This window comes from Serinus canaria, chromosome 12 (assembly GCF_022539315.1).
Source record: "Serinus canaria isolate serCan28SL12 chromosome 12, serCan2020, whole genome shotgun sequence".
In the NCBI taxonomy this organism is placed as follows: Eukaryota; Metazoa; Chordata; class Aves; order Passeriformes; family Fringillidae; genus Serinus; species Serinus canaria.
This window is the reverse complement of record NC_066326.1, coordinates 13740449-14012564: the sequence shown is the minus strand read 5'-3', so window position 1 is coordinate 14012564 and position 272116 is coordinate 13740449. Positions and strand designations below refer to the sequence as shown.

The window sequence follows — 272116 nt, the reverse complement described above, 5'->3', positions numbered from 1 at the left end:
CGCAGGGAAGAGCAGTGCCGGCACTGCGCTGTGGGAATCAGCCTGCCAGGACAGCGATGGGATCGGCCATCCACGCAACCTCCTGGTTCTGGCATGGTGACAGGGGGAAACTGAGGCATGGCTGGGTCAGTCACAGTTGAGCACCAGTCAGGACGGGCTGGCATGCTGCTGCAACACCCCATGATCAAGGAGGGACAGGAGCAGGGCAGTGCCACCCACCAATCAAGCCGAAGATGCCGAGAATGGAGGGGGCAAAGATGACGAGGAGGTTGATGAAGGTCAGCAGGATCACAGCAATGGCGATGTGGCGGATCCAGCTGAAGTCTTTCCCTTGGAACAGCATCTGCTGGATGGCCCGACGCACCTGGGGACAGGGACAGGGTATCACGCTCAATCCTTGGAGCCAGGACCCATACCCTGTCCCTGCAATCCTGCTGGTCCCCATCGCCCCTACTCTAGCCCTGTTCCTATGGCCCTGCAGGTCACCATAACCCCTTTCCCTTCCCAAGCTCTGACTCTGATGCCCCACTGGTTCCTGTCACCCCTTCACAGCCTTGTCTCTGTGGCCCTGCCTCTGCCCCATCACCCCTGCCTCTGCCCCATCACCCCTGCTCCAGGCACCCAGAATGTCCTGTTCCCCAATCCCTGTCTTCAGTTTCCCTCAGTTTCCCTTCTCAAAGCCTGGTGCTGAAGCCACCTGGCATTCCTGTGGGGCCACTCACCGGGAAGAGGACGATGGGGACGGTGAGGGTGACAGCCGTCAGCACAGCCACACGCACACACAGGATGAGCACATCAAAGGGATCCACCTTGTTGTACGTGTGCAGCAGCTCTGACTCCACACGGTCTGTGAACACCATCAAGGAGCATCTGGGTGAGTCCCAGCACCATCACCCCCCTGGCACAGGTGTGCCAGCCCCAGTCCCCTCCCCGAGGGCTCACCGTAAAATGTGAGGTAGCCAAAGAGGGCAGCCAAGAAGTACATGAGGTACATGACCATGATGGAGATGTTGGAGATGCACTGCATCTTCTTCTTGGAGGGGCTGCAGGACATGTTGGGCTCAGCACAGCCCCATGGCACCCGCTGACACCAAGCACCCACCCAGTGAGGAGGGGTGATGCCAAAACACTCTGGGGTGTGTGGGAGATGTGCAGAGAGGGGCTGTGTCCCCCTTCCTGGGCAGGGTGGCACCAACCAGCCACCTACTCTCTCTGGGTCACAGCACCCAAATCCCAGAGGTCACAGCACCACCCCTGGATCATGGCACCCACCTTCCAGGGGTGGCACCCACCTCCCTGCACCCATTCTGAGTCATATCACACACCACCCAGGGGATATAGGCCCACTCAGGGTTATATCACCAATCTCCCAGGGATGATATTGCCTACCACACCTAGGCAGATGCAGGTGCCTACCTGCCCACCTACCCCAGGTTGTATCACCCACCTCCTGAGACTGACATCACCCATCCCAGGCAATCAGCCACCATCCACCCACCCACTCCCCCACCCAGGGTCATATCACCCACCTCCCCACAATGGCCCGGGGCAGGTCCCACACATGGATGGCACTGCCTTTGGGTGGGTGCTGGATGAAGCCCACCCCTCCCAGTGGGTGCCCCCACCCAGGACTCACTCCTTCAGCTCGGTGTAGATGGGCAGGACCTCGGGATGGCAGACGAAGGCAAAGGCCATGATGGGGATGGTGTACGCTGTCTGTGCAAGAGGAGGATGACTGACTGATGGGGGCCCAGTGGCAGGTGCTGCCAGCACCCGGACCACCCATCTTCATTGGGTGCACGGGGTGGGGGCCCACCCAGACCCTCAGGGCTGCATCCCAGGTCCTTACCTGTGAGTTCAGGGTAAAAAAGCTGGGTGTGCAAGTGTCCTGCTCGGGGGCCTGGAGGACTGTGTAGCCATTCTGGTAGTCACTAGTGCTGACAGTGGTGACGTTGAGGATGCCCGTGATGTTCCCCTCCTGCTCCGGAAGTGGGCAGGGGATCTGGAACTTCTTGTAGATGACCTGGGGTCAGGAGGACATGGGGCCAGTCAGTTCTTGGTGCCCCCAACTCCCAGCACACATTTCCCACATGCCCAGCAGGGGAGTGACCTTGCTGGGACCCCTCCTAGGGACACCCTTTGCTAGGGCTGCCCTGTGGAGATGCTGCTCCCCCAGCCTGTCCCTGTGGGGGTGGGCAGCGGGACAGAGCAAGGCAGCAGCACGTGGAGGGGCCACATGTGCAGATGCCCCTCCAGCACCTTCCTCCTCTCCCTTTCCACAACATTTGGTTCCTTCAGCCGAAAATAACCCAGCAGCTTGACAGCCCTGCCACAGCGTCTCTGCAGCCCCGAGCATCCGCTGTCCCTGCTGCCTCTGCTGTCCCCACAGCAAGCAGCCCAGCCTCACACCCCAGCAGGAGGGATGCTTGGCACCCCAAGGCACTGGCACGTGCCAGCAGGTGCTCACCGAGATCAGGAAGAAGACCATACAGCTGAGGGAGAAGCCGCTGGCGTAGCCAAGGTAGCCTAGGGAGGGAGGAGAGTGGCTGGTGGGTGCGGGCAGGACCCTTGCACTGGCTAAGTGTCCCCTCCTTGCCCAGCACATCCAGGCTGGCACCATAGCCCCATGGGAGACCCAGGGTGCCAGATCCCAGTGCCATGGGTAGCATCTCCCTGACTTACCCAGCTGCTTCATGAGTGCCAGGGGCAGGATAATGGTGACAGAAACCAGAATCACCAGGTAGTTCCCATTCATGTACCAGTCCCTGGAAGCAGAGGACCTGCTCACCACCTCTGTCTGCTGGGCCACAGCGGGCAGAGGCAGCCACTGTGGGTGCTGTCTGCCATTCCTAGGGACCCTTAAGCTGGCAAGTCCCAGGGGCACTGGTGTCCCCTGAGGCTGGCATTGCTGCTCTGCTAACATCCCTGGGGACCCCTGAGACAGCATGGTTGGGGACCCCAGAGGCCACTGTCCCTAGGGCCCCTTGAGCTAGGGTTCTGCCTACCACCCACAAGGGCTAGCGTTGCTAGTGGGGATGTGGGCATGGGGTGGGGGTGGACCTATATCCAGCCAGACCCCCACCCTGCAGCCCCAGGTTCTGCTCAAGGAGGAAAGCCTGATCCCAAGGGGATGTGAGGAGCAGGGATTGGAAGTTCAGCTCGGTTTAATCTCACCCAGGGGCTTATTCAGCACTGACGGTTATCAAAAATAGTAGTGGCTTAATGATAGTAAATCCCTGCCACGGGCTGCACAGCTGGAGCCAGAGCCCCGGCGTCTGCCCAGGGAAGGCACGCAGGCAGCGTGGGCAGGAGGCACTCACGTGGTCTTCTCCTCCAGGTTCAGGAAGGTCTGGATGACCAGAGGCACTTCAGATTTGACAATGTACAGGTAGCTGGACATGGCTGCAGGGCAGAAGGAGGTCTTGCTGCACTGGTGTTCTCTGGTCCCACCCTGTGTCCCCAGCCCTGGCGGGTGTCCCCAGCGCCACGCTCACCTCCGATGTTCTGCAGCGTGATGGCGATGGCCGCGGCCAGCTTCCCCGGTGTGCCGAAGGCTCGGTAGCCCAGCTGCTCATAGGCGCGAATGCCTGTAGGACAGGGAGCAGTGGTGGGTGAGAGTCAGGGTGGGACCCCCAGCATGGTCCTGCTGAGGACTTGGCACTCACCCACAATGCCTGAGGACTTGAGCAGCAGGTGGATGGAGTAGCTGGAGAGCAGGGCCACTGCTGTGAGGAGGAAGCTGCAGGAGGACAGCACAGTTACCAGTGGGTCACAGCACAGGGCTGTGGGGCAAACCCAGATGTACTCTGCCTATGGGCAGCTGGCCTGGCAGGATACCATGCCTTTGCCTTGGCATCAGCTGGGTGTTCATGGGGCAGATTCAATGTCTCCACACACAAAAGGTGCCATCATTCCTGTCCTTCAAGCTACTTTTAAAAATCTGACTTTGTAGTAAGGAGGGCAAACCTTCACCCTCCTCATCCTCCCCCCAAGTGGGGCACAGCACTCAGCAGAGCAGGCAGGCTTTTGCCAGCAGTGGGCATTACTCAGCCAGCAGGACACTGGTCCCTGCATCACCTCAAGCCAGAGACTCTTTTCTTGCCTGCACCCACCAATCCCTTTGGAGGAGCCCCCCACACCTGGACATCCTCCCCCATACCCCCATGGCACTCACAGGAAGAGGATGATGCCGGTGTTGGCCATGGCATAGGCCAGCCCCAGGATGCCGCTGCCCATGATGGCATTACTCAGATTGAAGACGGACATCCCGAAAGACGTCTTCCCTTCAAACTGTTCACAGGACACAACAGGGAGGGGATGCACCAGTCACACTGGGAACTTGCCCCATCCCACTCCCACCACTTTGCCCATGCTGCTACTCACATCAGTGAAGTGTGTCTGCTTCTTCTCGGCACCGTGGGGCAGGAACTCCTCCATCTCTGCCACGCCAGTCTGGTTCTCTTCAAATCTGTCCATGGAGGGAGAGGAGTGAAGCCAAAGCAGAGACAGGGACCATCAGCACTGGCTGGTATCTCAAGGGCAGGGAGCAGTTCAGAGGACCCCCCGAGTCCCTGGCACCACCACTTGCCCGGAGGCCCCTACCTGTCACCTGCCAGTGAGGGGACAGTGGAGGCGGTGAGTGCGGCCGTGTGCTTCCCATTGGGCACCAGCTCCACCATCTCGGCCTGGAGGGGCACGTCCGTTGTATCCATGGCTGGGAGACAGCTGGGCTTGCTATGGGCTCTACTCAGGCTCTGCAAGAGGGAGGAAACAGAGGTCCAGCTCTGGGCAGGAGCACCAGAGGGGCTGGCCTGGAGTCTCACAAGTCCTGCCTCCAGCAGGGACACTGGAGCTGGGCTCAGCACCAGCGCTGGTGGCACAGCAGGGACAGGCGCCCGGGGATGAGAGAGTCACCGAGCCAGGCATCACGGTGGTGTGCTTCTCCCCTTCTGCCCGCTCAGCACACAATGTCCCATGGAACTCAGCCCCAGCTCCAGTATCCCACCAGAGTCCCAACATGGGGTTGCCCTCTCTCCCAGCCAGACATCCCACAGCCCACCCCGTTCCCTTGCTCATAGCACAGCACAGCACTGCGCAGCCCCAGAGTCCCCATCCACACCGCCTGCCCACCTCCACTCCCCTGCCCGCAGCTCTCGGCTCCATGACTCAGTTTCCCCTCCTGGAGACGAGTGCCAGCAGGAGAGTGGGGGTGTTTGGGAGGGCGGCTGAGGACGGGGTAGGGAGCTCAGGGACCCCCCAGCCGCCGTTATGTAAAGCCCATGGTGCTGCCCGGCGCGAAGGGCTCACCCACGTCCCGCCGCTGCCGGGGTGCCAAGGCGGGGGGCTCGGGGCACGTCAGGGCTGGACAAACGGAGCAGGAAAGAGCGCGGGGCCGGGAGACAGCTCCTTGGCAGGGGAAGGCGGCCGGGCTGCCGAGCGCGGGACGCCTTGGCACGCCGCACAAAGCCGCCTCTGTGCGAGCCCCGGCCCTCCCCGCCCCGCTGGGAAACGGCACAGGGTGGCTTTCTGGGGCAGGCTGGCAGCCGGGGCAGGGTCCCGCCACCCCCCACTGCCCCGAGGGGCTGGGGTCTTGTCCGGCTGGCCAGGGGGCTCCACACTGGGGCTATGTCCAGCCAGGAGCCGCTGCCACCCAGCTGGAGGTTAGGCCTGGCTAGGATGCAGTGTGGTCCCCAGTGCCGCGAGGATGCTGCTGCCCCACCACCCTGCTGCCTGGGGTCGCCACGGGGTGAGCAGGGGACATGCCCATCTTTATGCTCCCAGGGGGTTGGTGTCCCCAGAAATCTGAGGAGCCTTCCCACAGCACAGTTGGGTCCAGCAGTCCTGCTGGCACGCAAGGGAAGGATGACACGTCAGGGTGTGGGTGCCAGTACCTCCGGTCTCCTGAGCTGCTGCCCTGCTTGTCCCTGCCCATCCAGGCCACAAAGACCTGGCAGGGTCATCCCAGGCCACACACTGGCTGCTGGCACTTCTGGGGGGGCCGAGCCCCTGTGGTTGGCCCAGGGTGGTGGGCACGTATTTGGGCCACCCTACCTGCAGCACCCAGCCAGGTAGGGAAGCTGAGGCAGGACACAGGCCAGCAGGGACCAAAATGAGAATGTTCAGCCATGCGGGGGACGAGAGGGAAGCGCAGGGCGGGTTCTGAGTGATGATTTATCCCCTCCACTAGGCCTCCGCTTGGGATGGATCCAGGCATGAACAAGGCTGCCAGCACGTCCAAAAGCCACCGTTAACTCTGCGCCTTCCCACCACCACAGGCAGGCATCACTGAACCCACCACTCACCCAGTATGGGATTGAGGGGGGACACCAGATCTGTGATGTTCCAACACCTCTCTAAGCCCCCCAGTGCCACTGGGCTGCCTGCGGGCAGGGCTTCACCGCATCCCGCTGGTGGCAGGCAACATCTGCCCACTCCCCTGCCTGCTCCCCCACGGGCGCCAGGAAGGCTGGGCACTCTCATCTGCAGCCCCTTTCTTCTCCCAGGTTATAATTACACCTCTCTGGGCAGCTCAGGAAATACCAACTTCTTCCCCCAAGCGTCTCTCGGAATAGCAAGCGGCACGGCCGGACTCATTCAGCATGCACCGGGCTTCATGCTGCCACCCAGACGCTTCCTCCTGCCGGGCAGCCCTGGCACAGCCCTGGCACAGGCCCAGCACCACTCACTGCCACTTCCCCAGCTGTCCCTGGCCTTTGCCCCTCAGCCAGGCTCTCCTGGTGGCAGCAGCCAGGGCAAGGGGGGAGATGAAAGAGGAGAGAGCATGAGACAATTCGATCGGGCAGTGTGAGCCCTGCCTTCTGCTGTTTGCCTTGCGATAAGGCAGAACAGCAAATACAGAGTGACGGGTGGCCCTGAAGGGGTGGTTTGGGTCCCCTCCAGGTGGGGTTGGTGGGTTCACCGCCTCACTGTGTGCCCACCTTAGTTGGGAACCCTCTGCTCTGGGCAAAGAGCATCTCCTCAGGGATCTCTTCCCTCAGGGCACCACCACACAGATGGGATGCTGCCATCTTCGCTGCCATGTTGGGTAGCCCGCATGCTGCCTGACATCATCCCGCTCCTGACCAGCAGCTCCAGCACCCACTCGCCCAGCTAATGGTGTGGCCCTGGCCACATGCGTGGGCACAGAACCCCCCCCCCCCCTCCGCTGTGGCACCCAGGGCCACGTTCTTGGGGGTGCTCGGCAAGCTGCATCGATTTCCCAGCAGGCGCCTCTCCGCTGCCTGCCGGGCTCTGGGACACAAGGACAGCCACAGCCCCGCCGCAGTCAGACCTCCCACCTCTCCCAGGCTGCTCCCAGAGCTTGGTGACACTCCACCAAAACTACGGTGTGGCCAGGCAGCCTGAGCTGGGCCCTGGTGCTGTCCCGCAGCCCCGGCAGAAGGAACACGGAGCCGGATGCGTGGGACGGCACGTACCGTCCCGCCGGCCACGTCTGTGCTCCAGGGGAGGCTGCGTTTGGTCTCGCACGCTCGTCTCGGCCAGCACAGAGCCCGCCCGCCCTCGCTGCGATGGGGACACGTGTGTGGGGCGGCAGGGCTCCTAAATCCCTGCCTTGCTCGGCAGACGGGCAGTCCTGGGCTCACCTCGGCCCCCGGCCAGCCTTCCTCGGGGACCAGGGCACCACGGTGAGGGTTTCAGTCCTGGAAGGGACTGCATCACTCTCTCTGCCTCACATCTCGCTTCCACGCACCTCATTTAAAAGGTGGAAAATCCCAGCGGGAGGAAGGCACGGGCAGGAGCGGGGGGCTGGGCAGGAAGGCTCTATCGGGAATGCCAGCAGATATGTCGGATGGGAGGTCCATTGCATCTGCCAACGTGGCCAGCAGGATGTGTATTACCCTGGCTCCTGCGCTGTGCCAGTTCCCTCGGTCAAGCCCCGGCCCGGCACAGTCTCCAGCAGCACACGCGGTGCCGGTGGGAGAGCAGCACACGTGGGAACAGGCAGCCAGTGCCTGCCAGCCCTGCCTGTGCCACGCAGCGCCAGCCTGGGGGGCCGTGTCCCCACAGCACCCATCTGTGAGCACCCACAGCTCCCACCTGTGCGAAGCGAAGGCACAGGGGGGCAGGCGAGTGCTCGCCCAGGCCGGGGACGCCCTCAGGGCAAAGAGTCCCTCCCCATCTCCTCTCCTTGTAGATGAATCCTTGTTAATCCGGCCCAGCTGGAGCCGTGGGACTATTCCGGGTGGTAATCCGGCTTTAGCGCCAAGCCTGCCGCAGCTGCTGGCCTGCGTGCTGGCAGCCAGGTATCCCTCCCGCTGCTGCCGCTGTGTGCCAGGGGCACGGCAGCCCCCCCGGCCCTGCCCGCCGGCCCGGGTGGCTCTTCGGGTTTCAGCAGAGCTGGGCACACAGGTCTCATATTCCCTGAGGCTGTGCTGATGAGCGAGTCCTGCCAGAGAGATGGGCAGCAAGGGCAATTGCCAGGGATGCCAGTGATGTCCCCCCACTGCCATCAGCCCCAGCCCTGGGGTTCGTCCCAGCACTGAGCCCAGGGTGGCCCCAGCCTGGGGTCCCTGGTCAACCACTGGCACTGCTGTGGGCACAGGGTGTGCGGGCACACAGGCACAGTTGGGCAACAGCCCAAACCTGGGTGGTCCCTGAGCAACCCCCACCCAAGGAAATTGACCCCAGCAGGGCACACAGCAGAGAAACCCCTCTCTCCTTGCCTTCCACTGAGAACCACTCTCCACGGCTGCCCTGGGAGTAGTTCTGCCCTTCCCCTGAAGCACACACAGGCAAAGCTTTCCTCCAGCCTGTCTTCCTAAAATTAGCAACCCAAACCTGGTTTTAACCTGTGGTGTTCCACCCCCCACCTCCCAGCTAACAAAGGCAGTGTCAGTGTGCCACCTCCCCCAGAAGAAAGGGGCACTCAAAGGGGAAAACCAGCCATTCAGGGGATGGCTCAGACACCTCACCTTTGGGGCAAAGGTTCTGGGGGGTGCCCACATGGGCATGGGAACCCCAGTAGCTGTGGGAAAGGACAGCTGGAGGCAACCTGCCTCGTGCATGGCTGGAGAACCTCTCTGGGTAGCCCTGCTGTAGACCTTCCCCAAACAGGTCTGTGGGAGATTCTCCTGAGATGGGTCCACCTGAGATCCTCTGGAGATAACAGCCCACCAGCTGGTCATGCCAGCCAGTCCCACTCATGTCCCCAGCACAAGGTGGGTAGAGTAGTCACTGCTCCTGGGCTCACCTCACCACTTTCAGCCCCAAATACCACACCATGGCTCAGCCTCGGGGCAGGCAATTCTCCCAGTGCTCCAGCCAGGGCAGGACTCGCAGTAGCAAGTAGGAACAAGTGTCTCTGAAAGCTGCTGTCCTGGCTAGCAGGGCCCTGGCAGCACCTACACCTGCCTAGGCACTTCTGGCCATCTCTGTTGCACCATGTGGACAGTGGTGTCCATCCAGGGTCTTACCTCTAAGAGCAGAAGTGGCACCCCTGGCCTGGGGGACAGCTGTACCTGAGCCTGGGAATGGGGTCTGGGACACAGCAGGGAGAGGAAAGGCAGTTCAGGGAAGGGAGTGGTAGAGCCAAACATCATTGTGGGGCCATGGAGAGGGTTTTCCAGTGCCAGAGCCATGGTGCAGCTCAGCCATGGCATCACCTGCCAGACACACTGCACCCAGGATGGCTGCAGGTATCAGCCATCACCATCCTGCCACATCCTCCAACATCCAAGCACCAGTACCAAGGCAAGCTGGGAAAAGCAGTGAGGAAGCTGAGGCCAGGCAAGGGGAGTCAAGTCCAGCATTGGGACAGCCCAGGCTGTTGCTGTCACCTGCCAGCTTGAGTCCATGTGGTACAAGGTCAGGTGGCAGGTACAGCTGGCAGCATGGGGATGGGGACAGGGTAGGCTCAGCATGAGGCTGATGGCACTCATCGTGCTTCTTGGGGAGTCTGGGTGAGACACCAGCTTGAGCCCAAAGCATCTCAGGCAGTGCTAGGCTGTATGATGAGTTTTGCTATAAACTTCAAACACTGCCCTCCGGGAACACGGGACGACCCAGGGAAGGTGGTGGCGCAGGTAGTGGCACTGCAGAGACTGATGGACAGACAGTGCCTGGAAAAGGACATGTCGGGTTTACTACCACACCTCTGGAGTTTTGTTTTGCCTTGGAAGCAAGATGCTTTCCAGGAGTTCACACTCCTCAAAACAGAACTGGTCTTAGTGGGATGACACAGAGGGGTCAACAGCAAAACCTCCAAGGTGCCAAGGAGGGACTGGCCTCTGCCACAGCCCCACGTGCCTCCAGCACTCCCAGCACAGCCTCCTGTGGCAATCAGGAGCCACGATTCACCCAAGCCCCATGGCACCACCACTGTGCCTGGCCATGGCACTCTCACCATTGGACCAGCCTGACATTTGCTCCACGGGGACAGCAGGACTGGGCTGGCTGTGCCCTGCTGGCACGGGGGACCCAGCCAGTCCCAGAGCTGCGTCAGCAGCTGGGGAGGCACGCGGCGGCTGAGACCCATGTGGCGAGGAGAGCCAGGGGCACGGGGGTCCGTTCTGTCCCCGACCTGCCTCTGTTTTCTCAAGGGTTGCACTTCCAAAGGAGCCCGTGGGATTCCGCTCCTTCCCCCATCCCCATGCGCCAAGGAAAATAGGCTCTGCCGGTGCTTGTTTGTTTGCCATGGCCGCGGCCCCGGCGTGTGATTACAGCTGCAGCACGGCCGGGTGCTGTGGGGCCCTTTGCGCCCCAGCCAGGGTCCCCACAGTGCCAGCACCCCCATGCCACCCCCGAGTGGAATGGAGTGTCTCGCTGCTCCTTAGCATCCTTGGCCACCTGAGCCAAGGCACACCAGCACTCTGTTCTGGGAGACAGGGCAGCGCTGCGAGGTACAGACGCCTTTCTCTGGGGTTACCCCCTTGAAGCCACAGGGACCAGACAGCTCTAACACCTCATCTTGGGCCTGGTCCAACACCAGTGGAAAATTCCCCATCTCCTCCGCCTCAGCTCAGCACAGCCATGCCCTCCGCAGCCAGTCAGGGTTCTGCTTCCCTGCCATCCCACCTGTTGGGGACTTGCCAGGTCCCCTGTCTCACCCGTGCCACCGTACGGCTTGGGGGCCCCAGGTCCAGCAACCACCTGCTGTGGTTCAGTTTCCCTTGGGGAAGGTTTCTCTCCAACGGGACTTTCAGAGCTGACACGGCAGAGAGGGCCACCCCGCCGGCTGGCACAGGACACGCGTGGCCAACAGCAACGCGTGTCCTTTCTACACTGCTGTCCTGGGTAGCCAGGCTCTATTTATACCCCAGCCCATGGAATAGCCGCATGCAAGTCCCAGCCAGCCCCGGTGCCAGTGACGGTCGGCATCGCTCTCCCTGCCCGTGCCCCCCGCCCCGGCACCCCGGCACCCTGACACCCGATACTGGCCACAGCCGCTTCCAGCCTTCAGAAACATATGTCATTCCCACGGGCGATTAAAAATTAAAGCAGAAAAAAGGGAAAGTAAAGGGAATTTGGGGGTGGTGTCACTGTATTAGCGGAACGATGCACGCCAAAGCCCCCAGACCGCACTCCGGGCAGGGGCAGTGTCGGGGCGCTGGGGTACCCAGCGCTATGGCAGGGCTCTGCCTCCCCCTGCACTCGCGGGATCTGTCCCCCACCCGTGGGAAGGTGCCATCCGCTGGGAAGTGGCAGGAGTACAGCAAAGCAAACAGCCCCGAGGCGCTAGCACCTGCCAGAGCTGCCGGGCCGCGGAGCCTTCCCGCTGCTGCCCGGCGCCCGGAGAAGGAGGAGGAAACGGAGGAGGAGAAACAGGCGCGCTGTGAGTAAAGCGGGGCCGGCGAGAGATGGGTCGGAAAGGACTGGATGGAGTGCGGAGGAGAATTAGGGGAGCTGAGGGGTCCGAGCGACCGGCAGCCTCCAACCACGGAGCTTCACGGCGGAGCGAGCCTGGGAGTGCGAGCAGCAGGGGAGACCGGAGAGACCTACCTGCCCCCTCTCCGCGGTGCCTCTGCTGCGGGCTGGGGCAAGCAGCCCCCGGTGGCCGGTGCCGCGGATTAGAGACTATCCTGCGACCGTAATCCGGTGGAGCCCGAGATTAAACCGGACCCGATCCCGCCCCCAGTGCCAAGGCTCCCAATCTCTCTCCGGCGGGGCACGGGAGGAGCGCCGAGGAGCGGGTGGAGCGACCGCCCTGCATCGACCGACCCCTGCCCCGCCCCGCCCCGCCCCGCCCCGCTCCGACGGGATCCCCGCTCCTGGGGCATCAGTGGCTGCCCACGGGGCATCACCGCCCCTCCGGGCATCAGTGTCCACTGGGCATCACGTCCCGCAAGTGAATCACCCCCCGCATCAGGCATCATCCCCCTCGGGGCATCAGTGTCCAGGCAGCGCTGCCCTGCCTGGAATACGGCAGTCACCAAGCATCCCCAAAGCACCGCACACGGCGCCAGGTGTCTGTGCCCCTCACGGCATGATCACTGTATGGGGCATCCCTATCTTGCCAGGTATTGACACCCCACCGGGCACCCCTGCCTACAGCAGCTGAGGCTCCTGCAGGAGGCCAGGGGCTGCTTCTAAAGAAGCAGGGCTGGGGCAGTCGCTCTAATCTACCTGAAGGGCTAAATCCAGTACATGCTGAGTGTGGGCACAGCGTTTCCCCCCTCTTGGACAGGGACAGGTCACCCAGCAGCACTCCTTCAGGCAGATTCTCTCCCTGGCCTGGGAAGCTCAGGCTGCTCCTACGTTAAGCCTGCCCAGCTGGCTGCCCTGCTCATGGTGCCCGCTGCCCCCACAGTTCTCACCCCAGCATCTCAGCACACTGGGAGGAAACAACCCATGTGGAATCATACCAAAAAGATTCAGAGTAACTGGGCCAGCCCTCTCTTCCAGTCTCCAGCAAATCTCCCCACTTGAGCTGAAAGATGTCTATTTTCATGAAGAAACAAATCCCCAGTTCCCCAAAGCGGAAATTTCTCCCAAGCGCATCCCACATGATTTAGGGAGAGCCATGAGCTCTGAGGAGTCACCAGCTGTGTCCCCAAAGATTCACTGTACCTTTACAAGGTCTGCCACCCCTAAACTATCTCCTGCTCCTCTGTCCTGCCCAGCTTTAACTTCAGAGGAAAATTTTGGGGGTCCATGCTTGGGAGTCCACCCAGCTCCCATGCTGAGTTGCAAACCCTGCCCAGCTGCTGTGCATTGGCAGAATGGCTCCGCACGCTGCTGGAAGGTTTTATTTGTGTTATGCATATCTTTCATAAATCCTTGCGGAGCCTCCGGCAGCCTGGGATGGAAACGGCTTTGCCAGCCAGCAGTGAGTGTCGCCATCGGGAGAAGAGGCACCCTCTCTCTCGCCTGGACATCGAGGGATGTTAAATATTCAGTGGCAGCTCTGCCCTCCCGCTCCCGGCAATCCCGCGGCTCCTGTTACTGCCACTCTCCTTTGGCTGCAGACATACATCCATTAACTAATTTCTAATAACAGCAGCATGCGTAAGTGCTGAACCAGCGCTGGCTGGCACGCCGGGGGAGTGGAGGCAGCCAGGTTTGGCAGTGTGACGGGGGAGCCAGAGGCACCCAGAGGATGGGCATGGCTGGCCTCGAGCCATCAGTTTAACTGTTTCCCTGCTCTGGTGAAGGCGGGTGCAGCCACGTGGCACCTGTGGAGAAACGTCCCGGGATGGGCGGCCACGCGTCTCATGGGGCTGGAAAAGGCAGCCAGGAGCTTCCGCCCTGTAAGCAAACACAGCACAGGTGCTGGGCCTGGGGACAGCAGTGTGGGCCCATGGCACAGGGTGCAGCCACTGCCCTGGGGTAGCGTGCTGAAGGACCTGTGGGAAGTGATTTGGAGGCTGTTTGCTCCCTCCCAGCCTCCAAATGCCCTTCCCCTGCTATTGGCACAACTGCAGCTATGTCTGCTTTGTACTGTCCCCTCTCTTGTCCAGCATGTGACAGCCTCACCTGTATTTTCACTTTCTGGGTGGACAGTGTCAAGCTGAAGCTTTTCAGAAACTCAAAGCAGTGAGGAGAGGAGGAAAAGAGAGTGAAGATGTCCCCAGAATCTCCCAAAGCCTGTCCCAGCACTTGGCACACGGTAGCTGCAGGCTCCTGCAGATGGGCTGGCAACACACAGGGGAGCCATGAGAGGGGTGGGCTAGGACCCTGCTCTCGACCCCTGAGCCCTCTGGTCAACAGTGCTTCCCCAGTGCAGTTCTGGCCAGTCTCACCAATGGCTCTGGTGGTGTCAGGGCTCCAGTAGATTGCAAAATTGCAGTTGTGCGGTTTTCTCCAGCTGGCTGGAAAGTTTGACGCCGGATTCCCGTATGTGAGGAGCCTTCAGGGGAGCACGGCACAGCACGGCTCATCTCTCCAGCAGCCTCACCAATGGCAGAGAGCTGAGCGCTGTGCCAGAGCCCTCGCCCACAACACACCCTCGTGGGGTTTGCCTTCTCACCATTTCCCCCAGCCAAAAGCTGCCCTATTTCTTATCCTTCAGCCGTGCTTCAAGATCAAAGATTAAAGTGAACCCATAAAACCCTCAGCCTCAAATGTCACAGCAGGGACGAGGCCAGCCCAGGAGCCAGGCACAAAGCAGTGGGTGCTGTGTATGGCCAGGACACGCTCTCCTTGTCACGCTCGGCTTCCTCCCCGGCCCCTGAGCCCGCTGCCTGCTGCTGCCTGCCACTGCCCGCTGCTCCCAGAGCCCAGATGGCAGGAAGATAGGGCAGAGATAATGGTGAGATTTGCAGCCCAAGCACTGCTTCCCTCACTGCCACTGTGACCTCTCGAGCAAGAAGTGTCCCAGAGATTGCCCTTTCCAGGAACATTCCAGTGGGTGCCTCTGGTCCCCATCCCTGGGCATCCCATGGACAAAGTGCCAGCACACACAGGGGCTCCCAGACCCCCACTGCCCTCTTGATGTAGAGGGTTATGCATCCTGAACCATGAAGCTGGTGGGGCACAAAAGGAATGCTGGTTGTAAGAGGAGAGGGATGCCTGTGGCCAGCAGCATGGGCTGGGTGGACTCCAGAGTGACACCTGCCCGAGGCCATGTCCAGGGCTGGAGCCTTCCTCCCCCCAGCCCTCCCTCCCCAGAAGCAGCCTGGTGCTGCACACAGGTACTGGGGAGCAGCTGGTGCCCCCTCCCTCGCCCTTGACCGCCTCCCTCGCGGCACATGCTGTCATGTGGCAGGGCACAACAACAACACGGGCTAATTGGTTAATGTGATTTCAAAACATGATTTGCAATTATAACTCACCAGAGAGCATTCAATGATCCCGCACATCGCAGAGTGGGTTTTTCTCCTTCGTTTGTTCCTGGAACCTCGAAACCAATTAACTTTACAGAAGCCAGAAGCAAAGCACTGCTCAGCAGACCTGAAGGGTGGGTTATCTCTGTGCTCAATCATCTCCCTGCCAAGCCACAATCTCGGAACCAAGGGCTGCAGAACGAGCCCCGGGGTAACCCCGATGCTTCTCCCTGCACCACTGAGGGGTTTGGAGGGACCTACCCAGGCTCCCCCAGCTCCAACCCATCAAGAACCATGGCTGCTTGGGAGCACTTGTGGACAGGAGGATGCCCTGAACCATAAGGTGTGGGAATAAACTATTCCTGTTGGCACTGGGAGACTGTCCCTTCAGTTCCCTCCAGAGGTGCTGGCACCTGCTGGCAGCCTGCTCGTCTCTGCCACCCACACTGGACAGCCATGTCCCCACCATTCCCAGAGCCCCACCAGGGCCAGGGGCTTTGTTTCTGTGGCTTGACAATCCTGCAGCAAAGGCTTAAGTGCTGTTAAGGTAATTAAGCAAGGATTTAGCAAGGACTTGAATGCCTTCAAATGCCTTTCAAGTCAAACAAACCCAAGTAGCCAGGATGCTCCTGAAACATCCAGCACCCAGTGCCCAGCTCCCCTGAGTCTTGGCTTGTTTCCCCAGTGGCCCCAATTGCTGGGCTCTGATGCTCCCCACACCCCTCTGGAAAGGCAGACATGGGGCCAGCAGTGTTTTCTCTTGGGTGGACAAAGATGTTGGGTGCCATCAGCTGCTGGAGGGATGATCTGGCAATTATCTCTCAGGACAGTGATGAAGCTCCACTCTGCAGGGGGACCCCATGTGCACAGGGCCTGAGTCTCTCCGGGCTGGGAGCTGCCTTCCATCAGCTCCCCAAGCCTCAGGGAACTCAGCATTCCACTCTGCAGCCACCCTGGCTTCCTGAGGACAGGGAGGGAGCTCAGGCAGCTGCCAGAACCTCTGAGGAGGTACAAGGTGATGGCAGCAGTGCAGCAAGGGGCAGTGGAAGGAAATGTGGGGCAGTGTTCGGGGGTCTCCAGTCCCTGGGGAGGGGCTCTCCTGTTCATCTCCAGGCTCCCTGCAAAATGTCAGGGAGTGTGGAGCCAGCTGGGAGGCCCCTGGGGGATGCCAGGCATAGTGCCCAGGGCCTAGGCAGCAGGGTGGCAGATGGCTGGGGAGCTGGGGACCAGGGAGCAGGGGAGGACCAGGGACACCTTCCAGCCCAGACAACTGTAGCATCCTTGTTTAGAGTTATTTATAACTGGGCCAAAAATGGAGACGTGGCCACAGCCATGTCCCTCCTCTCCCCAGGGTGCTGTGGTCAGTCCAGAGCTGACCAAGGAGCAGATATGGTCCCTGCAGCCCCAGCGAAAGGGCAGCCTGCTCTGGCTCCTTACAGAGGCACCCATAGGGCTGTCCTGAACCCCCTCACCAGCTGGGGTGACTGTCAGTCCCAGGGCTAGACAGTCCACCACAGGCTCCTGCCGGGTGTGATCCAGGAAGAGAGGGGATAAAGGCCCTTTCATGGCCCATCAGGGGAAAGGATTCAGCGAGAGCAGCACAAAAGGAAGTGCTGGCACTTGGGACTGAGGCTGCCATGTCCCTCAGCACCAGGGCTCCTGAGCTGCCCCAGGGGTGGGATGTGGGGTGCCTGCCCCATCCAGGGGGCACCTGGGGAGCGCCGGCTGCTGGGTCTTGGCAGGCACCCCTGGGTCCCTGCTGGCACCACCCAGCCTTGAGTTTGGGTGGACTAAACCCAAACCCTGTGCTGTTTCAGGCTGGGCAGTGCTGGCATGGTGGCCCTCTCCAGGGTTAGGAAAGCCCGGGGCAGCTGCCCCTCTCCCTCCCCTCTGAGCTGTACAACAATTGGCTGCCCGAAGGACGCCGGCCTTGATCCGCATTGCTGGCCGTCCCCAGGGCCGAGCAAACAGAGAGGAAAACAGCCCTGGCCGGCTCCTGCCGCCGCCGGCATGCAGCCAGCCCCGGCACCCCCAGGCAGGGCTCCTGTCCCCGGGACCTCTGCCACCCAGCAGGGCTGGCAGCACCGCTCTGCCTGGTGCTGCCAGGGGGCTAATGGTACTGACCCACCTGCCCCACAGCCGGGAGCGAGCCCGGGGCTGCAGGGGTTGAGCCAGGAAGAGGAAACAGAAACCAGGATCAGCACCCACCGTGCTGGCAAAGGGGCTGTCCCCAACGGGTGAAGTGAGGGACAGCCAGGGTGGCGCTGTGACCACTGGCCCTGCGTGCGGGGTCGTCCCTCCTCGCCCAGTCCAAGGGTCAGCTCGCCCAATTCAGCCCTGTTTGCCATGGGGCTGGGCCAGTCCCTGGGGCTGCAGGCTGGCTGGGGCCAGCTGGTTGGTGGCAGGAGGCCAGCACAAGCCCAGGGCACGTGCCATGGCCTTGCCTAGCCACCTCACATGTTTCTCCCACAGCCCAACTCCCTGAAACCTTTTCCCACCCGCACGGTGCTTCACAGAAGTCCCCCGGCACCCTTCCCAGAGCTCCCCTGCTGGAGAACCACTCCAGTCCCCCCAGATGCCGGGGGGATACCTAAGGCCAGCTCCAGTCCCATTCCCCCTAGGCACATCCCACGCTACCCAAAGTCCCACCACCCGCTCTGTGGCACTCCTGGGACCCCCATCCTGCCTGTGGGGAGCAGCACTTATGCTCCACCAGCCCTTGGCCCAGTGAGTGGCAGGAACCACAGATGGGCCCTGGGATGGGATGGGTATGGGGAATGCCATCACCAGCAGGAGTAGCCACCGTGGCACAACGGTGACACAACGGTAACACCATACCAGGGTGGGATGGGGATACAGGCCCCCAGCTGCCCTCTCGGCACTACAGCTGTCCCTGGGAAGGTCAGGCCATGGGTGCCAGGCCACGGGCGGCTGCTCCAGCTCTGCCGGTTTTGCCCTGAGCGCTGCCCGCTCCCGCTCTGCCGCCGGCAAGGTCAGCGCGGTGCTAAGGCAGCACCGGCCCCGCCATCCCCCCGCCGCCGGCCAGCCGCTCCCGGTTCCCACCGGCTGGAGGGACGGGCATGGCGTTGGTGACCCCACACCACCCACGCTGGACATGGCGACCCCGTGACTCTGTGGGCTGGCGATGCCCTGCCCGGGAGCGTCGGGGGCAGCGAGGGAGTACCGGGAGCGCCGGGGGCAGCGGCAGCGAGAGCGGGCAGAACGGCACGGCCGGCACCGCTGCGCCACCGCCCTCTGGCGGCCGCCGGCGGCACAGCCGGGCCCCGCCCGCTGCCCGCCCCCGGCCCGGCCCTGCCAGTGGCACACTGCCCCCTGCACGCCACCCACACGCTACCCACACACTGCCCACACCCTGCCCACACACTGCCTACTTCCCGCTGCTCACTGCCCCCTGCACACTACCCACACACTGCCCACTGCCCACACCCTGCCCCCTGCCTACTGTCCTCTGCCTTCGGCCCACTGTCCACACCCTGCTCGCCCCCCACCCCCTGCCCGCCCACCGCCCGCCCACTGCCGACACCCTGCCCACTGCCCGCCCCCTGCTCACTGCCCGCCCCCTGCCCGCTGCCTGCACCCTGCCCACTGGCCGTACCCTGCCCGCTCCCCACGCCCTGCCCACACCCTGCTGCTGACTGCCTGCTCACTGCCCTCTCCCTACCTGCAGCCTGCCCGCCCCGCTGCCCACGCCCTGCACGCATCCTGCCCAGTGCCCATGCCCTGCCTGTCCACCCACTGCCTGCCCCCTCCCACCCTCTGCTTGCCCACTGCCCGCACCCTGCCCACATCTGCCTGCTCCATGCCTGCATCCAGACCCCACTGGGGCTTCCCCAGCACCCCCTGCCTTGTCACACCCTTGTGACTCCAGCCCACATTCCCCCAGATGTGTGTCCCAGGAAGCCCTCTCCCCCCACTTGCACCCCGGAACTCTGCCTGCCCCTCTGCGGGACAGCCCCAGTCCCTCAGTCTATCCCATGGGCAGTGCTGGCTGTGCTACCTCACACATCTCCAGTGGGTGCCATCTGTTTCCTGAGGTCTCTGGCCACCCTAGTGCTTTCCACCACACCATGTGTGGTGCTCTGGTTTCACCTGGTACCACACGGCACAGCACAGTGATCCACTGTCACTTCTGGGACAACATGCTAAGAGCCCAGCCCTGTGGTGGTACTGACATCCCAGGATCATGTGCTCCAGACCCTCTCCACCTGCATGGTCACAGCTGCCAGGAGGGAGGCTGGGGCTGGCACAGTATTGGCAGAGTCCCTGGCTGTCCTGTGTCCCTGGCAGTGTGCCACGGGCAGGGCCCACCCCACGGCAGGCGTGGCTCAGCTGGTGCCAACTGCTTGGGCACAGATCCTCGCGGCTGGATGCTCTGCAGCCTCTGGCACAGCCATGTCAGCACCTGGCCACTGTCACAGAAGAAAAACACATTCCCTTGCCTCCAGATGGAATTTCCTGGTTTGTTTTTTGATTAAAATGGTGCCCATTGCCTCCCATGCTGGCAGGCACTGCTGAACAAAGCCTTGCTCCCTTGCTCTCTCACCTCATGCCCTCTTGGAGGGCACACAGGCTGAGATCATCCTCTCCCTCCAGCAATGGGCTTGTGCCCAGCCCAGCCCAGCGCTGCCCACTCTGCTCCGCCCAGCCAGCACTGGGCACCCCAGCGTGTCCAGCCAGGACACGGACTTTCCTCCTCCCTCCTGCCCTGGCTGAGTGGCTCTTACTGCGATAGAGCAGTAAAGAGCAGTAAAGAGCAGTAAAAGCAGTAAGAGCCACTCAATCCCCTGCTCCCAGGATGCCGGGAAGGGAGGAGAAGTCATGCGGCTCAAATGGCCCCAGCCCAGCCGAGAACTTGTTACACATTTACCCCACATTAATGAGGCGTCACCGGCGCTCGGCCTTCGGACCGCAGGGGCGCTTCCCAGGCCCCACGGCAGCTATGGGGGTACCGTGGTGTGGGTCTCCCCAGAACCGGCACTATGGCAGCAGCCATGTCCCCTTCCTCCCCCTCCAGCCCGGCTGGGCTGGACTTTGCAGGAGCAGATGAGGCACTGGGACGGTGATGAGTGCCTTCACCCTGGCAGTCCTCCAAGGCAGGAACAGGACCGAGCAGGCAGGAGCGGGTGCTCGGGGACATCGGGATGTACCGCGGCTGTGACCGGGATTCCTAGGCTTGCCCGCACCTCTCTTCCCTTTCCAGCGCAGGCAGAGGGGGTGGCAGCACCCCGAAAGCCCTGGGCTCCCGAGGGGCTGTTCCCTAGCGGCCGAGCAGGTCGTTGGGTGCAGAGGGAGGACACGGGACACAGTTGCCTTTTGTTGGTGCCGGCCCCGGGAGCAGGGACCGGGGCTTTGCATCCCCTCCCTCCACCCCCGCCGCTGGCGGGATCGGCGCCCAGCACCGGGGATTTGGGGTTTAAAGAGCCGGCAGCAGCCAGAGCCCAGCTGACCCGCCGGGCGAGGAGGCAGGCGAGCTCCGGCAGAGGCCACGCACCACAGCAGGTGAGATGGTGGGTTTGGGGCGCCGGGCTGGCCCAGTGAGGGGGGCTGTGGCATTGGGGACCTGGGACAATGGAGCTCCCTGGGAAGCAGTGAGGTCCCTGCGTCCCCACTGTGGGTACCGGGTGCCAGCGGACTCGGACGTGGTCCTGAGAGGGAAGTGAAGGCATCATTGGGCATGTGCCACTTCCTTGTTCTTGTCACCCCACAGCTGAGCAGGAACCCCTAAGTCCTGTCCCAGCGGGAGTGGCAGGGGTGAGCGCCACCATGCTGGGAAGTTTCTCAAGCAGTGCTCCTTCCCTGGCACTGGTTTATGGGAAGGGGAGCTCACCTGGTGGCCTCCCACCTGCTGCTCCTTTGCAGTACTCACTGGCTCGGTCAAGGCAGGGTTTGCCCTGGCTGGCACCTGGGTGAGCCCCGGGGCGCTGGGGAAAGGGGGTGTCCTGCGGCTGGGCACGGGGCTGGGCAGGAGCGGGAGCGGGGCCAGCAGACAAGGCCCCATTGTGCCGTGCCGGGGCCGCTGGCTCGGCCATCAATAGCCCCATTATGCTCGGTGGCGGCCCCCGCAGCCTTCCCAGCCGGCACAGCCCCCCGGGAGCACCGTGGGAGGCAAGCTGAAGTGCCTGTTGAGTTGGGGGGCCGGGGTGAGAGGAGAAGGGTGAGAGGAGAGGGCAGGGTGCCGGGACTGCTCCACCACTGCCTGTCTGGGTGCCTGTGTGCCACGGAATGCTGTGCTCCCTCCTGCCACCAGCTTTAGGGGCAAGATGCCCAAGATAGGAAGCAGAAAGGCTCGGGGAGCAGCTGAACACCCCCCTCCTCTCTTCCCCACCCTGACTGTCCCACCAGGTATCGCCTGTGCCCAAGGTGGCCATGGCTGAACTGCTTTGCCCCAAGGCAGGGAGGAGCAAGTGGGCAGTGAGGGGCTGACATCAGCCCTGCCTGAGGATGCAGCCGGGCCAGCAGGAGAAGATGAATGGATCAGCATGCTTCCCAAGGAGACACACCCTGGCTAAAATTACTGACCCCATGGCAGGGACACCAGCCTATTTTTAAAGCCTAAGGAGCTGGATGCCGCTGGTTGGTGTGGCTCAGGGCAGGGCCAAAGGGACGTCGGCAGGACAGCATGCAGGGGGACTCAGCCAGCATCTCCCACTGCCCTCCTGCTGGGGTGGGGAGAGTGCTTGCATGGTGGCAGAAAGCCTGGGTGTCCTGCTCTTGCCCCACACGGCTTTGAGGAGCTTTGGTGGTTTTCAGTGCAGGGCACATGGCCCCTCTGCCTGTTCCAGAGCCTGGCTGCTGGCAGACACAAACCAAGGACAAATGGTCACCTTGGTCAGGAGGATAGGATCCTATAAGACCAGAATCCCTCCCTTTCCCTTTTCAAAAAGCCACTGCCCTACACCTGGAGGATGGACATCCCCTTCTTCATCACCACCCCAAAGGTTCACCATGTACCCTACAGCTTGGTCCCACAGAAGGGACACACGATGGCAGCACCCCACAGGTGCTCAGGCACTGGGGTGCACACAACACCCCCATTCCCTGGGCAGCCCAAATCAGTCCAGCACAGGGTTGGGACAATTAAAAAGGGATTAGCTGGGCTACACCAGCATGGCACTGCTGGGAGCCGGTGCCTAATCCTGGCAGGAATGCACTGGGGCCACTGGGGTCCCTGATGCTGGGGTCTCACTAGCCTGCTGGGATGGGGGGTGGGCATAAGGTCAGGGTGTATCCACAGACAGGGTGTGAACCCAGAGCTGGTGCTGCCTCCATGCTGTGCTACAAGGATGCAGCTGTCTCAGGCACGTTTACTTGCTGCCAGCCAAGCCCTCACACTGGCCCATTTGATGAGATGGGATGCCATGAGCTCTGTCCCCTGCCTAGCACATCCTTCCCCTGTACCAGGAATGTGGCAGCCACACAAGACCCAATGCCATCCCATGGCCCAAACTTATGGATGTGGACCACCACAGATGGACTCCCAAAGAAGTCCTAAAGCCACATCTTTAGTGCCATCACAAACCACCAGCAGGTTTTTTGGGGACTCCAGGCCCAGGGGAGACTAGTTTGAGCAGCATATCCCTGTGCTCAGGTCATGGGTGTAGGCTGAGGTGAGGTGCCACTCTCCTCCCCTGTGACGAGTTGGCAGTGTCACTGGCAGTGCTGGCAAAGGCCACCCTGCTGCACAAACGCATCTCCGGGCTGGGGAGCAGTGTCGTGCCAAGCCCATGTGTCACAGGGATACTTATGGCACCAGCTGTCATGACACAGCTCACCCTGACCCTTGGACCCATGGATTTCCATGTCCTCAGCCATAATGGCTCCACCAGGGTAGAGGGAAGCTCTCTAGGCCCCAGGGACATGGGGGAGCTACACCCTGTAGCACCCCTGGGGGAGTCACCTCACAGAATCATGAGGGTTCCTCTTGTGAGGTACCATTCCCGTTTGGGATGCAGGATTGGTACCCATCCTGAGGGCTAGTGGATGCCAGTCCCAGCCCTCCTCCCTGCATGCAGGGTATCCAGCAGCCAGTGGTCCTGGTCACCCGTTTGATGGCATGGATACCTCCCGTGCCCTGCTGGCTCAGCCTCGGCACAGAGGATGCAGGAGCCTTGGCCGTTGCCTGCTGCGGTGCCGCCCCCGGAGCCTGCGGAGGTGGAGAGGAGCCGTTTCCTACCGCTAACACCGCTGGGGGCCCGGGCGCTGCCGGCGGAGCTACAGATGCTTGCCGGAGCCGGAACGGCCGGGGGAGATTTGGCCGAGGCAGCGATCCCTGGGTGCGGATCTGCCAGCGGCAGGGACGGGATCAAAGAGCGAGAGCGCCAGCACCTGCTGGTGCCGTCGGCAGCGACACCCCCGCGCTGGCGGGGAGCCAGGCCACCGGGACCTGGCTGTGAAACCTTCCGCGGGCTGGCGGAGGGCAGGGATGAGGGCGGGATGCCAGCGGCGATGACCATCCAGATGGGGACCGTCACTGTGCCAGCGGCCAGCGGCTCCGGTGCTGGCCAGGAACACCCCGTGGGGCGGGAAGGGGTGGCCGGCGGGCGACGTGGCGCATCCTTCCCGCGCCGTTTTTTCCGGGATGGAAGCCCGGCCCTTCTGACGCTTGATGGTTTCTCCAGGCGGAGCCGCTGCCAGCAAGGTCCCCTCAGGGCTCCAGCGCTAGGGTGATGGTGACGTCACCTGGTCACCTCGCCCCGCTTGCCGGGAGAGGCGGTAGTTGGAAAAGTCCCAAATGGGTGAAGGGAAACTGAGGCACGGTGCAGGAATAGCACAGGAAGATGCCCATTGTGCAGGGCTGGGCACGACATCCCTGTCCCCACCACCTCAGCGCCGTCCTGTAACAGTAGGCACAGGGACACAATGCCCGTGTGGGGGCCACCCAGCCCAAAGTCCTGCTGGTGCCTCGTCAAAGTCTTACAGCAGAGTAACCCCTGCCGTACCGGTGCCAGCTCCTCTGCTGCCCCACCCGTCCCCTCGCTGTCCTTCTTGCTGCCCATAAAGCCGGGCTGGGCTGGGCTAAATGCCACTCAGCACTGTGGCACAGCCAGGAGATCAAGAAGCTGTGGTTCTGGAACCTAGCCTGCCAGCATGCCAGAGTACCAGGGCTGGCAGCACGAGGGTTACTGGCAGTGGGACAGAAGGGCATTTCCCGGGCACCCTGTCTGGCACAGCTTCTGCCCACTGCTGGCCTGCCTGCACGGCTCTGGCTTCCTGCTGAACTCACTGCCTGCCTGTGCCAGCTGCCTGCCTGCACCTGCACCTGACCTGCCTGCACCAGCTGCTGGCCCGCCTGCATTCCCTGCCAGCCCACCTGTGCTCGCTGCCTACTGGCACCCGCCGCCTGCACCTGCCCGCACCCGCTTCTGCCCGCACTGCTGGCTCCCAGCTCACCCTGCACCTGCCTGCACAGCCTGCTGCCTGCACCCCTGCCTGCCTGCAGCTCTGCCTCCCCACGCATTCTGGACCTGCCTTCCTGCACTCCTGCACCCGCAAGTAGGGACACTCAGGGGCACGGGGAGAACAAGGCAGGTGCGGCCCCCAAGGCAGCTCGTGTTCCCCCGCCCCGAGCCCTGCCCGCCGAGGCACGCGTGGCCCCGCTGCCGGCACCACACGGCACTTGCTATTCTTGGCAGCGGCAGCTGGAAAATGGGAGGCAGCGGAGGAATTTTGTTTGCTTCGGGCTGGGCCCTGGCCAGACATCTGGGCTGCAGCTGAGCGGGGCTCGGGACCGGCCCCCCGTACCCCCGGTACGGCCCCGGCACCCCCCGGCACAGCCCCCATGCTCGGGCAAGCAAGTGCCTGTCCCGGCGAGGAGGGAACCCCGCCACCACTCGTGGGCTGAGCCACACGTGTGCTGAGCTTGGCATCCTCAGCTCTGCCTCGGGGCAGCGGGTGTTACCGTGGGTACCTCCGTGAGTGTCACCCCGGGCCACTGGGGTGGCAGCAGGGGGGCGCGTGTGTGTGAGGGGCCGTGGGTGTTCGCCTGTGAGTGTGCGTGCGTGTGTACATGCGTGAGGTGCCTGCGTGTCCCCTCGTGAGCTTGTGTTCGCCCACTCGTGTGCGTGTCCCTGTGCGCGCCTCCGGCCCCGCCCCGCCCCGCCCCGCGGGGCCGCCCCGCTCCCTCCCGGCGGACGCGGCGGGCGGGGCCGGGCCGGACCGAGCCGAGCCGAGCCGGGACACAGGTGGGTGCCGGGGGCCGGCAGGGTACGGGGGTGGCCAGGGAATGTCCCGAGAACGGGTCTCTGCGCTGCCGCTGGGGGTCTGGCCGTGTTGGTACTGGGGGGCTTGCGGCAGGGTTCGTGTTCCCTCCGGCACCGGAGGGCACCAGCGGGCTGGCGTCGGGGTTGGCACGGGGAGTTTGTGGGCTGGATCTGCCAGGGTTGGCACCGAGGGTCTGTGGTGCTGCCGCTGCTGCCCGCCCCCCGCCCGACCCCCGTGCCTGCCGAGTCGGAGCCACGCGGGTCCGCACCCGGGGGTCTGTTCCGGCCGCTCGGCAAGTGAGGGCAGGCGGGAGCCCCCCGTGCCCCGGCACGGCCCTGGCTGGCGGCAGCTATCGGGGCTGCCAGAGCCCCGCGGGTCCCGCGCCTCATCCCGGCGCCTCTGTAAATGCCATTAGCGCCGACCGCCTTCGTGCCGGGATACCGGGCAGCCATACCCGGCACTGCGCCCAGCCTGGCCCTGCCCCGCTGCCCGCTGCCTGCCCCGGGCTCACCTCCGCCGGCCAGCCTGGAGGGGGCTGCCCTGCCCGCAGGAGACCCTTCCGTGCCTTGCGTATGTGACCCTCCCGGACAGCATCCAACAGTTCCCAGCTCAGGCAGGGTGCCTCAGGACAGCATCCAACAGTTCCCAGCAGAGCCTGGGGTGATTGCACTGAGCCCCGAGGCTGTGGTGGGGCATTGGTTGTCACTGGTGTCCTGGTGAGGCCCCACTGGCTGTGCTAAGGGTGAAACCCACAGACGATGATGATCAGCCTTGATCAGCATGGCTCAGTTTGTGCCTTGCACAAGGCACTGCAGCATGGCCAGGGGGCAAGGTGGGATCTGTGTTCTGGCACAGTGCCTCAATAACCATCACCTCCCACTCTTCAGGGGAGAGCTGCTGCTGCCAGAGTCAGAGGAGGACTTTCCTACCTCATGGTGGGCACCCATCAGAGTGGCAGACACACCAGCATGGGCCCCTCTCGGAATTGTGGGCACCTGCTTAGCAAGAGCCCCCAAATCCTGCTCCCATTTGCATGGTGGTACAAGAAAGGCCAAGGGCTAATGGTGGGGTTGTAGCAGTGGGGGAAACTGATGCATGGATCTCCCTGACTATCATAATGGACAGCTTGCCCAGTGCTCAGGAGCCTTCTGACTGCCCAGGGTGCCCTATCTAGTTGTCACCACTTCAGTGCTTGCTCTGTCCTTGTCCCCATTCCTATAGCACAGCTCTGTGCTTGCAGGCAGGAATGGGCAGAGCCCGGCACACTCCTGCTGATGGGCTCAGACAGGCATGGGCAGGGCTGGATGCTGCTTGGCTGGGCTGCCTCTGTTTCCCCACGGGCAGGAGCAGGAGGGGTGTTGCTGAAGCCCATTATGTTTGGGATTAGATTAATGGGGACTTAAAAATAGGGAGGGATGTGGCTGGCTCACATCCCCTCCAACTACCAGGTCGAGCCCAATGGGGGATCCCCTTATGCCGTGCCTGGAGTTGCCCTGTGCTGATGCTCAGGGCTCTCCAGACACTCGGCAGAATCGGGGAGGGATCGTGGTCTGGGGGCTGTGGGGAGGGGGCTGTAACCCGAGCTGAGGTCTTGTTTCTCTGCCCCAGCCGCGGCGCCACCACCCAGACCCTGGCCATGAGCCGCACGCTGCTCCTGCTCCTGCTTCTGCTGCGCGGGCTCGCCGCGGGCCGGCCCCCAGCCACTGCCACCCCCCGCCTCAAGCTGTCCTTCCGCGGTGAGCACGGGACACGGGCAGGGTGGGGGGGTGCGGCCACGTCTGGGCGCACTGGTTACGTGTCAGCAGTAGCCAGCATCATCCCGAGGGACGGGAGTATCTTGTGGGCAGCATGGTGGGGTGGGCGCAAACCCCAGCACTGGCAGTCCCTAGCGCTGCTGCCGCCCTCCCCGCGGGCTGTCAGGTGTTGGCACTGGCTGCCTCCTTCCTTACCTGATGACGGCCCCTCCAGGGCCACCTGCTTGGCCTTGGGGCCATGCCTGTGCTTGGGACCTCGGTCCCAGCCCCCAGCACGTGGAGGCACAGGTGCCCCATCCCTATGTGCACCATGGTGGCACTCCCTGGCCTCAGCTGTGCCATACCTGTTGGGAATGTTGTGCCAGCTGGAGAGCTGCTGCCATGTCCCGACTGGCTACTCCACGGGCTCCAGCACGGCGCAGGGGGCTTTGTCCAGCGGCGGGTCTCAGCAAGAGCTTTCCTCCCAGCCTGACAAAGGGCTGTTTGTTCCCGCCACGGTGGGATTAGCTCCGCGGGGCAGGGAATGGCCTCTTCTCCCCTGCTGCCAGGCGAGCGGTGCAGACATGGGTGCCGAGGGCATGGGAATCACTGCTTAGTGGTTTGGGGATGAGTCTCAGGGGACACATGGATGAGTGTGGGGCTGGCACGGGGATGAATGCTGGGCAGGCAAGGGCTCGGAGAACCTAGTCAAGCCAGTGGGACAGGTTTGGGGGAGGGGATGGCATGGCAGGGGGCCGTGGCCTGACCCGAGCTGCCTCTGCCTCGGAGCGTGTCGGGGCAGTGGAGATGGACAGGGAGTGGCGGGCCCGGGCTGAGCAGTGCCGGTGGGTCCCGGCAGAGCTGCGGGCTCGCCATGGGCTGCACCTCTTCTCGCTGGAGCACTCCTGCTGCTACGAGGCCCTGCTGTTGGACGAGGAGCGCGGCCGTCTCTTCGTGGGTGCCCAGAACCACCTCCTCTCTTTGGCCCTGGATGACATCAGCCAGCGGGGCAGGAAGGTAACGGGGCGGGGGGAACATGCTGGTGGGGCAGTGCTGGGTGCTCCAGGTGCGGTGAGCATCCCCTTTTCCACCCGCAGATCTACTGGCCGGCTCCCGTGGAGTGGAGGGAAGAATGCAACTGGGCCGGCAAGGACATCACTGTGAGTGATGGGGAGTGTTGTGGGATGCCAGGGATCTGCCCCAGCACTACCTCACCCTTCATTCCCTCCATCTTCAGGCTGAGTGCATGAACTTTGTGAAGATCCTGCACCCCTACAACCGGACCCACCTGTACGCCTGTGGCACTGGTGCCTTCCACCCAGTCTGTGCCTTCATCGAGGCTGGCCAGCATGCAGAAGTGAGCCTCCCCTGGCACCACCACAGCCTCCAGCTGCTGCCACCTGCCCACCTCCCATCCTTACCCCTCTCCAGGAGCCTGTTTTCAAGCTGGACCCCCACCACACTGAGGATGGCAAGGGGAAGAGCCCGTATGACCCCCGGCATACAGCCGCCTCTGTCCTTGTGGGTAAGGGCATCTGAGCCTGGTGCTGGGTGCAGTGTGGCACAGGGGTGCCACAGGGGGTCCCCTATAACACTTCCCTCGGTGCCTGCCAGGCGAGGAGCTCTACTCTGGGGTGGCCACCGATCTGATGGGCCGTGACTTTACCATCTTCCGCAGCCTGGGCCGGCGTCCCTCCATCCGCACGGAGCAGCATGACTCTCGCTGGCTCAACGGTCAGTGCTGGGGACTGGGAGGGTGGGAGACAGGGGGGGCCACTGGCGCCCTGGCACAGCAGGGCTGCTGCCTGGAGGCATCAGGGCAATGGCTCCTTCAGACTCAGATATGCACTGTCCTTCACTGCCTCCAGAGGGTGATTTCAGGGGTTCGTGTGTCGCCTCTAGACCCTCAGTGTCTGGTGGAGTCCCGTCCTCACTCTGCCTCTGCTCTGCAGCTGGGCAGGGTTGCTTCTGCAACCTCCCCTGGGACCCCAGCAGTTACTCCAGGGTCCCTGGGGAGCACAGCTAGTGGAATCATTGGAAGCACCACCCCTCTGTTCCCAGAGCCCAAGTTCGTGGCTGTTTTTTTGGTGCCGGAGAGTGAGGACCCCGACGACGACAAGATCTACTTCTTCTTCCGTGAGACGGCAGTGGAACGGCAGCAGGGGCTGGGCAAGACCAGCTTCGCCCGCATCGGCCAAATCTGCCGGGTGAGAGCATCCACAGGCAGGTGGGCTGGGGGCTAGGGAGCCCAGGGGTGCCACCTGCTGCTGCTGACACCAGTGTCTTCCTTTCCCTGGCAGAACGACATGGGTGGGCAGCGTAGTCTGGTGAACAAGTGGACAACATTCCTGAAGGCTCGGCTGGTCTGCGCTGTGCCAGGGCCTGACGGGGCAGACACCCACTTTGATGAGCTCCGTGAGTAAACAGGGATGCAACCCCAGCAGTGTAGCTGTGGGCAGCACTGGCAGTACTGATGCCTGCCCTGCTTGCAGGGGATGTTTTCCTGTTGCAGACAAGAGACAAGCGCAACCCCCTGATCTACGCCATCTTCTCCACCTCCAGGTCAAGCCCCTTCCCCAGGACTCTGCACATACCCAGTGGTGCCCCCCTTGCCCCCTCACATCTTTCTCCTCTCTCCCACCAGCTCTGTTTTCCAAGGCTCAGCTGTCTGTGTCTACACCATGGCTGACATCCGCCGGGCTTTCCTGGGCCCCTTTGCACACAAGGAAGGTCCCAACTACCAGTGGGTGTCATACCAGGGCCGTGTGCCATACCCCCGCCCAGGCATGGTATGTGGTGTACGGGTGTCCTGGCTGGTGCCACCAGTGGGATGCCACTATGTGGGGTGGGGACAGTGGGCTGTGAGACGCTGCTTAGCCAGTGCTGTCTCCCTGCAGTGCCCCAGCAAAACCTTTGGCACCTTCGGCTCCACCAAGGACTTTCCAGATGAGGTGATCCAGTTTGCCCGTCACCACCCACTGATGTATAACCCTGTCTTGCCCCATGGCCAGCGCCCCCTCTTCCTGCAAGCCACTGTGCCTTACACTTTCACCCGCATAGCTGTGGACCGTGTCACCGCTGCTGATGGCCACTACGATGTCCTCTTCATTGGCACAGGCACGTAGTGACCCTAGGGATGGGGCAGTGAGGGAGAGCGGGGAGATGCTGGGGCTGGGACCTGTGGCCTCACCCCTCCCTGCCTGCAGATGTGGGCACAGTGCTGAAGGTGGTCTCAGTGCCCAAGGAGAGCTGGCACCGCATGGAGCCACTGCTGCTGGAGGAGCTGCAGATCTTCCAGGTGAGGATCAGGGTTCCACATCCCACCAGTCAGACTTTCCCACAGCATCCCCATGTGCTGTCCATGCTCTGGGTTGTGCCAGGGCACTCCAGCTGCCAGCATGTGGGAGCCAGGATGCTGCATCCCTAGGCTGCCCCATGCACCCTTAACTCCTGCCCATGCTCTGCCCACAGGATGCCTCCCCCATCATCAGCCTGCAGCTCTCCTCCAAGAGGGTAAGGGGGGGGACCCTTGGGCATTCCATGGCTCTGCCTAGCCCTGTGCCACAGCATGGGCATGCTCAGCTCTGCTCTTCCCCCAGCATCAGCTCTACGCTGGCTCAACCACAGCACTGGCTCAGCTGCCCCTGCACCGCTGTGGTGCCTATGGCAAAGCCTGTGCAGAGTGCTGCCTGGCCCGGGACCCATACTGCGCCTGGGATGGCAACAACTGCACCCGTTACGTGCCCAACACCAAGAGGTAGGTGCCATGCCGGGATGCAGTGCTGGGGCAGCCAGCCTGCCCCGAGGCCATGGTGAAGAGCACGGGGCAAGCTGCTGCAGCCCCTGCTCCTCCATCGCCCTCCCACAGGCGTTTCCGCCGGCAGGACGTCCGCAATGGTGACCCCAACGTGCTCTGCTCTGAAGGTGAGCTGGAACCCAGCCGGAGTCTGGGGCTACCCTGCCGTGGTGGGGGGCTGACAGCCAGGCTGTGTTCCCACAGATCCCAGGCGGGACACCGTGCCCCAGAAGCAACTCTACGGGGTGGAGGGAAGCACCGTCTTTTTGGAGTGCATCCCCAAATCCTTGCAAGCCCACATCCTCTGGACATACCAACGCACCCTGAATGATCCCCAGCGAGAGGTAGGCTCTCCCTGGCCAGGTACCGCCGGTGGGGCTGTGCCGTGCCGTGCCGTGCCGAGGTGACCGCCCATCCCCGCGGGTACTGCAGGTGCAGATGGACGAGCGGGTTGTGCGGACGGAGCGGGGTGTCCTGCTGCGCAGCGTGCAGCGCTCCGACGCCGGCCTCTACCTCTGCCACGCCACGGAGCACGGCTTCACCCAGCCCCTGCTGCGGCTCTCCCTGGAGGTGATCGGCGCCTGGCAGGCCACGGGCGTGGCGTCTGCCGGAGACCCCCAGCTCTCTGGCGGGATCCCCGGCCGCAAGGTCTGGTACCGGGACTTCCTCCAGCTGGTGGAGCGCCCACCGCTGGGAGCCACGGACAAGGTCTGCCAGAGGCTCTGGAGCCGGGGCAGACCCCCGCCACCGCCCCGCACTCCCGCCGGGCCCCCCGGCCGCGGGCAGGGTGAGGAGCCGCGCAGAGCCCGCCGCCGGCGCACCCACGAGGGGCCGCGGGCCGAGCGGGGTCCCCGCAGCGCATCCCCCTGGTGACCCGGGGGTCGGCCCCGGGCGCCGGGCTCTGCCTAGGAGCGGGGCCGCAGGTGGGGTACGGCCTCGGCCGCCCTGCCGGCAGCCCTGCGTGGGCAGTGGCGGGGGCTGCAGCTCCGGGGCCGCAGGAGGGCAGCCGGGCTGAGCAGCCCCCCGAAGGTTGCCGACTGCCCTTGCCACCGGCTCCAACACCGGTGGGGACCCAGCCGGCTGCCGGCATCGCAGAGTCACCGACATATTTATTAACGACTGTTACTATGAATGTAAACTGCGGGGCCAGGCAGTGTCCCCCCAGCATGGCACTGCGGGAGGACGGTACAGCAGGGTCACGCTCGCGTCCCAGAAGGGCTACGGGCAGCAGTGGGAGCACGGAGGGGCAGCACAGGCACTGGTGGGATGCAGGAGGAGGGGGGCATAAAGGGGAGATGTTGAGGGGGCATAAAGGTGGTACCCACTGCTCTGGGTGTAGAACAGTGGCACAGGGGACCTTGTACTAATTGAGCACAATAAAGCAGATTCAGCCGCCCAGGGTCCCGCCTCTGACCCAGAGCCCCAGGAAGTGCTCGGGGCAGCCTGGTGCCCCAGGGCATGGACCCACTCTGGCACCCAAACCTGGAAGGGTGGGATGTTCGGCAACACTGGAGAACTGAGAGGAGACAGGACCTGCAGGGACATTGCCAAGGTTGATGAGTTTCCCCCAGACTTCCAGCTCCCCGTGCTTCTAGCTCCACTTTGCTTTCTGGAAGATGAAAACCAAATTTCCCCCGTGCTAATAGGCAGCAATTAAGGCAGTGACCGAAGGTGACCTCGGAGTCTGCTGCCTCCTGCTGCCTGCGCTGGCATCAGGACCCCTGGTGGCACTGGCCACATCCCACAGCCTGTGGTGACACCATGCTAACCAGCACAAACCATGTCCCAGCACTGGTAGCCCCCCAGCCTGGACACTTGAGCCCCCAGCATGAGCACAGGCAGGCAGCGGTACAGGCAGGAGCAGGCCCATAAAGGAGCTGTTTTTTTCTCCTGAGGTCCAGCTGGCAACAGGCTGGCATCCTTGACCCCACCAAGCACCCTGGGGTCAGGGAGCACTGCTTTACTGCACCTCTGTGTCCCTGTGCCAGCCCTGAAGCTTGTGGCATTGAGGTCCTCCCTCATCTGAAAAGGTTGGCAACCCCAACTCCTTTGACTACCCCATGTGACATCTGTCACTGTCCCCAACAGAACAAGCAGCACAAGGATCTACTAAGTATTTATTTCCAGCATGACAGGAGGGTACACAGGGGCATGGGCTGGTGCTGAGGGCAGTATTCAGGAGGTCCAGCAGGCAGGGAGCTAGGGGAGCTGGGGGTCTGCACCCCCCCGGAGCCGCAGGAGCATGTAGATTGTGCTCATGGGCCTGACGTCGTAGTGCTCCAGTGTGTGCTGGTCCTGCAGCTCCCTGGAGCCATAGGTCAGGCGCTGCTCGTTGGCAGGGGGCCCCTGCCGGGCCTGGATTTGCTCCTTCAGCTGTCGGACAGTGTCGGTGGGCAGCACCGTGTAGGTCATGGTCCGATTCTTATCATCCTTGACAAAGACCTGCATCCTCTGGGCCTCAGTCTGCAGCAGCACCAGAGTGGTGTTGTAGAAGATGCCGTGTGTGGCCAGGGTATCGCAGTCCTGTAGGGTGATGTTGCTTCTGCCTGGCTCCTGCTGTGCCAGGCGCTGTGTGTATGGTGAGATGCCCCAGTTCTGGTGGATCACCTCCTTCAGCTGCCAGATGGTGGTGTAGGGGCTGACACGCTGTGTCAGTCTGGTGCCTGATAGCTGCATCACCTCAATGGTCACGGGCCGGGCTGGCTGCAGGGACAGGAAAGTGGGTGGGCAAAGACAGCAGGGGCAGGGATGGGGGACATGTTGCTCACAAGCTCAAGCAGCCTTACCTGCACATTCCAGGGCTGGATGTTTGCAAGGCAGGGCAGTGAGTTGCAGTAGCTGGCAGCTGCCTGTGCCATCAAGTTCCAGTCCTTGTCTTGGCCCAGGATCCCCGTGGGGTCAGCAGGGTCCAGGATGACAGGGCTGCAAACACAGAGTGGGCATTGCTGTCAGCCCTGGGCAGTACCATGGGGCCAGCGGGCACAATCCCACTGGGCACGGTCCTCACCGGGGTTTGCTCAGCAAGCCTTTGACATGGGCACCAATCTCTCTGTGCTGGAGTGAGTAGTACTTCTCCCAGTAGATGCAGATGTCCCGGTGCCGGCCCAGTAGTTCCAGTACAGTGCGGAAGCCCTGAGCCATGTCAAAGCTGCTGGAGGAGCCTATGCCCTCCTCCCAGGCATAGATGGTCAGCAGCTCCAGGGCATACTTAGGGGGCAGGTCCGCATTGGGGTGCTGTGGTTTCAGCAGCTGGGGAGAAGACACAGATGGAGGTGAGAGCTGGCTGGGATGGGTGTCTATTGGGAACTGGGACAGCTGGGCAGCCCTCACCTCCTTGTACCAGTACTTGACCAGGCGCAGGAGGTCCTTCAGCTTGGCAGGGCGATGCTTCACAAACATCTTCTGCAGCTCAGTGAAGCAAGGGGAAAACTCCCCGGGGTGGCTGCAGGCATGCAGGAGCCTCACATACACTTCTGGGTTTGGCGAGGCATCCTGGGTCACCTGCCCTGTGGGGTGAGAAGAAGGGTGAGAGGGAGGATGAGAGCCATCCCAGCACTGACACCACTGCCTGTCCCCGTGCCAGCCTGCAGCCCTTACCCAAAGCATCATAGGCAGGCAGGATGTCCACATCAATGGACTCCCCAGTCTCCATGGAGGACAGAGTAAGGCTGAGGGAGCGTGGCGTGCTGTCAGGACCTTTGTACCTGGGCTCACCAATGAACACATCGAACTGCAAGCTCTCCCTGCAGTCCTTCAGCCTTTCCATGATCAAATCCAGGATAACCTTTCTGTTTCTCTTCTGGTCCTCGTAGCTGGGTAAGCAGGTGAGGAAGAGCACCACATCAGCATCAGATTTGTTCTTTAGAGCTGTGCCCTTTCCTGCTGATCCACCCTGCAGAGAGAGACCCTGCCCTCTCAGCACCACTGCCAGCACCAGGATCGGCTGCCACCACTCCTGGAGCTGCCAAGGGAAACTGAGGCAGGGCAGGAGCTGGAGCATGGGACAGTGGGAAGGGTGGCAGCAGGGGTGTCAGCTGGCCCCTAAGCCGGGCAGCACTCACCTTCACAGTCTTTTGGACGTGGATATTATCCTCAAAGCACTTCCTCTTCAGGAATTCACAGATTTGCCACACTGTCTCCTTCACCTGCGCAGAGAACTGTGGGCTGGGCTGCAGGGTTTTGGCGATCCAGCCATCCAGCTCCCTGGCGGTTACTGTTCTCAGTCCGTTCATGGATGCCACCGGGTCCACATCCATGCTGACAGGTGTATCGCTCCCTTTGCCCTCTTCTGACTTGTTGCCTCCTTGACGTCTACTCCCCCGTGCAGCACTCCACCCCCGACAGACTGCTTCTGTCTGCAGCAGCTTTTAAACCTTCCCGGGCCGCCGCCCCGATGCGTCACCGCTGGGAACTTAAGGTGGCCCCAGGTCGTTTCCACGGGATGCTCCGGGTGTCCCCGGGGCCACCACTGCGGGGGCTGGAAGGGGGCAGGAGTGGCTGCGTTTCACCCTGGCATCCAGCTCCGGGATGCTGTGGGGCCTCATAGCCCCGGTGCCTTCGGTGACACAGGGTCTCCCCCGAAAGGCAGAGCCCCACCGCAGGCACCAGGCCCCCGCTGGGGGCTCAAGTGTCCGGGCTGGGGCACAGCCAGTGCTGGGACACGGCTCACGCAGTGTCATGGTGTGGGCAGGGGCAATGGGATGTGGCAGTGCCACCAGTTACCTTGGTGTCACCACGGGCAATGGAGTGAGGCTGTTACCAGTGTCAGCATCGTTATAGGCAACGAGATGCAGACATAGCCAGTTTCACCGAGGGTCGTGGTGCCAACACCGTCGGTGGGACACGGCTGATGCCGGCATCACCAGGGAGGCTGTGCCCTCCCCTGCAGTGGGATGCGGCCGGTGCAGCATCACCAGAGCCCCCGGTGCCCCTCGGCGCCAGGAGCAGGAGGCAGCAGGTAGTACGTGTAGGATGTTGCCTCCCGTGCTGCCTTAAGCTGGGAGATTGGGAGTTTCGGTTTCTGTTCCCGACGCAAGTTCAGTTTCTGGCTGTGCCAAGCTGGAAACGAAAGTGCGAAGGAGCCCGCGACTGCCCCCCTGGCCCGAATAAACAGGGATGAGCCAAATGACAGAAACGCACACCTGGGAACTCGGCTCGGGGCCAGGCGGATGGGCGGGTGCTGTAGGCAGAGCGGGGTGTGCTCCGGGGAGCAGGGGCTGGAAGAGGAACAGGATGGGGAATAGGGGCAGGAGCAAAAAGGGGCAGGGAGTCGGGACATGGGCAGGAGACAGGCAGAGGCTGGGGAGAGGGAGAGATGGAGGGAGGAGAAGGGATAGGGACAAGGATGGGGTAGGAAAAGGTCAGCAGGAGAGGCAGGGATATGAATAAGAGGGAGATAGGGTCCATTTGGGGTCAGGGACAGGGAGGGGGGGAACAGAACAGAGGAGAGATGGGCAGGGTTACAGGAATACAGTGAGGAGCAGGGACAAGGACAGAAGTAGAGATATTGGATATTAGGAAAAAATTTTTTACAGAAAGAGTGATAAAGTATGGTTTGCCCAGGGTGGTGGTGTAGTCACCACCCTGGATGTGTTTAAAAGAAGACTGGATGTGGCACTCAGTGCCGTGGTTTAGTTGAGGTGTTAGGGCTGGGTTGGACTTGATGATCTTAAAGGTCTCTTCCAACCCTGTGATTCTGTGATTTTGTGATTGGCAGCAGCAGCAAATGGCCAGGTTAGGGATGCAGGCAGGAGCAGGTATAGGTGTGCCCTTAGTACTGGGTGACAAGGCAGGAATATAGGCAGGGGCAGGGATATTAGGAGGAGAGGCAGGGACGGGACCAGCACTGGGGACAGGGTTACAGGCAGGGGCAGAGCTGTGGGCAGGGACAGGTGTCATGAACATGTCACACCTGAGGAGCAAGATCAGGACACCAAGAAGAGCATGACAAGAGCCATTCTTTATTCACACCCAGGGGTTGTCCCAGCCAAACCGAGGCACCCCGAATGTGGTTCACATGTGGGTCTCACACCCTTCAAGTGTTGGGGTACAACAAGGCTCCACAGATTCCCTGCTGTCCCCATGGCTTTGTAAAGCCAGTGCAATTGTGTGGCTTTGGCATTCTTCTTTCCTCGTTCTGGAGTCAGTCTCACTATGTCAAGGGGTACTTATCTGTGAGGCCAGATGGTGGGAGGGTTTCAGGGAGGTCTTGAAGGGCAATGGGCCTCATCTGCCTGCCTACCCAACCACAGCTATGCAGTGTACAGCATAACAGGGGGTATATAGATCTTAGTAAGGGCCAAACCATTTCATACTAGAAAGACTAATTGGTACTTTACTTAGGGAATGAGATTTTCCTAATGAGATGCAGGCAGGGGCAGGGACAAAAGAAGGAATACGGGCAGGGATAGTGAGTAGCTAGGGATGAAGATAGAGCCAGGACAGAAGGCAGGGATGTGCAGAAAATCACGTTAGGAGAAGCCAGTGTCCATGAAAGAGACAGAGGAGTCCTTCAACTTTATTTGAATAAAGGGAGAGATTCCACTGGGCCATATCCCCACGGAATTTCGCTCCTGACATTCAAGATGCAGCCGCCTTTCATCCTAACTCCCGGCTGCATGTTGCCCTCTTCCTTTCCCCATTGGCTGAGGTACTAGGAAGGTACAGCCTTCCCGAACCGCCTACCACATGTTCCGCCCCTAAACCTGTCATTTGCCCGTGAAGTTCAGAAGTTCAGACTGAGTTCTGCAATAGACTTTGTGCTGACCCATTTGTCTATTGCCCTAAAGTCAGGAATTCGAGCTGTAGTCAAACTGTCTGGGTTCTGTACCAAACCTGTGTGGCTTGAGGTTAGTAGAGACATTAAGACCCATTTCTCCTAAAGACCCTCACCCATCGAATTGTTTGTAAAGACATCAGTAGTCATCTTTCCTATCAGGGACCAGGGATGAAGACAGCGCCAGGACGGGGAGAGGGGCAGCGATACGGGTAGGGATGCTGAGGGAGCAGGGATGAACATGGCGCCTGAACAGGAAGAGGGTCAGAGAAAGGGGCCGGGAGGCGAGCAGGGACAGGGACAGGGACAGGGACAGGGACAGGGACGCGGGGCTCGGGAAGGTCTGGCGGCGCATGCGCAGATGGCGGGGGCGCTCCCAGGGGGCGGGGCGGGGGCGGGGACTTCTGGTCGGGGGCGGGGCGCGGGGTCCGCGCGCGCCGGCCATGCCGCGCTCCCGCCGCGCCGCGCGCCGTGAGTGAAGGGGGCCGGGAGAGGGGAGCGGGGTCGGGGCCGCGTGTGACATGGCCGGGCTGGCAGCGCCGGGCTTACAGCGCCGGCCTCACAGCGCCGGGCTCACACGAGTCTGCTCCGAACCCCCGCAGGCGGCACCGGCAGCGCCCGGGCGAGCTCTCCGGGCAGCGAGGAGGAGGCCGGCAGCGAGGTGCTGAGCCACTGCAGCAGTGCCAGCGAGAGCGCCGGCCCCGCTGACGAGGGACCAGGTGAGCCACGCGGACCCCATGGTGACCCCCACGTGGGTCGCGGTGTGCCCCGCCCTCGGGCTTCCCGGCTTCACGTGGTGCCGCCCGGGCAGGGAGCGAGGCGGCGAGTGAGCAAGGCCAGGAGGAGGAGGTAGAGGACAGGCTGAAAGAGCACATGGACAACCTCCTGGACAAGAGGTGAGGAGCGGCTGTCACCCCGCGGGCGCTCCGGGCGCGCTGCCCGGCCCTGCCAGCGCTGCCAGCCGCGGGCAGGGACGTGCCCCGTGCTGGGATAGCCCAGCCCGTGACGTCCCGCGGTGTCTCGCAGCGCCAAGGCGCGGCAGGCGGCACTGCAGAGCCTGCGCCTGGCCCTGTCCTCCAGAACCCTGTCCGAGTTCCTGCTGGAGCGCCGCCTCACGCTCACCGACTCCCTGGAGAAGTGCCTCAAGAAAGGTCAGGGTGCGGGCGGGCGGGGGGCGGCGGGGTCGGTGAGCCGTGTCTGAGGCAGGTCTCTCGTGCTGCCCACAGGTAAAGGGGAAGAACAGGCGTTGGCGGGCACCGTCCTCACCCTCCTCTGCCTCCAGATGGGCTCTGGCCCGGAAGGAGAAGAGGTGTTCCGCAGCCTGAAGCCCCTGCTCATCAGTATCCTGACAGACAGCACAGCCAGCCCCAGCGCCCGGCAGAGCGTAAGCCTGGCCCCTTTCCTCCTGGGGACACCTCCGTGGTGGGGAGAGCCCAGGGGATGCCTTTGGGAGCCCCTGCAGTCCCGGGAGGGTGACAGGATTGGGTGCTATGGAGTGCACTGGAGCAAAACACTGGCTGCCCCTTGGCTGGCTGCTGGATCAGGCCTGGCATGATCCAGTTGGGCCTGATCTAACTGTGTTTCCTTCACTTCTCTTGCCAGTGTGCCACAGCCCTGGGCATGTGCTGCTACATTGCTGCTGCTGACCTCGAGGTAACTGCGCCTGGGTGTCATCTGTACCCCTGCAAGAGGGCACCCAGGGGCTGCCAAGCCATCTGCCCTCAGCCCACAGTGCCAGAGCAGCCTGGAGCTGAGCTGGAGTAGGGGTACGGGGACATCAGTGACAGCCCAGACCCCTTCCCTGGGCAGCCTGGAGCTGAGCTGGGGGGAGCCAGCAGATGGGGTATTGTGGGTGGAGTAGCCTCCCCTGTCCCAAGAGGCTCCTGGCACCCCTTAGTATAGTGGGTCCCCTTTGGTCTCCAGTGCACAGCTCAGTGTGTGTGCACAGCTCCATGGCAGCTGTGGTCTGACTGGCACGGTTCCTCTCCTCCAGGACCTGGTTTCATGCCTGTCCTGCTTGGAGGGCATCTTCAGCCCACCCAGCACAGGCGAAGGGGGCTCAGCACCTGCCCAGCATGGGCCTCTGCACTGCGGCGCGCTCCAGTCATGGTCCCTGCTCCTCACCATCTGCCCCCCCTCCCACCTCAGGAGCATTTTGGACAAGTGAGTGGGGTGTAGAGTTGAGTGGAGGCTGGTGTGGGGCACCCAGCTGTGGAGCATGGAGCCCTTGGGGCAGTGCTTGGCCTCTCTGATGCCCTCTTGCTTCCCTGTCCCAGTCGCTGGCTGCAGCTGCCCCCACTGCTGACCAGCAGCAGCGTTGCCCTGCGCATCCTGGCTGGGGAAACCATTGCGCTACTCTTTGAGCTGGCCCAGGACCTGGAGGTAAGGCATGGGCTGTGGCAATGGGAGCAGGCAGCAGAGGGGGAGCTGGCATTGACCACCAGGTACCCAGGCAGAGGAGTTGGCCCCAGTGATCCCCCAGCCCTGTCCTGGCCATGGCAGTGGTCAGTGTTTGGAGCTCATCCCTCTAAATCCCCTGCTTTTTGGCAGGAGGACTTGTGCCACCAAGATACAGAGTTCCTGTGTACCCAACTCAAGGTCCTGGCTACTGAGAGCAACAAGTACCGAGCCAAGACAGACCGACGGAGGCAGCGATCCATCTTCCGGGACATCCTGCGTTTCATCGAGGTATCAGGGCCTGGTGCTACCCTGCTCTGCCCCTGTGTGGCTGCTTCTCAGCTGCCTGATGATTCCTCTCTGGAGAGCCAGGGGACACATAGGGCTGGTGCCCAGGTTATTGCTGATGCCCCTCTCTCTGCTCAGAGTGGGGAGTACCAGGAGGAGACCGTCCGATTTGGCCTGGAGTGCATGTACCTGGACAGCTGGGCACGCCAGCGCACCTACCAAGCCTTTAAGGAGGTGCTGGGCTCTGGCATCCACCACCACCTCCAGGTATGAGCTGGGCAGATGCACCAGGGAGTGCTGGGATGGTGCTGGTGGATGTTGACAGACCTCTGCTTTCACAGAACAATGAGCTGCTACGGGAGATCTTCGGCCTCGGGCCTCCCTTGGTGCTGGATGCGGCTGCTCTGAAAGCCAGCAAGGTCTCCCGCTTCGAGAAGGTGGGTGCTACCTCCCACATTTGTGCCCACAGTCCCTTCATCTGCCACCGGGGGCTCCAGCTGAGTGCCTGAGTGTGGTAGGCACTGCTGGGGATGTGGGCAGAGGGGCATCCCAACCCTAATCTCTCCTTCCCTCTCCTTCCAGCACCTCTACAACTCAGCTGCCTTCAAAGCGCGCACAAAAGCCCGGAGCCGCGTGCGGGACAAGCGGGCGGATGTGCTGTGATGGGCACAGGGGGGCAGAGCCCCCAGCCCACTTGGACTGCAGACCCAGCACTGTGAGGGGCAGGTGCCCCCAGCCCTCGGGCTTTTATTCATGTACAGCAGAGTATTTAATGCCTGGAGCTGCCCCAAGGGGGGGCTGCCCCCTCTTTTATTTTTTTAACCAAAAAAATAGGAAGGATAAAAGAAGAGCAGGGGGAGGTGGCGGCGTGCTGCCGTGTGCCTGCTCTGTGACTGGGAATCCATGTGGCACAGTGGGAGGGGGTCTCACCCAGGCTTCTGCAGCCACTTTCAGTGGCAGGGCTTGTGTATACCCTCCCTAGTCCTGCAGGGGCAAACAGGGTGGCCTGGCACAACCTGAAGGTTAGGTGGGAGGGAGGGCAGAGCTGTGCAGGGCTGCAGAGCAGCTGGTCCTGGTGTCTGTGCCTGTGGCAGGAGTGTTCTCCCCACCCTGCTATGCTGGGTACAGCCCCTGCCTCCCCAGCCAGGCTCACATCAGCAATGGTGGCAGAGCAGTGTGGAGTGGGAAGCTCTGCCCAGTCCTGCCAGCTGCCCACTCTCAATCCTTTTCCAGCCAAATGCTTTATATGAAATACTTATCTTGTGGGAAATTAATTAATGGGGGGGCCACTGCCCAGGCGGGCATGGGGCCATGCCAGTTGGCAGTGCCTGCCACCCTGGGAATGTATCTATCATGGTGATTTTCTAAGACTTTGATGGTAAGAGGTAATTAAAAGGCTAAATAAAGTATGCCTTCTGCCTTGTTAAGAGGAAGGGCTGTCACTGGAGTGGATGCAGGTCCTTATAGCCCAGTTTCTTTCTCTCACAGCCTGGGACAGGGTCCGGGATTGCCCCTGTGCCCCAAGGGGCAATGCTGCCAGGTCTCAGCAGGTAAGGCTGCCTGCTCCCCCCTCCTGCCCTTCAGTGCCCCTTCCCGTGGCGGCCCAGAGCCCATGGTGGGGCCAGGGGCAGCTCAGCGGTGCCCGCCAGGCTGGGCACTGGCATTGAGGCGAGCCCAGAGCTGCCTGCTGGCTGCCCGCAGCTGGTGCACGGCGTCCTCCTGGCTCTCCAGCCACTGGGCCAGCGCCCGCACCGACTGGCTCTGCAGGACTGTGGGGAGAGGATGGGAACGTGCTGAGCGTGGGCAGTTTGGTCCCCCACAGTTCCCTGTCTCCCCACCCTGCCAGTGCCACATACCACTCAGGTAGATGGCCAGTGTGGCCAGGACCAGGCTCGACAGTGCCAGGAGCGCCAGCAGGGCCAGCAGCAGGGGGTGGCCAGGGCCGAGGCAGGGGCAGGGGCTGGCGGGGGGCACAGGGCGCAGGCTGGGCAGGAGCGGCGGGGGCACAGGGGACACGGGCCGAGCTGGGGGCCGGTGCAGGCTGCTGGAGGGAGCCGGGCCATTGCCTGCAGGCAGGGGAGAGAAGGAGTCAGAGCCTGGCCACGGGCACACCCGGGTCTTGCACAGCCCCCCTGCCCCCCTCTCACCCTCTGTGCTCTTGTGCCCGCCCGAGGCCCAGTACAGGTCGCTGATGGACTCCACAGGGCGCAGGCTGATGGCTCCAGACTCATTGCTGTCGGGGTCCCCAGGCTCTGCTGGCGCAGCACCCTCAGCCCTTCCCATGCTATCTGCTGGAACAGAGGCAAAGGGTCAGCCTGTGCCCTGCCCACAGCCCCTGCCTGCCCTGGGCACCCCTGTGGGACCACAGCCCTGCTGGGGGGATCTCAGCCACAGCAGCCCAGTGCTGCACCAGGGCAGGCAGCCAAGGCTGGTGCTCCTTTGGCCCAGCCCTGCAGCCACAGTGGGCAAGCACTGGCTGTGCCCCCCCCGGCCCTACTGCTGTCATCGCAGCAGTTAGCGGGTGCCTGGTGGCCACGATCCCGGAGCCTTGTTAGTGGGGCTGGAATCTGGCCCTGGCTTGGGGGCAGGAATGTGCCACCCCCCAGCCAGGATAGCCAGGCACTGTGGGACTGGCTAGGGCTCCAAGGGCCAGCTGGAAGCTGGTGGGCAGGTGCAGGGCAGTGCCAGTCTGCGATGTGGCCTGGCTTGCCCGGCAGGTACTGTGCTGCTTGGAGGGGGCACAGATGGAGATGTGGGGTGTTTGCTGTGCCAGGGGGCCCTGGTGCCCATTTGCCCTAGTGAGCCCATCACATGGGACTGAGAGGGCTTTTTGGAAGTAGGCATTTCTCCAGCACTGTTGTGGGAAGCAACCATGCCTGCATTGGGGTAGAGGGAAAAGATTATTTTCTAGGTGTTTGTGTATTTTTGAGCAGGGGGCAGGGCCCACGCACTATGCCCTTGCCAGAGCATGGCAGGCTGGCAGTGTGCCCACTCCCAATCCCTCCTGGGGTCAGTGGCGTGTCGTAGGGCAGCGTGGCGCCATGCTGCTGCTGTCCAGACTGTGTGTCACCCACAGGGCTGGCAGGCATCAGGGTTGGGGGGCCTCAGCCGGTACCCAGGGCCCCCTCAGACCCTCCCCACAGCCCTACCCTTGGCCAGGGACTGCTTCACAAATACCTACATCACCCCTGCACCCACTTGCCCCGGTGGGGGGGAGCAAGCTGATCACATAGGTTTGTTGCAGGGGGCTGCGCACGCCAGCTGCCTGTACCCTCCCCAAACCCTGATGCCCTACACCTGCAGCCCTCCAGGACCCCCTTCTTCCCTGGGCAGGCATCTCTGCCCACAGCCCCCATGGCAGAGGGCACCAAAAGTCCACTGCTTTCATCCCAGCCCCACAGCTTTGCATCGCCCGGTATCCCCTGGGGTGCTAGAGCCCCCGCCAGCCCCAAGCCCACTCCCCAGTGTACCTTCTGCAGCCTCCCTGGGCATGGCTGCCTGAGCCTGGGCAGCGTGAGCAGGCAGTGAGGTGGTGCAGGGCCCCCAGGAGCTGGGCACTGGGTTCCCAGTGCGCCAACTGCGCCGCTTAAAATAGGACAGTGAGAAACACGGTTGGGGGGCGATAAAAATAGCTGTGGGGAGGGGGGCCTGGTGGCGTGGTCAGGGCTGCTGGCAGCACAGTGCCAGTGGCAAAGGGACAGCAGGTTGTGGCAGTATTCCATGCCCCCTTTCCCAGGGTAAAGGGGCTGCCAGCTCATGGGATCAGGGCAGAGCCCATGCAGGAAAACTGACGCACTGTTGGACCCATCCAGAGCCAAACTGGGGTCTGTGCTGCCTCTCAGCAGCAATGGCAATTGTGCCCAGCCTTGGGACACCACAGAGTCCCCCAGCTTCGCCCACAAAAACTATGCCAGCTGAGCCAGGAGAATTTATTTAGGTTAATGAGACCATAGAAAGGGACAGCAGCAGCACTGCTGGGGTAGAGGACCATGACGCTCCCTGGCCTTTGTCACCAGTCCCACGTGCCCCGTGGCAGGCAGGTGTCAGAGGATGTGAGATCCTTGTGCCCATAGAGGCTGTGAGCATGGGCAGGGACCTGGCAGGAGGTGGCAGGGCTGAGCCATACCCGCTGGGCACAGCCTTTCCCTGCCCAGCCACGGTAGCAGTGGCAGCGAAAAGCAGCCCACGGGCTGGCACCGGGGCCAAGGTGCAGGAGGCTGCCCAGCTCGTGGGGCTGCCGGCGCACACAGCGCCCGTGCCCGTGGCACTGCCCATAGCTGCATTCTCGGGCTGCTGCCGTCACGTTGGCCACGTAGGGACCCAGGGTGGACACGAGATAGTGGCGCAGGTCGGCACAGCTTTCCTGGGGAGGAAGCACCAGTGAGAACCCGCCCCAGCAACAGAGACCTGGCCAGCCCTCCCTGGTGGGCACGGGGGACGTGGCCACCCCATACATCCCACACCCTCTCCTGCTGCCCACTGCCTCCAGTGCTGCAGGGGCCATACTCACAGCCGAGTGGGAGTACGACAGGTCCCCCCAGAGCACGAGTCCAGCCGCTCCCAGTGCCGCGCTCTCCCCGATGGTGTGCACCAGGTCAGCCTGCCAGGAACACAGACGTGACCCGTCTGCGGGATACAGCCTCTGTCCCTGCGCCAGCCAGAACCCCGCATGGCACCCAGGGCCAGCTCCGGCCCCACAGTGCTTACCAGCTGCAGGAAGCGGGAGGAGCGGCGGAAGGAGAGGCGGGAGTAGGCGATCACGGGCAGGAGGCCGTGGGCCCCGAGGGCGGCCACGCGCAGGGCCTCGCGCAGCCGGTGGTGCACGAAGCGGCGGCGCAGGGCGGGCGGCAGCGCCAGCGGCAGGTAGATGCTGGGGTACAGGGCAGAAGAGGCGGCCCAGAGCCAGCCCAGACGGTTGTTACGCTGCACCTCCGCCGGCTGGCACTGCCCGGTGTAGTTTGTCTCCTTGGCCCAGTTGCTGTTGAGGCAGTCGGGAAAGCGGTAGAAACCCCAGAGCCCCCCAGGGCGCAGGGCTCGGCCCACCAGAAGAGTCTCCTCCATCAGAGCCTGTGCTGCCCTCTCGAACTCCAGCTGGGCCAGCCGGAGCTGCTGCTGTGCCGGCAGGAAGCCGTGCTGCTCCCGCACCCACTCCTCTGAGGCTGCCCTGTACATCCTTTTGGCTCCCCAGTTTTGGGCCCACAGGGGCCTCCACTCCTCCCAGTCCACCACGGCCAAGCCATGGAAAGCAGGTCGCAGGAGGAGGTGGATGTCCTCGGCCACCCTGTTGATGTGGGCGTCGAGGGAGACACGCTGGGGGAGGCCCCCGTTATGGGGGACACCGTGCTGTGACAGGTAGGGGTACAGCCCAAACTTGTTCTTGTAGAAGATGGTAATGTTCTGGCCAGCAAAGTGGCCACCCTGGTTCTCCACGATGCCGTAGTCGCTGAGGGGCAGCCCTATGCCAAAGCGGTGCTGGCAGCGCTCGGTGGGGACATTCCACACCACAGCAAAGGGCTGCCCGCCTGCCAGGGGCTCGGGTGCTGGGCTCTCCTCACTTGCTGTGCCCAGTGCCAGGCAGGCCCACAGTGCCAGCACCAGCACCATTCCGCCTCACCAGCTGCTTGCGGGGCCGGCACCCTGCGAGGAAAGGAGAGCCATGGGGGTGAGGCTGTGGGATGCAGTGAGCATTCCAGCAATGCAGGCACTGCCCCCCTGGCATGTGGTAGACTAGGACTGGCCACAGAGGCTGGGCTGTCCTGCAAGCACATGCTGCCCACCCCAAAACCAAACAGGACCTGGTAGACTTGGGGGTTTGAGACCCCTCCTGCCTCAGCACTGCCAGTGTTACCTCTGCCTGCTGCTTTTCCTCTGGTGCCGGGATCCTGCTTGCACACCACAGCCATGGCACAGCTCTGGAGTGGCCCTGCAAGCCACTGACCCTGGTGCCTCAATCTCCCTGAAGGCTCCCTACAGTTCTGCCTGTAGTGGAGGCACCAAAACTCCCTGGTCCCTGTTTCAGCACAGTGCTGAGCCAGGCTGGGTGACCTGCTGAAGGACTGAGTTGCCCCAAGAGGCATGGTGGGGCCAAAGGGGCAGCTCTGTCTCTCACAGCCCAGGCAGAGCTGGAGGGGTCTGGTGCCCCTGCCCAGCACTGGCCAGCTGCCCAGAATGAGGGGATTAGGCGGGGAATGGGCCCAGGGCCGCGTGACACAGTAAGGACAGCGCTAATCCCTCGCTGCCAGGCCGGACACCCTCTCTCTGACCTTCCCGCTCCCATGCCTCTGGCCCTCACTGACACCGGCTGCCTTAGAGGGGTTTGGCCACCTGCCCCCCTCACTGTGCAGTGAAAGGGACCCGATTCTGCAACCCCCCCAGCCATCCTGTGCCTCAGTTTCCCCAGACTGCTCAGTGAGGACAGCTGTGGCCATGCTGGAGGCCACCACTTTCCGCCAGCCCCAGTTGCCCCACAGCAAATCCTGTGAGTGGAGGACGCAACTGGTGGGACTAGGCAGTGCTCCTGGGGACCAGTGCCAACCCCACAGCCTGGAGTGGCCCTGGCTCCCCACCATGCTGGTGGTCCCAGAGCCCCAGCCAGGTGAGCTGGGGGCCAGGTGGGAGCAGAGGCAGCGTGCCCAAGTAGGGCAGGGAACAGGAACTCTGCCCATTCCCTGCCAGCACCTCCTTGCCCCAGCAATGGGGCCAGGGTGAACCATGGAGGCTGGGGGAGCTGGTGCCAGCCCTGAAGAATGGCAGGCAGTCAGGCAGGGCTGCAGCGGGCAGCTCCCACCCGCACTGCTTTAATTACTGGCTCAGGGCCCTGGCCCCTCAGATGTCCTTCTTCATCCAGAAGATGGGGAGCCCTTTGGCATCGCGGTGCGGGGATTCCAGGAGGCTCTGCTTGCTGCTCTCAGCCAGGACACCCCTCGCCCAGATCACAGTCGGTGGGGGAGGCGGTGGGGGGACAGTGAGGGGCAGCGGGGGAGGCGGAGGGGCAGCGGGTACCCATGGCCTGGTGGCGGTGGCAGTGGCAGCCCCAGAAGGGGCGGAGAAGAGCCGCAGCACCTCAGAGGATATAGCCGGGCTGAGAAAGGTCACGCTCTGCACCGGCTCACCCAGAACATAGCCCAGGTGGGCATAGAAATGCTGCTTGTCATGGGTGGTGAGGTGCAGGCAGCAAAAGCCCCGGGCCCGGGCCCACTGCTCAGTGGCCTCCATCAGCCGCCGCCCATAGCCCTGGCCCCGCAGTGCCCGGGCCACCACCACGCTCTCCACGAAGAGGTCATGGGGACGGCTGACCACGCGGGACAGTCGGACGTGACCCACGAGTTCGCAGGGCCCCTCCCGGGCAGTGGGGGTCTCGTGGGGCCCCCGGCTCCGCAGCAGCAGCAGGCAGGTGGGAAAGGCGTCCGAGGAGCGCTGCAGCGTGTGCAGCCGCGATGCCCGGCTCTTCCCCCACTCCTCGCCCAGCAGCTCAGCACAGGCTTCCAGCAGCTCCGGCCTCTGGTGCAAGGGGACCAAGCTGAGCTCCTCTGACACAGAACCCATTCTTCTCACTGATGGGAAACCAAGCAGGTCACAGCTTAGAGGCAGTAAGGCATGGACCGTGCATGTGTTCCCCCAGCCTGCCACTGGCCCCAGTCCAGGCACGGTTCCCCAATGGGACAGCCAGATGAGTTCATGGAGGTTTGGGGGGGTCCAAGGTCAAACAAGAGACTCATGGCAGGGAAGTGACTCCAGGAAATCATGCCATGAGACCTGCAGAAAGGTCTAGCACTGCCAAATCAGCTGAGGGGCAGGAGGCACAGTGCTTCCTCCCCAGACCCTGCCACTAGCTCCTGCCACCTTGGCACCCATCAGACCAGCTAGCTCATCACACACGTCCTCAGAGTCAGGGTTCTGAGGAGCCCCAGTAGCCTCTGAGGGGTCAGAAAACCCCTAACCTACAGCATGCCATGGGGCCCCCTCTCTCAGCCTGGCTGTTCCCCTAGCAAAGGAGAAGCCACTGGCAAAAGGCAGGAGCAACCACCACGCCAGTTGATTAACTAGGATTGAGCAAACGGCCCCACTTCCCCTCTGGGGGTTGGGGAGGGCCTGAGCCTGCCCTCCCACACCCTAGGTGCCCCCAGGAGGCATGGTGGGGCCACCCCCCTAGCTCCAAGACTCCTGACCCACAGCCCAGCCTGCATTGACCCCTTCAGAGGCCAGACCTCACCAGCACTCCTGAGAGGGTGATGGTTTCCTTCCACCTGCCCAGCAAAGCCCGACCAGGACTCCAACAGCATCTGCTTGCCATCCACCTGCATGCGCTCAGCCTGCTTTCACCCACCCACCCTGTCTGCACTCACTCTGCTCACACCCACCCTGCTCACACCTGTACCCTGCTCGTGCTCACCCTGCTCACACTCACCCTGCCCGCTGCTGCTGGCTCCTTTGCCCCGGGTGCCAGCACAGCAGGAAGCAGCCCAGGCTCATGACTAACCACAGCGCCTGGTTCTGCTTTCCCAGTGTGAATGACACGTCTGTGCAGGGCCCCACACAGCACCCCCACTTCCCATGCTGCGCCCCCATACAGGGCACCCAGCCTGCTTGCACCCAGATTGCTACAAACCACACAGCACTCACACACAGACACTGAAACACCCAGCTGGGCATCACCCACAGCTGGGATCACTGCTCCCACCTCATGGCTGCACCTCCTGAACACAGGACCCCACCCCACCATTGACCCTCACCGACCACCATTGAGCCAACACTCACCTCGTTATTGACCTGTCGTTTGACCTGCCATTGACCCCATCTCTAACCCCACTGCTCACCCGTCACTGACCCCACCTCTGACCCCACCACTGATCCCATCACTAACCCATTGCTGACCCCATCACCGACCCCCCCCACCAACCCGTCATTGACCCTATCAGTGACTCCACCATTGACCCATCACTGGCCCATCCCTGGGCCACCACCGAGCCCCTCTCCCTGCCCGTCTCCCCTCTCTGTCCCCTGCCCCAGCCCGGTCCCGCCCGTACCGTTCTTCGGCCCCGCCGCCGCCGTCACTTCCTCGGCCCCGCCCGCGCCGCCCGCGCCCTCTGGCGGCCGGAGGACGCACGGTCCGCGCCGCCTCAGCCCCGCGCTGCCCCCTCGGCTCCGGGCCGCTCCCGAACTCCCGCACGGACACACCGACCCTGGGCCGCGGCAGGACGGCGGTACACCCTACCGTGACCTGCTCAGCGCTCCGCAGTCCCAGGGACACCAAGCCCCACTGGGCAGACGTGCGCTGCTGCAGCTCCGTTTCCTTCTGGAGCAGGGCTGCCCGAGGCTGTTTTGGGGATGTCCATCTTCACCCCCTCCCTCCTCCCCAAGGAGTTATATACTGTGTGGGAGCTCTCCATCCGGCTCCTTCAAGTCGTGTTGGGCTTACAAGAGGGCACCACCAAGAAGATGATGAAGCAGGAGGTGCAGGACAGCTCCTTCACTTGCATGACCAGGCACAGACGAGGCCAAGCTGGGATACCCAACCTGGCTCTGCCTTTTGGGCACTGCAGTTTGGACCTTTCAGATGCGTCCCCGTGCGTTCTAGTTTGCTCAGTTTGTAGGCAGAGCTCCCCTCCATGACCACAGCTGCCTTGCTGCTCCTGCTGCCCAGATGGATGGGGGGTGGGTTCCTTGTCCACCCAGCTCCTTCCCCACTGCCCCTGGCATGGGTTCCTGCAGCCTCAGAGACTGAGCAACAGCTCCACAGCAGCCTGGGGCCACCAAGACCAAAATTTCATAGCCTGAACAGGCTTCCAGCCAAAGAGGGTGGCTCCTCTTGTCATGCCCTGGGGTGCTGAGCCTGAGGGCAGCATCACTCCCCACTGGTGCATCCACTTGCACAGGCTGGGACAGGCTCTCCCTAGGCCTGTTCCCTGCAGAAGCCAGTCCAGGGCATTCCCACTGTCCTTCCGTGACTCCCCCTGTGCCAAAGAGAAAAGAGATTGTTTGCACATAATAAAATTTCTGCACAAAAGCGGTTCTTAGCTTTTTAGAGCACCACCCATCCAGACAGACAGATACTACCCCAGCATGGCCAAGGACAGGTCCCTGGCACTCCACAAAGGACATGGGAAGGGAGCAGAGGCCATGCCCGGCAGTGGAGGCTGGTTAAAGGTCCCTGAGGGGCAGAACGTGTTGATCACGGTTTCGGAAGTACCAACCCACTGTCACTGTCACCACGGGGGCTGCCAGCTGCAGGGCTGGGCCCGAAGGGCCATTGGGGGCAGAGGAGGCAGCCTGGGGGACCTGGGGCTCTGAGAACCGCTCCGGGGCTGCGGGTCCCCGGCACGAATGGCCGGTCCCTGCCGAAGGGACCCCCGGCACCGGGGCCGGAGGGGCGGGGGCAGCGCAGGGGGCGCGGCCAAATGTTGGAGGCGTGGCTACGAACAGAGGGCGGAGCTGATCGTGACGTCACCCTCGAGTGACAGCGCGGCGGTCGGACGGGGACAGGGCAGGGAGCGCTTCCGGGACCGGGAGGCGGTGCCGAGAGGCCAATAGGAGGCGTGATCCTGCCGGCCACAGCCAATAGGCGCTATCGGGGGCGTGGCCTGAGCCCCGCCGGCGGCCGGGGGCGCCCACGTGCGGTGGAAGCATGGCGGCGGCGGCGGCGGGCGGCAGGCGGGCCAAGGCCCCGCGCGGGGCGGCGGCGCGGCGGCGGCCGCGACCGGCGGTAAGGACCGGGCCGGGCCTGAGGGGGACAGGGAGGCCGGCAAGGAAGGGCTGCCTCGCCGGGGTCCCCGCCGTGGGGTTTTGCTGCGCCCGTCCCCATTCCCTTCCCATCCCGTCGATCACCCCATTTTGTTCCACAGGCACCGGGCGCCGATGGGAGACCGCGGGCGACGGCCGGTCGGCCCGCCGACGAGGAGGTGTCCAGCGACTCCGAGACAGAGAGGTAAGGGCTGCCCCTGGGGAGTGCTGCTACCGTAGGGGGGCGCCGATACCGGGGGATTCCTGTACTGGAGAGATCCCTAATCGGGGGATTCCTGTACCGGAGAGATGCCGGACCGGGGATGCCTGTACCGGAGGGGGTGTCGGACCGGGGGATGCCTGGACCGGAGGTGTGCCGGTACCTGTGAGGTGCCGGTACCGATGCTCACGCACGCGTGTCCCTGCAGCCCGTTGTTGGGGCGACGGCGGCGAGAGGCAGCGGAGGAGGAGGTGGAGGAGACGCCGCAGGAGAAGAAGCTGCGCTTGGCCAAGCAGTACCTGGAGGAGCTCCGCCAGCTCGGTGAGTCCCGCCCGGCGCCGGTGCCCCGCGGGGCGGCCCCGGGCGCTGAGCCAGACCCTCACGCACTGTCCCGCCGCAGAGGAGGAGCGGGCGGAGGACGAGGAGGAACTCGAGCCGGCGGATCTCATCGGCGACCGCCTGAAGGAGGACGTGGTGAGCGGAGAGGCGGGCGCAGCCTCGGTCCCCTCGGCGGCAGCGGGCTCTGTCCCCTTCCCGCGGGACCGGGACTGAGGCCACCTCTGCTGAACCTCTCCCTTCTTCCCCAGCTGGAGCAGAGAGGCCGGCTGCAGCGCCTGGTCGCCAAAGATGTAAGTGCCCGGTTCTGGGGCGCAAGTGCCAGCCTAGGGGACACTAAGGCACGGCCAGCACGCTACAGCCTTTCTCCATGGAGAAGTCAGGGTGCTGTGCTGGGGTGCTCGGGTGCCTGGGGAAGGGTCCTGGGCAGCCCAGCTCACATCCTGCTCTTCCTGCAGGTACAGTCTCCAGATCCAGCCAGGATCCGTGTGCTGCGGGGACACCAGCTGCCTGTTACCTGCCTCGTCATCTCTCCTGATGACAGATTTATTTTTTCTGCTTCCAAGGACGGCTCCCTCATCAAATGCAAGTGTTCACCTGGGGCTGTGACTGGTTGTTCCCAAGCCCAACCCCTGCAGGGACCCAGGTGCCCTCTGAGGTGGCTTGGCCCTTGGCTGTTCTTGGATTGTGCATGATTCCAGGCTTTGTGGAAGGCTTATTGACACTTTTGGGAGTGGTGGGAGGCTCCCAGAGGGTGATTGTGCTGACTTTCCTGCAGGGGAGGTGGACAGTGGGAAGAGGCTGTGCGTGATGCCTGGGGGGAAGAAGGGCACGGAGGAGCGGCACATGGGGCACGCATCCCAGGTCCTTTGCATGGCCATTTCATCGGACGGCAAGTACCTGGTACGGGCACAGGGGTGGAGAGATGGCCCTGGGGAGTGTTCTTCTTGGGTCTGGGGGCACAGTCTCATGCCCAAATGTGCCTTGCTGGGTTAAAGCAGCCCCTATCCCCTGCTGGGTCAAGAATGAGTCCCTGGGACAGCCAAAGCCCATGGAGTGGGAGTGGAGGCAGGGGAGGGCTATGGGTCTCCAGGGTGCAGGTCTCAGGTGTCTCTTGCTGCCTGCCAGGCGACGGGAGACAGGAACAAGCTGATCATGATCTGGGATGCAGCCACCTGCAAGCGTCTGCACATCTTCACGGGGCACCGTGACGCTGTCTCGGTGAGCTGGGGGCACTGGGCACAATGCCTGTGGGGTCAGGCAGTTGTGTCCTGCTCGGCTTCCTCACTGCTGTGCCATGTCTGTGTGTCTGTCCCCAGGGCCTGTCCTTCCGAAAGGGCACACACCAGCTGTACAGCGCTTCCCACGACCGCTGCGTCAAGGTCTGGGACGTGGCTGAGAACGCATACGTGGAGACCCTGTAAGACCTGGGGAAATCCCACTGACCCTGCCAAGGGTGCCCAGCAGCCATGAGGAGGTGAGGGGACAGAGGGCCCTGCTTGCCACAGCTGTTTGTGATCTCCTTCTGCAGGTTTGGACACCAGGACATCATCACAGGGCTGGACAGCCTGAGCCGGGAGTGCTGTGTGACAGCGGGGGGACGGGATGGCACCGTGCGGCTCTGGAAGATCCCTGAGGAGTCACAGCTCGTGTTCTCTGGGCACCAGTAGGTCTGGGGTGGGAGAGGGAGCTGCGGGCAGGTGTGTCCAGCTGGGGCAGTGCCGCATGGGTGCCAGGAGCACCCTGGGGATGCTGATGCCCTGCAGGATCCCAAAGCGCACTTGTAACTGCTGGCACTTCACAGGGGCTCCATCGACTGTATCCAGCTCATCAATGAGGAGCACATGGTGTCTGGTGCAGATGATGGGTGAGCACGGGGCCAGGATGATGTCTGGGCTGGGCAGGGTGCTCCCTCATCCCCCTCATCCCTCACATCCCCGCAGGTCTTTAGCCCTGTGGGGGCTGACAAAGAAGAAGCCACTGGCGCTGGCTCGGCAGGCACACGGTGAGCAGGGCACCGAGGGCCTGCAGCAGCCCTGCTGGATCTCAGCCGTGGCTGCCCTGCGCAACAGTGACCTCCTGGCCACAGGTGTGTGGGGTGGCAGCCTGGGGGAGAAATATGTCCTGCTGCCGTCCCTGGGCTGGGGTGCATGACAGGCTCTTCTCTGTGCCCCAGGGTCCCACAGCGGCAGCGTGAAGCTCTGGAAGTGTGGTGAAGGATTCCGGAAGCTGGAGCACCTCTTGGACATCCCTTTGGTATGGATGGATGGGCAGGTTGGGAATTCTGGAGCTGGGCTGGAGGGTCTCTCAGCAGGGACTGCCCTTCTTGGGCAGCAGGAGAAGCCCATGGGGGCGCCTCACCCTGCTCTGTCCCTGTCCCCTCCAGGTGGGTTTTGTCAACAGCCTCAAGTTCTCAGCAGCTGGTGACTTCCTGGTGGCTGGCATCGGGCAGGAGCACCGGTACTGTCCCCCCTCCCTGGTGCTGCCTGTAGGTGCAGCTTCCCCCTCCTCTGGGTCTTGTTGGATGGTGACCCCCCCATCTCTCTTGCCCACAGGCTGGGACGGTGGTGGAGAATCAAAGAAGCCAAAAACAGTATCTGCATCATCCCCCTGAAGAAGAAGACCACAGCCTCCAGCCCTGAATCCCCTGGCAGCTCCTAGCCCTCTGTCCCTGGAGCCACTGGAGCAGGTCATTCTGTCCCTGGAGCTGTGCCCCCTATCCTTGGTGCAGCCACCACCGTGTTCAGCAGGATGTGAGTGGGGGTTGTCACATGGCCCCTGATTCTGCTGGCCCCCATGTCTTGATGTGGCTCTGCCCTCTGCGAGGGTCTGTTCCCTTTTCTCAGGTTTGGCTGTACCTGAGCTCTGGAACAATCCATTTTGTAAAAAAAAACCAACACCAAAACCACTTTATTTACATAAATTACAAAAAAAAAAAAACCACACTTTTGTTCACAGAAGAAGTCTACTCTTAAAAACGTGGTTGGGCTCAAATACCTGGGTCCTGTTGCTTGCCCTGAGCCTCCAACGCCCTCCCAAGCTCCGCAGGGGTTGGGATCAGCAGGAATTTGTCTGCCCCCACTCCTGCCCTGTCTCCCAGTAAGGGATGAGAAGTGCCACACCCAGTGAGGGAAGCGGTGGGGGGCGGCTTAGGCTCAGCCCAGCCACACTTGGTGGCTCTCCTGAGGCCAAAACCAGGAGGAAAACATGAAAATTCAAAGCACTGGGGAAAGGGTGATGTGGTCCAAGGCTTGGCACAGGGGGTGATGAGAAAGGCATCACTGGGAAGCTGGGGTGGGCTTTGGGGTGAGGGCAGTGTGTGACACCACAGCAAGGGAGTGGGAGGTGTGGCGTGGGTTGGTGCAAGCCAAAAGCAGGAGGTGGAACGTGGCTTGAGAGGGAGTGGAGTTGTGCCCGAAGGCTGGGGGCAGGGGGCAGGGGATGTGCCCCGGGGCTCGGGGCAGGCGGGTCTGCACCAGGGCTCAGTGCAAGGGACAGGGACAGGGTATTTGTGCACAGCTCAGTGCGAGGTCTGTGCCATGTGCACTACGGCTCAGTGCAGGGCTGGGGGACATTCACCATGGCTCAGTGCAGGGGTGTGGGGGCACATGGCTCATTGCAGGTGACGCAGAGGGACGTGCCGTGGCTCGGTGCGAGGGCTGGGGACGTGCGCCGTGGCTCAGCTCGGGGAGGGGGATGTTCACCATGGCTCAGTGCAGGGTGTGGAGGACAGGGTACATGTAAGGTGGCTCAGTGCAAGGGAAGGGTGACACATACCATGACCCGACATGTGGGATGTGTAGCTCGTGCTGGGGCAGGGACTGAGCCTCCCAGCTGCACCTGGCACCTCAGCAGGCCGTGCTGCGGGCGCTGCTCTCTCTGGGAAGCAGTGGGGTGCTATGTGGCAGCACCACAGCCTGATCCCTCGTCCTTCACAAGGATGATGTTGTGGAATCCACCACCTCACGGCCATTGCACACTGTGGGCACGTATGGTGAGGCTGAGCCTGGACAGGAAGGCAGCAGTCAGGGCTGGGTTGGGGTCTGGCAGTGGCACTGCCCAGCATCCCATAGCAGTAGTGCCCAGGGAGTTGGGGTGGTGGGTTCCCAGAATGGCCATATCCCCCTGGGTGCCCATAGTGGTCATATTCCCCGGGGCTAAAGGGAAGAGTGCCTCAGGTAGTGACAGGCACAGTGGGGCAGCTGAATCCCCAGTGTTGGGGTGGAGAGTGTCCCCTCAGAGCAACGAGGGCCCCCCAGGAGCAGTACCCCTCTGGCAGCTGTGCTGTGTTGGGAGATGAGGCATTGGGACAGAGGACAGGGATGAGCCACTGGGGATACATCTGCCATTGCTCCCCATTTCCCGCTTTGCCCTGCCCCACACCCCCCTTTTGTTCAGTAAGCCATGCTGAGGCACCCACACACACCCCCCACCAGGAAAGGGGTGCTGTCCCCCAGCCCTTCCCCAGCCCCAGGGTGCTCACCGTGGGACTGGCTGGAGCTGGCTGCTGCCACGCTGAACCGAGCGGTGCCCACGCGGTGGCTGGCCACGTTCTTCTGCGGCTGGAAGAGGATGATGTGGAGCTTGGGGGTGAAGAGGCAGCCGAGGACCACGGTGCCACTGAGGCTCACTGAGATGCACATGGTGGTGGTCTGGACCTGGAGACAGGGGTGGGCATCAGGTGCTCCACCCGTCAGCCCTCTGCCCCAAGCAGGGCAGGATGAAGCCCATGCTGTGGCACTGGCCAGCCCCGCTGGGCACAGGCTGCACCCTGCAGGCACATTCCACCCCACACCACTCTGTCAGGGTGGTCCTGCAGGGGACCCATGGGCAGAGTATGGACACTGCCCTGGTGGGGACAAGTTGCCCCTGCAAAGCAGGTACACCCTAATCAGCACCTCCAGCCCTGCCCACATGCTGCTTTGTGGCACTGCCCGGGGCCAGAGCCTGCACTCCCCCACCCCTGTGCCCACCCTCTCTGGAGGTGCAGGTCCTCTCTGGAAGCCCCTGACTAACTGCCCCCACCAACTCCTCAAGACTCATCAAGAATGTGTTTGGTTGTCTGTGCCAGGATGCACACCATGCTACCCAGTTCCTGGCAGTGCTTCCAGCCCAGGGACCAGGCTCGCCCTGGGGTTGGCATTCATGCCCTGGGCTGTGGTGTCTGGATAAGCCAGGGGCTGTCTCATGCTGTTGTGTCACCAGGCTGAAGCATGACTATCATTGCTCCCATGGGGGATCTCTGGAGGTCTCAGCGCCATTTCCCATCCTCATCCTAGCAAAGGAGGGAGGAGAGCAGGTCCTCTCTCCAGGACTCATTGCCCCATCACAGCCCTTCAGGACCTCACAGCCCTTCAGGACCCTTCACCTGGTCCTGAATTACCGAGTGACCAGCACCAGGTGTGTGGATGCACACCCTTCCCCAGGCCCATGCATCTCCTAATCACGGACCCTGCATGGCCCAAATCTCCAGGACCACTTAGATCGAGCCCTGTCAGAGCCCCCTCAGAGCTCCAGCTCTTACACGGTAGTCGCTGGAGGTCACGTAGAAGATGGGCAGGAAGGCCAGCCAGATGATGCAGGTCGTGTACATGGTGAACCCAATGAACTTGGCCTCGTTGAAGTTTTCGGGACATTTCCGTGTCTTGAAGGCATAGACCGTGCAGAGGACAATCAAGAGGACGTTATAGGTGAGCGAAATGAGCATGTTGGAGTCACGGTTGTTGCACTTGAGGGTGACAATGTACCTCTTGTCAGGCTCAGTCTCCTTGCCTGTGCCAGGGGTCTCCACCAGCAGCCAGATGATGACGATGATCAGCTGGCAGGAGATGAGGGCCATGCAGATGACCACCTGTGACGTTGGGCTTATGAAGCGGGGGCGCTGGACACCCTCCTTCACGCCACTGAAGATCCTGGCGATGCGATTCGTCTTGGTCAAGAGGGCCGAGTAGCAGACGGCGAAGGACGTGCCCAGCCCCAGGCGCCGGAGCGTGCACACCCCAGTGGAGGGCTTTGCGATGAAGATGAAGGTCATGCTATAGCACATGAGGACCCCAGTCAGCAGAATGTAGCACAGCTCTCGTCCAGAGGCCTTCACGATGGGAGTGTCATTGTTCTTCACGAAGACTCCGATAACAAAGAGGGTGGAGATAAAGCCCAGGCAAGAGATAGTGACGGGACCAATGGCCCAGACGTCTTTCCAGCGGATGTACTCTTGGGGCAGCTCGTAGCAGCCATTCAGGGTCTCGTTGGGCCAGTAACCAAGACCGCAGTCCATGCAGGTGAACTCATCCAGCAGGTACTCGTACGGCTGGCAGGGAATGCAGATCCAGCAGCAAATGTCTCCAGGCTGCATGCTCTTGATCTCATTTTTCTTGCAGGGGTCGCTGCACTGGGACACGGGAATGGAGGTCTCAGCCCAGGGGATGAGGCTGGTGTCCAGCATGAGCCCCTCTGCCCAGTAGCCCACTTTCTGGTACCGGTACCGCCCGTCCATGTAGTGGTAGTTGAAGATGTTGTAGCGCCCGATGCCATCGCCGTAGCGGTCAAACCGAACTACGCTCTCGGTGTCTGCTGGCCTGAAAGGAGCTGCAGGGAGGAGAAGGAGAGACAGTCACTGCCTCAGGGCAAGAGAACGCTCCCTCCAGGCCTCAAGGTAGGGCTCATCCAAAGGGTCACATCCCACCATGGCCACAGGCAAATGCCCAGCCTGTTTCCTGCCTTCACTCCCATCCTTGCTGCCTATGCACATGTTAGGAACAGGAAAGCAGAGGTGGAGAACTACCCACCTGCCTGAAAACCTGTGAACCCCAGACAGCTCTGCAGGGACAGAGAAGACATCCTCAGCCCAAGTCACAGAGGACATGCTGCTAATTCATCCCAAACCACCCTGACCAAGGGTATCCCTCCAGTTTAATCCCTGAAATGTGAATAAATCATGATGGTTGCGAGGAACCCTCTTCTCAAGGGTCCCTGGGGCTAGGTGGGGCTGGTCCCACCCAGCTGCAGCAGAATGGAGTTGGTGGCCAGCTTCTCCACACATTTCCACTGGGGACAGAAGGTCTGGATTGCCTCCCAAGGATGATGGTGGGCTGGCTGTTGGCACCTCAGGACAGCCACAGTCCTGGGCATGGACAGGCTGGAGGAACTTGAGGATTTTGGGTCAAATTTGGGCCTCCTTGTTTCCTATCCTTCACCCATCCCTTTCCAGTTTGGCAGCCAAACCCCATCTCCACTTTGGACTCACCATCAAAATTAACATTGAGTATAAAGTCCTTGTAAAACCTCTTGCCATTGACAGGCTTCATGGCATCACAGAGCTTGGTGGAGTTGGGGCACAATGTCCGGTGCATGTTGTGCAGAGAGTGAGCCATGGCATAGACTGCATTGACCACAAACGTGATCTTGGACTCTGGCTCAAACTTGCCTGTCTTGAGGGAGTACCGGCTACAGTCCTGCGTGTGGAAGCTGCACCTAAACTTCTGCTCCCAAAACTCCCGAAACCAGGGATTTCGGCTGTTATTGTAGGGGTGGAGGCTACGGAAGTAGGAAGCAAACTCCTTAATGGGGTAGGCTGCCAGTTCGATGGTGATGGCTCCCTCTGCCACTGCTTCGCTCCCGGCCACCACGCTCTCCAGGGCTCCCCACCCATCACTGGCCACCCACATGAAGGACACATTGGCTCTCTGGGCAGCTGCCAGCAGCTCCCGGGCATCTTCACTTCGGGTGAATAGCACAACCACTCTGGCATTGGGCTTCTGCAGCAGAGCCCGGACCACTCCATCATAGGTCTTCTTGTTCATGGAGCGCCCCACCTTCTCGGAGGTGGCGATGCAGATGTTGCGCATGCGGGCTTCCTGCTCGAAGGCCTCGATCCCCGTCTCCCCGTAGTCGCCCTCTGAGGCCACAGTGGAGACGTAGGTCCAGTTGAAGAAGCGGAGGATCTCTGCCATGGCTTTGGCTTGGTAGAAGTCTGGAGGGACAGTGCGGGCGAAATAGTCATAGCGGGACTTGTCACTGAGCTTGGCACTGGTGGAGGCATAGCTGATCTGTGGGATCTGGAAGAGCCGCAGCAGGTTGGCCACCTGCATGCAGGAGGAGAGGTGAGTGCCTGAAGGGGTGGCCAGCAAGGGACATTCCTATGGGGGGACCCCCACCCTGCACCCAGTGCTGCACGATGCTCCCAAACACAGCCATTGGGCTGAGGAGCAACCCATCCCAACCCAGAGCATCCTGATCTGTGGAGGGACTGGAGGAGAATGGAAGGCACATTCACAGCGTGCCTGAGCCCTCAGACATGCACATTTATCTTTAATTTTATATATTTTTTTAGTGTTTCAAGTACTACACTCTGAAATTTGGGTCTGGGGAGGGGACAAAAGTAGAAAATCTGCGATAGGTGACCTGTGGGAGATTCTCAATGGCAAGGAGAAAGCCAGGAGGCCTGGCAACCCTACAGCACAAGGGGAAAGGATTCTAGGGGCTGGGAGCCAGGGCAGAGTCCCCCCACCAGGCTGGGGGATGCTGCAGAAGTGGGTCAGGGGAGCAGCGCCTGCGCATCCCACATCAGGAGCTCAGTGGGACTGGCACCTTCCAGCCACTCAGCAGAATCCCTCGTTATCTTCAAAGGGGAAAAAAAGCCCCACTAATGAGGCTGTTAAAACCCAGGCTCTGGGGGCAGCAAGGGGACCTCGGGTGTGCCAGCGGGGCTGCCGAGCCTGCCCACATTTCACTGCTCCCCAGGCAGGAGACGTGGCTTAATTAACGTGGACAAATGATCTTGACGACAAATTCCCCTAATGGCAAGAGTGTCCCCGAGCGCAGTGATGCTGCTGCCTGTCCTCACCATGCATGGGAGCTGCCAGCCTGCCATGTCCCTCCAGTGCCCCTTGAGCTCCCCAGCCAGCCCACATTCTGCCCCTGCTGACACCTGCCTGCCCAGAGTTGGGACATGGGGACATGCTGGGTTCCCAGCAAGGGAAGGGACAAGTTCCCAGGTGGGCTGGGATGCTGCCTCCATCATGCAGTCCCAGATTCTTCTACCCCATAACTGGGGGACGCAGGGAGCCCAGGGACCAGGACACACAGTCTGGCACACACTGGGGACTCATTAAATCTCAGCAAGCATGTGGCCCACTGGCCATCCCTGTGACTCAGTTGGTCCTGCTGAGTCCTGCATCCTCAGGGGATGCTTTTCTCCCTGCTGAAACCAGCCTCCAGGTCCACAGAGCTGTGGTTTTGGGGACTGAGATGCACCCCACCCAGGGTCACAGCCAGGTCTGAAGCTTGAGGTGCCTGTTCCTGTGGGATCACTGGGGACACAGGGGCACTTGTCCTCTGAGTACACCCTGCCTTAGCCAGGGAGCCCTATGGCTGAGCCCCTCAGAGGTGCATGTACCTTGCAGCACCTCATGGGCTGACCTTTGGGGGGGAAAGGGGGGCAGTGCCCCCTCACACTGGTCTGCTCTGTCTGCCACAGTCCAGACATGAGCTGGGCTGAGGAGCTGCATTTGCCCCCTTGAGCCCAGGAGAGGAATGAACACCTGTCCCCGTGTGAGGCTTGGCTCCTACAGCTAATGGAGTGTTGGGGGATCCATGCAGCCCCCAAGGGGACCCCAGGCACAATCACAGAGAGATGGTTCGTTCAGGTGCCTGCCTAGCATTCCCTCCCAGCTGGAGAAAGGGGCAGAGCATCACTGTAAGGGATGAGTGAGCTTCCCTGTGCCACACTGGCAGTGGCATCACCGCACTGCTGCCAAGGTTTTATTACCCTCCTCCACTTCAAACCCTCAGCCCCATCGGAGTCCCTCTTGCCTGGGAGGTACCTGGATGGAAACATCGCTGTAGGAGCCCCCGATGACACCAGTGATGGCAGTGGGAACATCATCATGGACGGCGTAGGAGCCATCGGGGCAGATGTGCTCAGAACCATCCACCCTGGTAAGGGAGGCACGGACGAAGTCAAGGGACTGCTCTAGGGCATAGGTGTCCTTGGAACAGGTGTCCAGGATATGAGCACCCAGCTTCACCCCTGGCAGGATGCTCCCGTCCTTGTTGATCTCATCCAGGGCGAAGAGCATGGCCTCCAGGCGCTGGATGCCTCGGTGCTCATTGATCTTGCCGCAGTCTTCACTCCCCACTCCTTTTTCGTGGACGGGGAAGAGGCCCCCAATCACCAGGTCCCCATCCATGCTGATCTCCTTCTTGCCAGCCATGCCGTGCCCAGCAGCCAGACAGGTGGCCAGGTGCATCAGCCCCAGCCAGGCGGCCAAGGGGACCGCCATGGGGTGTGCTGCTGCTGGCTGGGGGACCCACACCACCCCGTGTCACCCGCTGCCACCCGTCAAGGTGAGGGCAGGCAGTCCCCAGGCATTGGGTGGTGCGGGGTGGCACGGCGTGGTGTTGGTGGGAGAGAGGTGGTGTCACCCCAGCAGAGCCCTCGGCACCTGGAAAGGCAAAGGGAAAAGCCACTGGGTCTGCGGGATGCAAGGTATGACAGGGACAGGAACAGGGACAGGGACAGGGACAGGGACAGGGACAGGGACAGGGACAGGGACAGGGACAGTCAGTGCTGCACAGGAGAGCCAGGCCATGAGTCTGTATGTGCCCCTCATCCAGGATGCCCTTAGGAAGAAATCCCCTGCAGAAAGGCAAGATGAGCAGGTGCAATAGCTCCCACAGTGACCCAGCAGAACCCCCAGGCCACACACAAGTGACACAGATCCCAGGGCACATGGAGGGGCACAGGGACCAGTCTCCCCACAGCACTTCCAGGGACACACTGGCATAGGGGTGGGCTCAGAGCTGGCCCCTCTGGCAGCATCGGGCAGAACAGCCTGCAGGGGGACAGCTTGACAGCCCTAAAATATCATGCAGGGAGAAAGAGCCAGGGATGTCACCTGGCACAGGGAGACCAGGCTGGGCAGATAGAGCCAAGGCCGGCTCCAAGCCGAGCCCCCGACCCACAGAGCAGCATCAGGGGTGCTGACAGATCCCACCCTCCAGCCAAGAGCACTGCCAAAAGCAGCCAGCCATCAGCCCACCGTGCACACAGCACCCAGTGCCCACAGTATTTTAATCTCCATCCCATAGCCATGGAGCTGCTGCTGCCCCCAGGGCTGTCCATGGCACCGGGCTGGAGCAGGGACTCTCCACTGTCTTCACCCTCACACAGCAACGCGCAGGTTCTGGCAGTCGCGGTGCTTCAGAGTCTGTTCTCTCACCACCGCCCCTTCCTTCCCTGTATACTAAATTCAGAGATTTCAGTAAAAGTAAGAGCCAGGTTTGCTGACTCCCTCTGCAGAAAGCACGGAGGCGCGGGGGAATCAAAGGCTTTTGCAGCAGGCAGGCCTTGTTTTGGCAGAAGATGCAGTCCCCTCCGAGATTGGTTGTCTTTTCCCAAATCACAGGAGAGATTTGTTTCCCATTTGAAGCTGACTGCTGAAATCCCACAGGGCTGGCATTTCAGGGACCATGGGAGAAGAAGACCCCCCTGGCAGTCCAGAAGCCTCAGGCTGCTCTAGAACGGGAAGCTGCTGATGCTGTGACTAGACCACGGCCTCTTCCACAGCCCAGCAGTGCTTGTGGGGGCACAGAGGGTGGGAGTGCTGGCCTCCTGCAGTTCCCTGCAGCCCGCACTGAGGCTGCTCTCCCTGAGCAGGAGGAGGGGACCCCTTGATGCCCCCATGCTGCTCCCAGACAGGTGATGGCTGTGCTGGGGGAGCCCTCCAGCAAGCAGCCAGAGCTGGCAGTGATGCCCAGGGGGCTGCAGGCAGCAGTGTGGCACAGAGCGTAATGGGGTGGGGTGACACATGCAGACCTCCTCCTCTTTCTCCATGCCCCTAAGTGCCTTTCTCAGGTGCTGTCTGCTGCTGCTGCCGAGTCCCCATCTGTCTCAGGGCATCTCCTATCTGACCCCTCAGTGTGAACTACTTTAGAGATGAGAGAAGGAAAGGTCCCTGCCTTATTTCAGGAATAAATGCTTCTAAGGGTGCCGGAGTTTCCTCAAGCAGGGAAGAGGCCACAGGCACATGGATTATTGATGGAGCTCATCAGTGGCAGGCTGAGCCTGGCACAGGGCTCCAATGGCACTGGCAACCCGGGTCGTTGTGGTCCAGGTCTTTGGGGCAGGTGACAGGACCCACCAGATGAAAGGCACCTTCAGGCCAAGCTCCTGTGAAGGGCAAACCACCACCCATCCGGCAGCGAGCCACGATGGACAGTGAGCAGGGCTCCCGCCATTCCCACAGCTGCTCAGCTCGGTTGGTTTAGTGCCGGGGGTTTGACAGCCCGCGGGAACCTCTGGAGAACGTCGGGGAATTGATGCACCGGGTAGGGCAGAGCCAAGTCCAGCCCGACAGCCACGGAACGGCGGGAAGCTCCTGCCGGCCGCGGGCAGCATCTCCTCGCACCGCGAGTGGGGTGGGTGAGAATTGGCCGTGACGAGTCTGTGCTCGGAGAGCTTCTCACTCCCTGCCAGGAGCCCTGACCCCTCCGACAGCGGTATCCCAGGGGCTGTGAGACACCTGGGGCGTGTGCGAGAGCGGCAGGGCTGCGGAGGCGCAGGGACAGTATCGCCTCCCGTGTAGGTCCCGGAGGTCCCACAGCCACCGAGCTCTGCCAGGAGCCCCTAGCTATCCCCTGCTCAAGGGCAGCCAGCCCCGAGACCCCGCGGGGCCGAGGCGCCTCCCCGGGGCCCTCCCCCGGCCCCCGCGGCCGCCCCACATCCCGTCCCGAGAGCGCTCCGAGATCCGGCTGCCCCGGCACACTCACAGTCCCCTCAAAGCCCAGGCTCTCCCCGGCCTGGACAGCCGGACGGGAGAGCCGGAGGAACAGCAGGGACCACGGTCTGTCCCCGCCGGGCCGGGCGGCGACCCCGCGTCCCTGCCCCGGTGCCGGCGGACAGCCCCGGACGGAGGGGCGGCGGCGGGTCCTGCTGAGCGCCACTGCGGGGCTTGGGGCTGCCGGATCACCGGGGGACGAGACCCCCGCCTCCCCAAGCTGTTCTCCCCGAGCTCCGCGTCTTGCGCCGGGCAAGGGTGAGCGGCGGGAGCAGCGCCGGTGCCGCCCGGACCGCCCGCATCCCCGGCCCCTCCGGTGCCGGTGCCGGTGCCCGTGCTCTGCTCTAGTCCCGCAGCTCCGGGAGCTCCGGCACCGGGCACCGGTCTCCGAGCCCCGCCGTGGCGCGACCCCGACGGCAGCGGGGTATCGCCGGTCTCCGTGCCGCTCCACCGCCGGCACCGGGGCTCTGGAGACGCCGACGCGCCGCCAGTGCACGGCGCGAACCGAGGTCACGGCGATGGGAGCGCCGGGGTGGGACCGCAGCCCTTACCTGGGCCCGGCGGACTGTGCCGGCAGCCGGTGCCAGTGCCGGTGCCGCGGCTGTCTCGGAGCTGCGGCTGCCACCGCCTCCCGCCGCCGCCTCTGACACTCCGCCAGCCCCAGCAGAGCGGAGCCGCTCCGCCCCCCGCCCGGCCCGGCCCCGGCCCCCGCCCCGGTCCGGCCCCGGTCCGGCCCGGCCCGGTGGGCAGCGGCACCCCCGGGGCCGCCCCGACTGCCCCCGGCTCGCTCCGGCACCGGCTGAGCTGGGCAGGACACTGCCGGGGCTGGGGCGAAGCCGGGGGCAGATGGCCAGGTCCAGGCAGAGCACGGGCAGAATACGGGCAGGACATGGACTGAGAAAGTAAAACACAGCAAGACGCAGCAAGGGATGGTCAGACTGAGCCAGAGCACCGTCAGGATGCAAGCAAGACATGGCCAGAGAAGGCAGGAGCTGCTCTGCACCCTGGCAGACCTGGCAGGGCACAGCTCGGCATCTGCTCCCCTGGCCCCAGAGCCCCCTGCTCATTCCCAGTTAGTGAGAGGGGACCCAGCCCCAGATCAATTCCACAGCCACAAGCTGGTGCCCCAGGGTTTGTTCCCCCCTTGCCTGGCCTGCCCTCTGCTCTCCAAGTCCTTGGGAGGAGCTCAGGCATCCTGCATTACCCCACTGCCCACCTGCATTCCAAACACCCAGTTGGGGAAGGCTTTGGACCATACCAAAAGAGGCACGGGCAGGGCTGCATCCCTGATCTCCGCCAATCTCCCAAACTCTTCCTAGAACCGTTCAGCTGCCCAGGATCCTGTGGCGCTGCATCCCCAGAGCTGCATCAGAGACAAGAATGGGACAGGGGATGACACAGGGGACAAGGCTGCTTCTGAGCACTGCCCCGAGTAACCACCTCCCCACCGTGTGCCTCAATTTCCCCTCTGCCGGCTTCTGCACTCGCAGGCTGTGGGTTAAGGGCACTGCAGTCAGTCAGACACTGCTGGACTCCCTTCCCCCTGGCAATCCTGGTTTGGGGAGGGATAACTCTGAATGTCCGTGGCAAGGTCCCCCCTGGAGTCCCACAGCAGCAGGACCCCAGACCCCACCAGCCCTGCCCTTTCAAGACTGTTGGCACAGACAGAGTGGGACACTGGGCAGAGGAGGGTGCCTGGGCTGGGGGAGCTCACCGCTGCAGGCTGGGGTGGGCAGAGGTGACAAGGAGGACTGGAGGTGTGCTGTGCCAAGGGATGTGGCACTGCTGTGGTCCCACCTCCCCTCAGCAGGTGGGTCCTGGCTCCAGCCTCACACACACCTCGGCACCGGTTGCACCGTCCCTGCTGCTGCTCCAGAAGGATGGCAAAGCCCCCTGGTGCCCAGCTTCAGTGGGGTTAGAGGACAAGCACCATCAGTATCCATCCACTACCTGGCTCCAATCCCCCGGGAGCCTCAGCCAAGCATAAATATTTCAGGGGGCTTGGCAGTTTTGTAATAACCAGCAACAAAGATAAACACCGGGAAGAGCAATATTTTTCCATGTGGGCTGGAGGAGTTTAATATTTTATCACTCAGAGCACAAAATATTTATGAACAATCTCATGTCAATCACTGGCTGAGGACTAATCATGACCTTTCCAAGCCAGGGAGGGCACATTCCCACCATGGAGAGACAGTCAGACCTCCCCTGGCCCTGACACCCCCACCCCAGTTTTGGGCTGCCACGTTTGACCACCAGGAAACAATTCCTGGGCTGCTGGAGGCACCAAGGGCACTCAGCGGGTGCTCTGGCACCTGGCATTGCCCTGTGGCACTGTGACCATGATGTCCAGGCTGTTCCCTTGTCCCAGGCTGAGAGACAGGGAACAGGGACCACCAGAGGCAGCCCTCCCTGCCTGCATTCCACAGCAGCAGGACAGACAGACGGGATGTCAGGAAGGCACAGTGCAGACACAGCCTGGTGTCCCCTGCCACAGAAGGAGGCCCAGCAGCAGTTTTATGTCGGGCTTTATACTGGTTTTAACTCTCCACAGGTTCCTAGGAGGAGTGGGGATGCCACATCCCTCCAGCTCTGCCCAGCTCAGCACAGCAGCTGGGACCCCTCCTTCCCCACTTCCCCTGCAGCTTGCACAAGCTGGGAACAGACCCCATGCCCTGCTGGGTTGCCCAGGCAGGGAGAAAGCCTGAGCAGCAGGGATGTAGAGCTACTGGGCAGCTCTTTGGCTCAGTTGAGGGCTGTGGGGGCAGCTCCCATCCACAGCCCAGCCCCCACCATGGGACAGGATGGCACAGTTGGCCAAAGGAAAAGTCAGCAATGCACCAGCCACCAGTGAGGAAAAGCATCCACTTTATTATAGACCCCAAAGCGCCCGTGGCTGTGCCAGGAAGACCACATTTACATGGGATGTTTCCATTGTTCAGCAAGGGGAAGAGAAGAGGGGAACAAACCCAACTGACCCAACTCACAGCTCTTTGGTGCTAGAAAACATGGTGGTGCAGCAGAGAGAAACTGTGGGTGAGAGGGGCACCAGCAGAGATGAGGGGGAACATCTCTGACATCCACCACCATCCCCCAGACACCTGCAAGGATCCTGCCATGTGCCTGGACACACACACACGGCAAATGCAGTTCGCTGTCCCTACAGCCTGCACCAAACCCTGTGCCACCAAGCACCACAGACTCCCCACCTCCCAGCACCCCCAAAAACGGTCAAACACCCTTTCTGCAAAGAGGGAGAGCAGGTCTTGGGGGGAATCAGCAACCAAAATCTCTTGGCTGGAGAGGAAGGAGGTGGGAAAGGCAACTGGTTCCCAGTAGCTCAGACCCCAGTGGGAGGTGAGGCAGCCGGGTCTCTCTTCACTCCTCTCCTCTCTCAGCAGCAATGGGCTCCTTGGTCCACTTGTCTATGAGCTCCTGGCTGCCCGCGTGGCCTGCATCAGGCAGCAGCCCCGGGGCTCCCTCCCCATCCCCGGCAGCCTCCAGGTCCAGCTCCTCGAAGGAGGAGCCGCTGGCTCCCGATTCGCTGTAGCTGTGCTCGCTGCGCGTGTCCGCCTCCTCCCGGCCGCGGCTGCCTGGGAAGGGCAGCAGGATGGAGGTGGCCACCGAGGTGTCCCTGCTGTCAGTTGTGGCCTCCACACTGATGGAGCTCGTCTCACTCATGGTGTCGACCCCTGGGATAGAGAGAGAATGGGGAAGAGTGAATGATGTGGGAAGGAGGCAATGGGGATGGGGGCCACAGCCTTCAAAACCACCAGAAGCCTGTGAGGTGTCAGGCCACAGTGGAGACCAGCTCCTACCTCTTGTCACCTCCTATGCCTTTGAGATGTGATCAGGTCAAGGCGCTGAGCTCAGACTGCTCCCTGAAATCAGGAACCCCCAAGGCAGCACAAACAACCACCAGCTTCCAGCCATACCCTGACCTGGCCACACCATGGCTACACAGCTGCTCCCCATGCGCATAACAAGGGCCTGCCAAGCCCTTCCTTAGGGAGAATGCATGCTTGTCTCTGGCATGGCACCAGCAATGAGACAAAGGGCAGGAAGGACACTGGGCTGCAAGGGTGATGTGGAGCTGCAGCACTGTTTAAGCACCCAAGGGGATGATGGTACAAGTGCAAATCCTCAGATGTTCTGCTGTCAGAAGCAGGTATGTATGTCCAGCCTCATGCCAGGGCTTCCTGGTGCCTTCAGCACCAAGCAGGCTGTTTCCACTCCCTCCATGGCTCTCCCACAGCTGGCAGCTCTGGCAGCAGTGTGAAGATAGGCAGGTCTCAGGGTGCCAGAGGATAGGGGGAGCCTTCCTGACTCATTCTGTGCTTCTCCACATGACTTGGCTGCCAGCCACACCCCTGGTCTCATGACCAGGCCCCCCGGGGCTGGTCCTGCCTGCCCAGGTGGATCCCTTGGCCCACCTCCTCCTCCCCAGACCCCTGCCTCATTAGCTCCATTGACAGTACAATTAAGGAGTCCACAAGGAGAGGAACGTGTCGGATTGAGACCAGCAGCTTGGTGCTGTTGCCAGAGCAACCAGCCAGGATACAAAACCCTCCTGTTAAACATTAATTATTGTTAATTATGACATCACAGATCCACATGGTTTATTATGACATCACAGATCCTCATTGTTAATTATGATATGTCTGCAAGCGCCGGGCAGGCTCATCATGGCCCTGCCTGCTCTATTTCCTCCCTGCCTGCCTTGTATCAGTGGGACGTGAGTGCCAGGCTCTGTCACTTCCCAGCACCTCCACCCATGCTGGACTGAACAGCCCTGCTGAGGATCGTGCCCCACACCAGAAGGGAAACCAGGAGGACCCCCACTCAGCAGCAGCACTTGTGGAGGGCCAGGGCTTGCCACCAACGGGGCTGGGAAGTGGCAAATGGGAGCCTCTTTGCAGTCACCACCATCTGAGATGGAAGAGGAGAGCCCTCTTCTCCCCATTGTCTCCTGATGGTGCAGCTCCATCCTCAGCTGCTGGCATGGGACTTGCCTTGGGTTTCCACAGGCATTTCCAGCCTCCTACAGCTCCCGCAGCCAGGGTGCCCAAGGCTGGGCTGCTTGTTCTCCTGCAGCTGTGTGGCAGCCACTGATCTCCTGAAGGAGATTCACCAAGGAGGGAACTTTCCTTCCAAACATCCTTAAATCCTTTTTCTGTGCTGTTTTCCTTCCCGGCCTGGGCAGCTGCCAGCAGAGCTGCTGGTAAATGGCAGTCCTGAGCAGCATCATCCCACAGCCCTGCAGCCTGAGTGACGGCTGCTCCGGCAGGACCCAGCAGTGGTAGCAGGATGAGGGGTAGCCAGAAAAGATCCACAGACACTGCACCCACTGCTTCATCCCACCTGGACAGCATATTGGCTCCATCCTGGAAAGGAACCTGAGCTCCACCCTCTCACCTTGGCAACCCTTTGGGCAGCTGGCATAAACCAAGCCCTCGGCCCCTCCCCAGGCAATGCCAGGTGACCCCTCCCATGGAAAGGAGGAAAAAACCACTGCCCACTAACACACACTGCCTTTGCTGCAGCATCAGGGAGCACTTTGACATGGAAACTACATTTACCCTAAGTTAAAAAGGATGTTCTGCACGCAGCAGCGAGGCGCTCACTGAAGGGGACAGCAGCCACTGAGTAGGCAGCAGAAAGGTGGGAGATGCTGTCCTGTCCCACCTGACAGGACCTTAGTAGGGCACTGGGTCAGCAGGGAGCCTCTGGGAAGATCAAGAGCTGCGGGGGACGAAGGGGAGTGCAGACCCTGAGCCTTGAAGACAAATTAGGGTTTGCAAGGTTTATAGTGGTGATCTGAAAAGAAGAAATAATCTGATTTGGCCAAATTGGTGGCCTGAGGTGACATGGATATGTTCCCACCATGGCTTCATGACAGCTCATGTTATGTGTGGCCATCTTGCATCCCTCTAAGATCCCAGGGGACAGGAGTGACACCAACCCCCAAGCAGTGCCCTTCCTGCTAAGCACCTCTCCCCTGGCACCCTAGGGAACATTTTGGCTCAGAAGCTGTCATGTAATCCCATGACACAAAGCAAAGAAGCTCCTGAGGAGAGGAGCAGCAGCTCAGGAAGAAGAAGACAGGGATAAAGCTGACCTACACACTGCTCCAAGCCACCACTGTGGGAAAGCACTGCTGTCCTTGCTCTCATAGCCACCTTCCTCTCCCTTGCTCCAAGGGTGACAATAAATCGAGTCCTGTTTCCCTTCAGCCAGGCACTTTGTCACTGCTCTGTCACTTCTGATCATGTTTGAGCAGCCTCAGCTAGCAAATCTGTCCAGTTCAGCAGCCTCGCTTTCCTCTGCACAGGAAAAGGCTGGCTCTGGCATGGCCACTCAGCCTGGCCAGGATAAATGTCTGGGGTGGGCAGGGCAACAGAGCTGCTGCTGCCAGGGACCGTGTGGGGTCAGCTCTGACAGGGCAATGTGGCAGGAACATCCAGCTGTCCTAACAGGGAGGCCAGGAAGGCAGTGCAAGGGGCTCTCAAGAGGGCAACCAAAGCCCTGTGGGTGGGCAAGCAGGGATTCAGCCCCCATCTCACAGGCACACACTTCCAGCAGCTATTACACCCACTTGTCCATCCTTCCCCACACACTTTGTTTGGTCCTCCTTGCATCCACCTTCCCAAGGCTGGTCCTTACACTAGGAACCAGTCCAACATCCTGATCCAGCATGGCTTTTTCCTCTGGCACATTGTGAGGCAGCAGCCATCCTCTATTGAAACTCGCCCTTGACCTTACTCCCTCAAAGATGGCCCAGCCATCCCACTGCACTCTCACTCAGCAGGAACATGGAACCCAGGAGTTTCCATTTGGAGCACTGTCTGGGGTGAAGCCATGATAAGGAAAAGCCAGTGCCACCCAGGTAGAAGGGATATCAAGCAGCCAGCTCCAAGAGGCCAGCCAGGGATGGGTGCAATGGGAACCACTCACCCCACACTGCCAATGAGCTTGGTGGGGACCTGCCTCTCCAGACAGTTCAGCCTTGTGCCATACCAGGCACTGACATTCCTAAATCCAGAATGAGGGCAGGCACCACCCCTGTGCCACCCTGATGCCTGAGCAGTGCTCCACTCCTGGTGCTCCTGGGCCCTTTCCTTCCCCTCATTTCTTCCCCTCATATTTATCACCCCTAAATACAGTGTGCTGCCAGGGGCACAGCTTGTCCATGACTGCTGAAGCTCACACACCAGGAGAGACTGAGGCCCTTCCCAGGATGTAGAGGCAGGCAGGAACAGGCAGGGCTCTTTGAAGGATGGAAGCACACAAGGATGAGGCGGAACACACCAGTAAAGTTACTCCTCTGTGGCACTGGAGCTCAGTGTGTGATGCCATCAGTTGTACCTGAATGCTGTGGGACAGACTCTGCTACATGAAAATGATCACCTGAGATTCTGGGCAGAGCCACAAGCTCGGGAACCATTTGTGTTCATGCCAGCAAGCCCGTGTGGAGAGGCTGCTTTTGTTTGCTTTCACCTTCCAGGCGCAGCAGCGGGGGTCACTGCAGAGCGCCGCTGGGAGGGAGCCGGCAGCAGGACCCGCCCCAGAAAACAATTAAATACAAAACAACTGATCCTGATTGACACTGGCCCCCTGCAGACCCATCAGTCGCCTTCCTAAAACGCTTCCTGTCTTTCCAATGACCCTGACCATGCTAAAGAAAGGACGGAATTGGTGCAGAGGCAGCCACAGCCCCCGGCCCCTTCGCTGTGTGTTGAGTGTGTCTGTCTCAGCCGAGCTGCCAGCACCCTGCTCTGTGCAGAGCAGCACAGAGAGCAGAGAGCCCAGACCATGTCCCATGAACTCGCAGCCACAGGCTCCCAGCACCTCCCAGGGTGAGCTCAGGAGCAAGGACAGCAGTTGACAGCCTAAATGGAGAGATGTTCTCCAAGGTCAGGAGGCTCGAGAAAACAAACCCAAGCTTTTCTCACACTTTCACGTCGCTTGGTACCGTCTGGCACCAGCCACAATGACAGGTGAGGAGAAATGGCAACACCTTCCACTTGGAACTTCTCAAGTCTTTAATTCAAAGAAAGCAAAATCCAGCTGCTGGTGGGGAGTTTCTTGAGCTGTGACTGACCAGTGGTGTGTTCACACAGAGTGTTACTCAACATGATGTCCATGCTGAAATCACACTCAATGCTCTTATCTCAGTATTTTGGGAGGGGGAAAGAGGAGGCTTCTTTTGCTGCCACATGAGGACACACAGGCCAAAGTTTCTGTGCACAGAAACTTTATTCTCAGCTGCCTTTGGGAGAGGAAATGGGGCTCAGAACCTTCCCAGTCTCCACTTATCCTTTGAGGCACAATGGGTATCAAAGCCCTACACCTGTGCAGCTCAGGCACAGCCAGAGGATCTGAGAGCCACAATCAGGGACTGCCACCTGCCCCCACTGTCGCAGGAGCACTTTCTGAGCCTCCAGCAGAGCAGGACCATTCGAAACATCCATTCAAACCTGAGAAGGATCAAGAAATAACCCAAATGCAACCAACTGGGGTTGGGCAGAGATCATGCTGACAGGCAGAGGGGAACATTGCTGTGCTCACCCTCCAGCTGGCAGAGGAAAGCTTGAAAACTGTCATAGACATCCTGGGACCCTCTGGGTCACCAAGATCTCATTTTCATCATGCCTGTTAAAGGGGCTGTGACTAACTGGAGCTTGCTTCTAGAGGGACTGCCCAGGGAAGAAGGCTAAAAAGGATGGGAAAAGGGGTTTCTCTTTCTCCAACTCAGAGGTGATTGCAGAGATCCCAGCACATAAAAATCTTCAGGACGGGAGGACCAATCTCATTCCATAAGGAGTAATCTTCATGGGACCACCAAAGCCCTCAGGCAGGAGCTGCACAAGCCACCCATAGGCTTGCTACATCCTCAGCCGGAGCAAGGATGTGACACCCCATATGTGGTTCTGCCACTGTGCCCAGCAGTGAAAATCACAGTGCAACATCCTCTTTAGTGTTGCAGGCAGGGCCAACCTCACAGGTATTATTATTTTGAGTTGCTTTTGTGCAGACTCAGCAGATGGCACTGCATCAGATTGCACTGACAAAAGTTCATCTATGTGCCTGGAAGGGAAGGGGTGGTGGAGGAGCTGGCCCAGAGCTGCTGCTGTAGAGCTTGGCCCAGAGTGAGAAAGTTCAATGTCATTTGCCTTCTAAAACTGGGAAGACCTCCTAGTCCTTCTTCCAGCAGGGCAGAGGACTCCCCCACTGTGGGCACACTGGCAGTGGCACCCCAGGGAAAGCACTGAGACAGGCACAGGGAGTGGCTGCTCCAGCACCCCTGGCTGTGCTGTGGGATTTGTACCCCCTGAGCAGGCACACTGGAGCACACACAGCTATGAAAGCACCACCCTCGAGCTGCTTTTGCTCCCATGGATCCTGCCCTCCCTCTCCAACACCAAGGGGTGACCACAGGAAGCTGTCAGAGCGAGTGGGCTTTGGGGTACCTCTGCCCAAGCAGGGCTGGTGCTGCCCCAACACAAGGCAGACAAAGAGGAGAAGAGCCAAGTGAGCACCGTGCTAACAGGGGCCCTGGAAGGGCTGGGAACCAGCTCCAATTAAACTCCTCATTGCAACACTAAATGGACAGAGCTCTCAGAAAGCAATTCCCAGGCTTGCTTTTATGTGATTAAGAATTAAAGCGACCCAAACCTGAAGATGCGTTGAAGCAAATGACCCAAGTGCCCGCCAGGCGAGCACAGCCCTCATGGTTTTTTCATGCCCATTACACAAGCGCGGGCAACCCGTGGGGCACGGGGGAGGCCCCTGCCAGCAGCCAGCTCAGATGTGCTGTCCAGTGCCTGGGAATGCTTGGACAGCCAGCTCCTACATCTCACAGGCACGGGAGCATGTGGGCTGCTGAAGGCAACTAGCATTTTGGGTTACTATAGCACTGCTGTTCTGCGCCTACAGCCATTGTGGTCCCTTCCTGTATGAATACATCCAGGCTCCAACAAATCTTGCTGAGCAGATGCTCTCAGGCAACTCCACCACGAGCTACAGCAACCTGGTATTTAAGCTCTTTGCAATCCCAACATGTAACAGATGAAGATGAGATCAAGGAAGATGTATATGACAAAGAGAAAAACAAGCCCAGCTGCAACTAAAAGCTGTGAGATCCAGCTCTGTGCTGACAACGGTGGGCCAGTAGCTTAACCCAAAACTGCAAGAGTTCCTGGGTGCTCCCCAAGGCATGCCATGACATCTCAGGGGATGTCATCTCAGATCCCTGGGATCAGCCCAGGGTGAGGGGAAGAGGTGTGCGAGACTTGGTGGCTGGGTACCAGGTGGGCACAGGCCAGTCCCTCTCTGCTTAGGCAGCAGGACTGGGGATACCAGGACCCCATCTCTGTGAGGGCTGCTGAAGATGGAGCCTGTGCACAAGCCACGGATACCTGTGATGTCTGTCTGGGCATCCTCAGCCACAGCTGCAGCAGCCCTGCTCTTCCTCTCCAGTTCTTTCATTTCAGGCACATAGAAGTCCCCTTGGCGGGCAAGGGGACACACGAAGTAGATGCGGTCCTGCTTGTAGATCTCGATCCGGGGGTGGGCACACAGCTTCCTCTCCTGGAAGACACAAAGTAGCCATGAGTAGGGATGTGTCCTCAGCCCCCACCCCAGCAGCTCCCCCACCACACTGACCTGCCATCCTGGCCACGTCAGCCTGGTCCTCTTTGCCCACAGGCGTGGAGGCCTAGTGAGGAGAAGAGGGTGCCATCCCACAACCATGGTGCCACTTTCCCCACCACACCAGCCCCCAGGTACCAGGGACAGGCAGGCTGGCCCAGAAGGTAAGCCAGCTGGGCTCCAGGAGGAGGTGCTGAAGACCCCCAGCCCAGGCTTGGTTTTGATGCTCTTATTTTGGGCAGGAGAAAGGGGTTTTGGAGAGCCAGGCAGCTGCTTCACAGGGACCTGCCAGATCTCCAGTTCCTGCTGGCAGCAGAGCCCCACAAACAGCACAGCCCCATGAGCAGCACAGCCCCATGAGCAGGCACGGCACTTCTCTGCTAATTAATATAATACAGAGCCGACAGTTCAAGCAGCTCCTTTAAGAACGGCGAGGGCAGGGGGAGTGGGAGATGAATCCCTGGCATTTCAGACAAGTCCCCCTCCGCCTTTTCCTCACCCCACCTCCCCCTGGCAGTGCTCCTCAAGACCTCAGACCCCAGCCTGTCAGGGACCCCTGACAGGGGCATGTTCCCCAGGCTGCTCAGCCCGTGCTGAGCTGGGGCTCTGGGGACTCCTGGGGTGCCGAGGCCGGGCGAGGAGCAGCTGGACCCTCCTGCCACCCCCTCCTCACCCGCCCGCCCGCCAGCTGCTCGCTGGCAGAGGGGGCGGCTGATTACAAGCCGGGTGAGAAAGGAGAGTGTCTCTTTAGCGGGTTTTCTTTTTCTTTCTTTCCCCTTTTCAAATCACTGACAGCTCTTATTTAACCCTGCAACCACCTTGATTATCATCCTCCTCCTCCTGCTCCTCCTCCTCCCTGCCCCAGCTATTCTCTTCCTCCCTCTTGCCCTGATTATCCTCTTCTTCTTCCTTGACCCAGTGATTTTCCTCCCTGCCTCAACTATTCTCCTCTGTCATGGCCTGCTAGTGTGGCTTGTTTGTACATCCTCCAGCAGGGTCCCCATGCTTCGGGGGCTCTCTGTTGCCAGAGCTGGTCCCACACCAAGAATGAGCTCTATGTACATATCAATCATGACCTTGCAAAAGCCTGACTCCCTTCAGCCCTGGGGATGGACCAATGTGATTTAAGAATCATTTATTTCCCAGAGTAATGCTGGCACCAGGCAGGATCCACAACAGACATGAGCCAACACTGACCCTCTCCTGGTGCTGGCAGTTGTACCACCTGAAGAGCCACCGCCATGCTGCCAGGATGCTGCACAAGAAATACATCCAGAAATCCCACAGGAGAAGATTTTGGGTCCATTTTGCTGGGAAAGCCTGCAGGATCTGGCAATGCAGAGGCCCAGTTTACCCAGAAACACCTCAGTGGCAGAAACATGACCCCAAGAGAAATTTCACCTGTCCCATGCAATGCCTTCCAGCCTGAATTTCCTCAGCTGGAGGAGGGACCACATTTCCTATCCCTGTGCTGCAGGGACACACAGGGACGCAGGAGGGCTTCCAAGGCACTTGGAGTTTGGAGTTCCCATTTGCAGGCAGGTGAAACACTGGGGCCTGCAGATCAAAACTGCATCAAATAAAAACAAGCTGGGTTGTTTTTAGCAGCAGAGCAGAGGCGGCTCATATCACTCCTGCTTTTTCAGCAACAAGGCAGACAAGAGCCCTCCCCGCCACTCTGCCCCTTGCTCTACCAACCACAAGCCCATCCACCAACCTCCAGCTCAGCTCCCTATTTAGGTTACTGCAACACACACCAGACATAGGTACCTCCAGGATTTGCAGGGTTTTTTGGAAAATCCAGCTGGCCTTCCATCGCTTCATGCAGACAGGGACAACTCAAAGGATCTTAGAGCAAAGAGACCTTCATTAACTTGATGTGAGGTCTCCAACCAGTCCAAATCCTCAGGGCCCCAGTCTGGCCTTCAAGACATCCCAAGCTGACTTTCCAAAGCCCCTCCTAAGGTTCTAAAAGAGTGGATCTGGGACATACTCTCCCTACAATCTACTCTAGGCTGCTACAACTTCCAGTTACACAGGCATAGAAGTGGCACCCCCAAAACACAAACAAGCCCTCCTCTGCTCATGTAAAATGTGGGAATCTTGGTGTTTTAAGGAATAAAAATGCACACCTGAATGAAGAGCAGGACTGGCTCTTGAGCCAAATAGTGTTTCACACTCAAGATTATCCTATAAGAGAGACAAGGATGTTCCACCATGCCAGGAGCAGCCCTGTGTCCCTGAAGCCAGAAGAGCCCAGGTGTCCAGTCCAAAGCCCATGGCTGGGGACCATGGTGGGACCATGCCAAAGTGGCTGGACACTCACTGTCAATACCCATGCCTGCCTCATTAGGGACAATACTTGATTTCTTTCCAATTCATCTGGGGCTTTTCCCAAAATGAAATGGAGGGAAACCAAAGCCTGGGGGTGCTAGTTTGTACAAATTAAGCTTAAACCAGGCTAGTGAGCTGGCCTCTGCTTCTACACTTTTTCCCAGAGAAACCCAGCCTCTGGCAGGGCTGCTGCAGAGCTCAGCACTGGCAGGTGGGCTCAGGAGAGGACAATGTCCCCAAGAAGGAGCAAGGATATTGCACCTGGGGATGCTGTCCTGTGCAGCCTGGATGGATGAGGCTGCATAAAGACTTGAGAAATGGGCAATGAGATGGGGAGCCATGACAACAGAAATGGATAAGGGGGTCATCTAAAGGGGGTAGGAGATCAGCCTTGTGATCATACCAAATGAGATTAGGAAGCAGGCAGAGGCCAGGCAAGAATAGTGCAGCAAAGTGCAAAAGAGGCTGTTGACACAGTGAGTTTGGGATTATCCCCATGGAGAGAAACACTGCAATGAAACGAAACAACCCAGAGAGACTGGAGAGCAGAGCCCAAAGGCAAAGGTGTGGGAAAAGAGAGAATTAGCAAAGGCTCAACAACATGGCAAAACAACAGAAAGGCTCAACAGGCAGTATTGCACTGCCACTGAGAAGGGAGCCCCTGGCTGGCTGTGCCACCAAGCCAACAGATGGAGCAGCAAGGGGAACATGGAGTTTGCAAAGCAGAGCCCTCCAGTCAAATCCAATGCAGCCTCACACGGGTGGAGGAGCTCAGTGAGAGCTGAACAGTGGGACACTGTCAGTGTCAGGCTGCTGACTGTGACAACAGGACCAGTAAGTGGGGCAGGAAAGAGGACTTGTCCCTTTGCAAGGTCGTGCAGTGCCACCTCCCTCCTCAGCCTCTGCCAGGAGCTCTCCCTTCCTATGGCCAGCAAAGACAGAGGCAGCAGTGCAGCATTCAGGGCTGATTTCTATCCAGGACCCTCTCCATGGCACCTGAAACAGGGGATTCATTGCATATAATCCATACAGCCCATCTACACACACAAATGCATCCAGAGTCCACAAGTTCAGATCTGACAGAACAGCAGCTCCAGCATACTCCTGCCACATCAGACCCTTGCTTCTCATGAAGCCAGCTCCTTCTCAGCCCATCTGAGGAACGTGGTGGGGTGCTTCTCACCATCTTCTCAGGAGCAAGGCGTTACGTAAGGGAAGACTCTTGCACTTCTCTTTCCCAGATGGAACAGCACCTCGCCCAATCTTTAACTTCGGGTTCCATATCACCTCCCACCACGTACTGACTGTAGGATTTCCTCCAGGTCACTCTCATCCTGCTAGGAATGGAGCAACCCCTAGCCTCATGCATCAGAAAGCACAGGATTATGCAATAACCAGCATTTTGGGAGACCTTCCCCAGCAGCAGGAGGTGCCAGCTATTTGTTAGCACAAATCTTCCTCTCCCTACCCTTCATAAGGTCACAATGCGTGCTCATGATATGGCTTGGGCACAGCCTCCCAGGAGGAAGATGCCCTCACTTTCCTGGGCGAGCACAAGAGCAGTCCAGGGCTACAGAGGACATGACAAGGTGTCCGAGCCATGACCTGCAGTCATTAAAATCCAAGCAGAATTGTGCAAAGGCAGAAGGAGGTGGCAGGGTGCTCATGTCACACCATGGCCCTCAGCACCTGCTGGGAAGCAGAAGATGAGCTGGGGCACTGCAGGGACTGTCTTTGTCACTCTGCCAGGTTCAACTGCTCAGGAATTCAAATGTCACCAACTGGATTTGCTTCATGTCCCACTGCTGTAAGAATTCATCTTGTTAGGAGACCACAAATGAGCCTTGTGGATGCTCTCTGGATCCTCGCCATGCACGGGGCATGCTGGCAATCAGGCTCCAGCTGAACCCAGCACACTTCTAGTGTTGCCAGGAAGGCAGTGGGGAGGCAGCTGCTGTCCTCACCCCCCTTCCCCCTACAAGCTCCCTGTCACCCTTGACTCCTTACTCTGTCCTCCTGGAATCACTTACAAGGTGATGGTTAAGTCACACCAGCCTGCTGAGTCCCTGTTTCAGGACTGATGCTGTAGGAGCAGTTGAGGAGAGGTTTTTCATGCCACCACTAAGCTTCCTGCTAGAGCAGAGCTGGAGGCTGAGCTGTTCATGCTGCCCAGCAGCTCCTGGCTCCACTCCAGAGATGTCCACTTCATGCTCCAGCCACCTGTGTGTGCCATAGGAACACAGCCATTGCTTGTGCTTGTCACCCATCCCTGCCAGAGCACCTTCTGCCTGCAACACGTGAAAAATGTGCCTGTTAAACCCCAGCCAGGACTGGAAAAACCATGGGGAGCAAGCTACTAGTCACCCAGCAGATAAAAACTCTCTTCTCGCTTAGGGGAACCTGGCAGCCCCAAGCTGCCCTCTTGGCTGCCTGCCCAGAGCCACTGGGAAAGCCAGCAGTGCAGGGTCCAGCCTCAGCATTGGCTGCTCTCTGCACAGTGCCATCGAGAGAACTTCCCAGAGGGGCCAATGGACACGTGCCCAGGAGGGCCAGACTCAAGGAGAAGCTGTGGATTGTTCACAGGGATTGTCTAAACTTCATTTTGGCACAGTGTGCCTGGAACTGCTGCTCACCCTTGCTCTTATTGTGAGAGAATGTGCTGCTGCCATTGCAGGGAAGCAGAAGGGCACATGGAGCTGGTTCTATCTACATCCTGCTGTGGCAGTGGAGCAGCACCAACCACATGTGAGGAGCTTTTCCATAGGCAGCTGGGCTCAGTCCCTCCTGTTTATTATGCTGCCACACCTGAAGAAGGAATAGATGGAGGGTGCAAACACACAAGACTTGTGGCTTGTGACCATCATGGGGATTGCTGCCTGTTGGGGGGACTCACCAGCATCCCCCCAGCCAGCCAGGGCACCACCACATCCCCACTGCCACAAGGCTCCCCTTGCCTGTGCTGCTGGCACTGGGGCTGCTCTGGGCAGTGCCAGCAAGTCAGCTGGCACCTGGGAGAGTGTGGGGAGACCCCTGGGCGACCCACCAGCCCTGTCCTCACATGCCAGACAACACAACTCCCCCACACCTTCCTTCTAGCTGGAGGCATCCATCCTCTCCATCTCCCAGTGATGGAGTCGGACGCTTCAGTACCAGCGATTTTAAAGGAACAACAAAACTGCGTGGAGCTGAACGGCCCTAAATCAGTTGCTAAAATTAAAAGCTGAAACTGAGCCACCAGCTAGGACTGGGGGGAGCGTGCTGTGTGCCACATCCTCCTCGCTTCCTCACACGCTCCATGCTCGGTGTGTCATCCCTGCTTATCTTAGAACACGGGTGCTAGGTAGTCCTGAGAGGCTTTGCAATTCATTTGCACAGCACTCAGCGCCCTTTGGTGTTCTCCCAGTTCAACCAGGAGACAGCCTCCTTGCTGGGCCATCCCTTTGTCCCAGGCCCAGACTGGGAATGCCCCGATTTCCATTCCTCTTTGCTCAGAAAGCAACTTGAGGTTAGGCACTGCTTCAAGTCACCCATGTGAGCTGATGAAAGCGAAGAAACAGAGGAACCCCTTCCTCCTGGGGTGAAGGGTCTCCTGGGCTGCACTACAAGTGGCGGGGAAAGCAGCCTGAGGGGGATGTTTGCCCTCAGTTCTGCTCTTGTAAGACCCCACCTGGAATACTGCCTCCAGCTCTGGGGATCCCCGCATGAGACAGCCATGGACATGCTAGGACAAGTCCACAGGAGGCCACAGAAACATGCCAAGGGCTGGACCAACTCTACTGTGGAGACAGGCTGAGAGAGTTATGATTGCTCAGCCTGGAGAGGAGAAGCCTTTGAGGAGCCCTAAAGTGTGCTTATAAGAGATGAAGATTTTTCACCAGGGCCTGTAGTGACAGGGCAAGGGGCAGTGGGCTTAGAGCAAAAGCTAGCAGGTTAGACTGGACATAAAATGCCTTGTGCTGAAGGTTTTTAGGCACTGGAACAGGCTGTCCAGAGAAGCTGTGGATGCCCATCCCTGGACGTAGGCAGGTGTTCAAGGCCAGACCAGATGGGGCTTTAAGCAAACTGCACTGGTGAAAGACATCCCTGCCCACAGCAGAGGGGGTGGACTGGATGACCTTTAAATATCCCTTCCAAACCCTGATTCTGGTCCTCTCTGCTGGGCCACAGCCTAACAATGGGAGACAAGGATGAAGCCTGGGTGCTCAGGGCTGTTCAATGAAGGGCAGCCAGAGGCTGGGGAAGAGCCATTGGCCCCAGAGACGCCTGGGCAGAAGCAAAAACAAATTGCTGGAGGAAGAGGCAGGCAGACGTGCTTTACACCAGTAATACCTCAACCATCAAGGAAACCCCAACATCTCAGCTTGCAGCTCCAGCAGGGCGCTCATGGAGCTGGGCAGGCCCTGCCTCCCAGGGCGATGGCACCCAGAGCCAGCTCCAGCACACAGCACAGCCGCCAGCACCAGGCTGCCAAGGGCTGGGGAACAGCTGCTGCCTCCCAGCCTGGAGAAACTCACACTTCAGGGGTGGTGAGACTGCTCCCACGCACGTGCACTTTACTTTCAAATCCTCTGGGCTGTGAGGTGTTTCAGAAACAGAAGGTGATATTATTGCAATCAAGAAAAGGCCATTTCCATCAGCCAGCAGGAAAAACGAGTGCCACCGCCAGCACTACGGCAACGGAAAACAAAGTCTCGCCAAAGGATAACAAATCCTCCAGGTAGCAGAATACAGAGCCTGGCAATTAGCACCTCCCACACCATCAGCATCCTTGCCTGGCCTCAGCACACTTCCCCCTTCCCACGGCAGGCCTCCCATCCTGCCTGCAACCAGGACATCCTGCCCTGCTGATGTGGCAGTGCCACGGCTCCAGGACAGGCAGGAGAAAAGCAGCCCCCGAGATCCTGTCCGCAGCAGTGAGAGGGAGTGGGAGTGCATTTGGACTGTGGGAGCCGTGAAACATTGGGTTTGATGGCTTGGGAGAGTTTTTCATTTTCACCTTAGTGAAGGCAGCCCGCCATGCAATTTACACCTTGCCCGCCCGCGCTTCCCAGGCCCAGCCACCCAGCTGCTCCCATGGCTCCTCCAGGGCAGGACCTGCAGACTGGCAGCTGCCAGGCACGGACAAACTGAGAGGTAAAGGAATGAACCCGGAGGAGTTGGTGGGTTCAGGAGATCCCAGCACCCTGGGAGGGCTGGCAGGGACTAGGCACAGGCTCCCAGGTCATGCTGGCAGCTATTGTGAGAGTCATGAACACTGTTCTCCTCCCTGGATGAAGATTCCATCCTGTTCTCCAGCAAAAGGGAATAAGCTCCAGCCCTACCTCGCTAGAGGCCCTGACACACTCTGGACATTTTCCTCTTCCAGCACCCACTTGAGCTGCAGGAGAAATCCTGCAGCACACAAAGGAGCATCCATCATCTACAGAGATAAGCCAGGTAGCAAGTCCCAGAGAGATAAAACCTCTCAGAAAGTAGCCACAGGCAGTCAGAGCCCCCAGTGTGGGGGCAGGACAAGCCTTGGACAAACTGCCAGCCCAGACACATTCAGGTACATCAGTCCGTGTGCTTCCAGGGATGGATCATACTGCCCCCAACTATGGGAATGTCACCTGCAAAATAAAGAGCAGATGGTGCAAACAAACACAATTCATGGGGCTTGGGTCCCCCCTGGTGTTTTGGTTATTTGTTAGTAATTAGTCCTGGGGCAGAGAGTTGCAGAAGTAAAGGAAACTTTTGCATTAAAAAAAGTTAGTTTTCCTAAAGACTCGGTGCTTTCCACTTTCCCAAGTTCTGCCTTGCTCCTGTACCCACAATGGATAAAATGCCAGCTGGGGAGATGGTACTCACCAGCTTCCCAGAGCTTCATAATAATGTTCTCACACTCTTCCTCCTACCTGACCCCACCACCTCCCATTTTCTTCTCCTCCTTCCCCATCACAGCCATGCACAAGCTCTCTGAAGGGGACTTTGATTTTAACCATTCTGAAGCTCAAACACGAGATTTTCATCACAAAACAAAGAATCTCTGTAAATCCACATAATCTCTCCTCTCCTGAGGAACCAGTCCTGGGTCCCTGTCGCAGTTCCTAGGAACTCCATCACTATGGGAGCACGCACGTCAACAGTTGCACACGAAAGGAGGAGGACCACAGATGGAGAGGGCTGCTTCTCCTTCAGAGAGAGGATCTCCAGGGACCAACACACTCCTCCCAGCACTCACAGGATGCTTCTTCAGCATTAATCACAATGCTGAAGGGGTTGATGCCATGATCTCTGCCATGACGGATGACTGGAGCAATGCAAAATCGCTTTGCCTGCTCTGTTGCCTTGGCAAGGCTGCCAGGAGCAGCAGCTGTGGCAATTTCTCTGTCTCCCGTCAAGGCAGAGCCTTTCAGGAAAGGGATCATCATCCAAGATCCTGTCCTGTTGCTCTGCCTCAACCAGGCTACCCTCTGCACTGCAGCCTCCCACCCTTCATGGGACATCACACAGGTAAAAGGAGCCTCTCCAGAACTTGTGGCTTTGTCATGTTGCTTATAGGGAGAGTAAGTCCTAACCTAGAGTGACCTGCTCCACCCTGCCATGAGACTCTTGTGGTGACAGATCTTCTTCCATGGATAGCCTGGAGAGCTCCTCATCCAGGTGGACACTCCCAACCCACCTTGATGGCTTTTTCTCCTGGGCCACCATTCACTTGAGCACTTGCCTTCTGCAACAAGAATGTCCAGACAAGCTGGAGGCTTGCGGTTCACAGCCTTCTCACACACGTCCTCACCTGCAATGAGTCCTGTCATGAAATCCTCTTGCAGCAAAGCCAAAGCAACAGCCATGGAGTAGGAGCAGGAATGCCTGGTGCCCACAGCACGTGGGAGCTCTCAGTCTCCTGAGACAAGGTCTGAGCTGCCCTTCCAAACCTCAACCCATTCCTCTTGCTCTTTTGATTGCAGGCATCGCTAGTTGTTCTTCCACAGCCTCAATCACCAGGACAAACTCAGGTGTCACATCAATGACCCCAGGAGGAAAATGGACAAGTGGAATAAATACCCTCCCTGTCCCTTCCTACCTCCTTGAACAACCTTGTCTTTCTGCAACGCCCCCAGCTCCCAGGCTTCATGGAATATATTTCACGATGAGCTAAGCTCAGCCTCACACCATCCCTTCACAGCTGAGAAAGCCAAAAAGGGAAGCTGAAGAACTTAACCTTGTTGAACTTGCACAGATAAAGCCACCAGCAGCCCAGGGCAAAGCCACGATGCAACTGCCTGATTCCCAGACAAAATAGTCCTCCCTCCCCACCCACGGGGACTTACTGCCAGGCTTATTGGCCTCATTTGGAAGGCAAGGAAGATCCAGAAAGAGAGATCAAGTGGGTTTCAGCCTGGTTTGCTGAGGAGGAATAGGCAAGCTGATCACGACATCCCTAAGCACATCTCAATTACAACACTGGCAGGTCTGATGTCAAAAAGCAAGTTTCCAGGACAGAAGGATCTTCAAAGCTATCAGTTAAGTGCAGCCAACTATGCAGAAAGATATTGTTTGAGCTCTGGCTCAGGGAAACCCTGCATTCACAGGCTTGTCTTGGATGACACGGATCCCAACCAGGCTCTTTGTAGGGCAGACACCCATGGACCACTGGTTACCTTTGGTTCACTGCCCCTCCTGCTCCTCCTTCCCTTGCCCCAGCGACAGATATCTCCATGATTTAAATGCAAGCCAGGGCTCGGAACAAGTTCCTTCCTGAATGCTTATAAATGAACAAGAGGCATTTCCCTGCAGGCTTCCAGCAAAGCCACCTTCAAACCCCCACATCCAAGAGCTTGCACCTCTCTTCCCCAAAAACCTCGCAAAGGGCAAAGAGACAGCGACTCTGGCGGGTCCCTGCGTGCTGACAATTCCCCGGGTGAGCTCGGCTAATGAAGCCCCCGGAGCCCGCAGCCGCTGCAGCCGCAGGCGGTAACGACTCGCCCGAGGAAATCCCCAGCGCATCACACAGTGCTGGCGGGCACAGAGCGAACGGCACAGCCGGGCAGGCTGCCTGCAATGCGGGACGAGCTGGCAGCACAGGCCAGGTGACCAGGGGATAGGAGGGAGGCCAACCAGCGGCACCAGGCTGATTCACCAGGGACAAATGCAGGTGTCCCCGGACACGCCATTTCAGCGGCCACACGTGCTGGCCGCACTTCTCCATTGGCCCTGCTGCGAGCAGGCATTGCAAGGTGAGGTGAGGCTGCCTTTCCTCTGCAGCTTTCACCTCCTCCTCCTTCTCCACCCCGGGCCACCAGGGACCCGGCACAGGTCCCAGCGGGCTCATTACCTTGGTCTGGAGAGCAGAGCACCCGCTGAGCAGCCGCCGCAGTGCTGGGCATGCGGGGAGCCAGTGGCTGGCGGTGTCAGCAGGGACACAAACTGAGCGTCTCCAAAGCCGGGCTCTTCTGCCGGCAACAGAGGCAGCAGGGGAGGGGAGCAGCTGCTTTCAGCGACCTTTGCAGTCTGGCAACTGCTCCTCTGCCAGCACAGGATCGTGAGTTTGACTGTGCAGATCAATCAGGAGGAGAAATCAAAGCAGTTAGGCAAGGACAGAGCCCAGACTGACTCTGCCCGTCCACAAGGATCCCATATGCTCCCAGATGTGCTTCATGAGCTGGTAATGCTCTGGAGACGCATCATACCACTGAGCTTTCCAGATCTTTCTCTCCTGGGAAGCAAACTCCCCATGTGTACCACTGCTCTGCCCCCCCAGGTACCCCAAACCATACACAGCCCTGTGTAACACCACTGATGGCAGCACAGCAGACAAACCTGCAGCCACCAGAGCTGCCCCAGATCCTCATTAGTGCCCTGGAGGGCATTAGATACCTGGAGGACATCCCTCCTCTTCCCAGTGCTGATGCCGCTCCTCAAACTCTGGGTACCTGGAGGATGGAGAGGACTTTGGGGAAGAATATCTACACCTCTGTCCCATTTTGCCCTTCCCCAAGCAGCTGCAGGGGAGGGAGTGTACTCTGCCTGCTGCAGCTCTGTCCCAGGACATTGGTCCTGTGCCCCAGGGCACACCAGAAAGCCAGAGCTGAGCCAACGTGATGGGTTCCAAAGTAGCTCCCACCAGAAGACACAGCTTTGAAGGGGAACTGCTGGGAGATGAAGGCAGGGGCTTCTTGGGGTGGCAGGACCTGGGCGGGACAAGTGAACTTGGCACCTAGAGATGCACGTGAGAGAGGAGGAGGAAGGTGCAAGAACAGAGAGGAGCTGATGGCTGTGTTCCTCCACTGTGAGCCCACAATATCTGGCACCTCCTGCAGCCACAGCAGCCATTCTGCTTTGCTCATTCCTGTACTGAGAAGTACCTGACAAGTCTTTCTCCACCCTGACCTCTTGATAAGCTTTTGCCAACTCACGGCTGGTTACTGAATCACTGGGAGGACCTTACCCCAAGCTGTGAATCTGCACAGTGTGAAGAGCAGAGCAGCTGGCCCCAGCAGATGATAGATATCTACCTTCCTGCATGTCAAGGACCTGCCATCAGCTCCAGGCAGAAATAAACCCCTGAGTTAATGACAGCAACCGGCTATCCAGTAGCAGGGGAAAAATGCAGGTGTCCACAATAGGAATGAGGCCATTGTTTCACTCTCTGCAGCCTTCCCAGAGTGTTGTTATGTTACAGCCTTAGAGAGTGGGAACAGAGCCTGTCAGCAAATGCTGAATGAAGCCAAGAGGCAGCTACAGACAGGGCCACTCTGTGATCAGCCATAGCACATTCTCTTCCTCCCCCAGGGCCAGGACACCCCTTCAGGTTTCATTTGAAATGAAACAGTCCCCAGTGCCATGCTGGGGGGGACTGGGGCTCCCAGACCAACCATTTTCCCAGGTGCCTTAGAGCTCCATCTCTGACCTTCAAGCAGCACCTTTGCTGAATCCATCCCTGTGAAGATAAGGGAGAGACAGAGTAGCAACTTTACATGTACTAGGAGATTTTCTGGTCGGTGGTGTGTGGAATGGAGGAACAGAAGCAGAAATTTCCAGGGGTTGTGTGATGCAAATGTGCCCATCCACAAGTTACCACTGTGATAAGCAGCCAGAGCCAGGGACACAGAGCAGCTAATAACTTGCTCTCTCCACTGTACTCAGCTCTGTGACCCCTCCTCATCCCTGCAGGGTTGTTATAATTCCTCCCATTAGCAGAAGATGCAGGTAAAACCATCTGTCTGTGGAGCAAGCACCCAGTGGTCATTGTACAAACTGCCAAAAAAAAAAATCATTCCAATTACTCCACAGTGACAGAAAGTCCCAGGCATCCTTCTGCTCTGAGCCTTTGAAATGTAAAGCCACACTGTTTGGTGTCATTTAATTTGGAGCTCAGCCTCAGATCAGCAGAGCCTTGCTGAGCTTTAGGAGGAGGCAGCCATGCAAAACATACATGTGCAAAATTCAGATGTCAGTGGCCTGGAAGACAAGCATCCTCCAAGCTTCACCAGTAACTCCATTTCATGGCTCCAGCATCTCTCTTTTGCCATTCCAGTGTCAGAGGAGGCTGATTCTGTCCCAAAAGCTGTATTGAGCCTTTGCTCCAAGTCACTACTAGTTTATCTCTGGTACCCAGGAGAGCTGACTTCCCATCATCATCTCCCCTCTCAGGAAGGTTTGCTCCTCTCCTCCATACTAGAAGCACATTTTTTTTCAGACTATGCACCCAGCCCAGCAGACCTGGCAGGGCAGAGGCATCCTACCTAAGGGAGAGCTTGTCTCTGACAAACCCAGCAGAAATGCATCTGCTCAAGCCAGGTGTGAGCCTCTGCCTCCTCACACTCACCACAGCACTGAGGAGCCCAAGAAATGTGAATGTTGGGTGGGCTGGGGACAAAGAAATGGGTTGGACTAGAGGCATGATCAGGTTCTGATCCACTCTTGAGGGTAACAGGTGCCTTTCATCTCTCACCAACACCAGGTACTGCACTAGATCCTGAGAGAAATCAGCTCAAGGGTGACAGAGGACAAGCACTGGCTCATGCTCCCCAGGCAGACTGGCCCCTCTGCCCACTGTGGTCTGACAGCAGGGGAACAAATGCCTTTCCTTGTTTCCAGGCAATCAGGGAGGCGCCAGGTGACCCACCCAGCACAATGGCTAGGAAGGTGAAGAGAATTGCCATGACTTGTTGCTCACTTGGGATGGAGCAGGGGAAGCAGCTCAGGAAGCTTGGACATCCTGCCATGCTGCAGACCTCTATCAGCTGCCTCAGGGCAGTTCTGATCTGGAGTAATCCCTTCCAGCCCCAGGCATGAGTGGTGGAGATAGAAACTGCCAACATTTCTACTACAGGCTCTGATTTTCCGTGGTGTGGCTGAAGCACAGGCTGAAATAAACTGCCACATGCTGGAAAAGAAAAGACACAAAAGGAGTCCTAGAGCTGAGGGCTCACAGGCACTCTCCAAAAGCTTGCAAGCCAATAATTAGGCATAGCTCAACCTTCCTCTTTCAAGGAGCTCACAGACCAGTCTGCAAGCTGCTCTGGAGCCCTCAACAGCTGAGGCAGCTGGATACCATGAAGATGAACCCAGTCCTGGCAAATCCAGAGGAGTTCAGAGGGCCAGGATTTGGCAGCCTGTCGGGACAATCCAAGTTGTCCTGACAGTAAACAGGCAGTGGGTGTTTGCTCCTCAAAGCAGGATGGGATATACTGGCAGTGTGTAGGTCTGCACTGAACCATTGCACCTCTCCATACCCTGCATCCAACTTGCCAAAGGCTGTGAGTCCCTGTGGGTCTGGGCAGAGTGATGGCCACCAGACAACAGCATGGAGAGAGGAAAAGCACATCCTGAGACCACGAAGGCCTCCCCAGGATGTGAGCAGCTCCACAGATCTCCACACCTCTCACTCCACACCTATCCTGCTGCCTCTGCCCAGGGCCACCAGCACACAGCAGCATCAATTCAAACAGCATCCACAGGGCAGCAGCTGCTGCAGGCAGGCAGAGCTGACGGAGTTGTGTGTTTGTATCTCCCTGTCAAACAAAGAGACCCCGAGGGACTTCCAGTGTGACCCTTTGCTTCAGAGCAAACAGCTGGGCTCAGCCACCTCACTGGTGCCCCAGCCTCTGGTGCAGCCCCAATGCTGTGCCTTGCCTATGGCACACATGTTCTAGGCAGGAGGAGGAGGAAGAACTGAATTTGTTCTTTCATCCCTGTGATCTGATCACCACCCAACCTCGCGACTCATCCATCCATATTTTGACTCGCTGCAGAAGAGAAATGTTTTAACTCTCCTGCCCTCCCCAAAGCGGGGCCTTTCCTACTGTTTTATACCTAACTAGAATAGAAAAAGTGCAAGTTAGTCATAGCACAATGGTCCCTTTTCTGGAGGTAAAAATGCCACTGCTTTCAAGTGTATTATCTGCCTGCTCCACAGGTTTCAAAGTGGGAGCTTCACAGCCAGGGAAACTGGGCCAACAGCATTTGTTGGAAAAGAGCAATATTTCTATGAAGCTGTTTCGCATTTGATTGGGTTCATTTTGCTATTTCTTAAGCCTGGCACAGCTGGCAAGGTCTGGCTCAGAAGGCTGTGGGGAAGAACCCGTCCAGACAAAACTCATTAGGACTCAGCTAAAATAATTGCAGAGAGGCAGATCAATCTCATCCTTGAATTAATTGACTAGCTGTCAAGAAGGAAAGACCCCAAGGTTCAGGAAACTGTCGCTGCTGGAAGGAGCTGGACACATCTCCAATGCCTGACAAAGAAAACCTTTAGAACCAACTGCATCCTCTGGGATTCTCTATAAATACATCTGGGGAGAGCACACGTACAGATCAAGTCGATAAAGAGATCTGACAGAAAAACACTGTAGTATTTTACTCTCCCTCCTTGCCCAAGGCAAACCATTTCAGTTCTTTCTCTTCCTTGGACAGCCGTATGAAATATCCCCGGCTTCTCCCGTGATCATTAATCCTCACTGCAAAGAAGAAGGGGAAGCAAATCTTTTGTCTGAGAAGAATAATCTCTGTGAGAATTTTGCAAGGCTGAGCAAGTCATTATAAGGCTGCTCTCCCAACTTCCCAAAGCAGCAGCTTAGGAAAGTGAGGTGGCTTCCTACTCCCTACTGGGAGCAAAATGCCTCCAAACTGACTGACAGCCAACACCAGTCCAGGCTGTTGGCTGTCAGGCCATCAGGGATGCCCACACAGTTTGGCATGCATGGGAGGGCAGGCACTTGAAGTTCACTCTTCTTCCAGGAGCTACCTTTGGAAATGTTCCTGAAAAATGAGCTGGGATAGCAATAGGGTCAAAATGCTGGATGTCACAGGAAAGTGCCCACTGTGGCAGAGATCTGGGGCTGATGTGCCAGCTGGAAAAGCCCCCACAGGAATGTGGTGGAGGCTCCAAAGCCAGAGGCTTTAAAGATGCAATTGTGTGCTACATAACCACACTCTCTTTCTCATAAAAGTCTGTATCAGACTCTCTTTGCATGGCACTTCCAACCTAGTCTGTTCGCATTTTGTGATCAATTAGAACTGTGAGGCCATGGTGGCAGGAGCCTACATCCTACATCAGCTGCTTCCTTAGAATCAGGACTCCCCTGCCTGCTGCTAGAACAGACTCTTGCACAGAGTCAACAACAAGTTGAGGAAAACCTGGGGGATTTCACACATGCCACAAGCTGAAGAGGCAGGGAAGGAGTCTTTTTAACTACCAAAAATCAAAGCAGGTCAGCAAACCTTTCCTGCTCAAAGCAACAATGCTGTCAGAGCTGCACTTTGCACCTGCTCCCGTGCAAGAGCCAAATAGCAGAGCTGAAACAGAAGCTGCACAGTTTGCTTTCAGGAAGAAAGGTGTGTGCAGGTGCAGGCAGCAGAGCAGCAGGAAGGGCACCAGCACAGGCTGGGAAACCAACAGACACTGACTGGTGCACACCAACCTGCCTGGCACAGGCAGCACTGAACATGAAGCATGGTCAGTGTCAATTCACAGCCTGCCTGCAAGGACCAGAGAAAAGGTGACAGCACATGAGTATTGTCCTGGGGCTGCCACATTCCTCTGGGGAAAGGGACAGTGGGGCTGCCTGCTGCGAGTGGCAGGAGCCGTGACGCAGAGCCCCAGGTCCCCATATGTTCCATTAGCCGCACAGGAGGAGCACGGACCCTGCAGACACAGGTTAAACAGACCTGTGCCACTGCACAACCCACCCACTCCAAAGGCCCCCAGGCACTACACAACACTGCCCACCAAACCCCCTTCCACCTGGCTCAGCCCCCAGCCTGACCTCATGGGCATCCTGCCCTCCCCTCCCGCTCCACGCTGAAGGCGAGGTCGCTCACGCTCGCAGGACTGAAACATCTTTGGATGGTTTTGTCGCTAAAAATATTTAATAACTAAAAGTCGCTAAGAACGCGCGAACTGATGTGATGTGACATCCAGCTGGGGGGTGCCAACCAGCAGTGAGCAGGCAGCCTTGCTGCAGAGAGCCCACTGAAAACCAGCTGTCAGTGCAGGTCAACAAGAGATGAACGTGCCCGCACAGGCACAGACACCCCGGGGTTCTTCTCCGCTCCCTGCCGCTGCATGTCACCTTTCGGACAGGCTCGAGCATCACAGTGCCCACCCCCTGCCTGCTACCCCTGCCCAGCCTGAGATCCAGAGCTTCACTGGCTCCTGGCAGAGAGCACACACCAGCCAAGGGTGTTCTCCAGCACTGCCAACCAAGCCACTCTGGTCCTTGTCCTCAACATCAACTAGGCTGGTGGACAACCAAGAATGGTCCACGAATAGTGCACATGTGACATGACCTACAGCCCAGCTTGGGACCAGGCAAGGGCTCCCAAAACACTTTCCCTGGAGCCTGTATCCTTACTCCAAACATCTGACAGCTCACAGCCAAGCAGCCTGTCACACTGTCAGCTCTGGTCTCATCCCTGACATCAACAGAAGATGGACACGTCAAATCCTCTGTGACTCTCTAGGATTTTTTCCCCCGTTATCATTTGATGTATGAGGATCACTTCCCAGCAGTGTCAGGTAACCTCCTGTCTTCCTGGGAACCCTGAAGACCTACACTCATGAGCACATGGGCTTAAACTGAAGGTCACCCAGCCAGGCAGCTGAGTCACCACCCCTAACCCCAGCACCCTCTTTATGCAAATCAATTCCCACAGTCACACTGGGGCATGGGAAAAAAGCAGGAGAAGGATCGAGGGCTCCATTTCCAGAAAGCCACTGACATATTCTGCAGGATAACCCATTGATGCAAAGAGGAATAACATCAACTGGATGAGTCTTGCCAGACCCACATGATGAGACACTGAGGGCAGCAAAGCCCCAGGTTAGAGGTGATAAGTTCTGGATAAAGGTATTCTAGTCCTCCTTCTCTCTAGGGAGATGGATAATGTGGCTTTGAGTGGCCCTGGTTTAGCAAGGGCTCCACCTCGGGCAGTAGTCTTAAGGCTCTGGTCCCCAGGGCTTGCAGGAAAGCCCAGGAGCTCATGAGGATAAATGAAGCTGTGGTCAAAGAACACAGGACTGAGCATCTGTTAGTAATTCCTAGACCTCTGGAGGAAAATTCAGGCAGCAGTTGACTGGCTGAAGCTGCCACTGTGATCAGCTCTCACGCACGTGCAGACAGAAGCCTGAGCTGCTCACACACGACAAGCTGGCATTTAAAAATGCTTCATGCACAGAGCCCGGAATAAATAAACTAAATCATCCAGGAGAAAGAATTTAAGTGGAAAAACATCCCAATAATTGAGCCCTTTTTGTAAATGTTTTATCAGCTCCCAACCCCCAATCCCAGCCTCCCTACACAGCCAAGCAAAAGGATGGCCTTTAAAGCACAGACCACCTGGGATGGGAACACAGCTCCACAGACCTTCATTTAAAGCTGCCGGGAGAAAAGGATTTTCAACAGATCTGAGCAAAGGCAGCAGGCTCAGCAGCGTGGTCAGGTGAGCCAGAGGGGAAAGATGAGGTGCAGCCTCACAAGGGTGCTGAGGCTCATCTGCCATAAAGGATCATTTAGGCTCCCAGTTCCCCCCAGACAGAAGTATCCATGTTATGGAGCTGTTTGGGGCACTAGGTAGGGGAGAAGTGTCTGAAGATCCTGGATAGGTCAGCCAGGGGAAACCTCAGCAGCACCAGTGAGAAGGGAGGAGTGTTCACTGAGTATTTCTGCACTGAAATTAGGACAAAGTCAGACAACATGGGCAGAGGATGCGGGTGAAATGTTTGTTCTTCCATGACAAGATAAAACACATGGCTTGCAGGCCCAGATAACACACATTTCAACATGCCGAAGTCCCTGCTGACAAGCTGTCCACATGTCAAAGGGTGATCTCTGGCCAGCCAGAGATGCTAAAAAGTCCCAGGAGAGACAGCAGCCTGTACCTGCCAACATTCAATGGGCAAATAACTAACTTGAACAAGCACAGACTGCCCAGGCAAAGTCAGCCAAGACAAAATATACGGATGGCTGCAACTGGGCCAGATCACCAGGAAGCAAAGGAGATCAGCACAATTAATGCCAACCAACACTCGTTTACAGCTGTCAGATCCTGTTGGCAAACAGGATTTGTTTTAGTGGGGAGGGCGGGCTTGACTGATAAACAAACCAGCACTCGTGCCATTCAATCCAGCTCAGAGGAGATGCAGGACTTGGCATCATTTCCTATCTTTAACTGAGAAACCACAACTCCATCAAAGGGCAGAGGCACGTGTCTGAAGTTGCTATTAGCTGACTCAGATCAAACCCAGGACTGGGGGGTCTGTGGCAGGGGACAAAGTCTCCACCAAAGATTCATGTGCTACAGCAATATGACCATTGCTGAAATAAAGTAACTGTTTGAGCTACTGATAAGTCACAGAACTTTCTAAGCTGAAAATAGGTCCAAAAGAGAAACCTGAAATTAAGGTCAGAAAATATGGAAAACATTGGAAAATGTGGGAACTTTAAAAGGTTTTTGTATTTAGCTTGCAAAGAGAGAGGCAAGAGGCGACCACATCCTAGACTGCCATAGCTGACAAGGGGAGAAAAGCTTGCTCCAAGCTGATGGTCCAAGGAATAACACATTCCCTGGCTGTAAACAGGAACAAGCCACATCCTTCCAGCACCTTGTGGAGCACCTTTTATGGGGAGCTGAGGTATGGAGGAACACAACAGCCTCTGTCAGGCAGGAGCCAACCTGAGAGTTCCCAAATATTTCCTGGCATCACAGAGTCCATGCCAGCCTTTATTGCCCGAGATCTGCATAGTAAAGGAGTGGTTCACAAGCCCATGGAAGTGGGAAACTTGTGATTACAGAGATCAGGGGAAGAAAAAAAAGCTGGCAGTTTAGCTGAAGTTGGAGGATACCTTTACAAGACCATCCAAAGAGATAAACCTCCAGTTTTCCAAGTCAGGCAGAGTCAGAGTTTGAGGTCAGTCAGCTGGTGCTCTGGAGGGTGCAAGGCAGTCAGGATGATCCTGGCATCCACTTCCACATCTGCCTTGGCTGAAGACCACAAAACTGACCCAAAAAAATCACAAAAAGAGGCCATGTTGAAGCAGGCACTTCTCTAGGGCTGTTGTGGGAGACACCTGCCCGCTCTGCCTTGGATGCAATTAGCCACCTCTCTATGCCAGAAGAGACCAACAGCCAGGAGGTCCAAACTCACCCAATCTGGCAGTGCCCACTAGGTGCCAGAATGGATGCAGAGAAATGCAGGGACACAGAGCCCACCACAGAGAGTTCATTATATGTAAAGCAGAAGAAACACTCCTTGAAATGGCAGGAGGTTACAGGGGAATAACCAGCTCCCAGAGCTGTCAGAAAGGGTCCCCACCAGAGAAGAGCTTTCTCCTTGGCTCCCACGAGTTTGGAGTGCCTGGTCTGACAGGCAGCTGTGCTGTGGGCCAGGAGTGCACATCCCAGGAAAGCAGGGCATACCTGCCTGGAGGCAGAGAGAAGCAACATCAGAGGTTATTAGGGAGGAAATGCTTTTAAGGGACACTAAATAACCTCAGCCTATGCCTTAAATAACCCATGTTCAGAATAATGAGCCAGGAGCCCCTCCTGGGCTCCTCAGAAGGCAATTCTAGCCAGTAACTCACTGCCATCCCAGGGGAAGGATATCCTCTTACCTGCCAAGGATGGCTGCAGCCATTTCCCCACAGCTCTCAAAAGCCAGTCCTACACCAAAAGTCTGACAGAAATGCCAGCTCCTGTGCTTACAAGAGCCAGGGGGGCAAAGATGCATGCTGCAAGGACAGCCTGGACATGAGACCTCGGCTCCAAGCCAGCTCATCTCCCTTCCACCCTTAATGAAAGGAGACTGTCACCCTACTGCTCTTTTTAAATTCTTGTTATAAATTTGTTTTTAGCTTTTCCTGTCCCTCCAAAGCTGCAGCAAACCGGGAAACACAAAGTTCAGACTGCCAAAAGCCAGCACCACTGCACCCCCACAGCTTGGGAAACATGAGCCACAAGCATTCCTGGTAACTTCTGCACAGCACCAGGAAGCCTAGAGGGAGCCACACATCTCATCCACCAGCCTTTGGGAATAGATGTCCCCAAGTTAACCTCAGGGGATGCCATGGGAAGGCTGCTGGACTGCCATCTGTGGTAAGGCTTCTTTCAACTCTGGCCCAGACCTCCCCCCCAGCTCTCACTACCCTGTTCCCTCAGCTGGACCCCAACCCTCAGCTCCTTTGCCCTACATGCTCCCCTCCAGTCTCCGTCTCCTCCCATTCCTCTTCTCTATTTTTCAGCATCTCCAAAGCTTTCTCCACCTTCCCTCCCCACCTTGCAACTTTCTTCCTGCCTCCTTCAGCTCCCTCTCCATCCCCAGCTCTCCCACACCTTCTTTCTAGGACTAGGCAGCCATGTCATCCTCCCTCCACTTCAGCTAATTCCCTCTCTCCATGGGAGCCAGCATTTCATCCCTGCCACTGAGTCCCCTTTCATGCCTCATGGCTTTTCTTCTGACCTCCTGAGAGGGGAGAGCTGTGGGGGATCTGCTCTTGGCAGTCCTGACCCCCAGCTCTCATTAACAGCACCTTTCCCAAAGTAGGCACACAGGAAATAAATAAATAAATAAAGCAAATCTGTCTCACTGCTCTCTCGGGTTGCTTAAGGGAGTTGGGCTCCGGGGGTGGGATGAAGGATGCTATTTGGAGAAGCTGTCTCCATGGCAACCCCCATTCCCACCACTGAGCGGGCACAGGTCACCTGTTTCCATGAAAGTTTCCCCCTTCCCTCCCCATCCCTCCATCCCAGGAAGTGCCAGCACAGCCCCAGGGGTGCAGGCCGAGGGAGAAGCGGCAACGACACAGAAGCGTCAGGGATGCTGCTGGCAGGGCTGCAAACGGCCTCCCGAGTGCCCTGTGCCACACTGGACAAAGGCAGGGCATCCCCACGGTGCAGTGTGCAGGGAGCAGCAGCACCCACTCCCCTCTGCCCCTCCCAGCATGGCAAATCCATCCTCCTCCTGCCTGTGTCCCCACGGTCAGTGCCAGATGGGCAAGGGACTGATCCTGAGTCCTGATCCCGTTCTGCTGCCGGACATTCGGACAGACACAAGCACCCTGACCGCCGTGCTGCTGGGACTGGGGCAAGATCAAAATGTGGCCCTCCCTCTGCAAGTGCCTGTGGGTGTCTGTTTCCCTATTATTTCACTCACTGTACATCGAAATGGACTGCTCCCATTACACACTAGCAGGTGCTCCCAGAGCAGCCTGTGGTTCCCTTTCCAGGTCTAACAGCTCCACCTCCCATGCGACAGATGCGCTGCCGGGCCCTCTCCCCAGCTCAGGCAGCAGCAGCCTGGTGTCTCCGAGCACTCCCGCGGCCAAGCTGACGCTCCCGCCCGCTCAGCCCCCTCCGTGCACGCCCGCGCGTCCGCCACAGGGCTGGCAGCACTGCCTGATGCCCCCACAGCGAAACGGGCACAGCTCCAGGAGGAGACACAGAGGATGGGTTCTGCTTTCCTGAACGGGAGGAAGCAGCAGTGGCAGTGTCACCTACTGCCAGCACTAATGCTTGCTCTGCCAGTAGCAGCGGGCAGCTCCTTGCGGCCAGGGTGGACAAGAGGGTCGGCAAAGAGCCCCCAGCTGAAGCTCCAGGATTGGCACCCAGGCAGCCATGCTGCAGCACAGCGCAGGCTGGAGGGATTCACACGGTTCCCCCACAAGGCTGGGAGTTTCGCCAGGAAAAGCAAGTTTATAAATAGTGTGTTTCAACACGAGCAAACGAAAGCGTCAGAACTCGACAGTCAGATAAGCCAAGGGCTGAGCACCGGCCCCTCCACAGCATCCTCCCCCACTGGGAAGGACAGTCCCTTCCCTCCATCATCCAGCTAGCCAGGACCTTCCTTGCTCTCTGGAAAGCCTGCATCTGGAGGTGTCTACGTCAGATGTGCTGATTGGGAACACCCTCACCACAGCTGCTCTGGCAGCCAGAGCAAGGCGGCAGAGCTAGCTTCAAAAGGACCACAAGCAGCAGGGATGGCCACTCAGGGCAAGGGCAAACACAGCCCACAGCAGCTGGCTGCCCAGCCACGGCCAAGACCCACAAATTTCAATGTATTGCTTGAAAGAAAGTTTTCATAAGCCCACAGGCCAGAAAGTTTCTAACTTTTCCTCCTGTTCCTGAAGAAGACAGCTGCCCCACTGGTGAGGCTGGCACTCAAAACAGAAGTTCCATAGCAAGAAGTATTACACCGAAAGGCACATACCTGCCAGATCCTAACAACAAGAAAGAGACTCAAGGGGAAAACCAGCTTTTATCTCTGTGTTAAGGAGAAAAACAGCAAGTTATTAGATGAGAACTTATTTCTCATAAACACAAAACAGCAGAAAAGACAGCCCTGAGCCTACCGAGCAAATAGAAGGACATCCCTGCTGGGGAACTACCTGCCAGATTGCAAAAGGAGGAGATCTTGATGGTAGTGCCCAAGGGAAAATTTCAAGACATGGCATGTCAGAGCAGCCCCATCAGCTGTCAGGAAGAGAAGCCTCTGACAGCCCACTGAACACATGCAACGCTCCTCACGCCACACTCGCTTACCTTGATGTAAGTGTCAAGGGCTGGGTGGACACGGTTGACTGCCAGATGGATGGACAAAGGTGTAGTGAAGGGGAAGGTCGCCATGACCACGTGGCTGGGAGCAGGGAAGCTGAAGATCTTGAAGCCATACTTCTGGAACCGTTTAATCTGCTCTTCCGATGGCTTCGCATCTCCCTCGCTCAGGATGCGGCCTATGGCAAAGCGGCACTTCTCTGGAGACACCTGATTGAAGGGGACAGACAGACAGGGTCAGAAGAAGACAGAGGCTTGAAACTAGCCAAAACCTCAGCTTGCTGAGGTTGGAGGCAGGAGATGACCATAAACCAGTAAAAGCATGATCGGGCACACCAAAGCAGGTGCCCAGTCCTAACCCAGGCTGATCCAGGCCTAAATCATCTACACTCCTCCCAGCCTAAATGCACAGCCCAGTGGGGAAGGTGCTGCTCCTCTCCCTGGAGGGTAGAGGGACTTGCAGCAGAGAAGAGCTAAACCCCACCAAGCTGCTCACTCAAACCTGTCCTAGGTGACAGTCACTGCAGGAAGTCTCTCTCCTGATCCTGCATCAGACACCTTTCTGTCAACTGGTCACAGCCATCCCCTTCTGCAGGACACCCCTGCAGCTCAGGGAGGCGGCTTAGAGATGTGATCACAGCTTGCCCAGTTTGCCTCCCCCCCACTCCTGAGGAAGCCTCCTGACAGCCATGTGCACATGCCACCAACTACCATGGGCCAAGGGCACTAAGCTGAAGAGAAATCCAGAGGCTCCCGGGTCCTTCCAAAGTAGGCACACCCAGTATGGCAGTTTTGGGGTGAGGAAACTGAGGCAGGTAAAACCTGCATGCAGTCACCCAGCTGTTTGTAGTAACACAAAGAGAAATATATTCTCTTCTATCCTGAGCCCCAACAACATACAAACCCTAGAGCATGCTCTCTTTAGAGATTTGAGGATGCCTCCCATTAAGACAGGGGTGCAGGGCTCTCAGCCCAGCAAGGGGGGGGGGTGCTCAAAGCCCTGCCACCAACACAGGGATGACCCACGGGACTCCAGCCATCTCCACACCAAAGCTGACCCAAGCCACAACTTTCATTTCTAGTTTTCAACAGAATCCCACCACTTGAATTCAAGCTTACCCAGAGCCCTGGGCAGGAATGTGGGAGGGGGCTGGACAGCCTAGCCACTTTCCCTGATATAACCTAGGGGCACAAAGGTGTCACAAAACTCTCACAGGGACAATATGAAGCAGACAGAGGATGCACCAAGGCCAGCGTTTTACAGGTTCCCCTCCTCATGCAACACCACAAGGGGACCTGTGCTCTCTGATCTCATCCCTAATTTTGCTGTACTAAAGCCCACCAAAGCTTCCTCCTGCAGTGTCATCACCCTCTCTGCACTCCTTGCCCTGCCTTTCCCTTAAACACCTTCTGCTGTCGCAGGGCAGGACCGTTCCAGAGAGGGAACACAAGCAGATATAAACGGAAGGAGGACAGCAGCCTGTGGAGCAGCATCCATCAGGCTGGGGACAATCTCATGGCTCACTCTTGCCCTCCTGTGCTGCAAGAGGGAGCTGCAGACAGGGCTGAGCCCAGCATCCATCACTGCTCCGGGCAGGAAAGGAGAAGCAGATCCACCCCAAAGACAGCAAGAGGCAGCCATAAATGGCATCCCTGGGAAAAGAGCCAGATGAAACAAGGAGATATGGAAATCTAGATTAAATTCCTTTAAACATTCAATCTCCATTTATGTCCTGAGCAAAGACAGCTCAATCCCAGCCCCAGAGCAACTGTTGGAGGGACCAGAGCTGCTGGAGTGGGCAGCAATGCTAGGCCAGGCATGTTTGCTTCCTCCCTTCTCCTTTACCTTTCCTTTTCACAGCATGTAGCTCCACAGACATCTTTCCAAGGGTAGCAACAAGGCAGATTTGCCTTCTTGGAAAAGGAAAAGGAAAAGGAAAAGGAAAAGGAAAAGGAAAAGGAAAAGGAAAAGGAAAAGGAAAAGGAAAAGGAAAAGGAAAAGGAAAAGACTACACTTAAAACCAGCCTTTCCCTAATAGATTTGTCTTTTCCAGTAGGCAGGTGCTGATCAAAGCCTCTGGTCCCCCAAGCATCCTGACAGAGGATTTCTGGAAATTATTGCTTAACCTATCCATCAGCTTTGCCAGTTGGAACAAAACCTATTTCTGCATTCACAGAGCATTTTGGTCTTATCCATCCAACACTTGGGCACGGGCTTGTGGCTGAGCACATGGACTGGAGGCAAAAGTCCCTGGCATGTGCCTACAGCTATATGTGAGCAGGAGCTTGGCTGGAGCTGCACACAAACCCATCCGCCACATCCAGTCCTTGCTGAGGAGTTATTTTTGTTCCTGACAGAGGTGGGAAAAGGAGGGAGAAGTCCTCTGGGCTGCTAAATATTAAATAAAAAGGAAAAAGAAAAAAAAAAAGATTAAATTAATATTAATCTCGTCCATTAAAACACATAAAACATTGCTGGCAGAGTTTCGGTAGCACTCGGGAGCATCCTTGTGTGAATGCTGGGAGAGCCAGGAGTCAGCAGGGAGCCCCAGGGAGGCTGGTAGCAGTGGCTGCCCCAAGGACTGGCATGACCCTGAGGCAGCCCACATGCTCCAGGCCATGGGGCTCCCCCCAGCCCCGCTCTCAGCCAAGAGCAGCATACTGCTGCTACTCTCCAGTTCAGCATTCCCATCCTTTCTCCTAGCCAGAGCTTCCTTTGATGATAAATCCATCAGCACAGTAATTGCCACATGGCACTTGCTGGCCACCAGCCCCTTCCTGTCCCAGTGTTGGGGGCACCGAACCCCCCAGGAGCCATCGCTGGGGGTGGCTGTCTGGCCAGAGCCCTCCAGTGCTCCACCCCCAACACCACAGGATGCAGGACTTAGCCAGCACCTTCTGCTGCCTGATGACAAAGGTCTATTTTTAGAGACAAGTCAACATCTGTGGCAAGTGGCCAGCTCTGGGCGGGCCAGCTCTGCCAGAGGGTGCTTCACCGAGGTCAGGAGAGCACTGAGAATGAGGAGGAAGAGGAGGAAATCATCTCTTCCTCCCAGGGGAAAGGCAGCCTGGGTGAGCAATCCCACCCTGTGGAACGTCCAGGAATGAGGAGCCAGCAGTGCACACCATCTCCCAAGCCATCATGGCTCAGTGGATACGAGCACACGGGGAGCCCAATGGGACACTGGGGTGCTCTGCACCTGAGCCAGCACATCAAGTACAAGCACTGCAGTCTCCAGCCAAGAGACCAAGCCACAGCTGGCCCTTTCTTCACCTGCCCAGAGGCAAGAGAACCATCTGCCCAAACACATTCTCACTCCCAGCACCCTGGCTGGCCTGACCTGCCTGTGGGTGAGATGTGGATCTCTGGGGGGACCACTTCAGGAGCCAAAGATCAGCATGTGGAAGGTCCCACCCAGCAGCCCAGCTGCACCAGCAGACCAGGTCTGACGCTGTGCTCGTGGATGGCAGACAAGGCTCCTGACACTATGCAGAGGTGCAGGCACTGCAGCTATATCCTGCACAGCCCCCCTGTGCCCCAGCCACCACAGTGGCTACAGAGACAGGAGGCTCAGGCCACTGTCACCTGCTCAGTGTCATGAGCAAAGGCAGCTGTTACAGAGAAGGGCAAGGTCCATGGGGCTGCCTGCCAAACCTTGGAGGGCAGGTTAGATTCTTGCACAAGGAGAAATAGTTGGCTTCCAAAACCCTGGATGGCCACCAGAGACAAGGCCTGCAGCCTCACTGCCTTCTCCAGCCACAGGGTGAAGGCAGAGATGGTGCAGGAAGAGGAGAAAAAAAGACAAGACCTGGAAGGGGAGGCAGTTTGACCATGAATTGACAGCCCAAATCTTCAGGGTCAGGTCAGAGTTACTCCTTCCTATTCTCATCTGGTGCTACCAGGGAAAGAAAGCATTCCCTGTGCCAGCCAGGGCAGGAGTTACCACAAATATCCTTATCAGTATCCATGAGCCTCAACAGTACAGGCTTTTACTAGCCCAGGCTTTAGCAAACAAAGAGCCAAGGCCCTTGATACAATGTCAGCTCAAAGGCTACAGGGCAACCACAGGCATGTGAACATCATATCCCTGGAGCAGGACAGCACTGGGAATGGACACTGAGCCTTCCCACAGCATTGACTGCCTGCTCTGTGCCGAGACCATGGTGAACAAGCAGCACCATCAGGATTCTCAGCTCCAGGTGAGACCCTCAACACAAGGATACAAATTAGGGGCAATGAAATGGTCACTCTAACCACATGGGCACCACGGCCCCAGCTCCAAGCAGGACACTTTCTCCAGACAAAAGTGTCCAAGCATGCTTAGTCAAACCCTGCCTCTGCCCAGCTCATCCTAAGGAGAGAACTCATCCTTGCCATCATCTTCCCCAGGCCAGGAAGAGGCACCACGGTGTCTTCTCTGCCTCCCGTGATCCAGGTAGGTAGAGACAAGTCAGGGCACCACAGGATACAAGGACACAAGGTGGCTGAACACAGCAGGCTCCTCTGTGCACAGCCAAGCTCAGTTCTTTCTCACCTCCAATATCTTCCTGTCACAGCTCACTCAGCACTATGTTTTCATGGACAAGTTCTTCCCTCAGAGCAGGTCCAATGCCTGGGAGAAGCATCTTGCAAGCAACAAAACAAGGATTCTAAAACAAGACCAGACACCCCAGAGCAGAAGCACTGGGTGAGAGCTATCAGCCCAAGCCCTGTGCCCTGTACCAGCCCCCAACACACGAGCCCAAGCACACATGCACAGCTGCTGGCCACTCTTTTGTCCCTCCTCCCCACAGATTCCTCCACGGTCACACAAGCTACTGCAGAATTACCAGGGAGCCAGGCTGTCTGCCCCAGACAAATGCCCACATGCCATTATTTAGAAACCCCAGAGTCATTCAGCATCAGCAGCCAGGTTCCATTCCCTCCCGCCCCAGGAAGTTCTGATGCACTTTTGTTTGTTCCTTGTCTTTAACTGTTCCCATGGACTCTGGCTGGCAGCCATCAGGCAGTGTGCTTTCTGCTCACCTCTCAGCCCAGGAACATCATGGAGCAACTGTTTCATCAGACAGGAGCCCTTAGTAGGCAGCACCTGAGGTTTCAGTAAGAACTCTCAGGGGATGGAAGAACTACAGGGAAGCTCAGAAACACATGAGAACACCAGAAACAAGAGCAGGAGTATGGATTAGAACAGACCGAGCTTTTGAGAAGCGACCATCTGCTTTCAACCACAGAGCTGCAAGTCCAGAAGGAGCTCTGCCTGCACTTCCAAGGAACATGCCAAGGAATGCCTCACCTTGGGGTCGTGAACACTGGTTTCTGTTCCATAACCAGCTCTGTTATCCTGCTGATACCCTGTTCAGCAGAGGCTATCAGAAGATACCCGATGCCTTTCAGTCAGGATTATGCAAAACCCCATCTGCTTTCAGGTGCTTTTCCCCATACAGGATCCTCTGTAGATCTGGGAGACCTTGTGAACCCCAGTGCTCACCTACAGAGGATGAGCTGCACGAGCCTGAAGCACAGTTAGGGAGCATCCCAAGCTGGGAGCCACGAGAGCGTGCTGGCCCTGCCAGGCACACCTTACCGTGTGAGGGTTGTCATAGTAGACACCGATGGAGCAGAGCTTCGAGGAGATGCTGCAGCCATCCGTGAAGAGCTGCCCGGACTCTCCATAGGGGCCCACCCTGAACTTGTAGGCCAGTGTCATGCTGCCAACAGGGGGGGAGCCAGCACTCACAACCACCTCGGTGAAGAGCCCCGAGTAGACGACGAAGCCGAAGACGGTGAGCAGCAGCAGCACGACCAGCGCCGCGATCAGCCCCAGCAGCACCCAGTCGGTCATGATGGACACCTGGTGCGCCACGGCTCCTGAGGCACTGGCACCAAGAACAGAGAAGAAAAAGAGGGGCAGTTAAGCTACCACTTGGGCAAAGAACTGCTTTCTAAAATGATTTATTTGCAGCAAAATGCACTCTCTTGCAGTTCTTATGTGTGAAGCTTAAGAGAGTGGAACCCCTCCAGAAGCCTCCTGTATATTAGTGCCACATTGCATCAGCCTGCTCCAATTGGTCACCAGGTGCAAATTATATTGCTTCAGTGCCACTTGGGAATGAGGTGGCTTGGAAGGGAGGACAGAGAGGAATCATCTTCATCTCCTCAAAACTGTTCAAATCCAGTTTTCTATCCAGGAGAGGCCAAAACACCACCCTGGGAGCCTGCATCATGCAACAGAAAACAAATATACAACACTGGCCTAAGGATCAGGGAACCATAATAAAATCATTTATCATTTATGGGTATCAGGCCCACTCTAAGCCAGGCAGCCCCTTTGTCAATATATCCAGAAGCCCAGACCTTCCTTCCATGAGCCAAATGAAGACCACACCAGTTCAGATCAAGATCCAAGCACCCAGAGAGGCTCAGAGGAAGCTGAAAACCCAGCTAGAAAAAGCATTTCCAACACACTCAGGTACAATGAATTACTGGTATTCCTTTTAGATAGCTTTTTTTTTTTTAAACTAAAAGAGTTTTTATAACTTCAACAAAGGCTTGCTGTTTTTTGTTTGGCATCTTTTCTCTTGTGCTGACTGTGGGACACAGCAGCCTGGTGAATGCGTCCTGCTTGTTTTCACCCACCAAGTGCAACCACTCTGGGGAGTTGCAATCCAAACCATTCCAGAAGAGTTGTTTGTGTTTTATACTCCCTTGAGGCACAGCTCTGGTCACACAGGGAATGGTTGCAATGCTCCCCTGGGACTTTCACAGAAGATAGGTTTGGAAGTGAGTGCTGAAGTAAACAATCCACCTTTACCTCTGTGTGTTATAAACACACTTTGTCCACAAAGAGTCATTCACCGAGGCTGCTGCTTGTTCACTCAGCTTTACAAGAGAAAGCCACATCCTGGTAGGAAGCGCAGGCGGCTCCGCTCTGCTTTGGCCCGGCAAGCAGATACACAGCAAAACCAAGCCCTGCTGAGCCCAAACTGGGGCCGCGCTCTGGGCCAGGCACCATCTCACACCATGACCCCACTCACCTGAAAAACCAGCTCAGCCCAGAAATGCTTCAAGACATCTGATCCACTGGGGTGCAGGATCTGTGGCACTGCAGCAGGAAAAAATAAGTATAATTGCTTCCTCTCAAACTCATGGGGCCAAAGGCAAAACAGCTGCGGCAGTGCAGCCGAAAGGGGCCCGGTCACCTCGGACCTGCTCCCCACAGGAGGGGTGTCCCGAGGAGAACCTGCTCCTGCAGGACCCCGCAGGCTAAGATTTCTTCCCAAAACTCTGAGGCTGAATGCACGGGCACCAAGAAACATGGAAATGGGAAAGGAACGGTGAAAAAGGACGATGTCCTGCCTCTGCTGGGTGTCCCAGCCCGGCCGTCCCCGGGGACACCTGAGCCGCAGCCGGAGCTGCCCGCGGGTGCCCTGGCAGCAGAGAGCTCCCGGAGGGATACAGCCGCTCCCGCAGCGTCTCCGCTCCTCCCTGTAACCAACACAGACCCGGCACTTCAATCACGGCTCCAGTGATTCCCCCGAGCTGCCAGCCCCACGCCCAGCCCCAGGGCCCTGATGGCAGCCGCCCCAGAGGAGAGCAGGGTATTTTTGGCTGTTCTTCCCGGTTCCTGTGGCTCGTTCCCCGCCGGCACTGGCAGGCACTGCCGGCTCCCCCCAGCCCTCCTCACGGGCCGGGGATGTCATCTCCCCTTTCCGCCCGGGATGTCGACCCTCCCTGGTGCCCGTGCCCGGCGGAGGGTGGGGGTCTACCCCGAGCGGCCCCGCAGTCCGGCCTGCCTGGCGGGAGCCGCAGCCCTGGGCCCCGCCTGCCCGCAGGCAGCGCCTTTCGCACCGGCACCGGTGCAGCCCCCGCCACGGGCGTGCCCACCACCGGAACGCTGCGGGACCCGGCCGGCGCCCTCCAGCTCCAAGCAGGCCGCAGCCTGGGGGGACCGGACCGGGCAGGACCGGCGCGGCGCTACCCGCCGGGCCCCGCGGATCCCCGCAGAGCCGCCCCCGCCGCGGTGCCGGGCGGGGTCCCCGGACACCCCCCACGCTCTCACCGGGGCTCCCGGCGCGGCCGGCCCGGAGCGATCCCGGCGCCGCCCCGCCCCGCCCCGCCGCCAGGGGGCGGCTGCGCGCGGGGCCTGGGGGCGGGGCGGTTGGATGGGCGGGGCATAGGGCCGCGTTACGAGTGCGCGGAGGGCGGGGCTTCTTACGGGGGCGGGGCTTCCGACGGGGGCGGGGCTTGGACAGGGCAGCCGGAGGGTTTGCGCGTCCCGGCGGGGCTGAGGCAGCGCCCCGCGGGGAGTGCGCCCTCTGGCGGACGGGCGGCGCCACGGCCTGGCCTCAGGCAGGGTTCGAGCGCCCCCGAGGCTCCTCGGAGCTCCCGGCTGCTCCCCGACCTTTCCAGCGCCTCCCCGGTTGCCCAGCCCTGCAGCCCGGGAGCGCCCCCCTCGCCGAGCAGGAAGGTTGTGGATGCAGAGCTCCCAGACCCCTGCAGCAAGGCGGAGGGCTCTCCCGTCCGAGCCCTGCGCCCTCCTAGGCACTGCTGATCGCCAACAACGCCGTGTCCTACAGCCTGCTACGGCATCCCGCGGCACTGCCCTGCCGGCTGATCTCCGCCTCAGGCTCCCAGCGGACGGAGCCCCCGGTGAATGGGCCCTTCCTTCCCTCGGGCGCTGGGCGAGCAGGAGCCACCCTGAACCAGCCGAGCGTCACGGCCCTGACCACAGGGCCTGGCCTGGCCGGTCGGGGCACTGGGCAGAGCTGCTCTGCTGCACCCAAGCCCTTCCCAGCAAACCCAGAGTGGGTTTTCAACAGCTGCTCGCAGGTTCCATCGCTGGGGCTGTTGCAATCTGGCAGAAACATCTTGGCTTCTGGCTGTGCTTCGGTCTTCCCACTGGAAGGAAAATCAGCCAGACATCTCAGCAGTGTCCACCAAGGGGAGCACCAGGAAGGCTAAGAAGCAGCCTTCACACCTCTCTGGACTTTCTTCAGCCTCTTCAACCCTCTTAGCAGGGAACGTTTGCTCTATGTTGGTCCACGAGCCACCTTCAGATGCAGCAAGGAGCAGTGAAGTGTGGCCTCTCCTGCTGAGGTTTCACATCATTTCCCTGCATCCCAACCCCCTTCACGGGTTGGTTTTTTCTGTTTTGTTTTCAGAGGGAACCCAGCCATCGCTTTTCACCAATGTGCTCATTTATGAACAGCAGTGTGAAATACTGCAGTACTTCAATACTTGCCTTTCTCCAGCAGCTTCCTTGTGAGAATCTCGAGGCTTTCCATAACCTGAAATTAGTTAAACCTCAGAGGCTCTCCTTGTATTTGGCATTATAACTCTTTTGCAGCTGGAAGAAAATACTCCAGCTTAGTTACGTGTCTCGCCTGGAGCCATGCAGTGAATCACTGGCAAGAAGAGGAACAGAACTCAAAAGCCCTGCAGCTGCCAGCTCTGGTCATCAGACACCTCTCCTTCCTCCAGCCTTAAAGTTCTTTAAATCTGCACCCATTTAGTATGTAATGCATATGTTTCTCCATTACAACAGCAAACACTAAAATTTGGGTCTAATTTAACAGCTCCATGCCTTCACTCTGAGCCAGTACATTGGGGAGAGGTGAGACAGGTAAAATGTGCTCTCCAGCAGGGCGCTGTGTGTCAGGGTATGGCAGGCATTGGTCTCAGCAGATTTGTTTGAGCCCTAACATCTCTAACAGGGGATGCACATCAGCCCATTCTCATTTGAATGCTAAGTGGCAGTCAGAAGTGGAGGTGGGTTGTGAGCAGAAGCAGATGTGGGCGAGCTGCCCCACCTCTCAACTTCCAGCCAACATTTCTCCATCTTCTGTGGCCTCTCTGTGGAGGGACTCCAGCTTCATCCCAGCATTAGCAGGCAGAAATGATGCTCAATAGGGCAGTGACCTCATCTCACTCCAATACTCCACATTGTCTCAGCAGGGTATCTGTGCTGGGATATTCAGCTCAGCCTTGGCCCAGTCCTTGGTTTTCCAGTTCTGTTTACACCTGCTGGACCCTCCATCCTCTGCTCCGGACAAGATACTTCATTGTCCTTCCTCTCTCAGTTGCCTTCACCTGCTGGACAAGGTGAGCTGAGCTTTGCAAAGGTCACTTCAGGTGTGCAGTAAGCAAATAGATGTGATAAGGACACTGATCACCTTGGGAACATGGCAAAACACAAAGGGCTCTGACTAATTCTGCATGGAAATATCCTCCCTAGAGGGGCAGGCAAGAGGCCAGAACAGATCACACAGCCCTGAGGAATTTCCATCAGCACAAACACAGATGGCCCTCACTCCCAAGTCCCTCCTGGAGGCCCATAACAGCAACTCTGCATTATTGTTGATGAACCAAGACTGGCACTTTGTTCCTTGCAGCCAAAGGAGACCAGCGGTTGTGGGAAAAACTGGAAGGAAGGCAGCACAGGCACATGGAAATGCTCACCTGGTAGGTCCTCTTCAGAGGAGAGACACTTGAGAGGGCAGGGACTGTGCTGGCAGAGGGCAGGACTGGGCTGTGTGGACAGAGTGAGGGCACAAAGGGCTGTTTGGGTGCTGCTTGGTCCTGTGTGCCAGGACCAGGGCGTGGCTCATTCAGTAAGGTTTTGGCCACTGGCCTCCCTAATCACAGGGTTAGTAGTGCTGGAAGCAGGAAGCTCCCTGGGAATCCTTCACAAAGGCTGCACAAGACAGGACAGGTTTACCCCTCTGCATAACGGATTCCACTTCTAAGCACCCAGTACTCACACATAAACTTTTAATATTTGCCAGTGTGGAGCCTCTTGTACGATCCATCCATTTTCTAAAAGATCATTCCTTTGTTGAAATGCAGCTGCTGTTGATGGGAAAACTTCAAGGTGAGACCAGGAAGGGCTCACATTCAGCCTGGCATCCCATAAGAGCCAGGCCTGTGAAAGACAAACAGCGTGAAGAGCTCAGCAGCCCTTGACCTTTTGGTGCCTCTGCTAACACAAAAGAGAAGATGCACTGAAAGATTAACTGTTGGTCCATTGGGATGCCCTCAGATTTACATTCACTTCCCACTGCAGGACAGGAGTGTTTTTTTCTCATGACAGCAATAAAAATTTCAGTGTTACAGAGTTTGTTTTTCAGACAAACTTAAAAGTGTTAAGAAATATGCAAATTATTCTTATGGCTAACTGTTTATTTAGGTCACAAATGCTAAACAGCAAACTATTTCTCCCCAGCATCTATTAGCAAAAATGGTCTCATAATGAAATGCAGTTTTAAGGTATGAAGGAACTTTTCAGACAGACACATAACCTTTCCTACCTCCTGCCTTTGGAAACCAGAAGGGTAAAGTTTAGATTCTCACCTTGTGTTCAGATCCCAGTCCTGAACCACACAAACGGGTGTTGTAGGATCCAGTGGCCAAAACAAAACTAGCCACCAAACCAAACAGAATGGATGACAGTGTCAGGCAAAACACTCAGTAATGCCATGACACAGAGTGGCAGGACAAGTAATTCTGTCATGGGGAATTTCCATGGATACTACAAGCAAACTTCCATAAAGTTATGTTAGAAAAACATCTGTAGGTTGTAGCCTATGAGTTCCTCTTTTCGCTATCAAAGCCCTAAATAGCAGATTGGAATTCTGCAGCTCTGATCATCATGTATTTAGCAAGATACTGAGGTGGTTTTTATTTAACAAATTGCAATGGAGCTTTCATCTTTTCCTTTCAGATGTCACATCACCTCTGGTAGCTACTGTGAATGACAAGGAGTCATTCAGACTCCTGTCCCCAAGGCCAGCAACCACCTTTGTACATTGCTTTGATTTTCTGTGAATAAAAGATCACTTACAAGCCTGAAGAGATGCATTATTCATCTCTGAACTCCCCTGAAAATCATTTTAAGCTGTTTATAGCTCCAGTCATTTGGAACTTGGGTGCACAACTTTGACTCACGACCAAACAGGTCTGGCCAAATTCCTCCTGAGGTGCCAGGCAGGGGCCAGTGCTCGGGAGGATCTGTTCTTACCTTGGTAGCAATGCCTCTCACAGACACCTGTGTTTGATCCACAGGACAGGACCTCCCTTTGCCCATGCTGGGAATATTGCTACCTTCTACTGCACTGTGTCACACACACACAAAGCACGGGGCTATCCACACCTTTTCCTGGTGAAAAATGTATTTTATAGGGACATTTGCATTGAAATATTCTCCTGTTTCTCCTCCTGTGGCATGCCTTCAAATTGCATTGCCTTAGCAGCAACTGTGTACTTCCTTCTTTACCCTGAGGATTATCTTCCATTGGCTTTGAGCTACAGAAGAATACACATTAACAAACCAGGCCAACCAGGCCCTTCCTTCCTCTTTTTTCTTAACCTCCTCTCTTGTACATGAAGTCTAGATTAAGTTTAGGGTGTTTTTCTTGCTGAAAACATGAGATAGTTTACCCAGAGTGTTTTTCCATTTTCCACCCAGACAAAACCAAGAAGAGAATCAGGAACACACCACGCTTTGTCTCTCTGGGCTTGCAAACTGTGCTCACAAAAAGTGCTGGGTTTAATGTGGACTTGTCAACAAGCTCATTCTCTACAGCAAGTGACAATTTAGACTGTCTTCCAGAATTTTTAACGAGGGATCCCCTAACAGGATTTAGGGATCTCAGCAGGATTTCAAGAGCCTTACACAACGTCACTGTAACCAGAGTCTGACACTCCACAAAGCAAAGCAGCCCAGCAGTAATGACACCAACAGAGCTTTCATGTCAATGGTTCTCCTTTAGTTTTACAAGAGTGACTGCAGAAGAAACAACAAGCAGGAACATTTGTTCCAACCTTAATTGCTAGCTTCAAAACCAGAAAATTAATTTCTTATAGCCATGTTGTATTCCTGTTTTTAATGCACATGTATAAATAGCGCTTTTTAAAACCTCTCTGGCAGCTCTTTAAAGAATTACATTGAAACAACAGCTCCAAATTTAAAGTCAAAAGACATTTTTGGTATAAGATTTTCATCTCCTTTCTGGCAAAGAAAAACTGTCTTGCAAAAATACTTCTGAGACTCCTCCAACTACAGAACATCTGTGGAGAGCTGCTGTAAATATGAGGAGGGGGGAAAGCTTCCAAAAGGACTTTCAGAAACCCTGATTATTTATACTCTCATATTTCCCTTTCTTTTCCTACTACCTCATGTTGTAGTTGACACACTATAAAAGCTACTAAACACAGAGGATATCTGACATTATTCCACCTCAATGTGACCTTTCTCTCCTCCAAGTGTCACAGCCATAGGCTTGACTTGGCATATTTTGATTTTTTGTTTTTGTTTTTGCAGGTAAATCAATTTTCCAATATTTTAGAAGTTTATGAGGCAGTTCTCGTCCTGCTACCAGTCAAGGATCAGTCAGCCACATCTGAGCAACCCTTACAGAATCACCTTGAAAGTGCAGGAGGGTCTCCAGCCTTGGGATATGGCCTTATTTAGTAAATTAAAAAGAGGTACACAGCTGTAGCAGTTAACTCAGAGCCATCCACCACACATCACACCCAGTTTGCTCCCTCTTTCCCAGTGCATTTCCCCTACATTTTCCTCTGTTTACTTCAGTACCAGCAAAGGTCCTGTTTTTGTAAAGAAATGCAACACTGTGCAGTGGCTGGGGAGGGCCAGTCACACAGATTCCACAGGAGCTTCTGCCAAAACTCAGAAGCCCAAAAGCAAGTATTTTTTCCATTTATTTATGAAACCTCTTCTCCTTGCATACAAGAGGGGAAGTTTTATGCCTGTGCAGTGTTTGCTCCTGTAACTTTTTCCTCTTGTCCAAAAAAAAAAAAAAGGAAAAAATACCCAACATGAAAGGACCACATCAAGTCTATCACTAAGAAAAGCAATATTTTCCAGATAGATACAGCCCTTTCCTGGGTTACTGAGGCTAAGTTATTGTTTAAAAAAAAACTCTCCATGAAATTGAGAGATTAAATCCCAAGTTTATACCTTGATTTTTCATTGGGAGGTTTTTGTGCAACTCTACATTAATCTGAGCTGCGTTACCTGCAAAGGCTCTTATTGGTTCAAGTGATCAGTTTTAAACTCTTCTCAAATTGAAGAGTCTGTCAAGACTCTTTGTACAATCCTCACATTTCAGTATGAACGATTTTAGAGGAAAATATCCAGAAACTGTCATTCTGAGTTGCAAAAGCTTTGAATTCACAAAAATTTCAGTATGTCAGGGACAGTTTTCTGGCAAACTTGAGTGTTATTTTTCCTGGAATAAGTGATCAAGTGAGCTGATGTGAGTCAGTCTCTGCTGTACATGACACACAAGGTTTGCTATTAATCCAGACCAGATCAGAACATTAAGACTAAGCTGATGCTGGTACATTAAGTAGGGCAGAGGAAAGGCTGCTGGTTTCTAGCACCAGTTCCTGGGGCAAAGAAGAATTTGGGATTGGAGGACTCACTGGGGCTGGAAAGAGATTCCATTTCCTACAGCGTTTGGTATTACCTCCACATTTAGCTTTGGCTGAGTAACAATCCATCTTTCTTGGGCACAAAGCAACACACCAAACCCAGAACCACAACAAAGAGAGTGCGTGCTCCTAAATCATCAGTTCAGGGTCTCACTGCAATTTAAAATGGAGTCATCTGACAGGGATTATCTCTGTGGCTTGAGAAATAAAGGACAATACCCTGGGTGGGAAGACATGCTTTCAATCTTTGTCACCTAACTGCTGCCAGAGGACAAGCATGGTGGAAACCAGTCCCAAACATGTAACACAGACACCACATTTCCTTACTCCTTTTTCCAACGGCCAGCAAATGAACCCGTGTGATTCGCAGAAACTGGGGCTGAGCCACATTTCTGAAGGCAGAAAGACTGCAGAAGGACAGCTCCAGCATGAAGGAGAAAAAGATCTTTGTGGCAAACTGAATTTAGCAGCGTCATTGGGAGCTTCTGACTTAACCCTCTTCTGCCTAGCTGCACGCTCCAACCACCAGCACTCCACATACCTGCCAAACCAGCCCCATTCAGCCCACTTGGAGCTCTGCCACCAGCAGCTGGACAGAAGATGACTGATGCAGTTGTAAAGCAACATCTAATGAAGGAATTCTTTTTATTTCAGGGCTGTAATTAAGCCATACCTCGCAACACTGTCACTAGCTGAGGCAGGAAGGCTGCTGACGGGTTGTACCAGGAGAAACAGGAGATAGAATCAGGTTGTTATTCCACTTCAGACCAGTCCACGTTGGCTTGAGTCAACCTCAGACCAGTTTAATGTAGCTGTTTCCTTGGCTGTTTCTGCTGCCTGGCAGGTCTCCCAGAAAAAAGGGCTGCTTGCATTGCTGTGGCACAGAGGAGGGTGCTCTGGCTCTAGACAGGAAGGCGTTGTCCAGGTTTCCGGGGACTCTTGGTACAATGGAAGGGGACACTGCTACAGCAACAAAAACTGCAAGGTTCCACCTCCAAACAGCTTCTCAGGCCCACTGCTCCCACTGTCCCTGCAGACTCATGGCTGTGGTTTTCATTGTACAGGGACACAAACACTCCATACATGCACTTAAAGCAGAAGATTTAAGCATTTCCAAATTAGCTCCATCTCCTGCACATCAAGCTGAACACATCCCTTCAGTGGGCTGCCCAGGCAGCTTAGCCAGCTCCCAGGTGGGCACCTCTGCCTGCTGAAAAGCTCAATGCTGAGCTGACAGCTCCCTCCTCTGTCAGGAAATAATAAAAGCGGCCTGGAAGTCTGTCCCAGTGTCCCTTGGAGCAGGGGACCTGAATAACCGAGGATATTATACATTTTCTCCCATTTTTTGAATGCTGGCAGGGAAGTCACCAGAACAGCTTCCCAGTGGTACAGGACTCCTCAGCCAAACACAACCAGCTATTAAAACTTCAGCTCTCATCCTGCCGTGTTGCAGCACATCAGGGGAACCTTACACAGCAGCAGAGCATGGCCAGGACCTCCAGCTGTGTCAGCACATGCCATGTGTCCTGCTATGGTACTTCGGTGCTTTGGCTTCTCCAGGATGCATCAGGAGACAGCAGGAAGGCAGCAGAGCACAGGCAGTGTCCTGCTCAGGCAAGACTGCAGGCTCCTGCAGTCACTGGGAGGTCTGTCTGTCCTTCTCACCCAGTTTCACACTGAGGGGGTACCCACTGGTCCTTTGCTTCTGACTGTGAGGGAAATATTTGATTTAATGAGCAATTAATGGCAGGATGAAATCACATATGAAAACTTAGCTGTTACTCCTGATGTCTTCCCTCTCCTAACAAGCCAGCCTAGGATTAAGTCAAGTGTTGCATGTGCCGAATGTTTGTGACCCATGCTTAAGGCCAAGGAGTTTTTTGCTGGTTCTTGAAATAAAACTGGAAAAGGGGAGCATGGGCACTTCACAGAAAAATCAGTTTTGGCATTGTAAAATGTTGTAGAAATCTAATTATTTCAGGATCAAGTTGCATCATTATGTTCTCTTCTGTTTATCCTTTTAAACTAAAAGGGAAAGGGGTTTTACTTCACTTTTATTTCTAGCACAATTTACTAGAGCTCTTCCAAGTATTTCTAAATTTAGAAAAGAGGAAGAAAACAAAATATCTCAAAGTGCACAGAAAGATTTTAATATTAAATGCCTTACTGTACAATTGAAATATTGTATTCCCCTTCTATTCTATATTCTTTTGTTTTACAAAGCATAAATATTTGTCTAATCGAGTTATTGCTGGATTCTACTAAATATCTCTAAATTTTCTCTGTTCTGCTCCATTTACGAACTCAAAGTTCTGGAATTGTTTTGGGTTTGAACATAAACTGAACTTCACCTGTTTGCTGCCTGTTAGTCAAACTACATTTCTCTGATAGGGTTTTTAATTTAATTAAGCTTTTCTGAACATAGCACAAAGTAAAGTTCTTGCCATTTCATTTTCTTGCCACAGCAGCTACTGCTCACTGAAAGTCAACAAAATGCCATGTACAACCTCACGCAAAGCTGCTGTGTTCGTGTGAAATAAACTACATAATTCAGCTTTCAACTGAGACACAGCTGAAAAAACTGTGTAGAAAAATAAATTACCTGCAACAAGATGATAGTGGAATATAGGAAAAGGTTTTCAGACTTGCAGGAGGAGCTTGGGCCCTATTTGTGGAACGCAGGAAGGTGGGTCACACTAGGATTAAGGGATGAGCTCGTGCAAGTCACTGCAGTCTGGAGCTGTGCCCAAGAGCTAGCCAGGGTCTCTGAGAGGTGCAGCCTCCTGAACACATATTCCCAGGTAAGGATAAAATAAACTTTCAGTTCAGATAGTAAACCACCTTCACATGAGGAGACCAGCAGGAGCCCACACTTGGACAGGGAGCACAGACCACAGAGTGCTCTGATGGCTTTGCTGCAGGATTTTAAAGAGTGCTTGCTGCACCCATGGAGGCAGAAGATGGGCTTGGAGACACACAGTTCATGGAAGGCTGGTGTTCCTCTGAGCCTCAAGGCCTTCCAACCAGCATCCTCTCAGCAGGAACAAAGAGCTGCTTCCTCCTGCTGCAGTAGTCCTGCAACAAGGAAGCATGACCAATGCCACCTTGGAGGTGCCTGTGCCAGACACTTCAGCAACACCGATTTGGGGCTCGTGGGCATCCTTTCTCCAACCACTGCTAGAGGCCAGCAAGTTTTTGGAGCTTCTGATCCCTCTGCATATCAAAGGGTTTGGATTTCCCTATCTGTGTGAACAGTAAGTTCTCTCTTCTGTGAAAACCCTATCCAGAGCACAGGAACTCTCCCTTCATCAGGGCTGTCAGGACAGCAACACATCAAAGCACCCGTGGGCCCAGCAAACTACCACCCATGGACAGACACAAGTGAGCTAATTGCTACAGCAAGAGGGAAGGAGGAGGCTAAAGGACTAGCTTTTAAGGTGGCCACTTCCTTTAGGACTTCAGACAGGTGACTTGCCCTTCAGGATGCTTTATCTGTGAGGCAGATCAAAAACTAAATTCATTAAGGCCTGCACTTGGCCTAAATATGGTGTAGACTATGCAGAGAGGAAGACTGATGTCCTACATGGAAGAAATAGAACTCCTTTTGCTTTGGACTCTGCTGGTTTTACTTTTTTTTTTTTTAATTGGCACCATTGGGAAAGTTCCCATTTGCTTAATTAGGCCACATATGAGGAAACAGGAAAGACACTTGGCATATTTGGCTTGACCTGCTAATTTTAATTGTTTATTAATCTGAGCTGCCTGGGTTCAGATAGAAGTTCTTGACATTAGGAGCTGGATATCCAAATCAGCTGGGAAGGATAGGTTGTTGGGGATTTTTGGCTTGGTTTTGCTTTTTTCTACAGCAGACACAAACCCACATTTTTATTGTGGTAGACAGATGCTTTACACTACTCAGCCTATAATCCCAGAACAAAGACATCATCGACATACTATCATGTTTGGTTGGCAAGCACTTCTAGATACTACTCCCAGTTTCTGACAAGACTTAAAAGAAAATTATAATGCAATTAACTAATGGGCAAGTTATGGAAGCACTCTTAGTAAATCATGTCAATGCTGTGGTGTTTGAAGGAAGCTCTGTTTCCTGGCACAGAAACTACATTTACTCCTCAGTCAAGCATATAGCTTGACCAAAAATATAAGCCATGGTAGATTCCCTAAAGGAAAAAAAAACTTATCAGCTAGTGCATGCTATTATTTCTTCTCAGTTCTTGTTTTTTTTCTGCTAGCTGTAAATACACTTGAAAGACTGTCTCACTTAAGTAGAACTGACTGCAAAAGGTATCTCTGCAATAAAAATATCTGCAAAAGATATTCAGGGGTGTTTTAGCTGTTCAGTTAATGGCATTCAGTTAATAAACCATTTTTTCCCCTGTATGGCCCCTTACCATGGCAAAAAAACTAATTGAGAGGAGGAGGAGAGAGGGAGGCCCTTATGTTTATGACCAGACTAATAGTTTCAGAATACATTGCTTTAATTCATAAACAAAGTCTCCACATGTCATGTGAGAAGAGCTGCACTTCTGCAGCACTTTCTCACCCTTGACCCAAAAAACTTACTGGGGTCCTGGCCATCATGAAAGTCAGGATGAAGACTGTTTTGAGGAATAGCACACAAGACAAGAGAAAGTGGCAAGTTTGCACTACAGACACCTTCAGAAGGTGTGGTTTACAGAGAGCTAGACAGAGGATCCTCATTGCTAGCAGTAGAGCTTGTTGTCTACCTTGATTAAAATCAGTTTTGAATTTTAATCAGATTAAGAGCTACCTATTCACCAAATTGGGAAAAGTCAGCTGAAGTACTTTTATCATTAACATCATGGCCAAACAGTACCCACCTGAGAGAGCAGGACCTGGGGCCACAGACCCATCCAAATTCAATGAGTGCTCTCCCTTGGGCAAGGAGCTACTGCCAGGAAAAGGAAGCACACACACTGTGATCAAAACACCTGTCAGTGTTTTGTAAACAAAGCCAAATTTCCCAATGGATCATGAAAAATAACCAGTAGGCCACAAGGATCTCTATCAAACAGAAATAAAAAACAATTATGAAAAGAACCTATGGCCTAGAAATAACTGATTTCTGGTTCAAGCTCCATCAACCCAGTGTCCAAATCACAGGTAATTTCCCTATGGACTTCAGGAAAACGAACTTCTGTCTCAGCATAAGAGGTGGAGGTGTACTGGTCAGCCACAGAATAAGTCATCATGGGCCTCAGACTGTGCACACTGTCAGTCATCCATCAAGAACTGGCACCAAGCTGCAAAAACCATTTACCACGTTGAATCAAATGTCTGCTTGGTAAGAAAAAGTCACCTTCCTTGCAATGCTTTACAGAACAAGCCAGTACCAGGGAGCTGTTTACTGAGAGGAGCTAAGCAGCACCTTTCCTCTACAGGCACTGGAGTAGTCCATAAAAAGGTCAGGCTAAAGTTAGCTGACAGTACAAATGTTGTCAAATGAGGGAACGGGGACAAACACTGCAGATCATGCATGAGAAGCAGCACAGCATGAGTTTCTTACAGTGCCCAGGTTAAACAGGCCATCCCCAGGTGCCAGCTAAAGGCTGCTGTGCCTGTTCACAGGGGAGCCTGAGACACAGCAGAAGCTGTTTGCCATCAACCCTCTCTGTGCACACATTCCCTGTGCAGAGATGCCCCCAGCCCAGGTCCCCTGAGGCCAGTTCCACATGTTGAACCTTCTCAGGTGGGCAAGGAAGGAAATTATGTATTACCCTTCCTCCAGTGCATCAGCTACAGGGCTCTGCATCCTGGGATGAGGGCAATTCTTGCCACTAAGCTCACCACAGACATACTCAGGAGATGCTGTCAGTGAGTCCAACCCTTCCAGGCTCTGCCTTGTGCTGCCTGTGAGCTCCTCAGCTTTTTCCAACTCCAAAAGCACAGCTCAGTGCCTGCCAGGAGCAGAGCTCATTTGCTCCACGGGCATAAACAGGCCCACAGACAAACAGGGCACTTTGATACCACTGCCCCCACCCACCTTTAACTGAATCAATTCTGTTGTAAAAAACCTGAGGTCATCAAATCCAACCTATGACCAAACTCCTGGATGTGAGCCAGACCATGGCACAGAGTGCCACAGCCAGCCTTGCCTTGTACACCCCCTGGGACAGTGACCCCACATCTCCCTGGGCAGCCTGTTCCAAGGTCTGATCACCTGTGCTATGAAGAAACTCTTCCTGATGTCCAGCACAGAACAGTTTAAGACTACATCCTCTCACCCCATCACGAGTTCCCAGGCAGGGGTGGCCAATTCCCACCCAGCTACAGCTTTCTGCCAGAAGCTGTGCCGAGTGGCAAAGCCAACCCTGACCCTCCTTTTCTCCAGGCTAAACACCCCAGCTGCTCCTCACAGGACTCGTGCTCCAGACCCCTCACCAGCTTCTTTACCCTCCTCTGGACCCACTCCAGTCGCTTAAATCTTCCTCTGAGCTGAGGGCCCAGAACCACTCATGGGACCCGCGGTGTGACTCCACCGGAAGAAAGGGGGAAACGAACCACCCACAGTCAAACTGGGCATTGCTATTCAGGTCCCCACCACAGCCGCCTTTCCTCCAGAAGGTGCGGAGGGGCCGTGCCCAGCATCGATGGCGCCTCACGGGGTAGGCACCGATGAGGCCACAAGGAGGCGGGCGGCTCCCCCACAACGCCCGACGAACAGCGAATACCGCAGCCCTGCCGCTCCCCAACTGGCGCGATGTAAATAGCACCGGCGTTTTTATAGCGGCCCTTCCCGGCAGCCCCCGCGCGCGGCCGCGCCGATTGGCCGCGGGGCGGGCGGCCGCGCGCGGCCGGGCGGGGTGGCTCGGGAGCGCGGCGCGCGCGGGGCCGGGAGCGCGCACGGCCCGCCCCGCCCGTTTCCGCCGCCGCCGCCGCTCGCGCTCGGGCCTGTGGAGCAGGAGGCGGCGGGAGCCGGACCAGCGCAGGCCGCAGGTACCGGGGGGCTCTCGGCCGAGCGGGGGGCGCTGGGGGGAGCGGATCGCCGGTTTCTCTTCTCCCCTCTCCCCTTCCCGCCGCCGTCGCCGGGTGGGGCTCGCCCGCCCCCGCCGGGAGTCCGCGGCCTGCGGGCGGGGGCGGCCGGACCCGGCCGGGCCTCTCGCCGCCACCGCCGCGCACAGAAGGGGAGGGCTGGCTGGGGTGGCCCCTCCGCGAGTTCCCGGGGCCGGTAACGGGGCCTTTTCCGGGCCGCGGGAGCGGGGGAGGGGAGGAAGGGGCGCGGCTCCGGGGTTCTCCCGCGGGAGCCGCCCGCGCCCCACCCGGGACCCGGTACCGCCGCCCGGCCGTGGGCGGTGCGGAGGGAGGAGGCGGCGGCGGCGGCGCTGCCCCCGGCCCCGCGGGGTGACACGAGCGGCACCGGGGGTGCCCCGGTGAGTGGCAGCTTGTTGTGTGACGTCACCAGCGGCGGAGCCGCGCCCCGCCCGCCCCGGGGGTCGCACCCGGGGGTCGTCCCGGGCCCCCCGCGGCACACGGGGCCGTGCAGGGCTGCCTGCGGAAGGGTTGCCAGGGATTTCAACTTTTATCCTGGGGAGGAATCGGCCTTTGGAGCGAAACTGGAAAGTTTGGGCGGTGTTTTTTTTTGGTGGGGCGGCTGCAGCAGGACGGGGAAACGCCGGGGGTGGTTTGACACGACCGGAGCCCCGACAGCCTCACTTGGGCTGAGGACTGCCCGGTGTTAAACGACACCCTGCATAAACCTTTTCTGCCAGGAAACCCATTACTTCGAGGGTGAGAGGAACCTCGAGACAACTGTTTGGATTTTAAAATTAAGACCCCAAAACTTCTCCCAGAGGTCTGGTAGAGTTAGTTCCTACACATCCTCAGGATGAAGTATTTTTCCCAGTCCAATGATACCACATCTACTTTGATATCCCTTTAAGAGGTGTCTGGAACGGGCGTTTGTTTGTTTTTAGTTGCTGCCTCATATCCAGCTTTTGTTTCTCTCCTGGTACAGTTCACCTGTTTGTTGCAGGGAACCCTTCAGGAGCAGTGGTTCCCACCCACCCTTTCTCTGTGTGATACAGTATTTAGAGAAAATTAGACACTAAGACCTCCCTAGGTAATGTTAAATTTGTTGTTGCCTTTTCCCCCCCTCCAGAGTTTAGCCCAAGTGTCAATTCTGCCATTTGTGCGATTTGCAAATGGTGAACTTCTTCCAGAAGCAGACTTCTGTTGATCTTTTTATCTCAGAAATCTCAAAAGTTAATTTTATGTGCTCTAAATATTATTTGTGACTCAAAGTATTGGGTTCTCTGATGTCTTTATTTGGGGATTTTTTTCCAGTATGGAAATATTAAGTCTTTCCCTCCCTGAAAAGATTGTTTGTGAAAATGCTTGCTGTTAAAGGCTTTTCTGATACATGTGTGCTTTTTCCTGCCCTCTTCTGGTCTTATCCAGGTCTCCAGCCACACAGCACTGGCATTTCTCGTTCAAATATACAGAGTCTAATTCTGGCACTGATTTGGATCAAGGCTGCACGTTTAAAAAAAGAAAAACATTAGCCTTATTTCACTTTAATTAGTTCACTGGAATGTTTAACAGCATATTCAACATAAATGTTTGACTTAAATTTGTACAATTTGTGCAATCACCCGTAAATTTGGGTGCTTTGTATCATTTAACACTAGACTACATGGGTTTTTCAAAAATAATTTTTGAAGACGTGAATGCACCTTCACACAAGGGGCAAACTAAATTCAGTCACAGCAGAACTGAGCTGAGCAGCTCTCATGTTATCCCGCCTCATTCACCAGGCTCAGGCTCTGGCCGAGTGCCACAGCAGCCAAGCGCCAGAGGCGGGGAGTTCTCTGAGCCAGGAATTGACAGTAAAAACATCCTAAATGATCTTAACTGCCACCAGGATGTAGGACTGGGGATGGCTCTTCAGATAAGCAAATTCCAAATGAAAACGTTTTGGAGGGCTCTTGGAAGTATCATCATATATCCTCATTTTTCTGATAGTAATTCTTGGGTTTTCTGTTTTTTACACTTGATAGTTTTCTCACAATGTATTTAAGTTACCTAGAACCCTATGGGTTCTTCTTCAAACCATGTCTGTGGTCTGCTCCGTGCTAGATATTTCTGACCTTGGCTACCTTTTCATTAGCCGAGTGTACCTTCTCAGTTTCTCTAACATTTTACTCCCTGCTGCTGTGGTATCATCAGGTTCTTTCCAAGTGTCCACTCAGCTGCCATCTTTTACCTTTAATACTAAATCTCATCTCTCTCTAGTTCTGCTCTGTTGCCTTACAATGTGTCTTTAAATGCAGTTTGAACTAACATGGAGGAGAAGTGTAATTGGGTGAGTTTGAGGAAGTTAGCATGTTGATAAGGTACAGCAAGTGTGCCCTTGAAATTTTAAATTAATCCACGATGAGCTTGTCCTAGTAAAACACATAATAAGGGTGAAACTCTGTAATAGAGAACAGTGCAGTGCAAAATAAATGTGCCAAATGACAGCTGACCTTTATTCCATTCCCAGGGTACAGCTATGCACCTGCACACACCTGAGTGTATGATGAAAATCCTCTGCTCCTTGCCTTTTGGTATAATTCCTCTCCTGCTATAAATAGTGGGTAGCTAAAGTAATAAGCAGCAGGTAGTTGCTTATTACTTTTTGGTAAATCTCAAAAATATCCCAAAATACTGCCTGTGGTACACTGGTTAAATTACTATTACTTTTACACTACTGTTCAGTGTCTGGGTGCCTTCTGGTCTTGGTGGGATCTGTTACCACTCATTCTGAACAGTGAATAAAGTAGCAAAGGCTAATTGGAGTTGGTAGAGTGACACTGTCCTGTCCATCCTCTCTTTTCTCCTTTTCCTATCACCATATTTTCATTTGGAAAGGACATTTGAGGCTGTAAAAGTTGAACTAAAATATCTATAGACCACCTTTTAATTAAGATATTTGCCATCCACACAACTAGCAGCCAGTCCTTCCTAAGTGAGTCAGCTAATTAAACTAATCAGAAGAAGGTTTGCTGTCTTTCTCTGACCACTTTTCATGACCAAGGTCCCTTGTAAAGGAAACAGATGGAGAGTCACAAGTATACCCAGTAAAATTGGGCAGTACACCAAATATGAGGTTTTGCTTTCCTCAGGCTTTGACAGTTGTGGGTTTTCTGCTTGCTTTTTTTATTGTAGTTTTTTAATCAGAAACAGAGCTCAATTCAGTCTCTTTGCTCAGTTAATTAGCAGTGTTTTGCAACCATAAATAGTTCTGTCTCACCTGGCCTGAACTGTCACATTTGGAGCCGGTTGCTAGTGTGAATGTGTACAAAGGGATTCCTCCTCCTCATCTTCACAGTTTTAAGGAAGATTGTCTTTGCCTGTGTCAGTGATTTGAAAGAACTAGCAGCTGTCCAAGTACCAGTTATCTCTGTTTGCATTCTTTGCTAGCATTTCATTTTTCTTAGATTTTACACCTGGAGGCTCTTTATTCATCACCTCCCGTCTGCTCTGCTGAAATTGTGTGAAGTGCAAAGGCTGTCTCACAGTGGGATCTTGACTGGGTGCTGACCAAGTGAATTGGCTCATTTTCTGAACCTCAGTCCAAGAGCTGTTTGGAAAGGCTGGGTTCCATGTAAACCACAGCAGAACTAGGCTTCTGCACTTGAAATTGAAAATGTTGTTGGGAGGATTTTAAATTATACCGTGGAATGTTGACAGATGAGAATGAGCATGCAGTTTGGGATAAAGAAAGTATTAGAAATAAGAATACAGCCTTCAGAAAGTTAAAGTCATGAAGTTGACCAGAAAAGTTGACCAAATAAGAAAGTGAAGTCTGGCAAGTCAAATGAAAAATACAAGGACCTGCCAGAGAGACCCTGAGAAACATCATACTAAAAAAAAAAAAAAAAAATCCAAGCTCATCAGAAACAAGAAAGGTTCAGAATTCTGGAGGGTCAGTGATGGAAAAGTGAAAGAAATATTTGATGATAAAGCCATGAGTAGGAAGATGACTTATTCCTGTTTCCTGTGGAGGAGTCCAGGAGTCCGAAGAGGTTCCCTGTGCCAGATATTCTCTTTATGGAGAACAGGACTCATTGGAAGATCTGTCTCTGCTTGAATTGTCAGCAAAGTAATTTATAGAGCAAAGTAATAAATACAGTTAAAAGATGCCAAGACCAGATGGTGCTTGCCCAAAGGTTCCAAAGGAAACTCAGGCCTGAAATGACGGAATTACTAATTACACTGTGTAACTTCTCAATACCTTGAAGCCACAGAAATAGAGGAGGATTTATGTGCTAGCAGTTCTTAAAGATAGTTCAGCAGGATATCACAGTTCAGTGCCTTTTTAAAAAGTAGAAGACAAAAAAAAGCTAACCAGATGGACCAACAAGGTAGAGTAGCAGAAAGCCAGTGTGGCTTCTGCAAAGGAAATGGTGCAGCTCATAGCTCCTGGGGGTTTTAAATGACTGGAGAAGCACAGAGAAGGGAAGTTTGGGACAAGAGAAGAAGGGGGATCTGTTACATCTCTACTGTTCATCATGTTCATAAATGATCTGGTGAGAAAGGGGTTGAGGATGAAGGGAAGAAAAGATGACAGCTGATTGGGAAGAATGCAGCTTGTCCTTCTGACACTGAATTACAGGCAACAAAATGCCAAATGAAATTTGTTCCAGATAAATACAAAGCAGGGGGGTAGTCTTAATTTGTTTATGCACTGATGGGGTGAAAGTTAATTATTGCCACTTAGAAGGAAGAGCTTGCCATATTTCTGTGAAAATGGAAGTTTAGTGTTCAACAGTGATCATATGAGTTTGTGTGAGGGGCTTTGGGAAAGGAACGAAAAAAGGAAAACAGGGATAGCATTATGGCTCTTAGTCCTCAACACACTGATTACAGTGTGTTAAGATACAGTGCTTTGAGATACATTGCAACTGGAAAAGCAAAGATGAGGCTGAAAATAGCAATCAGAGATAAGGAATGGATTCCATACAAGGGATGCTTAAAAAGATTTGAACTCCTCAGCTTGGCAAAGACATGACCAAGCAGTCTGGTTGAGATCAAGACTGATGGTGCCTCTCCCTCAGTCTGCACCGAGACCACAGAATGCAGGGCCACAGAGTGCTTTGAATGACAGCGATTTACGTGGCTTCAGAACCAAACAGGTGGAATGACAGGAGAAAACACTGTCAAATGTTGGGCTGTTGCTCATAAAGAATAAAAAGAAATAATTATCCCCAAGCTGTCTGCTGAGAAAATAAACTTGTGGTGGTATCAGTGCATTTGCTCCTTCTTTTACTCTGTGTGAGATACCTGCATGTGTTAGGCATTGTTGGGCTTGCTGGGTGTTTGATCTGAACCAGTGCAGTTTCAACAATGTCTTGCGGTGGGAGGAGGAAGGAATACTGGTGAGTGTCAGTTGTGGGTACAGCTAGATGGCTGTCTGGAGAAGCTAGTGTTAGTTTCTCTTGTCCGTATGTGCTTTACTGCCAGCACCTGAAGACAGAGCCACCACGCCTAAGCAGAAGCCTCCCTTGCTCAGCATGAGGTGCCCCATGTCCCATCTGACATGCAGGAGGTGTCTGGGAGAAGAGGACACCAAGAAGAAACTGGCTGAAATGCAAAGCGTTTTGCAGATTACGCATGCATGGAAATCCACAGATCTGCTATAATTACCTCAATATTAAGCCCTAATCTCATTTTGTGCAAAGTAATCTTGGGACTCGGTATTGCATAAGAGCTCTCCTAAGTCGTTGTGCCTGCAGATAGCAAAGATGGAGTCAGTGGGGGCAAATGAGCAAAAATGGTCCATGGAGGGGGCAAGGACAGCAACAGCAGTCACAGATCCTGAGGATAGAATCCTTCTTTCTGCCCTCAAAGTCCAAACTTTGCCTTCAGCCTTGGAGAGGGACTTGTCATGGTAGCAAAAGACAAAGGAGAAATGCTTGAATTAGTCTTCTTTCCTGGGTTCTGAAATGGTGTTAGTTTACTAATTATGTACCCATAGGGAGGTGAATAGTAAGGGGTGAACTTTGCAGGCAGTTGATCAGGAGCACCCTGCTAAGTTTGGTGTTAACAAAACAGGATGCACATTGACAATGTTAAGACAGAGTTTTGCTTGCACGTATTGCTGGTTTAGTTTTTAAAATTTTTGACTTAAACATGCTTAAAAAAGGTCTTTCAGGAACCTTCTTTTGCACTGTTTTTCTCCTACCAAGTGTTGAATGTGAATTAAATAACCTGTCTTGGAAAGGAAATGAAGGCATCTGTTTTGTTCACGCTTAAAAAACAGTGTGAGAAAGCCGTACAGATGAAATAGGAGAAAAGTAGTAACTGAACATAGAAAATAGAAAACAGAAGCTCAAAATAGTGGAAAGTAACTGGGAGGAAAAAAGGAGCTCAAATAACTATGAAATTATGGATCTAAAAAGTAGAAATGTGGTGAGGCCTTGCCATGTGTCCTGCTGGGAGGCCTGCCTGCCTTGGCTTTGAAGCTGGCTCATCCCGTTTGCTCTTGTCCTAGTTTCAGGCCCCAGCTTTTCTCTCTGCTCTTTAGGGTCTGAGAGAAGCATACAGTTTTCTTCTGTGGCTTTGTCTCTTCCAGACTGTCCTTTTTCCAGTTCTGCCGTAGTTGTTCCTCATATGGTCACTGCTGTGTAGTTAAATCATCCGTGTGCCCTGCTCTGAGTCATTTCCAGTTCATTTATAGCCTTTTGACATGGGAGGATCACAGCTGCACACATCAGAAGATGCAGTCATGCAATGGATTCCGACATCATCTTAATAGTTTCTGGTTTGTTCCTTTTCTCCTAGTTCTTAATACTGGAATCTTTAAAATTGTGGCACTTCGGAGTATTGAGCTTTTTTTTTTAAAGGAATTAACTATATAACCTTTGAATGCTGTCCTTGAGTGGCAGTTATCACCTCCCAGTCCATCATTTTGTATGGAAAGTTGAGTCTGGTTTTTACATTGCATATCACTTCACATTTCTCTTTTTCAGATTTTATTGCCAAGGCACAGAGCCTGTTAAAGTTCTGAAATCCATCACAGTTAGCCTTTGCCTTTATTGACATCACCAGTAAATTTTGTTGTATAGCTATTTTTCTTCGCTTTTTCAGGTCATTTATGAACGTTGAGCTCTGCAGGTTCCACGGGTGTTTTTGTGAGAGCGCTGAGCATTTCCTTCTGCCTGGTTTCCTATCTTTTGGCAGCTATTTATCTATACACGGAGAACTTCCGTGTAATCAGGTATTCTGATTATCTCATTAAGTTAAAAAAAAATGTTGAATGATATTGCACACCTAATCTAAGCAGATTTGGTAATTGACACCTCTGTTTTGATATATATCTTAGCTCTGAAGATCTCTGGCCTGAAAATTGAAGGGGGCAATGTAATTTTTTTCCAGAGAGATCTTTACATCCTGCAGCAGTTTGAGTTTGAAAGAATGCTAATATGCAGTAATAATAAAGAGAAGTAGGACAATCTTAATGATTGTAATCCCATCAGATTTAAGACATCAATCCCAGGTACAATAATGGAATAAGTAACAAAGTGTTCAGGAAAGAATTAAGGCAGTGTAGCTCAGCCTGGACTGGGGGAAATAGAAACAGGAGGTGTTAATTGTTTCAGTTTGGTTCTTAAGTGCAAGTGTTCATCATAGCCTTCAGTTTGTACTTGACAGTAATTGCATGTCGTTTTCAGCGAGAAAATAATCCAGAACAAAATCAATATGGTTCATATTAAATTTAGTAGAAAGGCAAGTAGAGGCTCAAGTGAGTCTGTTGTGTAGGGAAAACATGAAGGAATTGGACTCTTTGGCTGTGTTTTTGAGTAGTCACCAGGAAGAAATGCAAAATGCCTGTAATGGGAAATTTGCAGAAGCTGAAGAAGTGACAAGGAAAACTTCATAATGCAGAAAGTGTAATTGACTGCTGGAGTGAGGAGCATGGTATGGCATTCTCTGTTACTGGTATTTTAAAGTCACGATCTGCACTTGAATTAATGCACGGGGTGAAATGTACTGGGAAGTGACCAAGCCGTGGCTTGTTTGCACTTGAAACGCATCTCAGGGTGTGGTTCTCTGATACTGAGGGAATGAGTTTAAGGCTCCTCTCCAGGAGCTGTGCTGCAGGAGCCCTGAGGCATTTGGAGCTGGGATGGATAATGTGGGATGGGAAGGTGACACCTCTACCACTTCGTTACTCCTTATGACAGGAATAGACAGGCACTACTGTCAAAGGTGTAAAGGTAATTAAAAAAAAAACAAAACAACCAGCTCTGTGTTCTGTGTGTTAGGGTGCTCCAGTCTGGAAAGGCTGTTATGTGTGCAGCAGGAAGAGGGTGAGCAGAGGCAAATTGTTCACTCCCTTTCCATTTCGGAATTAGGAGGCAGTAAAAGAAACTAATAGGGACAATCTTGAATTTGAAGGAAGTGGCTTTAGACAATGTGTAATTAAGTTGTGGGAACTCCCTCCACAGGATGTTGTGTGTGCTGGAAGTTTACATGGGTTCAAAGGGAGTCTGGACAAGCTCATGGAGGAGAAATCTGTTTGAGGTTACCAAATTCATGGGAACCACATCTGACCCAAGAAGCTCCTGAGCTGAAGGCTGGAGAACATGCAGGGAGAAGCTTCTTGTTCATTTTTCCTCTTCTTTAGTGCAAGAATCCAGTCCTGATTTTATCTGAAATGCCAAGCACTGAGGTGGAGAGACCTAACTCTTAAGTCAATGTCCCTATTACCATGTGTGTAGACCTGCAGTAACAGATGGTCTGTGAGTCTCTAGGTGTAAGTTTAGGTGCAGAAACAAGTTGGTCCAGTGGTCAGTGTCCATGTTGGAGCTGCTTGTGGGACACAGTGTTGGGTGTAGCGGGTTGCACAGGTCATGATTTGGGTATTTTCACAGAAGACAGTTTGTGTGTTCCTGGGAGCACTTGGCAGTGCTGAGGCTCATTCCTGTAAAGCAGGGCAGGTGCTCTGTACAGGGAAGGAGAGCAAAGCAAAATGTTTTCAAGGACATTTATTAGAATCCAAAACAGTTTTCTTCTCTGAGAGGAAGATGAATTGTGTGTTGTCACACAGGATTTTTCCTGAAGAGGAAGGCAAGGGCAAAGGCTGTAATTTGATAGGATGAATCCTACTTTGAGACTTCACATGATATCTCAGATTAGACGTGCTGTGTCCACATGACACTCAGCATGGATCTAATGCTGACAGCTGATTCAGGTTTCCTCTGAAACATTGCACTGGCAGCCTTTATACTGCATGGGGAACCTCCTGCCCCATCACAGCCATTGCAGAGGCAGCATGAACAACACTCTGTGTCCTTAACGAAGATGCACTGTATGCCCCTGCCTATTAAACACCTATTGTGTACTTTTGGATAACTCTTAATGACTGTATAAAATTAATCAGTCATTAAGGGTTCACTGGGGCTGGCAACCAGTGTTGCTAAGACCTAATGCAGTTAAGCTGACCCTGTTCCCAGTTCTGGTGATGTAGTACAAAGAGGCTTGAGCTGGTTATTTGTGGAGTTAGCTGAGACCTGGGGAGGTTTATTAGCTGGGGCTGAACACGGCTATGCTGCTCCAGATTTAAAGCTGGCTCTGGAAATGTACAGCTCTATTTGCAAGGCACTTTTTCCAAGCTACTAAAACATGCCAGACCTGATCCTGGTTGATGTAGGCTGATCTGTAGAATGAACTGTTATCAGAAAACTGAACACTCGGCTTGCCTTGTCCAAAGGACCTGTGTTCAGTGTTTACTATCCTGACCTTCTGTGTCAGTTTTTCAGTTGTACTTCAGTCTTACAACAGAAAAATTCCATTTCTCTGAGGGTTAAATGTAATGTGCAATATCAGTAGCCTGCCCTGTGCTTTGCCACCTTTGGAACTTTTTTCAAGTGTAGATTTCATATGTAACCCTCCCAAAAAGCCCCAGCAGATCGCTTTTTCTCGCCAACTGCTCCCACATAGTGCTGTAGTTAGAAATAGGTCTATTTTGCAGTACTGTCAAACTGCTTTATGTACTGGCTGCAGTAAGGAATATAAATATAGCTATTTCTCAAAGGTCTTGTTAGCAACACTTTAAATAATGTGGCTTTTTGGTTTATGAGTGGAAGTGTCCACAGGCAAACTTGCACAGAATTAAGAAAATCTCAGCCATTACAATGAAGTCTATTGACTGTCCCCTTGATTGAGGTGACCATATTCATGTTTTTAGTGCTTTAATTCTGGTGGCTTGGAATTGAACTGAGGTCCTGTCCCAGTAATGCTTGATTTGAGGTTGTTCATGGTGTCAGAAGAGCAGATCACTCTGAGCTCAGTGTGTCTGGCTGTACAGATCAGTTCAGACAATAAATAAATGGTCGCTCGCCAAATGTTTTGGGGTATGTACATCTTCCAGGATCTTTTAAGAACCCTGGAGCAGAAACATGGGTTGTATCTGACTCCTTTATGTGATTGAGTCAACGTTTTTCCATAATTTTTTTTCTTACTTTTATTTCAGTCCCAAGGCTGTTGATTTCCCAGTTTGCAGCTTTTCTAAGAGGTGAATTTGGGTCACAGTTTCTTTTACTTTACAGCTATTGCTATGGAAGAGCAGGGCCATCCTGTGTTGGTTATGTGGGGAAAAATGGCAAGATAGCACGCAGAGGCTTACATATGCTGAAGGAAGCTGATTTAAGGTAGCAGGATTAGCATTTCAGCAGCAAGCTGCAGTATTTCTGGTATTTGTTTATATGTGCTTTCACTAATGAGAAGTGAGCAGCAAAAAAGGATTATAGAATGTATAGTTGCTAGCATTCTCCATTGGGACTTAAGAGGAGGAGAAGACTGAGATTCTTGCCTGCTGTTGGAAATGTGGGAATCCCAGATTCTGCTCTGGAGGAGTGGTTACATCCTTCTGCTGTTCTCCTCCTGGCCTGTTTGCCTGACCCCTTCCCTGGTCATAGTCTTTAGCCCACTTCACCCACTCAGATGCTCTGTGTTCAGTCTCTTTCTTCACTGTACACAGCTGCTCTAAAATCAGACCTGTTTGCTTCAGGGCTGATCTACTTTGGGCTCCAAACTGCTTTGCTAGTTCTCAGTGTTAATGCCTGACCTTGCTAAATGGCCAGAAGAAAACAGAAAAGCCTGCTCATCCCCTCTTGATCCCTGGAGTCTTTGGGGAAAACTCTTTCTTCCTCCACCTCAGACTTGAACAAAAGTGAGTATATTTTAAGAGAAAATGCAGGTACTGAGGCAGAAGCAGTTGAGGGACTGGGACAGAGTCAGTTCTCCCCTGTGGTAGGTAGAGGGCAGGGCCTCACTGGTCAGGGTGGGAGACACTTGAGCAGGGTTTCTTCTTCTGGTCCTTCAGCCCCGCTCCTGTTCCTCCTGCTGCCCAAGGCAGGGCTGACTGAATGAAGGGAAATAAAGCAAGTGAGAAGAGTGACAGGCTGTAATTCACTCAGCAGCTAACTGCTTCAGTAGTGTGTAGAGGAGTCAGCAGCAAGGCAGTCTTTCTAAGGTTTCAAAACCTTTACCTTCCAACATTTTGGTTTTAAGGACTTCAGCAAGATCAGGTGGGAAAGAATTTAAAGGGTGTTCTCCCCCCATCCCTTGCAGCATCCTTACTGCATGCTGAACTGCTTCTGAACTGCTTCTGCTGAGTTCTTGCTGACATGCAATAATCCAGAATTTTTTTTTTTTTTTCACAAAATTCTGCATTATGCAAAAGATTTGCCTGTATAGCATAGCAGGCAACATAAAATTACTATTAGTTAATTGGTAATTGAAATTAAATATAGTTGTGATACCTGTGTGATGGTAAAGGGCTGTTTCTTCTATCAGTTACTTTCTCCAGGATGAGATCCAGAGTGAGACAGACAAACTTGGCATGTCTGTTGTCAGCCTATCCAACTTCATAATGTCAACAGCATGTCCACAATCCTCACTCATGCTGTGTGGCCTTGGGACTTGCAGGAGAGGTGGCACTAGAAAAGTTGTTCTTTGGAAAAATAAATAGCATGCTGAAGAGGCAAATTCCCTTGCAGTAAAGAGTAATACTTGGGGGGGAGTATGTTTAAAACATGGAAAAAAATATTTTCCCCATTTCTAATTCTTCTGGAGTATTTGGTGGATTCCCTTAACAAGCAGGGCTTTATGCTGCAGGAGTCTTGGAGCCTGGCTGCACTGAGAAACAGCAGCCTCCTGTAACAAGGATATTAGTGTGGCAACTCTGCAAACAGGAGCTCCTTGTGTTGTAACCTCCTGTGATGTTAGTGGGATTGAGCAAATGATGTCTAAAGCTCCTGTAATACCTGTGAAAGACACTGGCTGAGGGTGGGGAAATGTCATAATTGAATCTCTTCCATTCAGATGAGTCACTTGAGTCATGTTGTGAGAGTTTCCACTTTGAATCTAGCAGACTAGCTGGTTTTGAGAATCCTATAAGTGCAAAGGGGGAAGAGTGGTTCATTTAAGAGTTGGAAAAATTGCAGATCTCTTGCCTTGCTGCAGAAGACAGCGCAGGTTCTCCTGGAAGATCACTGCAGCCATTCTGCTACACTAATTGGGATAAATTATTTCTTGCTCAATGTTCTGCATGCATCATCAGTGATGCAGTTCCAGCAGCTTTCTGGGTTTATTGGACGCTCCCTGCTCTGTGTGTTGTGTAAAAGATGAATGTACTTTCATTCAGTTACAGTGAGGCAGTAGTAGCTTGGGTTTGGTCTGTTTGTTACACCCTCTCAGGTAGTTCATAGAGGTTTTTTAGCTCTAAATGTAGGCACTGGTGAAAAGCTGTGCTGCAATAAATAAGTAAATTGTATGTAATATGCATCTTAAATTAAACTCTTTAGGCCAACAAAGTGCTTTGATTCTCACATACTGCTGGTACAAATTTGATGTATTTCCATGTTTCAGAATACTTGATAAAGAAAACCAGAGCATGTCAGAATGCACCAGAAAGACCCAGCTGCTGTGAATGCTGTTAGTGTTGTCCTTGCAACACGCACCACTAAGATGCAGCTCCATTCTAACAATCCATTTTTTTCTCTATTGTGCTACCAAGATGTTGTTTTTCTGAATCTTTGCCAGACCTGACAACCCTTTACAGCTGCCCACTGGAGTGGAATGTATTTATTTTAGCTAAAAATAACTAGCTGAAATATGCTGATCTGTGCACTGAATCCTCTAAATTAGGAAATTCAAGGAATTCCTAAATTAGAAAGTATTGGATCAAGGTTGGATGAGGCTTTGAGCAACCTGGTCTAGTGAAAGGTGTCCCTGCCCGTGGCAGGGGGTTGGAATTATATGATCTTGGAGGTTTCTTCCAACCCAAACCATTCTGTGGTTCATTGATAATGATAAGTAGAAAGAAGTGGTTGTGATGTTTGGTGACTTCCTTCCAAGGTGGGTGGAGGTGTCTGTCTGTGATCACAGCTGACATCCTGAGGTGTTTATATCTACCCAGCATTTATAATCTAGACTGCTTCTGAAAATTTGAGATTTTAAGTGGTGATATTTGCCTCCTGAATTTAATTTTATACAACACACTCATTCTAGAAGGAATTTTTTTGTGGTAATGCTGTGGAAGGTGAAACTAAAGTAAAATATACAAAGATGCCATGGGTCACCAAAAAATTATTGTGTGGTTGAGGCTTTTTGTGATGGTCCAGAAGGATCCTCTAGAAGCTGATGTTGAGGGAATTTTAATTCCCTAGATTTTGAATTTACTAGATGGAGGGGACTGTTGGGCAGGTGTGATCAGTCCTGGTGATGGTCCTGCACAGAACTCTGTGAGTTGGAGAGCCTCATGGGCCAGGTCCTGAGCAGTGGGAAGGAAGTGGTTGGGCACACACTGCTGAAAGGCATCTTGGGTCCAAATGATGTCAGCGCATCTCAGGAAGCATTCAGGACAGAGAGTCTCATGATAGGCTTTTCTCAGGAAAAATGCACTGAGGAGTAAAAATAAATAAAGCTCCTGAAATTATTTTGATATATATATATCCCTATATTTTTTCAAGCTTTTTTTGGGAAGGATTTGTAGAAAGATCTACATTAAAGAATGGGTTTGTCGGGTTTTTTTACACAATTGTAGTTTCCTTGTAGACCTTAGGCATAGGTATGTAGAAGGCCAAAACATAAAATTTAACTGGCAAGGAACACTTAAAAAATAATCTGAGTGATGTAAATATTTAGAAGAAGATAGGGTTGCTCTGATACTCCATTGAAAAATAGTTATCTGTAGGTGATGCCAAAAGGTCACCTACCCTGGGTGATACTGCAGGGAACTCAAGGCATCACAGGCCAGTCCCAGCCACAGCACAGAAGGGAGAAGGAGGGAGGATGGCAGGGAAGGACAGGTTTTGTCAGCCGCCCACTGTGTCTCCAGGGTGGTTTCATCAATGGCCTAGATACTTATCTGGGAATCACTACTATTAAGCTTGCACCCAACAGACCATGATTAAACTGGAGGACAGAGCTAGAACCTGAAGGTAGAATAAACCATCTGTTACTGTAAGGACAAATAGAAGTGTGGCAGTGGATACTCAGCTGTGTGAAGAGAGAACTACTCACTGTATAGACATCTGAATGAAAAAAGTCTGTGAGCTATCAGGAATTAAAAGCTGACTGTATCAACAGTGTTGTCTTCAGGAGAGGGGAAGAAGAAAGAAAAAGGCACATAATTCCAGATTGGTGTTTAAGCAGGGTATCCCAGAAGATCAATGAAATTAATCCTTCTGCTCTGGGCACTCTTCATAGAGCCCTACGAGAAATACTGGATTTAGCTTTTGGGCTCTACACTTTGGTAAATTTGTGCCAGTTGGACTCTGCCCAGAAGGGAGCAATGGGAAAGTCTAGGAAATATGATTTACAGAGAAGGCTTGAATAAATTGGCATTGTTTAGCCTGAAGAGAAGACTAAATGAAAGCATGTATTCTCAACTGCACCGGGGAAAGGGAATAATCAATTTCCTTATGGCCACAAAAACCAGCATAAACAGTAATGAGCTTATATTACATCAAAGAAGGGTGAGGGTACACACTGAGGGGCATTTTCTCATTGTAAATGTTGTGGAGCACACAAGTAGATTACTTCAGAGGTTTTGTAGGACTTGAAGGGCAGATTTGCCAAAACTGACATTAAATAGAAGTTATAAGTAGTTGATCTTGAGTTGGTACAGAGGACAGATAATTTCCAGTTCTGTAAAATTCAAATACTACCATTGCAAGAAAGGATTCAAAATCATCTAAAACAATGGAAAGAAAACTATAATGAGGCTTGGATCATTTAAAACCTTCCACAAATGTAAAAATTACCCCAAGTCTCTAAAGGTAAATAACTTTAACTTATATATTTTCAAGGTGAAAGAAACTCACTTTAGACATGGATTTGGATCACTTGAGCAGTGGTGTCTTGACAAGGCTGTCTTTGACCCTTGCTGCTTGGTGGGTTGAAATGGTACCTGGAACATTCTCTCTACCTGGAGCAGAAGTACAGAATCTCTGCAATATCCACTGCTTCCTCACCATCTAACAGTACCAAAGTTTGCTTTTAGATGGTAGTTTTACCTATTTACTTGATTTCATGAGGCAAGAGAAGAGGTGAAAAGGATAAAATGTTTTTGCTGTGTCCTTTAAATCTCTCCTGTGCTTCTTTGAGGCCTTGTCAGCAGCCCTGGTCATCCTCAAAGAACTTTGTTCTGGGTTTGTCATGGCAAAAGTTAACTCACAGGGTGCTCCCTCAGTGGTGTTTTGGTCATGTAGTCATAGGTATTGTGGTGTTTGCTCCATTTCCAGGAAGCTTCATGGCATGACTAAGCGGCTTCCCCTGGAGTGCCTTTGTGTTCTGGAGAAGAAAGTTGTTATGGGTCTGTCCTCACTGCACTCTGCTGTAGGCAGGTCACTCCGTGAATCTCTGGCTTGTCCCTGGATCGGTCACAAATAAACACCTGGAGTAAAGAGAGAGCAGGCACATACATAGTGCTGGTTTTGATTGCTTTGCCAGATCCAAAACAGCCATCTCCTTCGGCCCCACCCTGACTCCAGGCTTTCCTTAAAGCTTTTCAAGCTTTTGTACTGTCTTTTTGAGGCCAGAGTTGCCCATGAGCAGGTCATGATACAGGCCACTCAATGGTCCTTATACAAACCAATCAATTCATCGTTGATCAATTCCTTGCACAGCAGAGATCTGCATGGAGTACCACGGGGGTCTCCACTTCTGAGTACCCCCTTCTCTTACTGCCAGCTGACAGCAGACTCTGTTAACCTGGGAGCAGGTTAATGCCCAGGAAAGTGGGCTGAGGAGTGAGATGTATCCTGCCAAAGTCCTTTGCAGAGTGGTGGATGTAATCTGAAGAATTGGCTACCTTGAGATCCTTCTGTTGGTGCTCTGACGTGGCAGCAGGTGCTCCTCAGTCCAGCTGACTGGCACTCTGTAGTTAAGACAGCTCAGTGTGATAAGAAAATGTTACTGCCCTTCAATTGAAGCATCTTGTGTATGATTATCTGCAATACACTTCTGAGAGGGTACCCTGGGACAGTGCTGCTCACTCACTCATTGGGTGAGTGCTGGGTGCTGCTATCTCAGCCTTTAGGACAGATCAATAAATGCTAAAGGCCCATCTCCTCTCCTTTCTATTATTCTTGCACCTAGTGGGGTCACTGGTGTGTTGGTAAGTGCTGGGGAGTGTTTTTTCTTAAAAGGATGGGAATCTGAACTTCCTAAGTCCAGATATGTCTGTTTCTCTAATTTAAAAGGTCATATTAATTGAAGACTTGGTGTTTATTAATTATTAGCATCTCAGTTAAAAGCTATAACAGTTGAATTAACAAGTCATTGTTTTGTTTTTCAGCTATGGCAGCCATTCGAAAAAAGCTGGTTATAGTGGGAGATGGTGCCTGTGGAAAGACCTGTCTGCTGATTGTATTTAGCAAAGACCAGTTCCCTGAAGTGTATGTTCCCACTGTCTTTGAAAATTACGTAGCAGATATTGAAGTGGATGGAAAGCAGGTATGTGAACCCTTCTCTAAGAGCCAGAATAAACTGGTGTTTGTTCAGAATAGCACACACTTACTTAATATTTAAAAATATATTTACGATAGAAACACTAAGGATGTGCCTGTGGAAAAAGGATGTTCCTGTGGAAAAAAACACTGGCCTTGCTAGAACGTGCTCATATCCAGTGTCTTGTCTAACAAGGTGCTTCTAACTGTACACAAGCTGAGGTTCTAAAAGCCATGCAGTCAGTCTGAGTAGAATGCTGCAGTAGGTGGAGAGGATGGAGCAGTGCAAAGATGCTGAGGGCATTGGGGCTGCTGGCCTTTGGAACAGAGTCCCTGTTTTAATAGGTACTTGGTTTTGTAATTAACAAAGACTAATTCCTGGAGAGGTTTTTCTTCGTACCTGCTCCTGGCAACATGCAGCATCCTTCTGAGAACAGATGACAGACAGATAGATAAGAGGGTTGATTTTTGTAGTGTACATCAGCATCACCTGTCCTGCTTGTCTGAAGGAACACAATTCTTAGCACCCAAGTGTAGCCACAGCTCACTGAGCTTCATCTTCAGTTTGTATTTCAGTAAACTAATTATTAAAATATTTCATTTTAGTTTTAAATACTTTGAAAATCAGATTTTAATCAGTGGAATGTCTTGAGTCCTTTTGTTTACCATACAAGCAGACATGTCAGACACCTGCTCCAGGGGGCAGCTGTAGGTGCTGATCCCTGGGTAGGTTGCCTTCTGCAGTTCTGTCAGCAAGGTGCTGGGTGATACGCAAAATTGTCACTTTCTAGGATACTTCAGAAGCACACAGAGTAGGACCTTTGCACCTTAAAAGCTCAGCTATTTACAAACCCTCTCAGGCAGGCACAGCCTGTGTCTGTTTGGGCGCTGTAACCACACAGAGCTGACTCTGCCATGGGACTGCAGATCAGGCATGTGGCAGGTCTTGGTGCTGATGGTGCTGAGCTTCCCTGTTTTGTCCCTGTGGGACCTTGCCTTTGCTCTGGGCTCAGGTACAGTCAGGGCATTTTTAAGTCCATTCTAGTTCAGATGCAGTGACTGTCAATCCTGACTGGAGAAAAAGAAGTTTTTGAGCTAGTTTTGGACTTTAGTTTAATTCGATTTTCTGGAGCTGCAGGGATGGGTTATTTATGGATTTAGTCACAATAGTTCTTGCTGTTTGAGTCTAAAAAGAGCTTTCCTCGCTTTCCTCTCCTATAATGTGAATCAGCAAAAAAAAATTTACTTTTAGACTAATATTAGGACATGTTTTTTCCTCAAACTTGTGTACAGTTTCTATATTGTATTTTAGACTCTAAAGACTATTGTTTGAAATATGTATGATATCCATTTCTCTCTCTTATCACCAAGTCTAACTTCCTCATTCCTTTCTGCCTGAATCTCTGCATCTCTGAAGGAGTGAATAGGGAGTCATGCCCTATCAGCTAGATGCAGCCAGTAGCTAAAGGAAAATAGCACGAGCAGCTTGAGCAGGATCAGCTGATTTTATTTTTGTAACTAGAGGATATATTTTTCCTAAGCTCTCAGTCTTCAGAAAATTTGATCACAAAAGTTTATAGGAGAGCAGTGCTTAAGCCTCTTCTGTTTGACAGCCACTTACCTCTGTCTTCCTAGACAAGCATTACCAGAAATGTCCAGAAGTTATATGAATATAAAGAAGTGATAGTAGGAGATGTGGTGTTTTAGGAGCTGATTCCAGTGTCATAGACATCTCTTTAAAAATATCAACATTTGCCACAGAATTCACATTTGTAGCTGCAGAGGTGATTCTGAAAGGAGTATTTCTGACTGAAATACAGAACATTATTTTTGTATATGTGTGCAACTCAAGGCTTTGTCCCTTCACAGTTTAAACAGACAGTTGCATTGCACATGCAGGCTCACGTTTGGGTTCCAGTTCTGCCCATCTGTCTTTATCTGAGCTGCTGTGGACTTTTTTCCTGGAATTTTTGAATGCAAGGATTTAAAGAAGGCACCCACTCCATTGTGAAGGCAGACTCATCAGAGAATCTTAAGCAAGAGTATATGTACCTGAAGAGCATGATTAGAGTTTTTGAGGTCCTTTGCTTTAAATGTTGGCTATTCCTTCTACAGTTTTAAACAATCCTGTTGGGGTGTTCTCACCTAGCTCCAGCAAAAGTGGAAAAATTGAGAACATTAAGTACTTTACTTCTTAGTAAAAAGAAGCTTTATACACAAATCAGTTTTGTTAAATTTGTGCTCAAAAAAGTACAATCTTGACATTTAGTCATCTTGATCTTAGTCACTAAATGTTCCAGCTGTAAACTCATTGAAAAAGTGCATAATCCCAAAAAGCATATAGTTAGTCCACTTTCACTGAAAACTGGTATTTCTGGGATGGTTGTCAGAGAGTTTCCTGGCTCTTTGGAGCTGATTCCCTTCGATTCTTCTGTCTTGCTTTCCTGCTGGTAGCTTTTATGTCCTTTTAGAGAATAGACAGTGGTCATAGGTATAAAGAAAAGACTCATAAGCAGCAATGAGTTGATTTTTGGAGTTACAGAATGTAAAATTCCTAATAGTTCTCCTGTCAAAATAGTCTCCTGTAGTCTCTTCCTTTTGAGTGGTATTGACTGAAATATTTTATTCACTCCTGTTCTGTTCCCAGCTTCTGAATCAGAACTTTCCTGGTGATCTGACTAATCCCTTATCTTAATTTTGCAGGTTGAGTTGGCTTTGTGGGATACAGCAGGACAGGAAGATTACGATCGACTTAGACCGCTTTCTTATCCAGATACTGATGTTATACTTATGTGTTTTTCAATTGATAGTCCTGATAGTTTAGGTAAGTAGATCTCTAACTGAATCAGAACCACTTCTCTATATCAATATATTCCCCTTGGAAATTGCACTGTAGAATGTATTTCCCTTGAGAGCTTTCCTAGTTTCAGAATTGCTGCTGGTTTGAGTGTGTAGTTTTCAGACATTAGGGAATTCTCCAGCAACACTGAGCATCACAAGAGCTGCAGCAGCACTCTGTGTTTGCCCAGATTGTAAAAATTCTCTTCCCTCTCCTCCCTTCCTGCTCACCAGTATCTGGGTGCCAGGGTCCCTTGGAGCAGTGAACTGCCAGGCAGCTTTTCAGGTGTGCAGCATCTAGAGGCCAGCACACCTGAGCACTCCAGGTGCAGCTGCAGAATTGGTATTTTGGCTGTAGTGCAAAAACTGGCTTCAAAACCCTTGTCTAAGTTGTTCCTTCAAGCAAGAAAATATGCCATATTACATAATAGTGAATGCCTCTTCAAAAGCTGAATGGAATTTCATGAAGATAAAAAGTGCTTATGCAGCCTGCAGGTACATCCACTGGTGAATCTCAAATGTCTAAGAGCTTATGAAAGCACAGCCAGATGTTTTAGGCTGTTCAGCACTTCCTGCTATACACAACTTGTCAAGGTTTTGCTTTCAAAAACCCCCAAGTTCTCCTTTCACTAAAAAACTAAAGTCATGTAGGGATGTGAGGAGGAGGTTGCTTGTATATGAGAACAAATTCATTTGCTGCATGTAGGGAGAAATAGCAGATTGAAAATTACTTACCACAAGCCTTTGTTTCTGTGTATCTGTAATTAGTGTGTTGAACAGAAGTTCTGCTGCAGTAAGGGGAGAGCTGAGAGGGGTTGTTTTGTGTTGCTTTGAGAAAAGAAGTGAGGTTAAAACTTAGGCTTTGTTATTGTCTATTTATCTATGTCTATTTATCTCCATCTCTAGCTTCTGGAGATAAATAAAATGTTTCTCTTGAAGCGAAATTTCCTTACCTTTCCAGTCCAAAATTCTGCATGCTGTTCTTCAAAGTCTCTTGTGCTAACCCTTGTCAGGTAGCTGCTGAGAAAAGCCAAAATGTTACATGTCCTTCAGCCTTCAAATTACCACAGAGAGGCTTGTCTTTTTTGGTAACACCAGATCAGGTCTATTTGCTTCCTTATGAAGAGTAGAAAAAAGGGCATCAGTGTGGATTATCAAGTTACAACGACTCAGGCAGCGTGTAAAAGCTTTAAAATAAAACTCTCCCCAGGAATGGGGTTTGTACAGTCATGTCTCTATTTATTTTCTTCAGAAAACATCCCAGAGAAGTGGACCCCGGAGGTGAAGCATTTCTGCCCCAACGTGCCTATCATCTTGGTAGGAAACAAGAAGGACCTGAGGAATGATGAGCACACAAGACGAGAGCTGGCCAAAATGAAGCAGGCAGGTTCCTTTCAGAGCCTTACAATAAATGGCAGAAATGTGTGGTGGTTGAAGCAGAGCATTAAAAGGGCACCCACAGCTGGCTGCTGGTTTCTGTGGGCTGTCTGATCAAGGCCTATATGGAGGCATTGATTTGGGGATTTGTTCACAGGCTTTTTTACAGCGGTGGCAAAGAATTGCATAAATGCTTCATCAGAAATAGGCAGTCACTTGCTCATTTCAAAAAGTCTTGCAGCTTTCAAGCTCAGAGATATCAGAAAACTGAACATGTCGTCTGGCATTGGATTTTTAACTAACCAGTTCATTACATGTGCTTAATCCAGAAATTCCTTTGCATTGGTTGGGAAGCTGGGTGGGAAGGGGAGGAGCAGTGTTGGTTTGGGCTGTTCTCACCTGCTGCTTTTGTGCTGTTGCAGGAGCCTGTCAAACCTGAGGAAGGCCGGGATATGGCAAACCGAATTGGTGCATTCGGGTACATGGAGTGTTCGGCAAAGACCAAAGACGGTGTCAGGGAGGTGTTTGAAATGGCCACTAGAGCTGCTTTGCAAGCCCGGCGTGGCAAGAAAAAGTCCGGGTGCCTTCTCTTATAAAGCGTGGCCAGAGGAAGATGGCCAAAGCAGCACCCTGCACTTGAGTAATTTTGAAGTGCTGTTTATTAATCTTAGTGTATGATTACTGGCCTTTTTCATTATCTATAATTTACTTAAGAGATTTAAAAATCGAGTCATCTTGCTACCAGTATTTAGAAGCCAACCATGATTTTTATAACAATCTGCATCAAATTCATCTGTGCACCCAAGGTTAACCTCAACATTCCTCTAACAAACCTTTTCTGCACTCACAGGATATGCCAGGCGCTAATTGAAGACAATTCTCTATCTTCTTTCTTGTCTCTATAAAGAGAAAAAGCTGTCAGCACAGAGGATTGGTCTGTAACTACTTTATAACTAACGTCCTATTCTAATTGAGTACAACCGTTACATGGCTGTATGGAATCAAGAGTAGCTTCAGTGCTATCACATTTAGGAAGATCTGATTTTCATGGCTTGGTGTAAAACATTAATTTGAAAATGTGATCACTCTGAAATGACCAAGTCCCATTCAGCTAAGGAAAAGTGAGGGTTCTGTGGTTTCATGTTAGTTACCTTTTAGTTACTGTGTAATTAGTGCCAGTTTAAATGTATGTTACCAAAAATAAATCTATTTACCCCAGCTTAGATGTAGTATTTTTTGTATAATTGGATTTCCTAATACTGTTACTTGTAACCTCTGCGTTAAGGTGTTCTGGGTTTTTTAAGAAACTGTATTTGAAAATAAAGTCCGGTGGAAAGCAGCTGATCCTCTTCCCCTGTTCATTTGTAAGAGTCTGACCCATTTGAATGATATGAGTGGTCTGCACACCCAGGAGGAGTTTTTTCCATAACATGTTGTAGGGATGAGAAAAGACAGCCTGCTCACACTCAAAGCTTCTGAACTGTTCAGTTGCCTTAAATTCATTGCTGGACCCAGTTTCAAAACTTAAAAAAAAAAAAAAGAAACTTTTTGTGTAAGTTTGGTTACCATGTAGTGATCAGACTCCTAACCTGTGAACTTCTTGCTGTTCTGCAGCCAACTAAACTCTTTCTGTATTTTCATTTTTCCAAGAACTAATAGAATAAAGGCAGTTTTCTAAGCTCCCTGTATCCTGGTGTCTGTATTCCTCACTCTGAGTTTTTGTCCCAGCATCTGACAGCCTGAATTAGAAATAGCATTTTTGATAAAGCTGAGAGAGAATTTGCTGAGCAGTTGCAAGTGCTTTAATACTTATTTTTATTTCCCAGCAAGGGATACCCATCTGCTGCTTGTGGTGCTTTCCAAATGCTGCAGCCTAGCCGAGTTGCAGTATCTCACCTGGTCCCCACAGTGAGCATCAAAGCTTCCCAGGAGCTTTTGATACTCTGCGAGATCAGAGTGCATCAGTTGAGTTGGATTTGTCAGTCCTGAGCATGGGACTAGAGGAGCAGGAGGAGGCTGTGTAGGAGGAAGGGAGGAGCAGGTGCAGTGTTGCTGTGGCAGCACGTGATGGTTTGCAGCAGCTGTGCTGCACTGGAGCAGTGGCAGAGGTTGCACCAGGCAGGGTGCTTGCCATGGCACTGCATGAGGGAGGCCTTCAAGCCCTGCAGCATGGGCTGGGCTCAAGGTGTTGGCCCTGTGCTGCACCCATGCTGGAGAGTGGATTGTGCTGCTCCTGGGGAGGAAAGGCTAGGGAACAGAAGTGGGCATCTCCATGCTCACACTGGTAGGAACAGCAGCTGCTGCTGAGCTGAGACCCTCCTCAACTGGGCTGGGTAGGAGGGAGTCCAGCTGCTGATGACAATCCATGTCTGACCACCTGGCTGCATCCCATAATGGCACACAAAATACCTGTTTTTCCTTTTTTTGGACAATTCCTGATTGCTTTTCCTGCAGCAAAGGAGAAACAGACCCAGCCATAGGAATGCCCTGTACCTCTGGTCCTTGTCCTTCCTCTTCAGCCACAGACACCCAGAGTGAGTTGTCTGACAAGCCCAGTGGTCTCACCCACCCCACCCTTCCCTCCTTCCTCTCCTGGGTGTTTGTCCTCCCCCTGCAGGGTGACTGGGTTGAACAAAGCAGGAAGTTCTCAACTGCGGCACTGGGGCTGCCAGGGAGGATTTAATTTGCTGGCCTGTTGACAAATTTAGTTGCTCATTTGCAGTTTCCTTTTTTGGGGGGGTGTTGCAGTTGAGCAAATCTAGGGGTTTTCAGCCTTGCAGGGTTGCAGTCTGCTGCAGCTACAGTTACAGAACACTCTTACAGGGGTTTGGAGTCAGGTCACCTGTTCCTCAAAGCCTGTGGCTGTGTATCTGCTGCTCTTCTTCAACCCAGCAGTGACTGTTAGCCCAGCGTGACTAAGCTTTTGCTGACTTACACCATCATCTCAGTTATCAGTCAGGCTTGCTGGCTGCCTGGCTCCCTCTGGGCTCCTGTTACATCTATCACCTCTGGACAAATGTGAAGCCACATTTGCTCTGGATGAAACCGAGCTGAGGACACAGATGGCCAGACCTGACCTGGGGAATGAGAGCTCAGCACTAATGGAGAGTGATCCAGGCAGGCAAGGAGCTCTGGAAGAGGCAGGGGAAAAGCGAGGAGCCAAGTGCCAGCCCCCTGGGCAGGGGAGGGACTTCCCTACCAGGAGTGGGGACGTGATGTAAGCAGGAGGCCAGAAGGTGTGGTTTGGTGGCCTTTGTGATTACTCGCTGCTTTTGCTGTTAAACAGTAATTTTTTGACCCTGTGGGACAACTGTCACTTGTCACACAGCCCAAAAGGGGTCCCCTTAACCCATGTGGTCCCCCTGGAGCTTCTGGCACTCCTCTGGATCCCAGCTGAGTAGGCTGCACAGAATGTGGCCAGGCACAGGCCATAGCTCTGAGCCAACAAGGAAGTTCATTCCGTACCCTTAAAACTTGCTCATCAAGGAAGGGAAAGCCCTAACCTGTGCTTCTCTGGAAAGGGCAAGGCCCCAGAAGTAAACTCCCCTACTTCAGAGTAATTCCCTGGGACCAGACCAGAAGAGTGAAGGTGTCAGTCTGAGGTCAAAAGTGGCAGCAGAGATGTGGCCCCACCCTAGAGGTCACCCTAAAGGGAAATTCCTCTTCTGGCTTGCTGTGCCCAGGCTTGTGAGGAGGACTGTAACTGTGCTGACTGTAGCTGTGATTTTTTTTCAAGAGCAAACATGGATCATGTGCCTCTGCTCATCAGCCGTTTACTAGCACTGATCTCTCTCAGGACACTTGACATGGCTCTTGCCATCACTGCTGCAACACACTGCAGGTCCCCAAAGATGCAAGATAACCAGGAAAGTCCCCAAAACTTGCCACAGCTGGGAACTGGAACTATTCCAGTTCCCAGTCATTGGGGCAGGTGCCAAGAGCAGTTCAAAGCAACCCCCCCAGATCCTACAGTCACCTGGGCACCCAGACCAGAGAGGCAGCATTATGTGGTGCCTGTTAGTGACAGCTGGCATTTCGTGACAAGTCCCTGCTCCCAAGCACAAAAGAGAGCAGACAGCGGGGGGGAGGCTGAGCGCATCCCCCGCGTAGGGGCCCAGGCTGCCTTGGCTGGTGGCCAGGGCTGATAAGCAGCTGTCTGACCTTGGGCTGTTGTGAAAGGAGCTCACTTGGCGCAGATGCATGCAGGAGGCTCAGCAGGGGCTCTCTGCTTCCCCTGGGAGCTGCACTGGAGCTGAGGCCCTGGCTCTTTGTTCCTGCTGGGCTGTGCTGCTCCACAGTCCTGTTGGTCCAACCCGTGGACATGGACACAAGGCCTGGCCCCGACCCACCTCTTCAGAGGGTGCTCTGGGGGAGAGCAGTGGTTCACAAAGACCTGTGGAGGGACAGCTGGGCCACTTGATTGGTGTGAGCACAAGAAACAGCCCAGCTCACTTAGGGCTACCTTCAGTCTGTAGGGAACAGAGCAGTCAATACTGCATGATCTAACACTCCTGCAAACAGACCGAAGCAGTTAGGCAAGAAATTGAAAAGCGAGGATGGGAAAAAGCAACCCCTGAAATTGAGAAAGAAGCCTACTTCTCTTTATCTAGTGAGGATATACCAAGCTGTAATCCTGTGTGTAGATTTCACCAGCCTCAAAGAAGTGGAAAACTTATAGGACTCTGAAGAAGGGAATTTGTTGCTCATCTTTCTTGTGCCTCTCCTGTTCCTCTTCTGTAAGAGCTGTAATGAGGGATGTGGGACTCCAGGCAACTCTTCATAATGCAGTTTATTACATCCAAGACATTACAGCAGTCCAGGGTTGTGGGTGTCAGAGCCTGTGCCTACAGCTGTCAGCTCCAGCTGCAGGCAGGCTTGGAGACCCTTTGGTTTTGGTTACAATGCATTATATACTTTTCTTTGCTGAGCATTTTAATACAGAAGGACCAATCTATACCTTAATTTTTACCTATAGCCTATCATAACTACTATAATTACTGTATTCATGTTACAGTTTAAGTTAGAAGTTGTTTTTCAGTTTTCTTGCAGTGGAAAATTCTGAGACCTTTTTTTCTACTTGCAACATTGGCAGTCTTGTTTGCCTGTGCTATCTTTCTAAAACACCTTGTGTGAGGTGGGCTTATCCTCGCTCTAAGCCATAAAAACCCCTTCTAACTAACATACCCTTGGTCTTCTTAGTTATCCAGTAAGACTGGCTCAGCAATTATTTTCTTCTATATCAAAACTTGCTTTCAATTTCATTCCTTCTTCAGATTCTACATTCAAAATCTTTCTGCCAAGCACACATATCTGTGAGACTTTCTTGTAAAACTTTCATCTTTCCCATTCCTCTTCCTGATGCACAAACGGAAGGCTTTTCTCTCCCCAACGCCACACTCAGTGGCAGTGGTGTCCTCAGAGAATGCTGCAGCCTTGGTGCCGCACTGTGCCACCCCTAGACGCGGGTGGCCGTGTCACTACGAAGGCTGCAACTCCTGGGACTACTCTGTGTTTTACTGCTTTTCCACAGCGTTTCCGAGGATCGGTGACACTTCCCTGTTAGCTGTGGGTTTTAAAGCTACCCCGCTGTGCGCATTTCACTGATGAAAGCCCCCGACCCTCGAGGGCAGGCCCGGCCGCCTCGCCGCGCCCCGCCAGGCCCGGGCAGTCCCGCGGGGGGCGATGCCGGGCGGGATAGCGCTCGGGAGCGGCTCGGGGCGGGGCCAGAGGCGGCTCCCGGCGGGACGGGGCGGGCGGAGCGAGGTAGAGGCGGGAGCAGGGTCGCTCCCTCAGCATTGCGCACCATGGCGGCGACAGGAGCGGCTGGGCGTGCGGCGGGGCTGCAGGGGCTGGAGGCGAAGCCCCTGGGCGCGGCGAAGCCGCTGTCGCTGGGCTCGCTGCAGGGCAAGGTGCTGCTGGTGGTCAATGTGGCGTCGCTCTGAGGCACGACCAAGCGCGATTTCCTGCAGCTCAATGAGCTGCAGCAGCGCTTCGGCCCCCGCGGGCTCCAGGTCCTCGGCTTCCCCTGCAACCAGTTCGGCCACCAGGTAGGGCGGGTGGCGGGGCCGGGGAGCGGGGAGGAGCCGTCCCCCGGCCGGGCTCTCACGGGCCGTGCTCGGGGCGATTTTACCTTTGTTTCCTTAGGAAAACTGCACCAACGATGAGATCCTTCCTTCGCTCGAGCACGTTCGTCCTGGCAACGGCTTCAAGCCCAACTTCATGATGTTCGAGAAGTGCGAGGTGAACGGGAAGAACGCGCACCCTCTCTTCACCTTCCTGAAAGAGGCGCTGCCCTTCCCGCACGACGACCCCTCGTCGCTGATGACCAACCCGCAGTACATCATCTGGTCCCCGGTCTGCCGCAATGACATCGCCTGGAACTTCGAGAAGTTCCTCATTGGCCCCGACGGCGTGCCCTTCAAACGCTACAGCCGCAATTTCGAAACCATCAAGATCCAGGACGACATTGAGTTGCTTCTGCAGAAGGTTGCCTAGAAAGTTCTTTGCCCTTGCTGTTGGCTGTTTTTCTTGCAGGGAGCCGCTGCTTTGGCAGAAATCCCAATGTCTCGTGTAGATTTTGCTTGTGATGGTGCATCTTCCAAATCCTTGAAGTGTGCCTGATGTTTTCAAAAGTTGCACGGGAATGTTTGGGAAGGTATGCCAGGGCAAGCAGCTGTGAGTTTCAGTAGTTCACTGTGATTTTCTGAATAAAAATTGTGTAGTTTCTTTAAGGCTGTGGCTTGATCATTTTGGGTGAGTTGGGTAAAAGGTGGTGGGTCTGTTACCTGTTCACCAGCCCATGTGGGTGCTCACAGGGGCAGACTTGGAGCACTTGAGCACGGCCCGTGCAGTCAGGCTGAACTAAACCGAGGGCATGAGCTCTGCAAGCTGTGAATCAGTACCATGTCCTGCCCCACGTGTAACAAGCCTGGCAGAGTGGGAGGGTGGTGGGGAACAAACAGACCTTACCCCACTGCTCACTGGGCCTCCCTTAAGGCTTCCGTGCAGAGGGAACACACTGGCACTTGGCCAGGGGGTGATTTTACACTGGCTGAATTCCCAGTGTGTCTACCAGCAACAGGTCACAACAGGCTGATAACTGCTAAGGCAGGGAGATGAGCAATTCTGCAGCCTGCGGGGGCCTAGACCAGGAGCAGCACCCACTGTCCCTCCCCTTGTCCCAGAGCCACTGTCCCCTCACTGGCTCTACCCCATTTTGCATCAGTGGTGGCCCAGCACAGATCCTCACGTGCTTGCCCAGTCCTCCATGAGACCCGAAGCACCTCTGTGCCTCCCCAGCACCTCACGATGCAGAGAATCATGTGACAAACCAGTTTGTTCATGTTCCCAGTGCAATACCACCCCACTCAACCACCTGGCCCATGGGAACTGTGCCTGCCTCAGTGTCCTTGTTTCCCTTTGGGCACAGGAATTGCACATGACACTCCCAAGTGCAGATCTGCCAGGAAATATTTCCCTTTTCACTTCTTCCATAACAGTTTTTTGACTCCTGGCAACCATGGAGCTGAGTAGTACTTTATGAGAAGTTGCTACAATTGTACCAAATGATCTTGGAGGTCTTTCCTAACCTTAATGAGTCTATGATTCAGTAATAATTCTGACATATTGGCCCCACTCAGGAATCCTGGTTTTACAGGCTGCTGCTAAACGACTGGAATTATGATTGGTTTCCCATGGGAACTCCTGAGCCTGTGCCAAATTTCACCTGCTATCCTTCTGCCCACTAGGAGTAGGTCAACTCCTTCTACAGGAAAATTTTCACTCCTTCAATTGCTCTGGGAGCACATTTTCTTGCAAGCCACTCCTCACAAGGCCTTGTAGGACTGCATATAAACTTGGTGTGGGACTGAGGAATCCTAACCCAGACTAAAAACTTGGGCTCTCCAAGGGAAGGCATAATACTTTCAAGCATTCATGCACTGTTTTCATAATAAAACACTCAGGATTTGAGTGTTTTTTTTTTTCTTGTTTGTAGCTTTTCACTTCACAAATTCACAGTCACTTTGTTACTGTACTTATATCCAAGGATCCCTCCAGGTTGAGGAGAGACTGGGTAAATCTTCCAACCAGCACCACCCTGCTTGCTGCTGCTACCCCTGAGTCATCCAGCTTTGAACTCAGATTGCACAATCCTCACCGGGGGATTTCTTAAAGCCCAGAACAGCTTCATAGAAAAAAACAGGATGTTTTCAGCAGCTACTGAAGCTTTGCAGCAGATGATGCATGGGTTAGGGGATTATTTTTTCAGTTAGTTCTACTTCCCTCATTAATGCAGGATGTTGAAATAGGCGGACAGTACAGGGGATCATGAGCAGCAGAAGCCTAGGGCACTGAAAATCTTTCTCAAATGAGCTGTGGCACTTCCTCATTCCTGACTCACCAAACCTGAGTGTTTGAGTGGGGCCTCTTCTGTTCCTAACCAGCCTCTGGCTCTGTCCAAGGCCCACAGCTGCAGGGAGCAGAGCCCAACACCTGCTGCAGCTCCATCATGACAAAAAAGGTCTCTCACAGAGCTTGCTGGTCAGAAAGGCACCTTGCACTGTGCTTATTCTGTGCCTTTGGCAAAGAGATTTATTTACCTTCTGACTGCTGGGACTGTGCAAGCAGAAAAACAAAGCAACAGCTCCAACTGTGCCAGAAGCAGCCCAGTGACATGATTTCAGGACAAAAATGAGCCATGCCAGCAGGAGAATGAACAATCCCAGTGTAAGCACACCAGGAGGAACTCTGCAGAGTGGCTGAAAGCTGCTCAGCCTTGTTATTCCCAGTCTTATTTCAGCATTCCCTGGAGCAGCTGGCTCTGGGGTCCAGTGGGCTGCAGCACAAGGGCACTGGTTGGAGCTCCCTGGCAGTGACAGGGACAGTGGAGCACAGTCCCCACACAGGATCTCACCCCAAACCTTGGCTGGTGTTGTGATGAGAGGAGGTGAACATTTCACCACAGGCAGCAACTCTGTGCTGAGGGGAGGCATGAAGAATCCCAGATAATTCCTCAGGGATTATAAATCAGCCCAGTTCTATTTCTGCAATTCCAGAGAGAAACAGACTGACTCAGAAGGCAACCTTAAAATAAATACTACTTTTGCACAGTTGGCTGCTTCTGTGGCTTGAGGATGTTGTCCTTTCAAGGTCTCCTGTCTGTCACATATATATACACTCCGACACTACACTTTAATTGCAAACACTTAACCCCTCTGTTAGTGTTCCTGTTTTTCCATTCTTCTGCACAACAAAGTTTCATATATTCTCTCCTTCCTAGAAAGTGTTTTTCCCCTGCTTGTCCCCCCTCCCAGTGACTCTTCCCCCTTTAGCTGCTGATAATTGCTGCCAACTTCTTAAATACTTAAACAAGTTCAAATATTTGAAGCTGTCAGGAGTGTTAACTAATTCCAACCAAAAATATCCTTCCTGGCCCTTTCTTCCTCTCCCAGATTCCCTGGTGTTCTGCCCACCAAACTCTGGGCTATCTGCTGAAACCCTGGCTGATGAGATGTGGTGTTCTGAAGTGTCTACTCAACAGAAGTGCAATCAGCCTGAGTCTGAGACCTTTCTTACTCAGCCTGTACAAGGTTCTTTCAGCTATTTAAATTCCCTTTCTCCTCGGCAGCAGCTTTCAGTCACTGTGTTTGATCATTGCCATCATAAGGCAGGCTGGGAACACCTGCCTACAGTCCTGTGGTACTTGAGGGGGCTTTGCTGCTGTCAGTGCCACTTTCACACTCATTGGGATGAGCTGGAGATCAGGGCAGAAGTCAATGGCTGAAAGGAAAGTGCTTGAGGAGCCAGGAGAACACAGACACCTCTGTCTACAGTGAAACTGGAACAATGTAATTTTCTTACGCTGAATCAGAAAGGCCTGAATTAAACCATTTAATTGTTTACCACATTTTCTATGAGGAGTCAGTAATTCATTAGCAGAGTGAGGTCAGCCACAAAGCGCTATCTCAGAATAGCTGACTCATTTTAAAAACACACCCAGCCTTGCCATAATAGGGTGTGTTAGAGCCCGAAGGGGCCCTGCCCTCTGAGAAAAACTGAAGTAACAACACTCAACTCTTACTGGAAGGAGAAAATGGTTCTTTCAGCATCAACTGAATGGAATTGCCCTGCTGTCAGGAAGATAAAAGGCTTTCATCATGTTACCCTGGTTGCTGCAGCAGTGCCAGGCTGGCAGAGCCCACCTGCCCGTGGTGCTGCCAGAAGGCTTCTGGCACAGGCAGTCACAGCACCCCCGCCTTTTTTCACATAAGGTAAAGGAATTTCTTTGGTGCATCCGTTTGAGGCAGATTTTTTGAATTCTTCCGAAGACCTCTTCTTCTCAAGGATAGGACGTGCTATCTAAGGATCAATGCCTGAATCTCCTGGAGCAGTTCTCTCCTCAGACAGTGCCCAGCCTCCCGAGCACTCCGCGCTCGGTCTCACACACCCGTTCTCCCATTTATTCCCTTAACAATTTGAAGTCCAACGCCCTCACCAGTGTGCCCCGTGTCAGAAAATGGAGAGTCTAAAACTGAAACCACAGTCCAAACAAATGGTTCTGCCAACAGTTTTGACAGAGAGAGAGAAAAATAAAATCTTTATGAAGAACTAAAGGTTTCAGCTTGGGTTCGATTTCCACTGAGACATAATTCAGGGAGGAGATTCTTGCTGAGAAAGTGAACTGCACAGCGTCTGGAGTCCAGAGCAGCGTGCTGGCAGCAGCTACCCCGGGCAGGTTTGGGGAAGGCTGGGCTGGTGCTGCTGCAGAGGCGGAAAGGAGCAGTGTTCGCAGAAGTGTTTTTATCTGAGGACTAAAGGAGGCTGGCCCGGGAGCCCTCTCGACCACGAAGCTCCCTCGGGGACAAGGTCTATCCCCGCAGGAAGAGTGCTCCTGCTCCCCGGGCTCCCCCTGCAGCTCCCGTAAGGGCGCTCAGCGGAGCAGACACCCCCCTCCGCCCTCTATCGCCCTCACGGGGCCGCCGCAAGATGGCGGCCGCCGCCATAGCGCGCGCGGCCCCGCCCACCCCGTCACGGAGCGCGCGCGGGCGGGGCGGGTCCCTCCCACTCGCTCAGCGCGTGCCCGCCCGCGCGCGAGCCCGCGCTCCGACCTCCGCCCGCGCCGGGTCTCGCGCACGGACATGGCGGCGGCCGCGGCCGGCGGGGAGCGGGCCCGGCCGGACCCGGCGGAACAGCGGGCCGAGCTGGGGCCGCTCCTGGCCACGGCCCTCCGGCCCGGCGAGTCCTGGTGAGCACACCCGCGCCTCCCCTCCCTCCCCGTCCCCCTCCCCTGCGGGCTGCGGGGCCTGCGGGCCGGGCCGCGCCGCCGCTGAGGGGCCGCGCCGGGCGGTGCCGTGTGTTGCAGGTACCTGGTGGAGAGCCGGTGGTTCAAGCAGTGGAAGAAGTATGTGGGCTTCGACAGCTGGGACATGTTCGGCGCCGGCGATCCCAACCTCTTCCCGGGGCCCGTCGACAACGCGGGCCTGTTCCCGGGGCCCATCGACAACTCGGGCCTGTTCGGCGGTGAGTGCTGCGGGCAGCGGGGCCGCGGCTCGGGCTCGGCCGGGACCTTCCCCGCGCTGCTTTCGCTTTCGAAGCCGGGCGCTGGAGAGGGCTCGCGGCCGCACTGCCCTGTGCGTGAGGGGACTGGCCGGGCTCTGCCTCCCCGGGAGCCCTGGTGTTCCTCGGTGTCCCGGCAGTACGTGTGTGCCTCTGGGGAAGAAAAGGTGCTGTTTGATGCCCTGCTCTCTGCCGTCTGTCCCCCTTTTAGATCCACAAACTCAGAGTTTGAAAGAACACCTCATTGATGAGCTGGATTACGTGCTGGTGCCCACCGAAGCCTGGAACAAACTAGTAGCGTGGTACGGCTGTATAGACGGACAGCAGCCTATTGTGAGGAAAGTAAGTATGGCTGAATCAACTTCTCCTTCTGGTTTCGTTTTTTGATCTCCATCAAACGTAAACGGTTTATTTTGCCAGATGTCAGCTAAGACAGGATTCTCAGTAGCTCTTTGGAGATGATAACATGATGTCTTTTTGCCTTGTCTGAAAGAACAACTTGCCTGTATTTCAGCAAAATGCCTGAATGTTCAAGGGGTTCTGAGTTAATGGTTTATTTGGGGCAAGAACCCTGAACCGTGTTCAGGTTATGATTCTTTGGACTAGTACAGTGCTTTTATATTGCATGGAGTAGTTTGTACTTTGTGGACCAGTGTAAGTTGTTGGTCAAAGTAGTTTTATCTTCCAGGACAGAATGAGTCTTTTAGTACAGATGGATTAGGGGCTTCCTCTGGAGTGGAAGGTAATTCTTATTTTCTCTTCCAAAATTGTGTGATTCTAAAATCTTTATAAAGAGATTGATATATGGGTTTGTTCTGTAGGTCATATTTTTGATTGACAAATGCAGTCAGGTATGCATTCTGAATGTATAACCTGTTCAGGAAGGTGAAATTGGCAAGTGTTTGTTTTTGTTTTGTTTGGTTTTTTTTTTTGGTTAGTTGTTTTTGTTGAATGTGTATAGGTAAAAGGTTTTTTGTTTTTATTTTAGTTTTAGCCAGTTGTACTGATTAAATTGAGCAATGCCAGTCTGTGGGGCTCATTAAGAAACTAATCACTACACAAAGTGTTGATATAATGTATTAATGTATGGAATTAACATCACTTATGTTTAAGCAGCTCTATGTTGTAAGCAAGGGTTACTTCAAGGTGTGCAAGACCTAGCAAAGTGTGGCACCAGAAGGGGAAGTAAGATCAGGAAGTGCTGGAATGTTGTCATTCGGTGTGGGCTAGAAATTGCATGTAGTAAGAAATTCTGATGTCTTCAGGACTGGTGAGTTAACCCAGGATCACCTGGGTTACCTCAGGTTCACTCAGCTGAGCAGACAGAACTCCCATGGAAGCAAGTAGCAGGAGAGGAAAAAATAATTATGGCATGTGAAGGAGATGTGGTTTTAGAGAAACATGTAACATCTTGAGGAATTGCAAGTCTGTGCTGAGGGAGAGCTGGTACTGTTGTTGATCAGTGCCTCTCCAAGTGAGGGAGCTTTCCTTCCTGAGCTGGCTGATTGCTTTCACAAAACCTGGCACACTCCCTTTTCTGAAAAAATTGAAATTTGACAAGAGATTAGGGAGGTACTGGGGAAACACTTGGGCTTAACTGCATGAGCCTTCTTTTGTTGTGGTATCTGTTGGTGCTTTCAATGGTGCAATAACCAAGGGGGTAGAGCTCTGACCTTGTGCTGGTTTACAGAGCTAACATGCCAGGTTATTGTGGGTCTAGTTAAATTTTTCAGGTTTTGAATTGCTATAAAACTGTCAGTCTCTGTTGTTAACCTGATAACTGAAGGGGGGTTTATCCTTAAGAAGATGCTAAAATATAGCAGAATAGTAGATTTGTGGGATGTAATAGCATCTTACAAAAATCCAGTAGGTCAGTGAGTCACAGAAGCTGCACTGCTGCACCTGAGTAGGATGTGGACAGGATCTGGTTATAGTATTCCCCAGATAGCATTAAAAGTCAAGCACTTAAACTTGTGGTCCTTGAGTGCCTTAAGACTTTTCCTAAAGATGGCTCAACTGTAATTCATACATAAAAATATCTATAAAAGTAGGATCTGGGAAGTGATTTTCAGGCATCTTTATGGTTTTAAAAGATATTTCTTCCATCTCTGTGTTTGATGATCAGAGCCAAGTACAGGAGGATTAGACTAGATTTATTTGTGGTTCAGGTTTCTTTTGATAGTCTCAAACCATATTTTTGGGCAGTCATCTATAGTGTCCTATGGGAAGGTCTGTTAATGTGCTTCCTCAGCAGCTGAGTTGTGCTGAGATTGCTGTCCAGTGGCATGACATGAGCTGTACTTTGGCAGAGAAGAAGGGAGCTGGTCAGATGCAGTTTAAAAGACATCTGCAGGTGATTAGAGACTCCATTCCTCCATCCTAATGGACACAGTGATCTGATCTGGAACTTCTTGGAAAGAGTTCTTTTCTTTTCTGAATATGGCTCTTATTTGTTTCTGTCTACAGAGTACTGGAGAACAGGAAGTCACGTTTAGTCACACTTATCCTGAAAAATAAATGGAAAACTTTTGACTTGGTTTGTTTTCTTTCCTAAAAAGAAGTCCGCTCTGCCTATCAAGAAGCTGTTTAAACAGAGAGCTTTACTTTCTGTTGTAACAGCAAAGTACTGAAGATCTTTTCAAATGTGTTTGTTAATTATTTACCTTTAAAGCACCTCGCATATCTAATACAACCTTCTAAAAGCAACAATCTTCAGAAGATGGAAGCATAATTTAGTGGAATTGTCACTATAAGTCTAGGTCTTAATTCTTTGTTTCTTTCCAAAGCTGATTAGTTTTTTCTGTAATATGTTAGGTGTAGATCATACCAAGTCTGGTGTCACATGAATAGAATGGAATATTTCAGTTGGAAGGAACTAAATCATCTGGTCCAACTGCCTGATCAATTCAGGTCTGACTGAAAGTTAAAGCAAATTAAGGGCATTGTCCAAATGCCTCTAACTGTTACTCTTAAAAATTATACCAGCTTTTCCAATGAAATATGGTTTCAGTTTCAGAGGCTTTGTAGCTGCCAAGAACTATGGAGAAAATTGAGGTGTGGGGTTTTCTTTCTTTTCTTACTTTTGCTGTTACATTGCAGTTTTCTCATAACTGGCCTGTGAAATGTGCTTTTCTTTCTGTCATAATGTGTTTTATGATCTGTAGGTGAAGAATGGTGTCCAGTTTTATGGAAGATTTTTTAAAAATATGCTGGAAGCTAGTGGCATGAGTAAATGTACCTATTGGAATATTCTTTCAAATGCAAAATTGATTTGAAAAGTACTCTGAAATAAAGCAGTGTCATCAAAACAGCTTCAGAGGTACTTTTCTGTTCTTGCTAGGAGAGAGTAATGAGGCAGGTTCTGTGTACTGTGCAGAAAAATAATTAATGCTTTGGTTTGCTCTCTTCTGGTAGAAGAGATTTTGCTCCAGTATTCCAGCCTGGTGTAATTCTTTTATTAAACTTAACCAAAGACTAGAGGCAAAAATTTTCTTCTAGAATGCTTTGTGTTATCAAGTATTTTTCATGAGTGGTCAGCTGACACTGTCAGTCCAGCTGTGATGATGGACCTCTGGAACTTTGCACTGTATAAGGAAAGCACCGGGAATTCTCATTTTAAAAACCAAACAAAACCTCCCAAACAAGCTGGTGACTGAATCTAGGAGCGAGTCAGTGTTCAGTTTATGGCTTGACTCTCAATACTCCAAAAGACTCAGAGTATTTAGGCCTGTGTGCTTCAGAGGTGTGCTCAGTATTGCAGCTTTGTGTTGCTTTGTTCCCTGTGTGCAGGTGGTGGAGTATGGGCTGTTTGTGAAGCACTATAAAGTTGAGGTTTATCTCCTGGAGCTGAAGCTGTGCGAGAGCAGCGATCCTGACAATGTCATCAGCTGCCACTTCAGCAAGGCAGATACTGTTGGTAAGTAGTTCTCTGATAGATGAAGCTGTGCTCTGAGGCTGTCTCAGGACATAACCTCTGCCCTCCAGAACCTCCAGACTGGAGCAAATCTGACTTTCTCTCATTGCTATATTTTTCACATGTAAAAATGCTGAATGTCAGCTGCCCTGTATCTACATTAATAAACTGAAAAAAGCATCTGTTGTGGTATGACACTGGCCAAATGCCAGGCACCCTCAAAAACTGCTCACTCACCCTCCCCTGCCACAGCTGGGCAGAGGAGAGAAGAAAATTAATGAAGGGGTAATCAGTTGAGATAAGGACTGGGAGAAAACACTGCAAGGGCAAAACAGGCTCAACTTAGAGGTATAAAGTGAGTTTATTACTAACAGAATCACAGGAGGATAATGAGAAGTGAAAATAAGCCCTTAAAAACACCTTTTCTTCCCCCAGTCCCTCTGTCCTTCCCACCAACAGAGCATGGAGGTTTGGTCAGTTTATCATCTGAAGCTTTCTTCTGCTGCTCCAGGAGAGGAACACTTCCCCTGTGAGGCCGTGGGGTCCTTCCCACGGGTGACAGCTCTCCATGTACTACCCTGGTGTGGGTCCAATCTCATGAGCAGCAGTCTTCCCAAAACTGCTGCAATGTTAGCTGGTCCCATGGGCGCACAGTCCTCCCAAAGTGCTGCATTGTGGGTCTCTTCCCACGGGGTGCAGTCCTCCAAGGACAGGCTGCTCCAGCCTGGAAGCAGGGCCCTCTCTCTCTCCACTGGGTCTCTCATTGGATCACAACCTCCTCCAGGCATCCACCTGCTCCAGCATGGTGGGTGGATCTCTGTGGATCCCCATGGGCTGGGGATGGATCTCTGCCTCCCCCCTGGATCCCCAGGGGCTGCAGGGGCTCAGCTGCTTCACCATGGTCTCACCACGGCCTGCAGAGGAGTCTCGGCTCTGGCACCTGCAGCACCTCCTCCCCCTCCTTCTCCACTGACCTTGGTGTCTCCATGATGTTTTCCTCACATGTTCTCACCTCCTCCACTTCTCTGACTAGACAACAACTGTGCAGTTTATTTTGATTTTCTTCTTAACTATGTAATAACAGATGGTAATGCCCTCTGTAATTGGCCCAGCCTTGGCCAGCAGCATGTCCTTGTTCAGAGCCATCAGGGATTGGCTCTGCTGGACATGGTGGAAGTTTCCAGCAGCTCCTCACAGGAGCCACCTCTGTGGCCTCTTTGACTACCAAAGAGCAGGCCATGCAAAACCAGCACATAATCTTTATGGGCAACTTGACAGGAGTAACTGAAAACTTGAACCTCTGTTTTCAGATCAAGAGAAGTTGGCCTTTGGGCAGAAAGTTCTGAAAGCGTTCTGCATGTTATTGGTTTGAGGGCTCAACAGGCAAATACATGAAAGAAAGCAGAAGTTTTTCTTTTTTTCGGACTTGATATTCGACAAACTATATGAGCAGTTATAAGTTCCATAATGTTTCCTGCTTGAAGGATCGTGAAGGATAAGTGATGTACCTCCTTGCTGAATGAATGTCTTAGTGTTTTTTTCAAAAGCACTCATGTTTTAGGAATTTTGGTGTTTTTATTTTCTCCTGAACAGCTACCATCGAGAAAGAAATGAGAAAACTATTCAATATCCCAGCTGAGAAGGAGACCAGGCTATGGAACAGATATATGAGTAACACTTATGAGCAGCTCAGCAAGCTGGATAGCACAGTGCAAGATGCAGGGCTCTATCAGGGTCAGGTAAGGGGCATAATTTTTCTCTCTCTTTTGTTTCATGCAGTGCTTTTGCTGATGCGTATTTTTTTCACTTGGTTTTATGTACTTTGAGCAAACATTGACAATGGGATTTGCTAATGCTTTTGCAAAATGTGTAACAGACTTGCAGTTACCTTTATTACCTGTACTCTCTTTCAGGTTGTTTTAATAGAAGTGAAAAATGAAGATGGCACGTGGCCTGGACAGCATTGCCTGGCAAAGTAAGCAAGCATGTTCTAAAGGTTTCTGTTATTTTGTGCAGCTTGTTTGCTAGGCTTTAGTGACCACATGTTCTCTGTGAAAGCCTGGTTATCACTGGCTGTTGTGGCTTGCTTTGTTTAGGTTATTTTGAAGGAGACAAAAATCTCAAATATAAATATTCTTCAGTGGTTCTGCTGCTGGTTTCTTTTCTTAGCAAGAGTGTGTTTTAAAGCCTGTTTCAAACAGGTTGTATAAGGATTAAATAGCTTAGGGTTTCTATAGTGCTTAGGAGGCAAAAGTGCTATTTGTGTTGAGCTAGTGTGCTTAAAAAGCTACCTCTGCACACTGCACAGTGAAACAAATAATCTGTCCTTTGCTGTTGTAGAACAGAAAGGATCTTAGAGTGTATTCCCAAACCTGCCTGTAGTGAATGCTCGGAGTTCTGGTAGTTCCCCCTTAAAAAGGGTACAGAAATAGGTGACCAACACCCCTCCCAGAAAAGACAATTACAGAAGCCTGTAAATGTGACACAGATTCCCTCAGTGCTCTCTGATTTAGAGAAGAGATGGGTAATTGCAAGGCTTGGTGAAATAGTATGTGTATAGAGTGAATGGTGTAGAATGGAAGTTGCAGTGATAAGAAACTGCTCGTATCAAGTCCTGCTATAGAAAGTAGAATTTGATGACTTCCCCTGTCTGATGCCTACTTGGTGCCATTCCAGGGGCCATCAGACTTGATTTTGATAAAGAGAATGTTTTTCTCTTCAATACAGTTCACTTTCAGAACTTGATGCCAAGTGATCTCATTTGAAATCAAGATACACTAGTGTTAAACTTAGAGTTGATTAGATAGGCCAGTGAAACCTTCTGAAACAGTACTTTGAGAGGTCATACTTACTACACTGAACTTTCTATAGGATTGCCATGTGAAAAGCAGCTAAACATCCATGTCATGTACCTGGTTGAAGTCAGTATGGGAGAGGCAGCTGTGCAAGACCAGGTCATAACCTTTTGTTTCTAAAGGAAGCAAAGCTAAAAAGGAGCTGTGTAGCATTCTCAGGCCACAGAGTAGTCCTTTGTCAGTGATAGATAAATGAAAGTGGGTATTGGTATGTAGATTACTATTTTCTAATGACATAAAAATATTTACTTATTATAGCATGGAACTTGTGAAATTTACTTGATGCTGATAATGGTGGCTGAAAGAAGTGTATTAAGTGATACAAGGATTATACATTCAGAAAGTACATTCTTTTGTACTTTGTCTTGTGCTTCATCCTATCTCAGGCAAAATGTTGCTTCGGTGTTCTTTTTCTCAGCTCCAGAAAATACATGGGGAATTTAATATTTGGAGCTTTTTATTCTGGGCTGCATCAGTTTATTACCGAAAGCTTACAAGGGAGTTTTTCCTGAATTTAGAGTTTTGATGACATCAACCAAACAGAATGCAGAGCTCCCTGCTGTTGATAGAGAAATGGTGAGCACCTGCATCACTGCCGAAGTGCTAGAAGAGGTTCTGGCAAGCTGGAGTTCATATCCTTCCTACTCAGAGTGTGGGTGCAAAGTGACCATGGGCTGGGTGGCTCTGTGTCATCAGGATTTTTCCCCACCATTTGCTGCTTGTCAGAGGCACTGGCCCCCTACCACAGGAAATAGCTTTTCCACAGATTTGGCAGCTGTCCTTGTGTTTCCCCAGCCATCAATCTGGCTGACGTTTTACAGGAAGAATGCTCTTAAACTCCACAGTAGTCCTTGGGTGGTATATTCAGCCTGTGCTTGGCCACTGCTGTTAGTTTGCTGCTCTCTAAAGAACAAAATAGTTTCTTTTTATTGTAGTTTGAAACTGCTTTTACTTCTAGACAAAGTTTCAGAAGGCGGAATGGATTTTACTTATTCTAGGAGTTTCAAAATTAGAGGCATACTTTGTTTCTGAAGGGAGATTATGTCAATGATTCTGTGGAATTTAGTACTCTTAAATTGTTAGTTATAGGACTGCCAGAATAAAGTCCTGAACTAGCAGAAGTCCATTTCAGCCCTAGCACACTTTTTTTTTTATCCTGGATATAATTTTCGTAGCAAAGGCAAATAAGAAGTTGTGTTAGTTCTTTAAAAGTAGCACCTTTTCCATCAGGTGTTGTACTTAAAAACTGAAGTGAAGTTGTATTTAGTGTCTTCCTGGTAGCTATCTTCTCTCCCTTTGCAATATGCAGCAGTAAAATACCTTTTGGTTCTTTGGTTTGGAGCTAGAATTTTCCTGCTGTTTCCTCTTCTAGCTCCTCTGTTTACTCATGGCACTGTGTGCTGACACTGTGATTTCAGAGGACTCCTTCAGCAACTGAGCTAAATATTTTGTGTGCAGATCTTTATTCCCTGACTTTGAAGTGCTTGAGTTTGCAGCAGATGCCAGGCTTGCAGAGGAGCCCTGAGGATGTAACATAAGTTCTGGAGGCTTTTGCATGTAAGAACTTTCTAAATGAGCATCCATTACCGCCTCTGCTTTGTCAGTTGAACAAAATCCTAGCTAATCTGGCTCTGACAAAAACTTTTTGTCACAAAATTACTAATTTATTATTGGTTTTATAAAGGAGGACTGACTCTACTGCTCTGAAGGTGGCCTCAGCTGAATTGAACCACTTTTTTATCTGTGCCTTTCAACCACTTGAAAGCTTTTCACAGTGTTTTCCAAGTTGTTTAGTTTAGGAGGTTTTCTTGCCTAACAACCATATGGACTCGGAGTGATTTGATTTTATCCTCTTTGTCCTATAAATCTCCAGATTTCTCCTCACTTGCCATTTGTGTGGGTTTTTGACAGGTTTTGCAGCAAGACAAAGCAGCTGTCTTTACCTGCAGATGGGGACAATGTGCTTCAGTGTTGTGAAGATGAAGTTGGGTTTCAGTGGTAACCCACTGAGTAGGCCAGAGCATTTTGGAAGGTTCCAAGTCACAAATTTCAAAGATGAAATAACTTTGTTCTCTACTTCAGAGCAAGGTCTTGGGGCCTTCATTTCTGAGGGAGCAGAAGTCACATACAGTGAGAGAGATGGCAATAGAGGGGTCAGATGCCTTTGACCAGTCAAAGTCTCCATGTTCCACAGAAACCCTTTTTGTGGCATTGGGGATAAATATTTGGCATCCAGGTTGTCTGTTGTCACTGTGTGTGAATGAGGCAGTCCTGAGAGCCTGCAGTACTGTGGGGTCATTAACAATGGCTTTCCAGGCTTAAAGTGGGAAGCTTTCAGAGAAAAATGGTTTTCTTATCTGCTCTCTGGGCCCTTCACTTGCAATCAATGGCTGTCTTTATGAGCATCTTGTGATATGAGGGGAAGCAGCTGTCCTTAGGAAATCCTTTCTTCAGTAGTTACACATAGATGAGTAATTTCTAAAATGTAGGAGTATGTAGAATTCTTTATCTTCCCAAATACATTTGGTTTTTGTTCTTTTATTCTCACATGGAAAGCTCTTAGCCTCTCTTGTTGTTTTGCTACTCACATGAACCTTCCCAGTTTTCTAGCTGGAACTTGAAAGATCCTGGATGACTTTGTGGGTAGACTTTTCCCCTTGTGAAAAGACTCTAGACTTGTGACATACCTTGGCTTTCTAAACTGATTTTTATCTTCCTTTTTAATTCTTAACTTTTTTTTGTTTGTGTAGGATGCTGTTGAAGTACTTGGAACTCTTTAGTTGCCATGTGACTTTTGATGAAACAGTTTCTATGCTTCTGTTGGAAACCTTGAAATCCCTTAGGAGGTTGTCCTCATTTTCCTTTTTCACCAGTAGATTTTCTTCTTAAAATTTTCTGAGTTTCTCTGTTCTCTCTCTGGGAGATCAAATGTGTGAAACAGATGCTTAGTTCTCAAGTCTAGCATTTTCTAGATTGCTCCCCTTTGCTTCTAGATAATTCACTACTTCAGACTTTTAAAGTGTGTTCTTAATGGATTTACATGCTGTCGTTACCTAAACTGTTTTATTCTTGACCCTTGAAACCCACACATATGAACATGAGTCTGATAATTGTTGTGTAGTCTAGACCTTCTGCTTTCCCATTGATATTACTTTGGTGTCCAGGTAATCTTGAAGTTCCACCTCCAGCATGGAACAACAGAATTTTGTGTATTGTCCCTGAAGTGGTTCTCTCAGTTATTCTGGTAGATCTCATTCTTTCCAGGATACTTTCCTGAATACTTTTTTGTTGTGTTGGCTGGTGAGGTGTTTTAGCATGCTTCAGATTTTGACTGTGTTTGGGGTTTTCCAGTTTAATCTGGAAGCTCCTCCTGTAACTTGTTTACTTCTGTGTTTATTTTACTGCTATTATATTTCCAAACTGTTGAGGCTGTCCAGCTGTTCTGCCTTGTCATGGCCTTTATGGCTTGTTCATTGTTGTATAGTTTTTTCCCCACAGAAGTTTTCCAGAACATTTTTTTTCAGTGCCATCTGAACTATGAATATGCATTTTTAGTTTGTATCATTTGAAAACAAGGGCCACAATAAAAAAGAGTAAGTGGACAAGCTGAAGCTTGAGAGCCCTATCCTCTGCTGGCTCCCTGCTCTGTTTTGGGACTAGTAGCCACTGTTCAGTGGCTGTTGGTGTCCTGCACCTTTTCACTTTTGGTTTTGTGTATTTATTTGGGCAGAGATGGAAAGATTAGACCAAATTCCAGTCACCTCTTACTATAGAGAAATTAATTAGTGTCAAAATTAGTCCTGTCTTGTGGCTTTGCCTTTTTATAATGGAAGTGTTTATTACAGGACGCTGTTAAATTTTAGTGCCTTGTTGGTTATCTTCTTCCTGATTGATGTTGCGTTTGAATAGATGGTCTGAGTTTCAGGTAGGGAAGGACTGACCTGGTCACTTTTTAATGCAGGTGGAGTGTTTTGTGGTCTTAAGATTTGTGAGGTTTTGCTTGCTTATTTCAAGGTGATTTACTCATAAAATTAAAGCTTGCTTCCCTCTCACTCACACTGAATTGCTACTTATTTCTGTCTGGGACCCAGATTTGCCTTTAAGCAATAGTTGTTGCTCTTACTTCTGGTACTTTTTTCCTGATGTTTCTGTTCCAGACAATAGTTTGGAAATGTGATCAAACACATTAAAGCAGTAAATTCTGTGTGGGGTAACTAACTATAGCTCAGCAAGTCCTTGGAGTTTTGTGGGAGGTGGGGCTGGGCATAAAGAAAGTAGTAGCACTGTTTCTGCTTCTTTTTCCTTTCTCCCAGATCAAGCACTGCAACTAGCAGAAACTTTACTACCTCTTCAAAATCATCAGCAAGTTCTTATTCCTCAGTGTCTGCCACTTCTGTCATTACTAACGGTGATAGCAGTAACTCCTATGGACTGAACAGCTCCCACCTGGGCAGGGGGTAAGAGCAGGAATGTTCTTTTTGTTTTGTCTCCCTTCATGTGAGTGATCCCATGCATCCTTGTCTGTATAGAAAAGGAGTGTGATGGTGCCCTAGAGGAGTTCTACTACTCTTGTGTGCCTGTTTATCAAACTTGGCTTTTTGAAACCACTGCCTTCTGCTGTTCCTTGCTGACTTGCAAAAGTAGTGCATGTTCCAGAGCTTACTAACTGCCAGAGCATTGCCTGTTTTTTGAGGTGACTCAGAGCATGAGGGAGGGGATTATATTCTTTTGTCTATCTGCCATTGTGGTAGAAGCCTTCCAAGATCATAATTCTCTTATTATTTCTTAAAGTGAATTATATTGACTCTTGCTGTGTTAGGATAGTATGTTGTTTACTTACAGACAGAGGAAATGAATGTGTTATGAGCCATAAATAAATGATAGACTTTGTAAGGATTAATGTTTCCAAAGTTAGCACATACATTTTGTTTCTGGTATTCAGCATTAGCCCCTATGAAGCAGCAGAAACAGGTAGTCTGATTAAAAAATTTCAGTGAACAGTTTTCTGACTTGTGTTTGGTGTGACTTTTAAATAGTAGTGAGACTTGACAAACTCATTGTGGAGTTCACTGTATTGTCTTTTCTTCCAGAGGTTCTGGGTTTGTCTGTAATTCTTACAACTGCAGGGACAGTGCTTCCCTCTCACAACCTGGACTCTGTGGACTCAGTAACCTTGGAAACACCTGCTTCATGAATTCTGCATTACAGGTAAGAATTAGATAAAGCCCTCATTAGAACTAAATAAAAGATCAGTCTCATAAATATAGTGGATTAAAATCTGTGAAAAGAAATGCATATTTAATGTGATTCCATGGGAAGACACCTCAAAAATAAACAGACCAAAAAATCATGTTCAGTTTGGTTTATGTTTAGCTCATTAGTACTGTAAAACATATTACAGTTTTAGGGACTGAATCTGAAATATGTGGCATTTGAAATGGCCAGGGGAAGTTGTATTGAACAGGTGCCTGACTGTAACATAAGGTCCCAGTGCTGTGCCCTGCCAAAAATGGGCTGACGTGGAGGATGTTTTGACTTGTGTGGGCGGCACAAGTGAGATGAGCAGGTCACTGCATGCAGTTCTGGGCCTGTGTTAAAGATTCTTGTAAAATAAAGAGCATGAAAAGCCACAGGAAGGGTTCAGGTTCATTGTGCAAGGTGTTAAGGTTGAAACAGTGATGCAAAGCTAATAATTATTTCTTTACTTTTAAACCTAATTTCTTAGGATTATTTTGTTCATTTTAAAGAATGCAAAAACTTGCTAGGGGTAGTTTTTTGCCAAGAAGTTCAAACAAAATATGAGAGAAATTGTATGAACTTTGATTTAAGGAATGGGCAAACTTCTAGTGTAGTACCAGTGCTGTGAAATTACTTCAGTCACTCTGTGATGGCTTTGAAATCTGGAACAGGTCTTAAAATAACTAATGCATTATGCACATGGTATTCAGGACACCACAATAAACTTCGGCTGCCCTGCTTTTTGTTCAACATGATATTATTTTCAGTTGTGTCATGGTATCCTTAAGCCACTCCGTTTTTTTGGACTTAGTTAAGAGACAGCTTTAAATTTTTTTATTATCCAAGTGACTTAAATCAAATATACTTCACTCTTAGTTTATCATGCAAACTAGTCATGTTAAGGACCAAGTACTTTTTTTCTTGTGTTTATCATTATGCTTTTATTTTCTAGATATCAGTCTTTCAAATGCAGATTTCTGCCTTAATTTTTTTCTTTGTTTTACTAAACAAGCTCTCAGTCTCACCAGTTTTGTTAACTTGGTGCATGTTCTGATGTGAAAGTTGGTTTTGTTGTTTCATTATCACACAAATCTATTGTCCCGTGCAGTAAATTAATTTTCTTAATACTTTCTCAGTGCCTGAGCAATACTCCTCCTCTGACTGACTATTTCCTGGAAGATAAATACGAAGCTGAAATAAATCAGAACAACCCTCTGGGGATGAGGGGAGAAATCGCAGAAGCCTATGCAGATCTCATTAAACAGATGTGGTCTGGGAGACAGTCTCACGTGGCCCCACGTATGTTCAAAGTAAGTGTGTTGTGTTCCTGTAGCACAGCTCTGGGACAGAAGAAACAGTGAAAGCTAACGTGCCTGCCACACATTTTGATGTTATGAAGGCAGTAAGGACAGAATTGCTCCAGTGTTTCATGGTTTGTGAATGCTTTTTGGGGTACAGGGAGGAACTTGCTGGTCACTCGCTGGTCAGTGAGCAGTGTCCTTCTTCTGAGTTTGCTATTGCTTTTTAATGTTACTTAGTAAATGACCTCCCAGCCTGAGGGCTGTTTACAGATGAATCAGAATGGTCTTTGCTGCAAAACATATGAATTGCCAGCTGTGAACTTTGGTCAGTGAGAAAAGGTGTGCAAGTTACAAATCTAAACATTTAAATTATGAAGTGAACATCAAAACACATCCCCTTGTCTATAACTTTGTTTATTGGTGTAATGTTCTCATTGCTTCAGTGTGAAGAGCTGCTTTCTGCTGAAATACTGAAAGTAGCTGGGGAAATGGTTCTGGCACCTTTCCCTGCCTTAGCATCCAGTTCACCATGGCCTGCTGCCAGCAGAAGGTAGTGGTGAGCTGACCTCTGCCCAAGCCACAGCCTGAGTGTTTTGTATCCCCTCTCTGTTGCCTTGGTGTTTCAGACGCAGGTTGGGCGATTTGCTCCTCAGTTCTCAGGATACCAGCAGCAGGATTCCCAGGAGCTCTTGGCTTTTCTGCTGGATGGCTTGCATGAGGATTTGAACCGAGTGAAGAAAAAGCCCTACTTGGAGCTGAAGGATGCCAATGGCAGACCTGATTCGGTACAGTGTCCTTTACTTAAGGATTCCCAGGGCATTTAGTTGGGTTCTGGGACACTTCCTGGCCTTCCTGCTCACAGGCCACACAAACATCCTTCCCACAGAGCAGTGTCCCTGGCACAGGACAGCCTTTTCATGCCTTGTGGCACTCTACCTAAGTAGAGAATTATATTATGAGGTTTACCTGATAGAGGCCCAATAAGTTTCTTGTTTTCAGTTTTCTTCCTGAGACTAAAAGTCTCATGCTAAGAGCAGCCTGAATAGATGAATGCCAGATGCCCTTTGTTAAGGAGTTTATAAGTTGTCTTGTGAAGGTCTTCAAGGAATTGTAATTGTTCTCCTTTTAGACTGTCTTTGTGAAACATGGCCATCATTTTCCAAGATGAAAAAACTCTGGTTTTTTCTTGAAAGCTGTAACTGCAGTTGCCTCTCCAGAGCAACAGGCTCCATTCCTTCTGGAGAGTGGAGCAAACCTGGTTTTCCTGAAAAGTAGCATGTGACCCTGTCACTGTCCCCTCAGCTCTGTTCATGTTTCTGGCATTGTGTGCACCAAGGAATACCTGATCAAACTCAGCTAGAACAGATAGATTAAATTTTACTTGATCGGGGGCCTTAATTTCACTGAGAAGAAATCCCAGTGTGTTATGCTCGACATACACATACTGCTAGAGCCCCTTCCCTCTGAAATGGAATTATCAGTATCAATTTTCCAAGTTTTCTTTGGTCTTGGTGCTCAACCCATTGTAGAAATCTTTGCAAGAAATAACTTCTAATATATTTTTTTAAATCGTTTTTATAGGAGGTGGCAAAAGAGGCATGGGAGAATCATAGGCTGAGGAATGATTCCATCATTGTGGATATTTTTCATGGTCTTTTCAAGTCTACCCTCGTTTGTCCCAAATGCTCTAAAGTTTCTGTGACCTTTGATCCCTTCTGTTACTTAACTCTCCCACTGCCCTTGAGGAGGGACCGGCTCATGGAAGTTACCTTGGTGTATGCAGACCCACAGCGCAGACCTGTCCAGGTAAGGCATGTTGAAGACACAAATTTCTTTCAAGTCATCTGAGTTCTATTAGATTTTAAAAGTGAGACTCTTAAAGTAATCTAGAGGGTATTGATGTCCACCTTTGAGTGAGGTAGTATGGGTTTTGTGATGAAAAATCTGGGATATGAAATCAAGTGACTTTATAAAATCTTGGCTCATGAAACTAAGGTCATGATCAGCTGGAAGTGGCTTAGTGTGGTGAGATGACCTGTGTGATGTGATGCTCCCTGAAAGCAGCAGAGTGCTTGCAAAATGTAAAGATGTAACTTGTATTGTGCTCTGGGGTGCACAGCAGCACCATCTGTCAAAGTGGTGGACTGTCCTCTGCTCTGCACTGAGGCAGCCTCATCCAAATGCTGGGGGCAGTTTAGGTCATCACAATACAAAAAATAAATGAATCATTAGAGACTGTCCAAAGAGAGCCATGAGGATGGTGAAGGATATGGAGGGGAAGCCTTAGGATATCACAGGTTTGTTCAGCCTGGGAAGAGGAAACTGAGGGGAGAAACCTTGTGGTCTTCAACATCCTCACAGAGGGAAGTGAAAGGGCTCCCTGTTCCCTTTTGAACCAGTGACAGGACCCAAGGGAAGGGCCTGAAGCTGAATTGGGGGGTTTAGGTTGGATACCAGAAAAAGGTTTTTCACCCAGAGGGTGTTTGACCACTGGAACACACTCCCCAGGGGAGTGGTCACGGTACCATGCCTGTCACAGTTCAAGGAATGGTTGGACAATGCTCTCAGGCTCATGGTGGGATTCTTGGGATGTCTTGTGCAGGCCAGGAGTTGGGCATTGGTGATCCTTTGGGTCTCTTCCACCTCAGCATATTCTATGGTTCTGTGATTGTAAATGTTAGGCCACTGAATTTCAAACAGAATCGAAAAATAACTCCTCTTGGGGAAAAAAAAAAAGAAAAATGACACGTTTGCTTTTTCAGCCTCCTCAATAGACTTGTTTTAAATTTGCCCCCCACTTTATTTTCAAATGGATACACACATCTCTAAAGTAGCCTTGTGCTTGCCATATGTCACAGAAGCACAAGCTGGGGCAGCCAGGGAGAGTGACTGGATGTCCTGATGCAGGTTTGGTGGAGCTGATTGGCAGTATTTCCATGTCTGTCAAGATTTTTGCCTTGACCTTTAGCAGCATTGAAGAGAATGGCTCTAAGATGTTTTTTATCACAGAAAAACCCAGCAATTTTATGTTCTAAGCAAGCTGCTGTATCTGGTGATTGTGTTTTTTCCTGGGTTTTACTGCTGCTGTGCCTGCTCACAGCAGAAGGCTGTTCATGGTTTTCATTCCCTCCAAATCCCTGTTTTGTGTAAGGCAAAGCTGAGATCCAGAAGACCTTCAAGTGTGTGGTTGTAACCTTAACTTCAGCAGAACTCCTGTAAATTAAAGATTTAAGAGTTTTAAGATTTTATTTCCATTTTCTTGCTCTCTGCCTTGTATGGGTTTATTTTGCCTGATGTGAGCATAACATTATTTTTGTTTCTAGTACCGGGTTGTGGTGCCAATGATGGGGGCCATCTCGGATCTGTGTGAATCACTTTCCAAACTCTCTGGTGTTCCTGCAGAAAATGTAAGGATAAATGCAGACAGTAATTTTGATAAATGTTTGTTCTTGAAGCATTTTGGTGGCCTAGCTTTTATATGGGTGATAAGCTGAACTTAATGAGTTAGTGACAAAACTGTAACAAATTAAAATGCTGTTCTTTGCTTGTAAGATTAAAAAGATGCATGAAATAGTCTGTATTTATTCTGATAGTTCCATTGCAGTAGAGAGGTTTAAGAGAAGGGAGAGAAAAGTAAAGTGCAGCTGATATTGGTACACTGATAATTGTGATAGAGAATTGGAATAAACTGTTCCTTGAATTTAAAGGTAGTTTGTCTAAATTTATGTAAGCTTTTACTATAATCACTTTGCAAATCTCACTTGCTGTCCTAGATGGTGGTGACAGACGTGTATAATCACAGATTCCACAAAATCTTCCAAATGGATGAAGGTTTAAATCATATCATGCCAAAAGACGACATCTTTGTGTGAGTAAACTGGGAAAATGCCACATGTGAAGAATGCTGCAAAACATTTGCTTTGGTTTTAGGTTCAAAAACCCAGTTCCTGTCCCCTCACAAGACCTCAGCCTTCTTGTAGACCTTTTGCATGACTCAGCAGTAATGCAGCACTGCTCCTACCAGCAATGTTCAGCTGGTATTCCTCTAACACAGGAGGACATGGCCCTTGGGTCGTAATAAACTTTTAGTCTGGTCTGTGTTATGCAGTTAGAACTTCCTACAAGCCTCTTCAGGTCATAATTATGTCTGGATTAATTTTGCTCTTACTGAGATTTTTAGTTTTGCTCCGGCTTGTTGTTCTTATGTTTTCCAAATCAGCCAAAAGCTTTGCACCATTAGTAGGATAGTATAAAGTCTAAGCTGTTGTTCTCTGCCTTTCCAAAATCCATCATTGTTGTTAGAGCACCATGACTGGGGGTTTCTTGACTGGTGCTTAACACTGTTTGTATCTAAGCTGTTGTGAGAGCAAAGCTGAGGATTTGGTTGTGCTTGATGTTCTACATGTGTGTGGTGGGTGAGATATTTCCAGTCACATCTGAAATCTGGTGAGGTGAGGAGAGCAGAAGTTGTGATCCTCTATTGCAGCTGAAATGGGAGAATGTTGCTGCCATGGAATTGTTGGGGCTGTGTGGAGATCTGCACTGACATCCTCTGGTGCTGTGTGAACCTTTCAGGGGGTGGGATGCTGTGACATACTGGTGCTCTTCTGTCATGCTGTCTGTTGTGACCTTATTGCTGAGGTGTAATGAAGGAGTTTTGTAAAAGTTGTTGTCTTCAGCTGTGTGACCAGTTGGGATCTCTGGGAAGGATGTTTGGCTTCTATGAAATCTGTTTGTAGAGTGTTAGTTTGTAAGTCTGTTTGTCTCTGCAGCAAGTAAAACATTTTAAAAACAAGAAGCATGATATTACAGTGGTAATTGCAAAAACCCTCTGCTTTCATACCAGCATAACATGTTGTAAATCCCTCCACAGAAAACACCTATGTCTGAATCAGGTCTTCTCTGGGGTGTGGAGCAAGCATTGGCTGAACTGCAGCTCCAAGTGTATTTCCCTTTGCAATTGCCACTTCCTTTTATGTGCAGGGTAACTGTAAATGAGGTGCTGCTGTGAGTCACAGTGAGTGAACTGACCTGGGTTAAAAATAGCCTTCTAAGGAAGAGGAGAGGTAGCAGGAGGAAGTTTTGCAAATCCTGTTTTTCCATGTACACCCTCCAAGATCTTTTCAGCACTAAGAGGCAAGAGCAAGAAGCCAGGCACCAGGGCAAGAATTAGGAAAAAGCTGTTCATAGGAAGTCCTTTTAATGGGTAATGCTGCCAGGAAAAAGATATGTCAGGTAATATTCTAACTACAGCTAAAAACCACCATTCTTCTATTGAAAGAAATCTTGTTTAAAAAAATGAGCAGAGAAACACTTGTTCATAAAGAGGAAAGTTTTTAAAAGGCAAATGTATAATTACTTCTAGTACCTGCCTTGCCTGGTTATAAAAGGTCTGCTGTTGGGTGTTCTAAGATGATTCAATAAATGGTTAGAGTAGTGTGAAGGTTCTTGAATTCCACTTTGTTTCCATCTATTACTTTCTTGTCCTTCCAGCTTCAAAACCTGTTTTCCATTAGGGAATGTACTTTTACTTGTGGATGTACCTCTCTGCCTTCTGCTTCTTCCAGAAGAGATGGTTTTACAGTTTAACAGGAACTTGTCAAGTGCTGCTCAAGCTGTCATGTTTCTGCCAGAAGTTATGGGCAATGACTTGGCAGATCAGGTTTCTGCCTCCTGCAGGTGCTGTGTAATGTGTGGCTGGGGAATGTGGTATGTGGTGGTCGTTTGTCCAGTGCTGCTGCCAATAACTTCAGGAGTTTCTGGTATCTCAGCAATTCAACTTCTTAGATTACTGGCAAATGTCTCACTGTTTATTAAAAAGAGGAGTAAAAAATACTTGAAAAAAATAGGTCTTTCAAAACCTTCCACCTTTAAAGAACAAGCTTGTTTCCACTTGAAATGTTGAGAAACATTTTACTTCCCCAAAGTCAAGAAGAGTTTCTCTCTAAAAATAATTTTTTTCTTCTTAAATTGAGGAAAATTCTTTGGAGGAGTGACAGGAAAAGACTTGCTGCTTATGACTTGGAGGATGCTCTGTATGCCTGTATAGTCCATGAAATGTTCAGCTTGGAAAAGGTGCTCCTGTGCTGGTGATGGAGCTGTGGGGTGTATAACTGGTTACACAGAGTGATGCATCTCTCTCCTGTTCCTGAAAGAAAACTGTCTTTGTATCAGTTAATGAAGGGGAACAGATGCCTTTTATTAGAAAGTACAGCAGTCTAGGGTTTTACAGTCACAGTATTTTCACTCAAAATTCACAATTGAAATAAATAACCAGAAAAGACTCTAGAAAACCCCACTAACTCATCAAACATTTGTTTGCACTACATTTATACTGGATATTACCACAAAGAAACTCTTAAGAACACTTTCTAGAGTGTTGGGCTGAAAAGATAGCAATTGGGTTTTAAGAAAGGAAGAATCCTTCTGGAAGCTGCATGCCTACCATGTTTTGAAAACTTAAATTTTTCCTAAGATTTGTTTGATTCACTTAATGGCCTTGTGTGGTAAGACTAAAATATACCAGCTTTGAGTCTAGCTAAAATATAGCTTTGAGTCTAGGAAGATAGAAGTTACAGAACAGATTGGTTTTTAATAACATATTTATAAATCAAATAGGGAAGCTGCATCATTTCAGGATGTTTGGCTCAGTGCAGTAAAACCAAGTGAGAGCTATGTCAGCTATCAGATTTGAAAAACAAACTGGAAAGGGATTATCTGGTAGTCCTGGCACCTTTTGCAGGGTATGCTCTTAGGCACTAAATGTTAATGTAGGTGTGCTTCAAGTTGACATATAATGGAACCTGGGATATGTCTGAGTACCATCAGTTAATTTTTTTTTATTGGTTAGAATAAAAGATGTTTTCTAGAATCAAAGTATCTCTTGCATTTAAATGATACTCACTTCATGATCCTTGCTGTCTCATGTGCTTGAACTCTTTCCTAACTCATGTTTGATTGATCTTGTCCCTTTTATATACTCATCATGTGCTCTTATTTTCCAGTAATGTCCAGTAGCAATTCTTCCCTGTGAGAAAACTGTAATGTGTAAATCTCGTTCCTTGCTTTGAGTAGTTGCAGTTGGATGCAAAGTTTCTTTCACTGGTTAGAAAACAAAGGGAAAAAACTTTGTTTGCCCTTTGTTATCCAAAACAGTTAAATCAGTACAGCATATTCAGAAACAGATATTTCTCATGTATATTTCCCCAAAACATGTGTGCATTTCCCAAACTTACATTTTGAAATTACGCATGGCTCAGTGGGTTCTATTGATTTTTGAGGTCTTTTTCTGAAGGATTTTGTTGCCTGGTCTTTGAATTGGGGTAGGCTCACAGGTCTTTTCTTTTGTGCTTCCTGTGATTCCTTCCATACTGAGTGAATTCTGAGAGAAGCTGTGGTAAAATGAGGGCCACACCCTTCCATTTAAATATTTTTTTAAGGTGTAGCAGTTTCCTCACCTGAGAAGCACTCCTCCCTTCCACTGGCAGAAGCAAACCAAGGTTGTTTTAGTAATCATCTGTGCTTATTTGCTGGACTCTGAGAATCCAAAGAATGAGTGGGTAATGATAGGGCAGTACAAAGCCCTGGAGCTCTGAGTTCATGAGCAGCTGCCATCCAGTTGTTCCTGTGTTCTTTGCTCTCATTGTTCCCCTTTAAACATGACCTTGCTCAGATCTCCCACCTGTGATCACCTTTGTGGCTGCCTCCTGTAACAGAAATCCACTGTGTCAGTGGTTCTGAAGCTGTAGGATCTGCTTGTAAAAACTGGCGGTTCTTGCCTTCTCTACATTTCTTAGCATCATATTAAGTTGTTTCAGGATTGAAAAATTTAATTATGGATGTCAGTCTCTTAGAGTGTTTCTGCAGGCTTGCTTTGCTGAGAGCAGTAGCCAGGCCTGCCTGTGACAACAATACCCCTGTGGTTTGCCAGACCTCTTACTGTATTGTGCACTGGCCAGCTGGCAGCAGACATCTCAATTCAAAATTCAGAAACTCCTAACACTGCAGGAGATCTGTGCTCCAGCAGGGCTGTGACTTGAAAAAATTAAAGTCAGTACTTTTGTACTGGTGTCTTGCTTTTGACACCAATGTCTATTAAGTCTCAGCTTTTGATTTGGGCCTCTGTTGGTTTGTTACTGAGCAGATCATGATTTCCCTGTAGTGCTTGGGTTTGAAATGTCAGGGAGCAGGAGCTCTCACAACACATTGCAGCAGGAATAGAGCAGCTGGAATGGGCCTTGACTTTTCTGAGCATTTGCTTGACAGAGGACATGGTCTGCAGAATAGGTATTGTAGTCCAGACTGTGCTGTTGGTGAAATTTGGGAAATGTGCTGTATGTGGGTTGTATGGAATATTGAGCTGCCACCTTTTATGGGATATTTCAGTGGCAGGAAAAACTGGGGTTTTTTTCTGGTTTTCACCCTGGGATTATGAGGGAAGACACATTCAGTTTTTACAGGGCATCTTGGGCACCTTGAGATGTGTATTGTGAATTTTAATGTGCCACTAAAGTGGTTGGGAATACTGAATCTGGGGGAGTGAGGAAGAGGACAAGAATTGGACTCCATTTGGAACTTCAGCTGAATGGATTGCAGTATGGAAAATGAAGATGTGCCCTGGATGTCTAAGATACATTTTTCCTCTGAGCTGCTCAGTTTCTGGTTCATCAGTTCTTCTGGTTTATTATCTTACCTATTGAGCTCTCTGATAGTAAAACCTCAAAAAGAAGAAATACAAATACACACCGGTTGTTATTTAGGTGACTTAAAGTAACTTTGAAATGCATTCCGAAATTTACCTGGCACCTTTTACGCAAGAGGACAAAACTGTACGTTTCCTTCTCCACTGAGAGGAAAGAAGGATTTGGAAATTTTGGAAATTCTCCAAGCCTGTTCTTCCACAAGGCTTTGCACTCATCTCTTTCTCATGTTGACAGGTTTGGAACTATCAGGTAGTCCTGGAGCAAGTTGTGTTAATATCTACCGAAGAAAAGCTGAGATGCAGAAGTGGAGAGGGTTGGTAGAAGCTTTGAAACAAGATCACTGACTCACCATGCAGGGGCAGTGCAGCCAGAGAATGGTGGAAGGTGGGAGTGTCCCACTTCTCACAGCTGGAAATGGTTCTCTCCAAGCAGCATGTTGTTCTGTGGAAGGACAGGGAGGTCTGTGGCACATGATCAGAAATCTCTCCTGAAAAGGTGGTCTGCAAATCAATTTGATGACAGTAGTTCAGTGTGTGTGCTGAATGCTCTCATTGCCCAGGCTAAGCAGAGCACAGCATTCAGCACACAACCCAAACACTTGCTGTTTCTTTTCCTCAGGTCCTGGGAAGCCCAGCCCCACTAGGACCTCCGGCTCCCGCTCCAATGTAACCCCTCACATGCACCCTGCTGGTGCTGTCCCATCACCAGGGATCCTGCTGGAGCTTGGAGCCGGCCTACAAGGGCTCAGGTAAGTCCCACATGAAAACAAACTCCACAGCCCATTTCAAGGGCATTGCTCTTAGTGTTTCTTCTTAGTTCTGAGGAACTAAGAAGAAAAATGTTCTTATGGATAAACTAGATAACCCTGTTCTCTTAGCCTGGCTAATGGGGCATGTTACAGAACATGTATTGTTTATGTTGATAAAAGTTTCACAAATTGATTTGCAGGTCACCTTTAACCTATAAAAGTGTGCATCATTCAGTTTTCCATACATGCCATGTTTTCTGCCTTCTCTTACAACATGCTGTGTATTACATTTAGATAAGTTCATGGTCTTGAACAACCATCACTGGCTGAAGAGATGTCAGGTTTGTTAGTGTGACTTAAGCCTACAGCAATACTGAATTGAGTTAGTGAGGTCAGCAGACCAGCAGGTCCATCCAGTAGTTTTATACAAAACATTTGAGATGTGTAGGATTTTGTAGCAGACTGATCTGCGAAGTTTGTTCAGTTACTAAAATTGCAGTTTTCTTGTTTGAAATAAGAGTTTGCGTCCTTTCCAAAATGAACTTCTGTTTATTTAAGCCTTGTATAAACCTCCTGTGTGAATTCCTTATAGTTTTTAATCTTGTTCCTCTGCAAGACTGGCGAAATCCTTTGACCAGGTTCTACAGTGCAAACTGTCCATTGTCTTAAGAAAGTTGCATTTTCAGTCTCTGATCTCTTAGTTTACTTGTTTGTATGTTTTCTGGTATTATGAAAGAAAGTAAATAGATTAGGAGTATCTCCACTTCCTAGAAAATATCAGAATATGTGCAGCAGTTTCTCCCAGTTTTTTTTCAATCCCATGTTTATTACTATCTACTTTTGACCCTGTAGTGGTTTCTCAGCAGCATCTCTGGGTTGTTGTGCATTAGTAACCCCCTTCAGACAGATCTGTTTGGCAGCTTCTGCAAAGCATTTCTTCCTGCCTTTCTTCATTCTTTTTCAAAATAGACCTCTTGGTTGTTGCTGTAGACTGACTTGTGGTCCACGTAGTGTTTTGCACCTGGAGTTAAAATCACAGATCCCAGCACCTGTGAGGGCATGTTTCAGTAACATAAAACCTATATATCAGCCTGGTGTTTACCTCAGAGTATTTTTTGCTTTCAGTGCCCTTTCCTGTAGCTCTGGTCCTTCATAGCTTTTCATTCTTCTGTGCACTTGCTTTACCTTCACTGTGCAATGGAGCAAAAGTTACCTCATTGCTCACTGCCTCCTTTCTGAATTGAAACCACACACCTGAACCTCCATAATGCTGATAAAGACTGGTCAAGTCCTACTCTATTACTTAGCAGTTTTCAGGCACTTCTGAGTTGTCATGAATTGTAAAGGCAATTAGCCAGTATCTAGCAGTGTGGTAGTAGCTGAGCTGATGTTTCTGACTTCTAAAACCATGTTGTGTCATCTGGAGTAGCATCACCTTCATGTTCTATTATTTCAATTAGGTTGTAACATACAGAATTATGGGGTATTGCCCAGAATTCCCAGTATCAGCTCTACAGCCTGTTACTGTGTACATAAAGTACTTGGGCTTTGGTTCTTTTTTCAAGGGATAGCTGTTGCTCAGGAGATCATAAAAATGACAGATCTTGATTCTGATATGTTTGGTTTTAGTACTAGTAAATAAAAGGTGTTCTGAGGTGGAGTGGGTAGAGGGACACTTGAGTAATCAGATCTGTTGTGTTGTGGTGAGAAGTGTGTGAAATGCTCTCTGCAGAGTGTTATGGGGTGCTGCATGCTGGCTGTTTGTGATGGATGACCCCTACCTGTGGGAATAGGCTTTTATTTCTGTTCCATCTGTTTCTTCTCATGGGCAGGCTTCATTCAGGTGTTTGAGGGTGGAGTGTAAATGGAGCTTCATTAATTGCTGCTTGCAGAGCAGTGTAGGTGGTGTGAGAGGAGTCACAGGAGTGGTATGCACTGAGCTGTGTTACAGCAGTCCAGGCTAAGGGTTTGATAGGACCTGGTGTTAATCTCAGTTTATATTCTGGGCCTGATTATGGCCTTTTGTGGTTTAAACAGTGCTAAATGAAATAATTCACCTTTTTGTAGTGCTGTTGCTCAGGAAACTTTAGGAGGTGTGGACTGTATGCAGTGCTGGTGTCCAGCTGAGTAGCATTGACAGCCTAGAGAACATCAACAGCTGCTGGCGTTGGACTCTTATGCTGACTCTGAGCTCTTGTGTTCTTGGTGGGCTGGACTCCCTGGCAGGATGTTTTCCTTCATGTACTCTTCTGAACTCAGTCCAAGTCCCAAGCTGGGATCCTCTCTTGCTGTAAGTAGGATGAAGCAGAATTACAGCTCTGAAATTTGTTCTCCTCAGTGCTCTGAACACAGGATTAAAAAATGTTTCTCAGCTCTTGAGAGAAGGGGAGTGGCTTGTCTAATGGAAGAGAATTGTTAGGAGTTTGAGACATTCAGATGTATGATTGTGGTCTAGGTCATTATGTGCAGTGACATCTTTTCATGAAATCTTTCTTTCTCTTTCAGTTTTAAGATAAATCTGGGATAGGTGACTCACTAAATTAAAGAGCACTGTGACTTAGCATTCCTGAAAACGAATCTTTTGTAATGAATAGGCCTGAAGCAAACAGTGTGGTAGTGTTGGACCACGTGGTTACTTTTGCCTCTCCTCTGACAGCTGCAAATATCTCATTTGCTGTTTCACCCAGGGCACAAACTGCGTCACAGTCTCCTCACTGTTCTCCCAGGCTGTTTGTTGTCTTCCAGAATTTTTCTTGTTTGTTTACTGTCCTTGGATTTTTCTGTGAAGCAGATGTTTCCAGACTCTTGGTTTTATGAAACATTAGCTGCTCAGTGATGTGAGCTCAGGCCATAAAACTGATTGAGGGGCTGGCAGAATGCAAGACCCAAGGTATCAACAAGACTTCTTTCTCCAGGGGGAACAAACACTTGCAGAGGAATTTTAAAGTACATGTAGTATTTTTCACTGCTGGAGTTGTCAGGGTAGTGTCTTGGGAGGTGATTGGTAACAGGGGCTTGAATTAGGAATAAACACAGTAGGAAGGTGGCAGCTGAGTCATTTGCAGGTGTGTGTCCTGTGCCACTGTGAGCCATGGGGTGTGTTCAGGAAACTGCTCTGTAGCATGAGGACAGCACAGCCCTCTTGTACTGTTGGAGGGACTTGAACTGAGTTCATATTGGTCTTACCTGCTGTGCCTCTTGGCAGTGGAAATAACCCATGGAAATACCTATCTTTCAAACAGGTATGAAGTTTGCAAGCCAAGTGAGGATGGCTCAGAGTATGTTACTCTCTCCATTTACTTTCGGGAAAAGACAATGAGGCAATCCAGCAATACTTCAGGGACTGTGCTCTTTGGGCAGCCACTGTTAATATCTGTGCCCAAACACAAGCTCACTGTGGATCACCTGTACAGTGTGGTTTTGGAGCAGATCAGGTAAGTCATGGCTCTACCTTTGAATCCTATGCCAAGCTCTAGAGGTTGCAATAATTGCTTATTCAATTACACTGTAATAGGATTACTGAATCCTTGTTAACAGAGAGAATTTTCCTTGATTTGTGTGGGTTATATAAACCAGGATTTGCATTGCATTAGTGTCTGGAGCCCCAGGGACATTTCAAGGTCCTCTTTTTTTCGGTTTTGTAACAGATATTGCTGGCTGAGTGTTGCAAAAGGAGTCAGGAGCAGAACCCAGGGCATGTTCTCAGGGCTCACAGATGGGGCCACATAACTGACTTTTGCCTTTTCAATATACAGCCAGTGAAACGTGGAACAAGCAGTGAGAGAAAAGATTTAGGGAACTGTTGTTTGACTCATTCTGAGGACTCTTGTTGCTGTCATGTAAATGTGTGTACAGGAGCTGTATGCTGAGGGCTCTTGGTGCTTTACAGGTTGGGTTCTGGTTTGCTGGAGGGAATTGGGCACCAAGAGCTGATGATAGAGGGGTGTGCTGCTGTTCTGGTGCACAGCTCCAGTATGGTTGTTTAAGAAATGTATCCTTCTCTTCAGCCGCTGTGTGAAACTCCCTCTGACAGAAGAATACTCCCCATCCTGTCCAGACAGAGGAACCTGCAATGGCTCTAATGGTGTGGTTGAAGGTAAAGCCCTTTCAAAATCTGCTGGAAGCTTTTCAGCACTTTAGCTTTCTAACAGCATTTGTTTTGTGCTGTGTGTGTTTGGCTTAAGCTCTAGCAGATTGTTTTTCCACCGTGATTAAACTACACTGTTGTGGTGGACATCTGGTTGATACAGGAAGAATCTTGTAGACCATTTCCTTCTTCGGGAGATCAGATGTGCAGCAGCTGGAGAGTAAGGTGTGGATGAGCACTCATCCTGACCAGTGTTAGGGAAGTCCTTGCTTAATTGAGCTGTCCAGGTGCCTCCCTCCAGAGGCAACCCTTCCTGATATGCCCTTGGGTGATGCAAACTGGCCTATTAGGTCACAAAGATTGTGGAGAAATTTTTCTGTTGGAGGACATAGAATCAACAATCTCATTCCTAGGCCACATGCTCTCTAGGAAGCTTTTAATGCTGATAGCACATGAGTGTTTCCCTTCCCTGTTTGAAATGATTCACTAGTGTAGCCCTGAGGGTAGCAGCTGCAATTAAGTTAAATGGGGAAAAAACCTGCCCATTTCCCCCAAAGAATGGAAATAACTTTCCTGGTGACTTACATATTCCCTTCTGTGAAGACACCCAGCTGCAACCTTGCTGATTCTGTCTTGGGGATGCTTCTTAGAGTGTGCTGTCAGAAGGAGTCATTGTTAACCTGCAAACTGAGCACTCTCCTAAACTGGCATCTGCTGAAGGAGAAAATACAGCTTCAGATGGAGTGGCTAGCAAGCAGAGGTTTCTTTTTCTGTGTGCCTTTTCATTGCTTCCCACACAACTGGTGTGTGTTGGACAGGCTGATGGAAACAGCTGTCCATGGGAGGTGTCAAGCTAAACTTCCACTGAAGCCCTGTTACATTGTCCTTGTTTGAAATCTTTTTCCAGGTGACATTGAAGAGATGGAGCATCAGGATGGTGGAGAGGAAGGCAAGGAAAAGCTGACAGAAGTTGACCCCTGCCACTCTGAGGGTTGTATGCAAGTGGAGTCAGCAAGAGACTTGCAGCCTTGCAAGAAACAGCATTTCACTTTAAGCCTTGTAAATTCTTCTGGGACCTCAGAGATAAACTCCATTGTTGAAGGAAAAATCTTAAAACTGAATGGTAAATATTTCCTTGCTTTTCTTTTTTTTTTCCTTCTTTTTACACCTGTGCAATAAATATTTCCATTTTTTTTTTTTTGGTAGCTTTTTCTGCAGTTGCTATTGACTGGGATTCTGAGACACGGAGGCTGCTATATGATGAACAGGAGGCACAGGTTGTAGTATGCTCTTTTCAGAAGTCATTTATGTAAATTTGCATGGTATTTAAAAGGTGACAGTAAACAGTGTTCTGGTGGGTCATCTTTTTAACAGAATAAACTGGTTTTTTATAACAGAATAAGACAGAATAAGTTTTTATTGTCTCAATAAAAGCTCTAAACCCAAGTGAGGACATATATTTTCTCTTATGGACTATTTAGCATAAGAAAGGAGTGGCTGGAAGCTGAACATGATTCATGTCATGGGTGGAGAAGGAGGTGCAGAAATAGGCAGTGTGGGGAAAGTGAGCATGTAATTTCTTGATGTCAGGGATTACAGAGTACATGGGATTGAATAAAACACCTGTCTCTTTCACTAGGCATTTGAAAAACATGGGAGCATGCTACAACTGCAGAAGAAGAAGGCTGTTGTAGCCCTCAGAGACTGCATAGAGCTCTTCACTACTATGGAAACACTTGGTGAACATGACCCGTGGTAAGAACCTCTGTCTGCCTGCCATATTCACCATCAAATGTAACTGTTTGAGTTCACATGATTTTTCATGGGATTCTTATAATTTCCCAGGCCTGTCCTTTTGTCCTCATCTTTGAGAAGTCTGTCAGATCTGTATGAAGTCATTGACTCAATAGGCTGTGCACATGGGTTAATTTGTTTCCTGCCTATATTTAAGAAAAAAGTATCAGTGGGAATGCAGCTTCCAATAACCAGGCTATTTTTAAAAGTTAGGTTTTGTACAATGTGCAGTCAGCATACTTGCCGTAGGACTATAAAATGAAAGCAAGTTGGAGTTTGGAATTCTCTGAGGCAGAGTGTTCACCTGCATATTGCACAGGCAGTGTGCCTTCTGTCAGGCAGGGACTGTGCTTGTGCTAGTGAGGCATCTTTAATGGAAGGCCAGAAGCTTTTCTTTTGATGCAGTCATTAATTTCCTTGCTTGTTACTCCTTCCTTAGGTACTGCCCTAACTGTAAGAAACATCAGCAGGCCACAAAGAAGTTTGACTTGTGGTCTTTGCCCAGAATTTTGGTGGTACATTTAAAACGCTTCTCGTACAGCAGATACTGGAGGGATAAACTTGACACGGTTGTGGAATTCCCCATCAGGTAGGAGTCTTCTCTCAAGTCAGGAAGAGCTTGGTCAAGAAAGATGTACTTCTAATGTTTCTGTTGGGTGGGCTTGTTGTAAAGGCTGGATTTGAATGGCTGGAAAGCATGAGTTGAGAGGGTTAGTGTTTTGGGGGGGGAGGTTTTTGTTAATGCTATTCAGCTTTATACATCTCAAAGAGCATTAATTACTAGCAGGTACTGTTTCTTCTTAAATTCAGTTAAGCCTGTGTGATTCAACCAAGAGAACTTCTGTAGCAATTTTAGCAAAATTTTTTGGCAGTGCTGTACTTGCAGTATTGAGTATTGCACAATTACAAGATGAAAGCCTGCCTTATCCCTCTGCTTCTGCTTGCTAGCATCCTGCTGTGGGATGAAGCATATCCCTTACTCTTCCTGTACAGGGATACTCCAAGCTGTTTTTTATTCAGCACCTCCCTCTAAACCTGGCAGTGCTTGGTGTGTTTGTCAGGACCTGCCTTGTGTGAGAGGGGTAGCAAGTCTGGTCTCCACACTAACAACACCTGGCCCCTGAGCAGCAGAGCAGCACTGGTGCCATGCATAAGTTCCTAAAAAGTGATAGTTACTGGTGTACTGATAGTTTTGTGTTTCCTTCCAGGGGTTTGAACATGTCCGAGTTTGTCTGTGACCCAAGGGCAGGCTCATACGTGTATGACCTCATTGCAGTATCCAATCACTATGGAGCCATGGGAGTGGGCCACTGTGAGTAACTGCTGCTGTGTCCTTGGTGTGCAAGGAAACGTGGGCAGAGGGGACATGGGACATGGGAGGGCTTTGCGCTGGGATACCTCAGTAGCTCTCACCTAAGGTGTCTGGTCCAAAACTGACCTGTGTTCTGTGTGCAGGCTAGTATTGGATTGGGATCCTGTTAGGTATGGAGGCCAGATAGGTAGTAGCACTTTGGCCTGAGGTCTGACTGATGCCTGTGGGACCCTGATTAGTTTTCATTAGTGTGTGTGATGGTGTTCCCCAATTTATGAGTGGAGTCAAATTTTTTCAGCACTGAACCTGAAATTGTGACACTGGCTGACAGTAGAATGTCTCCACCTTTGAATTGATAAGAACTGACATAGGAAGATGTCATTTCTTCAGGAGAAAAACCCACTTGTATACAAGTTTGGTACGTGATGAGTCTGTGTTTTCTGTCACTGGTTTTGCTGCAGCACAGATGAAAAGTGTCTGTAGGTGAGTTACCTGTATCAGGTGTCCATGCAGATCCATGCTCTAGGTGACACTTGTAAAACCACCCAGAAGCAATCTACCATGACAGGATGATGAACTTCTGTAGCTGAAGGGGCACGTGTTCTGAGGTTGGAAATCACAGTCACAGAAGTCTTGGCTGGAAGAGATTTTGAGGGACTTCTAACTTCATTCTTGAGTGAGGATTCTTGCAAGAACCAGATCAGATCCATTAGCAGCAGAGAACTTTCCTTTCAAGTGAAAATGCAGAGTCTTAAACTCTGTGTGTTTGGGAAAGCTCTGACTCGAGGGCAGTGAACAAAGCCCATTACTGTTATTCCCTAAGTTTCTTTTCCCTGTATCTCAGCTGTCAGGACTAAGCCTGGTGTGTGGAACCTGGTCCTAGACTAGCTGGGCCAGCTGGCACGTTGTAGATGTTCATGTTGGTTAACTAGGCTTGGGGCAGGCAATGCCAAAGCTGGCTCCTGGCCTCCCCTGCACACATGGTTGGAGTCCCAGTGTCCCAGGTGGGCATTCCCTGCTGGCCCTCCCCAGCCTGCTGAGCTGCAGTTCCTCCCTGACAGACACTGCCTATGCCAAGAACAAGGTGAATGGCAAGTGGTACTACTTTGACGACAGCAGCGTCTCAGTGGCTTCAGAAGACCAAATAGTGGTGAGTATTTGGCTTGAGGCTGTTGCTGAGAGTGTGGTTCCCTGCTTTGGGTGTGACATTGCAGCCAAGCTGGGTGGATGGTTTCAGATGGGTTTTCTTTCTGTTCGGTAGACAAAAGCTGCGTATGTGCTGTTCTATGAGCGCCGAAACAGCGAGGAACATTCTGCCCCCTCTGCTCCCCAGGAAGAGTGTGATGGCATGGACACCAACTAAGCACCACCTCCAGCACTCAGCCACCGTGGTAGTGGTTGCTCTTGTAAAGCAATGCCTGAGGCGCCTGAAAATTTTTCTTCCTTCTGTAGGGGTCAAGCAGAAAATCAAGCACTGAGAGATTCAGTGCTGGGGGTTGCAGAATAGCACTGAAGAGCCAGGAATAGGTGCTGACACTTGGGTATTTAGAGGCCAAAAATAATATATATTGGAGCTTCAATAAAGTTCTTTTTAAAATCTGACTGAGCTGTGTGGCTAGAGGCAGGGGCTGGGGCTGTGGTTCTTGGGCTGAGGGTTATAGCTGGGGTTGGGAGAGGACAGCCTGAGCTGGAGGCCAGGCACAGCTGAGCCTTGAGGGCCCGTGGAGGAGAATGGTGGGTACGATTCTGTGAATCGGCATTGGGGCTTCCTGCCAACTCCCTGGTGTTGCTGTTGGGCCCTGCCTGTGTCAGGGAGGCCTCCTGCACCCTTTCTGGAGCTCAGTTCAAATTTTTGTACATCTGGTCTGTTGCAGTCTCTGCCATTGTACCTAGATCCCCTGGCAAAGCAACAAACGTTTCTCTTGCTCGCATCCTTTCACTGATGCATTTGAGGCTCTCCTGGGCAGTTTTGACTCGGCATTTTTCATGTGAACATTGAATCCAGTGATGCAGGAATCTTGGCCAGAAGTCAATCATACCTGCCTGTGGTGTGGCATATGTGCAGGCTGATCCCCATGGAGATGCAGGATGCAGCTGCTCTGGCTCCTGTTCTTCTGCAGAAAAAATACCATCCATAACATGGATGATTTCTTGTCTTTTCCATCTCCTACACCCTCACTTCCAGGCTGCTCTGTAAGCACCTTTCTGCTGCCAGCATTTCTCCTATGGTTTGTGCAGTGACAGCATTTTTATCCTTTTTTGCTCATTTATGTCTCCAGCCAAGCTCAGCACTGTGTCCTCAGAGCCGTCACCTGTATGGGTGACAGCCCAATGCAATAGATAGTGTGAGTTTTCAGCCTTTTCTCTTGCAACTTTGGTTTTTTTGGACTGCTCTTTCAGCCCTCCACCCTTGAGTGCTGCCTTCTGTATCTTCACCCTATCACCCTCTGTGTGGCTGCAGGTGTCACAGTCCTGTCCCAGGTCCTGTTTGCCTCTGCTGTTCAGTGGTTCTGCTCCATCCTTTTGTCACAACTGGCAAATGCTCTTCCCTCTGTCCTCCTTTACTGTGTGTTGCTTTTTTAGGATTCAAGTCCAGCTTTCTTGAAAAGAGACTCCTTGAGTCTCAGTGGAGAACTGGTCTTCCATGTGAAAAATGGGAAAAATTCCAGAGCCTTTGCCTATATTTTTTAGGGAAACATCTAGCTCAAGGTAGTGAACCAAACAGGAGGGCTTTTCCTTCTTAGATCCAAGTATGTTGGCAGAATGAAAGGCTGAGACTGGCTGTCAGTGTGGTTTTTGTTCCCTATGGAATATGTGCTTGCAGCTGCTGTGGCTTCAGTTCTGGCCATCACCTGTTGTGCTGGTGGTCAGCAGTGCTCATCCATTTAACTCCAAACTTTCCACCTCAGCCCCATCTTTCTGCAGTCCCGGCAACAGGCAGTGCCTGAAACTGCAGTGTGCCAGTCCCTGCACCCTGGGAGGGCAGCACCAGGCAGCCCTTTGCCAGGGCACTGGAAAGTGATGGGGAGGAGGAGCGGGTATTGTCTCTAGCCAGCATGCTGCTGATGTGATTCTCCTTTGTGGAATTAGCTTTAAAGCATTAAAATTTAAATTTTGAGATCACAATTGCTTAGTTGCTTCTGCTGTTTTGTTTTATTTTTATTTTTGCAACTCTTAATATTGAATTTTTTCCTTATTACTGAGGGGAGCATGCAAAAAGCAACTTTTAAGCTGTAGCACTGCACTGAAATTACTCTAATCAGCATATTTTTGTTTGTTTTACCCTGAAAGTAAGTCATGTGGGCATTCCAAAATGGGGAGTAGAGGAAAGGGAGGACAGTAAAAGACCTTTTTAAAAGATAAATCAATCTGAAGTAGCCTTTGTCCTCCTCCTCACCTCCCTACCTGTGCTGACACTGAGAAATGCATCTGTGGGGTTCAATCTCAGATCCTGAACAGACTCTGTTGTACTGCAGAACAAGCAGCCCAGCTCTGCTTTCTCTGCCTCTGAGCTGCTGGGCTTTGGCTGGTGTGTGTGTGCTGTAATACCAGACTGTTTTTTAGACTAGCACTTTGTAAGTGGCTGGCTCTGTTGTACAAAGAGGAAAATTAAAGAGTGGTTTGCACTGAAACTGGGTTCTGTTGTATTTTCAGCTTTCATTATGTGGCCTAGGACTGCTGGTTTGTGGGAATGCCTGGTTCTCTAGGAGAAATTTGGGCTGGGGGAGGGTGGGAGGAGTGTCCTGGAGAGCCAGTGGGGATCTGGGACAAAATCAGCTGTTAAGGGCACAGCTCTGGACAGCTGAGGGTTCACTTTGCTCCAGGGTTGCCTTTTCTCCCTGCAGTGCTGGATTGCTGGTACCTGGTGCTCTAGCAAAGCTGTCCTTGCTTTTCTGTGGCACTGGACAGCCTCAGCTATGGTTTCATCCTTCCTCTTCCTCTGCAGACGCCTGAGAGGTCCTGGTCTTCCTTCTGTCCATTTTCTCCAGGGGTACAGGGCTGCCACTGAGGTAGCTGTCCTGCAGCCTCTCTAATTTCCTCCTCAAGGCAACCTGAACATGCTTGTGAGAGCAGGCTGGAAAAAGCTGAGAAAGAGCAATGGTTTTGTGTGTGAGATTGTCCCAGTCCTGTGAGTCAAGGTGGGCTGTGTAACACTGGTGAGAAGATTTGAAGTCTTCATGCCAGACTTAGAGTGTAAGAGCAGAGGAGCTTGATCTCAGCTTGAGCTCCTGAGGGTTAATGAGCCTTAATGTAGAACAGCAGCTGCTGAACTTTGCTCTGAAGGGCTGCTCCCCAAAACAGGGTGTGAAACCCATCGTGAGAAGAAGGGAAAGCAAAGGGGCAGCTTCCCTGTTCACTGGGAAGGTATTGGGTGTGAACAGAAAATCAGTGTCACAGTCCCGGCTCAGCTCCTGCCTTGAAGAGGATTTAGTGTTACCCTGAGAAAAAAGTGCTCAGAATAAAGAAGGGGCGGAAAAATAACAGCCTGAGTATGGAAGAGCTTCTTTTTAAAAAGCATTTGTCTAGGTTGGGACTGTTCTCTCTGGGGAAGAGATCTGAGGAGTTTCTACAACGGGGTAAGCCAGGAACAGTTGCTCCCTGTTCTCTACAGTGCAAGGTGGGCAGCTTAAAGCATTTATTATCCCACCTGGCCCAGTAAGTAACAGCCGGCCAGTCCTTGGCAACACCCTGCTCGCAGGCAGGAGAGGCTGTGTGGGCACTCAGGTGCTTACAAATGGACTTGGGAAGGATTAAATTAATAGGGAAATAGTGTGTGTGCGTGTGTCTGTGGGCTCAAATCCAAGTGAGGGCACTGCAGTTCTGAACATGACGTTTTTATTTTAATTGCAGCCTTTCTAAAATACATTATATAGTTCTAGATAACAGATTTCTTTTCAAATAACTTTTACAAGAGGTGACAAAAGCATAGTCTCAAATTCAGAAGATGGAGGTCTGAAGTTCTTCCTTAAACATGCCTTCAAAATGGAGGTCTTTTGCCATGAGCTCTTCTTCTACATCTTCTAAGGCCCACTGATGATCTGTCAGTTCTAAGGCTTCCCATTCCGTCTGCATTAGCAGTGAACACAAGTAGAGAGGGAAAAGCAACATTAGGATTACTTTGACAAGAACTACACAAAGCACTGCTTTAAAAACTGCAACAAACACTGATTTCTATTAAAAACCTGTCAATCCTATCAACTCTCTGAAATCAGTGGTTTATGCTTAATTAGATATTAGTTGCTCAATACAAATTGCATCACAGAAATTAGAAAAACTACATTATCTACTTTCTGCCAACCCTCTAACTTTCTGGAACAGTCCATAGCTTCTGTAACAGCCAGTTCTGTTCTGGTGGGCCAAGTGCTTTGCAGTGAGGTAATCTTTAGTTCAGTTACTTGATAACAACAGGTAAGAGGCCAAAACTTTTGCACCTGATCACAGACTTGAGCACAAAGCCTGCAAAAAACCATGTCACATGATGCCCAGCAAGGGATTTTTATTTCTTGGCCAGAACACTTCTCTTGCAATATGGGCTTTTCCCCTTTTGTTTCTGCTGGAACATGTTGTGGGTTTTGGTCCCTGCAAGGCTGAATTGGCAGAAATGCTGTGGAGAGCCAGTACTGGGTGGAAGTGGAGTCAGACTGGCTGGAACTGCACTTCAGTGCTAAGTGTGGCAGAAGAGCCAGTGCTCCAGCACTGCTGCCAACTGCAGCCATCCTTTTCCCTGGCTGAGCCTCTGCCTGGGTAGTGTGGGATTTTTAACCAGGAAGGTTACTGAAAACAAACTGCAGGAGCAGACCATCCCAACTTCCCAGGCAGCAGATGATGTGTGGCTAAACCTCTTCTACAGTACACAAAACCAGAAACCAGGTCTGTCCTTTGTGCATAAACCTGGCCATAAACACTGCCTGTGAAAGGCAGAGGCAGTCTGCCTCCAAGGAAGTGCCTATGGGAACTGCTTTAGGAGAACTTCAAGACAGTAAATTGCTGATGGATTTCCACTGAACTGACTGGCTTGATTTTCTTACCCAAGTTTGATCAGAGGCCTGCTGGACTCGTGCTCAGCTGCACTATTAACACAACTTTTGGAGATCCAGCTTCTGATTTAGAAGTATACCTCAAGGTAAAAAAAAAAACCCTTCCTCACCAAAAGCAGAGGATGGGACATAAATTCAGCTTTTGTACCAGCAATGACTGATCTATCAGGTTTACTTCAGGGTATTTGGGCTCTGCCAGATCCAGAGTAACTCCCACAGCCTTCATAAGCTGTCAGCTCTAATTTTAGGAACAGGAATCCAGATCAATTCCCCTGACACATGGAGATGAGTTACATGCAGCTTACAACCCTGCAAACTCACACAAGCAGGAGTGCAGGTGGGAATACTGTACCTTAAATGCTTTGTTAGTATCTGCTGGCATGGCCATTGCTGCCCCTGTCATTTGTTCTTGCATCACCCTGGACTGATCTGCAGCTGCAAATGAGAAATGAGAAGTTGATTTCTGTGCTATTGAAGAGCATTCCCTGGAGCATGGTGCAGTTGGGAAGGTTTTTATCTATGGATTAATACATTGCAGCAACAGCCAGAATGCAACACTGCTGTGCCAGGAGTTCTCACAAGACATATTGACCCCACCTGCTCTGTCTTAGCCAGATTTACATAAAATATGCAGAAAAATTGAGGAAAGTAGTTTTCTATTCCCAATGCACATCTGTCTTGCCCCACATTAACATTAGGAAATCTCTGCAGTTTTCCTTAAAACCAATACTTGCTAGAAATAAACCTGAGTGCAAAACTTTTGCACTGATTTGATGGGAAAGAAAGCCTGGGCTAACAACCATGGAAGTTTATGAGCCAGTGGCTGGTACAGGAGATTTGGGTATTTGCTGCAGGTGATGTCAAACCTGGCCCATGGACAGTAAGTAACCTCACAGAAACGAGAGAAGAATGCAGGAACTTCTTGGCTGCCTCAGACAAGATCCCATGGAAGGAGCAGCGAGTTCCCAGAAATGGCAAGTGCCTTACCATTATCTTGGCCCAGGATGAGAGTATAAATGCTTCTGAGTCCAAACACATTCAAGAAGTACCAGGAAGCAGAGCTCACCCTGACAAATCAGAACAAGCACAGTTGTTGTCAGTTCAAAGCTGGCTCATGACCTCATTCCAGCAGCACACACAGACCAGCCAAGGGCTATTAACACATTCAACATTTTCCAAGTGGGAACTGAACCTTGCTTGCTGAGGACAGGGACTTACCAGGATGCATCCAAAGTGAGCAGCTCAATTCCCTGCTGCAGCATTGGCTTAAAACGCAGCGTCAGGGGAAAGGGGACCTTTGCTGCAGGGTAAAGAAAAAAAAGCCCAGTTTCACAAAGTGACACTGCATGATTGCAAAGCACAGGGCAAAGGGAGCAGGTAGCTCTTTTATTACATCTCATGTAGTCTGAGTGCAATGTGTACAATAAAAAGTTAATTTGGATTTTTGAAAAAGCTGCAGTTCTGTATTCATTTTAACACGAAAAGACTTTCTGAAACTTAATCAGATGACCATATCTCACAGGTATTACTTCAGTGACTTAAAGGAAATGTCCCTTGTTAAAGAAAGTTATCACATTAACAGTATAGAAAAAAGCCCCCAGAATTATGAATTTAAGTAAGTATTTTTGATGTGCACACTCCACACAGTAACCAATTCCCTGGACAAGTTCAGAGGAAAATCCACTATATCAACCTGAATTTCAGGCAGTTTTAATAAAATACTGCTTTTGTCACTACAGTTTTTCCCAAGTACATGACCTATTTTCTTTGAGACCATGACCAACACTCAAAACAATTTCCACCCTACAGGACAAGCAAATCCGTGCAGTTTGTGGAGTGAACAGCAGCAGGGCCGCAAGCCAAATTTATGCAGCTTCTAACTGACTGCTCTCAGGTCCAGGAGATGCAGATCTGATGCAGCTCAGACCCTCAAGGCCATCTTCAGAAACAGCCAAATCCATGTTACTCCAGACACTTACTTGTGACAAATCCTGAAAATGTCATGTTGATCCAACCACCAATGAGGATCATAGGCAGAACATTGGTTACATTCCCTTTCATCATATCTGTCAGCATGGTAGGATCTGCAAATCATAGACAGGGTGTGAATAGCAGCACATCACAATAAAGAGAAACAAGTAATTACATGTCAGATAATTTAATTAAGAAACTGCATGAGACAACACTCCTATCCCAATATCTACAATTTTCCATTGCTGACAATACTTTGCAAAAGGAGATGAGCAGCAGTGTGGTGGTGGCTGCTGCCACAGAGGTGTTGTGTTCTGTGCTGTGCCTGACCCCATCCCTTGCCCCAGATCTCTGCACTTGCCTGACCCCTGTGAGCTGACCTGGGTAGAGGAAGGACCACAAGCTCCTGTTTTGCTGTATACATTAGTTAAATTAAAATTAAATCACTTTAGGAAAGACCCTCTGGGAGTTGGAGCAAAACATTGGCAAAAGGAGACAAGAGCAGGACTCCCACTCCTGGCTACCCTGAGGAGGTCAGGGCTCCTGAGATGCTGCAAGCAGCTCAAGGCTGAAGTTAAGCAACATGAAGCAACCTAATGTTTTTGTTATTCAAGAGAGGGATCTCACTCCCACCCCCTCGTTCACGCTGCCTGAGCTCCCTGCAAAGCTGATTCACCTTCCACCCTCAGCAGACACTGACAGGTTTTTCTACCTGGCTGCAGTACCTTAACATACCTGTCATTGGTGAAGGAGGCACTACCTTTCTTTTTGTTTTCTTAAAAAATCCATCCTCGGGGTTATTAAAAAAATATTTCCGGGACAGGAAAGACTGAAAGCAGAGAAAGACAATGCCAACACCATAAGAAGTAAAAGGACAGAAGCATTAGTTCTTGCTCAGACATTCAGACATCTCTGAATTCTTTCACAACACATCTTCCTGGGATAGGTGCCTCACTGCCCACGTGTTCTAAAGCTCCTTGTATTTTTCTGCATCCAGAGTACCAGATCTCTGGCCCTCTGAAATTCTTAATGTAATTATAAGAATTCTCTGAAGAGAAACTCATGTTAATTAAAGAGCTTTTAGTGTTTTGTGCAAATTCTTTGTGGTGGTGGAGCACCAATACTGATACCTGGAACATTTTCACTCGCCCAGCTGACCTCTGGATGTCATAAAATACACATTTGGTATTTTATGACAACACAGCCAACATGAGCAATGCATTTTTAGTTTAGCAAACATTTCAGCTGACGTTGTATGACCACCTCGTTATCCCAAGCTAGCATTACATCCCTGTATGCTTGCTGGCAGATATTAAACACAGCAGTTTGGAGGCACATCTCATATCAGCATGCAGTTAAAACATCGAGCAGTGACAGCTAACATATGCAATGGTGCTCTGTCCAAGATTCCCAGCAATCTGCCCTCCTGGACACTCCTCTGGCCCAGAGGTGACCCGGCAGCGTCCGACCCCGCGGGCCCCTGTGGGCGCTGCTCCGCCCCCGGCACTGCCCGGACAGAGCCCCGCGCTCTGTGCTCCTTTCCCAGCCATCCTTGTAAACCCCGACCGCGCAGCTCCATACCTGCTTTGGAATGTATTTTCCATTTTCCCGAAGGACTCTGCTCCGGATCAGGACTTGGCTGGAAGAGAGACACGCGGCGTTAGCGGCCGGGCCGGGTCGGGGGAGCGGGGGCGGGCGGGGGTGAGGCGGGCCCTGACCTGTCGGACACCTGCTCCTGAGTGAGGCGCTTGTCGCTCTGCAGCAGGATGGACACGTAGTGCCGGATCATGCCCACGAAGAAAGTGATGAAGACGATGGGCAGCACCACCCATAGCCGGATGTTGGAGTCCAGCAGCAGCTCGGGCTCGCTCATCGCGGCGGTGCCGCCTCGGGCCCGGCTCCGGCCGACACCGGGCCGCCGCCGCACGCCCCGCTTCCGCTTCCGGGACCGGGACCGGCCCTTCCGCCGCCGGCGGAAAGGCGTCAGCGCGCGCCGCTGGCGGGAAACTCGAGCGCGAGTGGCGGGAGCGCCGTGAGGGGACACCGCCGTGTCCTGCTCTGCTCTGCTCTGCTCTGCTCTGCCCTGACCTGACCTGACCTGACCTGCTCTGACCTGCCCTGCCCGGAGAGGACGGGAGGTGAGCTCGGCTCAGCTCAGGTGAGGTGGGCTCAGGTGAGATGGGCTCAGGTGAGCTGACCTGAGGAGGTGGAACGGCCGCCCCAAGGCAGTGCCCAGCCTTTGGCAGTAGGTGCGATGGAGAGGGGCCAGCCTGGCCCTGGCTGGGCTGTCAGGCTGCGCCTCGCACCCAGAACAGAATCCCATCAGCGGTGGGGCTGGAAGGGAGCTCTGGGGATCACCCAGCGCAGCCCCCTGCCAGGGCAGGGTCACCCAGGGCAGGTGACACAGGAGCAGGTCCGGGTGGATTGGGAATGTCTGCAGGGAGGGAGAGTCCGCGCCTTCCCTGGGCAGCTGTTCCAGTGCTTTGCCATCCACAACCTAAAGAAGATTTTGCTCACGTTGAAGTGAAACTTTCATGTTTTGGCCATTGCTCCTTATCCCGTCACTGGGCACTACTGAAGAGAGTCAGGCACCATCTCCTTGGCACCTGTCTTTCAGATATTTATATACCTGAAACAGCTGTGAAAGGCTCATTGCACTTTTGTTTTTAAACTGTTCCACTTCCATGCTGATATTTTAAATAACTCATTTTACCAGCCTTTGCCAAGCACTTGAAATTTAGCATGAGATGCTCGCACATCTTTTTTTCATAACCTTTAAGTTTTAAAGGTGAATTGAGTTTATTTTTCTTTTTAATCATTGCCACCCCCCAAAAGAGGATGGTGAGATGGAGGTTTGTGCTGACAGAGCTCACTGGCTATGATTCATCGTTAGGGACATGAACAGGGTCACTTATTGTGTTTAGGCCCATGAACACCCATCTGTGAATCCTTTTTTGCTTTGTCCAGGCATGAGGAGAGGGTCTTTAGCTTGAGTGTAGCTCAATGGATGGAATCTGAGTCCTTGTAGTTGCTCACTTTAATTTGCCATTTTATTTGCCTGGTGTCTGAATGAAAGGCCAAGCCTTGTTTCATGAATTTTAGAAAAAGGGATGTATTCTGCTATTTAAATATGACAAGCTCTAAAATTTCAACCGGCATAGCAGAAAAATGTGGTGTGATATTGGTTACCCAGGCAATCTGTCTTTCTTTGAGCACTCTCAATTTCTGTCACGTTCCCTTTTGCTATTCACTAATACATTCTAGATCTGCTTTAAAAAGAGATGAATAAAACACTTGTCTTTTTCCTGCATTTTTTTTTAGGCAACCACAAAGGTTTTGTTACCATGATTTCAAAAAGGAAATTATCCAAAGTTGATACTTCTGAAGAGAGCTGCAAGACAGACTTGCCAAGTAGGTGCTTGGGTATCATCTTATTGGGGTGGAGACCCCTTAAGAGAGGCAACAGCTTCCACGCAGGGGCAAGGCCACAATGACAGTTCTGATAATGCTGATTGTTAATGACACTGCTGATTTTTTATACATTTGATGCACTGTGTCTTGTTTTCTCAGAAACTAAGAAGTCACGGAATTCGGATAAGGAAAATGCCTCTGCCTTCTGTGGATTGGAGAATGAGGGAGTCTTTGAAGAGCTCCTCAGGACATCAGGAATTGTGCTGAAAGCTGGGGAGGGACAGAATGAAATAGGTATGAGTTCAACATTTGCTCTTTCTGATTTAGATCAAACCTGAAAGGATGGATAGTACAAAATAATGATGTGTTTTACTTGCAGCACAAAAGAGATTGAGCCAGCCTGTTTCAAAATTCAAGCAAACCCTCATTTGGCCTTTTTTCATATACCTCCTGTTCCTGCTGAATTCAGTGCATCACCTAAACTCATTATTCCACCTCTTTGGGTGTATATCTGTTAAGTCTAAAGACTGCTGAAAGATTATTGGAGGTATATAGAAAAATATTAGACTGCATCTGTGATTACAGTATTGAATTGCAGAGGCAGGAGCTCTGAAATGGGGAAGCAAACATGGCATTGTTGCCTTTTATTTCAGGCAAGGCCTTCAGGAAGTCCTGCATTCAGTGTCTTCAATGCTACTCTCAGCCCTGACTAGAGAAAGCACAAGTACTGATTCCACCCAGGCTTTTGCCAGCTGTACTTCTCAATAGAGCAAATGCAAAATGTTGGTGGATGGGCTTGAGAGCTTGTACTTGGTGTAGCTGTTATGATGTTGTATGGACAGACTGTGTCTCATTCTTTATTTCCTTTCTAAACTGTCTCCTTAGCTGTTGATCAAATAGCTTTCCAGAAGAAGCTCTGCCTGGCCCTGGAGAAGCACCCTACTTACCCAGCTGTAAGTAACTTTGGCAGGAGCCACCTTCAAAGCTGTTTGCTGAGTAGGAAAATATGCAAATGCAGCTGCCTGTCCCTGCTAGGCCCATACAAAAGTGTGCAACACAGCAGCTTATCTTGGATTTGTGTGGTTCAGATTTTCCAGTTCTCTTAGTGTTGCTGTTCCAGCCTTTTAGTCCCACAGTTTTTCTGACTGTCAAAGTAATTTTCATTAGCAATATTATTCAATAGACAAAGATTCTTAGAGCAGACAAATCACTTGCATAGCTTTCTGGTGGAAGCTGGGTTTGGTGTTGTGTTGGGTGGGAGCTGGCAGCATTAACAGTGCCATGATGTGGTGCTCCTCCCCAGACAGCAAGTCCGGGGTGGTGAAAGTCCTAAGGCCAGTGATTTGACTGCAAATGTTTTTTGGGTGCAGCCCTTGTCACATTAAATGTTGCTATCTCAGCTGAACAGGAAGAAAGACAAAGCCTTTTTAAATCAAAGTAAAATGTGAGACACTTGCTTTAAAATTAGTTTGCAGAACAATCACTGTTTCCTCTGGAAATGGTCTAGACTAGCATTTCTTTATTATCCAGCATTCCTTCCATCACAGTTTCTGTCTGCAGTTGTCTGGTTAGTGGTTCTCACCATCTGCTTGCAAAATGCATCCTAAAGGACAGCAGTTGACTGGGGTGTCCCTTCAGGGTGGATGACTTCTCTCTTTGCAGGTGGTGAAGCAGTTCATCAGTGGCCTGGAATCTCACATCAAGGACAGGAACCAGTTCAAGAACTGCCTCTTGCCATGCACTCCTGTACGGTCTGAGGGGTCGAGGTAGAGAAAATGTGTTTTGCCTTCCCCTTCAGTCAGAGCCAGTCTCTAGTGATGTGCTGTGACACTGACCAGGGTGCAGCTAAAGGCTCCAGCTGGTGCACACCAAGGCAGGATGGCTGGTGTAGTCCACTGCTGTTAATTAGCAGGGAGTTTAGAGTGTTAAGTCACATAATTTACTGTCTGCCCATGGCACACATTGGATTCCATGGCATTTTATGGCAACAACCAAATACTATGAAAAATATTTGCCAGGGTGGTGAAGGTCAATTCCTTTTTGAGATATTTTATTTTTTCCCCAGGAGATACAGCTTCACCACAGACTTCCACATTTCTAGTCCTGTAGAAAGTGAGCTGGTTCAGAGCTAAAGTGCTGTTGTAAATCTTTTTATGTGTCTGTGATTACCATGTGCTACCTGAAGTCATTGTATGTAGTTTTAAAAAGAAAACAGTAATGGGAAGAGTTACACCCTGTTCTCCCAGCATGTTTTTGACACAATTGTGAAATCTTTCATCTTGCAGGAATCTGGTGCACTCATACTGTGAAAGCCTCATTAAACTGCTTCTTGGGATTAAGATCTTACAGGTATAGGAACCTTAGCTTGCTCTTTACAATGGTTTTGATTGTAGGGAACATTTTGCTTACTTAAGTAAAGGATTAATAGAACTGGTTCTGAGGCAGGTGAGGCTGCATCTGGAGTGTGTTTGTTTGGTGCTGTAGGGACACAAAGATGCTTAGGGCCTGAGACACATGGCAGACAAGCAGAGACAGAGGGAACTGGGTTTGTTCAGTTTTGAAAGAAGATTAAGGGAAATTTCATGGTCTTCAAACACCTTGTTGCAAGGTGCAGGGAACACAGAGCCAGACTCTTCTCAAAGGTGAACAGGGGCAGAATGAGAGATGATGGCTCAGGTCAGCCATAGGAAATTCTGATCACTTGCACTGTGGAGAATGTTTATTTAAGTGCTGGAGCTGGGCACTGTTTTCAAACTTACCTGAAATTGATGCTTTAGTTTTCTGTGTGGTGAAGAGCAGCTCAAGGTCTGAGAAAGAGAGGTTCATTGGCCCATATGGCCATATTCTGTTGGGTAGTTTATATCACCCTCTGAAAAGTGATTTTCACTTCACAGGCTGTGCCTCATTTCTGGCATTAGGCAAGAGATTTCTTATACGGGAAATACTTTGTTGAGCCTTTCAAGCATTTTATTCTCTGTGTATATTTAATCTTTTCTGAAAGATTTGATGGCAGTACTACAGCACAACCAGTAAATGACCCTAACACTTTGTTTTCCTTTTTTTAGCCTGCTGTCATAACACTGTTGCTGGAAAAGATCCCCGAATTCTTTTTTGACATGTGAGTGTAAACTGGCATCTCTCTGCCTTGAAATGAAATTTTTTTTGGACAATCACCAGCTGTTTGACTTTAGCTGTTACTTCAAATTGCCTGACTGGCAGTTTGCACTGATGTGGGGTTTTTTTACATACCTGTGTAAAATAACCTGTGAGGTACCATGACCTTAAATTTGTGAGTCCACAGAGCAGAAGACAAATTTCTAAAAGGTGAAATGCAGACATTGTACATTGATTGATTGTGCTTTTCACAGCTACTGACACAAGCTTAGGAATTATTTCAGCAGAGGGACTACAGAGTGTCTCATCATTAAAAAAAAAGATGGAAGTGGCTGCTGGCAGAGTTTTTGGAGGCTGGGAGATACAAACAGATCTCCTTTTAAAATTGCAAGTTGTGTTCAAACAAGGGAAATTGAAAGAGCATCTCTTGGTTTTTGAATGTAGAACACCACAGTGGAGTGAGAGATCTTGAGGTGTAACCAGGCAAGACTTGAGCATTTCATCTCTTCTCCCTGTGCCCTGGATGCTCACTGCAGAGTTAAGAGGCCAGGCCAAGGGGCAAAAAGAAGCTGAGGCTGTTCCTGCTGCGATTTTTTTTCCAGTGCTGCACAGGGGTGTAGTCCAAAAAATTGTCTCAGACTGAAATCTCGTTTGAGGAGGATTTAACATAGACAGTCACAAGGTCTGAACTGTTTTCACCTAAGAATTCTAAAGAATCTTGGATGTAAAATGATAAGCTGTTAATTGTGCTGTGAATCCTTTGGGAATTCTGGAAAATGGATGTTGTTACACTTGTCTCCTATCAAACTATAAGAAGAGTGAAGTTCTTTCTATGTAGTAGTGACCAGTTAAGAATGGGTTTAGCTGATCTTGCTGACCAGCAGCAGAGCTCTTGAGTCTGTGGGTCTGACTAAGCTGTGTATCCTTTTCTGCTCTTTCAGTGTGGGCACCTTTGGAACAAATTTCCCCCGGCTCATCATCAATCAGTTTAAGTGGCTTGACAGGCTCCTTGACAGCCAGGTGGGTACCAGAGGTGCAATCACACAGATGCTTTTTCCAAACAGCTTTTGGAATGCCTCTCAGGTGGGATTAGATTGAATTATTGTGCTGATGAGAACTGATGTTGTTCTTGTATTCACATGCTGAAAGAGAGATTTAATTTTTTCTGTTTTGTTATGTTTGCCTTGAGTGACATCTGAACATCTTTTACTATTTTTCTTCTTTCCTTGCTCTAAGTATTCTTTTACATAAATTTATATCTGTGCATGTGTATTCACACAGATGACTCAATTTTAAAGCTGTTGTTGGCAGGAAGTTACAATCCCCTCTTGTTTAATTTTAACAAGGTACTGGATACTTGCAAGCATGTGGGGATGAATTCTCTGTTCCTGCTCTGGTAATTCTTTTCCTTCTTTCCCTAAGTCAGTTGGTCTCTGTGGGTTACTCTTTACTGGAGTACTAAACACTAGGAAGCTTGTTGTGTTTCCCAGTTTCCTCTGCTCACCAAGATCATTATATCCTAGCTGTAAAATGTCCTTTTTCCACAAAAACCTATGCTCTGCTTCATAATGTCAGCAGGACAATAAGTTAAGAGACAATAGGCACAAACTCGGGCACATGTTGCACCGAGGGACCTTAGATGCATAATATTGTTGTGCTGAGAGATTTGTGCATTTCACCAGTGCTCCTCTTGTCTGCAGGATCTGGTCAGGAAGTTAATGCAGATGGTTAGTGTCTCTCCAGTACCAATCCAGCACGATATTATCACCAGTTTACCTGAGATCCTGGAGGATTCCCAGCAAAGTGAGGTTGCCAGAGAGCTCAGGTATGGATGATTTGGTTGGGAGTGTTTGTTTTGTTTTTTCCCCCTTTTCCTCCTCAGCAGGAAAGGACAAGATGCATTAATGCAGGTTGCTCTGGGGCTGACTGCAGTATTAGGACAGCACTGTGTTCCTGTTAACTGCAGCATCTGGGGCTACCTACCACTGTCTTAGGACGTTCCATTTGTACTGTTGTGCTCCTAAAGAGAGCACAGGCAATCCAGCAAAAGACATTGCATTTAGACAGTGCTCCAAAACTGTTTTATCTAAACTATTATTAAACTTTGACTACCTGGAGACAGCACAGGTAGCATCCAGTTAAGTACTCACTACTTCTGCTGGATAGTCTATGATCAGTCACTTGGATATTACTACAGACAGCTTCTGATCTGTCTTGCATTCTGCTGTGGTAAGGATCAGTCTAGGGGAATACAATATAAGAAATTAAAGGTAGTGTGGAAAGTAATCTTACCCCTAAGGAGTTGCAGCTGAGCCAATTATTAGAGATTAGGAACAGGCCTGACTCTAACAGGCTGCAGCTGTAGCCAATAAGAAGAAGAGTGTTCTAAAGAGTGGTTGAGGGGGGACTGGAGTCAGTTGGGTCCCGTGAGAAGAAGGAAGAGTCCGTGCTTAGAGGAGCTGCCTACGAGAAGCATCAAGGAGGTACAAAACTCCAGCAATATGGAACCTTTGCAATATAATAACAGCAGATTAACATGGTTTTTATTAATAAAGAAAACCCACACTACAGTAAATGTGTGCCTGAAACAGAACTTTCTGGCTATTTTATGTACTTTTCTCAAGCATATTTACTGATCCAAACAACTGGGAAACCTAATGCCAAGAGTTACCCTCCCAGGGAGCACTGCCATAGGCTAGTCCTTACATCTGTCTTTTTAAATAATGTATTCATTTTACACAAGAATTTGAGTAGTCTAAGTGTTTCTGATTCTTATTAGTGCACAGATCACTTACATTTATGCTGGTGTTAAAAAACCTGTGATCACTGTTGCAGATTATTACTGCAAGCAGTGCATCCTTCCTTGTACCCTCTCAAATTGTGACTTTGTTTTCATTCTCAGTTTATTGCCTCAGCTTCTAGATGGAAAAACTTCACACATTTTTTCCTATGCTAATCAAACTCCTCAGATTTCTCTTTTCTCTGTTTGTGTATTTTGAAAGCTGAGATCTAAACAGTATCAGCAGGCCATACTTATTTCCATATTCTCCATAGCCTCTCCCATTTCTGATGCAGAAAACAACTCATTACTTCTAATGAGTTAGGGAGCACTGACAGAATTACCAGCATGCTGCAGATGAGCTGTTTTTCAACTAACAAAACTTAAGTACAACTTATTACTAGGGAAAGTTTGTAAGAAACTGCGAGGTCAGCCAAGAATGATTACATGAGTTTTGGGAAAGTCCATGAGGCTGTTAAAGACATGTGCACTTCTTACGTGAGGAGTAATAATTTAGACAACAAATTCTCCATAATGCCAGTGACATACGTTGTTGTCAGTTTCAGAGATGTTTATTTTTGCAGTGGCCACAAATTACTGGAATCATACAATACACTAAAGATACATTCTTGGTTTTCTTAAGAGGACCCTTTGTTTTCTTTTCCCTGTGTATCAGCTGCTTGTTGAAGCAGGGCAGACGGCTGACAGTGCCAATCCTGGATGCCCTTTCTCGTCTGGATCTTGATGCAGAACTTGTGGCTGAGGTGAGAGCTTTTACTGAGCACTTCAGCAGACCCCAGCCCCTGCTTAGCAACACGAGAGCTGGCACTGTCTCTTCATTCCCAGTATTTTGCTAAATCTGACTCCTGTAGGCCTTCAGAAGTCCTGAGCTCCTGAAGTTGGAAAGAGGTCAGAAACTAAAGCTGGTTCTTGAAACATATATGAGGGGTTCAGCAAAGAGCAGAGAGTTGTTTTCTGAATTCCTACTGTAACAGCCATGAATTTCAATCACAGCTGTTTTAGCAAATGCAGAAGCACTTTGTCCTGCTGCAGTAAGTTTTTACTGCCTGTCTTAAACCTTATTGTCAATATTTCATCTCTTTTAAGTACAGTGACCAGACTAGACTGTTGTATTCTAAGGAAAGGAAGATTGGTGATTAAATATTAAACAGGTTTTCTCTGCAGAGTGCTGATAAAGGAGAAGAGATGATGATGTGCCTTGTGCCTTTTGGATATGTTGCATTGCTGCACTTTTTGGAGTTGGGCTTCTTATGAATAAAATAAAATCGGTTCATTTGAGTGCATAAATAGTGTTTTACATAGTCCCAAAAGGCTGCTGCTGCATAGGAGCCTGCACGTTCTCCATGCTTTTCCCTTTTGAAAGCCAGTTATAAAATGGTGGAGCCAAGCTCTTCCTGTTGAAGAGTGATAAGGGGCAGTGGCCACAACAAGAGGTTTAGGTTGGACATTTGGAAAAACAAGTTAGGGTCTGCAGCATTGACATAAATTATCAAAGGGGTGGCAGAGATTGGAGGTTTCCTCCATCCTTCAAGACTCAGCAAAGCCAAGGTGAGTCTGATCTAGTACTGACAATATTCCTGTTCTGAGCAGAAGGCTGCACTGTAGTCTCCAAGGATTCCTTCCCACTGGCATAACTATGTTTCTGTGAAGTGTTGTCTTCCAGCTGATGGAGTGTTGCTCTTTCCTCACTCAGGTGCGGCAGTCTGCCATGACCATTGTGCCTTCTGTAAAACTGGAAGATTTGCCTGTAGTAGTAAAATTCATCCTCCAAAATGTCAAGGCAGCAGATGCAGTAGAGGTAGAGTCTCTTTTTCATTATGAAGTGTGTGTTTTCCACACCAGTGTGTGTTTTAACAGAGGGAAGTTGCTTCACACACAGAGCTGTATGTTTTTAATGTTTTCAAGTCAAATTTTAATATTGCCAGGGATCAAAGCCAGCCTTGCTGAGCTATCAAATACACTTTGTTTCATATGTTGAGGAAGCCTCAGCCTAAGCCAAATGAGGTTTGTGATCTGCCCAGTCTTTCAGACCCCTGTAAAAAGTGTGCCTATGACATGGCAGCCAGTCTGTGCTGGTACACTGCATTAGAACAGCAGTCACATTGGTAAATTTGCATGTCCCAGAATTCCTGAGGCTGTCGTGTATCTTGCTCAGCTGCTAAACAGACTAGAAACAGTTCACAGCAATGTAAAGAGATATAGGTGGGAATTTCATGGAGTAGGTCTTAAAAAATTCTATCTTTTGTGTGACATACAGGTGAAAAGTTTTGCTGGTTCATTTTCTAAGTTAAATTGAATTTGGACATGATTAAATACTTGTGAATCTTTACAAACATATGAGTTTTGATTTTAGGGTTATTATGGGAAATTGTTGTATTTTCCTCAGCTTTTTTTGTTCTTCCCTCATTTGTCACAGTGATTTGTGCATGGATTTGTGCTTTACAGGTGATTTCTGATCTTCGTAAGAGCTTGGATCTGTCCTCATGTGTTCTGCCCCTGCAGATTCACAGTTCCCAAAAGAAGATTAAAAGCCAAGTTCCGGCCAGGTACTTAAACAAGTTTACCTGATTTTCCAAGGGTAGGATGAGACGAGAATTTAAACTGTTCCTCTTCTGGTCTCTTTGGCACAATTGGCTACATACATGAGCCCAGTTTATCCTGTTGAAAGGCACGGACACCTTTATTCCTTCCTACTTGGTACTAATGCAAGACATTTGTCACTCCTTGCCCAGCCAGCTTCCCCTGCCATGGATGTAGTTCCTTTTGAGCCATCTGCCTCCATGTCTGCATGGGGATAAGCAACTTCATTTATAATAATGTTGCTACCAGTTTATCTCTTTCAAGTTCCCTCCGGTATGTTTTCCATTGATTCTGCAACCTCTGTTTCCACCCTCTTGGGAATCTCCCTGTCCTTGCCAGAACATTCCCTCTGGACAATGGCTGTTTTAAGTAGCTGCTGTGACTGCTGGCCTGCCTTGCTCCTTCTGTGACAGTATTTGCAGGGACTGAGTCTCCTCTTTTCTGATGATTTGCAGTTCTTCCCTGAGTCAAGTAACCACCAGCCAGAACTGTGTGAAGCTACTTTTTGATGTCATCAAGTTAGCTGTGAGATTTCAAAAAGATGTCTCTGAAGCATGGATTAAGGTAAGATACACGCTTCAGTCCTTGTTCCCTTATTTATTTGGGCTCCTTGATTGAGCCTGAGCTTTTCTTGTAATCAAATGTATTAAGACAGATGTTAGCCCTTCATTTTACTGATACAGATTTCATTCTGCAAGAGAGGAAAAATGTTTACTATATATTGAGACTGAGCTATGTGAGGCCTTAAGGTGCTAGAAAATGTCCTGCTAGAAATCACTATCAACTGGTATTAGGCTAAATTTAATTTTAAATTGCATTTTACTGTAAACCATGAGGCTAGTTCTTGTCCTCATTACCTCAGTTCCTTTCTCAAGCCTCATGTTATTTGAGAATATCCTTGTTCAAACTCAGTTTTCAGCTATTTTTTTGAATACCTTCTTTATTCTCTATTGTTGGCAAGATCCAGTTTGCTGACTTGGATGGGTATCCTGCTGTAGAGGAGAGAAATCTGTGAGCAGGCTTTCACAGACTTTTGGTGTCTACCTTTTTTGATTTGGTTTTGTAATACATTATTGTACTGTAGCCTAACAGCTTGCTTGGTTTTTTTCCTCTCAGGCTATTGAGAACAGCACATCTGTGTCTGACCATAAGGTAATAGTTCTGCTCTGTAAGTGTCCTCTTCTCTTGACTTCTCAAGGGCTTTCTTCATGGTTGTAGATTAAGAGATTTTTGTATTTGGACCAGAAACTTGTTAGTCATGTTTCATGGATGGTTCTCTTGGTATTGGACTTGTTCCAAGTATAACAACCATCCATTTTCTTTGTAACTCTTGGTTCATCCCTTCCTAATGTTAAGGGACAGAGTTATCCTGTTCTAATTCTGTCCTGTTGTACTCATAAGGTTTTATTTCATTTGTGACTCTTGGGACTTTCTGAGCTCTTTTTTTCTAATCAGTTTACACTTCAAGTTTTGACTTGGAGTTATCTGGACTGTTTAATATTTCAGCATAATGTGTGGTGGTTATTTCCTCTAAAAGGTTCTGGATCTGATAGTTTTGCTGCTAATCCATTCTACAAACACCAGGAACAGGAAGCAAACTGAGAAGGTTTTGAGAAGCAAAATCCGATTGGGCTGCATGCCAGAACAGCTGATGCAGAATGCTTTCCAAAACCATTCAACGGTCAGTGCTGATCCTGCTTTGGGACTCTCTCTTTATCTCTCAAAGATCTTGTCAGATGATGATTTAGCCCTGGGCTGCATTATTTATACCTTTCCAGTAATGTTCATGTACTTCTCTTTTATAATTTTTTGTCCAGATCAGTGTCCCAAGGCACATGTCCTCTATTGTAACTGTCATGTGGTTTTTTGGAGTTGAGCTTTCCTCAGCATTGGATGTGTTGAAAACAAGCAACAGTAATCTCTTCTTTCATGGTGTCTGTATTTCAGGTTATCAAAGATTTCTTCCCTTCAATCCTAGTCCTTGCTCAGACATTTCTGCACTCAGCACACCCAGCTGTGGTCTCCTTTGGCAGCTGCATGTACAAACAAGCTTTTGCAGCCTTTGACTCCTACTGCCAGCAGGTACAGTGTGATGATGGCAATTGTTTATTTAGGTTTGCACTTTGTTCTAGAGTGTATGTCATGATCCTTTAGGGGACAGGGTTTCAGGCATTAGGAAGCCTTTGGTGAGAGGTCTGTGCCAAACAGTAGGCCAAGAAGAAGATGGGGAACAATCACAGCAAGACTGATAGCAAGCGACTTCAAGCACAAAGACTGCTGTGATTATCTGTACTTGATCAATGTTGGTCATATGAGCAGAGTAAGGCAGACATTTTTCTATTGATATTTTACTGTGGTTCTTTTGGTGGCTTTTTCCTTAGGAGGTTGTGAGTGCTTTGGTGACTCATGTGTGCAGTGGAAGTGAGACAGAACTGGACATTTCTCTGGATGTGCTCACGGATTTGGTGGTGCTGCACACGTCCCTGCTGATGCGCTATGCCACCTTTGTGAAGGTATCTGCTTCTCTGGGTTTGTACTAGATTTTGGGGCCCTTACACACTTTGCCTCAGATCCAGAATAGATCAGTACTTCTCCAAAATAGAGGTATTGGAAAAACTTATACCTGTAAAGCTTTTCTTCCTGGAGAAAGGCAGTGGTCAGAAAGGTAACTGCTGTCAAAATGTGCTCTGTGAGATAGGACTGAATCATTTTTTGACAGGGGAAATTGAGATAGACAATTCCCTTTAGCTGGACAATGCCTAAATTGCAGGCATGGAATGGTGCCTACAATGGAAATGTTGTCTTTATTTACATGAGCTATTTCAAAACTTGGCAAAAACTTGCCCCCTTTGTGGACTGCACATTCTGTCTATTGAATGACTGACAGTACTTCAGCCAGTATTTGAATCCTAAGACAAAATTGCTTGCAGAGATGGAAAAAGATATATCCTAAAATTTTAAAGAAGAAAGTACTCAGCGGGGAGAAAGAAAATGGACTACTGAATTCTAAGAATCATAAGCAGGGTCAGACCTGTCCAGTTGCCTATTTCCAAAAGTAGTAAAAGTGGAGATTGAGGGAAGAGCTAAACAGCAAGGCAAGCATGTAACAGTACTTTCTTTGAACACTCCCGCATCTGTGGTGGTTTGTAGCTTAAGGAAAGCTTGTATTTAAGAGCCCTTGAACAGGGTGGGTGTGGGTATTCCCACACCTCTCTGATATTTTGGTGCTCCTGGTGATGTAATTATACATTGTGGGAAAGGTGTATATTTTTTGCTGTTTAGTTGGTTGATTGTTAAATGAAAAGTACTTGCTTAATTACTTGCTTGTCAAATACTTTGAATCCTGTGGCCAAACCTGTGATAGAAAATGGAAAGCTGTCACTTGTCCTGAGCACTCCCAAAATGCTTATGGTAGCCAAATTATTCTTCCCATTCAGCCTCTGATAAAATGAAATCCCATAATTAAGGCCAGAGCAATAATCTGGCATTTATGTTTGTTAATTTGAATGTATCTTTTTCATGCATGTACAAAAAAGGTAAAGTTAATTATCTTCCCTGAGGTTGACAATTAATGTGTTTTTGAGAATATGAAAAGGAGTTCTTGACATTCTGAGCTAGTTTGTGGCTTCTCTTGTAGACCATTTTAGACTCTACACAGAAACTGAATCCATGCCAGATACGGAAGCTTTTCTACATCCTCAGCACTTTAGCATTCAGCCAGAAGCAAGAAGGGAGCTACATTCAGGTAAGCAGAGACACAACAGAAAGTTGTTCAGTCTGTGCCTTGGTTCTTCTGCTAGATTAACTAAATACTGGCATCATCTATGAACAGGGATTGATGTCAGGATAGCCTTGAGTTAAAAATTCTCTTCTCCCCAAGTGTCTGCAAACCAGCTTGTGGCTCTAGACTTTCCACCCTAATATCAAGGGCATATCACAGTGACTGTGCCTCTCATCTTCCCCAGAAAGGTTCCCTTCTCTTGCACATTTGAGAAAGGCAGAGTTGTTAGACATGTTGTAGGAAGGGTACTGATGGTAGTCCCTAACCTAACCTCTCAGTCAAAGTGGGACTGTCACCAGCATGGTGTCATGTTGATTGTTGCTTTGTCTAGCTGAGCCTTGAAGTCTTGCAAAAGTGTAAATTCAGCAGCCTCCTTGCACAGCTCTGTTTCTCCATCACTTGGAAGCCTCCAGAAAGCACAGTTCAGCTTCCTCCCTGAGATGCTTGTATTGATTCATCCACTTAAATTCTGCACACCAGAGACAACAAAGATTCTTTTGTTAGAAGAGCTGAACTGCACAGAGCAGAGTACTCTGCTGTGAAGTGGTAGACTCCACACCTCTTGTGCCTCTGGTTTAAACACGAGAAGCTGTCAAACCTGGTTTGTCTAAATCCACTTTCATCTTGCACTGGATACGTTGTGTGACTCAGCAGCAGCATATCAGTGGTGGTACTATATACCTTTATCTGGAATTCTGAATCCTTATCTGCTATTTATCCATAGCAGATAAATAATTCAAAGATATTAATTCTGCAACAGAGACGTCAGGGTTTAAAATCATCCCATTCATAAAGTTCAGCTCTAGAAATTAGGACTATTTGTCTTTCTTTGAGTCCCTGTGTAGTTTGTAGTTGTAGGTATCTTTGCACATGCTAACTTGAGCCTGTAAAGGAAAACTGCTCTTCTCCTTCTGATTGGTCTGTGGCATGTAAAACAGCATGTCTGTAGCCATTTTGTCCTTCCTACTCACCCTATTAAATTGGAGCTCTTCACTGCCAAAATTCCCAGTTGTTTAGCTCCATTCTGAACTAGTTTCCTCAGTGATTTCCCCACCTCCCACCCTGAGTCTTACATGTGACTTGTGAAAATTGCCTTGGCAACACACAGTGTGACTTTGCAGCCCAGCAGGACTTGCCATCAGGATGTTCTGCCTGTCACCCTCAGAAGTTGTGAAAAGAAGGGGAGGAGTGTCTAGAATTTAGTTTGAGCTGAGAGTTTGTAACTGTGGAGATCCAAGGTTGGCAGTTTGACTCTTATCCTCATTGATACTGAAGACTCCAGGGTTAGGTCACCAAAGAAATCAGTATCCTGAGAGCCAACTTCCTCTTTGCCTTCTCTAAGTGTTCTTCTAAGCTCGTGCCTCTTAGACATGAGGATCTCTGCAGGTAGATTAGGAATTTTTCCTTGCACTGCACAGATTGTCTTTGGACCTTCATCACAAACTGCTCCATTCCTCAGCCTCCTGAAGGTGACGGTGTTTTGAAGTGCAGCTCTGCAGCTGCTCTTTGGGTGTGACAGGCTCCAAGACCATCTGCTGGTTTTTTGACATACTGTTCTATTAATTATAGTTGAAACCTGGACCAACTACATGTTCTGTGTAGCAGTTAGAGCAAAGTCAAACCAAATCACTTTTAATGCTGCTTACAACCTTACTTGGAGTTGGGATCAGTATTTTCATAATAAATGAAATGTCAGAATGTGCATTCCTTAAGCAAAAATCCTAGTACACCATCCCTCTTGTAGCCCTTGGAGATGACATTAAGTGAAGATGCCAGTAGAACTGTGAGTGATGCACACAAGTACCTCTGTGGTGACATGGTCTGTGTCTCTTTTCAGGATGATATGCACATGGTGATCAGGAAATGGCTCTCCAGCACCGTTCCCAACCACAAACAAATGGGGATTATTGGTGCTGTTTCCATGATAGGCAGTGTGGCATTAAAAAGGTGAGAGAAAATGTAGCAAAGATGAATTTAACATGGCTTTCAGTTCAGGCCTGGAGTGAAACAAAGACAGGAGGGCATTGCCTTTGAGTTCATGCACATCTTGGGCAAATCCAGGAACTTAAAACGCTCTTCTGCATACTGTCGTGTTTGGTATTTCAGCCTGTGCAGTGCTGCTCACCTGCTGCTGGTCTCAAAGGCATCCCAAATTCCTTGCTCATGCCTGTTTGTGGATCCCTTGTCTGCACTGCACGACCTGTTGCTTGGAAAAAAAATTGAACACTGGTGAACTACTAGAGTCAGCTTCTGACTCTAGGCTGAGTAACCTGAGATGCTCTGTGTTTGAGTCCAGGGAAGTCTAAAAGAGAAGAAGTCCCAAACACCACCAGGTGTTTTCCTGATGTGTTCCAAAGAAATCTTTTTAATGTGTAATTCTCCGATTTCTGGAGAGAGAACTTTGTGTGTGTGATGGGTTTTGCTGTCTCTTGAATCCTGTGTCACAACAGTAAGGTTATCAATTGCTTCCAGGAATGAAGGAGATTCTGCTTCACTGGAGAGACCAGAGCTGAACAGTGAGCGTGATGAGCAGGTGAGTACCAGGAACAGGGCAGTGCAGGACACAGGGAGGATATGGTCAGCAAGGAGTGGTGACTGGAAATGCAGTCTTAACTGAAGTACTGTGTGGGTCTGGGAGTTGGCTTTCCTGAGCCTGGGATTCTTGTACATTGACTGCAGAGCTGAGAGTCTATTGAAAATGGTTTTGGAGAAACAAAGGTGCCTGCTGGTTTTGCCTCTGCTACACCAGAACAAGCAGCACTGCAGCTGTTTAGTAAAAGTCTTCTGTCCAGTTGTTATTTCAAATAAAAAGGAAAGAAGCAGGACAGTCTGCTTCAGTGAGCCAAGGGTGACCATGGTCATCTTCTCAGCTTTGGTAGCTGTGCCTTTCAGGCCATCCAGAGAAAGTGGTTCTGCTGCACAGGATTGGCCTAGCAGCCTTTTTCCTCAGTTTGTGTTAAAGAGCCTTCTTTTCTGCTGGCAGTCTATTTAGGAGTGATCCTGGGCAGACTCTTTGTGTTATTTCATGGCAGAGGACACCAAAAGGCCCATGTTCCTTCTTAAATCTGTGTCTATTCAAGAATATTCACCATGGGTTGTTACTCTAGAGATGAAGCTTTGAATATGCCTCACAATAAATTAATGTAAGAAAGACTGAAGGTAAAAGCTTTAATTGGATCCATTTACCTTACCCATTTCTCTCTGTTTTCTCTCCTTTCAGCTGTCTACCCTGCTGGACCTTGTGGGCTTCTGCTGTGAGCAAACACCAGAGGTCTTGGCTCTGTACTACGATGAATTTGCCAGTTTGATTGAGAAGCAGAAGGGCAATTTGGACTTGCAGCTCCTGGTATGTTGCAAAGCATTTTGAGCTTAATCACTTACCTGAATTCTTCAGGAAAAAGGTTGGTTTTCAGACATTGACAAGATAGAGTCAATTTGAGGATTTCACTCTAGTCTGGGAACTTGTTTTGTTCTGTGAGAGATTGATCAGATACAAAATCCTCATTCAGCTCTCTTGGCTTTTTTTGATTGTGGCAGATTCCTCATTAACCAGGAATGTGCTCATGTGCTTTAACAGCTTCTTTTTTGTGAAATTTTGCATGACAAGGGGAAGTCTTTTAAAGGAAACTAAGTGACATTTCAGAACATGCTGTTCCTATTCATAGACAAAAATAGAATCTGAAAGAACTTTAAACTTAGTAGAGCAATTGGTTTCTGGGTCAGACTATTAAGATTATCTGATCCCTAAGATTTTGGAAGAGCCACAGTCATTAATGGTAATAAATAAATGGATTTATGGTGATAGGGAGAGTTTTGTGAAAGGCACTGTACAACTCTTTCTTCCTGCTGGGAGCTCCTTTTACATGGGCTGCTTTCCTCTTCCAGCCAGCTGCTTTGCCTCTCTGCATCACTCTGGAGCTTATAGTCAAGACCACATCCGGAGAGCAGGGAAGAAATTGGTTGTGCACACTTAGCAATGTTTCCTGGCTCTGTCTCTAAAGGCAGCCCTTGGTTCTCCTTGCAGGCCATGGGGCTTCATTACTGTGATGGTTCCAGGATACTTTTGCTTGGCCTTACCTTCTGCTTCTTATTTTCCACTGCTGCTGTTGGAGCTTTCTTCACTGAGTCCCTTTGCTGAGCAAGTTTTCTTTTCCTTTCTTTATAACAGGATGAGTTTGGGAAGAGTTTGGTGGAGGATTTTCCCAGTGACTTTGTGGTGGATCTCAGCCCCACAGTGGATGGGTATGCTAATCACAAATAAAGCAGTGGTAGTGTTTCTGTCACTGAGAACTGAAGTTGCCAACAAGATGTTGTGTGTCTTTCCTTGCAGTTCATTCTTGTTCCCAGTGAAATCCTTGTACAATCTGGATGAAGATCAAAGTCAGGATGCAATTGCCATTAACCTCTTGCCATTGCTGTCACAGAGTGAGCTTGGCAGGGTCACTACTGGAGCAAGTAACCAGAGGAAAAGGTATTTGACCCTTACCTGTGGGATGGCTGCAAAGATGAAGGAAGTGTTTTCATTTGTGCCCTTCAGGTGCCTGATAAGGAGCTGGTCAGAGAATTTACCAGTTTCCAGTTCTTCTCCTTCTTTTGATGTTAAACATACTCAGGTAGATAGGTTTTGAGGCATAGTGTGGTTGGGAGCTGGCAGTCTGTTCTGGCTTGGGCTGTTTAGGTGATCTTGGGTGTGTCATGATGATAGACAGTGCTCAACCCACAAACATGCAGCCAAAAATGAAATTCGACTGAAGAATCAGGGCATTGTCTTTGGCAAATGGAACAGGAAGCCTCTGAGATGTAAAAAAATCCTAAGTAAACAGGAGGATGCCAAAGTTAAAAGAATCATAAGAGTCATAGACTTGTTAAGGTTATAAAAGGCTCTTTTTTTTTTTTATTTGCCCCTGCACATAGTTTGTAATTTGTTGACATAAGATTTTGTTGAGATTTTAGTTGTTCTTTGAAAAAGACATGATCATTTTAAAATGAGAGAAGATATAGCTACTTTGCATGCATCTATGGAAAAATGTTAATCTTCACTCAGAACTGGAACAGTGGCACACTGTAAAACATTGAAGGAGGTTTCTCCACTGCTTATAACTGTGTTGTGCACACAACTCTAATTTCTTAGAGTTCCTTCTGGGTTACTCAACTTTTGATTTCCACCAGAAGTAAATCTGACCCCATTTTTTGCTCATTGCAGCTGTTTTTCTGCTCTTACATGCTTTTCCAGAAAACTGGTAATCACCAATTATTAATTTGTGGGAATTTTTTCTAACCCTTGTGGTTCATTTCTGCTCTGTGTTGCTGGGCCTTGCAAGAAGCAAAATAGAAGGCATAGGCAAGGTGGGCTGGGAAGGACACAGGACATAGTGGAAAAGTGATGGGCATTCTGGAGATACAGAAAACATCAGACCCACTCCATTTCTTTTTTCCCCCAGGGCAGTGTCACCCCTGTGTCTGTCACCCTGTTTCCGGTTGCTGAGGCTCTACACTGCAGAGCAAAACAGTGGAACCCTAGAGGAGATTGATGCCTTACTAGGTATGGGGAATGGACTTTTTATAGAGCCTGGCTGCCTGCTTTGCTCCTGTGCCAGATCTGCACAGATTTTCTCCAGCTGCAGGAGGAGTTGTGCATTTTGTGAGGAGGCTGAGATGCTCTGTGCCCACAAAGTGGAAGGGAGGCAGGGGAGACAGTTGCTTTCTCTGGGGATGGAGTGGCTGATGGGTGTTACTCCAAATAGTCACTGGAATTGATGCAGGCTTTGGTAAGAGGTTCGGTCCATGCAAAGACCAAAGCATGGGTAGCACACAGTCCAACCTATACTTTTCTTGCTCTGTGCCAGGTTGTCCCCTGTACCTGACTGACCTGGAGGTTGAAGGGAAGCTGGACTCTCTGTCCAAGCAGGAACGTGAATTTCTGTGCTCACTCCTGTTCTATGCTCTCAACTGGTTCCGTGAAGTGAGTAGAGCCTTCTCTGCAGGTTCTGGAGTGGAGGGATGAGGGAAGCCTAGGAGAGCTGAGGTTGGTCTGCCAGGAGATGGGAAGCTGGAGGGGAGGGAATATTGTGGTCTTTGACTGTGATCTTTGTTACCTAACAGAAAGGTTGTGCTCCACTTTCAGAGAGGCTGTAAATTTCCTTTCTTGGGGTGCCCTGTACTCTCTGTTCAATACCTCTGTGAGCTGACAGAAGAGTAAAATGCAGTGCCTTGGAGCAGATTTGGACAATGTATTGGTCAGTGGGATTTTTCCTGCTGGGATTATTCTGATAACATGAGAAGGGCAGATTTGGTGCAATTCCACATTCCCAGTCCTGGTCTTCTCCCAGGACTGCCTCTTTCCTGGCAGACCTGGGAAGTGCCAAGGGATATTCAGAGCCACCGGTATCACAGAACTTGACAATGTGCTGTCTGCTAATTCCTTTTGTTCAATTAATATTTAGTCTATAGGTGTTGTCCTCTTGCTTTTTCTAGATTGCATGAATTGTGTCCATGTCCTTATGGACTTCTGAAGAGCTTTGTTCATGCAGTCTGAACCTGGTCACACAGGCCACCTGTGTTGTGTATTTATTCACGACTTGAGAATGTTATTCAGAAACGAAAAAGTAGCAAAGTGGGTACAACTCTCCCTGATTCAATGAGCTTGGTTTGTGTCTCTAGGTTGTAAATGCCTTCTGCCAGCAACAGGATGCTGAGATGAAGGGGAAAGTTTTAACTCGATTACAGAACATCACAGAGCTGCAGAATGTGCTGGGAAAATGCTTGGCAGGTGAGTATGAAACATTTCACATTCTGGGCCTGTACCAGGGGTTGCCTTAGACATCAATGGAGGAAACAAATGGTAACACACAGTGCAGTTTTACAGTTTTAAAAATTTGTGTGTGGACAGCTATCATTTTCAATTTGTCCAAATCCAAACTGCTCTTCTTAATCACTTCTTCAGTGAGGAGCACACAAATTACACATTCTAGAGTCACAAGCACACAAGCTTTAGCAGATCCCCCAAATATTGACACACCTTGTCCATCTCCCAGTAGCCTGTCCAGATCCCAGGCACTGCTCCACTGCTATTCCAGCTTACTGCTCGTTAGCAGGTACACAGATTCTTACACTTACCTCACCACTCCACAACTCCACCAGGACAGTGAAATTTCTGATATTTCTTTAGATATGTATCTGGCCTGTATGCTGTCATTCAGAAGCTGAATTAACCCAATTTCTACGTTTTGGCTCTTTCAGCATCCCCTGGCTATGTCCCACCACCAGCTACTTTTGACTCTGAGGCCCCGGAGGCCGTACCATCCGTTAATGCTGCTGGTCCAGCCAGGAAAAGGAGTGGTAAAGAACATTTTAAATGTTTAAGCAAACAGATGTGATGAGGGTTGGCTGGCAGATTGCACTTGTGTGTGCCTAAAGCACTAAATTCTTGGCAAAGTCTATCTAGCTGGAAATTTTACCTCATCAACTCCTGTTGCAGCTGAAGTGGAGATGGAAAAATAACCTACACCAAATAGGTGTTGGATAATCTGTCTCCTTGGGAAAGCTGCTGCATAAGCATTTAACAGTGAAAATCCAGGGCTTTCTTTGATTGCTTTCACCTGACAGTACTTTCTGCAGCAACTTCTGTCTTTGATGGGTTTGTGGCATCATCTGGTACTGAATCTGTGGCTTGAGCTGCCTTGTAAACCCCCGAGCTTTAGGCTGTACCTAACCAATGTCGTGGGAACCTTGTCATGGCTCTGTTGCACAAGGAAATCTTCCCTTCATCCTTTCCCATTGCTAGCTCCCACAGAGAAAACACAGAAATTGCCTCTCAGTTTTCAAGCTGAATCAGATTGGCTTTGTTCTTCCTGTCTCTGGTTCTGTTTCTAGATTAGATTTATTTCTAGTTTAGATCAGCATTTCCTGGGAACACGTCTGCCTTAAGCCAAAGTGGACAGAAATTCACATTTCATTAAATGAGAACAGCTGGAGGAGGCCACAGATGAGAATGCCTTTCCCTCCTGTGCCAAACCCATTGTGCAGGGTCTGGGCCTGTTCTGTAGGAGCATGTTGGAGACAGAAGGAAAGTTTTGACTGTGTTCTGTGGACAAGAGGAGGATCCATCACTTTAAATACTGTATTTTGAAGGAGCACTTCATCTGTGGGCCTGTGCTCCATGCTTTCTTAGTGCTGATTAAAGTCCAGCCTGTGCTGGCTGCAAGTGCTCCTAGTGCTGAGCACAGTGTGCAGCCTTTGATTCTGAAGTTGCTTTTCTGTTTAAGGCAGGAAAAAGAAGGCTGATGGCAGCAAAGCTGGCTCTGCAGATCGTTCTCAAGCAGAAGACAGTTCTGAGGGAAACCAGCCTGATACTGAGCTCTCTGAGCTGGACAAGGTAGGTGTGCAGCCCTGGGGGACTTGGAAGGAAGCCAGAACAGGGGAGATGCCATGGAAGCATAAACAAAAGCTTTGAAAGAGGGGTTATTCATTCCAAAGTTTATCACAGTCAGTGGTTCAGTTCTCCTTTCTGGCACCTTCCTCCCATCAGAATTTTGTTAATTATCCCTGCAGTGGCCATTCTCCTATGATTTCCTTTTCAGAGTGCTGCTGACAGAGAGGCAGGAAATCCTCTGGCACAGCTGCAGAGCTACCGCCCGTACTTCCGAGAGCTGGACCTCGAGGTGTTAACTGTGCTGCACTGTGGGCTGCTCACAAAGTCTGTCCTGGACACAGAGATGCACACAGAGGTGAGTGGAGCAGCCTGAATCCCACCCTGATGAGGCTTTGTGGAATGGCCTCTCAGGGGCCTTGGCCCTCCCTGTTCCACTGAAGTGCACAACAGGTTGGTGGGTGCTGAGATGTGTTGGCCCAGGGCTGTGAGCTGGGGACCAGGACAGCATTTGGCCCCAAGTACTTCAAGGCACTGAGAAAAAGAGGACTTTCCTGAGAAGAGCAGACATGTCTTATAAAATGTTAAAAACAAACTAGTAAATATTGCATAAAAGGTGAAAGATACTGTATAACATGTAGAGACCTAATGGAAAGTAAGGGGCTTTAATATTGAGCACAGGTAAGAGACAGGGTTGTAAATACTCTAAGTATTTACAAGCCTGTATTAAGTATTAAGCCTGTCAAAACAAACCTGTGACATAAAGTAAAGCCTGTATTGCAAAAACTCAAGTGTCTCAAGGCATCAGAAGATCATAAACACCACAAATGTTGGACTGGAGTCAGGGAGGTGCTGGTCAGTGAGCAGGGTGCTGTGTATCACCTAGGAGCTTGTAAAAACTGCATTGCTGTGGCTGTGGAAAATGAATGTGCTTAATTTTATTAATACCCTCTTTGTAGGCAGGCTGACTCCATCTGGAGTCTCATTTTGTCAGGCTACAGTAAATGCATGAAATGGGAAAAGGCCATGGAGCACAGCCTGGTCTTGCAGACAGCTGTCTCTGTGCATGCAGGTCACAGGCCAACTGGAAGACTGTTTGACAAGTCTCTAGGGCTATTATTTCAAAATACTTCTTGCCTGTTACTCGGTGAATTCTATTACTCTCTGGACTTAAACCTCTTTTTATCTTTAGGAGCTTATTTTTAATGTCAATGTATATAAATCTGTTCTTTCTCAGTTGTTAAGTTGTACTGACATTGCCTCAGCTGTTTAGAGCATCAGGATGGCTTCATGCTTCGAGTAACCAGAGTCAATGCCCCATCCCTGCCATGGGGGAGCATAAAACCAAGCATCTACCAAATAAGTAGGTTAACCTCCTGAGGTTAACCTAGTCCAGGGGTCATAACTGGAAACAGGGTAAACTTGAGCTTCAAGGCACTACAGTTACATCTGGGTCCTGGGACTGACTGTTCTTTTAATTGCAGGCTCGTGAAGTTGTGCAGCTGGGGCCTGCTGAGCTTTGCTTCCTTCTGGATGACCTGTGCTGCAAGCTGGAACATGTGCTGCCCTCGGGCTCCACACGGAGGGTGCCCTTTCCAAAGGCAAGAACAGCAGCAGGCTATGGGTCCTGGGTTGAGGCAGAGCACATCAGGGGCTCCCAGGCTTTTCCTGAGAAATGTTTTTCATAATTACTTTCACTTGTTAGTTAAATGGAAGTGTGACACCCAGCTGTGTGCCAGAGCAGCACTTGCTCTTTCAAAAGACTTGTGTACACTGCTCTTGCTGAAGTGTTTGCAGCATCTGGTTCTCTGCATATCTCAGGAAAGGATATTTAACTGTGGGAGTCTTGTAGCCTCAAAACTCAGGTGACCCTTTTCCTAGCCCTCCCTGGGGACACTGGCTGTGCTGTTCAAATTTAGCCAGGCCAGATGGCTGCAGCAGTCAGCAGAAGCTGCTGCATCCATGTTTCTGCTTTTTCTGCATTAGAAACCTCTCTGAGTGTAGGCACTCCTTGCTGATGCCTTCAGGAGGAAAGTAAATGTATGTCCTGCTGCATTAAACTGAGAAAAGCACTGCAGTTGGCTGGACTCTTAATATTCATTGTTCTTTCCCCTTGTCTTTCTACCTATCTTAATTCCCACATGCAGAGACTGTCTCCTCTTAGTGTTTGAGTGAAGTGTTGGATTCTTTGATTAACCTAAATAATTCCATAAGAGAGCTTTGTGTCAGATCAGTTTTATCCTTTTAGTCAAACATTATCCATTTGTGTGAGTTGGTAGTGCTTGTTCAGCAGAAGCCAACTTTCCTTCTCTGTGACCCTTCTTGACCCTGTATGGCATCAGGAATTGCACTGCTTGGCAGCAGTCTGAGATGTAACAATTGAAATTATTCTCAAGAGAGGCTAATGAAGCAACTTTTATCTTTTGGGTTTGCTGCAGGAAAGAGGCAACAAGGATATTGGCTTTTCCCATCTGTGTCAGAGATCTCCCAAGGAAGTTGCTATGTGTGTGGTTGATCTACTCAAGCCATTGTGTAAGCACATGGAGAACATGCATAACTACTTCCAGGTTGGTGGACAGCAATTTTGACCAAAAAAACCCCAACGTTTTGTCTCCTGTAAAGATACTTTTAATTTTGGTTGGGGGAAAAAAGAGTCAATTTGTTTTCTTCAGGTTTTTTAAACATGGAATTTATGGAAATGGATTCTTGTGCCATTATCTTTGTTTGGAATAGTGTTTAATGGATTATTTGATCTGTATTAAAGGCAGCTGTACAAAATCAGGGTGCAGAAGATGAACCAGGAGTGAACATCCAGGAGCACCAGCTGATGTCCTCTTGCTACCAGCTGTTGTTACTGACTTTTCGCTCCTTATTTGCTTGGTGAGTTTAAAATCTTGCCAAATAGGCTTAGATTTGCATCTGATATCTCTTCTGATCTGATGATGAACTGGATTTTTTTTTCCCCCTCAGGAATGGTTTTTCTCAGCATGAAAATACTGACTTGCTGAGGTCGGCTCTCCGGGTGCTTGCAGACAGGCTAAAGCCAGGAGAGACAGAGTTTCTTCTTCTTGAGGAACTGATAAGGTAGAATCTATATTTCACAAGGTTTGAAATGAACAAATTTCAGGGATTTTTCTGTTTTGTGTGGGCATTATGGGTGAATGTGTGTTTGGGAGCTCTCATAGAGACTACACTCACTTCCAACAGAGCTGTGTGTTTAATGGCAGTGTAGTCAAACCTCATTAAAGGATTAAAAAATGTCAAACATGCATAAATTTGTGGATCTCATTTGTTTGTATGCTATTGAGACAAGGAGATTAGTAGGATTCACAGAAGGAATGGCTATGTTCTGGTGGGTTAAAATGCTTACAGGTACACTAGGCAAAAGCAGTATATAAAGCTGTTGCTAGACTCAGAGTAGCTGGGGCTTGAGAGAATTTTTCAGTGATTGAATTCCTGTGTATTAGTGGCTGATCACCCCTTCTTCAGAAGGGCACTGCCAGAGACAAAACACTGGGATATGGAGACCTTGGATCTGAGATAGTCTAATGCTTCCTCTTTATTTATGTGTGTCTGACACATTACCCTGTCAACAATTTTTTACCTTTTCCCTTTCCTGTCATCCCCAGTGAGAGTTTTCAGTACCTCCTGAATTTCCAGCAGAGTGTTCCCAGCTTCCACTGTGCCTATATCCTCACTCAGCTCCTGATTGCCATTGCTGAGAAACCCATGTCTGGTTGGAAGAAGGAGAAAATGGGTAATGTGTGAAGAATCACCCATCTCACATGAGTTTTTGTGTGATCTTTGCCTTTTAAGGGAGAGATTTCCCTTTCACATCCTGGTAATCTTACTGGCTGAATAGTCCTAGCCATTAATAAAGGGAACAGCAGTAAATATATTGGACGCTCTTTGGTATGTGTTATGCTGTGCCTCAGTCACATGCAGATAGGCAGATTCCAGCTCTCTCAGCTGGTGTTTTTAAAAATCAGAGCTTCACAACTTTCAGGAGTTCTAAGCACGAGCCTGCTGTTCAGTGTTGGTTCCAGTTTAATCACTGGTTATGGAGGTGAGTGATCACAGACTTGATCTGATGTAACTTCCTACTGTAAGTACAGATGTCTGTGACAGCTTGTTTCCAAAATTTATTGAAATGAGCTGCAAATACAGCTGTTACTACAGGGCAGAGAGAGGAAAACCTGTAAATTTTTAACCCCATGCAACAAATGTTTTCAGTTAAGAAAGCTTCTTTCATAAATTAGGGCCCATTACATAAGAGAAACAGCAGATAAAGGATAGACATGATTGCAGGGAATATACAAGAAAGCTGCTTGATCTCCACTTCAGCACACACTGAAATAAAGACTCCTGACAGTTGCCTCCCTCAGCCATTCCTTGTCACACTAAGACACCTCTAGAATTTGTCCTTGTCCAATCCCCAGAGCCACACAGAATTGTAACTTTCCTCCTTAAAGACAATTTCACTATTTTAAATAGTCCCACATTGGGAGAATGACTGACTGAGTGTGGCAGGCAATAATGTATTTTAACTCATCATTTCCTGGTTTAAAATATTTCTGCAAGAGACAAGCAGGTTTGTTAGCAGTTTTGATTTCAGAAATCTGTCGATTTTAAACTTGTCTGTTCACACTTATTACTGTAGTGCTGTGGCCAAAAGGCCAAGTCACTTGTTATTGGAACTCCATTTCTAGAAATGGATACCCTAAGGATTTCACATGGCCTAATTAAAAACAAACAGATGGCACACTGTAGGAGCTGCCAAACAAATAAGGTTTAAGTTAAGTTTGTCAGAAGTGGCCAGAGGTGGATGATGGTTCTGATGTGAGCAGGTATTCCAGACCAGGAACATGCTGTATGTTTTGTTATCATGATATATGTCCTTGTGGCCTTGCAGCTTTTTAGGAAAATTCATTCTGACTTAGAAATATGGCACATGAGGGGTAGTGATATTGTGATCTTCAAAATGTCATTTGAACATGCTGCTTTTATATGGAAGAAGGAATTTTTTTTATTATTATTTTTCTTTCACTAAGTTATCCTTTATGTTTCCCAGCTTCTCTAGCAAAGCAGTTCCTCTGCCAGTCCTGGGTGAAGCCCAGTGGAGACCGAGAGAAGGGCAGCCAGTTCAACAGTGCCCTGCACACCCTGCTCTGGTAAGGGTCAAGCTATTCCCTCAGGTACACCGAGACACTCTATTTTTTTAGGGATTACTGTTGCTACAGAGGCCCCTCTGAATCATAACCCTCATGCTTGCACACTTCATGGTTTGAAGTGTGAGGTCCAGCTTCAGGATTTCCTCATCGGGTCCTCTGTCACTTGTGTCAGGAAATTCTCTTCAATGGCTCCCAGGAGACTCCTGGACTGCTTATGCCCTGCTGGGCTGCCCTTCCAGCAGGTGTCATGGTGGTTAGTCTGCCAAGAGGGTCAGGGCCTGCAAAGTGGGGGTACTCCTGGCTGTCTGCAGAAGGCTTTGTTGGCTTGTTCCTGATCCAGGTTGCCTATAGCAGACAGCCATTTCAATGTCACCCATACTGATTGGGTGTTCTCTTCAGGAAGGGGAATTCCATCTCATCCTCTTCCCAGCCTGTCCTTCCTAAATACTAAAAGGAGGGAATACTGAATCCATGTGTGTTACAGATCATGATAGCTTTTAATGACATCGCTGTGAGAGTTCTAAGTAGTGCTTTGGGTTTCCTGCATGTGATTCCTTTTGGCAGGGAAAAGCTTGACAGTTTTAGGGCACATGTTTCAGGTAGGGCAGTGTTCAAGGCCTTGTTGTGTCATTCTGTGTAGTATCTACCAATCAGCTATGTTGGTTTTGGATTTAGTGTCTACCTGGAGCACACAGATAACATCCTGAAAGCCATAGAGGAGATCTCCAGTGTTGGTGTTGCTGAACTGATGAACTCTGCCAAAGATGGATGTTCTTCTACTTACCCTACCCTAAGCAGGTAATTGTAGCAATAGAAACTTTGAATTCTATGATATACATAATGATAATTTCTGCTTTTAAATATTTAGTTTTCTTATTTTGTGGCCTATTGTGATTTCATGTTGGTACTGTGGTGGCTACTCTGGACACTTGTAAACATTGTTTTGGCACTATGCAACAGGTAGCATGGAGTAGCTTTATGCCAAAGTGGAATGTCCTGTGCTTAACATGATGCTGAGTTTATTGCTGTGAGCCGTTTTAACTGCTGAAGAATGAACTGCTGTCTGTCATCAGTGTTGTCTCTGTGCTACTATGGTGGTATAAAGCACTCCAAAAGTCAGCCTCAGAGGCCTGGGGTGGCTGTAGGCAATCTGGGCAGATATGCAGTGTGCAAAAACACACTCAGGGTGCTTCTGCCCCAGTATGGGAATTTGGAAGCAGGGATGAGTTCCTGCACCCTGAAACTTCTAAAATCATCTTATGCTGAGAGCTGCAATCCTTCCACTGTGCACCCCTACAGCTACAAGGAAGTGGTGGTGTCTAAGTGTCATTCACACTGAGGAAGTGCTAGTGACTTCCCAGGATTCTCCATCTGTCTGGACAATTAGGCTGGGCTACACCTGTTTATGAGTCCTAGGGCCAATCTTCTGTGATTTCCTACTGAGAATGATGCCCAGCTGGGCAACCTTTGAGTTTTCTGCATCATTCTGGTGACAAACAGCCAATTGAAATGCTCAGAGCTGACTTGCAGTTTTTTCATTTTCTCCATAGGCAGACATTCCCAGTTTTCTTCAGAGTAATGATGGCTCAGTTGGAGAGTTCAGTGAAAAGCATCCCAGCTGGGAAACCATCAGACTCAAGTGAGGTAGGAAAATGAATACACTGGACTCTGTAAGGGGAAGAAAACTTAGGTTAAACTGGACAGTACAATAAACATGTATAAATTGGAAAGGAATTTACTTCTGAACTTTGTCTAGGAAATGCAGTCAGACACCTTCATTCATCAGTGTATATCGACGTTGATATGCAGGGTAACATATAAGTAGCATCTTTTTTTCCTGGTTTGCACCACGTCGAAAATCTAGTAAATCCAGCAGAAGCTGCAACCAGAAATTAGGCATTAATCAGTAAAAATACTAAACTGTGCAGTTGGTCTGCATACCTGTGTGGGAGGACAACATTTCTTTACAACCAAGGGCTGCTCTGAGAGCAAGCAAGTTAACTCCTAGCACTTAAAGCCACTGATCAGGCTGGAATTACCATGGAGCATTTCTGCTGTGATAAATATGCTTGTGGTGAAGCTTTGTTCCTTTGTCTTCAACAACAACAGTGCTTTGGGTACAGCAAATGCTGAAAGCACATCCAGCAAAGTGAGAGGAAATGCAGCCTCCTGGGTTCTTGTCCCCTTGCATCCCACAGGTGCAACTGGAGAAGCTGCTGCACTGGAACATCGCTGTGCGGAACTTCCACATCCTCATTAACTTGGTCAAGGTGAGCTTCTGGTTGGTTTTCTGTCTTTGCCTTCAAATTCTCAGTAAGGCCTGGTGTTCCCAGGCTCAGGAGCACTGGGGAAAAACATGAAGTGTGATTGACTAGTGGAACAACCTGGAGGTGATAATTAAAGCCAGTTATAATTTGTGTGCTGTCCCACTGGATGAAATATCCCCTTCTGTCAGTTTTGGAGCTGGTTCATTCAGTGTCTCTTGAGTGTGATGTTGTCTGGGCCAGAAGGTGATAGGTACAGCTCTACTTTTCTCCTTGCTTAGATTGATCATTGTTTATTTTTACATATCTGAAGTGATAATTGGCAGTCCCAGGTGTTACTATACAGCAGCATTCACTGGAACCCTACCTGTGCTCCAGATGCCTTTGGAGAGCATAAAGGGTAGAGCTGGACCACTTAGTTCAGTTTTGCCCATAGTTCAGTTTAGCCATAGCAGCACCAGGGTTGCCTTCATATTATTTTGCCCATCTCAGTTTTGCTTTGTCTGTTATGTGATTATTTGCCCATCAGCTGGGCTTGGGTCTCTTGAGTCCCAAACTGTTAAGAACTTTAAAATCGTTGAGATAATTTTGTGCCATCTGCAAAAGGTGCATCTTAGATCACTGAACAGCAATCCTGCCATGGGCTTCCCTCCAGCTGAGGGCCACTACAGTTCATGTGCTTATGTGGTGTTCCTGCTGAATGAGAGAATCCTTGAGAATGGATGGTGCTTTAGAGCAGGGTTCACACATTCACAGGTGTGTCCTGTGCTTACATGGTTTTCCTTAGACTTGTGGACTGATCTGACTCCTTTTTCCTCTTGTCCATGTAGGTATTTGACAGCAGGCCTGTACTCAGCATCTGCCTGAAGGTAAGCAAAAGTTCAAGGTAACTGAAGAGAGCAGTTTGATTCATTGCCTCTAGTGCAGTAGAATGGGTACTGGATTCTCTGGAAGAAGCAGATAGTGAGTTCCTTTACACCTTGCTATACTATATATATATATATATATATATATATATGTATAGTGATTCTAACATTTTGCATATACTTCAGTTTTATTCCCAGATGCCTGATGGATAAAACCAGGGATGTGCACAATGATAAGACCTTGTCCTTCTAGCCTCTCTTTGCAGTGATTAAAGTGGACCCTTTACTGATCCTGTACATTCCAGTACTGCATATATGTACAGTACATATTCACATTAATATCATCTTTTTCTAAGCAAGAACAGTCTCTGGGGTAGCTTGGAAGATTGTATCATTATCTCATCTGACTTTGTGATGGTTCTTTGAGAAGGAGTTTAAATTTGTTTGCTGATACATTTGTCTTTCTTTTATAGTATGGCCGTCTCTTTGTAGAAGCATTTCTGAAGCTGGCCATGCCTCTCCTGGACCACAGCTTTAAAAAGCACACGGTAATCCTGGGGACAGAATGGCTGCAGCCAGCTGGGAATCATGACTGATGCTTCCTGCATACATGCATTTCACCTCTATCCTTTGAAAGGACTGCTAGGAATAAGGCTGTTTCAATATTCTTGTTTCCCTGTGGAAAAGTCCTTTGAGAATGATTTGCTGATCTGCTTATTTATTGCAGGATGATGTGCAGAGTTTGCTGAAAACCTTGCAGATGAGTACCAGACAACTTCATCACATGTGTGGCCATTCCAAGGTAAGCTAAGTTCCAAGTGCAGCACAAACTCCCGGCCTAAGGATGGTATTATTTCCCTTCCACTGCTTTTCCAGGGCATTGGCACATTCTACTTGCATGTTTCCAGCAGTGTCTGTGCAAGCAAAAACTCTGAGAGAAAGTGAACTAGGCCTTGTTTAATGACCCAAAAGTCGATGTATTTACTCTGGAAGTGACTGACTTGAATGTTAGGTCAGTCACTTCCAGAGTAAATACATGTTGGTGTAATATTTTTTAACACAGAGGTTCTGGACATCTTTAGTTATTGGCACCTATAAGGGGTTGTTTCTGAGAACACAAGCTAAGATATTAGAGACCTTGAACAAAGTACCAATGCCAGATTGATAATATAGGAGAGAAGCTTTGCCAAAGATGAACAGCCTTGTGACTCAGAAGAATCAGCAACAGGAGGTGGATGGGGAAAAAACCTGCTCAAAGTTCTCTTGAGATGGCTTACCAGATGTTATGCTGGTAAGGGCAAAGGGAGAAGAAGGACAGTGATAAGAGTCGGCCTCTGTGGGAGACTTGGGCAGGAAGGAAGGAGATGATTAGAACTTTGCTTACAATATGGAGAGACAGTGTGTGTTCTAATAGAGAATCACACAGGACCAGACAGGAGGCTCTTCCTGTGTGCTGCTTTGTTCCTGACTCCTAAAAGGTTCATGAACACTTGTCCAAGAAGGGAGCTTTGCCAAAGTAGCTGAAGGGAGAAAGCCAGCTACCAGCATGGCTCCCAAGCCAGATTTGCTACCCATTTAGGCAAGAGCTGGCATCAGGAGCATAGATATTTAGCTAAAGATCAGAAGATGCTGTTGCACCTCTCAGCACAGGGTGAGAAGTGGAAGCTGGCACAAACCCTGACAATGCTAAAAAGTCCTCATGTTTCAAAGTGAAATCCTCATGCCTGCTTTAAAGTCACAATTCACTTTGTTAGCAGGATCACAGCAGCTTTTCATGTAATCTTTGTCTTTGCACTTGGCCAGCATGTTCAAGTGCTGTATCCTGTGGTCCCTGTTAGCACAGGGCTGCAGTTAATGAACACCTGTGTTCTACTGTTTCTCTGGTACAGATCTTTGTACCGAATAATTTTGCAAGAATGAGAAGGCAGAAACTGAATCTGGGGCAAGTACATGTATGCAATGAATCTTCCATACTTGTTTGAAGAGGAGTTGACACCAACATTTATTAAACCAACCTTGATTTCACTTTCACACAAACCTCAGGGAGGCTCACTAACTCATGGTGCAATGTGACCTAGGACTTGTCACTCTCCCCATACATGTGTCTTTAAAGAGAGCATTACACAGCAGGCAAGAGCAGTCAGCTTCACCTGTCATTTCCTAAGTATTTCTCATTTCCCCTTTCACACCAAGCCTCTTTTCTGTTTACACACCTAACCCTGGGCACATGGACAGTTTCTGGAGACAGAATTTTGCCAATGCTGTACTTTGTTGAGTCTCCAAACTGCGTGCACACAGTGGGGCAGGTTCCAGGGCCCAGGGAGCACTGTGAGTGTTGACTGTGTCATTAGCAAGGGTTCTGCTGATTAGGTTCTGATTAGTGCTAACTCCTCCCTGTTACACAGGCTAGAGAACAGCTTGCTGTTGGTAATCAGTTACCCATTCCCTGTTGGCAGAACTTGAAGCAAAGCAGTCACGCATGTTGAACTCTTCCAAGAAATGCAGGTGACCTGAATTCAGAGTACAGCTAATGAGAGCATCTTAATCCCAGAAGATTACAAAGTATTCTCATGAAAGAGGAAAATACTTACATACAAAATAATTTTACAGGTTTTGGCAGGGTGACAGGATTTCTGGTTTAGCAATGACTGTTCTGTACTGCAGATTGAAGCCTAGCAGGGGATGCTCACCCAGAGCTAAATCTCTTAGGATACCTGGCATAGCTGCCCTTCCTCTGGTGGTTTTTGCTTACAGCAACTCCATCTGTTCCTCCTGTCCTAGTTCTCCAAAAGCCAGAGAAGCTGGCTTTGGAGATTATAGTGCACACACCTTCCATGTAAAGGAATTGCTGGAGGCACTGAGGAAGAAAAGGTTGTGATGGAAGTGGGTGTATTTAACACCTTTCTTATTTTTTCTTTCCTGAGCTTGGGAATTCAGCAGAGGAGTTAGCAGCTTCTCTCTAGAGTTCATGACAAAACCAGACTTATTTTAATCCAGGTGAATGTGAATATTTGGATTGTTGTAGGGGATCAGTTTAGGCAAAATCCTGATCTGAGCTTTATTTTTTAATAGCTATAATTTGGCCAAGAAGTCATCTGGGCAAGATTTGTGGGGGTGATATCCATCCCACCTGATAACCAACGGCTTTTAAACAGCCAGAACACTTAGGCAAGAATCAATCCTTATCACATTTTACTATTGCATAGATTCACCAAGACATTGGACTGACCAACCATGTGCCTTTGTTGAAGAAGTCCCTGGAACAATTTGTATACAGAGTGAAGGCAATGCTGGCATTCAACCACTGTCAGGAGGCCTTCTGGGTCGGCATCCTCAAAAATCGGGATCTTCAGGTGAGAATCACTGCCCTGCCTGGGGCAATTAAAATCTGGGAGAGGACAATGCTCATCTTGTCCAACTCTAGAGACATCTCTAACTCTCCCCTTGTGTGTGGATATAGCTAAAAGGCCAAGTTCAGTGTGACATGACAGTACAGTCATGTCTAGTGAAGGAGAAAGAAGCATTGTATTTCAAGATTAAGAGTCTGCATCTCTAGGCTCTTGCACTGAGGGGTCAGATTTGATCGTAATGAACAAGTATGGGGATGTTTTGGCTGTTCTGTGGCAAGAACTACATGCACAAGAGGGATGAGATAAAGGTCATTTGAACACTCTCACACACTTTCATGGCTGTAAAAGAAGCCAGTTCTGGCTCTTCATCTCACTGTGGAAGCAGGACATTTAAACAAACTTGATTTTTTTTAAACTCTAAAACTTTTTATTTAAGAAGGCAACAAAAATGCCCTTTTCTTCCACCCCACCCTGGCACGCTTTGGCCGCTTCGCATACACTCAGTACAGATCTTGTGTTCAACTTAGGGAGAAGAAATTTTGACTCAGGCCTCTGAGGAGAGGGGCTCGGATGAGGACGAGGAGGATTCGGTGGAGGGCCCCGTTGAGGAGGTACTTCAGGGGCCGCCGGGCTGCGCCTCACCAAGGCGGGGGAGGGCGGGGGTGCAGCCTGGGCGCTGACGGCGGCCCGTCCCGCAGGAGCCGAGCGGCAGCGACACTGACGACAGCGAGGAGCGCGGCGGGGCCAGGCCGGGCCCTGAGGCAGCGCGGCCCTGAGGCACTGGGCGGGCGGGGCGCGGCTCCCGCGCAGGCGCGGCGGCGGCGGCGGCCATGTCGGTGCAGGAGGACCCGGTGCAGCGGGAGATCCACCAGGACTGGGCCAACCGCGAGTACATCGAGGTGATCACCAGCTCCATCAAGAAAATCGCGGACTTCCTCAACTCCTTCGGTGAGGGCGCGGGGCGGGGGCTGCGGGCGGGCCGGGCCGGGCCGTGAGGGGGCCCGCGGTGTCTCACTGCCGCCTCCCCGCAGACATGTCGTGCCGGTCCCGGCTGGCCACCCTGAACGAGAAGCTGACGGCGCTGGAGCGGAGAATCGAGTACATCGAAGCCCGGGTGAGCAGCGGGGAGGTGCGCCGGGTGCGGGCCGGGCGCAGGGCCGGCCCTGGTTGAGGCTTTTCCTTTTCCTGTAGGTCACCAAGGGGGAGACGCTGACATAGGCCCGGGGCGGCCCCGGCCCCGCCGCCGGAGCACCGCCGCCCCTCACCCCGCTCAGGGCCCGCCGTCACCGCCGCCGCCTCTGCTCGTGTTGCCAATAAACCGCTGTGCTCCTGCCCTGCCTGCTCTCTGCGTGCCTGCCTGGGGCCGGGCCGCGGGATGCCCGGCTCCCTGCCACCGTCCTGGATGTCCAGAGCCTGCCCTTCCATCTGCCTGACCCACGGGGTTTGGGCACACGTTCCTCCCCACGCGTGGGGGCTGTACCACGGGGGCTGCGGGCCAGGCTGTTGTCAGCTCCTCGAGGCACCTGACTGCCCTTTGGGGCGCTTTGTGCTCCTGTTGGGATCATAGAAAATCTGGTGATTCCTGTGGTCTGGAGGGTGTCTCAGCCTTCACATGTGTACATGTCAGGGCAGTGTGGGGACAGCAGGCTCACCTGGCGTGGTGCACACACCACAGGAGAGGGCCCTTTGCCAGCGCCCGGGAAGAGGTGTTTCTCCTCCCTGTGAGGCAAGTGGCAAGGAGAAGGAAGTCTCTCAGCCCTTCCCCACCACTCCTCTGTTTATCTCAGTTTTTCAGTGGGCATCTAGATCTGCACATTCACTGCTCATATTTAGTGTTTGTTGGGGAGTCCATGGAATTGGTGTCAGCAAAGGTTTTATTGCTTCCCAGCAGGCTTTAAAAGTTTTGGTATATTCTCCAACTGTAATCTTAGCTTTTTCATGATGGCACTGTCATGCCTGCAGTGTTTACTGAGCACCTGAATTACTTAATGTTTGTTATATTTTTGATGCTGTCTGATATCAGCTGGTTCCTTGTTGACATAGGTCCTCCTCTGAGCTCACACTTTTGTTCTCCATAGGAGTCTCTCTTTTCCATTGTTTGAATAAGTGCTCCTCCAGCTTTTTCCTCAGCTCTCATGGTTACTGTCAGTTTGGGCTGCACATCAGGGAGACTTGGCTGCCTTTGGAGCACAGTACCTGTGGAAATGAGTGCTTTGTAGCAGCCCTGCAGTGAAGTGGAACAGCCATGGCTCACTGCCCTTAGGTGTAGGGGCCATATCCAATTATACTGTTGTCATAAGAAGATTGATAGATGGAAGCCAAGCTCTCCCTTGGCTCCAAGGTGGCTGCTCTGTAGCCCAAGTACATCAGAAGTACTGCCATGGCCCATGCATTGCATACTGTGCATGTGCGAGAGTCCTGAGATCTCCATAATTGAAGATATTTATTTATCTCAATATTTATCTGAAGAAGGCCCTGAACTAATTGGATGTTGAAGTTGGCCTTGCTTTGAATGGGATGGGGTTGAGGCAGAGACCACCAGAGGTTCTTGCCTAAATTATGCTAATATTCTTCAATCCAAAGACTGAATAGGAGACAGGGTACCACAGACAATCCCTGGCACTGTGTCTGTACTGGGCTGACCTCTTAACTCGAGATCCATTGCTTTCTGTTCCCAGCTAGTAGTGTGGTGTGTCTCAATCCCTTCCTGGTCTCCTGACTGGCTGTTGTAATGGCACTTTTTCCTCTCATACCAGGATTTCTCAAAGGAGTAGGTTTTGCCACACAGTTGGTGGAATCTGACAGAAGGTGCCACTCCTCCCAGGATATGTGCTCTCACAGAGCTTCAGCACTGTGGGGTCAGCCTGTCTGGTTCATCTCCCAGCAGCAGGGATGCTGGGCAACTCACTGCACTACAGAGTTCTGCCCTTTTCCTTATAAGGAATCTTACTAGTTCCCTAAGGAGCCAGGTTTTCTGGTTGGGTGCTGCTTATTCCAGGCTATCTCTGGGAGGTGAAGCCTCCTGGTCCTCAGGCTTCCTCCAGCAGCTGCTGTTTCGTGCAGCCTTGTAATAGATGGAGCTTTGATACATTTCATTATTTGAAATACTGGTGAATTCTGTTTGCCTTTCTTCTTTGTACTGTATTTTGGTTTTTGGTTTGTTTTTTTTTTTTTTTTTTTTAGAATATGATGCCCCAGGAACCCACATTAAACTTTTCTGGAGTGGATTTGTGTATTCTAATTTAGATGACTGATTTATGTGGTGTGTTAGTGGTGCTGTTCTTCCCACCACACATTTAATGTAGCAGGAGATAGCCATGTCCTCTTGTGTCCTGATACCACGCTGTCCTCATCTCCTGAGAGGGCTGAGTGCTCTACTTCTGGTCAGCAGAGACCTGTTGGTGGTCTGAGACCTTTTCCCAGAGTCTGAACTGCAGAGAATCTGGTTTGAAGCCCCTTACGAAGGTGCCAGAATTGACCTAGAGAGTCTGAGCCAATCTGTAGCCTGAGAAAGGTTTGTCTGTCTTGGATGACAGACTTGTAGTGCTGACTGCCTGCTGGATGGGCAGCCAGGCCTCATGGAGTGATTGGAGCAGTCCAGCAGTCCTCGTTAGAGGCTCCAAGGTTTGGGAATAAGCTGTAGTGTTTTGATCTGGGTGGAAGACATGGTGCACTGGCATCACCCTGTGTGTGGTATCAGCAGAACAGGAATCTAGAACTTGATTCAAGCTTTACATAGACAAAAAAGTTTTAGTCTGATCCAAAGTACATCTTTTAAAATGAATGGATTGGACCAGATTTCTCAAATAGTTTTAGCTTTTAATAAATACCCTTTGAGCTCTCAGTGCCTACTGTGAGCAGACCCTTGATTTTAGGAAACAGTTTTAAAAGTGAAATGTACCTTCATCCCCTTTATGTTGCAGGTGATTGAACCTGATAATTCAGTGAGCTGAGGTGAACAGAGCACTGTTTTAAGACACAGCTGAGTTGTTGAGGGACAGCTGCTCTTTGATCCTAAGAGCTTTGCAAGGCTGAATTTTAAAGATCTCAGAAGATGGTGTCTGCTTGCATCCCGGTGCCAAGGTACCGACAGCAGGGGATGTCACTGGAGTAGTTGTCTCTCAAGGAGAAGATTGGCCCTGCCAGCCTGGGATTGCTGCTGCTCCCCAGGTCAGTGAGATGGGAAGGTCACAGGAGTATGGGAGGTCTCCAGATTCACTGAAGCTTTGTGTCCAGTTTCCAAAAGCTGCCAGCGGTGCTGCTCTGAGCTCTGCAGGTCCTGGGAGCTGGGAACTTGGCCTTGGAGTACATAAAAAAAAGCATTAGGGTAGCTGTACCATGAGCTCACCTTTCCACTTCCCCATCCTTCTCTCCCTGTGCAGTCTGACACAGCCTGTGTGTTTTCACTTTATATCACAGAAGTGTGAAGCCAGTCGTTGACAGAACCCTCTTTTTGGAGGAGGAGAGGATTATTGTTGGGTATGTCCTAGAGCAAAAGCTTGAGAATAATGTCCTAGGGAAGTAATGGATAGAGCAAACTGTGATTCCCACTCTGAGTGGGAACTCTGAGGTTCACCTTGGCTGGGGGATGCCCTAGCCAGTTTGGACAGTGTTGCACAGAGCCGCTGGCCCAGCCCCAACCCAGCTCTGTGACTCTCCCTGTGTTGAATGTGTGCCATCAGGTTAACCCATCACGTAACCAACCCATGCCTCCTTACCTTTGTAGGCTGTTCTGCTTTGTGACCTTGCTGTCTCCTGCCAGTTATATTGCTGACAAAGCAGTGGGGGACAGGTCACAGCCTGCCTTGCTAACAGGGTTACAAAATGGATCCAGGACCAAACCCATCCCACAAAACATCAGGATTAAATATCGAAATCCTTGGTGTTGCCTATGTGCTTAAAAGTGCTGAGGAAAAGGGCTTTATCGAGAGGGAGGATCAGCTGAAGCTGGGAATTGACCTTCAGGCTCCTGGTGCTTCCCAGGGAGCATCTGTGCTCCTGTGCCTTTGGCTCTGCTTCCATGAGGCACTTCCAGCCCTCTTGCTAGACCAGAAGACTGGGGATGGAAACAGAGCCCAGTGAACTGGGAGAACAAGGAAGAGGAGAGGAGCAGATACTGGAGCAGATTCATTTTGGAGGTTGCTCATTGAAGCAGTTCTCCAGTTAGGGCAGTGGGTGGGGGGAGTATCCTGGGACCCTGTGTTCATCCCTGTGCTTGCTGCAGCACTGCTCAGCCAGGCCATGTGGAGGGATAGAATGTAAGAAAATAAAGATAGCGGAGAAGGTAGTCTCACACCTGAGGAGTTGCAGCTGTACTAATCGCCAAAGATTAGGAACAGGCCTGCCCTTAATAGGCCACAGCTGTGTCCAATAAGAAGATGAGTGCTACAAAACAGTGGGTTAGCTGGTTCAGAGTTGGAGTTTGTTGGCTGTGCTGTGAAGAAGGAGCTGCTGTGAAGAAGGCAGCTCCTCCTGTGAGGAGCTGCCCATGAAAATCACCAAGAAGGTATGGGAGCTTTGCAGTAAGATGACAACAAGGCCAGGGGCTGGGAAGAGCTCACTGTTCCCTACTTCTGTCAGCCAGCAGCCTGTCCTTTTTGGATTTGTGCTTTCTGTTGGGGCCACACTGTCCATCCTACTGATGAGCCTGGGTTAAAGCAGCCAGACTGTGACTGGAAGACTGCCCTTGTAGCTAAATTGGCAGGACGAGCAGCCAGTGCCCCAGAGGTCAGATGCCCCCCTCCCTCTCATCCCTCAGAGCCCGTTTGTGAGCCAGTAATGTGCTGACCATAATAAAGGGGAGCTCCCATAATGAGGGACTTTCCATCATTACCTGCAGCCATTAAGGGGAGGATCCTGTGCTTGTCAGTACTGGAAGCAGTCACTCTTCTGCCTTGGGGGCTGTTGATAGCAGCACCTGAGGAGGTCAGTAATCCTCCGGGAAGTGAGTGATAACATCCTGGCCTTTGATTTAGCCTGCTCAAACAGGCCTAGTTCTTAAATTTAATGGGCTTTAGCAAAAATTGTACTGTGTTAATTTAAAACACTAATACAATGAATTTTTTATTATGGCAAGTACTTCCACAGAAAAATACAGAATGAGGAAGACTTCTAAAAATCTTAGTAAGGTAGGTGATCTACTCTCATAGTATTCCGCAAGCTTTCATAGCAAAACCTCAGGCTTTGTCCCAGCCAAATGGAAACATCTTTCCCCTGATTTCAGCGTAACAAGTTGTTACTGGTTCAGTGATGGGCTGAAGGTTGGGAAGTGGATTGTATTCACTGCTTCTTGGTTTTTTTTTTCTCTCTCAAGTCTCATAGTTTAAAAGCAGAAAGGTAGCTGTAAACTACCTCTAGTCTGCAAAGTACAGCTGGCAGTGAGGCATAATCCCTGTGCACCTACCTGTGCTTCACAGGCTCACAACAGTTGTTGAAGCAGACTTTATTTAAATGAAAATAAATGGCAAGTAAGTAAATGCACAGGAGGGAGTAATTTAACCAACCCATTGGATGAAAGCCAGGGTAGGGCAAGAGGAGTCATGAGGCTGTTTAAATCTGTCAGAAATGTGATGACATAATGAGCAATAAGTACTCTGTGTTCCATCACTGGGCTCCTCCTACACTCACTTAGCAGTATTTCTACATTTCTCATGCAACCTGTGTGACAAATCCACACACACATTGCACCCAATTAGTGTCAAGCATAAGAGCTGCTCTGCCTGTGTCTCACCTCTCTAAACCCCTCCTGGAAGCAATTTTCCCAGTGTACAAAGAATAAATCACCATTCTCCTTAATCTCTCAGAGGATGGTTCCCAAATAAGGGCCAAGTAAACACATGTAATACATGATAAAGCATTCTAATTCATTAGATAATCTTGTCAGCAGTAGATGCAGGGTATTAGCTGCTTTAAGTGTTCAGTGTTACATGTAATTAAAAATGTCAGGGGAGGTGAGACAAGGCGCTTGAATAGGCACTTGTAGAAAAGTAGTGGAATCCCTGGCTTAAAAAACACAAACCTCAATCCTTTCCCCCTCTAAAAAAATACCAAAAAATCACAGCAAACAATCAAACAAACTGTTAAAGAAAAATAAATGCACATCTCCTCTAGGAAGTATAACTTACTTTACCTGTGTCCAAGTCACTCTAGAAGCATCAGGAGAGCAGAAGGAGGGAATACAAAACTTCCTGGGGTCCCAGCTGCACCAGGGTCAAACCATTAGCTTAATATGACAAATGACTTACATGACCACACCTTGTGTAATCAGTAGTCACTGTGCTATTGGAGTGGCCCAAGGAGTCTCCTTTGACACTGGCTGTCACTCCTCACGTACATTTTCAGGTGATCAAACATCTGCCACCTTGTGCTGAGGTGCACTGCAGGAATTTGCCCCTTCCTTTCCTACTTTTGTTTCCTTGGGGTGAAGGCTGGCTGGTTTAGAATATGTCACCTGCCAGTGAGGGACCAGCTGTCCTGAACAACAAACAGCCCTGGGGTGGCTCCAGATAAAAGTTGTGCTATAAGATGTGTGTCAGAGTGGCTGAGAAGGGCTGGAGGGGAGCACCAATGACCTTACAGTGGGTATAGGATGAGCAGAGCCAGAGGCTCTGTGTTGTCAGCACCCTCTGTAGCTGCTGGGAACAGGTGGGGTGGAGGGCATGTTTCCCTTTGCTGCTACTGGCCCAGCTGCACAGGCAGTCCACCTGTGTCATCCTGGGATGCCCTGAGCAGGAGGGGAGCGTGTCTGGGCTTCCAAACCCTCATCATGGTGTCCCTGCTTAGCTTCACCAGAGCCCAGGGCCACTCCCCACAGAGTGGATTCTACATCCCCAGTGCCCCCCTGATGTCTCAGGGAGGCCAAACAAGTGGGGCTGGGTCTCCAACCTGAGCAGGGGCTGTGCTGGAGCAGCCACGGGCAGGGGTGAGGAGACCTGGCTGCTCAGGGCTGGTGAGGGCCATTAGTGCCTGAGGCAGGCTGGGAGTCTGTGCCAGTGAGACTGGCCCTTGGCCACATCCCCAGGGCTCAGGGACATGGGAACACACGCCTGCAGTGTGACCTCAGCAGCCACAGGACAACGGAGCCACCGCCGCTCACCTTGTGAGTCAGGGGAGGCCACGTGAGGCCCCGGCCCCGATGCCTTCCCGCCCTGGGATCCCTGAGCCAGGATCCTGGGCTGCCACACAGCTGTGGAGGTGAGTACTGGGGAGGGGTTCAGGAGCTTCTTGGGGCCAAGACTGAGGGTGGTTGGGGGCTGCCTGCTGGCTCTTGGTAGTGCTGTGTTATTGGTTGCTGTTTGAGGCACCAAACCACTGTACAGAAAAAGGGTTCTGGTGCTGTGGGAACTACAGGACTTCCCTATAACCTCTCTTACTGACTCAACTGGACTCTTTGACTCAACTTCCCCATCTTTTAAATAGTTTTTTTTTCTCTAAAATCCTCGTGGCAAGCCCAACACTTTATGCAAAGAGAAAGACTTGTTTGCCTTAATTTTACTCAGTCTTTAAGCATAAACATTTCTGGCTTCTGATTAATTAATATTCTTCCTTCAGAGCTTTACAGCAACCACAGAGAGGCACAGGGCGTGAAAGGAGAAACACAAACTGAGTAATTTCAAATGTTGCATGTCAGTGCTTAAGGCAGAGCTGGAAAATGGGCAGCAACCTCCCCAGGGCTCACAGGTGTCGTCTGGCAGCCGTGCAGCCACCATGTCTGGGCTTGCTGTGAAAGCCAGGGGAGGAAGGAAGTGCTGGAGCTGTGGCAAGGAGTGCATGGGCTGTGCCTGCTCCTTGCTCACCCCCATGGGGCTGGCAGAGCTGGGGAGCTGCCCTTGCTGCGATGACATGCACTTGCTGGGTCTCTCTACATGCCTGTGTTCAAGGAGAGTGAAAAGTCCAAGTTTTGCTCCTTCTCTGTCACATTTCAGCTGCATTTGACAACAGGAAGGCAAGCAGGAGGGTAGCAGAAGTATTACCACAGCCCGAGGAGACTGGAGCAGGAAGGGTTTCAAACAGAAATTGTGTGGATCAGTTTTTATTGTCTCACAGGAAGAAACTCAGCTTTCACCACAGCCACAGCTCCTCTAGGACGTCTTCCTGTGAAACCAACTGGTAGGACCAACCTAAGACTTGCAGGTGTGCTTTAAGAAGTTGGTTTGTTTTGATTTGAGAGAAGGGCATTGAGGGACTTTGTCTTTAAAATAAAATTTAGCAGGTTTAGGTGTCAGCATATATCTTAAAATATAAGGTGAAAGTAGTTTCGAAGGGAAAAGGTCTGGGATTGTCTGATTGTCTGAAGTTAAAACAATCTTATTTTATTTGCATGTTTTTTGTTTTCCCATTTGAGCAATTTCCCTCAGGTATATTTCATCAGCTAAGCAAAACTTCATGTCTGGAAGTTGTTAACCTCCCTTTCTAAATCTGACTCTGCACACAAATTTTATTCCAACACATTAAAAAGACCTCACTACAATTAAATTCTGATTTACTGTGAGGAAAGCAAGGTGAGGTCTGTTGTTCATGTCATTCCCAAGTGAGCTCATGGCCAGGCTGAAATGCCTGTTTATCATCATCCTTCTCTCATTATGAGGTATAATCAACTAAGTCACTTTTAAAACATACAATAATTAGGCACCTATACTTATCCTTTGTTTAGATCTGATTTTCTTTCCAGAAGAGCCACAGGGGAATTAATGTGCATAGTCTAAGAGAAATTAGCTACCCAACTTCCTTGGTTAATGTAAATCTTGGTGACTGACTGGGCTGAGCTGTGCTGGAGGCACAGAAAGGGAGATGGGAGCAGATGCTGAGTGCTCCTGGATCCTCTTGTGGCATCCAGGTCTTACCACAGCAGGATACAAAAGTGCATTAGGCAACTCTGTTACTGTAACAGCTGAGCAGTCTGCTGGCTCATTTGGGCCAGCAAATCAGCAGTTTTGAAGTAAATCAGTCTGATAGCAGATGAGGATGATGTTGGCAGTGTCTGCCCTGCCGTCAGTGTTGAATCTGTTCTTCCTGTGTGCGTGGCAGGACAGGTCAGGTAGTGCCCACTGCTCCCTTTGTCTTTGGGATGATGCAAAGCTGGGATAAGGCAGCTGCTGTGGCAGGTTCCTGTCAGGGGAACAGCAACCTGCCTTAAAATGCCCCTGAAAGCAGCCTTCACTAGGTATTAGGAACCCCAAAGACTAGGTTTAGAACCCCAAACCTCCTGAGTTTCACCTGACAGTAAAATATCAGGATACTTCTAAATTATTATCTGAAATTGAATTAATCAGCTGGAAAAAAAGTTTATGTTTAAGGTACTTTTGTTCCTTTAGCTCTGGTATTTTAACCATGCAGTCCAGAGAGATGTCTAAAGGATTGTGGTTAAAAAAGCAACTGTTGCAAGGTCTAAGTTGAGCAAATAGGAAGGAAAGAAAGAGACTTAAAAAGGCAGAAAACCATAGCTGGAGATATGTAAGGTGCCTATAAACTTATTCTTGATTGAGTGGCCAAGAACGAGTCTGACCAGGGTGTGGCGTGCTGGGTTCCTACATTTCCACATCAGCTGATGCTTACCCACAGAGGGGACAGATGCATTTCCTGCATTCCCTATCGGGTGCTCACAGGCTCCCAGCTCCCACAGGGCTGCTGCCACAGCTACAGCAGCAAAGGCTGGATGTAAGTCAGGGAAAGGGGAAGATCTGTAGATCTTTTGCATAGATTCATCACTGGGAGTAATTTCGAAATGTTGTTAAAATGTTGTTCTCTCACAATACACTTTGGAGGCAGGTAAGCTGAGTTTTCTGAGCGGAGCCTTTGAAAGTGGTTATGTCATTTTCCGAGAAGTCTTTTGAAGTCTGTTTGTGTCTAATTTCTTCTGTCTGAGAACTGATGCCCTAAAAAGTTGTTCTGTTTGAGTGTTTGCCTATGTGTTACAATATTCTTCTGATGATATTAACTGACCTGTTTTGGGTTTTGTATTAGAATATTTTTTGGACTGATATGATGAACCTTAGAGAACTGAAAGTGCTAGTAGGAAAAGAAACAGGTTGTCCTCTGGAAAATTTGAAGGATATACTTAGTTTTGAAACAGCTTTATTGGAAGTGTTTTGTTGAATGGATCCAAAAGTCATATTGTAAGAAAATGTGTGGACATATTAACTGTTTTCCTATTGCATACTGCAGAGTGGAAACTTTGCTCTAGGCTCCCCAAAACCCTTCTTTGCATCTCTCAGTACAGCTGTTGGTTACTTGCAATGTTGCACAAGGGGAGATGCATCAGTGCAGAATGCCCGGACCATGTTAGGCAGAGGCAACAGTTCAGAACCACAGTTACTACAAAACGTGCACCATCAGAATATTCCAGCCTCAGCCCAAAACTTCTGTGGCAAGTTTAGCAAAACAAAAGGAAATGCTGAATTTTGGGCATGTCAGAACATTTGTTTTTGTGGCAAATACCAGTAATTAGCCTGGGATCAACACTTAAAATTTGTAGTTCATTAAAAGCTAAATTTTATGGAAATTTCCTTTGCATGACAACTTGGGAAGGACAGATGTTGACATATCAAAGTCTTTTGTGGGACAAGAATTCAAAAGTCTTGTGGGACTTTCATGGGAACTATTTCTGCTCTTTTTCCTGGCTGATACATTTTAACTATTAGGATGTAAAAGGTACGGGATGATTGTTCTGTTTTGTGGATGGAACCCAGCCTATTAGGTTACTCACATCTGTGGTAAATGTTTAATTAGGCACCTTGGTAGCTTTACAAAACAACAATGTGAATGATCAAGTCTGACTTCTTTTTGTTTTACTCATGATGATCAGACTTTTGTTCTTTCCTAATAACCAAAGGCCAATAGGGCTCACTTGGAGGAGTCAAGAATTGGGTCCCAGGAGGGTGAATGATTCATGATGTGAAACAGAGAAGTGATTTCAAAACTGAAAGGCCCAGAGAGAGACACTGCGTTTGCAGAAAATCAAAGACAGGAAACCAGGAAGGTCAGCAACCTGATTCTAAATGTACTTTTTCCCCCCTTTAAAACAGGCACAGCAATGGAGAATTTGAATGTCCTGATCCCAGATCTTACTGAAGAACAGCAAGGTAAGGGAAGCACACAAAGATCAGAGCTTTAGCTCATGCACAGTGCACAGCAGTGTTTGCCAGGGTGGGCATGAGTCAATGAAATCTGTTTCCTCTGAAAACACACCCTATCTATCTCTTTGCTTATAAAAGAGAAACCAGCAGTCAATTCCCAGCTCTTCCACAGGTTCCTGTGAGGCTTTGCACACCTGTAAGTGGGAATTTAGGTACATGAAGCAGACTTTACTGTGCATTAAATGCCTGATGAGCAATCTCAGTGCCTTGGTATCCAGTCCTTGGGGTCTTTGTGCCTGTCTGTAAAACAGCATGGTCAGAATAAATACCTGTTAAATAGCTAGGAATACTTTGGGAACGCTTACCATGCTTCTCTAACTGAGACAACAGCATCACAGGGACATCAGTCATTTGTATGAATTATTGATTGACGTTTGTCTACTATTTTGTGGCAGACTGAGGTGCTTTACACAGTACAGCAGCACTCTCTTTCCTCTGTGCTGTTATTGGGCAGTGTGTTACAGCCACAGTGTGTTACTGTGTGTTACAGTGTTTTCCAGTTACAGGAACACTCCCTTGAACCCCCCCCCCGCCCCTACTCCTGCACAGTGACAGGTTACCAAAGCAACACTTATCCTTGTTATTTTACTTTTCTCCTATACTCTGGAGAGAGAGAACACAGTCCTACTAGCTGATGTACTGAAATATATTAAAAGATGTAACAGGGCACTTAGACAAATGAGGTTTAGGCCACTGCTTCTTACTTCACTGCTCTCCATGTGCAAAAATAAATGGCTCTGTATAAATTCCTCAGGATCAGCTCAGCTCACTGTGTTCTAGGCAGGACCATTGTTAGTCACATTTTGCTCTAAGATACTGCAGCAATTGCATGGCCTTTTTCAGACCCTATAGCTGTATTTTCCCAGCTCTCTGAATAGTTAACTATTGCCCACCATGCTGTTTTTCCCAGTTGAAGGCTCTGCTCAGAGTTGCTGAATGGAGTTTACATTCTCTTCCAGTCTTGGACATTACTCTTTATCCCCAGTTTTCCCTTTGTGTAGTAGGAGCAGGGGGTTACATTTCCCACAGGATGGGATACAGTCATTTGCCCAGTCACATCAGGGTGTGCTTCTACAGGCTGTGTTTTATTGGAAAGACCACTTGCTAGTTACTTACCTCCTTTTCAGTGCCTTAACAGCTCCCTGGAGGCTGTGCTGCCTGCCTGAAAGCCATAGAGAAGAAAGGAGTCAGGGCAACAAAGCCCAGAGCTCCAGGCACACTGCAGCTGTAAAAGTCATCCTAAAGAGAACACAAAATTGCCACAACATGGCTTCCTCCATGGCTTTTTCCTTGCAACCAGCATTAGCCCAAGGCTGCGTTTAGTGCCTGGGGTTAAAGTTTAGAAAACCACAAAGCCCAGAGCTCCAGGCACACTGCAGCTGCAAAAGGCATCCCAAGGGAACACAAAACTGCCGCAACATGGCTTCGTCCACGGCTTTTTCCTTGCAATCAGGCTCTTCTTTACCTTTTGCTGAAGACTTCCGACCCATCTGGGTACAGGCAGCTGCCCAGCTCCAAGGGAAAGGGTATGTCCTACCTGTCCTCCTGTTAGGTGTAAGTAGGACTTGACAGCAGCTTGAACACTCTGTTATATGCTTGGAAGTGAGAATTAGTGAACAATTGAATTGTCTGGAAGTGCTGTTCAGAAAAGACAGTTAGGTGTGTTGGTAATGGGAGCCAAAGTTAGTATTTAACTGTAGTTAGACATGGCTTCTTCTGGGGAAAACCCACCTGTATTTAGGGAGAGAGCATGTCCTGGGATGATGCTGCCAAAGATGTTTCTCTGACTTGAGAAAGTTTTCCCTGATTTTTTGGCACAGACTGTTATCCAGCTAGCCAGGACCCCTCTGAGCATTCACAGTGGTAGGAAATCAGAGCTGAGCCAGTGAAAATATTTGTAGAAATATAATTCCCTAGCAGCACATGTAATACTAAAAGGAATGGACAGGGGATGGCACACAGGGTGCTGAACCTGGCAACAAGATAAAAGAGACTTATTTGCCTGGTTGTGCAGAAAGGAACTAAGGGCAGTTTCACTGGGTCCATAGTCATTAATTGTCTTTAATAGATGACAGAGGAGCACTCACTTAAGATGACCCTAAATTTAGTTGGGGACCCTCAAGGACATCATGTTCCTGCTTCTGCCTTGATTAAACATGTTCCTGAAGGGGAGAGACCTCCCAGCCTGGTGCACAGCCCAGCTTTGGTCATCTCTCAGAGCACGAAAGTTGGTTACAAGACCCTTGTGCTGTGAGCAGCCTCGAGGAGCTGGAGGAGAAGGAATCCCATCTACCTGCCTGTGCCCAAATCCTGCACCTCCTGATGAAGAGATGCTCAGAGCCCCAGCCCTGAGCACAGAGCTGGGTGTGGAGCTGTTCAGAGACACCCCTTTCCACAAGAGCCAGCAGCAGTTGGGATCCTGGCGTGGCCTGGCTCTGAGGGCTGTGCTCCTGTGCCACAAGAGGGAGCTGGAGCCGCGGCGTCGGCACACGGAGCCCTGGCAGAAGTAGCCCTGGGCAGGGTGAGCCACTCCTCTCCTGCTGAAGCATCGTTCTGCTGCTGCTGCTTCAGGGAGTGGGAATTTGCACAGGGGTAACATTATGAATAATTAAACGCCAGAATATGAAACTTTAGATGTCTACCACAACCATATAAGAAAGTCTAAACTGTAGTGTGTATGATGCTTTCATTTGATGCTTTGTACTACCCTTTGTGTGCCAAAACCACAACTGAAATTAGACAAAGGGTCTGATTTCCTGTCAGGCCTCTTTTAATAAAGCATTGGGAAATCTGTAATTGTAAAATAGAAAATGTAGTCACTGATAATGTTTTTTTTCTCTCTTTATAAAAAAAAGATGAAAAATTGAAACTTCTGAAGAGTTTGGAAAAGAATTTTGTATATTCAAAAGAGGACAAAAAGTCTGAAAACTCATCCCAGGAGTCCATGGATGAAGATACACAAGGTAAAGAGGGTTTATTTTATTTTTCCTGATACATAATTTAGTCTGACTGCATGTTTTTAAGGATTGCCAAAGGAGATGTGGCAATTCTGTAGAGCTCTGAATAAAGTAAGAAATTGTGCCAAAGAGAGAATGTAGAAAATTATCAGTACTTAATTCATTATCAGCAAAATAGTAGCTGCCACCCACTCTTGTGGAAGTTCATTTCAGAAACAGAAATCTGCTGCAAGATTCCTTCCCCAAATAAAAGATCCTAACTTCTCTCTACAGCCCTTTATACAAGTTAATCCAGCTTCAGGTTTTGCTGAGTTTCACCTATTCAGCCAGCTTTGAAGGGAGCTGAGAGGCAAAAGCAGCCAATAGAGATCCTTGCATTTCAAAGCCTTGATTTTTACCTTCATATGGTTGTATTATGAGCAAACAACTACAGTGCTGTTGTTTCTGATGCTGCTAGCACATTTTTCTTTACTCTGATGAACAAATACTTTCTCCTATCCAGACAGTGATGAGGAAGATTTAGGAAGACAGAAGAGTGAAGGCCAGTTACTTGGAGGTAGGACAAAGTGAAACAGTATTGGCTCTTACTAGAGGCAACCAATATAAACCAAAGAAAGATTATTTTTTGTATTCTTTGCTTTGGCTGTTGAGCAAAGTTATATTAATGTGTAGATGTAAAAGAAAGACAAGTCAGAATTTGGCTGTAGGAAAGACATTTCCTACAAGATGAAGCTCAACTAATGCTGATGCTCAGCCATGCCCTGTGCTCAGAGTTGAACCAGGAAAACTGCAAAATCTGCTGTTGTGGGAGGAGTCCTGCTGCCTGGGCCTGCATAGCTGCCACTGAAATGCAGTAAGAGGGTTCTGAAAACATCTGTCACAGCCAATACTTAGAGGGGCTGCAGTCAGTCCACAGCACTGACTGGAGATCATCAGCAAGGGCCACCTTGTTCCGGAGGCTTTTCCTTTCCTACCAAAGGAAAAATGGAAAATAAGTACAATGCAGATGAAGAAAATGGGCTGTGTCAATACACAGAAATACCTATAAAACTATGGATGTATAAATGTAAAGCATTAATATTTTAATAAATGTCTTAAACTGAGCTCAGCCCAAATATAAGAGCAGTTAATTTAAAATTGACATTAGAAGATCTAATCTGTCTCACAGGAGTCTGATCCTACCTTAATCATCCTACCCCTCCAGATACTTGGAGAGATGGAATAGGAGGGGGAAAGAATTCAGTCATTTCCCACTTTTTGACTGCATAACCCCCAGCAGAGGCACCCTCTTTAAGGAGTTAGAGTTGGTCTCTTCCTTGTCTCTGTTACATACCCACACTGATTTCAGGGAGCTGATGGGCTGGCACTGGCACCAGACACCCTCACTGCAGGTATTAACCTACCCCATTTCTGTGTCATGTTTTAGGAATACCAGCAGAGGTGGTTCCCTACAGAGATTCAGGTAAGCACTCCTGGGTCACCTCATCCTGCTGGCATGACTATAAACTGCAGTGTCTTCTTTCTGACCTGCTGAGACATTAAAAAATAGCTCAGGCTGTAAATCCCTTGGTTTTCAGTTAGCCTGGTGTTGGGCCTGGGCATGGTGCAGACATTCTGTTACAAGGCTGTGGTAGTGCCTGCCTTGACAGCAAGTGATTTGTACAAGGTGTTCTGGCAGATGAACCCATTTTTGTAGATCTGCCAGGCTCTCACAATATCAGCTCATAGCAGTCATTCTTTAGGGGAAAATCCAGAAGTTCTGTTGGGCAACTGTTCAGTCTTACCCAAAAAAGCTAGAGGCGGTTTTTAGCATTCCCTGAAGCCCTCTGTCTCCTGCTGAGCAGGGGTGCAATGCTGGAGGGACCTGGAACCTGCTTTCTGCAAGCAGTGATGCTTGGTTCTGAGTGCACAGTGTTTTCAGCAGGAGGTGCCAGGTGAAAGTCAGGCAAAGAGCAACAGTGCCAGGCAAGAGGCTTGCACAGACAGGCAGTGTGAAGGCAGACTTCCTCCCACCAGACACTGCTGCACAGTCCCAGAATGTTTGTAAAAGCCCACAGCAGGAAATTGCCAACAGCTTAATTGCATTACTGAGCTCATCCCTCCTGTGCCCAGGCCAAGGCCACAGGATGAGTTAGGAGAGGCAGACAGCCCAGTGGAGCAGCCTTTGGAGAGGACATCTCCACTTCTGTGCAGTGGAAAGTTACAAATTGCAGCATAATCCCTTGGGGAGGTTTTTGAGTTACCTATCCCCAAGGAGCCCCAGGAACACCAGGGCAGAGGGACCCATTGCAGGGCCTTATTCTCCCCACACTACCAGGTACAGAAAGGGTCATGGTACTTTTCCCTTGGTGTTTGGCCTCTCTACCACTCACCCCAGTTTTGTTGCAGATAGGTGATTACTCGCTGTGCGTCTTGGTGCTGGGTGTGGTGGGAAGCTCTATATTTGTTTTTTTTTCCCATCAGAAGTAACAAAACTCTATTTCTTTTCAGAGATTGCCAGAAGAGAAGATTCAGATGTAGATGGTGAGTACAGACATGCAAATAAAGAAGTTTATTTTGTGGATGTTCTTTCAGGAATATTGCTTAGTGTGGTGAGGGTAATACCAGCTCCTTGATGCCTAGAGATGGTCTAATCAAAAAGTAGAAGGTTGAAAACAGGTAATAAGATGGAATGCTTTAACAGAAAAAATACTGTGCAAGTCATTCCATGATGCCAAGTTACAGTGGGACTGTTGCATTTAGGAAGTGGAGTAATACAGGACAGACACTTGCCAAGTGTGAATTGAGGTTCTGCTAAATTCTTTATCTATAGATAATTCATAGAGCTGCACGGAGTTGTATCTGTGAGTCAGAATAAGGCAATACTGTGGTATTAATAGGAAAATTACTGAGTTTGCCCCCAAACCAGAATGTGATAAATCCAGACTGCTCAAAGAGGCCAAAGTCTGATGCCTGTATCAGGTGACCCAGAGCAGAGTTTCTGTTCAAGGTTTAGTTGTTCCATGGTTCAAAAGCACCACAGCAAAAGTCTACAGCTCATGTAAAGGACCCTTCCAGTACTCACCTGTTTCATCTTAAGAAAAAATTCCTGCCAGGCAGAGGTTGCCCAGTGTAGGGAAGATCAGCATCTGGAACTTGTTCTGAATCAACTCCCAAAGGCTTGTGTGCAGCAGATGCCTCAGGGGCTGCTCAAGCCACCAACAAAGAGAAAAGGAAAAAAACTGCTGCTTTAAACCCCTTGTTGAAGAGATGGTAAAAGACTCAGCTCTTTTTGGCAATACTGGTGGAGAAAAGAGAATTTGGCAACTCTGCTCATGACAAAGAGTAAACTGCTCTGTGTTTAAACGTCTAAAATACCTCATTTGTTATTATGCTGCTTTTTCACTATGCCAGTGTAGCTGCAAGAGACTCATTTCAGCATCAGGTCTCATTTTGGGAGGTGCAGAAGTACTTGGTGTCAGGTGTTAGTAGAGGGGTGGTTCTCACACCCTCAGTAATGAAGGGGATCTTTTTACTGTGGCTGTGGTTGTGCAAAGCACCCAGGGATTAAACTGAAGCTGCCTTGTACTCTGGCTTTACCCCCCCACTGTCATTCTGAGACTATGGCTTGTCCCAGAAGAGGCGGAAAAGACCCAGAGTGCTTTAAAACAATTCAGTATTGTTAGTGCAGCCATCTGGTTATACTTTTTAAAATTCATTTTTAAACCCATGCTCTTTGGAGTGATTTTTAAAATTGCTAATTTGATCTTTCTGAAGGGTTTGCAGACCAACAAACAGTTATACATATATTCTGCTCTGACAATCTGTTTCAGATAGAAAAAATGAAATAAACTTTAAATTCCTTAATTTCACAGTTCCGTGGTAATAAAAGACTTCTCTTTTTTGTAGCGTATGAGGAGAGCACTCACCCCCCTCAGTGCACAGTACGGTGGATGGGCATACGGAAGGATGGTAATTGATTTATTTAATCAAACTGATGTCAGACCTGTTAAACCTTAGTCCAAGAATAAGATATCTGGTTCAGAAAAACCTTTATTCTTCCAACATGAGTGCTTTGTTGAAGTGCATCAAGGCTTCTTGATGAAAATCATCGAGGCTTCTCACAATGTTGAGCCTAGTCCCTGAGAAATCTCAGGGAAATTGATTTAATTCCATGAGTGATACTCTGTACCTAAAGGTGAATTTGGAAGAGCCGTGGCTGTAGTTGTGACCTAATCTTCCCTCTCAATTTCAGATGAATTCTTTCATTTTGTCATTCTTTGCTTTGCAATTGGAGCTTTACTAGTTTGCTACTACTACCACAAAGGTAAGGCAAGATTCAATAGAAGGATGTATCATTGCACTGTAGAAAAATGAACAAAGCTAACATTTATATTGTTGCCTTAGACTGGACTATTTCTCTTGGGATTGGTTTAATCACCTTTGCTTCCCTGGAAACCACTGGGATATACTTTGGTCTAGGTAAGTGTCCCTCCAGCAGCAGCTGTGTCCCTGCATTAAGGACAAGGTCACACAGTTGCCACAGCCCATGAAACTGCCAGGGTTGAGATTCTGTAACTCACCATGAAATTCCCCCAACATCTCCCAATTACAGAGGGGATGCAGACAAGCAGCCTTAATGCTACTGAAGGGAGAGGTTGACTCATTTTTCCTTCTCAGTGATCACAAGACCCTGAGTCACCTCTTTCTGCAGTAATGGCCGAATGCTGCGTTGCCATGACAACGTGTAATTTTAGCAGCAAGGCCTGTCTTCCCAGATCCATTGGATAAGATGCTGTGCATCCTGGCTGCCATGCATTCCCCTGGCACTGAGGATGAGCTTGGGGCAGCAGCTATGGAAATATTAAAACCTGTGCATTTTGACAATCCCTAAGGATAGTATAGGAGTGCTGCCACCAGCAGCAAGTTATGGCTCCCCAAACAAGAACTTGTCTCCTCTGTAATCTCATGTTAACATGGTGGGACATTGTGGATGGTTCTCTCATGACTCAGCCTGATCTTTCTTATTAATGATATTGAAGATGTGCTTGTTTAAATAAGTGTCAGTGTATGGGTTTTGCCATTTTTTACTGTTTTATGTTGCTTATCTTTTGTGTTTGTTTTCACACCCAGTGTACCGAATTCGGAGTGTCCTTGACAGCTTTGTTCCTCTGATTGACAAATTCAGGCCAAGAGGTAACAGTGCTCTTTTTCCAGACAGCATGTCTTCCCTGGACCTTGGCTGGTCAAGAATTAAGACCAACTAATTTAAATGACAATTTCCCATCTTACTACCTTAAAAAAAAGGAGTATTTTATTACAGTTCATTACAGCTGCTTGGGTTTGAAAATTAATTAGTCTTGACTCTTTCCCTGTGGCAGAACATTTTTGCATTTTTAATACTCCACCCTGATTGGGGTATTATTTCCTGCCAGTGTATGTGTAAGAATTCTGTAGCGTAAATAAAAACTAGGGGGTGGAGGAGTCTTCACTTGTTGAGTCTTCAGACTCCTGGTTCATGTTTATTCATGTTTAGGGACACAAAACACAAAGCATACTGAAAAGCTGCATGGATACAGTGCAATCTGAACATAGCAGTCCTGACACCTGTCTCTTTCTTCATCCCACAGGCATGAGGAAAGCTGCCTAGGAGGAGTATTTCAGGAGAGTTCCCCAAACCTGGCTGTCCAGATTTCCAGTACTAAAGGAACTGCTTTATGAGGTGAACCTAACAACAAAATGGCCAATGTGAAATACTGAAATGTGAAACCTTTGAAAAACATGACTCCTTTCACTCCAAAATAAACCTGAAACTGGGGTACAGGGCCCCACTCTGGATTCCAAAGTGGTTTGGGCCTCAGCAGAGCTTGAAAGACAATGGAGATGGAGCTTTGTGTTCAGTTCCATTGAAATACAAACAGTCACCTTCCCTGCCCCAGGCAGTCATGTGGTGGTGCAACTCTTATTTAACAAACCACGCCAGTCTGCCTGTGGTGTACCAGAACCAAGACCAATGCCCTGTGCTGGCTCTGGCTTAGGCTCTGGCTGTTTCTGTAGGGATTCTGGCCTCCTCCTCCCCCTCCCAGTGCTGCCTAGAGCAGGCAGAGGCCAGCCCTGCTGTCCCAGCTGAGCCCCGTGGTGCTGGCACTGGGACTGATGAATCGATTGTGGCAGAACTCGGAGCAGTGGGCGGGCAGTGGTTTCACCCGAGGAGAGCTGGGGGGATTTACAGGCACTGACAGAGTGCTGCAGTAATGGGATTATTATTAACAACAGCAGATTTCATCTTTTCTCAGGGCAAAAACAAAGTGTTTGATTGGACTCATCTCCTAACCTTTTTCTTTCTTTGAGTAAAATAAACATGAAACTTTAACATTATAGGATATGTTACACATTGCAAGAATGTAGGGCTACTGCAATCATAGGAAGACTGCAACAAAACTACATTTTAAGTAAAAATGTTGAGGTCTTCATACCCACAGAATGATGAAGGCAACTAGTTGAAAAGAAAAGGAGACTTTAAAGGAGATGTAAATCTGAAATCTGTAAAGCCAAACAGCTCAGAGTTTTACAGGAACAATTTCAAGCCTTGCTCAGAAAATTAGAAAGGTTTCTTTTTGTTGTGTATAATTTGAAGCACCAGTGTCAGTCACTCTTGCCTGCAGTTCCAGCTGCACTGCCAGAAACACCAACAGTTGCACTCAAGCCTGCACCAACACAGCATAGCTACCACCCAATGCCTCAAGGGCTAACTTGTGCGAGAAGGATGAATTAAATTATTTCATAGTATTTATATGCTCCTTTACATGTCTTTGTAGAAATATTTCACCATCCCAAACTACTGTATATTTTGTGTTAGTCTGCAAATGAAGTCTTGCCCAGAGCACTGTAGCCATGCTAGTGGTAAATGGCTTTTGGGTGAACTGAAAACTACAGCGTCACCCTGCGCTGATGAAAAGGGCTTTTTTAGTGTCCTCTGCTGTCTAGTGTCTTTCTGAAAGGCAATTTGTGGAACAGTCAAGATGAGAAACATGTTTCAATACTTAATGTTTTAAATTTGGTACTCTGAAGTAAACATAAATTTTTAACAGAAACTGCTTAAGGGTAAAATAAGCAAAACATTTAAAAAGTCACCAAGTGCATCCCACCATGTGAGATGAACAGCTAAGCCCCTTACAGCAGGTCCCATGAGAAAAGTCAGTTCTCAACAAAAAAGCAACTACACATTGAGCTGCATCCTCTTGAGTACCTGAGAATTTCCTGTTCTTCTTCCAGATCCTTTAGTCCTTCTCATCATCACCCTTGCTGTAGCATCAGCCAAGCACTCAAAGCAACAAGTTTCTTTGAGGAGTTCCAACATTTTTTCCTTCAGTTGTGCTGTCTGCACTACCCTTCAGCATTCAGCTCCTACCTGAGCCCAGGGCTCTGCTGGGCTCACCTCCCCGTTGGCTCCCCAGGGCCTGGAACATCTCATTCCATTTCAGCATCACCTAGCACATGGGGTACATCCTCCTTGCCTTCGGTTTGAAATGGCTGGGGGCAGTGCAGAGAGGAGGGGCTCCCAACATGCAGGTATTGCTCCACAACACCAAACCCCACAGGGAAAAGAAGAGATGAAACCCCAGAAGGTTTTTTAAGCTGGTATTTTTATTAGAACTCTCTACATAAAGCACCTTTGCCTGCTTTAACCTCTCCGAATGCAGCTCTTCTGTTACACAGCTCGAGATGCTCCGATCTACTCGGCGTTCCTGGACTTGGACACAGCTGCCCTCACCGCCTGCATGATGGCATCCTTGTCAATGCCAAACATCCTCAGCAGCTCAGCTGGCTTCCCACTGCGGGGCACGTGGGACACGGCCAGGCGAGTGACGGTGACACCGGGCTCGCCCACAACTGCAGCACACACGGCTTCGCCCATGCCACCTGTGGAGAGAGGCCAGAGATGGCACTGATGGAGCATCCCAGCAGAAACATCCACACTGTGTGTGTGGGGCCTGCAACTTACAGCCTCCATTCCCAGCCTCAGGAGAAGCTGGGTATCCAACCAATCGCACATGTCTGAGTGGGCTGACTGTGAACTGAAACCCCTGTCCTGTGCCAAAGGCATCCTGAGGACAAGCAGGCTGCCATTTCTGAAGTACTCAGCCATAAGCAGCAGGACACTCCTGCCTCTCACGGGCACAGGACTGTCAGCAAGCTCTCACCACCTCAGCATCAGCCATCAGGAACGAGGTTTAAAATAACACTTTGAAGAGCATTTACAAGTGTACTTAACATGCTGAAATTCCAACCAATCTCAGCAGCACTTCAGAGCTCCATGTTCTCACAGTGCCTGTACGTGCTGCTGGGCACCTCTGGGTTATGTAATGTATTCACAACCTTTGCTCAGAGCTCAGCCCTTACTCACTATCAGTCACAGGGACAAAGGATGCAACGGGAACTGTATGGAGGCAGGAGAGACGCTGGAAGCAGAAGTGCTAGGGAAGAGGAAAACAGGACTTGTGTCAAAAGCATGTGCAGTGAGACCTAGTAGTAGACACCTTAGTGCTACCCTTCAGAGAGTGTGTCCAGGATCACAGGGCTGCCCACAGCTCCAGGTGTGGTGGGATTTAACCAAACTGAGCCTGCAGCCAGCTGCACCTCTGTGGATGCAGCTGGTGAGCTCAGTGTGATGGGGCCTGCAAGCACAGACACCTGCCCTGCCTGCACCACTGAGCACCGTGCCAGCACAGAGCCCCTGTCCAGCACCTCACAGTTAAAACTCTGCTGTCTTGCAAACCTGCAGTAAAATTCTTGTCCAGAGTTGAACACTGAGCTAGAAAGTTATGAGGTTCAGTGATCTATCACCATCCATAGTCTGGGACAAAACATGGTGTATTCAGCACTTAGAGTAGAACCAGCTCACTTCAGATACCTGTCAAGAGTGATGCTCACTTTAAATTAATTTAATATTCTTATAACTATATCTACTAATTTCTGTTAGTAGATATCTGTGATGGTGAAAAAGAAAAAGGGAGGAATTTATCCCAGAGTAACCATGGAAAAACTATGGACACTGCCCAAACCATCTGGTTTAAAGTAACCTGGAGCCCAGCTTTTGGACATATGGAATACTTAAACCTGCACAGCAGTGGTGTCTCTTGCAATTTCACACCTGAGAAGAAGCTGTTGTACAGCCTTTCAGAGAACACTCTGAGCAGAACCCCTGCAGCACAGCAGGAATTTACAATTTCACTGGGCACAAATGAATCCAGACTTCACTTGGATCAAGCACACAAAGGGCACACAAGGACAAGTTAGTCAGGAAGGCAGCCCTGATTACCCCTTAAATCTTTGGAACCTTTCAACTCTCAGTGTCACTTTATAACCCTAACAGCACCAAAAAACCCTGAAATCTCTTTTTTGCTTTCATGAGATGACAGCATCAGGTCTCATACTCTGGGAACTTCCAGCTTCTGAGGGCTGTGACCTCCGAGACCCTTCTCACCTTCATGGTAATGGTCCTCAACAGTGATGATTCTGCCCTTGGTTGCCCTTGCATTTTCAAGTATTGTCTTCTTATCCAGGGGCTTTATAGTGAAGGGATCAATCACACGGATGTAGATCTTTTCTGCATAAACAAATGAAAATTATTTGCAACAATGAATTGCAACATGCAAGACAATGCCAGTGGTACAAGCAGTGGCTGTGATCTCCTAGACCATTATGAGAACTGCCCACATGAACTCCCAGGTACCTGTACCTCTGGCTCATCTACCACAGAACCCAGCCAACCCTAATTTCTATAGGTATTCTTTCTCCTTGTGGAATAGTGATATCCATTTATTCACAGACATGATGGAGGAGGCTTGGATGAGAGACTCAAGGTTACCAGGAGCACCCATCAGTAAAAAATTGTCAAGCCAAGTACAATTTCCACCTGACTCTGGTGTGTAGGCATTCTGAATTCTTTCTTCACTGCATGTTGCCACCTCTCAGGTGTGCCTATCTGAGCTGCCCAGCCCTACCAGGGCACCCTTAAGGTTGTTTGGCATCAAACCCAGATCTGCCCTGCCCTCATAAGGCAGGCCCAATGGCTCATTAAAGCTGCACACAAATGGCAATTGTTTATAAAGAATAGCAATTATGTGAGGTTGTCTCTAGTCCTGGCTGGCTGAACACTGGGCTGACTCCTACACATGAAGAGGCCCTATTGTCATTTTGTGACTGAAGGCTCTTTAGTGGCCAATACATTTTGGGTATTAGACCCTGCCTCTGCACTATGGGATTATCTCTCCAGAGGTGATTACTGAGACTTCAAGACCAGCAGAGCATTGTAAAGCACAGGAAGTGTAGAAAAATAACAATGTTCTGAAAATACAATTTTCAAAATGTCCTAAGCCTGGTGACTCAAGGTCATGACAAGGTATGTATCCACCCAGATGCTGCACACAAAGCTCCCCAAAAGCCACAGGCAGCATAACTGTATTATCTCCTGCTATTTGTAATCTCTTCCTGAGGAGAAGCTCCTGACTCACAGAGGGGTTTTTGATAGTTTCTTTCTCTTACTTCATTGAAGGGTTACCATTGCTGTGAGATGTCAGTGACTTGAGCACTGCCATAGATTTGTACCCCTCCCACAGTGGTTCAGAGTTGCTGCATTCAAAGGAACCCAGGTCAGCAGTGAGCCCAGCCCAGGGCCAGGTTCCCACGGGCATACACAGGTGACAAGCGGTGGTTTGGGACCTGGCCCCAGCCTGTTTGCAGCAGATGGTGCTGTACCAGACCAGGTGCCACTCCTGCTTCTCACTGAGTGTCCCCAAGCCTCTGCCCACAGGGAACTACCACAGATCAGCAATTCTAAGGAGACCCTGATGTGATCTGTTGTCAATTTTCGTGGCTACTGATGCTGCTAAGCCAACTAAAACCTCCTCCATTAGGCAAGACTGGCAGCTGCATGCTGTGTTGTACTGTTTAGCTAATGGTGCCTGACTAGCTGTGTGCACAGAGTCATTAATGTTTACCAGTGAGGTAAACAAAGGGTGAGCAGTTAGGCTGACTGGTATTGATTTTTTTTTCTGTGTTACATGACAAAAAGGAAAAAAGCCCCACCTTTTCTCAGCTGGTCTGCTGCAGCCAGTGCTTCATGCAGAGTGACTCCTGCTCCAATCACAGTCACTTGGTCATCCTTACTCTTCAAAACCACCTGCAAGAAAACATGTCCATGTGTTTTTAACACTTAATCTTACTGGGTTTATTTACATTTCTAGAGATTTTAATTAAAAGATCAAACCTTTGCAACACTAGAGGGAAAAGGGCTTTTACAAAAGGAACACTGCATATTTTTCTGATTCTATTTATCTGTGCAGTATTTACCTTTGCCTGCCCAATATGGAAGTCCTCATTGTTGTTGTAAATGACAGGATTTTCAGGACGACTGGTTCTGATGAAACAAATGCCCTGTTTCCGAGGTAAACATGTTAGAAGTTAGAAAAACAGAAAAGTGTTGACATTCTAGTTGATAAATCCTATGAAAAAAAATACAGCAAAATGACTTTTTCTATTTGTCTGATGTTCACCCTCCTATGTTGCCTCTGGTTCTTATAAGTAAGCTCTGCCCCACCAATTCCCATTAGTCCTTCGTTGCAGCTGGTTGCTTCAAACAGTACAAAACACTTCACCTCCTCTTAAAGCACACTGATAACTTACAATTTCCTTTCTGATTCCAAGATACCTACTTCTCTTCTGTTCTCTTGCGGAAATGGAGAATCCTACTTGAGTTAATTAGACTCTTGGAACCTTAATATACATATGCAACTTTTGCTCTGTCAATTTTAAATTGGAGAAGAATGCTTGGTTGAAAGCAAGGAAAAAGGCTTTTCATCAGTTAAAGTTCAGATGCCCTTCCAGAGGAAGTAGCAAACTTGTACTTTAATCTGTTCTTCCCACTTCTTTCCCCACCTCCCATCTTTTTTTCCACAAACCGCTCATCATATTTGTTACACTCCTTCACTAAAACCTGTAGTAGCAAGATTGGATTTTTTCAGATCATTTTCTCCTTCCCAAGAAAAACTTCTATGGCAGCCAAGGAAAATACTGCTCAAGGAGATGATCAAAATCCTCAAAATGGAGATTTATCTTTCCATATCCAGCTTCAAGTGTCACCCCAGAGATAAGGTACTAGGAGAGCACTTTCAGGTTTGCTAAAGACCTACACTTTAATTCAATATAGATTCAAACTGCACTTGTGTAATCATTTACATCTCCCCAAATCTGGCCCATAACATTCAAGATTGTTCATTCTGCTCTAGCCGGGACAGAATGTCTGCAACCTTTCCTTGAAAAGAAAACATCCCACTGCCCCAGTGGAGCCTTGGGAAGAATTTATGTGGGTAGAGACATGCAAGAAACATGCCAGAAGCAGCAAGAGGAGTACAAAAGACAGAATTATTCTCTGACTCAGAAATACTCTGATGCAAACCTTGGTGTTGGCAGCTATTTCCACTGCTTTTTCAGTGGCTACAGCATCACTGGGGTAAAACACAGTGGAGTTGGGAATAGCCCGGAACATGCTCAGATCCTCCAGCCCCATCTGAGATGGCCCATCCTCACCTGGAAGAATTAAAGCAGAGTTACAAAGGAGCAAGTGCACATTTTTGACAATCACTCAATATAGAAGTGAGGTTCAACGTAAACCAGGCAAAAAAGGAGAAAAGGATAAAATCAGGCACACACACGACATGCAAGTCTACCTGCTTGAGAAAAGAATCATCTTCTCCTTAAACTTGGAACCATCTAAACAGTAAATAAGGATAGAAAGAGACTAAAAAGAAAGAGAACTGGGATTAAAAAGAAAAAATAGGAAATAAAGTATAACAATAAAACAACACAAAAGGAATACAGCCAAATAGGAAGGGTACAGATATAGAAACAGGGTCACAAGATATCTGAACATCTTCAGATTTACATGTGCTGAGGCAAAATTTATACTTATCAGTAAGTATTTCTCCAGATTTAAACTGCTGGAAATGTGAAAGGAGAATTGCATGTGTCCCATCAGAAATGGAGATGCAATTGGTACAACTACTCTCAAATTCTTAGGCTGATTTCAAGATTAAATGAAGGGTATGTATGTACTTTTTATTGCTGTAAAAAGGTCTTTCAAGGAGCAATAAGGCATCTGTGTTGTTAATTTAACAACTCAAGCCCTTCATGGCACAAACTGCAGATCTATGAAAAGGAGCTGTTAGCCAGGACACGTGCTGGGTGCCATGATTTTCCATGGTTAAAGAAACAACCACCACAACACCCCCCGCCCCCAGTGACCTTATGTAAGGGAGCTTTGGGAATGGCACTGCTCCAAAGCAGCCATGCACAGAGCTCTGAATCCACTCATGTCACAGCCTGCAGCAGCGGGCTAAGGGCCTTCCCACATGCACCCACTACCTGTTATTCAAGAAGGACGAGTTCACGAGGAAGGAGGAGAGTATTTTCCTAAGAGCAGCACAAGATTCTGAAGAACTTTAAACACGTTAAAGAGATCAATCACTGAACTCTGCCACTGCACATTGCTAATAAAGTAAGCATAGACCAGGAAAAGGAAGTGTCTTGGCTTTCAATCATGACATGAAGAAACCTTCTCAACATCACAGTTTCTAAATGTGTGTACTCTGAGTGAGATGGATCCAGTGGGCATTTTCCTTTCTGAAAATGCACTCACACAATGAAGGCATAGAAGGAAAATGAAATTATGAAGAATAAAATTATCAGGTGATAATTTCAGTATCCTGAATCTGAATATTATCCAATGTAGAGAGTTACTTATGCTTGTCCTGCTTTTGTTAAGGTGGTGCCAGTACCACCAACATTCAGAGCTCCTCAATTCAATTCAGAGTAACTTACAGACTGGCACCAAGTTGAGTCTGGCCCCGAGTCTTTATGAAATGTCAATTTATATAGTTTTGGAATACCACAGATCAAATGAGAGTATAATCCTCAATTACATCTGCAAAACCTACATTTATAGCTTAATAAAAGAAGTAAATGCTTAATATGGGCAGTAGCAAATGTCCAGGATATAAAACAGTCTAAACAATTGATATTTCTATTTCTGACATATGTACACTATGATTTCTTTTCCTTTATGTTCAGTTTGAAAAATACAATTTTTCCATTATTGTCTTATGACCTTATAACTTATTTAATGTTTCAGTCCATCAGCAACTATTGGTCTAGGACTGAACTTGTACAAGTTCAGAAGGTCATTGTGACAGCTATTTCTCATAAATTTGATGGTTCAAACTTCAGTGCAGCAGAAGCCCAGGTCTGCCTAGAACTGCATACATAAAACTTCAATTTCCACCACAGGTCCAGATTGGATTCTGAATTCCATGCAGATTTGGAATTCCGTGCAGGCCCAAAGTTCTAATAGGAAGTATGCTTCATTCATACCCTTTCATTTAAAATTGAATTTTTTAACTGCTAAAGGATTTCTCTGAATAACTTTCTTTATATAAGTTGCAAAACTTATATTAACATCATAAAACTCTTTATAAAACTTTATATAGCTCTTTTTATAAGTTGCAAAACTTTAGGTTGAAATTCTCTTTTGAAAATCAAGTTGAGACTTGAATGAGATTTGTACCTCAAACAATTTTATAAATCCAAGTCTGCACTTCACAGTCACAGCTCCCAGCAGAACATTTTGTGTGCTGAAAATTGAAACTTGGAAGTGTAGTTCTAGGAGACAAATTTGGGTAACCCAAAAGAGTTTTTTCTTCCTAAATCAGCAAAGATCAAACCTAACTGGCTTTTGCATCAGCACCCTGTTTATTAAAGTCTGAAGGTGGAAGAACTGATTTTAATAAGAGGCTTGTAATAGAATGCCTCCCTTAATTACATATACAATACGTACAGTCTCTGCTCCCGAGAACTGTACTGCTATAGGTTAAGTTTGAGGTTTGGGATGAGATTACATGTGTTTATGAAGCATCTTTAAATCTTTACCAGTATTACAGATCAACTTAACTATTTTGTTTTAAATGGAAAAAAGAAAAAATCCAATTCTTTGCCAAACCTTACTGCCAGCCAAAACTATTAAATCAACTGAAAAACTGATGTAGGCAGTGAACCTGAATTTACTACCCCTGTCAGCTCTCGCTCTCTTTCACTTTCCCTAGAAATACCTACTAGTTTTTCAAGCATGAATGTCTATTTGCATTTTTCTTCTTGGTATGCAAGTCTGTTCCTGTTTTAATGGGTCATGTCTATGCATGTCAGATAAAAAATAAAATTCTCTTCCTCCTTCAAACCAAAGCCAACCCCACTATGATCTGACGTGTTCCAAACAGTTACAGTGGGAAGCCAAGACCAGGGAAGGCTCTGCTGGTGAGGGCCCTCAGCCAGCTGGACTGAGATGTGCTGGCTCTGCTGCCTTGGTCTCCACTGGCAAACCCTCTTCCCACATCTTTCAGGTGGATGGACTGCAGGACAGGGCCCAGACAAGCAAAATTCCTGGGTTTGGCTGGGATAGTTAATTTTTTTCTTAGCTGGTACAGTGGAGTCTTTTGGATTTAGGATGAAAATACTGTTGATAACACACCAATGTTTTGGTTGTTGCTGTGTGCTGTTATCCTAAATCAAGGACTTTTCAGAGTCCTCATCCTCTGCCAGTGAGGAGATGGACAAAAAGCTGGGAGGGACCATGGCCCAGAGAGCTGGCCCAAGCTGGCCACAAGGACATTCCACACCACAGAATGCCACGCTCAGCATACAGACTGGGGGGGGTTGGCTGGAAGGGGCTGACCATAGCTCAGGGAAGAGGCTGGGCATTGGTCAGTGGGTGTTGAGAAATTGTATTGTGTTTATTTTTTGGAGTTTATTATTACAATTAGTAGTAGTAGCAGCAGCTAACTTACAAGTGTTTTTCTGATTCTCATTACAACCCCATTGCAGGGACAGAGAGTGTGTGAGTGGCTGGGTGGTACTTGGTGTCCAGCTGGGTTTAAACCACAACAGATCAGGCTTGTGACCTCCTGAGGAACCTCAACATACAAGAGTCCGTGGGAGCTGACCAGATGCATCCCAGAGTCCTGAGGGAATTGGCTGAGGTAGCTGTCAAGACACTCCCCTGCAAAGTCACAGCAGCAGGTGGAGTCCCCAGTGACTGGAAAAAGGGAAATACTGCACCTGGTTTTAAAAAGGGGAAAAGAGAGAATCCTGGGAACTACCAGCTACCACTCTGTGCCTGGGAAGATCCTGGAACATATCCTCCTAGAAGCTGTACTAAGGCACATGGGGAGAGGGAGTTCATTCAAGACAGCCAAGGGTAAGTCCTGCCTCACTTTGAGCAACCTGGTCAAGTGGGAGATGTTGGAGATGACCTTTAAGATCTTTCGAACCAAAACTTTCTATGATTCAATTTTCTGAATTGTGTAACAGCTTCACAGTTCCTGTTTCATTAGTATGTAAGAGGTTTTGGATTTTTTAAATCACCATATTAACAATTTCAGTAGTAAAAAATACTGGGATAAGTTGAAATGGTTATTTCAAATGTGTGATCTCTAAAGTGTTTTTGAGATTGAAGGACAAGAGCATCTGTGCAAGAACAGATGTAGTAAGAGACAGATTCCCAGTAAGAGACTGGGAAACAATGGTACAGTAAGCACATGACTATTCTCTCCACAGAGAGAATATTCTCCTCTCTTTTTTCATCAGCTGCAAAGATGAAATGGAACCTGAACCCCTCAGTTTCAGTCCAATCCCTTTATATCAGTCTTGTACAGTAGGAAACTTGTAGAGAAAAGTCCTATTTTCATCAGACCAAAGAGGAAAAACAAGCCGATGACAGCTTGAAATTTTTCTCATTCTTTCTAAATACAACAGAAGTGAATTTGCAAATACAACTTCCTCCTATCGCTGCTGCCAGTGTTACACCACCCCAGCTACAGTCCAGCTTGCCTGCACAGAGCAGGATCCATCTGGCTGCCAGGCCCCTATCAGTGAGTGGCTGGGGACGCCGTGGGTCCCTTACCGATGGAGACGCCGCAGTGGGAGCCGCAGAGGTTGATGTTGCTGTCGGAGATGGCGGCCATGCGGATCTGGTCAAACGCCCGCGAGAAGAAGGTGGCAAAGGTGCTGGCAAAAGCAACGGTCCTGTCACGAGTTGCACAGCCAACTGCAATGCTCACCTGAAAGAGGGACATTGGATAAGAACAGTGAATTCCTCATTTATCAGTGGTTTCCAGGACATCATCTGTGGGACTTCTTGCCCTAAAAATTAGCAAGAAGCTCTCAATGCAGATTAAAAATCTCTGTTTAGTCCTGCTTCTAATTGCTGGCATTTCCAGAAAGGAAAGGAGGCAACTCACCCTCCCAGTATCTATTCTCCTGCATCTCCTCTGCTCCATGCTTCAAATGCTAGCTGTTATTCTTGACTCTTACTGGCAGCTTCTTTTCTTTATCTGCTTAAAGCAACCATTCAAAGATTTTTAAGACTTTTCCCTCTCTTTCTTCTCCTGGACCAAAAGCTTAGGTTCTCAGTCCAATGGACATGGTCTTGCTATCTCCAGAAGACAAAAATCATCATTAGTAAGAGAGAATAGATTTACCTGTGTTATTTGGATTGGTATTTACTAAAAGGGTCCTTCTTTAGCAAAATGGAAATTAGAACAAGGTTCCTAAATTGGTTTTTGCTACAATTACCTCACATTTATTTGAAAAACAAGTATTAGATCCCCAGTGTAAGGGGACTCACACTGAATGGTCATAGTGATCTTTCAGTAAACCCAAGGGAGCAGTTACCATGTTCTGCTCAGCAATGTAGCACTCAATGTAGCGACTGGGATGTTCCTTCTTGAAGAGCTCCGAGAAGGTGGAGTTCTTTGTGTCGCCATCCAGGGCGATCACTCGATCATTGGCATGGCCCAGTTTGGCAAGCGCAACCCCATAAGCCTTGCGGGTGGCCCACTGCAAAAGGAAAACACACCAGGGCTGCTGTTACTTGCTGCTTTCTAGAGGCTTTTTTCCCCCCTGTTTTATTGTTTTCAAATGATAGCAGTATCAAAAGTACATACGAGTGCGGTGACACACAGAAGAGTAAACAAACCTACAATGAAGCATTAGAAAATATATCTGTACTGAAATTGGCAACTCCCCACCAATCTGGCTAGGAAATGTTTAAACCTTGCTTTCCAATTATAGAAATTCACTGAACCTCAAGGAGTTTCTTTAATTTCAAAGGCACATAAAATAGTTTAAAAAATTGATAATGATCAGGAAATGGAGAGTGATATGAATCTCCATATTTTAATATATTTATATACCTTTCCAATACCCAGCAAGTTGACTGTCTGTGTCACACCACAGAAATAGGTGTCTGCCTACTGAGAAGAGGTGGGTAGTTGCAATTGCGGGAAGAGATAACACAAAACCTCCTGCCATCCTGTTAAACAGTCTCACACTTTGAAATATCTGACCATCAGTGAAAAAAAGAGGATACCTTTTCTCCCACTTTGTAAGTTGGTGGAGATGGCATTTTAATGTTTCTAATATTTACTATAGGTGCATCTTCTTCTGGAAGGGCTGGAGAAAGCTTTTTCTTGTTCTGGATTCTGTCATCTATTTCCTGAATGACCTGCTCAGCCATATTTTTTGGAAGGGGCTTTCCATGCCAGCTTTCCTTATCTTCAACACCTGTATATTTAAAGTCACATTATAAGTAAGAAAAGTATAAAAACAATTTAGGTTTTAAGCTGCAGATTTTACCCAGATGAAAGTGCAGTGGAGTATGACAGTTCAGTATTTTCTTCCAAGAAGAAATTCTTTGAACAGTTACACCAGTATTTAACTGCATTAAGACAGATATATTTAAACAAATAGGAGGAATTTTACTTAATCAAATTACATATATTTCAAACTTGTGACAAAATCCCAGCACCTTCTACTGAAATTATTTGTAAATTTGCCCCTAACAGACCTCAGTGTGGCAGGAAGCAACCAGTAAATCAGTGAACATTTCCCATGAAATTTCAACAGTTCTGTTTAAACAAACTCAGATAAGTTTGAAACAACAGTTAACCAAGGTGTCCAATTCAAACAATATTTGATATTTCACAGCTTTATTTTAATAGCTTCTGATGACTGTTATCTGTGCACCCAGCACTAACAGCCAAATCACCTCTCTGGCTGATACACTTTTCCTTCAGTCACTGCAAATAATGAACTTTGCTTGCTTACTCAATGAAAAGGAATGAAGATATTCACTGCTGTTATTAATATTTATCTGATCAGAAAGGCAAGCTCAGAGTGCTGCTAAAAGCTGTGGCTAAAGAGAATCATGGCAACCCTTGACACACTGAGTGTGCATTTGCTCCATCCCACGGATAGAACACTCCATAGCTGGCACACGTCTCACTTGATAGGACCAAATCAATTTTCTCAGCAATAATGTTGCTGACAGGTACAGAGGGTCAATCACCTTCTGCATGCTGTTGCTCAGATGTGCAGCTACCTGTACTGCAGCACTAGGTATACATCATATCTACGTGTGGATGCAAAGCAAGAACTGTTTTATTACCTGATATGCCTTTGCCTTTAAAAGTCTTTGCAATGATGGCTGTTGGCTGATGTTTGGCCTGGCCAAAGGCTTTGCAAAGCTCCTCCACACTGTGTCCATCCACGATGATGGCATGCCAGCTAAGAACACAAACAGATCAACTGTTTCTAAAGGGTTTTAGCATGTGACACTCTCTGGTAGTCAGCAATAACAATAACAAATACTAACTTCATTCCAGTGCAGTGTCTTTTTAAGAGACCCAAAGTGTGCCAGAAACACAAACTAGCATTTATTTGAGACCATAAAAAATAGCACAGCTGCTTTTTTATAATGCAAAATGAGTCACAAGGGGATCAACATCTATGAGCAAAATTCACAGCCCACAGATAACTAAGTTATCCTACATTGCTTCAGACATAATGGCCATTTTTAATCACAAGAGCAAATCAAACATCTAGAAATAAGATGAAAACTGACAATAGACGTTGATTAAAAAACCCAAAATACTCAAGCATAATTTGGTTTCTATTGTATCTATTGTATCTGACAATTTTTTTTAGCATGGACTTTGCATCTGCATAGAAATATGAAACTAAATGAAAGCCAATGCACAAAGAACTCTCTTACCTTCCATGCTGTTTTTTTCTGATCTACTTGCTATAATAGGACATGTGGTTACAGTTATAAAATCTGAATTTGATGTGTTAAAAACAGTTTTAAGACCCTTGACAGATATATATGGGCAAGCAGTCCTTATTTTTCCTCAAAACCAACAAATTTTGCCACTTTCAATATTCCTGCTGCAGCCCTAAAATCAACCATTATCAGGCATTGTGAAAGACCCTCTTCCTTGCTGATGGAATCCTTTAGAGCTGAAAGCTCATTTGAACAATTCTGAGAAGCAAATAGAACATCCATTTTCAAATGAGAGATTATCCTGAGCTTCTCCCACTCACATACCCAAAGGCCTCGCAGCGTTTCTGGTAGATTTCAACGTGATGCTGCAGAGGAGCAGGGTCACTTTGTCCAAGACGATTAATATCAAATATAGCAACAAGATTATCAAGCTTGTAAAAGCCAGCAAAGGCCATTGCCTCCCAAACAGAGCCTTCAGATAACTCTCCATCTCCAAGCAGACAGTACACTCGATAGCTAGAAGAAATTAAAATGAAAATAAATTAGGTTTTATTTGTGAGCACTATTAAATCAAAACTCCTCCAATAATTCATAGTAAGAATTCACTTCATTTTTCTATCTCAAACTCAATTCTCATTGTTCAATGCATTCACCTCAGCTAAAGTTACGTAACCTTAGACAAATCAAATTAAAATAGTTATGAGCCGTTACATGTTAGAAAAATAAGATGAGAAACACTGCACTCCTTTCCAAACCTTTGTCTCAAAAAAATCAAGTCTTAAGCCTGCCACTGCAAGGCCTGACTGAACAAGCCCATTGAACACTGTCACTGTGACTCAGCAAGATCCTGAACAATGCAGGGACAGTTACCTCTGCTTCCTCCTTCCTCCCATATACCCTCTGGAAGGGCAACCAACAGGAATTAATTTCAGGAAACTCTAAATTGTGGATGAGCTCAGCTATGGATTAAAGCATACTGCATAACAAGTTCAGAGTTCAGTAAAAAGATAACCAACATTAAATGACTTTATAGACTCTTTCTCCAACCACTGAAGCCCTTTATTTAGGTAAAGCTCAGTTAAGCAGGAGTACTGCCTCATCTCTACCAAATTCAGCCATAGCATTTGTCTTTTACTACCACTCTTCCGGACAACAAAACCTAGTTAATGTTTATTACCCAATAAAATTAAAAAAAAAAGAATAGTAAATTATTCTCCAAATATGTAATTTTAAAACAAAATAATTGAGATGGCTGTCAGTGATTATTTTTTAACTCAACGTGAAGCTATAACAGACTTTTGATCTGATTCCTACCTGCCTTCAGCTAATTGTGAACTCCTTGCACTTAAGCTGCTCCCCAGTGCTGCATGCAAGACCACCTTTTCCTTTTGTCATGTAAGCACTAGTTAGATTTTTTCCACACGTAGCATCTGCTAAACTCAATTAAAATCAGCAAGTCATCTTTCACAGAAATGATTTCAAGCTAGTGAAGTGTAGGACACATTAACTGGGCAGCCTATGCTCAGATGTACTAGAACTGTCAAATAAAATATATCAACCACATCAGGCTATTTTCCTCCTCATACAGATTTGCCTTTAGACATCTTCTTTTCTTGTGCACAAAACAAATGGCAAGAGCAGTCATTTTTGTCTCTGTGGAGTTGAGTGCCTTTCTGAGAACATTTTGGAGCCCTACTTTATGATTCAATTATGCTATTATTGACCATAACGGTTCCTTATCCAACCTTCTCCATTATTTGTCATCTGACTTTGAACAGACCTCTCCAGCTTGCACTTTCCTTCTAAAGGGACACATCCAGTCTCAAAATGGATATCAGTTACTCTCTGGAAGTTAGAGGCTCCTCCAACAACTCCCTGTCTTCTCTGTTCAGGAACATCAGCTTGCAATGCTGTCAGGTTACAAAAGAAACACACATATGCACTAATTGTTGCTAATCTTTAAGCCCTTGGTAGTTTCACTGGCAACAGCTTTGTTATTATCTATCATTTAAAACCTGAATTTGAAATCAGATTTGGGATTGAATAAAGGAGAAAGATAGACAGATTATATCTATCTATCTATCTATCTATCTATCTATCTATCTATCTATCTATCTATCTATCTATCTACCTACCTACCTAATTTATTTTAACAAAATTTTCCCATTGAATGCCTATAATCATGATGTATGAAAATGGAATTACCTGGCTCTGTCAAAGAATTTGCCAGTGTATGCCATTCCACAAGCAGCACCAAGACCCTGCCCAAGGGATCCAGTAGCCACATCAGTGAAGGCTTGTCTCTGAGAATAAAAAGATGATTATTTTATAGTTATGGAACAGAGGAAGTAATTTCCAGTGCTAGAAGATGGTTCAACATACACCAAAATACAGCTTCTCAGCCATAACAATTTGCAAGTCCCTCTAAATCTTCAACTCCTGATTTCACTGCAATGCAATTTCCTTCAAGTTGACTGTCACAAGCTAACTGGGCACTCTGAGAGGGAATGGAATTTCTCAGCTATGCTTTGGATGGCAGCAGTTAAGAATTGATGATTTAGTGTAAAAAAGAATCAATTGAAACAACTGGCTGGGAATGGAAAGACCAATGAGGTGGCCAAACTGGGTGTAAACTCTTGAAATACCTCAAAGCTGCTTAAAGGGCAAGTAAAACCTGGATGGAATTTTACCTAAACATTTATGAAATGGAAAATACTGCCATGCAGGGCTGTAGGGGAACTTTACTACTACAATAAAGGTCATTTCTGCATGCTCATTCAAATACAGTTCAAATTCAAATTCAGTTGTGAAGCCATAAATGCATAAATGTATCATCCTTCTTACAAGCCTGTCTTTCCTGTACTGAACAGCTGGCAACCAAAATTGCTGTGAAATACATACACTTGTTGTTTCACAGAAAACACTTTTAGATCAAAGATTATGAGCACTCACTGGCACTGGGTGTCCTTCTAGGACAGAATCAATTTTCCTCAAGTTCAGTAATTCTGCTTCTTGTAGAAAGCCAGCCTCTGCCCAAACAGAATATAAAATTGGCGCTGCGTGACCCTAGAGAGAAACAGAAATTGTAAACAAAACACAAGTTTCACAATTGCCAGCTATCAAGACAAAATTCTACAAAGCCGACAAGCACTGAAATCAGGTTCTTGTGCCCATCAGGAAGATTTGGAGTTACTAAACATTTTTACAACGCACACATCCACACTGATGCTTGTTTCTAAATACTCCATGCCCCTGCTTACAGCACCCCAGCAGGATGAGTAGTGTTATCTCACCAGAACTTTCTTCAATATGAATGTACTCAGGGTTGAATGCAGTGAGTGACAACAGGCAAAGTTTTAAGCTTTGTACACTCAGACATTTGTGGAGCAGTTATCTTCCACTCCTCAGGAGTCAAAAGAAAATGCAGAGGTTTGAAGCCATTTAGCAACTCTGGACAGAAACACTGATAAATTTGAGAGTTAAGTAAACATGAGGAAGTGACTCTCAGTGCTTCATCACCTCAGCATCAACTGCTTGCTTCTCACTCAATTCCTTCTTTCAGAGTGTTCACCAGACATGGCAACAGTTACATTCACCATGGGCTCCACAGCACTGCTGTGAGCCACCACTTGATGAACTCTGACTCAGAGATGGAATGTGCATCGCTGGAGCACTTCATCTGCCATGTTTTACATCATTTGCCATGTTTTATATTTTCTGAAGGCCCCTCATCTGCCTTTATGTCATATGAACAATATATCCCTGTGATTTGCAAGGACACAATGTAAAAGGGATCAGAAACACTAACAGGCAGCACAGACTGGGTTTTAAGTGTTTTCTGACCCACACTGGCTTTACTACCTTACTGGCACAGTAGGAATGCAAACTACAAACTACTCACTAACCTGCCCTGTTTCATGCAATGCTCCCTGAGAAGCTGGCAGGAATTAGTGCCCACTGTGAGATGGCTGCAGGCAGAACAGCAGGGCTGCATTTAACAAGAGAGCACAAGAGCCAACTGCAAATGCCTTGTTAGAAGAATAAAATAGACCTTACTGCATCCTGATATATTGTATAGACAATATAATATTTATTATTTAACATTACAACAACTTAACATAGTGGAGTTAAGACTTATCAGGACACATTACAAAAACCCTTTTAAAACTGTTTTTAAGGTATGTTGTAACTTAATTCAGCCAGTTTCTTTCTTTGTGAAGCAGCCAAATTCCAGGCTCTCAAATATTTCCAATGGACTTTTCTGCAGATGTAAGTGTATGTAAACACAAGTCAAAAAGACAAGTCAATTAAATGTACAGACAGACAGCTCTTTGCTAGCAGACTGTAACAGGACAGCAAAGCAGTAATTATTTATTTACCTTTGAAAGAACAAACCGGTCGTTGCTGGCATTTCTGGGGTCTTGCACTTTGTACCTCATGGTATGGAAAAACAGCACAGACATAATCTCTGCTGCACTGCAACATGATGTAGGGTGGCTACAAGTCAAGAAGACCCAAGATTACTACTTGTGTTACTGTTTGCTCAGGACCACATCTTCAAAGTATCACTTCATCAGACCCCAACTCCTCAGCATTAAAATACACAAATCTGAAGTGTTTGATATCCCACCCTTGTGCTGTTCCCCCAGTGCCAATCAAATACTTTGAGGCAAAGGGAGCCTCTGATCTGGTTGAAATGGGTGTTCAATCAAGACCCTGCTGACAGCTCAAGGACTTGTTTTTTAGATGTCTCCCTTCTCCATGCCAAGGACCACCACCTGAAGGGGTGGCTGGAGCACAGGACAGTCAGACACAGGCTGTGTCAGCCTGGGCCTGAAATCAGACTCCACTGATTCATCTGGTGGCAGAAATTCACACCAATGCAGAGGAAACAAGGGCAGCTTTCCACAGAACTGGAGCCACTAGCTGAGTGGAGAAATTAAAAGCATGGCATCAGGACTTGTTCAGTCTCTGATGCACATGCAGGGATTGGTAATTCAAGATTAACTTCTGCAGAGAGTTCTGGAACACTTATAATAGTATAACTTAGGAACCATTTCAGTGTACCACATTAGAGTTGACAGAATAAGAATTCTGATTTTTAAAGAGGACATTAAAATGCAGTTCTTGTTCCATCTTCTACTGAAACTGGATATGGAAATTTACTGGCTCCAGTAAACACCCAGATACATGTTGTAAAATACTAAATTGCTTAATCTTTGGCTAAGAGGGGAACTAACATTTTCTACATTTACATCTTTATAAGTTTGAAATATTGTATGTGTTGGTTTATCAAACATTTTTAAGTATCTGGTGTAGTCTCTCCCATTGAATTGTCTGGGATAACAGCAGCAGGAATTCATACTCAACTATAACTTGCCTTAGGAATACACAGGCCCATTTCACAGGCAACTGTGCCAAAAAGTACCAAGTGAACATAAAGTTGTTTGAAGAGGTAATGCAAGTAGCAAATATGGAGTTATTCAATGACAATATATATATTTCATTGGAAGTGCAATAGAAGGGCACAGAATTACTTTTATTTATCTAGATTACTGTAATTTACATAATAATCACTGTAGTTCTTATGCACCTGGAGTAGGTGGCACCATTTGACCACTTGGGGGTACCAGCCTTGGCTTTTCACTTGCCATAAGGCTTAAAAGGGGTAAAGAGGCTCCTTAAAAATCTTTATTGAGTATGGAAAGATTTTACTGATGTAAACATAATTCTTGACATCAGCCATTGCTACTGAAGTACAGGAAAGTGGATGATGAATAGTAAGGAGGTTGAAAAAGCAGTTTCTTCTCACTTCCTCTTCTACCCACATTTCCTTTTCATCTTTAGCAGGCTATTCTTCAAATATTTGATCCTCCTTGTTAAACAGGATAAACTGACTATGAAAGTGTCACTTTTGTTTCCTACATGTACATTTACCATGCATGTTAGGATTAGACAACACTTTCACTAGAACTTTAACCAGAATATTTTCTTTTCATAGTAATAAACATTCCCACCCAACATCCCCAACATAACTGTAATAAGAATAAAAACATGCAAAACACTAGCAAAATACAAATTATGGTTAGTGTCCATCCCTTAGTAAGTACTCACACACAGGGAACCAAGAAAATTAGCTTTAAACCATGGTTCAAACATATTAGTAAATATTTATATATTTGAGTTAATCAATAAGCCTTACATGCTTGTTTAAAGCTGTCATTCCTTTAATTTTATTAACTTTATACTTAACCATACTTCTATGAACTCCTGGTCTTGATTAAAAAAGTTTTAAACCACCTAAAATGGTAGCATGTGGAAATAAAAAAAAAAGTAGAAAAATTTAATAAATTACCTGAAAATTGGAAAAACATCTTGTTAAAGCTACAGGTTAATTAAATTAATTTCTACTATCAGAAATAAAAAAAAGCCTTAACTTCGAAATACAGTCCTTTGGTAGGAAACCAAACCAAAGTGCACTAGAACACCAAAATCCTGGATCCACACACAAAAAAGGGTAAAATGATTGCTCCCAGTTAGTTTTGTAGGGGTTTTTTATTACTGTGCATCAATTGATATTTGTTCCATCTACATGTATCCACACATTTCAAAGGATAGCAGTGGAAAGCTAAAATGGAACACTGAGTCAAAACCAAAAAAACTGAAGAAAAAATAATCTGCAACAAGTGATCATATCACATATTATGAAACTTAACTGCCTCTTAAGAAACTCTTGCAACTTCCACTTTTAAGAATGTATCCATCCTGCTCTAGGAAGCCAAGACACTGTTTCAAAACTGCAGAAATTTATCCTCAGCTACAGCAGACACTCTCCCCATTTCAATGGGAATGTGTGCACTACTTATCTAAAGAATAAATTCTTCCACATCCCAAAGCAAGTATGGTCAATCTTTACAACTAACCTCATCACATTTTTTGCCCACACAAGTAATTTTGAGCACAAAATTTTTTTTCCAGTTCACTGAATTTTTCCACTCCAGCTGATGAAATACTCAAAGTGATGTGTTTGAGCAACTTCAGGATCAGACTGAGTTAGGTCTTGTCCAGGCAAAGACTGTACTTTCTTTAACAGAAGGTAAAAGAAGTAAAGACTGCAAGAACTGGTGTGACATATCTACCATACACCATTTGTATTGCAATACATGCCACAGTTCACAGAAATCACTTCCTTGAAAGTAGTAGGAAGGTCCTGTTTTTTCTGAATTGCTTTTATTGCAAGTATTTTCTTCAGTTATTACAAGCTACACCTTTAACAAACATGTATTTCCTTAACAAAGTCAAAGCCATCATGACAATTCACATTTTTAACTAAATGTAAGCTTCTATTTAAACTTAACTTCCATTCAAACATCTTTTCCCATCCTCAGTGCACACCAGCAATTTAAGCAAAGCACTCCATCTCAGTTTTTGGAAAACATTCATAATGCACAGCTGCTTTGGAAATGCACTTGCTTTGCCTAACTCCACGACAGACTGTATGTCTTTCGTGCAATTACTACACCATCATCTTGGCAATCAAATCTTATTAAGAAAATATATTACTTATCAACAGAATCTTCTCTCAAGAGCCCATCTTTCATAATCTGCTTGTTATTAGGTTGTGTAATAATTTCAGACTACACAACTCCAGTGGCAGAATAAACCAGAGGGATTAATGAAATGCCTTTGTGCTTGAAGGACTCAGCATTGTAGCACAGATGAACGAGGGAATAAAAAGCTCGAGTAAAACTACTTTTACTGTTTCTTCATCAGTATGGTGAGAATGGTTTTACTGGTCAATTTCATGGACCGCAGAAGAGAAACAGAGGCTGTAGTATGATCCTTATTCTTAAACAGCACATCAGACAAAACAGAGAAATAATTTTATCTGTTGATGAGACAGCTGATACCATACCCTGTGGCCTGCTTAAAATACTTACTGGAAGCTGAACACAGAAGCCCAGGCTTTACAAAGCACAATTTTTCAATTTACACTTTCACACAGACTTGTGTAATCCTGTACACTGCAGCTCTGAAACAAATCAAGAACTAAAAGGGCAGTTGTTGGGTATCCCATACTCGTCTCTCCAGATTGGACCCAACAAGACAGATTTGTAAAAAAGCACTGCTCTGACTTGCTGAGAGGTTTCCCGCGTCCAACACCCCATTTCACAGGAAGAACAACAGCAGCACTTTGATTTGCTGTCTGCAAACGGAACGAGTAAAGTTCAGCTTCGAGAGCCATGTGAGGGAGCTCATGCCAGGCACAGGGTGGGGACTGTAAGGCAATTCAAAGAAGCTTTATAATATTTTACACATCACCCTTCTTCACAGAAACCTCAGCATCCAAGAGATTCGTTCAGATTTTTTTTTAAACACTGCAGCTAGTTTCAAAGAGGGCCAAAGGAGGAAATTACAACAAGACGGGATATATGTAAAAAAGAAAAAAAGCCCAGCACTTTATATGGAAGCATTCATATATTTTTCAAGCAGCAAGAATGGCTTTAATTTTACATGACTAAAAGCTGATTGTTTGCAGAGATTTTTTTTCCATAGGTAAAGCGCGATCAAAGAAAGGATAACCCTGGAATCTGCACACATCAGAGCCCACACTAAATCCTGTCCAGAGGCCTGAATAAACTGCCCATTGGAGACCGCGGGCATTGCACAGATAATCCCGCTTGGGCTCACTTGAAATTCTGTGCAGAATTAGTTCCAACTGACGGGCACGCAATGAAAAAGAAGCCGCTTGCGCCTCGGGCACAAATTCTTTGGTTTCCCGTCCTGCCCAAACTTAGCATTCTCTCCCAGTCACAACACCCGCCGGCACCGGCGACCGACGTGGCCCGGCCCGGCGGGCTCTGCCCGCGGAGCCCCCGGCCGCCATTTCCACACGTGCCGCCTCCGCATCCATCAGCGCCGGGGGTGCCGGGGTCCGGCGGGATCGGCCCTGCCCCTGCCCATCCCCGCGCACGCCGCCCCAGCCCTCCCGCGGCCGGCACGGCCGGGCCCGCGGCATCCCTGCACCGCCGGCTGGAAGCGGACCGCGGGACCGGGGGCTGTGCCCCCGGGGCACCGGAGCGTGTCCGGGCAGCGGGAGCCCGGCACGGCCCCTCCCAGCATCATCCCGAGGCCGGATGCAGCCCCGGGATGCGGGAGCGCGGCTCTGGTGTGCGGCCAGGGCTGGGTCGCTGCACGCCCGCCTCCCTTACTCACCCGGAGCCGGCCGCGGTCGTGGCCTTGATGGAGCTGATGCGGAGCCGGTTGGCGGTGTCCTTCAGCGCCTGCAGCGTCTGCTGGTCGGGTTTGTGGTAATCCTCCATGTGTGCGACGCGGGAAGGCTGCGGCGGGTCTCGGGCGGTGGCGGCTGGACCCGGTCTGAGGACGGGCTTTGCGATGCGGCGGCACGGCTCACCGGGGCCGAGCGCTGGGGCGGAGAGAGGAGCGCGGGGGAGGGGAGAGGAGCGAGGGGGCGGAGAGAGGAGCGGCCGGCTCCCTCCATCCTCCCTCCCTCCCTCCCTCCTCCCTGCCGCCTGCGGGCAGGGCGGGCCGGGCCCGCTCTGCACTCTGCGCTCAGCCCCCCGCGCGGGCCCCGGCTCCTCCCGCGGGCGCCATTTCCGCGGCGCGCGCTGAGGCGGCGCTGAGGGCGAGGGAGCCGCGCCCTCTGCCCGCCATAGCGCAGGGAATCACAGCAGGGGTAAGGCTGGAAGGGAGCTCTGGACATCACCCAGTGCAGCCTCCCTGCCAAGGCAGGGTCACCAAGGGCAAGTGACACCGGAACGGGTGGAACGGGTCCGGGTGGGTTTGGAATGTCTGTAAAAAGGGGAACTCCCTTCACGCCTTCCCTGGGCAGCTGTCCCAGTGCTCTGCCCCCCTCAGTGTAAAGAAGTTCTCTCATACTGAGGTGGAATTTCGTGTGTGTCCTGTTGCTGGCCCCCACAGAAAGGAGTCTGGCACCATCCTTTTGGCAGCTGTCTTTAGATGTTCATATGCATTAATGAGGTCCCCTCAATCTTCCCCAGAGTAAACAGGCCCAGCTCCCACAGTGTCTCCTCACAAGAGGTGCTCCAGATCCCTCATCTTTGTGGCCTCCACTGCCTCTCCAGTGGTGCCTTGTCCGTCTTGTACTGAGGAGCCCAGAACTGGATAGAGAACTCCATGTGTGCCTCAACAGGGCTGAGTTCAGGAGCAGGATCACCTCTGCTGGCATGTTTGATACAACTCCTGCTCCTTGAAGCTGTTGGTCTCCACCCGTCTGTTCCGCCTAAAAAAATGTTACAGTATCCCACAGCTTAACAGTAACCTGGTTCTTCCACACAGGAGAAACTGTAGCAGACAGACCAATGTGGCTTCCTGTCAGGATATAATTCATATTTCCATAACATATGTTAAAAAATTTGATGAACACAGAGACTTCTGCATAAAATACTGACTTCAATCAGCCAATACATTTTCTCTAGCTACTCTGAACACAATGACATTAATGCTAGACTTAAATAGGCAAGT

At 50.2% G+C, this 272116-nt stretch overlaps 18 protein-coding genes and 1 long non-coding RNA gene across 44 annotated transcripts in view; 10 read left to right on the top strand and 9 right to left on the bottom strand.

Moving 5' to 3' along the window:
• Nucleotides 1–12115, bottom strand: part of SLC38A3 (solute carrier family 38 member 3) — a 14172-nt gene extending 2057 nt beyond the window's left edge. The window contains exons 1-14 of the mRNA XM_009099525.4: nt 11959–12115; nt 4603–4754; nt 4384–4468; nt 4175–4290; nt 3666–3739; nt 3495–3587; nt 3321–3402; nt 2683–2765; nt 2468–2526; nt 1850–2023; nt 1637–1716; nt 943–1043; nt 723–847; nt 220–364 (exon numbers count right to left, since the gene is read on the bottom strand). Of these exons, the coding sequence (XP_009097773.1) occupies nt 220–364; nt 723–847; nt 943–1043; nt 1637–1716; nt 1850–2023; nt 2468–2526; nt 2683–2765; nt 3321–3402; nt 3495–3587; nt 3666–3739; nt 4175–4290; nt 4384–4468; nt 4603–4712 (1327 nt within the window). The 5' untranslated portion in view covers nt 4713–4754; nt 11959–12115. The remainder of the gene's footprint in view (nt 1–219; nt 365–722; nt 848–942; nt 1044–1636; nt 1717–1849; nt 2024–2467; nt 2527–2682; nt 2766–3320; nt 3403–3494; nt 3588–3665; nt 3740–4174; nt 4291–4383; nt 4469–4602; nt 4755–11958) is intronic.
• A 7945-nt stretch (nt 12116–20060) lies between these two features.
• On the top strand, nt 20061–31844 carry SEMA3B (semaphorin 3B). Of its 3 annotated transcripts, none has more exons than XM_050979305.1 (18): nt 20061–20197; nt 27051–27178; nt 28035–28192; nt 28273–28335; nt 28413–28532; nt 28607–28700; nt 28790–28909; nt 29237–29382; nt 29476–29590; nt 29668–29737; nt 29820–29964; nt 30073–30292; nt 30382–30473; nt 30647–30688; nt 30775–30932; nt 31044–31099; nt 31176–31315; nt 31404–31844. In XM_050979305.1, exons 1-18 carry the CDS (start codon nt 20061–20063, stop codon nt 31842–31844), a joined length of 2445 nt encoding a protein of 814 aa, XP_050835262.1. The 3 variants fall into 3 exon arrangements, with proteins under 3 accessions (XP_050835262.1, XP_030083854.2, XP_050835261.1); XM_030227994.2 differs by lacking the exon at nt 20061–20197 and adding an exon at nt 20681–20741; XM_050979304.1 differs by lacking the exon at nt 20061–20197 and adding an exon at nt 25398–25423.
• Nucleotides 31845–33071: 1227 nt separating this feature from the next.
• On the bottom strand, nt 33072–35332 carry LOC103824282 (2'-5'-oligoadenylate synthase 1-like). 2 transcript variants are annotated; one of them, XM_009099524.4, is made up of 6 exons: nt 35033–35332; nt 34569–34863; nt 34302–34477; nt 33979–34220; nt 33758–33893; nt 33072–33674 (listed from the first exon to the last, which is right to left on the bottom strand). In XM_009099524.4, the coding sequence occupies exons 1-6, from the start codon at nt 35225–35227 to the stop codon at nt 33171–33173; spliced, it is 1548 nt and encodes a 515-aa protein (XP_009097772.1). In that variant the 5' UTR covers nt 35228–35332; the 3' UTR covers nt 33072–33170. The 2 variants fall into 2 exon arrangements, with proteins under 2 accessions (XP_009097772.1, XP_050835264.1); XM_050979307.1 differs by having other exon boundaries at nt 33979–34477.
• Nucleotides 35333–37930: 2598 nt separating this feature from the next.
• On the top strand, nt 37931–41878 carry IFRD2 (interferon related developmental regulator 2). Of its 3 annotated transcripts, none has more exons than XM_050979310.1 (12): nt 37931–37958; nt 38349–38465; nt 38558–38642; nt 38773–38897; nt 38973–39130; nt 39349–39399; nt 39740–39909; nt 40023–40128; nt 40297–40434; nt 40570–40698; nt 40773–40868; nt 41014–41878. In XM_050979310.1, exons 3-12 carry the CDS (start codon nt 38620–38622, stop codon nt 41092–41094), a joined length of 1077 nt encoding a protein of 358 aa, XP_050835267.1. In that variant the 5' UTR covers nt 37931–37958; nt 38349–38465; nt 38558–38619; the 3' UTR covers nt 41095–41878. The 3 variants fall into 3 exon arrangements, with proteins under 3 accessions (XP_050835267.1, XP_050835265.1, XP_050835266.1); XM_050979308.1 differs by lacking the exon at nt 37931–37958 and adding an exon at nt 38160–38217; XM_050979309.1 differs by lacking the exon at nt 37931–37958 and adding an exon at nt 38160–38217 and having other exon boundaries at nt 40023–40190.
• Nucleotides 41879–42004: 126 nt separating this feature from the next.
• Nucleotides 42005–43923, bottom strand: LSMEM2 (leucine rich single-pass membrane protein 2). Its single transcript, XM_050979311.1, has 4 exons — nt 43902–43923; nt 42579–42719; nt 42288–42497; nt 42005–42200 (listed from the first exon to the last, which is right to left on the bottom strand). The coding sequence occupies exons 1-4, from the start codon at nt 43921–43923 to the stop codon at nt 42064–42066; spliced, it is 510 nt and encodes a 169-aa protein (XP_050835268.1). The 3' UTR covers nt 42005–42063.
• Nucleotides 43924–44346: 423 nt separating this feature from the next.
• Nucleotides 44347–51651, bottom strand: HYAL3 (hyaluronidase 3). 9 transcript variants are annotated; one of them, XM_030228101.2, is made up of 5 exons: nt 51534–51646; nt 49646–50384; nt 45139–46068; nt 44942–45031; nt 44347–44794 (listed from the first exon to the last, which is right to left on the bottom strand). In XM_030228101.2, the coding sequence occupies exons 3-5, from the start codon at nt 46033–46035 to the stop codon at nt 44441–44443; spliced, it is 1341 nt and encodes a 446-aa protein (XP_030083961.2). In that variant the 5' UTR covers nt 46036–46068; nt 49646–50384; nt 51534–51646; the 3' UTR covers nt 44347–44440. The 9 variants fall into 9 exon arrangements, with proteins under 9 accessions (XP_030083961.2, XP_050835332.1, XP_050835335.1 ...); XM_050979375.1 differs by lacking the exon at nt 51534–51646 and adding an exon at nt 50625–50794; XM_050979378.1 differs by lacking the exon at nt 49646–50384 and having other exon boundaries at nt 51534–51651.
• Nucleotides 47253–49638, bottom strand: NAA80 (N-alpha-acetyltransferase 80, NatH catalytic subunit). Its single transcript, XM_050979379.1, has 2 exons — nt 49458–49638; nt 47253–47984 (listed from the first exon to the last, which is right to left on the bottom strand). Exon 2 carries the CDS (start codon nt 47974–47976, stop codon nt 47257–47259), a length of 720 nt encoding a protein of 239 aa, XP_050835336.1. The 5' UTR covers nt 47977–47984; nt 49458–49638; the 3' UTR covers nt 47253–47256.
• RRP9 (ribosomal RNA processing 9, U3 small nucleolar RNA binding protein) lies at nt 51041–54649 on the top strand. The gene is made up of 15 exons (XM_050979370.1): nt 51041–51133; nt 51273–51355; nt 51579–51691; nt 51771–51844; nt 51958–51999; nt 52165–52291; nt 52485–52609; nt 52835–52927; nt 53026–53126; nt 53238–53372; nt 53511–53573; nt 53650–53795; nt 53883–53962; nt 54093–54166; nt 54262–54649. The coding sequence occupies exons 1-15, from the start codon at nt 51056–51058 to the stop codon at nt 54365–54367; spliced, it is 1440 nt and encodes a 479-aa protein (XP_050835327.1). The 5' UTR covers nt 51041–51055; the 3' UTR covers nt 54368–54649.
• A 989-nt stretch (nt 54650–55638) lies between these two features.
• Nucleotides 55639–68169, bottom strand: GRM2 (glutamate metabotropic receptor 2). 2 transcript variants are annotated; one of them, XM_050979323.1, is made up of 6 exons: nt 68163–68169; nt 61531–61916; nt 58953–59790; nt 57231–58294; nt 56190–56364; nt 55639–55712 (listed from the first exon to the last, which is right to left on the bottom strand). In XM_050979323.1, exons 1-6 carry the CDS (start codon nt 68164–68166, stop codon nt 55639–55641), a joined length of 2541 nt encoding a protein of 846 aa, XP_050835280.1. In that variant the 5' UTR covers nt 68167–68169. The 2 variants fall into 2 exon arrangements, with proteins under 2 accessions (XP_050835280.1, XP_018780166.2); XM_018924621.3 differs by lacking the exon at nt 68163–68169 and having other exon boundaries at nt 61531–61989.
• On the bottom strand, nt 67337–106639 carry TEX264 (testis expressed 264, ER-phagy receptor). Its single transcript, XM_009099522.4, has 6 exons — nt 106560–106639; nt 105535–105602; nt 104085–104376; nt 98488–98709; nt 74904–75075; nt 67337–68177 (listed from the first exon to the last, which is right to left on the bottom strand). Exons 3-6 carry the CDS (start codon nt 104340–104342, stop codon nt 67864–67866), a joined length of 966 nt encoding a protein of 321 aa, XP_009097770.1. The 5' UTR covers nt 104343–104376; nt 105535–105602; nt 106560–106639; the 3' UTR covers nt 67337–67863.
• Nucleotides 106640–119769: 13130 nt separating this feature from the next.
• On the top strand, nt 119770–142838 carry RHOA (ras homolog family member A). 2 transcript variants are annotated; one of them, XM_030227867.2, is made up of 6 exons: nt 119774–119929; nt 127064–127193; nt 136785–136942; nt 139639–139759; nt 141026–141156; nt 141573–142838. In XM_030227867.2, exons 3-6 carry the CDS (start codon nt 136787–136789, stop codon nt 141744–141746), a joined length of 582 nt encoding a protein of 193 aa, XP_030083727.1. In that variant the 5' UTR covers nt 119774–119929; nt 127064–127193; nt 136785–136786; the 3' UTR covers nt 141747–142838. The 2 variants fall into 2 exon arrangements, with proteins under 2 accessions (XP_030083726.1, XP_030083727.1); XM_030227866.2 differs by lacking the exon at nt 127064–127193 and having other exon boundaries at nt 119770–119929.
• Nucleotides 142839–146925: 4087 nt separating this feature from the next.
• Nucleotides 146926–147881, top strand: GPX1 (glutathione peroxidase 1). The gene is made up of 2 exons (XM_009091036.4): nt 146926–147197; nt 147295–147881. The coding sequence occupies exons 1-2, from the start codon at nt 146955–146957 to the stop codon at nt 147643–147645; spliced, it is 594 nt and encodes a 197-aa protein (XP_009089284.3). The 5' UTR covers nt 146926–146954; the 3' UTR covers nt 147646–147881.
• A 4340-nt stretch (nt 147882–152221) lies between these two features.
• On the top strand, nt 152222–184258 carry USP4 (ubiquitin specific peptidase 4). Of its 3 annotated transcripts, XM_050979293.1 has the most exons (22): nt 152223–152395; nt 152513–152670; nt 152918–153048; nt 156496–156622; nt 158213–158358; nt 158533–158594; nt 163788–163931; nt 164565–164682; nt 165849–166022; nt 166640–166798; nt 167595–167819; nt 169337–169420; nt 169787–169881; nt 178706–178897; nt 179471–179559; nt 180458–180673; nt 180757–180827; nt 181190–181305; nt 181784–181933; nt 182553–182656; nt 183718–183806; nt 183918–184258. In XM_050979293.1, exons 1-22 carry the CDS (start codon nt 152289–152291, stop codon nt 184017–184019), a joined length of 2859 nt encoding a protein of 952 aa, XP_050835250.1. In that variant the 5' UTR covers nt 152223–152288; the 3' UTR covers nt 184020–184258. The 3 variants fall into 3 exon arrangements, with proteins under 3 accessions (XP_050835252.1, XP_050835250.1, XP_050835251.1); XM_050979295.1 differs by lacking the exon at nt 183918–184258 and having other exon boundaries at nt 152222–152395; nt 182955–183806; XM_050979294.1 differs by lacking the exon at nt 163788–163931.
• Nucleotides 154839–156016, top strand: LOC127060072 (uncharacterized). The gene is made up of 2 exons (XR_007778624.1): nt 154839–155059; nt 155173–156016. It is a non-coding gene; the product is annotated as an uncharacterized LOC127060072 (long non-coding RNA).
• A 3217-nt stretch (nt 184259–187475) lies between the features above and the next one.
• EMC3 (ER membrane protein complex subunit 3) lies at nt 187476–192609 on the bottom strand. Its single transcript, XM_009091038.4, has 8 exons — nt 192384–192609; nt 192247–192304; nt 191401–191494; nt 190674–190778; nt 189913–189994; nt 189682–189761; nt 189047–189129; nt 187476–187723 (listed from the first exon to the last, which is right to left on the bottom strand). Exons 1-8 carry the CDS (start codon nt 192536–192538, stop codon nt 187595–187597), a joined length of 786 nt encoding a protein of 261 aa, XP_009089286.1. The 5' UTR covers nt 192539–192609; the 3' UTR covers nt 187476–187594.
• A 107-nt stretch (nt 192610–192716) lies between these two features.
• Nucleotides 192717–227301, top strand: FANCD2 (FA complementation group D2). 3 transcript variants are annotated; one of them, XM_018915019.3, is made up of 44 exons: nt 192717–192823; nt 193987–194076; nt 194236–194370; nt 194962–195029; nt 195739–195842; nt 196362–196425; nt 197142–197194; nt 198132–198210; nt 198891–199015; nt 200646–200733; nt 201684–201788; nt 202436–202536; nt 203026–203134; nt 203687–203722; nt 204108–204251; nt 204518–204652; nt 204952–205083; nt 206208–206315; nt 208189–208298; nt 208824–208884; nt 209572–209697; nt 210520–210593; nt 210682–210822; nt 211793–211893; nt 212198–212313; nt 213012–213120; nt 213591–213689; nt 214616–214725; nt 214931–215077; nt 216204–216320; nt 217158–217286; nt 217484–217599; nt 217690–217803; nt 218349–218476; nt 219791–219890; nt 220566–220688; nt 221441–221534; nt 222089–222160; nt 222985–223023; nt 223494–223568; nt 223748–223822; nt 226227–226373; nt 226898–226981; nt 227069–227301. In XM_018915019.3, exons 2-44 carry the CDS (start codon nt 194010–194012, stop codon nt 227144–227146), a joined length of 4338 nt encoding a protein of 1445 aa, XP_018770564.3. In that variant the 5' UTR covers nt 192717–192823; nt 193987–194009; the 3' UTR covers nt 227147–227301. The 3 variants fall into 3 exon arrangements, with proteins under 3 accessions (XP_018770564.3, XP_030083759.2, XP_018770565.3); XM_030227899.2 differs by having other exon boundaries at nt 192720–192838; XM_018915020.3 differs by having other exon boundaries at nt 192722–192803.
• On the top strand, nt 227176–229597 carry BRK1 (BRICK1 subunit of SCAR/WAVE actin nucleating complex). Its single transcript, XM_030227908.2, has 3 exons — nt 227176–227318; nt 227402–227484; nt 227562–229597. Exons 1-3 carry the CDS (start codon nt 227201–227203, stop codon nt 227586–227588), a joined length of 228 nt encoding a protein of 75 aa, XP_030083768.1. The 5' UTR covers nt 227176–227200; the 3' UTR covers nt 227589–229597.
• A 146-nt stretch (nt 229598–229743) lies between these two features.
• On the top strand, nt 229744–248915 carry TMEM40 (transmembrane protein 40). 7 transcript variants are annotated; one of them, XR_003944834.2, is made up of 13 exons: nt 229744–234563; nt 235295–235502; nt 238394–238450; nt 241360–241467; nt 241964–242017; nt 242888–242923; nt 243952–243984; nt 245350–245412; nt 245696–245767; nt 245848–245922; nt 246574–246636; nt 247071–247162; nt 248716–248915. XR_003944834.2 is itself a non-coding variant. In XM_050979296.1 (12 exons), exons 3-12 carry the CDS (start codon nt 238402–238404, stop codon nt 247088–247090), a joined length of 573 nt encoding a protein of 190 aa, XP_050835253.1. In that variant the 5' UTR covers nt 229744–234563; nt 235295–235478; nt 238394–238401; the 3' UTR covers nt 247091–247278. The 7 variants fall into 7 exon arrangements, 6 of the variants coding, with proteins under 6 accessions (XP_050835253.1, XP_030083764.1, XP_030083763.1 ...); XM_050979296.1 differs by lacking the exon at nt 248716–248915 and having other exon boundaries at nt 235295–235478; nt 247071–247278; XM_030227904.2 differs by lacking the exon at nt 248716–248915 and having other exon boundaries at nt 247071–247278.
• A 153-nt stretch (nt 248916–249068) lies between these two features.
• TKT (transketolase) lies at nt 249069–271069 on the bottom strand. The gene is made up of 14 exons (XM_030227900.2): nt 270827–271069; nt 265990–266107; nt 264563–264676; nt 263816–263913; nt 261935–262126; nt 260996–261114; nt 259919–260112; nt 259222–259386; nt 258452–258608; nt 253901–254031; nt 252796–252879; nt 252532–252625; nt 250928–251050; nt 249069–249363 (listed from the first exon to the last, which is right to left on the bottom strand). The coding sequence occupies exons 1-14, from the start codon at nt 270931–270933 to the stop codon at nt 249176–249178; spliced, it is 1884 nt and encodes a 627-aa protein (XP_030083760.1). The 5' UTR covers nt 270934–271069; the 3' UTR covers nt 249069–249175.
• Nucleotides 271070–272116: the final 1047 nt, after the last annotated feature.

What these genes read in the sequence shown, in the direction of transcription:
- SEMA3B (XM_050979305.1), top strand. Translation starts at nt 20,061, where the DNA reads ATGCGGCTCAAATGGCCCCAGCCCAGCCGAGAACTTGTTACACATTTA. An exon ending in AGCTATGGGGGTACCGTGGT is followed by an intron (nt 20,198 to 27,050) that starts GTGGGTCTCCCC and finishes TCTCTGCCCCAG; the next exon opens with CCGCGGCGCCACCACCCAGA. An exon ending in GGGCCGGCAAGGACATCACT is followed by an intron (nt 28,336 to 28,412) that starts GTGAGTGATGGG and finishes CTCCATCTTCAG; the next exon opens with GCTGAGTGCATGAACTTTGT.
- LOC103824282 (XM_050979307.1), bottom strand. Translation starts at nt 35,227, where the DNA reads ATGGATGTGGACCCGGTGGCATCCATGAACGGACTGAGAACAGTAACC. An exon ending in ACGTCCAAAAGACTGTGAAG is followed by an intron (nt 34,864 to 35,032) that starts GTGAGTGCTGCC and finishes CTCTCTCTGCAG; the next exon opens with GGTGGATCAGCAGGAAAGGG. An exon ending in GCCTGCCTATGATGCTTTGG is followed by an intron (nt 34,478 to 34,568) that starts GTAAGGGCTGCA and finishes CTCACCCCACAG; the next exon opens with GGCAGGTGACCCAGGATGCC.
- IFRD2 (XM_050979308.1), top strand. Translation starts at nt 38,190, where the DNA reads ATGCCGCGCTCCCGCCGCGCCGCGCGCC. An exon ending in GGAGAAGTGCCTCAAGAAAG is followed by an intron (nt 38,898 to 38,972) that starts GTCAGGGTGCGG and finishes TGCTGCCCACAG; the next exon opens with GTAAAGGGGAAGAACAGGCG. An exon ending in TTGCTGCTGCTGACCTCGAG is followed by an intron (nt 39,400 to 39,739) that starts GTAACTGCGCCT and finishes CCTCTCCTCCAG; the next exon opens with GACCTGGTTTCATGCCTGTC.
- LSMEM2 (XM_050979311.1), bottom strand. Translation starts at nt 43,923, where the DNA reads ATGCCCAGGGAGGCTGCAGAAG. An exon ending in GCCCAGGGAGGCTGCAGAAG is followed by an intron (nt 42,720 to 43,901) that starts GTACACTGGGGA and finishes CTGTTCCAGCAG; the next exon opens with ATAGCATGGGAAGGGCTGAG. An exon ending in ACTGGCCATCTACCTGAGTG is followed by an intron (nt 42,201 to 42,287) that starts GTATGTGGCACT and finishes CTCTCCCCACAG; the next exon opens with TCCTGCAGAGCCAGTCGGTG.
- HYAL3 (XM_050979378.1), bottom strand. Translation starts at nt 46,035, where the DNA reads ATGGTGCTGGTGCTGGCACTGTGGGCCTGCCTGGCACTGGGCACAGCA. An exon ending in CCTCCCGCTTCCTGCAGCTG is followed by an intron (nt 45,032 to 45,138) that starts GTAAGCACTGTG and finishes TGTTCCTGGCAG; the next exon opens with GCTGACCTGGTGCACACCAT. An exon ending in TGTCGTACTCCCACTCGGCT is followed by an intron (nt 44,795 to 44,941) that starts GTGAGTATGGCC and finishes CTTCCTCCCCAG; the next exon opens with GAAAGCTGTGCCGACCTGCG.
- NAA80 (XM_050979379.1), bottom strand. Translation starts at nt 47,976, where the DNA reads ATGGGTTCTGTGTCAGAGGAGCTCAGCTTGGTCCCCTTGCACCAGAGG.
- RRP9 (XM_050979370.1), top strand. Translation starts at nt 51,056, where the DNA reads ATGGCGGCGGCGGCGGCGGGCGGCAGGCGGGCCAAGGCCCCGCGCGGG. An exon ending in AGCGCCTGGTCGCCAAAGAT is followed by an intron (nt 52,000 to 52,164) that starts GTAAGTGCCCGG and finishes CTCTTCCTGCAG; the next exon opens with GTACAGTCTCCAGATCCAGC. An exon ending in AACGCATACGTGGAGACCCT is followed by an intron (nt 53,127 to 53,237) that starts GTAAGACCTGGG and finishes CTCCTTCTGCAG; the next exon opens with GTTTGGACACCAGGACATCA.
- GRM2 (XM_018924621.3), bottom strand. Translation starts at nt 61,989, where the DNA reads ATGGCGGTCCCCTTGGCCGCCTGGCTGGGGCTGATGCACCTGGCCACC. An exon ending in ACTCAATGTTAATTTTGATG is followed by an intron (nt 58,295 to 58,952) that starts GTGAGTCCAAAG and finishes TCCTCCCTGCAG; the next exon opens with CTCCTTTCAGGCCAGCAGAC. An exon ending in CAGCTCCAGCCAGTCCCACG is followed by an intron (nt 55,713 to 56,189) that starts GTGAGCACCCTG and finishes CTTCCTGTCCAG; the next exon opens with GCTCAGCCTCACCATACGTG.
- TEX264 (XM_009099522.4), bottom strand. Translation starts at nt 104,342, where the DNA reads ATGACCGACTGGGTGCTGCTGGGGCTGATCGCGGCGCTGGTCGTGCTG. An exon ending in ACTATGACAACCCTCACACG is followed by an intron (nt 98,710 to 104,084) that starts GTAAGGTGTGCC and finishes CCCTTCAATCAG; the next exon opens with GTGTCTCCAGAGAAGTGCCG. An exon ending in TGCCCAGACAGACATCACAG is followed by an intron (nt 68,178 to 74,903) that starts GTATCCGTGGCT and finishes TCTCTATCCCAG; the next exon opens with GGGTCGACACCATGAGTGAG.
- RHOA (XM_030227866.2), top strand. Translation starts at nt 136,787, where the DNA reads ATGGCAGCCATTCGAAAAAAGCTGGTTATAGTGGGAGATGGTGCCTGT. An exon ending in TTGAAGTGGATGGAAAGCAG is followed by an intron (nt 136,943 to 139,638) that starts GTATGTGAACCC and finishes TTAATTTTGCAG; the next exon opens with GTTGAGTTGGCTTTGTGGGA. An exon ending in AGCTGGCCAAAATGAAGCAG is followed by an intron (nt 141,157 to 141,572) that starts GCAGGTTCCTTT and finishes GTGCTGTTGCAG; the next exon opens with GAGCCTGTCAAACCTGAGGA.
- USP4 (XM_050979293.1), top strand. Translation starts at nt 152,289, where the DNA reads ATGGCGGCGGCCGCGGCCGGCGGGGAGCGGGCCCGGCCGGACCCGGCG. An exon ending in CCAATGGCAGACCTGATTCG is followed by an intron (nt 166,799 to 167,594) that starts GTACAGTGTCCT and finishes TCGTTTTTATAG; the next exon opens with GAGGTGGCAAAAGAGGCATG. An exon ending in GTTGTGGAATTCCCCATCAG is followed by an intron (nt 181,934 to 182,552) that starts GTAGGAGTCTTC and finishes GTTTCCTTCCAG; the next exon opens with GGGTTTGAACATGTCCGAGT.
- EMC3 (XM_009091038.4), bottom strand. Translation starts at nt 192,538, where the DNA reads ATGAGCGAGCCCGAGCTGCTGCTGGACTCCAACATCCGGCTATGGGTG. An exon ending in CTCACTTTGGATGCATCCTG is followed by an intron (nt 189,762 to 189,912) that starts GTAAGTCCCTGT and finishes CTGATTTGTCAG; the next exon opens with GGTGAGCTCTGCTTCCTGGT. An exon ending in ATACTAACAAAGCATTTAAG is followed by an intron (nt 187,724 to 189,046) that starts GTACAGTATTCC and finishes CTGCTAATGCAG; the next exon opens with ACGGAATGGGAAGCCTTAGA.
- FANCD2 (XM_018915019.3), top strand. Translation starts at nt 194,010, where the DNA reads ATGATTTCAAAAAGGAAATTATCCAAAGTTGATACTTCTGAAGAGAGC. An exon ending in GCTATGCCACCTTTGTGAAG is followed by an intron (nt 205,084 to 206,207) that starts GTATCTGCTTCT and finishes CTTCTCTTGTAG; the next exon opens with ACCATTTTAGACTCTACACA. An exon ending in TTGGAAGAAGGAGAAAATGG is followed by an intron (nt 218,477 to 219,790) that starts GTAATGTGTGAA and finishes TATGTTTCCCAG; the next exon opens with CTTCTCTAGCAAAGCAGTTC.
- BRK1 (XM_030227908.2), top strand. Translation starts at nt 227,201, where the DNA reads ATGTCGGTGCAGGAGGACCCGGTGCAGCGGGAGATCCACCAGGACTGG. An exon ending in GGACTTCCTCAACTCCTTCG is followed by an intron (nt 227,319 to 227,401) that starts GTGAGGGCGCGG and finishes GCCTCCCCGCAG; the next exon opens with ACATGTCGTGCCGGTCCCGG. An exon ending in TCGAGTACATCGAAGCCCGG is followed by an intron (nt 227,485 to 227,561) that starts GTGAGCAGCGGG and finishes CTTTTCCTGTAG; the next exon opens with GTCACCAAGGGGGAGACGCT.
- TMEM40 (XM_030227903.2), top strand. Translation starts at nt 238,402, where the DNA reads ATGGAGAATTTGAATGTCCTGATCCCAGATCTTACTGAAGAACAGCAA. An exon ending in AGAAGATTCAGATGTAGATG is followed by an intron (nt 243,985 to 245,349) that starts GTGAGTACAGAC and finishes TCTTTTTTGTAG; the next exon opens with CGTATGAGGAGAGCACTCAC. An exon ending in TGACAAATTCAGGCCAAGAG is followed by an intron (nt 246,637 to 247,070) that starts GTAACAGTGCTC and finishes TTCATCCCACAG; the next exon opens with GCATGAGGAAAGCTGCCTAG.
- TKT (XM_030227900.2), bottom strand. Translation starts at nt 270,933, where the DNA reads ATGGAGGATTACCACAAACCCGACCAGCAGACGCTGCAGGCGCTGAAG. An exon ending in AAATTCTTTGACAGAGCCAG is followed by an intron (nt 262,127 to 263,815) that starts GTAATTCCATTT and finishes AATTTCTTCTAG; the next exon opens with CTATCGAGTGTACTGTCTGC. An exon ending in ACATTGCTGAGCAGAACATG is followed by an intron (nt 258,609 to 259,221) that starts GTAACTGCTCCC and finishes TCCCTCTTTCAG; the next exon opens with GTGAGCATTGCAGTTGGCTG.